We start from the raw sequence: 225,368 nt of genomic DNA on the forward strand, positions 1-225,368 counted from the left end.
ACTGGCAACAGTCTTCAGTGGAGGGGGCTGGTATGGCCCCTCGCATGTGCAGGTGAGGAGATGCGAGCGCCTCGCACTGTCTGACTCTAGGAGAACCATTGACGTATGAGTGCCTCCCTGGCCCGGCGACCATCCCGGTGAGTCGTGGTTCGGCGCATGGGTCGTCCACCATCCTCTGGCGCGTCCGCGTCCTCCTGCTTCTCCTCCTCGTCGCCGTCCTCAATGTGGGTGGCGGGTGTGGATTGGGCCTCCTCCAGCGGCACCACTCTCTGTAGTGCCATGTTATGCAGGGCACAGCAGACAACTATGATTCGTCCCACTCTGAATGGTGTGTATTGGAGCGCTCCCCCAGAACGATCAAGGCACCTGAAGCGCATCTTGAGCAGCCCTATGGTCTGCTCAATTGTAGACCTGGTAGCAGTGTGGCTGTCATTGTACCGACGCTCCGGCTCGGTGATGGGGTTCCTCAGAGGCGTCATGAGCCACGTGTGTAGGGGATACCCCTTGTTGCCGAGGAGCCAGCCGTTGCCGGCGTTGGGTGCCTGGAGGATGGGCGGGACGGTGGACTCCCTGAGGACGAAGGCATCGTGGCAGCTGCCGGGGTATCTGGCGCACACGTGTAGGAATCTCTGGCGGTGGTCACAGATGAGCTGGGCGTTCATGGGGTGATACCCTTTCCTGTTGATGAACAGCCCTGGCTCATGTGGAGGTGCCCGTATTGCTATGTGGGTGCAGTCGATTACACCCTGTACCCGTGGGAAGCCAGCCATGGCATGGAATCCAACCGCCCTCTCCATCTGGCTGCGCTCGTCCATGGCGAAGTTGATGTAGTGCGAGGCCCTGCGGAACAACCCATCGGTGACCTGCCTTATGCATTTGTGTGCAGACGACTGACAGACCCCAGTGATGTCCCCGGTGGCACCCTGGAAGGATCCGGATGCAAAGAAATTGAGGGCAGTGGTGACTTTGACGGCGACAGGTAAGAAGATGCTGCTTGGTCCATCAGGGAGCAGCTCGTCGTTAAGGAGGCTGCAGATGTCGGCGACTACCTGGCGATTGACTCTGAGCCGACGTATGCACTGCTCCTCGGAGAGGTCCATGAAGCTGAGCCTCGGCCTGTACACCCTGTGCGGAGGGTAGTGCCTCCTGCGACGCATCTCTCTCTGTGGTTGCCCTCCCTCCTGCTGTGCAGGTGGGTGTGCCACAGCACCGTGTTGGGGGGCTCCACGTCTCTGAGGCAGACGGCGTGGACTGCGAGGCTGCTGGGGCTGGTCATGCTGTTCGTCCTCCGAGGATGTCAACGCACCACCCATCTGGTAGGTGTTGGTCTGAGGGGTTGTGCAGGGTAGGTGGGTGGTTCCTCGCACTGGGGCTGCGGTTTCACGTCGGTCTGTCCTCTGGCTTGGCGGGGGGTGGTGGAGGGCAGGGGTTGCCCTACGTGACGCGGTGGCCTCCTGCGTGGGTGAGGGCTCTCCCACCCGCTGTGGAGTGCACCTTGCCAGCTGCCACAGGCTGCTGGCTGGAACACGACCGGTTGAAGGGAGACTGTTTCCCCCAGTGTGTGGAACACTCTGCCTTGAAGGTAAAATCCCACACTTCCTGTTTTGACAGCTGATTCAGCTCATTTAATGACCTCAACAAGCAAGGTAAGTACACTCAAGTGGAACCCCGCTGGCTTTAATTGCCTGCGGGATTCCCACCAGCAGGGCCTGCGCACGCAGCCCCGCACGTCAGCGCGGCACCCGGAAGTGGCCGGGATCTCGGCGCGATCCGCTCCCGCACGTGGAAATTGACATTTTGGAGCCCGCCCCGCCGATAACGCACAGGAAACCCGACGCTAAAATCGAGCCCTATATCCCTTCTATCTCAGTGTATTGCTTATATTAAAATATTACAAAATCAATAAACTATTAAGTATTGGCAATGCTGTTAATATGTCACCCCAAGTTAATTCCACTAATTTGGACAGAGAACATTATTTAGAAGGTTTGATCTGATTTATAAGCCGCCAACAAGGTGTCTGTTCATATTACAATGTATTTCCTCAGTGTCATAATAACAATCTAACAGTAGAGGTCATGGTTACTGCATTCCATAAAAAGATGAGTTTTGCCTGAAGATATAATCTTGCATCTCCTTGAAGGCTGATAAAATCCCTTCACTGATTTAAAAAAATATATAAATAACAATGAGTGTTAGTTATTTTCGTTTACTTTGTTTACCAATCATATTGAAAACTAAATCCTTAATCTTATGAAGCTTACAGAACTATATAAGGGTGCGATTCTTACCAAATATAATGTACATGGTATTGCAGTACATATTTTACGATTGAAATTTACTTAGTTCTAATGTGTGATGAGCTCATACAATCTCAGGCAAAGAGAATAGCTCCCTCCGCCTCACTATTGGCGGCCATGCCTTCAGCCACCTAGGCCCCACACTCTGGACTTCCCTCCCTAAACCCTTCTCTACCTCTTTGTCCCACTCCTGCTTTAAAACCCACCTCTTTGACCAAGCTTTTGGTTATCCCTCATAATATCTCCTTTCTTGGCTTGTCTATTTTTTTGATTATGCCTTTGTGAAGTGTCTTGAGATGTTTGCTATGTTAAAGGCACTATGTAAATGTAGTTTAAATTCCTCTATGACTTTGCACCATTCTATCTGATAATTGTGTTACATTGCCAATAATCTACAACAGAAGGAGGCCCCCATGGCAGTGCAGAGAAGATCAAGGAGCCTGGTCCCCAGTGTCAGAGAGAAGACCTATGAGGAACAGCTTGATAAGCTAGGACACTTCAGCTTTGCAAAAACACATCTTAGAAATGACCTTTTACAGTTACCTAAGATACTTAATGAAATAGAGAAAAGAAAACTGAAATAATCCTTTTAGGTACAAGACATGAGAACAAAGGGTTACAATGGGCAAATTTAGGGCAGATGTCAAGAAGTTTTTTTTATATAGGCTGATCAATAGCTATAATAAGTTGCCAGGAAGAGCGGTTAAGGCCAGACCAGTAACTAGATAGTTTATTTGGAAAGATGTGTAGTTGGTATTCTGAAAGGTAGAGATCAAATGGGTGAAAGGGTCTTAATTATCTGAACCTAAGAACAGGTGTATTATTTTACTCATTTAATAATGCCATCACCAGTACTTTTGACTTTTTAAGACCTTCCAACATCTAATGAATTACCACATGTGTGATGATATGATGTACTGGCATCTTTGAGGTACATTTGCAGTGACCAGACATGATAGCTTTGCTGCAGCGTAAAGTAGGCTGAGTCAGACTCGATGAGATATGTGCAGAGTAACTCCACTTCTCTTGTGCAATTGGAGCTCCTGAGTGTTCCTAACATTTTCAAAACACTTTACATTAGCAAACATCTGGAAGGATATAATGATATTAATTGCAAATGGAGAATTAGACCAAATGCAGTTCAAAGACTGTACTTTATTCTGAGTAGTCTCAGAAAAATATGTCCTAGCCTTGAAATATTTTTAATGAGATAAAAATGCTACCGGTGTTGACTGCAATATCAGTTAATGTGCTATCAACACCAACATCTAGATTCCGTGTCTGCTTGCATGGTTACCTAGACTGTAATATGGAATTGGTTGTACAATAATATACTTACCTGTTTGGTTATGTTAGTGTATAATAGAGATGTTCTGAGATTGTTCTTCTTTGTGGATATCTGTCAAGGGAGATACTTGAACTTTGGTTCTTAGTCTTTGTAGAAATGGTGATGGCTGGCACCCTAGGCCTAGTTTACGAGTGCTGTGGACAATAAAGACAGCATAGAAATTTTTTTGGTGTGAGGGATTTATCTATTATTTTATTTTTCCATGGGTGCAAGTCCCATACCGAACACCACCCAGATAGAAGAGTAAGTTTATAACTTAAAGTAAAGAAAATTTCTCTCTCTCTCTCTTCACCTGTCCCCCCGATGGATCTGCATAGACCCTTCACTCATTATAAAATGGTCATTGCAACAGCTTGGACCAAAATCAGTGTGCATGATAAATACAGTGCTATTGTTTTTTTTTAAATGTCACTGTCTTTAAAAAAAAATGGGAGTAATAGAAAGAAATTTATTTTGCTAACAGCAGATCACTGAAATGAGGATTTCTCTTAAACTAGTAAAGATGAGCAAGTCATCAAGGTCCAGTTTATTAAAACCAGAATTAATATCTTTATCATTTGCAAGTTTAATAAGGTTTTTATTTCCAAAGACCATTCATGATAAAGGAAACTTGCTGGCAATGAGGTAATTCACTGTTCATTATGAGAGTGTGCCAGGCCTAATAAGTGACCGATCAGACATTACCTTCTTTTCTGTTATACGCCCTGTCTTGCAGCTGGTGGTTTGCGAATTTTGATGAATTATTTTTGTGTCCTCTTAAAAAAAGGAAGAACTGGCATTTTTAGATTTTATTTACAGTGCCAGAGCCACTAGGAAACTAGCACCTATTTTTAAAAAAAATCTTAGCCCTGTTTACAGTATACTTCAAATCAATGGATAGAAAATCGTGAGTTTTGCACCCGTGATTTTCCAATAAGCCACCTACCAAATGCACAGCCCTACTGGTGTTGCAAGATCTTAGAAAATTTCACCCAATATGTCCCTTTAGTTGTCCATGCACAGTTGTCCAATTGGACAGGTGACCTGCAGCCAATGGTGCACTTCAGTCAGTCACAAGAAGATGGATGACTTATCAGAGTAAACTTTACAACAAATTGTGCAAGCTGCGAATCAGATGTGCTAAACTCCACTCCTAAATTCCCAATATGCACTCCTGCCACACAAAGCTCTGCATCTGGAGCACTGAAGTGTGGTAAAATTCATCCCATCATCTTTTGCTCTCACTCTTTCCTATTGGTAGTATTCTGCTTGGCTTCCATTCTAATTAAATAGCTAAAACTGTGATCTTGCAATGTAGGGAATGGGGAGCCAGGTTCAATGTCCTTCCTACTTTTAAGATAAAACAGAAAATGCTGAAAGTACACAGCAGGTCTGTCAGCATTGATGGATCTGTTGTTTATTTCCAGCAATTTCTGTTTTTTTTCAGATTTCCAGCATTGACAGTTTTTTAATTCCCCGATGATCCTCGATAATTGACTCTCCCCGTGACTGACCCCCTCCCAGGACTGAGCCCCCCTGATAACCTCCGATGACCCACTTCCCCTGATGACTGAGCCTCCCTGATAACCTCCGATGACCGACTCCCCCTGATGACTGAGCTCCCCGATGACTGATCTCCCTGGTGACCACCGACCTTCCCGATGACTGAGCCCCCCCTCCCGATGACTCCCGACCCACCCCCATCCCAGTGACCTCCCCACACCATTTAACACTGTTCACGTCCTCTTCCTTTCTCTTCTCCCATCCGACTGAGACCAGCCTGTCAATCAGGCCAGCCTGTAGGGCGGGAAACCGTAAAAAAAAAGACATTTTTACGTCAAAATCGTAAGGATGTCCAGGAAACCCGTACGTCAGGAATTCCACCCACCACCCTCTCGATAAAATCATGCCTCAGTTCTTTCTGCCTTATTCTCTTTCTTCTCAAGTATCTCTGCATTATGTACTAATCCCAGCCAAGAGGAAGGGTAACCAAGCTAATCCCAACCCAACTGCAATAGTTTGATTGGTAACTCACTGTGTTGGGAATCATGAGTGTCAATCTGTGTCCTACCATATTGTGGCACAGTGTTTTTACACAATGAAATGTACCACCGTGCTGCACTAAACTCAGTATTCCATCAGATTAAGATATAAACAAATATGTGTTAAATCACACTCCTTCCTATTTGTAACTCTGAAAATCCAAACAATTGCTGCAAGCCTGAATTCACAATCTGCAGTTTTAAGATTTTTATTCCCCATCCCTTTTGGAAGAGTATTAAAATGTACTTTTTCTAATCAAATATTAATTTTGTTGTTTTCATTGGTCGCTCTATACAGTAATAGCGTACTGAATTATTTCACAGGATCATGTCAAAGTAATCGCATCGGTGAGTTTGTACCGTATCCATCGTCAGACACAAACAAAAAAGCATCTCGAAGAAGGAACTGATCAAATAGTTACTGATCATAGATAAAGGGAAACATGTTGAAATAAAATGGTATCATTCTCATGACTGAGACTTGCTACATTTTACACTGAACCCTGCACTTTGAACTGTTGTGTTCTCTTTTCTTACCTTTCATTGCTTGTCACTGTTGAATTATATTTTGAGCTTTTTTTATCTTGAGTTAAGCAGACTACACAGGCATCTTCCAAAGCAGATGCAGCTTCTGTGGAACAACATACATTTCTTAATTTTTAACAGGTACTTTATACAAAATATATTATAGCCTGAAATTGTGAGATTCTGCTTTGAACCACCATCACCTAGCTTGACGTCACCAGTGTGCTGATTTAATGGATATTGAATTTCCTAGCAGAGTGTAAGAGTGGTGTCAGAGTGGGACAGCAATTTCCACCAGGTTTTGCCCAGTGACAGGTGTTCCCTAGAGCTCGGTACTCAGTCCACTCCTGTTCCTCATTTGTGCCAGTGAAACACCAATACCCAAACAGAGGACTGGGGCTTACTCACAGTTTTCCGATGACATCACCATTTGGGTACCCTCCATGAGCTCGGAAATATCATCAGAAAAGTGCCAGAGCTGCCTGAATGATCTGGAAGAATCGGCATGCCAATGGTGAATTATGATGAACTCCAGAAAATCACAGTGCATGCCATTCTCCAAAGGAAGCAAACACAAGAAACAGGATGTGAGAATTGATCTGCTGTCAAGACCAGCAGACAGCAGAAGTTCCTGGGTATAACATTCCATTGCAATATGGCTTGGACACAGCCCATTGTCAACACCACCACCAGGACATCAGCCAGGCTGGGTCAATTGTGAGTCGGCTATGGAAAGAAGCATGGAATCAGTCACATATTCAAACACTTGCTTGGGGGACAAGCCTGGAACCGTGTATGGTTCAGAAGCTTCAAAGTGGAAAGCTTGTTCATTTAAACAATTGACATATGTGGCTTTTGGCCACAATGTATGGTGCTGTACTTTGCAGAAACAGTCAACAGAAGCAAAATTTCACTGTGTATACTGTGGCCAACAATAAGGAAACCAATCGATAAATTATTATTGACAGAAATACTTCACTTTTGTCACACATATTTATGGGTTTACAATGTTTTTATAACACACTCTCTTTGATTTCAGTAGTCACGTACTGATCTATAAATATATTGTACCCAATCTCTAAGATTTTCTGCCAATGCAGAATTTGTACGTAACATGGTGCAGTGCGACTTCTACCCACCACAAAGATGCAACCCTGATTTGAGCATGGACATAGGTGGGGAGAGGTGTTCAACACTCCCCGAAATTTTAATGATTTCTTTTTATTGGACTACTCCTTTCTTCGAAAGAACGTGTCATAGATCATTTCATAGAACACAGAAACAATGGATGTACTTCCACAGCTAGTCAGATCTGCAGTATGGCCAGTGAAAACCGATTTGTTGGGCTTACTCTTCTAAATGTTCACAGGGATATTGCAGTGAATAGTGGAAATTATTGAAAAACTAGTGACATTTATTCGTGGCTCGGACTTCGTGCTTAAGAATTTTTGCTCGACAAGACTGTTTTTCCTTTTCAATTGAATTGTTAGATTAATGGAAGTAATACTGTTTCTATTTGAACCTTATTGTGAAATTCCTATTTCAAAAATAGACCTTTTGAAGTAATTTTGTTTGATCTGGCATACTCGTACCAAATAGTCCCTGAATTTGATGAAACAATAAACTGGAAAATAAAAGGTGATCAAACTGACAAAAGTTCCTGTAAGCTGAATTATATTGCATGATTGTGCTTCATAAATTTTAACTCAGAGTTGCCTGCTCTGCGAACACCTGTAATCTCAAAGTGATAAATGACCATTAACTAGACGAGTTATGATCATCTATATCTATGTTATGCCTATTTATTAGGCTAACATCTCTGCTTTAATTCGTTCAGTTGCCTCAGAACAATGCATGAGTTATATTCCTCAAATAAAAATTTGAAAACATGTGAGAATGTTGCTTTTGCTGGTATTGTTTCCTTATGGATGCACGGTTTGGGTTAGAGTCCAGCTCTATCGAATTCTGATTATTTCTGGGAAATCTGTCAAGTTTCAGAGTTTTAATTCATTGCATGATAATTCAAGAACATTTTTTAGAAGCTTTATGTACACTAAATAATAACCACAAAGTCAATAAAATGATAATTCTAACATTTGGGCAAGTGCTAGGGATAATTGCACAGAGTGTTTCTTTTCTTATGATTATAAACGGACAGCCCTCTGTTCTCCACAGAAATCATGTCGCTGCCAGGTCACCAGCTCCATTATTTTCCAGTCTAAGTGGCAGCGGCAAAAAGACATTCATCCAATCAGGAATGTTGCCATTGATTTTAATAAGTTGGGGTGGGGGAGTCAGAGCTATTAATTTTAAGTACTGTTTCACCAAGGGTAACGGTGCAGCAGTTCAAATGGCCCAGGGAATTTTGGCATGCGTAAGTGATGGCTTAAGCCACTTATGCCATAATTTCCTGGAAAATCTGCACTCGAATAACAGTGAACGCCATAGATGCGTTGCTATGGTGCAAGTTTTCAGGAAAATCTGGACCATTGTTCCAGGGCTGCAGTAATATTAAGCTCCTTCTGGTGGCAATCTTGAGTTTGTAGAAATTTGACTATTAGCCTATTTACTATCCAAAAGCAGAGGCAAATCCCACCACAGGTCATTTTTTGGCATGCTCTTCATTTGCACATGAATAAGTTTCTTAATTTTCAGTTTTTATTCAGATTTGAATTTTCAAAGATTACTCAACTTTAAAAAAAATATAGAGATCCAAGTTAAAATTAGGGAGAAGGGAAGAAACGTAACATTTTTGGGGGTGAAATCTGGAGGAAAGTGAAATGTTGCAAAAACAACTGAGCAAAAACTTTTGCATTTATTCATGTGGGGCTATACTCTCTTATCTTTATGAATAATAAATAAAAGTTAATTGGCTTTATTTCATCAGTTTCAGTGAACGGAAATTGAAATAGCAGGTGTATGCAATTTTGCAGATGTCTGCATGCAATATAAATATGTTAATAGGAAGGAAGGAAAAACAATTAATCACGACCCACCTATATAATATATCTTTCACACTTGATAATTACAAATAGCAACGTTTTCTGTAAACGAGCTGTACACTTTTCAGCAGGGGTTATAGGGAAGCAGTCAGGACCAAGACGTCTGTCTGATTTTTTCCTACCTATCCCAGAGGAACTAAGGCCATACTAGTGCTTCCACTGATGCAATTATAGCCGTTAACTCAGCACAGACCAGAAGTCAACCTGAGACCTCCCTGGTCTATATGATTCTACACCACAACTCAGCACATTTAAGCCATTTAGAAGCATTCATCATCATCATCAACAACAACAACAACTTGCATTTCTATAGCGACTTTAACGTAGTAAAATGTCCCAAGGTGCTTCACAGGAGCGTTATCAAACAAAATTTCACAGAAGGCGGTATTAGGACAGATGGTCAAAAGCTTGGTCAAAGAGGTACGTTTTAAGGAGTGTCTTAAAGGAGGAGATAGAGGTAGAGAGGCAGAGAGGTTTAGGGAGAGAATTCCAGAGTTTAGGGCCCAGGCAGCTGAAGGCACAGCCAACAATGGTGGAGCGATTAAAATTGGGGATGCGCAAGAGGCAAGAATTGGAGGGGTGCAGAGATCTCGGAGGGTTTTAGTGGTGGAGGAGGTTACAGAGATAGGGAGGGGCGAGGCCATGGAGGGATTTGAAAACAAGGATGAGAATTTTAAAATCGAGGCATTCCCGGACCGGGAATCAATGTAGTTCAGCAAGCACAGAGGTAATGGGAGAACAGGACTTAGTGCGATTTAGGATACGGGCGGCAGAGTTTTGGATGTGCTCAAGTTTATGCAGGGTGGAAGATAGGAGGCCAGCCAGGAGAGCATTGGAATAGTCAAGTCTAGAGTTAACAAGGGCACGGGTGAGGGTTCCAGAGGCAGGGGCGGAGATGGACGATGTTACGGAGGTGGAGTAGGCGGTCTTGGTGATGGAGCGGATATGTGGTTGGAAGCTCATCTCAGGGTCAAATAGGACGCCCAGGTTGTGAACGGTCTGGTTCAGCCTCAGGCAGTGGCCAGGGAGAGGGATGGGGTTGGTGGCTAGGGAACAAAGTTTGCAGCAGGGACCAAAGGCAATGGCTTCAGTCTTCCCAATATTTAGTTGGAAGAAATTTTTGCTCATCCGGTACTGGATGTTGGACAAGCAATGTGAGAAATGAGAGACAGATTCAACATACACTTGCCACCCTGTCTTTTCCTTACCAATGTTCCTGTAGTTGCTCTCACATTGTGAAAATGTTGGTTCTCTCCTATTTCCTGTTGCACATCTATTCAATCCTTCATTACTCTGGTCATCAGTGCAGATGAAGAATGTATGATTCCTAACTGGGATATGACTGAAACCTTCTTTCTTTCTCACTAACTGAAAGAAAAACTATACAGTTAGTTCTCAGTTGTCCGTACTTAGATTAAAGAGAATGGCCCATATTTAAAAAAATCTCTTATGAAGAGTTCTGATTAGCTTTAGTATTCTTTAGATTTATCCCATGTCAGTTGTTTGCCTTTGAATATTTTACTTTAAATAGTGAGTACTAATGACACCATCAGAAGAACTCGCTGGGAGAAGGTGACAATGGCAGTAGGATAGTGAGGGACCTAAAATAGCAAACACAAAAGATTGCTGGAGCACCCATGGTTAATGGCAGCTCAACTGAATTTAATCTAACACCTTCTAACTCAATAATTCCTCACAGTACAAATATAATTCTCCTCATCTTAACCATGGTGTTAGGAAGGTCTGCAGCATGAAGATGGAGTATTACCCATATGAAATAAAGGGTAAAACTGAGGTTGAACCCAAGCCACACTCACACATCTTGAAACTGTTCACTGAGTGGCATTGACAAAGGCCTGTGAGCACATCTCCAATCCTCCTCATAGATGGGAATTGTTGGGTGGCAGTTGTAAATTAAAAAGAAAATAACTTAAATCTGGAGTTTAAAAATTGCTTTGAAAAATTGATTTGTACAGAATTGCCACTGCCATTGTCACACAAGAAAGGGTACAACCAGACTCAGTGTAACATATCAAAATTTGGAACATACTTTACTTAATATGTCACTTGTAAGATGCTGTAGAAACTTACTTGAGAATTTGATTGTTCTTGTAATTTCTCAGCATTTTCCATTTCTTTTACCCGCTGTAAAACATCAGACATTCAATCATTAAGTAAGAACATAAGGAAGCATGGAATAAGTAAAGGCCATTTGGCTCATCAAGTCTTTTGGAGAGCATGGACAATCCATGGACCTGACCTATTTAATCTCTTGAGGAAAAGTCCCACAAAGTTTCTCCTTGTGTTCAGGTAATTCAGGTGGAACTTCAAAATATTTATCTATCTAATCTTTACATCACACATTATTCATCCATGATTGGTTACCTTCCTTGGTGTGGTCATTTCTATGGTTCAATTTTACTTCAAACAACAGTTAACTCACTCTGTCCTTATGACCCTGACTCCCATTTTAACCTAACTCATTTTAAGGAGTTAAATCTTTGAGGAATACAAGTTGAGTTCTGCAAGTCTCTCTTTGTTAGAGCATATATCCAGCTGAAAACAACAGAGGCACTCATGTCATATAATAGTGTAGTACCTTAACTGTAATGACTGAACAGCTGAGTTTCAAAGCCTATAATAAGAGACTAAAAACACAGGTCAAGAGAACACATTTTTCTGTACAAGAGTCCAGGTTCAATATAGAAGATTGATTATCTGCTTCTCTTTAAATATGAACATAACTGAGGCATATGCTGCATCCCTGCCACCCTGTCCTCATTAGTTGCCAAAATTAACATCACATAACACATCAGAGAGTAAAAACTTCAATAGTAGCATTAATGGAGTGGAAAAGAAACATAGTGGGATTTCTGCCTGACTGTTTACATGTCCATTTCCGATTAAACTTCCAGTTTGGACCCAAATTAAATATTCATGGTGAGCTCCCACTCACAATGTGGCCAAGGCCTGGTAGCTTGCATGTGTGTGGCTAAAGTTTGGCCTCTTAAAGAGTTTGGCAATACAGCACAGTAAAATATAATATCAGAGCATATTCTGTCATGCAGCAGTAGAGATGCATAATGGAAAGGTTGCCCTGTTTGGGACATCAACCACTCTCCCCCGAAGGACAGCTGTGCACAATGCCCAAGAGACGGTCATTGCAAGAATTATTGAAGTCTCTCATGCCTGCCAACCTGCATCCAAAAGTGGAAGTACATGTCAGAGTTGAAGGTGAGGCAACACAAAAGTATCCTATATAAAAATAAACGGGCTAAGTATGCACGCCACGAACTGTTTCCTTGCACCTTGTTATACTTGTACTGTTGCCCCATTCAAAATACTCAAACAATCTAACAGCTCTTCCAGGACTTACCATGCATGGACAAAATATAGCAAGGCCACAACTTCAAACTACAACTTACAATTCTCACTGCTGTCACATCTTAAAAGGCCCTCACATCAAATACCATTATATCACAACCTAGCTGCATGAAACATGATCATTTACACACACACATACACACATACACACACAAACACACAGAGGGATGCTGGTGAACACATAGGTGTCATTGTATATGCTCTTCAATCCTACATCTCAGCACTACTTTTCTGTTTGTGAGATAGACTGGCCCACAGCAGGAGGGAACAAAACAAGAGGACGGCCTGCTAATCAACTGTTAATGTCTTTTGAGGAAGCCATGTGGACATTAACAGCAATGAGTGCACATAGGAAGCATGGTAAAGCCAAGGCTTCCCTCCAGCTGAGGACTTGTATCATCACCACCCAGCTAATGAAGCTTGATGGAAGCCCAAACCATTTTTTTGGGTCAGGCCTCATTCAAATAGAATTGGCAAGCTTCCAGCGGTTAACGAGCACCATTAGACAGCTCACTGATGGGGGGATATCCATCAGCCCAATTGCAGAGCTGAGCAGAAAGGGATTCCATTCTATAAATGTACAAGTTGCATTTGACCACCGAAACTGCATCATGCAGATGCCTGATACTCTGAAAGATGCCATGATTCATTCCTTCAGGAGACAAGAAAGATGGAAAAATGGGGGGTAGCCTGTGGAATTCAGGCTCGCCACACCTGGATGCCCCTCTTCACAAACATGTCAATGGCTGAAGGTTTTGTGTTTTCCAGTTTTTCTGCAATCATGAGGATGTAAAAGTAGACCTGTTGAAAATTTCACCCTCACAAACAGTGTGTGAGCAAATACATATCACAGCAAACGATTCATTAATAGTTCAGGAAACCAATCTAATCTCGGTAGAGTTCTGAAGGGATTCGCAAAATTTCACATGTCCCCCCCCCCGCCGAAGATTTATTGGAGTTATTAAAGAAACCCTGGTGTGACTGTGTTTTTAAAAATCCAAGGTCTTTCAAAATGGCTGCGGTCAGACACATGGCAGGCTTCGTGTTTCAGACAGGTTTCTTTAAACAATGCAGTTGCATTCAAGCCCTGAGGCAAGCCATCAACATGGCCGGCCTACACATCAAAATTCGAGCAGGAAGTGATCGCAGGACAAAAGGTGAACCATCAAGGTACATTCGGAACAATGGTAAAGCAGTTATGGAACTCATCAATACAGGAATTGGCCATTAATGTAAATGGGCCAGAGATGGGGTCCTTTGTCTTACGTTTTCGTGCTTAAATCAAACAATGAAGCAAGCTGATGAGGTACGAAAAAAACCTGTTACCAGGAGGGTATAACTGGGAGCCTCCCAGTATCTCTCTCTCTCTTCGCCTGGTGGCCGGGGTCCTGCTGCTTGCTAGCAACCAAGAAGGAAGGCCATCCAGTAAACCTCGCAAACACATGTCGACGGCAGCAGCAGGAGGCCAGGCCTTTTCATCTGTTTCACCGGTGAGCATTAATTTTCTGGCCGCCACAAGACAACCTAGCATAGGTCTAAGGGTGGGGGTTAAAGGGGATATCGCTAAACTTGTGATTTTAGAATTTTCCCTCGATGTGTCCGTTTCTTTCAACCCGATAAGTGTAAGACTGTATTACATCCATAGCGATTTCTTTATCTTCTGTATAATACTGTTTACCTTGTAGTTTTAGTTTTCTTATTAATAAACATTGGTTTTCCTTGTACCAATCCACTGGTCTGTTAGTCTGTCTTTGTTACCGCCCGATAAGTCCTCAGCTCAGAATCAGGAAGGGGTAAGCGATTCGCAACCGCACAGCGGGCAGGGCAGCTCAGGAAAACATAACTGGCTGACCTATTATAAGCCCGAGAAACAGTAATAAAACCCCTTACAGTTCACATCCTCCCAATTAAACTGATGCTTTGACACCTGATACTAGAGGAAGTTAGATTTTGAGACAGATATAACCAAGAGGAATTCACAGATTTTTAATGCAGAGAACCATGTAGACACAAAATATAATCTATATTGTGTCTAGTGTTGACGAGGATTGAAATAACAATGCAATCCCATTTAACAAAAGAACTTGCATTTATATAGCACCTTTCATGACCTCAGGATGTCCCAAAGTGCTTCACAGCCAATGAAGTCCTTTTGAAATGTAGTCACTGTTGTAGTGTAGAGAAATACAGCAGCCAATTTGCACACAGCAAGGTCCCACAAACAGCAATGAGATAATGACAAAATAATCTGGTTTAGTGATGTTAGTTGAGGAGTAAATGTTGACCAGGACACCTGGAGAACTCTCCTGCTATTCTTCAAATAGTGCCACAGGATCTTTTACAACAAGCTGAAAGGTAGGTAAGGCCTCAGTTTGACATCTCATCTGAAAGACAGTACCTCCGACAGTGTGGCATTCACTCAGTACTACACTGTGGTATCATTCTAGGTTATAGGCTCAACTGTCTGGAATGGGACTTGAGGCCACAATCTTCTGACTCAAAGGCAGGAGTGCTACCAGTGAGCCAAAGCTGACACCTTTTGGAGAGATATTTTCCATTGAATGACTAGGTCTGACTGCATGTGGTCATATATTGGCCACCTACAGAACAAAGGGATGCTCTTGTGGACTCTCCAGAGGCATAGCTAGCTGAAGCCATTTTTGTTAAGTTAGATTTACCCTAGCCAATTAAAACTGCATAAAATCAAAGTTACAGTGGTGGAGCAGGAGATGCCCCAATGAAATTCACTGCCATAAATGTTCTGTTTCTATCACACAGGCCTCCATGCTGTCCTCCATTATCTTAAAATTGCAAACACCTATTTCTACTAGTATTACAAAGAAAAGTTGTGACATCACATTGTCATTTCTAAACAGTATTTGTCAGTAGAAACAAATGATACATACAGAGAAATTCAGATCCATCATTTAAAGTTCATTCTAATAACAACTTTGAGGTTTACCTTTGCTGTTCTTTCCACCAGGCGTTCCTGAGCAAACGTTGGGATTCCTCCATTGCTGCGATTTGCATATCGATTCACAAATGGTGAATAGCTCTTCAGGGCCACCCGACTCATCTGTAATTTGTCAATTGGCTTGTTTATTTTACAATAAAATCCTCCATTAACTGTTCAAATTTATTTCATTTAGCAAGGGAAATTCTGACAACTGCTTTTATTGGATCTCAAGAACTTGTTTAAAGATATTGGCCCTGAAAATCTGTGACAGCCACATCCTGGAGTAACTGCCGGAATGTGCCTGTCTGGGACTTTCAGCACTGACCTCAACAAAGTTTGTGGGGTCAGGAGGCAGTCTCTCTATTTACATTTGAATGCCAGGTGACCATGCCACCAGGGATGCATCTAGGGTGCCTGCCTGGAAGAAGTCGCATACTGCAGCAATGCTAGCCAGGTCCAGGAGGGGTGCTGGGTCCTACTTCCACCCCAGAAAGCGCTCTCAACTGACACAGCACAGGAGAAGTTATTTAATATAATTATTTTAAATTAAGAATTTTTGAGAAAGTCGCATTCAGGGTGAGCATCTAATAATCAAACTACTTCCCACCAGAACTACCATAACCTTGAAAAATAAGTACACTGTCTTGCACCTCATTAGTGATCCTAATTACAATTGAATCTCCTGCAATTTCAGGTGGCAAACTCTGCAAAGTATGACCCATTTACCTGTTTAGTTCTATCTTTGCCCATCTGATGGATAGAGAGGGCAGGGAGAGCAGATCTGATTTTTGAGGGTCTTTGTATTTTTTTCTTCCTTGTCTTGGAATAAAATGTTACTTCTGATTCAAACTCACTATTACTGTCTTCACTTGTCCTGAAAAAGGTAGATACATTTTCATTCAGATGTTAGTAAATGTTAATTCATTTTCATCAGAAATTCCTGTTATGATGGTATTAATAACCCCATTCACAAGGAGAAATAACACTTTGTTCTTCTATTTCAGGTCTGCCTTGTAAAAAGTGGCAACTGGTTACAAAGCATGGTGCAATATGATTCATTTTAAGTTAGGTTGATTTATGAATTTTTGTTCGCCTCAAACAATATTAAAGTGTGGCTCAGGCTCCATAGTTTCAGCCAGATTTAATTCAGTGTTTCTTTCATTTCAATAGCATTGGTTTGAGGGGACATGAATAGTGCTGCTTAAATTTTGTATACACAACATACAAAAAATAACTGATAAAGCTGAAGGAACAAACTAATGATCATTGGACTAAAAATCCGAGGGGGCTACCAAAGTTAGCCTGGTCAGGGGGTGGTCCCTTCATCTACATGACAATGGTTGGCACCTGCACCTCTGGGGCTCATCTTGGGTGCCTGCCAGCCCCCAGTGGCCACTAACTATGGCTCAGGAGGGTGGGTCTAGGATGGAGCTGGCTAACCATCTCCCAGGAAGTAGACAGAACTGCTCCCTCGTCCTTTTGTAAGGGGAGGGGGCTGAAATGTCATCACAAAATTACCTCAATCTTTGGGGGTCTAGACCACAATGCAGACCTGGAATGATCTGCTCGCCGAATGAAATGCAGGAACTCCCAGCAGGTACATTTGGGTCTTGACCTAATGTGTGGCCCTTCTGGTGCAGCACTTCACTCCCGCCAGAGTTGCAGTAGTAGTGTACTGGTAGGGCTGCATTATATATACAAACACATACAACTTATAGAAAGGAACACAAACTGAAAAAATTGATAATCTTAAAAGTCTTTTTACACAATCTTAAGCAGCTTTAATGTATATTGAATTTTTATTGTGAACTGAGTACATACTCTGACTCGAGCACAGTCTCAGACAAGTTCATTTGGTTCAGCATTGTGTAGCATCGCTGTAGTGACTCCAAAGACATCTTGTCTTCTAGCTGAAGAATGTTCTTTGCTTTTTGAAGTTTTGGCTGCTTTTTCAAGTTGTTCTACAAAAAATATATTGGAATAGAATCGTGACTATAGGCATATGAAGTTGTTTCCTCAGAATGACATACCAGTTAAGGTACTCACTTCACAACACTGTTGTCATGGGTATGAATATCTGACTTATAGGAAGATCTGGCAGCTTGTAATCTGAATGAGTTTGTAAATCCTGAACTAGATTCCATTTAGGCTCCTTATAGCTGCTAAATAGCATTCTGTGTAAAGGAGGGAAAATGTAATTGTCGATAGAGATCAGTTTTGAGATCAATGCACACTTGAGATTAAAATATGCAGTGTCCAGCATTGAAATAGTCCAAAATGTAATATGACATCCAGACAAAAATAAAACACCGATGAATAGGAAACCCTACATGCAACATGAAGGGAATGGATATGTCACATGGATAGCACCTTTCCTCAGATTATTAAGAAAACAGACACCTGGGATCAAAAGTCCTTAGGCCACGATAGAAACTGGACAAATTGAACAAATAAACCTAAAATGGCCCAACGTGAGTCACTTACGGTCCTTATTTTAATACAGAAGAAAAGAATGCACAAAACAACTAAGCATGTGTAGTAAATTTGTTCTTAAAGGGAAAAATCATCTAAATTGAGTCAACATATAGAATTTTTCAAATAAATCCAAATTAGCACAATTAAAATCAATATGTATTTCAAAATCAATTTGGAATGAATCCTTAATCACAAGTGTCGCTCTTGTCAGCTTAGAACAGACTATCATTGATAGCAAAAAAAATTAAAAAACGGTATGGGGAGATGTCAGGAGGACATGGGATTAAGTGGCTACCTCTTTCAGAGAGCCAGCATAGGCATAATGGGCTGAATGGCTTCCTTTTATGCTGTAAAATTATACAATTCTTTGATTCTATTATTTTATGTGGAGACAGTATGAAGGAGCCCACTACATAGAGAAAGTTGTATTGGAAAAATGGAAAAAATGTCAAAAAAGCTATTTAATCTAACCACTAGAGTTCCTTTGATTTAATTTAGCTGTTTCCCTCATTTTATTCGTTTCAACAGGTCAAATTATATCATCATCATGTACCACAATGAGGAGAAGTTCACATCCAAACACTGTACATGCACTGATATGGCCCTTATTTTATACTTTGCAACAAAGATCTACATGTACCTATTCTAAATTTCATTTCAAGACTTTTCTAATGAGACCATACTCAGGGCAAGATAAGCAGCAGTGATATTCATTTCAGAAACAATTCTGTAGCAATCGCAGATGCTGATGTAAGAACATAAGAAATAGGAGCAGGAGTAGGTCATACGGTCCCTCGAGCCTGCTCCGCCATTCAATAAGATCATGGCTGATCTTCTACCTCAACTCCACTTTCCTGCCCTATCCCCATATCCCTGTACCAGTGTATTGCTGTAATGTAGGCTAGTTGGAATATTTGATTAAGTCATTTAACCAGAATCTCCATCTGTACTTTCTTAGGATAGTGCATTTGGCTGGTAGTTAATGAAATTTGAAGAGATCCGGTGGATGCTTGTCTTATGTTTCCTCAGTATGTTTCTTCTGCACAGATGCTGCCACTGCTTGCATAAGGCCATTGAATGAGATGACCTCAGTTGTCTTTGGTCATATCTAAGGCCAAAGCATTTAGCCAACAGGAAGACATAAGCACGCAGAATTTTATTCAGAATTGATCTTTCGATAGCGCTGTTTTATTTCCTCGGAGCTGCTCCCGTTCCGCCGTCGTAAATTCACCACTCGTGCAGCAGAAACCCTGTTTTGGCTGTTCTGGTGAAGTTACGATGGTGGAGCAGATGCAGCTCCGAGACAATTCCCAACCAATGTCACAAATGTCCCTAAATTTTTGTTGATTTCTCAGCCATAACTGACGCAGAGGAGGAAGATTTGCCTCTGCGTACTGTCTGGACCAAAGTCATAAATATTAATTAAATAATACATTTATTCACTTCAGGATGACAATGTTGTAACATGGTAGATTAGATTTAGCAGTATTAATTAATAGGACTTTTTTCATTAAAATTTGTTAGACATTTAACAGGAAACAGGGTCTGCATCTGGAGTGTTACTAGCAACACTGAAATACAGCTGTTTAGATTTACACAGCAGTGTTTTTTACTTAACATGTCTCACCTCATCATTATAGCTGTTTAGTTTGAAGCTTCCTTTTACAGCATCCAATTGATTCAGGTTAGATTCTGAATCTGATTCAGTAAATTCTGTCTCCCCATTTTCTTGTCTGCTGCATTCTGGATAAAAACAAGGACTAGTTAATTTCGTAATGCCATTTTGTTCCAGTTATTTTGTAGCAGGTCCATCTGAAAGTGATCCATTTATTTTGAGATTATTATCATTTTAGCAGGGTAATTTGCTACTACAAAAATATAGTTGAAAAAAGATGTCTCATTTAGCTCCAAGCTAATTTTCAGCGGGACCTTACAGTCCACACCGTGCACACTATATAACAGGCAGAGTTATAAAATGGACAGAACCACAGACAAAATAATGACTAGGAATTTCCTCGGAGCTGCTCCCGTTCCGCCGTCGTAAATTCACCACTCGTGCAGCAGAAACCCTGTTTTGGCTGTTCTGGTGAAGTTACGACGGTGGAGCAGATGCAGCTCCGAGACAATTCCCAAACAATGTCACAAATGTCCCAAAATGTTTGTTGATTTCTCAGCCATAACTGACGCAGAGGAGGAAGATTTGCCTCTGCATATTGTCTGGGCCAAAGTTATAACATTTTGCATTCTATTGATAACAGGGGTTTCCCAATGGGGATTCCCATTTATTCCTATTTATTCATTATTAATGCAGACAGAGCAAGAGCGAGAGGAAGACGATTACGGAGAGGCGCACCTCATAAGACTGCAAAGGAGGTGGAGACCAACTCGCCGCTATCACGGTTTCGGGTGGGGTTACATTGAGTAACATCGAAACTGCAGAACAGAAACAGGCCATTCGGCCCAACTGCTCTTTGCCATCGTTTATGCTCCACACAAGCCTCCTCCCTACTTCATCTAACCCTCTCAGCATACCCCTCTCTTCCCTTATCCCTCATGTGCTTATCTAGCTTCCCCTTAAATGCATCTATACATTTTGCCTCAACCATTCTTTGTGGTAGCAAGTTCCACATTCTTACCACTCTTTGGGTAAAGAAGTTTCTCCCGAATTCCCTATTGGATTATTAGCAACTATTTTATATATAGTTTTGGACTCATACACAAGAGGAAACATTTTTTCTACATCTACCCTATCAAATCCTATCATTATCTTAAAGACCTCTATCAGGTCACCTCTCAGCCTTCTCTTTTCTAGAGAAAAGAGTCTCAGCCTGTTCAACCTTTCCTGATAAGGATATCCGCTCAGTTCTGGTATCATCCTTGTGAGTCTTTTTTGCACCCTCTCCAATGCATCTATATCCTTTCTATGATATGGAGACTAGAACTGTGAACAATACTTCAAGTGTGGTCTAACCAAGGTTTTATACAAGTTTAACATAACTTCTTTACTTTTCAATTCCATCCCTCTAGATACAAAACGCATCACAATTGTGTGGGACAGGCTGGATAGATGAGAGGGACATTTCCTGTCCGTCAATGTTCAAAATTGCCATGCAATAACAGTGTACAGAACCTGGCATTCACTCAAGAAGTCTGATTAAGGAAGCTATGCTTCACTAAAGACAGTTTTGTTTCTTGCTGTAGCCAAGCATCCAAATTACCTCCACCACTAGGGCAGCATTAGTGTGCCAGTAAAGGTAACCACCACACTGAACTTTTTTGCTGCAGGTTCATTTCAGGCTACAACTAAGGATTTTACCAATATTAGTCAATTTGCTGTCCATTGCTGCACATGACACCCTTTTTTAACAAGGAAGCACAGTTCATCAATTTTGGCATGCCAAATTTGAGAAATGGTGCATGGGTGAGGATTTGGTGGAGATCAGAGAAGTTTGAGGGTCTTGCCCACTTGCTTTGTCTTCCTCCCCAGCAGCATTTTGTTGTATTTCATCCAGAGGAAAAGAAAATGAAGAGACATTAGACTATTAGGCAGCTAATGTGATGTGCAGTGTGTAGCATGTGAAGAAGCAAAAACAGATTGCTTGCAAGTGTGTCTGAGCTCTTAAACTATGGAAGGTACAGATGCTCAAGACAAACCTACAGCTGCCACTGGCCCACCTACTTCTCCTTCCCCAGCAGCATCAGCAGTGCACCTCCCCAGAAACTCCAGTACTTCTTCCTCATGTGGAGTTAGAAGTCTTATGTTGGGAGGACCACCACCTGTGGCCTGAGATTCATGTGCATTATGTGGCACCTTCTTGAAGAGAAAACATAAGTACAGGCAAAGTATCTTGTATGAGGCCTACACATAATGTAGTGACAGAGGCAGCAAACAAGAAAGGACAGGTGAGGTGAGTTAGGAAGGCTTTATCATGCATGACACACTGTGAAAGTGCACTTGTAGGTTGCCCACATTTCCATCAGCAGTATTTCCCAAACAGTGAGCTCCAAATGTCGGGAATGATTTGCTGAACAGACGATAGGGAACTTTTCCGTAAAGGACAGAAACTCAAAAGGTGAGCTACCCCGGAGCCTCTCTTAATTATCTCCTTTGAGGGTGTCACTAGCAGAGGGCCAAAAGTTCATTTGCTCACCCTCTTAATTGTGAAATGTTGTATGGCCTGGGTGATAATAAAAGAGAGGAATTTAAAAAGGGGAAGGAGGAAAACAACAGATTATGAATGATTAAAAAACACAATGGGGCATTAACTAAAGTAAAATTTACAAATGGAAGGAAAGAGGCACAAAAAGATTAAAGAGTAGCAAGGACTGAAAACAGCTCCAGGCTCAGACTATTCAAATTTAGATATGTGCATGTTTAAATGAAGAACTGCCTCAGATGAACACCAGACCACTGCTGAAAAATAAAGGCAGCCCACCCATTAAGGAATTCCTTAAAAATGCCCAGACTTGTGGAAAGGAACTTCCTGTTGAAATCACTTTGCTCATAAATATTCACAGTGCAGGAAGTGCCAGTAACTAAATATAGCTCAAAATGACCTCAAATCTATCATCAAGCACCATGCAGTTTTCATCTCTCTCTCAGCTCTTGCTGTTCATCTTAAGATTCTGAAATGAACAAATGGGAGCAATTTTGGTTGTCATTCACGGGTCACAGAATAAGTCCAAAGCTTTCAGAAACTGCCAACAACTATGTTCATTTAAAGGGACACTGTCAGTATGAAAAAATGTTTGACACTTTTTTCTTCATTTGTTTATTGGCACAGATTATAATTATGCAAATTGCATCAAACTGCATCCTCGCATCCCTAGAGAGCGATTTATTTCTGATAAAAATGGAATATGGCTCTTCTGGTCCTTTCTCTCCTTAACAACAAATGGTTTTCCCATGAAACCATTGGCAAAAATATGTCATGGTGGTCAGAACTTTCTTGACCAACATTTCATAGCTTGTGTTACCACTGATTATTCTGAATCCACTGTCTCACAGATTCCATCAGTTACATTGCCTGAATGCAGCTTGATTGCAGCAGCCAGATAAGCTTAATCACTGTGGATAGATCATCCTTTGCGAGCTCCATGTCCATCACGAGTTTAAAAAAACTAGAAAAGATTAATGGGGAACAAGTCCTAAAAATACAGTGGAACAAACTGTATCGTTGATTCTCTTCAGGAGTGCTTCGCCCCGGCCCACCAAGCTCACCTTTTAAACACTCCGCGATGGGATCCCGCAATTGGCCTATCTCCACCCATCCCCCCACGATGTCCAAATCCCTCGACCCCCCGCGATGTCCGATTCCCACCTTCCCGCAATGTCCGTTTCCATCCCTGACATGTCTGATTCCACCCCTGCGACGTCCGATTCCCTCCCCCGCAATGTCAGACCCCCCCCGCAATGTCAGACCCCCCCCGCAATGTCAGACCCTCCCCCACAACGTCAGAACCCCCCCGCAATGTCAAACCCCCCCTCCGCAACGTCAGACCCTCCCCCACAATGTCAGAACCCCCCCCGCAATGTCAGACCCCCCCCCCCCCCGCAATGTCAGAACCCCCCCCCCACCCCCGCAGTGTCTGACTCCCCCCCGGCGATGTCCGAATGCCCCCCCCCCGCAATGTCCGATTCCCCCCAACGCGATGTCCGATTCGCCCCTGCGATGTCAGGTTGTTTCCCCCCCCCCCAACGATGTCCAATTCACCCCCTCCCTCGCGATGTCAGAATTACCTGACATCCGCTCCCCGGCTGCTTTCCAACTTGTGATTCTGTTGACTGTCAGGTTCAAAAGCTGTTGAAAAATTTTAAGACGGGTCCCGCCATTAATTTCGGCAGGACCTGGGGGAAACCCTTACTTCCGGGTATCTGGTCCGCAAATCCTCTTCCCCCGCTCTTTTCCCGGCTCTGAGTTACTATCGGGCCCAATAGGTCAAAAACATAACAGGCAGGAACGAATTGAGATGAGGTGAAAAAATATTTTACAATCACTTCCATCAGGACTGTACAACTATACCCTAGTCTTCAAACCACTATATGATCTGCTGGAACCTACAGCACTGTCTAGCCAAGCGGAAATTAAATCTAAAAGTAAGCAGTAAGCTCACACATGGCTGCAACTAGAGCAAGTTTTCATTTTAATACACTATTGTTTTGTAATTTACCATCATGTGCAGTAGTTCCTCCATATTTCTGTCCTTTATTTTCCCCTTCAGACGGACTATGGTCGGAACAAACCGTGGGAACACTCTTCCCTCTTTGATTTGCTGTTATTGAATATGTCAAATTCAGAATTACTTCATTAAGTTTCCTGCAAAATCAAATTAATAGAGGATTAAATCTTGGTTATCAACAAATTAGTAATACTGTCATTTCAGAGAATTAAGGCCTTGTCTTAAATTCACAAGTCTACCAGTAAATGTTTATGCACAGTGCAAATGTTAAATTGTTAATTGGTGCACCATGTTAATTCGCAATAGCATTACAAATTTTTAATTAGAAATAAGTATGTTTTCGGGCACATAACCAGTAGTGTGCCATCAGGAGGCCTGAACCTGGCCCTAAATTGGGCCTTGGGCCTCATTTCCATCATTTGGGTGAGCTGCTGCGCCTCCACAGGCAGCTCGCTCATTTTAAGTAGATGATTTCAATTGAAATAAAAATCTGGAGAGATGTAAAATAGGCTGCCGATTAGCTATCACCCATTTTACACTACCGTACAAAGTCAAAATTACCCCCATTTTGTGTCTCAGCAAAGCGCAGGGAAAATTTCAGCCAAAAAAAATCTTCAATCAAATCAAGAAGTGCTAGATGGCAGATTTTCCTGATCCTTGCCCCTGGGCAACATTCCTTTTTGGGGCTTACCTGGGTGAAGTTGGAGCTGAGCTTAGTTTGCACCTGCAGTAAGTGCAGGTTCAATGGAGCTATGTTAATGAGATGGGAGGGGGCATTCTTGCCCTGCCTCATTTCCCTGTATGACTGCTTGCTGAACAACCCAGCGTAGGGGCTCCCAAAGAACATGGTACTGTGGCCTGACCCTGGACTCCAGGCAAATAGATTTTCCATAGGGGCAGGCTGAAGACTTTAAAGCCAGAGAACTTTTGTGAATTTCCTACCTCTCCTTGTACCCTCACCTTCCAGGATGTTAAAGTCTAATCAGTTTTCCTTCCCTAATGTCGTTCAGGGAAGGAAACCTGCCGTCCTTACCCGGTCTGGCCTATATGTGACTCCAGGCCCACAGCAATGTGGTTGATTCTTAATCGCCCTCTGAAATGGCATAGCAAGCCACTCAGTTGTACAAGCACGCTACAAAAAGTCATAATAAGAATAAAACCAGATGGACCACCCGGCATCGGACCACTAGGCACTGGACACGATAAAGGCAAACCAAGCCCAGTCGACACTGCAAAGTCCTCCTTACTAACATCTGGGACTTGTGCCAAAATTGGGAGAGCTGTCCCACAGACTAGTCAAGCAACAGCCTGACATAGCCATTCTCACAGAATCATATCTTTCAGCCAACATCCCCGACTCTTCCATCACCATCCCTGGGTATGTCCTGTCCCACTGGCAGGACAGACCCACCAGAGGTAGCAGTACAGTGATATACAGTCAGGAGGGAATGGCCCTGGGAGTCCTCAACATTGACTCCGGACCCCATGAGATCTCATGGCATCAGGTCAAACATGGGCAAGGATACCTCCTGCTGATTACCACCTACCGGCCTCCCTCAACTGATGAATCAGTCCTCCTCCATGTTGAGCACTACTTGGAGGAAGCACTGAGGGTAGCAAAGGCACAGAATGTACTCTGGGAGGAGGGGGGGGCTTCAATGTCCATCATCAAGAGTGGCTCGGTAGCACCACTACTGACCGAGCTAGCCAAGTCATGAAGAAAAAGTCCTAGTGGGGAAAAGGCTAGAGTCTATTATAAAAGATGTGATAACAGAACACTTGGAGGGCATTAACAGGATTGGACAAAGTCAGCATGGGTTTATGAAAGGGAAATCATGCTTAACAAATCTACTGGGGTTTTTTGAGGAGGTAACTAGTAGAATAGATAGGGGAGAACCAGTGGATGTGGTGTATTTGGATTTTCAGAAGGCTTTTGATAAGGTCCCACACAAGAGGTTAGTGTGCAAAATTAAAGCACATGGGATTGGGGGGAATATACTGGCATGGATTGAGAATTGGTTGACAGACAGGAAACAGAGAGTAGGAATAAACGGGTCTTTTTCCGGGTGGCAGGCAGTGACTAGTGGGGTAACGCAGGGATCAGTGCTTGGGCCCCAGCTATTCACAATATATATCAATGATTTGGATGAGGGAACTAAATGTAACATTTCCAAGTTTGCAGGTCCACAAAGCTGAGTGGAATGTGAGCTGTGAGGAGGATGCAAAGAGGCTCCAATGTGATTTAGACAAGTTGGGTGAGTGGGCAAGAACATGGCAGATGCAGTATAACATGGATAAATGTGAGGTCATCCACTTTGGTTGTAAAAACAGAAAGGCAGATTATTATCTGAATGGTGATAGATTGGGAAAAGGGGAGGTGCAACGAGACCTGGGTGTCCTTGTACACCGGTCGCTGAAAGCGAGCATTCAGGTGCAGCAAGCAGTTAGGAAGGTGAATGGTATGTTGGCCTTCATTGCAAGAGGATTTGAATACAGGAGCAGGGATGTCTTACTGCAATTATACAGTGCCTTGGTGAGACCACATTTGGAGTATTGTGTGCAGTTTTAGTCTCCTTATCTGGAGGGAGTGCAACAAAGGTTTACCAGACTGATTCCTGGGATGGCAGGACTGACATATGAGGAGAGATTGGGTTGACTAGGCCTATAGTCACTAGAGGTTAGAAGAATGAGAGATGATCTCATCGAAACATATAAAATTCTAACAGGACTAGACAGACTAGACGTCTAGTCATGTTAGAATACGGGGTATGCCATTTAGAACCGAGATGAGGAGAAATGTCTTCACTCAGAGGGTGGTGAACCTGTGGAATTCTCTACCACAGAAGACAGTGGAGGCCAAGTCATTAGATGTATTCAAGAAAGAGACAGATATATTTCTTAATGCTAAAGGGATCAAGGGATATGGGGAAAAAGCGGGAACAGGGTACTGAGTTAGACGATCAGCCATGATCATTTTGAATGGCGGAGCAAGCCTGAAGGGCCGAATGGCCTACTCTTGCTCCTATTTTCTATGTTTCTATATTTCTATGACATAGCTGCCAGACTGGGCCTGCAGCAGGTGGTGAGCGAACCAACACGAGGGAAAAACCTACTTGACTTCGTCCTCACCAATCTACCTGTCGCAGATGCATCTGTCCATGATAGTATTGGTAGGAATGACCACCGCACAGTCCTCGTGGAGACGAAGTACTGTCTTGACACTGAGGGCACCATCCAACGTGTTGTCTGGCACTATCACCGTACTAAATGGGATAGATTCAGAACAAATCTAGCAGCTCAAAACTGGGCATCCACGAGGTACTGTGGGCCATCAGCAGCAGCAGCAGAATTGTATTCCATCACAATCTGTAACCTCATGGCCTGGCATATTCCTCACTCTACCATTACCAACAAGCCAGGGGATCAACCCTGGTTCAATGAGGAGTGTAGAAGAGCATGCCAGGAGCAGCACCAGCCGTACCTAAAAATGAGGTGCCAACCTGTTGTAGCTACAACACAGGACTACATGCATGCTAAACAGCAGAAGCAACATGCTATAGACAGAGCTAAGCGATTCCACAACCAACGGATCAGATCAAAGCTCTGCAGTCCTGCCACATCCAGTCATGAATGGTGGTGGACAATTAAACAACTAACGGGAGGAGGAGGCTCTGTAAACATCCCCATCCTCAATGATGGCAGAGTTCAGCACGAGCAAAGGACAAGGCTGAAGCGTTTGCAACCATCTTCAGCCAGAAGTGCTGAGTGGATGATCCATCTCAGCCTCCTCCCGAGATCCCCACCATCACAGAAGCCAGTCTTCAGCCAATTCGATTCACTCCACGTGATATCAAGAAACGGCTGAGTGCACTGGATACAACAAAGGCTATGGGCCCTGACAACATCCCGGCTGTAGTGCTGAAGACTTGTGCTCCAGAACGAGCTGCGCCTCTAGCCAAGCTGTTCCAGTACAGCTACAACACTGGCATCTACCCGACAATGTGGAAAATTGCCCAGGTATGACCTGTCCACAAAAAGCAGGACAAATCCAATCCGGCCAATTAACGTCCAATCAGTCTACTCTCAATCATCAGCAAAGTGATGGAAGGTGTCGTCGACAGTGCTATCAAGCGGCACTTACTCACCAATAACCTACTCACCGATGCTCAGTTTGGGTTCTGCTAGTACCACTCGGCTCCAGACCTCATTACAGCCTTGGTCCAAACATGGACAAAAGAGCTGAATTCCAGAGGTGAGGCGAGAGTGATTGCCCTTGACATCAAGGCAGCATTTGACCAAGTGTGGCACCAAGGAGCCCTAGTAAAATTGAAGTCAGTGAGAATCGGGGGAAAACTCTCCAGTGGCTGGAGTTATACCTAGCACAAAGGAAGATGGTAGTGGTTGTTGGAGGTCAATCATCTCAGCGCCGGGACATTGCTGCAGAAGTTCCTCAGGGCAGTGTCCTAGGCTCAACTATCTTCAGCTGCTTCATCAATGACCTTCCCTCCATCATAAGGTCAGAAATGGGGATGTTCACTGATGATTGCACAGTGTTGAGTTCCATTCTCAACCGCTCAGATAATGAAGAAGTCCGTGCCCACATGCAGCAAGACCTGGACGACATCCAGACTTGGGCTGATAAGTGCCAGACAATGACCATCTCCAACAAGAGAGAATGTAACCACCTCCCCTTGACATTCAACGGCATTACCATCGCTGAATCCCCCACCATCAACATCCTGGGGGTCACCATTGACCAGAAATTTAACTGGATCGGCCACATAAATACTGTGGCTACAAGAGTAGGTCAGAGGCTGGGTATTCTGCGGTGAGTGACTCACCTCCTGATTCCCTATAGCCTTTCCACCATCTACAAGGCCACAAGTCAGGAGTGTGATGGAATACTCTCCACTTGCCTGGATGAGTGCAGCTCCAACAACACTCAAGAAGCTTGACACCATCCAGGACAAAGCATCTCGCTTGATTGGCCACCACCCTAAACATTCACTCCCTTCACCACCGGCGCACTGTGGCTGCAGTGTGTACCATCCACAGGATGCACTGCAGCAACTCCCCAAGGCTTCTTCGACTGCACCTCCCAAACCCGCGACCTCTACCACCTAGAAGGACAAGGGCAGCAGGCACATGGGAACAACACCATCTGCACGTTCCCTTCCAAGTCACACACCATCCCGCCTTGGAAATATATCGCCGTTCCTTCATCGCCGCTGGGTTAAAATCCTGGAACTCCCTACCTAACAGCACTGTGGGAGAACCTTCACCACACGGACTGCAGCGGTTCAAGAAGGCGGCTCACCACCACCTTCTCAAGGGAAATTAGGGATGGGCAATAAATGCTGGCCTTGCCAGCGATGCGCACATCTCATGAACGATTAAAAAAAAATCAGGACCTTCTGACTGCTGATCCCAATTTCTGAGGCCCAATATGTTGTTGCAGGCTTGAGAAATCTGCAACTGTGCCTTACTTTCCTTTCCTGACTCTCAGGTGTTAGGCCCTGCTTGGAATAGGCCTGCCCTGGGCAGGGGCTATGTAAAATGCTCTAGCTCAGGAAATCCTGGGTCTGGGGAAAATCAATGCTCCCTGGATGTGCTGCTGCTATCCAGAACTGGGGCAGGTGGACAGGGCAGGAAAATCTGCCCTTTGATCTCTAATTTTTGTGACACGTCTGTCAAAACACTTTATAAATTACAGAACTTACAAGGGATTTTCATCCAGACTAATATAGTCCATAATGCCCTCACAGAAGGTTTTTCCTATTGACATATAATCTTTTATATTGAAATGACGAACAGCGAGTCTGAAAAAAAGAGAAACAAATGACAGAAATGGAAATAGCAGCTTGACATTTTTACCAAGAACTTGTTCTGAGACCAGGCCATTTCTAAACGTTGCTAAAACTATATGAGTGGCGGCAGATTGTGTCAGGATTTTCAACCTTTTCTCTGCAGGCAAATGTTTCCATTTGCCTCTTCCTCTAGATCAGGGATGTATAAACTTTTGGAGCTGGGGGCCCAGATACTCTTGTCAAAATCAGTGAGTGGGCTCCATATAACAACACACAAATACAAGCCCCCATACACAAAGAAGTAAATCCCCATATACACAAAACATGAGCCCCGCCCCATACACAAAAAAGTGAGATACACACAAAAAATAAGATCCCTAGAAGTGAGGCCCCTATACTAGCAAAAAGTGAGAGCCCCCACAAAAAAGCATTATGTCCCCATACACACAAAAAACAAGACCCTCAAAAATGAGATTGTCATGCACACAAAAAGCGAGACCCCACCCATATAAACAAAAAACTAAGGGGCCCTATCTCCCCATTTCCTCCTCATCCTCCATCTACTCCTCCTCTTCCCTTTTTCCTAATTTTTCCCTCGTTTCCTCCATCCTCTCCCTTTCCTAAAACTTGAAAGCTTCAGATCAATCTGGAGGACTGGTAAAGGCTGATTCCTCCACGATGCAAAATAGCCACTTTCTGACTGTTCAAAATCTAACAAACAAAAGCCAGTCCTCCAGGCTTCAGAGATTTAAAGAACTGAAGTCGAAATTAATTTTGTACACAAGCGCGGAAAGATGGAAGGAACCAACAGGGGCTTCACAGGGAGGGAATCAAAGGAGCCAACATCTTGGACACCCCGGCGGTAGATGCATAGGTGAGGGCGGAGAATCTTAAGTATCACCCTTGTGTCTAAATTTCAGGAAGATCTCTGATAGCCTGGCGCTACTCAGGGATACGATTGCCTACGTACAGGACAGGGGGGTGAACACCTGCCTGATCAGCCTGGACCAGGAGAAGGCCTTTGACAGAATATCCCACACGTACATGATGGACGTGCTCTCCAAAATGGGGTTTGGGGAGGGAATCCGCAATTGGATCCAACTGCTCTACACAAACATCAGTAGCGCAGTTTCAATCAACGGGTGGGAATCAGAAAGCTTTCCGATCAAATCTGGAGTCAGGCAGGGCTGTCCTCTCTCCTCCGTCTTGTTCGTGTGTTGCATCGAACCCTTTGCCGAGTCCATCAGGAGGGATGCGGGCATAAGAGGGGTGACGATCCCAGGCAGCGGAGGCACTCAGGTCAAGGCCTCCCTGTACATGGATGACGTCGCCGTCTTTTGCTCGGATCAGCTGTCGGTCCGCAGATTGATGAGCATCTGCGACCGTTTCGAACTGGCCTCGGGGGCCAGGGTAAATCGTAGCAAGAGCGAGGCCATGTTCTTTGGGAACTGGACCGACCGATCCTTTGACCCCTTCACCGTCAGGTCGGATTACCTGAAGGTGCTGGGGATCTGGTTCGGGGGGGCCGGGGCGTGCACCAAAAACTGGGAGGAGCGTATCTCCAAGGTTAAGCAGAAACTGGGACTGTGGGATCAACGATCCCTCTCGATCGTGGGCAAGAACCTGGTCATCAGGTGCGAGGTGCTCTCAGTGTTGCTGTACGTGGCGCAGGTCTGGTCCATACCTCGCTCCTGCGCCGCGACAGTCACCCGAGCCATCTTCCACTTTGTCTGGAGATCAAAAATGGACCGGGTCCGCAGGGTCACGATGTACAAATCTCCAGAGAAAGGGGGGGAAAGGCGTGCCCAACGTGGCCCTCATCCTGATGGCCACCTTTGTGTGCGGCTGCATCAAACTGTGCATAGACCCTCGGTACGCAAACACAAAGTGTCACTACGTGCTGAGGTTCTACCTGTCCCCGGTGTTGAGAAGGATGGGCCTGGCCACGCTGCCACGGAACGCTCCGTCCAGTTGGACCGTTCCGCCCCACCTGTCCTTCGTGGAAAGGTTTGTGCAGGAAAACACCTTTGACCACAAGGCGATCAGCAAGTGGTCCGCACGTAACGTCCTCGAGACCCTGCGGGAAAAGGAGATGGTGGATCCTGTCGGTTGGTTCCCCGAGCAGACTGTCAATGTCATTTGGCAGAACGCCTCATCGCCAGAGCTTTCAAACAAGCACCAAGACCTAGCTTGGCTGGTGGTGAGAAGGGCCCTTCCCATCAGATCCTTCATGCACTCCCGGGCTCTCAGCGCCACCGCGCGCTGTCCCAGAGGAGGCTGCGGTGGAGACGAGACCGTCACCCATCTCCTTATGGAATGTGCCTTTGCAAAGAAGGTCTGGAGAGAGATGCAGTGGTATCTGTCCAGGTTCGTCCCGAGCAGTTCCGTAACAAAGGTTTCTGTGCTCTGCGGGCTGTTCCCGGGGACGCACACTGAGACGGACATCAGCTGCTGCTGGAAGACCATCAACTCGGTGAAAGACGCCCTTTGGTCTGCCCGAAACTTGCTGGTCTTCCAGCACAAGGAGCTGTCCTCGACCGAGTGTTGCAGACTGGCACATTCCAAGGTCCAGGACTACGTGCTGAGGGACGCACTGAGGATGGGTGCGGCCGCCGCAAAGGCTCTGTGGGGAAAGGCAACCGTTTAGAGCCTTCCCGCCATTGTAAACCGAGGGGCTGCAATCAGGGAAAAACCCCCTCGGGCAGAATGTAAAATTCAAATTGCTGTAATGTACCTGTAATGAATCTGAAATGAATCTGTAAGCAATAATCTGTGTTGAGTATGATGCAATGAGACACCCTAGAGTGTCATGAACTGTAATTATGTCCAATGTGTTCATTGAACTGTACTTGACGTAACCTGCAAATTGTATAATCTGTATTGTGTACGTTTGGAAAGTGATATGACAACTGTATTGTATGTACTGCTGCAAATTTTATGAATAAAGTATATTTTTTGAAAAAAAAAAAAAATTTTAACCCCCAAGAACGGAAGGGTTGGGGGCAGGTGGGAGATTAAAATAACAGCTTTTTGGAGCGGGACCGCATCCTAGCTCCAACTTGCCCACTTCTGGGTTTAACCCAGGCAGGTTTGTCTGCGTATGGACAGGAGCCACCAAGAAATTTAACCTCCACTTAAAGCCGGCGGGCCGATACTTAAAAGGGCAATGTACCTTATTGAGATACTTGAGGTATTTAATATTTTGTGTATTGGAACATTAAAATTAATTTAACCTTACCTGTTCGGGTTTCCCATCATTTCTGAATCACGTCAGATGAAAGCAGGCGGGGAAGGGCCCGGATCCATGAAGTAAGTCCCTTTATTGCACTGCTTGTGGGCTCGAGAGAATAGAAGTCCTTCATCCAGGCCCAACAAGCTCACTTGGCCGACAGGACCCCCGCAATCGGTCGACCCCACCCCACAATGGTGGACTCCCCGATGTCATCGCTGGCTGGCTGGCTGACGAATTCCTCCCCCCAGTCTCCATTGCTGGCTGACCTCCCCACCGATCTCTGTTGCTAGCTGACCCCCTCCCCCTCCCCCCCACCCGATGTCATCCACATTCCCCCAGCTCTGATTTTTTTCCAAGCCCGACGATCTCTCTCTCCCTCCCGCCCCCCCCTCTCTGATTTGCAGCTCCTTTCACTGTCGACAGGCAGCCAGCCTGTCAATCTGGCCGCCTGGCACATGGGAAACCCAGAAGCACAAATACTTACCTTCAATTGAGTTGCGATCGCAGATTGCGACGCACTCAATTCGCTTCCAGGTTCCCCACGTGAATATCTGTAGATGCATGGGATACCCGGCTCGGAGTAAAAATCATGCCCATGGCACTAACTGCTTTAAAGGCAGTATAACTTTCTGCACTTCACCCTTTCGTCGGACATTTACAGGTTCCATGTGGCAGCTCAAATGCGTAATAGTTGGCTGTAAAAGGAAACCCTCTCCAGGGTCTCCAGGAAGGATTGATGGAAGAAGTACATTCTGGTAGTAGCCCTGAGAGTCTAAAACATTGAAAAGTAGTTCTGATCAACCTTACTTAATTGTGCTTTTTTTAATTTGAACCTCTGTGTCACTTGCTAAAACCTCAACAGGTTTCTCTTTGTCACTATAGGGTAAATTCAGCCATCCCAACACTCTCAGCAGAAGCCACACTAGAAGATAATGCAGGTCGAAGACAGGGTTGCATTATTGTAGCCCAGTTTTCTGACCTGGAATTCCTGTGACTGCGGGATCACTGAATTTACCCTCCTGTGCTTTTAAATTTATATATTTAGAAAGGTGTGAACTATTAGAGATATAGTAACTATCTTACTGTTCTTTTACTGCTCCTGAGAATGAGGCTTCTAAGGTGAAGGAATCGTTGAGGCCTAGCTGCCTGTACATCACCACCCGTCCTGTCGATTCTTTACATTTATGGATATGAAACTTGCAGCTGGTCCAGTCGAACCTCTCTGGATCCTTACAACACAAAATGTAACAAGAAAAAGTTTAGTGCCTAAAATGAAAGGAAAATGAAAATATTTCACTCAAGTTCATAACTATTGAATAATTTTTAATCTAAAAGATGTGACTAGCTTCAGGCCTTATTTTATCAGTAAAGGGATTGGGACTAAACCAAATTTTAAAGAACATCTGAAAACTTAATGATGGCCTAAAGTTCTGGAAACTTGTAGGAGTTAACCAGTCAGACTAGTTAAAAATTATAAAGAAAGTTCTGGGTTATTAAAGTTTAATGCAATTCTGTTTCATCAGTTTTAAAAGCTTAAATCTTCTATAAGAAGTATTTCAATAAAGGTCACTCTTAAATGTTCTAAAAAATCTTCTTTTCAAAACTGATGTGAGGTTATTTTATACCACAGATGTGGTTTTGAGAGATACTGATTAACTCCAGTCAAGGATGAGAGATCTGGAATTGCTCTTGATTATAGAAAATGTGGTTGACTGAAGCACACTGTACAAAATGTTATTAACCTCACAGCACTGCAAAGTCACTCTTTGTTCAGTCCTCAAGACTTTTAATAATGAACAATTTTTACTATTTTTTTCTGTGTTTAAACAATTAATTTTCTTAGGACAGTGAGGCAGCTAATCCTGTCCTAATATCACCCGAGCATACCCTTTACTTACCCAACCAGCATGGCCCTCTTACAGGTCTGAAGCCATCCTCTCTTACCATAGCAACACAGCATGTCCTCCCAGAACCACATGGGCACTTTCTCCTCAACTTCCTATGATCAAACATTCGCCTTCCAATATCTCAGATCATGCACTCTCTTTTTAGGCTTGTTCTGGACTTGTAGGGGGGCAATTTTGGTCTCTGAGTGGTAAACAGATGGGTGGTGGGCAGTGCAAGTGTGGCAGCCACCTGGAGGAGTCAGCGGGAGACCTGTCCAAGTTACCGGGTTGTCCCTCATTAGCATGTTTGAGGTGAGTTATCAGTGCGATAAAAGCTCCCCATAGGAGGCAGGAAATTGAGCACTATTTCAGATGGGAGCTCTGGCCGCCAGGATTAAGATCCGCTGGAAAAGCAGTGATGAACAGCCCCGCACCCACATGAGGTAAACCAGAACCTGCAGGAGGGAAGAGGTGCTCACTCCCGCCACCACCCCCCCCCCCCCCCACCCGGCTTTGGCAAAGGGAAAGGTTGCTCACTAGAACTTCCTCTTGCTGAGAGAGTTTGCCTAATTGCCCTCCCCCACGGAGATAGTTTCCTGGCCTTTGATCCTCCCTTTAACACCATCTCCCCTTGTTTCCATCCCCTCCTCCTTTTCCTCTCTCCCTCCTCTTCCATCTCCCCATCTCTCTGCCCCTATCCTTTTTTCTTCTTTTCCCCATCTTCATGTCTTTTTCCCCATTCTCCTACCCTCCGCTTTCCCTCTCCTCCTCCCTGCTCCACTCCTCTCCTCTGGCGCCATCTGTCTCCTCGTCCTTCCCTCCTATCTTACCTGGGTCTAACCCACTAACCCTGCTTGACCTGAATATCCGACTTGGTCTTGGCTTCCTGCCTGCAATGTCACGGGAGATCGATTAGTATATTTAAAAATAACATTTAAGGAAACCAGATACCTATTTCTGGCTGATCAGTGAGCAGCATCACTGGTTCCAGAACTTTGCTAGAGTCTGTGGCTCCGTTCTGCTCCTGAAGATTTAATGATTCATATTCAGAACAGTGGAGCCAAGAGGTTACGGCTTAAGGACTGAAAAAAGGAATTGCTCTGTGAATTCAGTGGGATAAAACTGAAGCTCTTTTTGCAAGGATCAATATTTTGGTGGTTAAGAGACTAATTCCAATCACTTTGCCTATGAGCTCAATAAATCTGAAGTAATATTTTTGACAGGTTTCAGTACATGATAAAGCAAGGGAGAACATCTCCTTTGGAGAGGCAAATAAAAAAATATATACAGATGGTCTCAAGCAAAAAGAAAATGCTGGGAGCACTCAGCAGGTCAGGCAGCTTCTGCGGACCCTCCTTCAAAACAATCTCTTGTTAGCTAAGCATGGAGCACGTTGATGCAAATGATCGGTGGAATCCATGACCTACCTTCTAAGTGAATAATGTTACTTCTATAGAGAAGTAATAGGTCTGGGAGACCTACTGGCCTTTTAAGCCAGATTTCAGGAACCCAGCATCCGTGAGTCAGCTCTGATGTTAATGCTATTAAATCCAGTTTCCATTGACTGACAACAGTCTTTTAGATTCAAAATGTGCTTTTGTATTGGACTAGTGCCATGAGTTCTTGAAGCATGGGTCTCTTGGAACCAGCTGCAAGCCAAATGTATACCTGCTGGGAACGGTGGCCTGGAAAACCTGCTAAAATTGGGTTTTCCTAGCTGTCCAGTGTTAGTGAGCCCCAGAAGTTTTATCTTGGTTTACAACCAGCTGCCAGAGACCTGCACTTCAAGATCACAGTGGCACTAGTGTGGATCTCATGTAATATAAGAGCGCCCAGTTTTACCTGGATTTACAAAGTCTGCTGCCGGTCTATGGAAACAGGTTTAACAGCACAAACACTGGGAGCTAGGGAAATTAACTTAAAAGAAGGCCAATTATAAAGGTGGCTATGATTAGGTTAAAATGCAGTGCGAAACACCCATTCTGAATTACTCTCTGGGAGATCAGCCATGGAAATAATCTCTCTCTGAGGTAGTCGAGTACTCCAAATGGACACGTGGTTCCTGTCTGGCTGCAGCCATATGTGAAAGCATTAGGTTTTCGACTGTGGCCGTGCAGGTCACCGTACAAAAGGATCTGTGGTGAAGCAAAACAGGAAATGAAGATCTTGATGTACAATTTGCCATAGCTCGGCTACTTGCCTTCATCTGCATGAAATAAGGAAAAAGCCCATCAAGTCAAACTCAGTCTGATAGTAGGAACCAAGCCTTATTCACTAACAATTGTTACTTTTAAAAATAAAATTCCTCAATCCCCCCCACACCCGCCATCTTCTGCAGTAGATGCTGATCCATGGCTGGGGTACAGTTCTGGTAGGCACCTTCAGCCCTCCAGTACCCTGCCCAAGTGGCCACCTTTCTTATGTGAGCTTTGACAGTAACAGCTGACGAGCTATTTGATGAGGACTCCAGGAATATATTTAGGAGCAACAGGTGACTTCTGCCAGGTCAGTCAATTTGCTGTCCATTCTTACAAAAGGCAAATAATTAATGCGCTATTTGCCAGGGAAGCCCCGTTATTTAGATTTGATGCAGGATCTAGACAAATGAGTGAGTACACCATTAATCTTTATAAGATCAATGGGTTTCCATGAGTTTTTGGAGTTATAGATTGCACTTGTGGCCATACTGTCAACCCATGAAATGGATTTCATTCACTTAATACCCAATTAGTGTGCAACTACAGCCACAAGGGTACAAATTCAACTTGCAGTGGTATGAAATTGACAGCGCGATGGAAACGTGCACCCGAAGAAGTCTTTCACGTAAAGGTGTCACTATATTCATTTAGTGCTTACTGTAAACCCTTAGGTTTATGAATGCACTTTATGGGGAAATATTAGTCTACTGTCTGAAATGCTTCAAATATATATTAATGGCAGCTTGCAACCATAATACTGACCTTGTGTAGTCATTAAGCTTCTTCCTTCATTAAAGAGGGGTCTTGGGGTTGCCAATCACTGCCTATGCTACTTCCTTTCACATGCTGCTATATTTGTTGGTCCATTGTCACCCACATCCATAATGCTATCCCTCCTCTGCCTAACTTGATTCAGTAGATGTAGACAGCACTCTTGGTGAAGTTAGCAGCTCCTCAATTGGTTCCTTTTCCTGGTGCCATTTCCTCTTCCTCTTGCCTACAGTATCCTCTTTAAGGGCAGCCCAGATTTAAATGTTGATGCTGCACCCTAGCAATGCCTTCCCTGCATCTCCCTCGAGTTTTTTGGGCCTCCCCAGCATGTCACCAAATGTTAGCAAGACTTTCGTACTTGTCCTGTCCAGCAATATTAAAATGATCTGGGCCCGACATTTCTGATGATCACTGTGACAGGGTCATAGGGCGGGCCAAAAGCCACCCTGTCATACATTGGTGGCGGATTGCGGGACTCAGAATTTTGGACATCATTTTTTTTCCTCAGTAACATTTGCACTTATTCAGGTGATGATGTCAATGAGAATGGAACTTTTCCACTTTCGGCACCCAGTATTATAAATTGGATAGCCAGGTGGTGAAGGATAGAATACTAGAGCCTAGTCTTCAGTTGCTTCCAAGCCTTTATTCACAGAGCTCCACATTACACCCCCCACCACACCCTAGATAAGCTCTCATATAAAAAGGATACAAGAGAGTCCTCAATTGACACACACCACCTGAATACATTTAACACTAATTGATATAAATCACATGATACAATTAACACCCAATGTTAGTACTTCCATATCAAGTAAAGCATGGCACAATGGAAACTCCCTTTACTCTCCCAACAATACATCTTAACCCCAACCTCAGAAGAGGACTCGTTACTCCTTCAGTGTGATTTTTCCCATTTCCCGCATCAACAATGATTATATCATATCTGAGTGCAATTGCCAAGTTAGTGCCTTTTTGTGGATAGTTTTGTGTTGTAACCCATGCCCACTAGGAACTGAGTTGAAACTTCTCAAATGCCTTTCACATAGGACCCTCACAGACAGCAGGCAGAGGAGAGTTCCATCCCATCAAACAGGAATGGATTTGCATGCAGCTCGCAGCAGTGAACGGTCAGCCAGTTACATATATGCCAAACATTCAACTATTAAATCATTGCCCAGTATATTAGTTAACTGAACATTTGCAACTTTATGTAGCATAACAGTTACTTAATAGCATTTTAATGTTAAGCATTATTAAACCTTACATACATTCTGAAATGGCAATACATAAATTAAAAGTGTTATATTGCAGAATGGTGTCATTATGTTGCACCGTAGGGTAACAGGATATGTGCGTCAGCTTGTTTTAGATGGTAGCACTCTTGCCTCTGAGTCAGAAAGTTCTGGATTCAAACTCTACTGAGCTTTGTGCTATAGTTACATAAAGTAGGCTAATAGTCAAGTACAGTAAAAGGTGAAATGCTACATTATTGAAGGTGCCATCCTTTGGATGACATGATAAACTGAGGGCCTGTCTGCTGATTAAGGTGGAAGTTCAAGACCCCATGACACAGTTCAGAGAAAAACAGAGAGTTCTGATGTCCTGTCCAACCAACAACATTAAAAACAGATTATCTACTCATTCACCTCATTGCTATGTGCAAAATGGCTGCCATATTTTGCCTACATAACAATTCACTTCACTGCAAAGTAATTCATGACATATAAAGCAATTTGAGACATTCCTCAGAGACATGGTAACTTTTCCTTTCTTTTTAGGATGCAGGTTCACATTTATGATTTTCCATGCAGTGTGTTTTCAGTTTTGGCAAAGCCTCTGGAGGAGAGCTGAAAAGAGGTGATACATGGAGAGAAGTTGGAAAATAATTGTGCAAATTGGCTGCCACATTTCCTACTTAAAACAGTGACTACACTTCAAAAGTACTTCATTGGCTGTAAGGGCTTTGGGACGTCCTGAGGTTGTGAAAGGGGCTTATTAAATGCAAGTTTTTTCTTTCTTTTTTCTTTATAAGACACCAAGGGCCAAGGAGCAGTTTTTCTCCCATCCTAGTGCCCAGGGATTGGTGGGTGGCATGGTAGGTATCTAAAGGAGGGAGAAGTGTAAAGCCAAACAGTTGGGGAGAGAAATGACTAATATGAGAGTTTCATATGTTTCTACAAACTACTTATGCTACTCGATTTGATCTCTTAGCTCTATCAGCCACAACTCACATAATGGTCTTTCTGTAGTTCCTCCACCATTTTTTTAGTGTGCCATACAGTAGGGAAGAGTTCCCGCTTTGGATGTTGATAGTTCCGATTGAGGTCTCGAGCAGAAAGCGAGCATCTGGGATGAAGAGAACACATGCTGTAAATGATGTGCAATAACCTAGCCAGAAAAGTTCAATTTTGCAAATTACTAGTTTAAATTCTTTGAGAACTGCAGCATAATACTTAGAAACATTAAAAGACTTCTATCAATTAACAAGCCTCCTATCGTTAGAACATTTTCCTGATTAAGTAACGATTGGTGGTTGAATGTATGCTACAGGGGCTGAGAAGCAGAGCAACTGAACAGTGAGATTGCAGCTTGAGTCCTTCACTCAGCCTACTCATTGAATTTCTTGATACAATGGAGATAGCTTTTCATTATGACCATTCATTCACAACTTCAGCCGTTGTATCTTGTTTATCGGCTCCTTTCTGTCTTTCAAAACTCTCTGATTCAAATCGTTTGCATCTGGCTAAAATGAAGAATATTACACACTGAAGGGAGAAAGTGGGTAACTCCACTCGAGTTTCAGAATGTGAGTTTATTCTCAATCAGACCTAACTGTTTTCTATGTACAGCTTCCATGTACAGTAAAGCCAGTCAGTTGACAAGGGCCAAACATTGCCTTGGAGCTGCTCCCGCTCTGCCGCTGTATCTTAACTGGAAGTGTGGCAGAAACCCTGCTAGCTAACACGTGTAAACAGGGTTTCCGCTGCACTTCCAGAGAGGTTATGGCAGCAGAGCGGGAGCAGCTCGGAGGAAATTCCCAGCCAATATTTTTAAATGACACTTTAAATGACACAAGACAACAAAAAAAGTTTTCAGACAATTTTGTTGGTCAAACAGCCAATAACTGTTGGCGAACCATGGCGCTAGTTTGTGAGAATATTATTGTATTGCTTCGACATGATGTCATCATGATGAGAATGGGTTGGTCCAAAGATGTTGCCTCTTTAACATTGCAACAACTTACTCTGAGGAGACCCATATATGAGTCTAACAGTAAGGAAAAAGTGGACAGCAGGAAACTCAGAGCTTCAAATTCCCAATTGAAATGTGCCTATTGAAAGTTGTGAAAGATATTCAAGGTAAATATATTCTACTGAATTTCCCCATAAATTATGACGGGAGACTTTTGAATCAGTAACGGTGTCACACAGATGGCCTTTGTTGCAATATTTTATACTTCAGAACTTCTGGTTAGAGGTAGTCTGGAGGCAGGCATTTTGGGGTGAGTTTTTTGAGTATGTGATGGCGGTGAGCATCCTTGTCTGCCGCCATATTGCAACTGTGATTTTCTGACATGTGCTGATAGGGTCGAGGTTGCTTGTTGCCATTGCATACTCCAAACATATAGGGTTTCATACAGAATGTGTGTAAAATGGGAACAATGGGTGAGATCAACACTCCATTCAAGCAGTCTCTTATGGATATACACGGAATGTCATGAAACTGTCGGTCCCAGGCTGCCTCTAAATACCAGCTCGAAACAAGGTAACTGAAAGGTACCAGTGAATGCACTATATCTCCCTTTATAATATTGAAGGACTCAGTAGTAAAGTATTTAATTTATTTTTAATGTAATTAATCAGAAATGCTTTACCTATAATTTCCTACTATAACTCCATCTGGGTTTAGCATAGGAATGATTTTAAAGATGCATCTTCGTCGCAGCTCCTGTAGAAAAAATATTTCGGTTATAGTTAAAACACAACTTAAAATACACTTTATTAAAATAAGATATTTATTATTACTTGTAAAAATTAGTCCACAAATAAAGCTTTCAGAAAATACTTTTACTTTTTACTGCCCATGTCATGAGTTATTCTTTATATTCCTATGTACTGGAGTGCCACTTACTCTCTGTGTGCCGGGAAATAAGGGGATATGAGTTTTGGGTGTGAAAAAAATGAACAGGAGACAATTTGAGACCTGAAAATAGATCTGTCAAGCACTGAAGAACCCGTCTGTGTTCCTACATTCTAATGCTCTTTCTGGGCTCGATTTTAACTCCCGGGTGGGAAGTAGGCTGGAAGCGATTACCAGCCTCCAGAAAATTGGGCGGACAATGGCCACTTGCTGGCACTCGGGTAAGTGTGGGGTAGGGGATTCAGGGGGAGAGTCTCACGGGAGGGATGGGGGGAGGAGTCCAGGGCAAAGGTGGCCTAAACTTTCCTCATGGGGCCTGGAGGAGCACTCCTGCTCCTCCAGGTCCCACAAAGGAAAGTAAAAGATCTTACCTTTCAAAGCCTCTTCATCATTCCGGCAGGTTCCAACTCTCTTCAACCTGGCAAGATATCCAAAGCAGCTTTCCCGCTCAAGCCTGAGTTAAAATTACAGTCGGGGCCCATGACCTCAACTGACCCGAATCTGCATATTTAAAGAAGGACGCTTTAGCCATTCATCCGGAAACCTGCGTACAAATCGCAGACAGTGGGATCTGGGCAGCTCGAGGATAAGTAAGTAACCTGGGCGATTTTAACTGCCCACCCATCTGGTTTCTGCCAGGCAGGATGGGTTAAAATCGCCTGCTTAATCTTTGGGAAGATGAGAACAATTGCTTTTCCGAAGAAGGTGCCAATGGTGTTTAATGGCACCATTATCAGTTGATGTGAGGACAAAGGAGAGAAGGGTTATAAATTGTTTCCAACTCTGAGCACCCCTGGCTATTCCCAGAAATGGCTCCCATAATTTTTAAAAAGCTAATGGGGACAAGATGGATATAACTTGTAGGAAATGGTTTGTCTGGCAATTTTTGTTTGGCAGACGAAACATAGTGATGATATCCTCTATCTTTATATAGAGCCTTCTAAGTGAATTTGTACTTTATATGCACTCTAATATGTTGATCTCTTTTTCCTTAATCAGAAATAAAATAGTTTCCACCAGCTTTCTGAGAGCTGGAATCTATGATCTGATTCTTGGGATGAGGAATATTGGAATCAAAGTAAATAGGTATCACTGGAAGAATAAGTATTGCATTTCAAGTTAAGAAAATAGTAGGGTAGTACTGTAATTTCTCTGCTTATGATGTTTGGATTTTAATAAACTTTTTTAAAATTGAGAAATCAAAGTAAAGATCAAGACCCACTATCAAGGTCAAACAGGGTAAAATAGAAGACAAGATAAATCAGAAAGTAGTGATTAAGTTTGTATATACCAGCACACCAGTGTTGCCACTAGTTCTTTCGTCAGCTAAGAATATATATGTACATGCTTCAGTTTGGTATTTCAGTCAAAATGCATCCAGGTACTTGAAGCATGCAAGGAAATCATAAAACATTTAAAATAATGATCAACTCAAACATCCGAAATACTAATTTTTCCATTCATTGGTCTGTTTATGTTCCCACCTTCATCTTTTTTCTAGTTAGTGCACTTCATTGCCTTGCACTCACAACATTTCACTCTCAGGATGGCTGACTAATGGTACTTACTACCTGCCTCTCACACAGTGCTACTGTCAGTTCATATCATGTGTGACCTGTCCAATCACAACAAACCAAGCATTAGCTGTGTCAACCTGCAGTCTAAGCATCTGGGATTTGTAAGGACAGCACAACTCATTAGCTAGCACTGGCACCAAATCAGCAATGGATGGCTGAGTCAATTTACAGTTAAGTATTGACTTCCAAGGGCCTTTTCTGACCTCAGTTCAGTCACTTTATAACTTTCTGTCCGCTACTGCTAGTCAGGTTCTAGGATGTTTCCATAAAAGACTGTGTTGTCCTGTGTGGTCTTACATTTCAGCTATAAATATATTCCCTTTTAATATATTCTTTGATCTCTTATTTTAATTTGTCTCTTCCATTGACTTACTAAATTTTTCTCCTTTTTCTTTTCAGCTTTTAATGGCAATGGTTTATATCTGGGCTCTACAGCAAAATCAGAAATGCTCTATAAAGCATACAAAGTGATTTTATTTGTACTGAACAACATGCTGTTAGAACAAAAAAGTCACTGAGCTGTGCACAAATGTTCCTGAAGTAAGAGTTACATCTTGCAGAAGAGAAGTGACTGAAGTGATTTAATTGTTTTAATATCAAAATAAAATGTCCAAAGGAAGGAATTCAAATATACCAAGGACCTATGAGTATTTAGATGCAACGAAAAGAGCACAAGAACCCCAAATGAGTTACTGGTTGTGAAGTAATAGCAGCTTTGATAAACTAGATGTAAAAATGCAACATTTGACACAAAAGATCATCTTGTTTATTTTAGGAGATAGCCTCTACCTTTGCTGTGGGCTCCTCAGATATCAGAAAATCTAGAATGCCTTTCATCATCCAGCTGGATTGAGTCTCCCCAGGATGCACTCTTGCCGTCAGCACAACACCAAGCTTTGCTTCAGGATTTTCTTTATCTGTTGTAAAAAAAAGAATTCATGACCCAGTTTGTCAAGGAAGCCACAATAAGCAATGCTCATTGTGACCTTGTATTTGTTAATGATGCAGACAACATACAGGAAATGAAAGGTACAGCACTCCTGGGGGATAGTGACCACAGAATAATCAAGTTCAACACGATCTGGGAGTCAGATATGACCAAGACTAGTGTCAGTTATAGAACTACTAAAGCAATTGGACTGGGGATAGGTTGCTCAACATAATTTCAGTAGAGGACAAGAGGACAAGGACCCTTAAAGCTGAATATACAGGATAAATATATACCCAAACAAATCTGGGGTATAACTCAACTTTGGCAGGGGTACAAAACAGGTGTTAACAGATTGGCCCCCTGTTATTTACACCACCTGATTTTCCTTTCCATTAACTTCAAAAATTAGAAAATTGGCTGGGTTTATAATGGATAGCTGATCTGATACTGCCCATTTTGCATCCCCACCAAAATTGAATTTCACCCCCCTTGATCTAAATGGGTAAACAAAAGAACCTCTACAATTCCTGCAGAGGGAAAAGAAGAAGGAGTTCATTGGGATGAATATAAGAAAATGCAGAAACAAGCTATAAAGGCGATGAGAAAGGAAGAGAAGAACCCAGAATAAAGCATAACAGCAGAAGCTAAAAACAGTAAAAAAAACAGAACTATAACAGTCAGAGAAGAGGGATGGACCTTAAAAGATACAAATGAGTTTGAAACTGCGGATTAATGCAAAATGTTAAATATTCTGAATGATTACTTCCTCCAATGCAGTACTGAGGGAGTGCTGCATTGTCAGAGGTGTCAACTTTTAGATGAGATGTTAAATTTAAAATCAATCTGCCAATTCAATGGACATAAAAGATTCCATGGCACAAAGAAGCACACAGGAATTCTTCCAGTGAATGGCCTGGAATTTCCTGCAAAATTGCGCCATAGTAATGGCGAATCTATGGTATACGCCATTCTCCTACTGCAGAATTTCCAAGAAATTATGCCATACGTGATTTATGCTAGTTTTTAGACCATGTCAAAATTTCCTGGGCCATCTGCTGAGACGCTCGCCAAAGCAGTTAAAAGTTAATTATAATAGCTCCGTCCCCATTCAAATCAGCGTCAATGTTGAATTTTCTTGATCCATGCTAGTTTTCTCAATGATAAAGAAAGGTGCATGTGGGCACTAATACCCCTAAGTTTTAGCGATCAGCGAACTGTGTAACAGTCAAAAAGTAAGTACCTGCTGGCTTCATGCATTTCATTAAATTTTAAACTTTTACAAGTAACAAAAGGCAAACATTCAGATAGTCTTGCTCAAAAAATCACACATTCAGAGGAATATTATAACTATTAAAGATATTCTTTATTATTTCCCAAGACTGAAGGCCATATTTACGCAGAATCTCCATACTCAAATTCCACACACAACAACCTGGTGACTATGGAAGCCGGCCAACTTTGGGATACAATGTCGCATTTTCCTGAGTACTTATCCAGTATTCCATTCGCTTTTTTATGGCCTTATCTAGTTGAGGTGCTACCTTGAACCTGACCTGGAACACTCTGGTGAGCCTCACTTCTGCTGTTCCAAGATATGGATACTTTGGAATAGTGGTTCATGGTACCTTCTCAATACTTGCAGAATAAGTCAGTCATGAAGTACAGCTGGTACAGACAGACATAACATAATTTCACCAGTAAACCACCAACTTGAGTGGAATAGCACAGCAGGAATTTTTTCAACTTAAGTTTCCTACATTTATGTAACTGTAACAGAAAGAAGGGGTTGATAGAAAAGCTGGAATTGCCTCCCAAGTATCAAAGGACATTCACAAAACACCTGCTTTGCTCACACAGTTTATGGTATCATTTGAACCGCTGTCTACATTACAGCTTAATGATCATTCCCTACTGTATGTACCTCCTAATTCAATGTTGGATATTTGGCACAATATAGATTTATTCCTGTACCATTCAAATGAGTCCATTCTGCAAGTGTTGAGAAGGTATCATGGGGGTTATTTTGTGCCTGTGCTGTTGGCGGGAACTTTGCTTGCTAGTTGCACCTATCGGAAATTCAGATATGATTTTCCCACTTATTTCTGATCATTTTAATTACTATGTTGAAAAAGGTCATAGAGCTTCATTCAGTCTTTATGTATCTGAGTACTCTTAATCAAGGGAAGATAGATAGTTGTAACAAACATAATTTTGTTCTATACCAAATATGTTTCATGTATCAAATATTAATAAACTTCTCAAATCACTATATGAGACTTATAAGCTTTTAGTGGTTGTTTTGTAGCAATAATATTGAAGTTTTATAAATGGACTAAAGGGGTCAACACAAGGCATATTGATGGAGCTCACCTGTATCGTCAGTGATTGTCAGTAAAAAGCAGCTATTTCCCGCTCTTGTTTCACACAGAACCTCCTTTTTAAAATACTGCAAATGTTTGGAATCATTTATTATTTCATCCAAATGAGCCTTTAGGTCAGTGTATCTGTAGGGGTAGCAATGTGCCAGGTAGTATGTATCATCCTTATTACTAAACTCCTGAAAAGAATAACATTTAAGAACTAGTGTGAAAGAGCGATCAAGAGCAAATAACATTCAGCACTCAACAAATTGAAGTGGATTGTAAACTCAGACAACACATTTCAAACCATTCAATTAGTGGTCATCTGATGTGTGTTGCCTATGGGCAGTTATTAACCCAGCAGTGTTAGATCCCATCAGAAGCTGCCATGAGAAATGCTTAGGTCTTTTCAAACAGCCACTGATGTGATAATGATTCAAACATTGGTAGCCCTCTATCGGCATGTCTATTGACACCACTATGTCAGCCAATATGTTGGAGGCGGAGTGGGGCGGGACTTATGGCCAGCGAGATTTGCAGCCAAACAATGGGCCAGATGTTGCTGTAATAATACATGTGCAGTTAAACGCAGAAATCCGGAAGTTCCTGTCTGAGATGCGTCGTTCCTCCAAAAGCTGCGCGAAAACATTATCTCGCCGGCTGACTCACTATTCAAATGTATTGAACAGCGTGAAGTTCCTGTACTGACGTCGTGGATATCCCCCAAAAAAATTAGGGCTTGTCTATTCCAGTGTAAGTACCATTTTAGGAACATAGGAACATAGGAACAGGAGTAGGCCATTCAGCCTCTCGTGCCTGCTCCGCCATTTGATAAGATCATGGCTGATCTGTGATCTAACTCCATATACCTGCCTTTGGCACATATCCCTTAATACCTTTGGTTGCCAAAAAGCTATCTATCTCACATTTAAATTTAGCAATTGAGCTAGTATCAATTGCCTTTTGCGGAAGAGAGTTCCAAACTTCTACCACCCTTTGTGTGCAGAAATGTTTTCTAATCTCACTCCTGAAAGGTCTGGCTCTAATTTTTAGACTGTGCCCCCTACTCCTAGAATCCCCAACCAGCGGAAATAGTTTCTCTCTATCCACCCTATCTGTTCCCCTTAATATCTTATAAACTTCGATCAGATCACCCCTTAACCTTCCAAACTCTAGAGAATACAACCCCAATTTGTGTAATCTCTCCTCGTAACTTAACCCTTGAAGTCCGGGTATCAGTCTAGTAAACCTACGCTGCACTCCCTCCAGGGCCAATATGTCCTTCCAAAGTTGCGGTGCCCAGAACTGCTCACAGTACTCCAGGTGTGGTCTAACCAGGGTTTTGTATAGCTGCAGCATAACTTCTGCCCCCTTGTACTCTAGTCCTCTAGATATAAAGGCCTGCATTCCATTTGCCTTCTTGATTATTTTCTGCACCTGTTCATGACACTTCAATGATCTATGTACCTGAACCCCTAAGTCCCTTTGGACATCCACTGTTTTTAACTTTTTACCATTTAGAAAGTACCCTGTTCTATTCTTTTTTGATCCAAAGTGGATGACCTCACATTTGCCTACATTGAATTCCATTTGCCACAGTTTTGCCCATTCACCTAATCTATCAATATCCCTTTGTAATTTTATCTTTTCATCTACACTGCTTACAATGCCACCAATCTTTGTGTCATCGGCAAACTTAGATATGAGACTTTCTATGCCTTCATCAAAGTCGTTAATAAATATTGTGAATAATTGAGGCCCCAAGACAGATCCCTGCGGGACTCCACTAGTCACATCCTGCTAATGTGAGTACTTACCCATTATCCCTACTCTCTGTCGCCTTTCGCTCAGCCAATTTCATAACCAAATCTGTACTTTTCCCTCGATTCCATGGGCTTCTATCTTAGCCTAACAGTCTCTTATGTGGGACTTTATCAAATGCCTTCTGGAAGTCCATATAATAACATCCATTGACATTCTCCTGTCCACTACTTTAGTCACCTCTTCAAAAAATTCAATCAGGTTTGTCAGGCACGACCTACCTTTCACAAATCCATGCTGGCTCTCTCTGATTAACTGAAAATTCTCGAGGTGTTCAGTCACCCTATCCTTAATTATGGACTCCAGAATTTTCCCCACAACAGATGTTAGGCTAACTGGTCTATAATTCCCTGGATTCCCTCTCTCTCTCTTAAAAAGCAGAGTGACATGTGCAATTTTCCAATCTAGAGGGACAGTTCCTGAATCTAGAGAACTTTGAAGGACTATAGTTAGGGCTGTAGTTTCAATCTTATGCTTCAATCTGATTGGTTAAGGAGATACACAGTTACTTGCCCTGTTCACACAGGTCCCAGATGCCCTGTAGAGGGCGCTGTGCTTTTTGGATCTCTAATTTACAGGAACTTGATGTGCAAAAACTCAAAGAAAGTCTATGGGCAAGTGCAAGTCTAACAAATGGCTGGTGCCATTCACTCGCTGCTCACAGCAAAATCTGACCCAGTGTATTTTACAGCAAACAAACAGCAAAGCAAACAATGTCTATTTACAGTCTATTTAAAAAGAGTCTCTACGAACTGCAACCAACAGAACTCATGTGCAGAAAATCAATCCCAGTCACTTAGAGCAGTGACTGTAATATTCAAATGTAAGGAATCTTACAACACCAGGTTATAGTCCAACAATTTTATTTTAAAATCACAAGCTTTCGGAGATTATCCCCTTCGTCAGGTGAATGAGTGAAAGATTCTCAAATCTCAATTGAGAATCTTTCACTCATTCACCTGACGAAGGGGATAATCTCCGAAAGCTTGTGATTTTAAAATAAAACTGTTGGACTATAACCTGGTATTGTAAGATTCCTTACATTTGTCCACCCCAGTCCATCACCGGCATCTCCACATCATGTAATATTCAAGGCATGACTGACGGGGGAATTACTCAATCATCTCCATTCTGGCTGGGAAAAGTGGTGTCACTATATGCAGCCAACTTTTATTTGCAGTGGTGTTAATTAACTTCCATTTTTTACATCAATTAGTGTTAATGACATAAGAACTTTTGCCCCTCCAATACTGCATTGAGACTGCCTTTGGACTCAAAGAGAGTTTCATCAGGACTGGTTTTAAATTCCTGATGGTGAAAGTATGATAACTGCTTCTCCACAGTCCTGAAAACTACACAAATTGGATCGATAAAGATATGTGCTAACAATGTACATTATGAACATAATATGTTATTGTACTTTACATTTAAGGATCCCACAGCTCAAAGAGTGAGTTTAGCTCACAGGTACAGTGGGGAGATTTTGAGTTCTGCTGCCTGGCGGAAACGGGGCAGCAGCATCCAAAAATGGTGGGGGATGACTTTCTGCCCTGTTCCCGGAATCGTTATGGCCGCCACAATCTTCCCCCGGGTCTACTGCTGTGCGCCTGTTTGAGTCAGGCAGTAGGCCCTTTTAAGGTGCAAATTGGGACCCATGGCGTACATAGGACCCCATTCACCATTTTAGGACACTACTGGATGGAGTGTGAGCCCAATATCAGCTGCCGATCCAGCTGAAGAGGAGCCCACAGGTAAGTTTTACTGTATTTTTGTGAGGCTGGGAGGAGCAGGAGTCCTCCTCTAGACTTCACAAAATCAGCCTCCGCCACTGCCACTTTGGCTCTCCCCCCACCGCCCCCTCCCACTTCACCTCGAGATTGGAACCCCCACGGACTGACCTTCTTTCAGCCCAGAGGCCAGCTGAGCCACCAGATATCGCAGCAGCCCAGACGGAGCCGGCCAGCCGCCCTGGGGCTCTCGCTCTCTGCCTGCAGCCTGCTGGCCAAATGCTTACTCGGCTTGGCCCTCAAAATAACTCGGCCTCCTGTTGGGACTATCAGGCAGCAGGCAGGCAGGCACGATCCGCAGGCTAGCCACCTGAAGTCCGCACCGAGGGGCAATCTACGCCAGTGGCTTGAATCACACTGATAAAATCACAGAATGAAACATCAGCATGTTACAAATACAGTATGTGACCTTATGACACCTGACACTAGTACATTTAGTACCATAAGAGACACAATGTCATTCTTCCCTACAAAAAGAAATTGATCAATGAGAATAAATGAATATTATAAAAACTTATGGGACAGAACTTTTAACTTTGGCCGGGGTGTAAAACGGGCGATAGCGGATTGGCCGCCTGTTATTCACCCCGCCCGATTTCCCTCTCCTTTGACTTTAATGGAATCAGTTGACCTGGAGGCGTCCCTGCCGGCAGCAAGGTAAGTCCGGACTGTCGGGGGGAGGGTCGCGACTGCAAGGCTTTTTGGCTCTGTCGCCAGTAAAACTGGTCGGAGAGCGTATGGTGAATGCTCCAACCAGTTTTGTCCTAATATGGCAATTAAGGTCCTATGTCAGTCATAATACTGCAATTTGCATATTAAAAGGGGCATACCGCCTTAAACAGGCTTCGGATAAGCAATAGATTCCTGTAGAAGTTACAGTGCGCAGAGCGTTGGCGTTAATGGGGCGGCAAGCCGATTTCAACCAACCCCATGGATTCCATCCCATTAGTAAACAGGGAATTCACACTTACTATCTGGAATTCTAAGCAGTAGTGCTGTACATAAGGAAAAAAGTTGTTGAAGGTTTTCTTATTCCATGGTTTATACGTGATGTGATGTCCTGAACGAAACCAGCCGATTCTTTGCTCCTTCGCATCTTTTTCTGAGTAAACCAGAGGTTTCATTCCTAAGAGAAAAATAAACAGGAATAAACGCAGGAGTAAACACAGTGCACTTTAAATGAAAGGGTATGTGCCAGTGAATGTACCCGATTGCCTCTTTGTTCATGTTCCCTTGGAATTCCACTGTAAAAATACTATCTTTTGACTCATTAATAATTCAGTATCTGTGGAACAGCGCAAATTACTTTTTGCTCCACTATGCTCAAATTAGGAACCAATGAATTTAATTTTACTTCAAGAAATTTCTATTTTCCTGACTTACACTAAGTTTGAGTATTTCTATGTTTGTGTTTTTAATTACCACTTCATTGCTGACATTACTTTTTCCTCAATTCACATGCAACTTCCTACCTTTTAATTCTCTTTAATTTGTTTATTATCCTAATTATACACATTTAAGTTGCCATTCTGGTTTAATAAATGGAAAAACCCCTCCCACTGCCCATCCCCCATCATTTCTCAAGTCAGTATTTGCACAAGGTCCCAGCTCCCTGTCCCCTCCACCGGTACATTGAGGGTGGCCCAGTCTGATGCCTCATCATATCTGTCACTGTTGAATGTTTTTCCCCAAGAATGTTGTTCTCTTTGTGATATATGCTACTGCCTATAGTTCCATATAGTAAATGGTGATTCATTAATAGGGCAGAATCTATAATTTTTTATTTCTATTTTATGTTGATCAAATTGTTGTCTTTTGGAATTAAAAATATACATGTGCCCTATGGTAGATATACCAATGTCAGCTTTCATGAGATGCATACTATACTTGAGTGGGGGCCCTTCATAGGGTGGATTGTACATGGTCTGTAGAAGCAGAGAGCTTCTTGGGCCAAATGGCCTCTTCTGTGTCCATGTTTTCTCATCATTTGTAAGTGAAACAATATCCCACTTTGAAGTCTGTTACCACTCTATCCTTTACTATTGTAAGAATTAACCCAATAACAGATATAATTTAGTATAATTATAATCAATAGTAGAAGTAGAATGAAATGTACTATGAATCTATGTATCTATAAATGTAAACTGTACTGTGTATTAATATAGTATGAACCATGTAACGTGTATTCAATAAGTAAGTGCTGGTGGGCCGAGAACGGTGCATGATGGTTATTATAGTCAAGTTTGAATTAAAACTAACAGAATGCTGACAGTATTGAAGTGGGAAAATCACAGGCACTGAGGGAGTTTGTGCTGTAATGACATAATGCCCAAAAGGCATGTAGATAAAGGAACTGAAGATAAAATAAATCAGGGAGTCACCCAGGCTCAGGCCTCTCTATCTCGAGCCCCCCGCAAGAATAGGAGTTTGTTTATACAAATGGTGTCCTGTGAAGGCTGGCAATGCAAACTCTAAGATAAGGTACCGTTAAGTCTGTAACAACAAGGCATAGGTGGTACCAGGAGTTGCTTGGAATGTAACTTCTAAAGGGTGAGAGATAGGATTAAAGGTAAGGCTGAGCGATGTGGATGTGATAGTGAAATGCCACTTAGACTGAAAAAGGTTATAAGAAGAGACCTCAAAGGCTGAGGAAGGCACACAAGATTCTGGCGAGGAAAAAGAGAACTCTTCAGTCAACAGAACACAGCAAGAGAGAGAGAGAGAGACCACGCCACAGTCACTTGGAGGGATACTTCCAAGGTTTCAAGGAACAGACTGTGACTATTTCTCTTTGTTAAGTATCAGTTTCTTTGTACGAATTGTGATGTGCTTAATAAATCTGTTTTGCCTTTAACCATAATACCAGTACTGTGGTGGCCTTGTTGTCACGAACCAGTCCTTGGATTGGATTAAATTAAAATCCTGTAAGTAGGGGTTTAAATCCTACACTATCAAGCTAGCTATGGTCTGCAAGGTTAACATTGAATGCAAAATTTGAATAGCATTCTTCACTACAAAATACAGCTTACCATAATTGTAAAGGCTATCTTTTTTCAGCAAGTTGACAATCTTGAATTTGTAGGTGACACCTGCCATTGTATTCTGAATCCGAAAGTAATACCATTGGGTATGTCTGTTGGTGAACATATCCACCGCCAGCATCAAATCATACTCATACTGTCCTCTGTAGGCAGAGAGAGACAATTCATTTGTTTTTAAAGTCCACACAGCCATGTCCAAAAAACTCCACTGTACATGTGGATCATAATGCAACATGCTCAAATCCTCGTTCAGCATTTATCATCTCAAATTCAGATCAACCGAAGAAATTAACAAATGATAACAACTAAAAATAACAGTCCAGTTGGATGTACATTCTATGTAATTCTATGACGATATCTTGGGCCAGACAAGGAATGTGGAATGCTGATATACTGTAAAAGATAATGGTAGCTGCAGCCTGAAGCAGAAACTGGAAAAACAGATCCAGCGCAGAACAAAACGAAAGATGCTGATGTCGGAAGAGGTGAAGTCTGGACTGGGATGCGATGCTGAAAAGTCATGATGTGGAGATGCCGGTGATGGACTGGGGTTGACAATTGTAAACAATTTTACAACACCAAGTTATAGTCCAGCAATTTTATTTTAAATTCACAAGCTTTCGGAGATTTTCTCCTTCCTCAGGCAAATGTTTCAAGATCTCCTTGAAGCCTACGCATTTATACATATTGAACAATAATACATGGTGTTTACAGACTGCCCCTGCAACTGCCCGTTGCCAAGGCAATCGGAGGTTCTGCAGGTAACACCTCTCTGTCTGAACACGGTGATTGCCTTGGCAACGGGCAGTTGCAGGGGCAGTCTGTAAACACCATGTATTATTGTTCAATATGTATAAATGCGTAGGCTTCAAGGAGATCTTGAAACATTTGCCTGAGGAAGGAGAAAATCTCCGAAAGCTTGTGAATTTAAAATAAAATTGCTGGACTATAACTTGGTGTTGTAAAATTGTTTACAATGCTGAAAAGTGGAGAAGCTCCAGAAACTGAGCTAGCAAGACAAAACAAGACAGCAATCATCAGAGACAGAGAAGGAGGCACAGGGCTGCAAATTTAGAGCCCCCTGGATGTCAAGGAGCATGTAGGGGAAGATAAGGCAGAAAAAGAAAGCTTATGATAGACACCGGGAACGCAATACTAAGGAAAGCTTAGAGGAGTATACAAAGTGCAGGGGTGAAGTTAAAAAGGAAATTAGGAAAGCAAAAAGAGGGCATGAAAAAATATTAGCAGGTAAAATCAAAGAAAACCCAAAAATGTTTTATAAATATATTAAGAGCAAGAGGATAACTAAGGAAAGAGTAGGGCCTATTAGAGATCAAAAAGGTAACCTATGTGTGGAGGCGGAAGATGCGGGTATGCTTCTTAATGAATACTTTGCAAAGGAGAGGGATGATGCAGAGATTGAAGTTAAGGAGGAGGAGTATGAAATATTGGATGGGATAAACATAGTGAGAGAGGAAGTATTAAGGGGATTAGCATCTTTGAAGGTGGATAAATCACCAGGGCCGGATGAAATGTACCCTAGGCTGTTAAAAGAAGCCAGGGAGGAAATAGCAGACGCTTTAACAATCATTTTCCAAACTTCACTGGATACAGGCGTAGTGCCAGAGGATTGGAGGACAGCTAATGTTGTATCGTTGTTTAAAAAGGGAGCGAAGGATAGACCGAGTAATTACAGGCCAGTCAGCCTAACCTCGATGGTGGGCAAATTATTGGAATCAATTCTGAGGGACAGGATAAACTGTCACTTAGAAAGCAATGGACTAATCAAGGACAGTCAGCATGGATTTGTTAAGGAGAGGTCCTGTCTGAATAACTTGATTGAATTTTTCGAGGAGGTGACGAGGAGGATCGATGAGGGTAGCGTAATTGATGTAGTCTACATGGATTTTAGCAAGGCTTTTGACAAGGTCCCACATGGCAGATTGGTCAAAAAAGTAAAGGCCCATTGGATCCAAGGGAATGTGGCAAATTGGATCCAAAATTGGCTCAGTGGCAAGAAGCAAAGGGTAATGGTCAACGGGTGTCTTTGTGACTGGAAGGCTGTTTCCAGTGGGGTGCCGCAGGGCTCGGTACTAGGTCATTTGCTTTTTGTGGTATACATTAATGATTTGGACTTAAACGTAGGGGGCATGATTAAGAAATTTGCGGATGATGCAAAGATAGGCCATGTGGTTGATAGTGAGAAGGAAAGCTGTAGACTGCAGAAAGATATCAATGGACTGGTCAGATGGGCAGAAAAGTGGCAAATGGAGTTCAATCTGGAGAAGTGTGAGGTGATGCATTTGGGGAAAGCAAACAAGGCAAGGGAATACACAATAAATGGGAGGATACTGAGAAGTGTAGTGGAAGTGAGGGACCTTGGAGTGCATGTCCACAGATTCCTGAAGATAGCAGGACAGGTAGGTAAGGTGGTTAAGTAGGCATATGGAATGCTTTCCTTTATTAGCCGAGGCATAGAATATAAAAGCAGGGACGTTATGCTGGAACTGTATAAAACACTAGTTAGGCCACAGTTCTGGTCTTCACATTACAGGAAGGATGTAATTGCACTAGAGAGGGTGCAGAGGAGATTTACAAGGATGTTATCAGGACTGGAGAATTTTGGATATGATGACAGATTGGATAGGCTGGGGTTGTTTTCCTTGAACAGAGGAGGCTGAGGGGTGATTTGATTGAGGTGTACAAAATTATGAGGGGCCTAGGTAGAGTGGATAGGAAGGACCTATTTCCCTTAGTGGAGGGGTCAATAACCAGGGGGCATAGATTTAAAGTGATTGGTAGAAGGATTAGAGCGGAAATGAGGAAAAAATTGTTCACCCAGAGGGTGGTGAGGGTCTGGAACTCACTGCCTGAGAGGGTGGTAGAGGCAGAAACCCTCAACTCATTTAAAAAATACCTGGATGTGCACCTGAAGAGCCGTGACCTGCACGGCTATGGACCAAATGCGGGGAAGTGGGATTAGTCTGGATGGCTCGTTTCTCGTTTGGGGTGTGGAGTTACTGAAGGAAGAGAAGGAAATATAAAAGGGCAGAGAAGAAGATACCAGCGAGGAGCATAGAGGGAGCGGCAGGGATAGAGTTAACTATTGTGGAGAACAGAGTTTGAGAGCAGAATTACAAATGTCACATGAAAATCTATCAATGGATAATAAGATTAGCTACTTTAAATATGATATGCTTGTCAAGTTAATATATACTCGGCTATGAATTGGTCTACGTAGCGCCCGTTTTCTAGGTGCTTTGTGGTCTCCTAAGGACTCAAAATGGCGTCCGGAATGCACGCGCACACTTCTAGCTTGACGTGCGCCGGGCGCCATCTTGGTAAAGGCGTTTGCGGAGATAACAAACGCAGGCAGCATGTAAAGTAGGGAGAATATGCACACTGATTTAAAAGATCAGATGCGATTTTGGAACTCAACGCTCCAGCCAACGCACTTAACGTCTTAACCTCGCACAGCTGAACAGGTTGTAAACAACATGGAGGACCCCCCCCTCCAGCGCTATTTAAAGAGATCATGCAGGATTTACAGGTTAGTTTCTGGATTATTGCTTCTGGCTGCTGATGCATTTGTACCTGTTTTTAGAGGTGTGCTTGAATACTAGGACTAGGGGACAAAGTCTAAAAATTAGAGTCAGGACATGCAGGAGTGAAGTTAGGAAACACTTCTACACACAAAGGGTGGTAGAAGTTTGTAACACTGTTCTGCAAATGGCAGTTAATGCTAGCTTAATTGTTAATTTTAAATCTGAGATTGATAGATTTTTGTTAACCGATGGTATTAAGGGATATGGGGCTAAGGCGGGTATATGGAGTTAGGTCACAGATCAGCCATGATCTCATTGAATGGCGGAACAGGCTCAAGGGGCTAAATAGCCTACTCCTGTTCCTATGTTCCTATAATAAAGTTTCAATACTCTACAGGGAGTGGGCTGGCTAGCTGACAGGCAACAGCAAGGGCACTGGCAGAGTGGCAAGGGGTGGGACAGGGATGCTGTGATCCTGAGAGAGGACAGCAGGTTCATGTTCCATGGAACCATCGCCACTTGCTGCCTCCTTTTATGCGCCACCTTCTCCTGCAAGAAAGCGGGATGTGTGTCGGTGAGTGTCCTGCAAGATGTTTGGGTGATGTGCCTATCATGGTTGAATAGCTGTTAATGTGTGTGACCTGTGAGTTGTGGGTGTGCGGCTTGCAACAGTGATAATGTGTGAGGGTGAGCGGAAGCATCTGACTGGAAGAGTTGAGTACTGATTGAAAGAGTTTGTTGGTAGGTGGGTTATGGGGGGTGTAGTGTGTGGAGCAGTGGATGTGGCTAGTGGTGCAGTTGGTAGGAGATGCCACTTGACAGTTGACCTCATTCACCTTGACCACTCGTGTCAAAGTATTGAACTTCTTCCTGCACTGCATCCATGTTCGTGGTGCTATGCGCCTAGCATTGACTTTGTCCCCTACTGCCTTCCACTGCCTTGGGAGCAGATGTCTGGAAGGCCTCTTGCCCCTCTGCAGATATAGGATGCCCCTCCTTCTGTCCATCTCTTGCACCAAAGCCGCTAGTGCATCATCAGAGAACCTTGGTGCACGCTCTCTCGCAGCCCTGGTACAAACTCAGATCGGCAGATTGGTGAGGTCTGCCATGCAGATTGGAGGATGTGGGATTTAGTAGTGCGCAACATTTATTCAATGTTTTGACATAACTCAACAGTTTGTAAACATAGGGATGGGACCTGCATCTGTGTTTTACGAGTGCGATGTCTGATCTCCGTTCAGACTCCATGGGGACCCATATCTTATATTTTGCAAATAAGAGGTGCAGGCTGCCTTTAAGTGGTGCTAGCCACAAGCGCGATATCAGGCACCCCTGCTGGTGAGCAGCCACTCAACAGCGTAGCTAGGCCTGGCTGCTCACAGATATTGGGTAAATTACCAGGCAGCATGAATGTTACGTGCCCGGTTTCAGGGGTTATCCAATTTAACCTCCAATGAGTTTACAATAAGATTTTAGTTGCCACTTCATTATCGGCTCCAAATACTAAATACATCTTATTATATTGGTATATTTAAGGCAAAGTTATCAACCACTATAATGTTTATTGGGAATTACCTATATCTAGTTGAATATGTAATTTGATCTGCAGACATTTACACAAAAACTACTATTTATTGTACATTATTTGCTTTAATGCATAGCATGCTTTTCCGAAATTGTTTTAATGGCCCTAAGCTCAATTATATATGATGTGGAGATGCCGGTGATGGACTGGGGTTGACAATTGTAAACAATTTTACAACACCAAGTTATAGTCCAACAAATTTATTTTAAATTCCACAAGCTTTCGGAGGCTTCCTCCTTCGTCAGGTGAATGGTGTGCACGCTCTCTCGCAGGCCTGGTACAAACTCAGGTCGGCGGATTGGTGAGGTCTGCCATGCAGATTGGAGGATGTGGGATTTAGTAGTGCGCAACATTTATTCAATGTTTTGAAATACCTGTATGCAGCTAAGTGCCTTAGCACTTTTTACCCCATATTGTGCCTCACCTAAGCAACATGACACCAGCCTTCCGAAGGGGGTCTCACACCACTTGATTTTAGTGTATTTCAGAGTCAGTCGAGACCTGCGTTCACAGTTACAATGTACTTTTGTGTCAATGAGCACCTGAAACCACTTTGCATCTGATTAAATATGACCGCATAACTGCAGCTTAGGACTTTAATCAGCTTCATTACAGACTCACACAGACCCGGCACAGGCACTTCCACACCGTTCACCTGACGAAGGAGGAAGCCTCCGAAAGCTTGTGGAATTTAAAATAAATTTGTTGGACTATAACTTGGTGTTGTAAAATTGTTTGCAATTCTCAATTATATAATGCAAGATACACATCAGTCACAACAGAGATAACTAATACGAGTACTCTGCAGCAAGTAGGAAGAATGCAATACAATTTCATCATAAATTACAAACAGAGGAACTTTGTCCCCTAATATTTTGGAATCAGCCATTACAGGCCTTCAAAAGACTTAGGTACTTTTATTTTCACTGAGGCTTGAAAGGAAATAGCTGTAGATCCTTATCCATCTATGTGAGTCTGTAATGAAGCTGATTAAAGTCCTAAGCTGCAGTTATGCGGTCATATTTAATCAGATGCAAAGTGGTTTCAGGTGCTCATTGACACAAAAGTACATTGTAACTGTGAACGCAGGTCTCGACTGACTCTGAAATACACTAAAATCAAGTGGTGTGAGACCCCCTTCGGAAGGCTGGTGTCATGTTGCTTAGGTGAGGCACAATATGGGGTAAAAAGTGCTAAGGCACTTAGCTGCATGCAGGTATTTCAAATATCACTCAAAAGGAATCAGTGTCACTCATTTTGGTATAAAAATATGACCTGTTTTTATATGTTACTATTAAAAATAAACCCAACTGTATATATTAGAAACCCCACGTCTGCACAAGGCACTTTGCTTCCATGTGCCTGCAGGTATAGAGCTTTCCACATGCACAGCGATTTTTTTTATTGTTAAACTTCTCTATCAAATTTTTATGCTGTTAGGACCTGTGTAGTGGTCAAGATTAGAAAAGCACTATGCTGTGTGGTAATCGGTCATCAGAGGCAACAATAAATCATAGGATCATACAGCACAGAAGGAGGACATTCGGCCCATCGTGCCTGTGCCGGGTCTTTGAAAGAGCTATCCAATTAGTTCCACTTCCCTGTTCTTTCCCTGTAGCCCAGCAAGGGCTGGAGGACCTAGCCATAAATTTATGGTACAAGAGATTTGGGAGTGAAGCTTGTGCATATGATTGGAGTCTGAGAGTAAACAGAGTTCCAGGCTCAGTTCGCGAAAATGTCCCTTTTTTATTGTAAAGTTAAAGTTTCAAGTTTGCTCACATTCTACTGCCAGATGTTCGGAGCTACATTCTGCTGTATTGTGGAAAGTATCCAGTTTACAACATGAATTTTTTTTTTCAAAAAATATACTTTATTCATAAAATTTGCAGCAGTACATACAAAAGTTGTCATATCACTTTCCAAACGTACACAATACAGATTATACAATTTGTAGGTTACATCAAGTACAGTACAATGAAAACATTGGACATAATTACAGTTCATGACACTCTAGGGTGTCTCATTGCATCATACTCAACACAGATTATTGCTTACAGATTCATTTCAGATTCATTACAGGTACATTTCAGCAATTTGAATTTTACATTCTGCCCGAGGGGGTTTTTCCCTGATTGCAGCCCCTCGGTTTACAATGGCGGGAAGGCTCTAAACGGTTGCCTTTCCCCACAGAGCCTTTGCGGCGGCCGCACCCATCCTCAGTGCGTCCCTCAGCACGTAGTCCTGGACCTTGGAATGTGCCAGTCTGCGACACTCGGTCGAGGACAACTCCTTGTGCTGGAAGACCAGCAAGTTTCGGGCAGACCAAAGGGCGTCTTCCAGCAGCAGCTGATGTCCGTCTCAGTGTGCGTCCCCGGGAACAGCCCGCAGAGCACAGAAACCTTTGTTACGGAACTGCTCGGGACGAACCTGGACAGATACCACTGCATCTCTCTCCAGACCTTCTTTGCAAAGGCACATTCCATAAGGAGATGGGTGACGGTCTCGTCTCCACCGCAGCCTCCTCTGGGACAGCACGCGGTGGCGCTGAGAGCCCGGGAGTGCATGAAGGATCTGATGGGAAGGGCCCTTCTCACCACCAGCCAAGCTAGGTCTTGGTGCTTGTTTGAGAGCTCTGGCGATGAGGCGTTCTGCCAAATGACATTGACAGTCTGCTCGGGGAACCAACCGACAGGATCCACCATCTCCTTTTCCCGCAGGGTCTCGAGGACGTTACGTGCGGACCACTTGCTGATCGCCTTGTGGTCAAAGGTGTTTTCCTGCACAAACCTTTCCACGAAGGACAGGTGGGGCGGAACGGTCCAACTGGACGGAGCGTTCCGTGGCAGCGTGGCCAGGCCCATCCTTCTCAACACCGGGGACAGGTAGAACCTCAGCACGTAGTGACACTTTGTGTTTGCGTACCGAGGGTCTATGCACAGTTTGATGCATCCGCACACAAAGGTGGCCATCAGGATGAGGGCCACGTTGGGCACGCCTTTCCCCCCTTTCTCTGGAGATTTGTACATCGTGACCCTGCAGACACGGTCCATTTTTGATCTCCAGACAAAGTGGAAGATGGCTCGGGTGACTGTCGCGGCGCAGGAGCGAGGTATGGACCAGACCTGCGCCACGTACAGCAACACCGAGAGCACCTCGCACCTGATGACCAGGTTCTTGCCCACGATCGAGAGGGATCGTTGATCCCACAGTCCCAGTTTCTGCTTAACCTTGGAGATACGCTCCTCCCAGTTTTTGGTGCACGCCCCGGCCCCCCCGAACCAGATCCCCAGTACCTTCAGGTAATCCGACCTGACAGTGAAGGGGACAAAGGATCGGTCGGTCCAGTTCCCAAAGAACATGGCCTCGCTCTTGCTACGATTTACCCTGGCCCCCGAGGCCAGTTCGAACTGGTCGCAGATGCTCATCAATCTGCGGACCGACAGCTGATCCGAGCAAAAGACGGCGACGTCATCCATGTACTGGGAGGCCTTGACCTGAGTGCCTCCGCTGCCTGGGATCGTCACCCCTCTTATGCCCGCATCCCTCCTGATGGACTCGGCAAAGGGTTCGATGCAACATACGAACAAGACGGAGGAGAGAGGACAGCCCTGCCTGACTCCAGATTTGATCGGAAAGCTTTCTGATTCCCACCCGTTGATTGAAACTGCGCTACTGATGTTTGTGTAGAGCAGTTGGATCCAATTGCGGATTCCCTCCCCAAACCCCATTTTGGAGAGCACGTCCATCATGTACGTGTGGGATATTCTGTCAAAGGCCTTCTCCTGGTCCAGGCTGATCAGGCAGGTGTTCACCCCCCTGTCCTGTACGTAGGCAATCGTATCCCTGAGTAGCGCCAGGCTATCAGAGATCTTCCTGCCGGGTACGGCGCAGGTCTGATCGGGGTGGATCACCACCTCCAGGGCTGACTTGACCCGATTGGCGATGACCTTGGACAGAATTTTGTAGTCCACGTTAAGTAGTGAGATGGGTCGCCAATTTTTGATTTCTTCCCTCTCCCCCTTCTGCTTGTAGATGAGGGTGATGATGCCTTTCCTCATGGAGTCTGACATGCTGCCTGCCAGGAGCATACCCCCGTACACTTCCAGCAGGTCTGGGCCTATCCAGTCCCACAGAGCCAAGTACAACTCCATCGGTAAGCCGTCGCTTCCGGGAGTCTTACTCTTCTCGAAGGATCGGACGGCCTTTGTCAGTTCGTCCAGAGTTAGCGGGTGATCCAGACTCTCCCGCTTGCTGTCGTCTAGAACCTCCGTGATAGACGACAAGAAGGAGTGGGAGGCCGCGCTGTCTGTGGGCTTCGCGTCGTACAGTCCGGCATAAAAGGATTTGCAGATCCTCAGTATGTCGGGCTGCGAGGACGTGACCGAGCCGTCCTCTTCCTTCAGGCTGCTGATCACAGAGCTCTCTCTGTGCACCTTTTGGAAGAAGAAGCGCGAGCAAGTCTCGTCCTGCTCCACGGAGCGGACTCTGGACCGGAAGATGATCTTGGAGGCCTCGGAGGCAAAGAGCGAGGCTTGCTGGTCCTTCACCTCTCTGAGTTCCTCCCCGACATCGATCCCCATCGACTGCAGCAGGAGAAGATTCTGCATGCTTTTCTGGAGTCAGGACGTTTCCCTCTGCCTCTCTCTCGCCTTCTGAACACCTTTGAGGATGAAGAACCTCTTGATGTTCGCCTTGATGGCTTCCCACCAGTGCACTGGGGAATCAAAGAGGGGCTTTACGGTTCTCCAACCTTTGTAATCCCTCGTCAGTTCCTCAATGTTTCCCGGGGTCAACAGTTTCACGTTCAGCTTCCATGTCCCCCTGCCCACTCTCTGATCGTCCTGTAGGTGACAGTCGGCCAGGAGGAGGCAGTGGTCAGAGAAGAACACCGGTGTGACCTTGGTGGATCTGACCTTGAGCTTCGGGGACACAAACAGGAAGTCTATCCTGGAACGGACGGACCCGTCTGGTCTGGACCAGGTGTATTGACGCGCCGCTCCGTCTGCAGGGTTGCTGAAGACGTCGCACAGCTTGGCATCTTTCACCGCTTCCATCAGGAGTTTGGACGTGGCGTCCAGTTTGCTGTCGGCTCTGCTGGATCGTCCAGCCGCATCGATGATGCAGTTGAAGTCACCGCCGAGAATGACCGGCTTGGACGTCGCCAGCAGCAGTGGGAGCTGCTGGAAGACGGCCAGCCGCTCGCCCTTCAGAGCCGGGGCGTACACGTTGATCAGCCGGAGCGGAGCGTTTTTGTACATTACGTCTGCTACGAGGAGACGGCCCCCCACCACCTCCTTTACTTCAGTGATGGTGAAGTTGCCCCCCCGCAGCAGAATCCCCAGGCCAGAGGCACGGTTATCGTTGCCTCCCGACCAGATAGATGGCCCGTGGGCCCAGCGCTGTGACCATTGCCTGTAATTGCTGAGATGCGGCAGGCCGCACTCCTGTAAGAACAGCAGGTCGCTCTTGACCTTGGCCAGGTAGTCCAAAGTCGACACACATCGCGTAGTGCATTTAACGCTACGCACGTCAATGGATGCGACTTTCAGACCCATTTTAACAACAGTTTAAAGTCTCACCCGTCAGTCCGTTTGCTGTTTCCAGCTCTTGGCCGTGTCTCTGCATCCCGGTGATGTGTGTAAAGTGTTCCACGATCCCTGAGCTGAGGTACAAGTTCTGTTCTGCCTCAGAGAGGGGGTCGTCGTTCCGCCGGGGTGACATCGGCGGCCTGGTGTCGGGTGAAGAGTCCGTGCGATCCTCGATCGGTTGGGGCTCCTCGTTGTCGCTTCTCCCGGTTTCCCGGAGCTGGTCTTCGCTCTCTGCGGTGCTGCTCCCGGTGTCCCGGAGCTGGTGTGCGCTGGGCACTACGATGCTGCCGGCTTCCCGGAGCTGGAGGGCACTGGAGGCGTTGTCGCTCCCAGTATTCTGGAGATGGGGGCTGCCGATCGCGTCGGTTCACCTTGGGTATTTTGCCGCTTTCGGTGGGACGGCTGACCACTTCGCTCCTGTCGTCCCTCCTCGTCAGACTCGGGGTAGTCACTGCAGTCCGACTGCGACTCGAGTGCTCTTTTAACCCCTGGTGTAGTGTCGGCAGGGGCTTGTTTCCTTTCCTCTGGCTTTTTCTTTTTGGTTTTTTTGGTCACCAGCTGCCATTCTCCCTCTGCTGCCTCCTCGTCCATGGACTCTGTCGCCTGGTGGGGAGGCTCAGAGCTGGGTGTCGGGGTCTGGCAGTTTTCGGCTTGACCCTTTCCTCGTTCATTGTTTTCCTGGGCTAGGGGCTTCTTGGAGTAGGTTGCGGCCGGGCGCTGACTCTTGGCCTTCTTTGGGGCATCCTTGCTTGTTGCCCCCTCCTCCTCCGCTGTGTTGTTCTTGGCCGCCTGGGCGTAGCTGAGGTTGCGTTCGGGGCAGACCCTGTAGAGATGGCCTTCCAGCCCGCACAGGTTGCAGCGCTTGCTCTCCTTGCAGTCCTTCCTGCTTGCAGTTCTTGCAGACGGTTGCAGTGCAGGTGTTCGCCAAATGGCCGGATTTGCCGCAGGTGCGACAGACTCTGGGCTGCCCCACGTACGTGATGTACCCTCGACTTCCTCCGATGGCGAAGCTGGAGGGAGGGTGGACGATGTTGCCGTGGGCGTCCAGTCTCAACGTTGCCGTGACCTCCCTCTTACTGGTCCAGATCCCAAACTGGTCGGTGACGTCGACGCTGTTCTGCGCCCCGTCGACGTATCTGGCGAGGAACGTCAGCACATCGGCGACCGGGACGTGTGGGTTGTACATGTGTACAATCAGCTTCCGATTCCTCTGCGTTGGGAGGGTGAAGAGCGGCTCCGCAGCGAGAATGGCCAGCAGTCCAACGCTTCCCTTCTCCCTGAAGACTTGAAGAAGCTTCTGGCATCCAGCGACGGTCTTGAAGGTGACGTCAAAATGTCCGCTTCGAGGGAAATCCTGGAGGCAGAAGATGTCCGTCGCTTTGAATCCACAGCAGTCGAGCAAAACGCGTTTGACGAAACCCTCACGATCCACCGGCGAAACACATTCGACTGTCGTTACCGTCACCCTGACGGTGTTTGGCACACCATGGCCGACTGCCCGGGTGCCCTTCCCTGCCATTGCAGTGTTGATGTGGTCCTTATGCAAATTTAGGGGCGGAGCCAGCACACAAACGACCAATCACAGCAAAGTCCGCACTTTGCGAGCGCATGAGGTCGCGGCCAGCGTTCCAGTCCGCTCAGATCCAAATAAGCCCGAAAAGGAACACACTTGATCTTAGCCAAAAGGCCGAGAATTATTTCACCTTCAGGTGTGATGGGGTACGGGACAACGAAGGGGGCAGAAAAGTGATACCACTATCTTTCTTTCCCCACAATGCATCATTGTAGCCAGCCTTCTGTTCTGTAGTTGTGCTATAAAACTTTCCACAGAACTTTGGCTTGAAAGATAAGACTGGTATTATTCTTTTATAAGCCAAAATTCTATGGAACATTTTGTGGTAAAGCTAAGGTTTTTACAGGACAGCCATATGACATGCAAATTGCTTTAATTATACACCCTTCCTAGAATGCTTTGCATTGGGAAGCAACAGGGGTGGGGGATTGATGGAGGGAGGAGTCTGCCTGCGATGAAATATTATGCATTATTGGTTGTATTTCTCCATAAAATGGCAATGAATAATTCAAAATATTTGGCAGAGGATTTTATTCATATGGAAGTTAATAAAATTTCACATAAAAAAAAGATTTGTGTTGAGTTTCCCTTTTAAGTACAGGCACTGTGTGTGGCCATTGTTCCCTAGTGCTGCAGCATACTAATGTCACAGAAGACTATCTCAAACATGATTTAAATATTCACCCAGGGCACATAATTCTACATCACACTGCCAAACAAAATACACTTTAACACGAAGGTGACATGAAACCATTTTTAGCAGCTGCACTAAGACCAATGCTAATAAAAGGAATCAAGTTCGATCTTCTTAGGAGGTTTCGATTAAGTTTTCATTTTGAAACTCTATCCTCATATTTAGTATCTGAGAAATGTTAAATTGTTCAACCTTTTTTCAAATTTGATTATATTTTTGATCAATGCTTAGGCAGAACAAATCTCTAGCCAATAGTGGGTACTGTATGAAAATTTATAAATCCACATTTTGCTTTCTGTCACTTATTAAATAAACATAATTGTGTGGCGTCCTTAGGTTCATAAATCATGCTGTTCTGTGTAAACCAGATGAAGCCTTTATTTCTCCTTCATAAACTTTTTCATCTGACTTGAAAAGTTTATATTACTTAATTTGTCTGTATTGCTCAATTCCAAAAAGTCAGAGACCAACGTGCCTTTCTGCTAAATTCGAACTGTTTTTCTATTATTTTTGGTTTTATTCCATGTTCTGGTGCCATGGTCCCTCTTTTCATCAAATCTACTTCTTGCTATCTGTGCATGTATTCTGATGCCTTGTTCAAATAAATCTTGGACAGACTCCTTGCTTGCCTTCTCAAATTTCTTATCACCTCTTTCAGTGCTATATAGGAATTTATAATGAAATAAAGTTGGCAGGGAGTGCATGCAGACCTAAGATTTTTAATGTATTATAGATGTGGTATATTATTAATTGTCTTTTTACTGTTTCAAGTTACACTTAATGGGCTTATCCTTTCTCCTTCTTCACACCCTCAACTGGCCTCTCCAAAGCTGCTACTATACTCACCACGAGTCCAATGTTTCAACTGATATTCTGATAAACATGCTATATAAGAAATAAGCTGGTGTATGTTTGTATTTAAATGTACATTAACTCTTCTAATGAGGTAATGATCTTAAGGTGTCAAATTTTATATGTTGAAATACAAGCCTAGAATATATCATTGATGATATTAGTGGACCAGCCCTTAATGCATTTGTAAAACATTCCTTTGTTGCCAACTTTAGCTGAGTTGTTATAGAATCATAGAATGGTTACAGCACAGAAGGAGGCCATTCGGCTCATTAAGCCTGTGCCAGCTCTCTGCAAGAGCAATCCAGCTAGTCTCACTCCCCCGCCCTTTCCCCATAGCCCTGAAATTTTTCTCCCTTCAAGTACTTATCCAATTCCTTTTTGAAGGCCACGATTGAATCTGCCTCTACCACACCCTCATGCAGTGCATTCCAGATCCTAACCACTCGCTGCATAAAAAAGTTTTTCCTCATGTCGCCTTTGGTTCTTTTGCCAATCACCTTAAATCTGTGTCTTCTGGTTCTTGACCCTTCCGTCAATGGGAACAGTTTCTCTCTATCTACTCTGTCTGGACCCCACATGATTTTGAACACCTCTATTAAATCTCCTCTCAACTTTCTCTGCTCTAAGGAGAACAACCCAGCTTCTCCAGTCTACCCACATAACTGAAGTCCCTCATCCCTGGAACCATTCTAGTAAATCTTTTCTGCACCCCCTCTAAGGCCTTCACATCCTTCCTAAAGTGCGGTGCCCAGAATTTGACACAATACTTTATTTTTTCCCTGTGATTCCTGACATATGAATTTTCTGTGTGCATACTCAGCATTTGATTCAGCAGTCAGCCTTTCATACTTGATGCTGTAATAATTGTAGGGGCTGTGGGAATTGGGGAATTGTAGATTCCTGATACATTATGGCCTATACTTCCCAAATTACTCAAACATAAGCAACCTCATTAAAAAAATCATCAAACAGTTCCCTGTTAACCCATTTCAAATAAATGGGTTAACACCTCGTTAGAATACTGAACAGAGAAATGTCCTATGAACATATTAGATATTTGTCTGCTAATATCACCAAATGTAATTTCGAGGCTATGTTGCCTAATAATTTGGGATAAGTATACAAGAACTGGGTTTACTTACACCCTCCAAGCCTGATGTAGGTTTCCAGATTCAAATCTTGACTCAAAAACCAGACTGGGTGCCCAGTCCTCTGGAATTGAGTATGGAATTGATCCTTTGTTATTTCTCCTCGAGTCAAACACCAGATGTTTGCCTCTTGAAAGCTTGTTCTGAGCTTCTGAATCACTCAACTCCACAGCAGTACCGTCAGAAACTATTAAGGGAGAGAACATTTTAAAGATGTCATACAAGGTATGTTGTTTTGAAATCTGAAGATACTGAATATCATGCATTAAATTCTCACCCTGCATTTCAAAGGCTTTAGTTGTTGCTATTTTTCTTTTTCCCTGTGATTCCTGACATATGAATTTTCCGTGTGCATACTCAGCATTTGATTCAGCAGTCAGTCTGTAATAATTGTTAGGGATGTGGGAAGTGAGGAACTGTATATTCCTGATACATTATGGCCTACGCTTCCCAAATTACTCAAACATAAGAAACCTCATTAAAAAAATCATCAAACAGTTCCCTGTTCTTATTTTTTACAGAAATAAATAATTGCTTTGTTTGAAGTTCACGTTTAGTCACTTAGAACAGCAGAACCATTATGCAGATGCAAAAACATTAGAAATTCTATGAACAGGAAAAGACCATTTTGGCCACTGCCATCCCCTGTAGATTGATATCAGCATCATCTTCCCACATCCTCAATCGCTTACACATTTAGTTTTTTGCTTCATTCACCTTCCCAGACAACTTATTTCATACGTCTATTAATCTTTGTGTGACATAGTTCTTCCTGAACTTCCTTTATTTTTTATTCGTTCATGGGATGTGGCCATTGCTGGCAAGGCCAGCATTTATTGCCCATCCCTAATTGCCCTTGAGAAGGTGGTGGTGAGCCGCCTTCTTGAACCGCTGCAGTCCGTGTGGTGAAGGTTCTCCCACAGTGCTGTTAGGTAGGGAGTTCCAGGATTTTGACCCAGCGATGATGAAGGAACGGCGACATATTTCCAAGTCGGGATGGTGTGTGACTTGGAGGGGAACGTGCAGGTGGTGTTGTTCCCATGTGCCTGCAGCCCTTGTCCTTCTCGGTAGTCGAAGTCACGGGTTTGGGAGGTGCTGTCGAAGAAGCCTTGGCGAGTTGCTACAGTGCATTCTGTGGGATGCTTTGTCCTGGATGGTGTTGAGCTTCTTGAGTGTTGTTGGAGCTGCACTCATTCAGGGAAGTGGAGAGTATTCCATCACACTCCTGACTTGTGCCTTGTAGATGGTGGAAAGGCTTTGGGGAGCCAGGAGCTGAGTCACTCACCGCAGAATACCCAGCCTCTGACCTGCTCTTGTGGCCAAAGTATTTATGTGGCTGGTCCAGTTAAGTTTCTGGTCAATGGTGACCCCCAGGATGTTGATGGTGGGGGAATTCAGTGATGGTAATGCCATTGAATGTCAAGGGGAGGTGGTTAGACTCTCTCTTGTTGGAGATGGTCATTGCCTGGCACTTGTCTGGCGCAAATATTACTTGCCACTTATCAGCCCAAGGCTGGATGTTGTCCAGGTCTTGCTGCATGCGGGCACGGACTGATTCATAATCTGAGGGGTTGCAAATGGAACTGAACACTGTGCAATCATCAGCGAACATCCACATTTCTGACCTTATGGCCATTGATGAAGCAGCTGAAGATGGTTGGGCCTAGGACACTGCCCTGAGAAACTCCTGCAGCAATGTCCTGGGGCTGATATAACTACCATCTTCCTTTGTGCTAGGTATGACTTCAGCCACTGAAGAGTTTTCCCCCTGATTCCTATTAACTTCAATTTTACTAGGGCTCCTTGGTGCCACACTCGGTCAAATGCTGCCTTGATGTCAAGGGCAGTTACTCTCACCTCACCTCTGGAATTCAGCTCTTTTGTCCATATTTGGACCAAGGCTATAATGAGGTCTGGAGCCGAGCGGTCCTGACGGAACCCAAACTGAGCATCGGTGAGCAGGTTATTGGTGAGTAAGTGCTGCTTGATAGCACTGTCGACGACACTTTCCATCACATTGCTGATGATTGAGAGTAGACTGATGGGGCGGTAATTGGCCGGATTGGATTTGTCCTGCTTTTTGTGGACAGGACGTAACTGGGTAATTTTCCACAATGTCGGGTTGATGCCAGTGTTGTAGCTGTACTGGAACAGTTTGGTTAGAGGCGCGGTTAGTTCTGTAGCACAAATCTTCAGCACTACAGCCAGGATGTTGTCGGGGCCCATATCTTTGCTGTATCCAGTGCACTCTGCCATTTCTTGATATCACATGGAGTGAATCGAATTGGCTGAAGACTGGCTTCTGTGATGGTGGGGATATCGGGAGGAGGCCGAGATGGATCATCCACTCGGCACTTCTGGCTGAAGATGGTTGCAAACGCTTCAGCCTTGTCTTTTGCATTCACATGCTGAATTCTGCCATTATTGAGGATGGGGATGTTTACAGAGCCTTCTCCTCCCATTAGTTGTTTAATTGTTCACCACCATTCACGACTGGATGTGGCAGGACTGCAGAGCTTTGATCTGATCTGTTGGTTGTGGAATCGCTTAGCTCTGTCTATAGCATGTTGCTTCCACTGTTTAGCATGCATGTAGTCCTGTGTTGTAGCTACACCAGGTTGGCACCTCATTTTTAGGTGTGCCTGGTGCTGCTCCTGGCATGCTCTTCTACACTCCTCATTGAACTGGGGTTGATCCCCTGGCTTGTTGGTAATGGTAGAGTGAGGAATATGCCAGGCCACGAGGTTACAGATTGTGGTGGAATACAATTCTGCTGCTGCTGATGGCCGACAGTGTCTCATGGATGCCCAGTTTTGAGCTGCTAGATCTGTTCTGAATCTATCCCATTTAGCATGATGGTGTCCTCAGTGTGAAGACGGGACTATGTCTCCACAAGAACTGTGTGGTTATCACTCCTACCAATACTGTTATGGACAGATGCATCTGCGGCAGGTAGATTGGTGAGGACGAGGTCAAGTAGGTTTCTCTCTTGTGTTGGTTCGCTCACCACCTGCTGCAGGCCCAGTCTGGCAGCTATGTCCTTCAGGACTCAGCCAGCTTGGTCAGTAGTGGTGCTACTGAGCCACTGTTGGTGATGGACATTGAAGTCCCCCACCTAGGTCCCAAAATTCCTGGGATGAGAGGGCACATACATTACATCTTTCTCTTGCAGGAGGCTGGCTATTTGTGGCTGGTACCAGATCCATCAAGTTTCCACCCCATCTGCCCTGCGTCAGAAATCCTGATCTAGTGGGAGGATGGACACGTCTTCAGCTCGCCCCCTATGTGCTTGTGGCACTTTGGGAACATGCCTGCGGGTGTTCCCAAGCTAGCCCAGGTTTTTCTACCCACCTCATGCTTGTTAGTCCCAGTGGATGCTATGTCTGCTATGGACAGGCGTACAACCTGTTGTGGGCCTCCTAAAGGCCCCAAAAAAGTAAGGGCCAAAGGTATCAATCCCAAAGGGGTCAATCATCTTTTCAACAGTGCCCCACAATTCACTACGTAGAATGAAGACTTTTTTTCACTTGCTTATTTGGTCTGATAAGTGCCTCAACCTCCCACCCTGCTGCCCTGATTTTCTACCAGTAATGGGCTGGGCTGCACGTCCCGAGAATGTAAATGATCCAATCCCCCAATTTTGGAAGGGGTCATTGTCCAGACATGATATCCATTTCAGATCATAAGGGGCTTCTATTTTTATACCTGCGGATTATACTATTGCATAATTAGATGTTGGGCGGTATGGACACACCCCTAAACAGAAGACACTCAGACTGCAAGTTACTTTCCCAAACACTGCTTCACTCTTCTTTTGGTGTCACAGCAGAATAGCTTAAAAGGACATTGTCTTCATGAAAAAAAAATTCCAAAACTTATTTTGTCTAAGGAGGAAGAGTGGTCAGAAAAGCTGTACATTTCTGTCTTTAGGATGTCACGCACATAAACCAATAATGTGGCTAAAAACCTGTGGTTCTAATGGTGTGCTCCCACAGCAACTCCAACAGGAGTATGGTGGAAGAGCCACGAATGAGGCCAGGATCCTGATATGCTGGGTCCTGATCTTCCCTGGAAACTTCCATGGGGTCTTGTTAGCACAAAGACTCTGCCCACCCCAAACAAGGTCAGTGGTGTAAGTGGGGAAACAGACCCCAGATTGGGAGTTTCCTTGGTCCCAGCCTGATGGAAGAGCAGCAGGCCGAGTAGGACCTGGTGCACCGATCAGCCAAATGGCACAAGTGGTCCCCACCTGGCATCCAGACCTGAGTCATGGCCTGAACCCCTGAAGATCAGAAGAATTTTTGCAAGTAAAGAATCTTCCCAGGAGTGCCCCATATCCAGAACCCTAGTCAGCAATTTCTGGCCTTTTCTGACAGTCAGCCACTCAAGATATACCACTAGTGGCATGAGTGCTGCTTCCATTATTTATATGGGGTCAGTGCCAGAGGACACTTATCCCAAGATCGATGACCCACTGGGTTTTTGAGGCTATTGCATTTTGCCATGACTTCCGTTGGTGCATGTATATAAACAATGGAAAACATTTTTGACAAACAGTTTTTCACGAAGATAGTGCCCACTTAAAGAAACTACCATTAATACTGTAACTCTGCTCAGAAATTTAATAAGACACATAGGCCTAGGTTTTCCTATCGTAACGCTGATGGTAACTTATTAAAATGAATAGGTTTCCATTGGTGTTATGGAACATAGGATCAGGAGTAGGCCATTCAGCCCCTCGAGTCTGTTCTACTATTCAAGTAGATCATGGCTGATCCGTACCTCAACTCCATTTACCTCCTTTTACTCCATATCACTTGATTCCCTTACCTAACAAAAACTTATCGATCTCAGTTTTGAAAATTTCAATTGACCCAGCAGCCACAGCCTTTTATATTTACCCTATCCCTTTATCATTTTAAAGATCGCAATTAAATCACTTCAAAAAACCTAGGCAAATTTGGTTTACAATCTTATCCCAAAGACTGAATAGAAAATATTTCTATTACTAGGAAATAACACAGTCACCTTGTTCAATCTTGTGCCAAAGTGCTTCATTTTCAGGACAGTTTATGATGTGACTTGGAGTTGAATATAATGGACCGAATCCTGGGGGCCAAAAAGGACCATGTCTGTATTGAGGTATATAATCAAAATAATGAGTAATTGCATGCTAATTAGAACCAATTTACTGGAAAGTATTCCTTTATAGAATCCTATACAACTTATGAAATGCAATATATTTGATTCCTCAAAGTGAAGTTATTTCAATAACAAAATCAATGTTATCAACATAGTTTGTAAATTAACATCTAGGAATTATCTTTGTCACTGTTTTCTGAACTCTCCCTAACCCATTAGTGCCCCTTTTAAGGTAACATACACATACATATAGTTAAAGTTACCCATTTTGAACAGATCTTTTCAGTGGATACCTGACAATCATATCAAAATCTTTATTCTTTTGCACATTTGCCAGTAGCCACCCATCCATTGTGTACTTGCTTCTGGTTTCCTGCAAAAACACCTATTCCCTTACAGGGCTGATTCAGTGATCCCAGACGAAAACTGATCAGCTGACTTCATCTTATTTAATGAAGCCAACTTATGAATATAATTTGAATAGGCTCCCTGTGCATTTTCATGAGGTCTGGAAATGATTGGCAGGGGAGCTGGATATCTGGACAGCAGTGGCTCTTTAAGCCTGTTCTTTGGCTGCAGTAAATAAGCAAGGGCAGGAGTGGAAGATGTCAAAGGCAACATGGTAAGAACTGCATCATTTGATGAAGACAGCCTGGAAGTTCTCTTGGAACAGCTGCATGAGGTAAGTACAGCCATCTTTGGGCCTCTTGAGGTCACCCCTTTTCAGGCAAGCGTAGTAAAGGTGGCAGATGAGTCAATGTCATCTCCCATATCCACAGGTCATGGACGCATGAAAATAAAGTTCTCCAGCTTGAGAAGAAGTGTCAAGGCAAGGTTGGCTAGAATTTGCCAACTCTAATTCAGTAAATACAATGCATGCATAAACACTGTGCTTCTGACTTGGTGCATCACTGATAAAGGATAGGAAGCATTGACCCAATCTTACAGATTTTTCACAACTGCGCTGCCATGTCCTTTTTTTGCTGTAGGATGAGCTTTGTACCTGATATTTAAAAAAGCTTCTAATGTCGCACCAACCTTCTGCATATTGTGGCTGCAAATCAAAGTGGTAGCTGAAACTACTTACGTATTACTTTGTCATACATTCGCACAAGTTTTAAAGAAAGACACTGGAGTTGCATTCTCTGCTCATACAAATGCGAGCAGCCATTTGTTTTGTCTGGATTTAAAAGAGAAGGCTGCCTACAGCCACAGAGAGACAACAAGGACTGCTGACAGCCCTGCTAACTTGAGAAGACTCAAACAACACGAAGATGCAGCGCTGAAAATAGATACTTGGTGGCTTGATGCCAGCCCAGCAAGGCAAGTAATGAATCTTCTTGCTCCCCCTTCAAAGTCATTTAGTCATTGAGACCCAGCAGGTTCTGAATAGCAGGAGCATGGCACACAATATATTCGCACTGGAACTCTGTCCGCAGCCATTTCATATAGGCATCAGGTGAACACATGTTGTCTTTGTACAGGCGTCCCTCAACATGACATAGGTGACACCAGAGATGATCAGGAAATCCATTCATCTCAGGAGCACCTGTCACACATTCCTGATTGTGCAGGTACTATTTCAGGGACATCCATAGCACAAAGCACTAGTGAAGAGGAAAAAGTGGCAATGACAGCAGAGGAGCAGGAATCAGATAATTAGGTGCCCAGCCCCAGCTACAAAGGCCAGGGATTCTTACTGATGGGGGTTGCCTATGGAAGGGAGTTCACTATTGCTTTGAAAATGTTCACAGCACTCCACATGGAATATTGAAGAAACTGTAGAAGTGCAGCTCCAACATCAGTGCAGCAATGTGCAAGGGATTCAAAAACTCCATGGGCAGTACCTGAGGGAAGAGGTCCATGATGCAAATGCTGTTTCTCTCTTGAACATTGAGACCTACAGCCTGAGTTTACAGGACATTTCCAGTTTTCATTGAATAGACTAGGTGATTGGATTGAGGGAAACTTGATAGCGGGCTTCACACTTCTCAGTGGTGGCCCAACAGTTTGTTCCCACACAAACTCCTGGGGCCTGAAGTAATGCCCAGCAGGGCATGGTGAGATGAGCCATGGATGAGGCAGAAACCTCAGAAGCCTCAGGAAATGTCAGGTAACAGGCAGGAGCAAGCACCCCACGTAGGATTTGAAGTGCTGGCAGCAGTTGCAGGACCATCTCATGGCCTGATATGAAGAGGTACAGGACCACAGCCATTTATGAGGCCTCCATTGACAGGCTGCCACTATACTTACTCCTCTCTCTGAGGTAGCTCTTAGAAAGAGCACGAGATTAGTTACACTGTCACTAAGGAGAAGTGCAAGGAAAACAAACAGTAACAGCACATTCGCAGAATACTAATAGGGTAACAAAATGGTTGCACTTTACTTCAACTATGTCTCAAGATTTCTTTAGAGAGAGGGCATTTTATGTAACTGATAATATGTTGATTGGCACGTAAAGTAGTTCAGATTCAGTTTATTATAATGGAGGGCACAGAGCCATTGTATTGCATACAATACGATAGGACTATTTGTACAGGGGGCTGAATTACAGGTTTAATGGAATGTCCTGTCAATTAATGGTTCATGCACAAATCCTCCTGGTTGCAAACCATCTTCAACTATTTATTTGTCCATCTCCTCCTCCCTTTCAGTCAGTGGTCGAGGTTGTGCTACTGGTTCTCATGGTTATTCATCTATGGATGGCAAAAACGTAGCAGACAGCAATGATTTTGGAGACCTTGGGGGTGATTTTAACCGCCAAGAACGGGTGGGTTGGGGGCAGGTGGGATTTGAAAACAATTGTTTATTTGAGTCGCAACCGCAAAATTTTCAGACTTTGCACGCCCAGTGGGAAGCCTGTACTTTTACGCGCCCACATTAATCCTGGAAGTGAAGCCGGGTTACGGTCGTGACCCAAAAAACAACCATGTTCAACTCCTACCCGCTCCCAACCCACCCGTTCTTGGGAGTTAAAATCACCCCCCATCAGAGCTTTAGAGCAGGACCTAACCTTGATGTGTGCAAGCAATAGAGTGTCTCCTTGATGTGCCAATGGTATGTTCCACCCATGTCAGTTCTAGAACTTCTCAGTGGGGTGCTTAGACCCTGGGTATTTTTGATCCTCTTGCAGCCACTCATTCGGTCTGCCTTCTCCTGCTAATAATGCTTGCATAGTGGACAGCCGCAAAATGAATACACTGTGGCTGCTAACGGGAATCTTGCATTTTCTTACATGGCTCAGTTTTTGTGGTCTAAGACCACATGTACATTAATGGTGTTGGCCAGGGGCATCTAACCAGACGTATAAGCTATATGTATATGATCTAACGGCGTGAATAAAGTGAATTGAGAGTTAAGAGAGAATTGACTCTTCTCCTCTGTGTACTAAGCCAGTAACTGTAACCGGTGACCTCCGGTCAACAATGGGATTGAATCTTTCCTATTCCTATTGATCATGGGATTGTTGTTAGGGAGCTAGATGACCACGTGTGCAATCATTGATGCTGTATACTTTTGGGAAACCTGCCACCATGTATAAATGCTGTGTCCTCTTCCGCTGCTCCCTTCTTTTCATGATTTTTAAAAAATTCATTCTCGGGACATGGGTGTTGCTGGCAAGGCCAGCATTTATTGCCCATCCCTAGTTGCTCTTTAGAAGGTGGTGGTGAGCCTTCTTCTTGAACCGCTGCAGTCCATGTGGTGACAGTACTCCCACAGTGCTGTTAGATAGGGAGTTCCAGAATTTTTACCCAGTGACGATGAAGAAACAGTGATGTACGTCCAAGTCGAGATGGTGTGTGGCTTGGAGGGAAACTTGGAGGTAATGGTGTTCCCATGCACCTGCTGCCCTTGTCTGTCTAGATGGTGGAAGTTGCAGGTTGATGAGAGTGATGGAATTGTTTCCCCTGGAAAACAAGATTTCTGGGGCTGTAAATTGGGCCGTGTAGCGACCATTTTGTAGGCACTACGCAGACTCCTAAGGACCCAAAATGGTGTCCGGAATGCGTGTGTGCACACTTCTAGTGTGATGTGTGCCGGACGCCATATTGGTAAAGGCGTTTGCACATGTGCTGATAACGAACACCGGCATCATGTAAAGTAGGGAGAATATGCAGTAGATCAGTGTGCAATGCTGATTTAAAGGGACGGATACGATTTTGGAACTCATGCTCCAGCCAATGCACTGTCTTAACCTCGCGCAGCAGAACAGGTCATAGCAGCTTGGAGGAACCCCAACAGTGCTATTTAAAGGGATCATACAGGAGTTCTAGGTTAGTTGCTGGATTATTGCTTCTGGCTGCTGATGCATTTGTACCTGTTTTTGGAGGTCTCCTATACTTGAACACTAGGACTAGGGGACATAGCCTAAAGATTAGAACCAGGACTTGCAGGAGTGAAGTTAGGAAAACTTCTACACCCAAAGAGTGGTAGAAGTTTGGGACGCTCTTCTGCAAACGGCAGTAGATACTAGCTCAATTGTTAATTTTAAATGTGAGATTGATAAATTTTTGTTAACCAAAGGTATTAAGGGATATGGGGCTAAGGCGGGTATATGGAGTTAGGTCACAGATCAACCATGATCTCATAGGATAATCTTCCTATCTTCCTATGATAAAGTTTCAACACTCTACAGGGAGTGGGCTGGCTAGCTGACAGGCAACAGCAAGGGCACTGGCAGAGTGGCAGGGGTGGGACAGGAATGCTGTCATCCTGAGAGAAGACAGCAGGTTCATGTTCCATGGAGCCACTGCCACTTGCTGTCTCCTGTTATGCGCCACCTTCTCCTGCAAGAAAGCAGGATGTGGGTCGGTGAGTGTCCTGCAAGATGTTTGGGTGATGTGCCTGTCATGGTTGAATAGCTGCCAGTATGTCTGGCCTGTGAGTTGTCGGCGTGTGGCTTGCAACAGTGGTGATGTGTGAGGGTGAGAGGAAGTATCTGATTGGAAAAGTTGAGTACTGATTGAAATAGTTTGTTGGTAGGTGGGTGATGGGAGGTGTAGTGCGTGGTGCAGTTGGTAGGAGACGCCACTTGACAGTTGACCTCACTCAGCTTGACCACTTGTGTCAAAGCATTGAACTTCTCCCTGCACTGCACCCATTGCTATGCACCTAGCATTGACTTTGTCCCCTACTGCCTCCCACTGCCTTGGAAGCATATGTCTGGAAGGCCTCTTGCCCCACTGCGGATATAGGATGCCCCTCCTTCTGTCCACCTCTTGCACCAAAGCCTCTAGTGTATCAGCAGAGAACTTTGGTGCATGCAGTCTCGCAGGCCTGGTACAAACTCAGATCGGCAGATTGGTGAGGTCTGGCGTGAAGATTGGAGGATTTAGTAGTGCGCAACCTTTATTCAATGTTTTAACATAACTGAACAGTTTATAAACATAGGGACGGGACCTGCCTCTACGTTTTAAGTGTGCGATGCCTGATCTCCGTTCAGACTCCGAGTGGACCCATATCTTATATTTTGCAAATATCAGAGTCCTGCAAACGTTGAGTTATTGCTCATTAAAAATTCCACAGGTCCCATCACCACTGTGCTGCACTATATTGCAGCACAGATTCACATCCCAATTGACTTCCACCTCTTTCTGCAGGCACACTGCACCTCCCCTTTAAGAGGTGCAGGCTGCCTTTTAGTGGTGGTAGCCACTCACGTTAGCTGGGCCCCCTGCTGGTGATCAGCCACTCAACAGCGCAGGTAGGCCTGGATGCACGCAGCAATCAGGTAAATCACCAGGCAGCACGAATGTTACGTGCTGCATGCATTAGAATGACGGGGTGTGGGTTAATCACGCACAGCAACCCCCGCACCCGGTTTTGGAGGTTGTCTAATATAATCGCCCTGTTATTTGTTTAACACAATGATGCATGGAAGAATGTGTGATTTGGCAAATGTCCTCAGTGATGGCTTGGAAGGATTAAATGCAATAGAAATCTAATGTTGCGGTCACCTTCAGTGCCACGGGCAGAGTTGTCACTGTGTTGAAAGTTAGCAGTGACTGTTTACTTAACAACTTCAAAAGTGTTCCATCCGTTGTAAAGTGCTTTAGAACTTATAGAGGAAGTGATAAGGCACTATATAAATGTAAGTTCTTTCTCTTTCTTAACTAGGTCTAATAGAGAAGCACTGTGTAATAACATTGAAGGTTTCCAGGGACAGACAGTGATTTGTGAATGGATAGCAAGTAATGTAACATTACTGTGAGTCTACCTGCTCTTTCTCTGCTTGTGCAAGTGACTGCAGTCTTTGATTGCTTTGCCATTTTAATCACTTGGAGGAGGAAGAAATTCTCAAGCAGCAGGCAAGGCACTGCCCAAGGTTTTAAACGGTGGTGCGTTCAGCCCCGAAGTGTCGTGGCGTGAGTTTTCTACCTGCCCGAATGACCCAGCACTGACCCCAGCAAATTTCATAGTGTCATTCACATTGAAATTTTTTGGGCAGGCATCCAAAGATATTCCTGTCTGCACTTGGGTGTTCGCCATGAAGGGGGGATGAGGAGGGAGGGAAGAATGGCAACTGATGCAGTAGACAGACACCTGCAACCACTTCAAGGAACAGGCATCCTCAAAGGTTAAAAAGAAAATTTCCTGCGTCCAATGAAGTGACAAAATCTACCAATGTAGAACTGCCAATTCATTGTGCCTAAATTGATTTCTCATCCCGCCTTAAACCGTCAAATATAACTTAAGGCATTGGGCCTCACCTAGCAACATTGGATGCCTGTTGAATGCTGGTGTAAGTAACATCCAGTGTCATTGGGGTGATAACACCAACAATTGTGACGTATTGACATCACTCTGCTATTAGCACCTCACGTAAATGCGCTCGCTAGTACGAGGGTTGGCACTTCCAGTGACCAGCACAAACTGGAACCAGCACGAAGATGGGCGAGGTCCGATATAAGGGGTCGCAACCCAATTTTCCAGTCCCACCCACTCAAAACATGACACATGATCCTTTCACACGAACCATAGATGCCAACAGGATACACTCAAACATACAAGATAATAAATTTATACACTCAAGTTTTCCAGATTCCTTTGACAGCTGTAAGATTTCAAAAAATCTTCAATCTTCCTTAAAAGTATAACAAGTATATATAGAAAATTGTTTTTCTTTGTTGAAAAAATAAAAATAGATGATGTGTATTTTAAATAAAGTAATTTTAAAGTAAAGTCTTTCTAGGTTCTAAAACAAAATTTAAATTGGTATCTTAATAAATACTGAGTCTGGACAATTATAACAGATTTATATTTTCTATCAATAAAAGGATCTATCTTAAGAAAATTAGAAAACTGTCACCTGATCAATGTAACTCCATTGGTGTCGTTGCTACCTTCCTTTAACTTGCAGTTTCCTTTTCTTGAAATAATTTCTAAAAATCCTTCTTTGGAGTATTTCCTGGGATTGGAAAAAAGCATAGCAGAACATCTCCCCTACTTTCACTTATTTACCATAAGCACATGTCAACCAGATACACACATAGCTACTAAAACTATCGAAGGTGTCAATAGCTGATACGTGCAATGTTTTGTCAGTTTAAAATTGCAACTAGTTTATTCTTCAAGAACCAAAAAAAGTGTAGGTATAAGACACAAAACTGGAAAGAAAGGGTTCAGTCAATCTTTATATGAAACCTTAATTTCATGCCGATGAGTAATTCATAGAAATGAGATAGCATCTTCTAATCCGTCACATGTGGGACTATTTTGTGTGGGAATTAGAATTTTAATCGTGCTCATCCATTGACAGCAGAAAATGATAACTGCAGTTAGCAAGTTAATTACAAGCATGTAGGAGGGATAGATGAACATGACAAGCAGTACAATCATGGTGGTTGACCTGGTATTGCAATTATACACAGTAGTGATAATTAAAGAGATATATTTGACTATTTGCAAATTCTGTGAATTTAATCTGTTTACACAGAGGGTTATGAAGTTGTGGAATGCACTACCAGAGATAGTGATTGAAGCAGAGACCATGGGCCCGATATTAGCAGGCCTGCGGGTTCCCGGCGGGGGGGCTATCGGGCGCGTGGGTAACGCGCCCGGTGAAATGAGTGCGTCCCCCGCGCAATCACAGGATAATTTAAGTCATTTACCTGTGGTTACGGGTTTTCCGCTGCTCAGCTGCGCGCCGGCGGCCTGCGCATGTGCAGTGACGTCTGAGTGATGGTGGAGCTCTATTTAAAGGGGCAGTCCACCAATGCTCCTCCTGCTGCAAACAAGAAGTAGCACACCATGGAGCACCCCAGGGGTAAGGCTGCCCCACGATTTTCTGACGACTCACTCCAGCTGCTGCTGGACGGGGTAAGGAGGAGGAGGGAGACGTTGTTCCCCAGCGATGGAAGGAAGTGCCCTGCCTCCGCCACCAGGAAGGCATGGGCGGAGGTGGCCGCGGAGGTTAGCAGCAGGGGCAACACCACAAGAACATGGATCCAGTGTCGCAAGAGATTCAATGATCTCACTAGGTCCGGCAAAGTGAGTACACTAACGCATTCTCCCACACTCCGTCTTCCACATCACCTCAAACACCTCACAACCCCTTCTGCACTGCCACCTCAGCGCTCCCGCATCAACCCTCACAGCCACTCAACTATCATCCTCACCGTGCCTGCACGTACCCACCGTCCCTGTCCCCATTCGAACACTACCACACACCCCAATCCCCATACAATGGGATGGGCATGTGGCACACGCATCCTCCCATCCATCTCCCACACGCTCAACCCACCCACACCAATGCTTGAAGCGTCTCACAATGCAATCATCACTCAATCATGCATCTGTGTTTTGCCTTGACAGGAGGAGAGATGCAAGAACGCCCGGGAAAGGGCACGCACTGGAGGGGGCCCGCCACACGAGGTGGATCTAATGCACGCAGAGCTGGACGCCTTGGAGATCAGCCACACGCTGCATTGCCTGTCCGTGGCGGATGGCGAGGCTGGGGCTGCAGAAACGTCCGGTAACGGAAAGCTGACACTCAGCACTCATGATCGCGAATGATCTTAGCATCACTTGGCATCTGCCGCACCTCAACATTTGTCCACATGCCTGATATTGCCCTTTGTTCTCTTGCAGGGCCGTCTGCGAGCGCCGTGTCTGTGGAGGGCGATTCCTCAGAGGGTCCATCGTCACATATGAGCCAAGCATCCACCAGCGCAGATACACACACCTCGGTGGGTCCCCCTCCTCAATTAGTTGGGGTTGCACTTGGTGATTCACCGCGCACATGTGAGCATGAGCAGACCCTGGTGGCAGGGGCAGCCGCGGAGGGTCCGCGTCGGTGGGAGCACTCTTATAAGAACATAAGAACATAAGAAATAGGAGCAGGAGTAGGCCAATCGGCCCCTCGAGCCTGCTCCGCCATTCAATAAGATCATGGCTGATCTGGTCCTAACCTCAAATCTAAAATCATGTCCAATTTCCTGCCCGCTCCCCGTAACCCCTAATTCCCTTTACTTCTAGGAAACTGTCTATTTCTGTTTTAAATTTATTTAATGATGTAGCTTCCACAGCTTCCTGGGGCAGCAAATTCCACAGACCTACCACCCTCTGAGTGAAGAAGTTTCTCCTCATCTCAGTTTTGAAAGAGCAGCCCCTTATCCTAAGATTATGCCCCCTCGTTCTAGTTTCACCCATCGTTGGGAACATCCTTACCGTATCCACCCCATCAAGCCCCTTCACAATCTTATATGTTTCAATAAGATCGCCTCTCATTCTTCTGAACTCCAATGAGTAGAGTCCCAATCTACTCAACCTCTCCTCATATGTCCGCCCCCTCATCCCCGGGATTAACCGAGTGAACCTTCTTTGTACTGCCTCGAGAGCAAGTATGTCTTTTCTTAAGTATGGACACCAAAACTGTATGCAGTATTCCAGGTGCGGTCTCACTAATACCTTATATAACTGCAGCAATACCTCCCTGTTTTTATATTCTATCCCCCTAGCAATAAAAGCCAACATTCCGTTGGCCTTCTTGATCACCTGCTGCACCTGCATACTAAACTTTTGATTTTCTTGCACTAGGACCCCCAGATCCCTTTGTACTGCAGTACTTTCCAGTTTCTCGCCATTAAGATAATAACTTGCTCTCCGGTTTTTCCTGCCAAAGTGCATAACCTCACATTTTCCAACATTGTATTGCATCTGCCAAATCTCCGCCCACTCACCCAGCCTGTCTATATCCCCTTGTTGGTTTTTTATGTCCTCCTCACTCTCTACTTTCCCTCCCATCTTTGTATCATCTGCAAACTTTGATATGTTACACTCGGTCCCCTCCTCCAAATCGTTAATATAGATTGTAAAGAGTTGGGGACCCAGCACCGACCCCTGCGGAACACCACTGGCCACTGGTTGCCAGTCCGAGAATGTACCATTTATCCCAACTCTCTGCTTCCTGTTAGATAACCAATCCTCCACCCATGCCAGAATATTACCCCCAATCCAGTGATTCTTTATCTTGAGCAATAATAGGCTCTGCTCAGCCGGACCCAGATGCTGAACCCAGGGGGCCACCAGTCAAAAGGAGAGTCGTCGAGGGGCACCAGCACATTGCCGAGGTACTGGAAGAGGTGCCACGCGCACTCTCCACAATCGCGCAGGTGATGGAGGAGTCCAACTCCTGCATGAGGGCAATGGTGGCACAAGTACAGGAGGGTATCCGCGAGATAGTGTCGCAGGTAGGTGCGGGAACGTCTGCGGTGGAGGAAAGGCTAGCCTCCCTCGAGTGTCACGCACAGCTCAACATTGAGTCCATCCAGGCCCTGACAACGGCTGATCGGATTCAGGGTGAGCAACATTCTGCCGCCATAAACAGGCTGACAGATACATTAGAGGTGGCCTTGCAAGGTCTCACACAGGTCATCGAAACTGCCGTCCAGCAGGGTGGAAGGAGTGATGTGGGCCTAGGCCATGAGAGGGAAGATGGTGAACGGGGACATGGAAGTGGGGACGCTACTCAAAGTGCCCCCACGTCTCACCCGTTGCCCCCCTCTCAACCAGTACCCGCAATGGTGCCTCCTCTCCAGGTGGCCGAGTCTGCCCCTGCACAGGTGCAGGAGGAGCAGTCTGTGGAGGTGCCCTCACGGGCACCGAAACCCAGGGGGCGTTGGCCCAAAGCATCTACCCGGTCAGGGCACGAACAAGAGCAACCTGCCACTACCTCTGCTGGAGCCACAGGGGTAGCACCACGTAGGGGTTCCCGCAAACGTAAGGCTAGGGTGTTATGAACACAAAGGCAATGCACCAGGGTGTATGACAATTTGTTATGTTTTTATTTATAGTCGTTTACTGCACATACACAATAAACACAATTGTTCTCACCACTGCTGCCACCTCTTGTCCATTCCTGAGTGGCTTGTGCAATAGGTCCCTTTCGTGGGGCTCATCATGACGACGAACACCTGGTCCCACCCATTGGGTCACACTACAGTGGGTGCAGGAGTAATGGCACCACTCTTCTGTGGAGGGGGCTGGTATGGCCGCTCCTCTGTGCACGTGATGAGGTCTGGACGCCTCAGACAGTCTGATGTTAGGAGAACCGTTGACGTATGAGTGCCCCCCTGGCCTGACGAGCATCCAGGTGAGCCGGTGTTCGGCCCATGGGTCCTTCCTCCTCCTCTTGCTCCTCCTCCTCCTCCTCCTCCTCATCGTCGTCCTCAATATGGGTGGCAGATGTGCATGGGGCCTCCTCCAGCGGCACCCCTCTCTGTTGTGCCATGTTGTGCAGGGCACAGCAGACAACTATAATTCGTCCCACTCTGAGTGGCGTGTATTGGAGCGCTCCCCCAGAACGATCAAGGCACCTGAAGCGCATCTTGAGCACCCCTATAGCCTGCTCAATTGTAGACCTGGTGGCAATGTGGCTGTCATTATATCGACGCTGCGGCTCGGTGATGGGGTTCCTCAGAGGTGTCATAAGCCACGTGTGCAGGGGATATCCCTTGTCGCCGAGGAGCCAGCCGTTGCCGGTGTTGGGTGAGTGGAAGAGGGGCGGGACGGTGGACCCCCTGAGGACGAAGGCATCGTGGCAGCTGCCAGGGTATCTGGCGCACACGTGTAGGAATCTCTGGCGGTGGTCACAGATGAGCTGGGCGTTCATGGAGTGATACCCCTTCCTGTTGATGAACAGTCCTGGCTCATGTGGAGGTGCCCGTATTGCTATGTGGGTGCAGTCGATTACACCCTGCACCCGTGGGAAGCCAGCCACAGCATGGAATCCAACCGCCCTCTCCATCTGGCTGCGGTCATCCATGGCAAAGTTGATGTAGTGCGAGGCCCTGTGGAACAACCCATCGGTAACCTGCCTTATGCACTTGTGTGCAGACGACTGACAGACCCCGGTGATGTCCCCGGTGGCACCCTGGAAGGATCCGGAGGTGAAAAAGTTGAGGGCAGTGGTGACTTTGACGACGACGGGTAAGAAGATGCTGCTTGGTCCATCCGGGAGCAGCTCGTCATTAAGGAGGCTGCAGATATCGGCGACTACCTGGCGACTGACTCTGAGCCTCCGTATGCACTGCTCCTCAGAGAGGTCCAGGAAGCTGAGCCTCGATCTGTAGACCCTGTGCCGAGGGTAGTGCCTCCTGCGACGCATCTCTCTCTGGGGTTGCCCTCCCTCCTGCTGTGCAGGTGGATGTGCCACAGCACCGTGTTGTGGGGCTCCACGTGTCTGAGGCGGACGGCGTGGCCTGCGAGGCTGCTGAGGCTGTTGATGCTGTTCGTCCTCCGAGGAGGTCAAGGCGGCCCCCATCTGGAAGGTGTAGGTCTGAGGGGTTCTGCAAGGTAGGTAAGTGTGTCCTCGCACCGGGGTTGTGGTTCCACGTTGGTGAATCTTCTTGTTAGGAGGGGGGTGGTGGAGGGCAAGCGTTGCCCTGTGTGACGGAGTGGCCTCCTGCGTTGGTGAAGGGTCTCCCCCCCCCAACCTGTGGACTGCACCTTGGCAGCTGCCACAGGCTGCTGGCTGCAACACGTCCGTTTGAAGTGAGAGTGTTTCCCCCAGTATGGGAAACAGTCTCAGTTCAAGGTAAAATCCCACCCTTCCTAATAAAACAGCTCAATCAGGCCTGTAAACGACCTGAACGAGCAGGATAAATACTTACAAGTGGCATCCCGCTGGCTTTAATTGCCTGCGGGATTCCCACCTGTGGGGTCTGCGCGCGCACGCCGGCGCGTCCATGGGGAACCCGGAAGTGGGCGGGTTCGAGACGGGATCCGGTCCTGCTCCGGGATTCCCCGATTTTCGGGGGCCCCCCCCCCTGCCGAGAACACACCCGATAGCGGGTGGTAAAATCAAGCCCCGTGTCAGCATTTAAGAATACGTTAGATAGGTGCTTGAAGGAAAGGGGGATAAAGGGTTATGGGATTAGAATTACTGCCCATGTAGCGGCTAAACACCAACATGGACCTAACGGTCTGTTTCCATGTTGTAATTCCTATGTAAATCTATGTGATTCTATACAAACTACAATCACTTACACTATCATCTCGTGCATGCAATTTCAGTAATAATCATTGCACACATGACACTATCAGAGGTCTTTACCTTTACAAATATTTTCATGCTAACTGTAAAGATACTGGGATTGTCCATCCTTCCCCAAAATATTTGCGGCAGAGGAAGATACAGGGATATAGGGAGAGCAGAGCAATGGGATTAGTTTTGTATTCCTCTAGACAAGAGCTGGCACAGATATGATGGGCCAAATGGCCTCCTCCTATGCTGTAAAATTCTATGGCTCTAAATATAATCTGCAACACACTGTCATTTATTTTTGGTGCTTTTCATTAATTACTTTTTGCAGAATTATAGCACAGCCTAGAGATAAAGATGTCATTAAAACTTACTTGAATTTCTTGAGGTGCTTCCGGTCCAGGAGTGGCAAGTCCCTATCTCTCATCAGTCCCTTGGTAGTTGAATCCTTTGACCCCAGGCCAAGTTGGATATTGTGTTCCAAGGCATAGACTCCTGCTGTGATTAGAGTGAAACTGCCATATACTGAGTAGCAAAATTAAACTTCTACACTCATAAATGATGATCGTGTTCAATCCCTTTTGCAAATAGGATAATCTGAAGATTATCAGTTTAACAGTAACATTTTGGCAAATCAATTTTATTATCTAACACAGAAATAAGTTCGTTGATGCTTAATCATGTGGCAATACTAATTTTATTCTGTGAGTAGGCTAAATTCTGTAAGTGGGCTGGTTTTTTGAACTGCCTCCAGCACCCATTTGAATCTCAAAATAGCAATTGGGATCCCATATATGTTAAAGGATCCCGTTTGGTTAATTAAAAGTGGACTCATCAGGCCTGCAACAGGTAGGCACTCCAGCCGCCCATGTAAAGGCCCCTACCGAGATGGTGGCAGCTGGAAAATGAACCTTCCAGCGCAGTAAGTAACCCAAAGTCATTTTTAGGCTGGTACCGCTTTGTTTATACTGGGTGGCCACAGTTAAAATCAGCCCCATTGGAGGGCATTTCTGCGCTGATTTGTGCCCCTGCCCGCTAAAATTATGCTGCAAAACCAGTGGAGGAACAGCAGAAAGCCTAGGCCTAAAAGTGTGCTGACAAAAAATGATCCTTAAAAGGTTCTTGTCCTAACATTTTGCTCATTTTTATTCAGCACCTTTCAAGAAGGCAATCAATGGTCTCACAATACTAGCATTTCCTACTTCTGTGTAAGTCAGGACACCACAGCTATTTACTAAATGGACAGCATGATAGACATAATGTAAAATGAACCCAAATACCTGGAAATGCATTAAAGTCAGATTGCTGTAGGCTGGAATGAAATAGCTCTTTCATTGAGGTCTCCAGGCCTTTTATTTTATGGCACTGTTTCAAAACACTCTTTGTGTCAGAAAGGTGACTTGCCCAAACTCTATGGCAGTCTGGTAGACCGAGATGTGTGACTGCTCTAATTGGTGATTCAGTGTCTGACAGAAGGCTCAGGGGAAGTGCTTGTAACAAGTCCTCAGTGATCTCACACCGGTCATTTTTCTGCCCTTCAACATTTACATTGATTCTTCTTGCTCTCTCCGAGGCTGATGTATCCAGTGCTTCCAGGACTCTACGCTCCAGTTCTGCTTCTAGCTGGTTCTTCAAGGATTCTTGCCATGTCTGGTCTACGCACAAAGACAATATGATCAGATTTAACACAACTTTTTCTGAAAGCTTTCTCGAAAGCAATATATAAAAATGAGATCAGTCACACTTTAATGCCTGATTAATGAATAGATAATCTTCCAGTACTGGAGCATTAAATTACAGGCTTCAAGTTTAACCTATTTTTTTATCAGAAACTATTATAATCCTTTAAAAGATTCATTACAGTTTTGATGCTCAGGTACTTTTAGTAATATTTGACAATTTGGATGCATTCTCAGTGGGTAAGATATAATAAAACATTTAAAAATATCAAAGCAATAAACATTAATGTAAAGCAGACAAGTTAACATTTCCACGATGATTTTCCTTAATGATTTTGGACATTACCCAATTCTAGCACCACTGAGACTTGATTTAAATCATGGAGCAAGCAGATAAGTCACATTCCTTCTTAGACCTTACTACATTTACATGAACACCTTTGCAGTGCCACTTTTTGAGAAAGGTATTAGGACCTGGGAAAATACCTTGGAAAATGGCTTATGAACATAAGAGTGCATAAGCTCCATCCCAACCATGCATGCAAGAATCAGAACTTTAAACTGCAGTACAGAAGCATCTGTAATCAGTCCCAGAATTGGATATTAGGCATACCTGGAATTTCCTCGGAGCAACTCTTGCTCTACCACTGTAACTTCACCAGAGGTGTGGTGTGAATGGGATTTCTGCCGCACTTCAGGCAAAGTTAAGGCGGTAGAGCGAGAGCTGCTCTGAGGAAATTCCGGGCCCTCGGCTGATGCTTATCCCAAACCACATGATCTAATCTCTGGATTTAATCGCCAGTTTGGCTACATCAACATATGTATGTAATGTGACCTTTGAAGACATCTCAGTGCCTGCTCATTTCAGAAGCTATCATAACCAATAGTAAGTATACAGGAAAATAAGAAAGCATGGATGAGAAAAGGCCATCTGATCCAATTATTCCAGAACCCATGTACAATATAACCTATCATGGGTTCTACCCTAGTCTTTTAATACCCTGAGGGAAGAGTTCTCCATAACTCCCTGATCCCCAAAAGCTATTCATGCAACAGCTCAGAATGATCATAGCACCAAAGACCATTCTTCAAACCCTTAATGGGGGAGAAGTTATAAAGATCTGATCAATCATGAAAGAACCTATGTAGAAAAGAAAAGAAAATTGATTACTATTCCAAATTTGTTGGAAAACAAAAGCCTTCGGCTCGACCCTTCCATTCAACATTTATGAAAGTGATTTTGTAAAACACTCAAACTTGTCTGTCACCGAATCTAAAAGGAAGTAAGTAAATAATTAATGCCATGTTGCTCCTGGTTTATTTTTAACATTCTTGCATTTGTTCTTTCTGAGTAAGTTTCTATTCCATGAACATGAAGACTTCATGGAAGAATTAATCTTTTGAGGAAGAAAAGTAAAGTTTTGTATTGTCATTTGAGTTACTTCCCATTGTTCTGCTTCAATTAAGTAAATGCTTGAAATCGGGGAAACAAAAGGTGGAATGATTAGTGATGGGACTCCACAAGTGGGGATTATAACAAAGGGGTACATTTCCACAGGGGTTCTCATGCTCGTCCTCAGTGGAAGAGCTGTAGAAACTGTAAAAAAAAAAGAAGTGTTAATGCAATCCACGCCGTTTATTTGGGGTTTCCATGGCTCCTGTCGAAGTTATGGTGGATGAGCGGGAAAACCCCCCACGGAAACTCACCCCAAAATGTTTAAAAACCTTTTTTTGTTGGGTAGGGAGGTAGATCGGCTATGAGGTGTTTTCAAATGACAAGATGATGCATTTTGAAGCGATTAAATGCATTCATTCCAAAATTCAAAGTTTCCCTTCACAAAGAAGGACTAAGAATGCAGCAATCAAATGTAAGAAGTGCAAAGGGACAGAAAGAGGGGAGGGGAAAGAGGAGGAGACAAGGGAGGCGGAGGGATTGGAGGAAAGGGGGCAACGGAAAGGGGGATAGGGATGGAGAAGAGTCTGGGAAAAGAGGATGGACAAAGAAATATGTGTGGAGAGTGGAGAGGGGAGGAGGCCGGAGATGGAAGTGGGACAGAGGGAAAGTGAGTACGATGGAGAGAAAAGAAGGAATGGGAAAGAGGGATGGGAACAGGGGGACAGAAAGGGGAGAGGGATAAAAGAATGGATGAGAAGGAGGACAGGAGGTCGAGGGGGTGGAGGATGTTTAGATTATTAGTGGAGAAGGGCCTAACGAAGTGGAGGCAGGTGGTCTGGCTGCCTAAGGAATCTGAGGGGAGGTCAGCAATATGATATCAACATGTGTGAGTTGGCAGGTGACTGGAGAACTGGACGGGTGGTCCATGGAAAATGGTTGCAGTCGCATGCTTTGATGAGAATAATGAGGGGGTGACAGGAAGGTAAGTAGCTGAGCAGGAGAGGGGGAGGGGTGGTCCACTGAAGAGGCTTGTGGCTGTGGGGCCTGCCTAGCTGGTAAAGGGAAGGAGAAGGATGGCAGTTTAATGGATAGCAGCCAATAATCAAGCTCCTGGTCCTGGGTAATTGAACTTCTGACAGCTTTCACAGGTCGGTGAGTGAGGTCTATTTGGGGAGGGAGAGTCAAGTTGGAAGATCACAGACAGGGAGTTTAAGTGAGAGGCAGTCGTAGGAAACTATCAGGGGGCAAAGGAATTCTAAAAAGTTCTAAATTTTACTTAAAATCTTTAAGATATACTCTATTTACTAACATATACCAACATGGCTGTTGGTTGGAATCTGAAGATAGCTATATCTTAATGTAGATTGCTTGTTTACTTAATTTAAATATTTAAAACACAACTTCTATGGCCAAGTAGGTCATTATAAAAAAGACAGGCAACATGCAATTTTAATTGAACTAATTATTCACTCACACCAACATTTACAAAGTTCTTCTTGTCACTGGAGCCTGAAACTATAGCAATAGGCATGGAAGAGTAAATATTTTCACCCATTACAAAACCAGGCCAGTTAGTCTATAAGAATCTTCATAGCTGGGGAGCTTGTATCTCTGCAATGGAGAATTGTGTTACAGAAATTCAAATACATTATAGGTACTGTGCTCTAACTGAAACAGCATTGATAGGACAAAGAAAGCCAATTATGCAATGCATGTAGTTATCAAAACAGCATAATATAGTTGCTGAGTTTGATTACAGTTAAACAATATTCCTTGCCAAGATACATTAATAAATTAAGCACTTATATAATATTAAATTTAACAAGATTTGTTTTCTTGTTTTACAACCTCTATTTTTCTAATTAAGAATGACATACATGACCTCCATTTTATTATCTTGGACTACACATTTTAAGTTGCTCCAAAAAACTATTGCAGGACATTTTGATGCATTCATTCATAAATTCAGGTCAATTTGTTATATGTAGCCAAGAAATATTCAGCCCTGGGGCCTACAAATAAAATCTGCCAATGCTTTTCGACTGATATTTGGTTTCCTAAACCTGGCTGTGTGAGCATGTTTGCCATCTAATCCTGTTTAATTTGACCCCACGGAGAGCAGAGCCATGGCTGCAGAGGAGCGGGGAATTGGAGCGTGGGGCTGCCAGAAATCAGCGCGTGGTTGGGAAATATCTTTGCGGGACATCAAAATATCTCAGTCAGGCAGGAAATCTGGCAGTGGGGCTAAAATTGCAGGCCTGCAGAAGAGGCCAGAAGGAAAATTTAAATGAGCAGGGCCAACCTAAAGCAGCTGGTCGGGGTTAACATTTATAGCAAGGCACAAAAAGAAAGAAATTTTGAAGGGAAAGAGAATGAAAAAATTGAAAACAGTGATATATTTACATGAATATACTAAATTTACATCCATATGAGAAAGGCTGCAGCAGGAGAGAGCTGGTTTTGGATAGTGTAAGATAAGTGGTTGGGAGGGACATAGATGAACTGACACAGTGTCACCTAGTGGGTGGGGTGTTAAATTTTGACAGGCCATTTTTGACACTGGGAAATAGGGAATTTCCATTATAAATATTGACATAAAAACATTACTTAAAAATCATGACTGCAAGAAGTAAAGTTTATTTAGACAGGAGGTGTGTTCATACAAAAGATTTGTAATAAGATTTAGATGGTTATATGCTTTCTGATCACATAAATAGCCAAGTACCACTTTTAACCTCTTTCCAAGCACCCACTTCAGTAATAATAATTTTATTTCCCTTTTCTCCTATCAGGCCTCTCTCCCATCCTCCAGAATTTCTTCCTCTAATCCACATATATAATTGAGCTGAAATGTGTAGTGATTGATTAACTCCCTGTGCACAAGGAACATCCTTTTGATGTAAACATCGAGTTACATCAAAACTACAGCACAGAAACAGGCCATTCGGCCCAACTGGTCTATGACGGTGTTTATGCTCCACACGAGCCTCCTCCCTCCCTACTTCATCTAACCCTATCAGAATACCCTCCTTCTTGTGTTTATCTAGCTTCCCCTTAAATTCATCAATGATATTTGCCTCAACTACTCCTTATGGTAGCGTATTCCACATTCATACCACTCTTTGGGTAAAGACATTTCTCCCGAATTCCACATTGGATATTTTAGTGACAATGTTATATTTATGACCTCTAGTTTTGGACTCCCCACAAGTGCAAACATTTTGTGGTTTCAAATGTATAAAAGAATATGGACCAAAATATAAGATTATAACCCAATTATGTGTTACTATGGGCTGTTCTTTAATTACAAAATATCTAATCAGAATGTCAGAATAAATGGTTCAGGCTCAGTGACTATTTCATCCCTTGCTATTGTAGTTTGCAGCACTGAATTGTAACACACCTAAATATGATCCTCAGATTATAGAAACTGTAGAAAAAAACACACAGCATGGAGCTGTGTTATCTGACTCCAGTAAACAGAATTCAGTCAACTCAATCTTATAGACTTCATATTTGAACAGCCATAGTGCAATGATTGGCTGTGAGCTTCAACATCTTTTTTATTCATTCATGGGATGTGGGTGTCGCTGGCAAGGCCAGCATTTATTGCCCATCCCTAATTGATCTTGAAAAGGTGGTGGTGAGCCGCCTTCTTGAACCACTGCAGTTTGTGTGGTGAAGGTACTCCCAGAGTGCTGTTAGGTAGGGAGCTCAAGGATTTTGACCCAGCAACGATGAAGGAACGGTGATATATTTCCAAGTCAGGATGGTGTGTGACTTGGAGGGGAACGTGCAGGTGGTGGTGTTCCCATGCAGTTGCTGCCCTTGTCCTTCTAGGTGGTGGAGGTCGCGGGTTTGGGAGGTGCTGTCGAAGAAGCCTCGGTGAATTGCTGCAGTGCATCCTGTAGATGGTACACACTGCAGCCAAGGTGCGCCGGTGGTGGAGGGAGTAAATGTTTAGGGTGGTGGATGGGGTGCCAATCAAGCGGGCTGCTTTGTCCTGGGTGGTGTTGAGCTTCTTGAGTGTTGTTGGAGCTGCACTCATCCAGGCAAGTGGAGAGTATTCCATCACACTCCTGACTTGTGCCTTGTAGATGGTGGAAAGGCTTTGAGGAGTCAAGAGGTGAGTCATTCACCGCAGAATACCCAGCTGTGACCTGCTCTTGTAGCCACAGTATTCAGTCCAGTTCAACTTCTGGTCAATGGTGACCCCCAGGATGTTGACTGTGGGGGATTCGGCGATGGTATGTCAAGAGGAGGTGGTTAGACTCTCTCTTGTTGGAGATGGTCATTGCCTGGCATTTTTCTGGTGCGAATGTTACTTGCCACTCAACAACTTAAGCTTGGATGTTGTCCAGGTCTTGGTGCGTGCGGGCACGGACTGCTTCATTATCTGAGGGGTTGTGAATGGAATCTGCAACAGCAGCAAAGGCTGTCACATGATTCATTACAGTAAGTTTGAGCAGTTCATACTGTGTGATTGTCTCATAATAAGTATCCACATCTTACTGCTTTTCTTTGACACTGAACTGTGAGAAAACGGGCAGGAAAACAAAAAGATATTTTGAGCATACACATCATTATGAAATGTTTTCAGGACACAGTGGGTCAGATTTCTTTGTAGATGTTAGGCTTTTTGAAGTAACTGTGAAAATTACTCCAATCATATTGGTTAAATATCTGGTAATAAATTAGCTGTGAATTGCAACAAAAAACCCTGTCTGGAATAAAGACATTTCAAGGCACTTTTGTACTGCTGGCATGTTGTTGTGGCAGGTACTTTACGTGGTTTTTCTGCTGCCACTCACATGGTATAATACGGGGAAGAGAACCCCCAAGAGTCCAAGCAGACCTTTTGTGAGTTCTGACAGTGAATGGTCATCCCTTTGATGAAAATTGCGCAGGGTCTACAACAGGTGGGTGATCCACTCTGCCAGGTTATTGCCCAGAGGGCGAAATTGAAAAGTACCCTCTTTCAGTCCTCTGCATTTGAACATGGTAAAAAGTCATGCAAGATATTTTATCATGGTGGGAGTAACATTACCATAAGAACTGCAACAGTTCAGGAAGAAGACCAACCATTACCTTCTCACCATGGATAGGCAATAAATTCGACCTACCCAGGATCACCCACATCCTGAGAATTTTAAAAAATACCCCTTTAACTTTTCTGAACTGGGTTGCGTGTTCTATTTAATATTTCAACACCTTCCAAAAATTCAAAAAAAATGTTATACCCTTGATCCTCTGTGATTCCTTTTTGCTCAGAGAAAAGTCTGTTGGGTCTTTAACACTCAGCTGTTGACAAGTTAACGTCGAGGACCTGTTTGTCTGGATTCCAGTTTAATATGGAACAAAATTATTGAACTCCAAAAAGTTATTTTCAGCTTAATTTTGAATTGAAACAGTACTAGTTCTACGTAAAATATATAAAGTCAGTACTCAGACAAACTATCAAAGCAAAATATAATGGCTATTTTAGTTCGTGTTTATTCATCCTATTCAATAATGGTCAACACAATTGGAGACAATGGGGTAAATTTTAACATACCTGTGGGACATCAGCGGGGTGGGGGGGGGGGTGGTCAATACGTGTTTGGGAAACCTGGAAAAATTTTGCATTGTCTCGAGCGATCACAAATCAATTGAAGGCCCTTAATGTGACCACCTGGTTCCTTAAAGGGACATTGCAATCATGGATTTTGAGGGAGAATGGAGGAATTTAATGACATGGAGCAACAAAGGATGAAACCAGCACCCAGGTTTACTATCTCCTCACTTGAGTTGCTACTGGCCGGTACGAGGAGCAGGAGGGACACACTGTACCCGATGGATAGGAGGAAGCGCACTGCCTCTGCCTGGCTTGAGGTAGTAGAGGAGCTGAGCAGCAGGACCACTGTCTCAAGGACTTGGGTTCAGTGCAGGAAGCGCTTTAATGACCTAACCAGGTCAGGAAAAGTGAATACAGTTACTGATTCACCTACATCCTATGGTGCAGGTCCACCCCCCTTCCTCTCTCACTCTGTCTTGCTAAGCCTACTCCATCACATTACTCCTCACTCCCATTTAAGTCTCATCATTAACTTACCTTTACTTTCTGTGCACTTCCTCACCTCCCCATTTGTGAAGCCACCTCTCCCACTCACCCCAATCCTAATGCAATGTCATGAATCTGTCTGATTGTCATTCTCTGATACATCGCTTTCATTGTCAGCCTCACCCAAAGCAATGCATCCATCGGGTGATCCCATTACCTTCACTCATTCTCACATCTGTTCTTTCTCCCCTTGTAGAAGAAGAGAGCGCAAATTGCACGAGAGAGGAGTAGGACTGGAAGGGGGTCACCACAAATAGTGGCCCTGACAGAGCCGGAGGAGGAGGCCTTAGAGCTCAGCCACACGGTTGAATGCCTGGCTGTCAGAGATGCCGAGACTGGCACCCTGCAAATGTCTGGTGACAGAACTTTAACATCCTTCACACACATCATGAGTTGGCCTGTTGTACTCCTCAGTATGCCCATTGCAAACTAACTTCTGCGATGATTCTTAATATTGCTTTATGTTCTCTTCCAGGACCTGGATGAAGAGGCATGTGACATGGACAAGGGCGATTTCTCAGAGGAGCTCCATGCCTCTGAGGGTGCAGCGTCACAGCATATCCAGCCCATCTTAGATATGAGCGACTTCCTGGCATCACGAACAGCCAGGTGTGCTGCTGCTCTGCCAATGGGTTACCCATTGTGCTCCTCCTCTTCCTCCTCCTCATCTTCTTCAATGTTGCCGACAGATGAGGATGCTTCATGAGCGAATGGGAGCTCTTCCACCTCTAACCCTCTCTGTTGAGCGATGTTATGCAGGACGCAACACATGACTATTACCCTGCACACCCTCGCTGGCGAGTACTGAAGGGATCTCCCAGATTGATCCAGGCACCTGAAGTGCATCTTGAGCATTCCAATGGCTTGTTCAATGACAGATCTAGTGGTGATGTGACTGTTGTTTTACCACTGCTATGCATCGTTGGCGGGGTTTCTCACAGGTGTCATGAGCCACGTCAGCAAGGCGTATCCCTTGTCTCCAAGGAACCAGCCCTTAAGCCTGTCTTGTGCATGGAAGATGACCGGAATGTTGGACTTGTGCAAAATGAAGGAATCATGGCAGCTGCCAGGGAATTTGGCATACACCTGCAGAAACCTCTTTCGGTGGTCGCAAACCAGCTGTACATCGATGGAGTGATATCCCTTTCGGTTTATCAACAGTCCTGGCTGATGTGCAGGTCCTCAGATTGCTACGTGTGTGCAATCAATTGTGCCCTGCACCTGTGGGAAGCCAGCCAGAGAGTTGAAACCCACAGACCTCTCAGTCTGGCTGATGTCATCGCAGGGGAAGTTGATGTAGTCGGACACCCTGGTAAACAAGCCATCCGTGATCCGTTATGCAGACAACTGAGAGATCCTGGTGATGTCACTGATGGCGCCCTGGAAGGATCTGGAGGTGAAGAAATTGAGGGCGGTGTTGACTTTAACTATGACGGGCAATGCGTGGCCATCAGGCCCAGCTGGGAGCAGCTCTGCATGAAGGAACGTGCAAATGTCTACGACCACCTGGTGACTCAATCTGAGTCTTTGCAGACACTGCTCCTCAGAGAGGTCCAGGAAGTTTAGCCTCTGTCTGTAGACCATCTCATGTGGGTGGTGCCTCCTGCGACCCTGGTCCCTCTGTTGGTCCCCTCTCTGCTCTTCTGCAGGTCCTTGTGGTGCACTTCTGTCTTGTAGAGTTGCAATCCCAGAACTGCACACCGTGCCTGTCACGGATGGTGATGTGCCACTTCCTCAGATGTACCGTGGAATAAATCCATTGCCACCCCCCCCAATCCTGATGTTGTCAGTTTGAGAGAGTCCAAAATGTGTGAACACAAGAATTCTGAGTGTTAACCAAGAAATCTTCGTCTAAGCATAAAGAACTCCCAGCGAAAGGTTTGTCTGAGAGAACTGATTGCCCTGCTGCAAAAACTCACCTTTTATTCCCATTCAATCACTGGTTTAAAGGTCCAAATGAGGGCTGGCTGCAAGTCGTCTCCGTTTCCATGACGTATTTCGGAGGCCATAGGAGACACATTCAGGAGCAGTTAAAATGGTTTGTGTCGGTCAATACACAAAAAGTTAACAGCTTTAAGTAGTGTAAATACTTCAATTGACCCTTTAAATATTGTCCCGTCGGCTTTATATGCTGGCAGGACTTCCAGGTGTCAGAATCGCGTACACAACCAAACGAGTCTGGGTCAAACCCGGAAGTAGGCATGTTGGAGCCGGGATGCGGTCCTGCTCTGAAAACGGAGGATTTTTACGACCCATCCAGCCCCGGCCCACCCGTTCTTGGGGGTTAAAATTTACCCCAATTAGTGGCACAATGAGTTAATACTTTGTCTTTTCACCATTGAAATCTGGCTTTTAAATCACCCCAGGCTGATAGGATGACAGTCTTTTCTCTCTGCTGTCTTAAGAGTTTTACAGAAAATGAGTTTGGACAGGATTAATCCAGGTGCGAATGGGCATTGGCCCACAGCACTAAACTGTACCTAATTTGGCACTAAGAACTAGAATTTCCTGCTTTTGCTAATATTAGCAAAAAAAGCAGACATGACTAAAAAGTTCTGTAATGTCGAGGGAAAGTACAAATGGATCATTCATTTGGTTCAGCACTGCCGTGAAGATTCTTACCCTATCAAAAACAAGTTCAAAAAGACCACTGAAAAGGGAAAATTAAGAATGAACTCACACAAGATACTGCAGCTGCACAATTAAACTTCTTGTATTGTGTTCTTGTAGATGTTATCCTATAATTTAGTAGGTGCTACACTCTTCCAACAGCTAGATGCTGTAATGGAAGATGGTGTGGTTGGTAAACTGCAAGGATGAGATCAAATCGGCTGGAGGGTCTCCATCTCATGATCTTGCAAACCTAAAAAGTGAATATTTGACTGCAGTTCAGACCCAGTGATTGTCTGCCCGTCCCCCATCCCCTCCCCTTCCCATAAATCAGATGGTGTGCTTTACACGAGTACCCAACTTGACCTTGGCTGAAAATGGTGGCAGGTCAAAAGTTCTGAAGTACAGGGCTCAAAATGATCATAGCCTGGAAATCACTTGAAGTACAATGTCGGGAGTATGGCATAGTGCTACTTACCATCCATTTCCCACCTATTGCAAAATTGCTGATTGAAGAAAGTTTAATTTTACCCCTGTTCAAAAAAGGGGAGCAGGATAAACCCGGCAACTACAGGCCAGTCAGTCTAACGTCAGTGGTAGGGAATCTTTTAGAGACAATAATCCAGGACAAAATGATTTATTAAGGGCAAATCGTGTTTGACTAACTTGATTGAGCTCTTTGATGAAGTAACGGAGAGGTTTGATGAGGGTAGTACGATTGATGTGTATATGGACTTTCAAAAGGTGTTTGATAAAGTACCACATAATAGACTTGTTAGCAAAATTGAAGCCCATGGTGATTAAAGGGATAGTGGCTGCATGGATACAAAATTGGCTAAGGGACAGAAAGCAAAGAGTAGTGCTGAACGGTTGTTTTTCAGACTGGAGGGAGGTATACAGTGGTGTTTGTATTAGGGGTCAGTATTAGGACCACTGCTCTTTTTGATATATATTAATGACCTGGACCTGGGTATACAGGGCATAATTTCAAAGTTTGCAGATGACACGAAACTCAGAAATGTAATAAACAATGAGGAGGATATTAATAGACTTCAGGAGGGCATAGACAGATCGGTGAAATGGGCAGACACATGGCAGATGAAATTTAACGCAGAGAAGTGTGAAGTGATAAATTTTAATAGGAAGAATGAAGAGAGGCAATATTAACTAAATGGTACAATTTTAAAGGGGGTGCAGAAACTGAGAGACCTGGGGGGTGCACATACACAAATCTTTGAAGGTGGCAGGATAAGTTGAGAAGGCTATTAAAAATGTATAGGGGTTCCTTGGCTTTATAATTAGAGGCATAGAGTACAAAAGCAAGGAAGTTATGTTAATCCATTATAAAACACTGGTTAGGCCCCATCTGGAGTATTGTGTTCAATTAAAGGGAAATCGTGTTTGACTAATTTATTAGAGTTCTTTGAGGAAGTAACAAGCAACATGGATAAAGAGGATCCTGTGGATGTGGATTTCCAGAAGGCATTTGACAAGGTGCCACATCAAAGGCTACTACACAAATTAAGAGCTCATGGTGTAGGGGGTAACATATTAGCCTGGATAAAGGATTGGTTAGCTAACAGGAAACAGACAGTAGGCATAAATGGGTCGTTTTCAAGTTGGCAAGATGTAATGAGTGGAGTGCCACAGGGATCAGTACTTGGGCCTCAACTATTTACAATCTATATCAATGACTGGATGGAGGGACCGAATGTATGGTTGCTAAATTTGCGGATGACACAAAGGTAGGTAGGAAAGTAAGTTGTGAAAAGGATATAAGGAGTCTGCAAAGGGATATAGATAGGTTAAGTGAGTGTGCAAAAATTTGGCAGATGGAATATAATGTGGGAAAATGTGAACTTGTCCACTTTGGCAGGAGCAATAGAAAAGCAATATATTATTTTAAATGGAGAGAGAGTGCAGAATTCTGTGGTACAGAGGGATCTGGGTGTCCTAGTACATGAATCACAAAAAGTTAGTATGCAGGTACAGCAAGTGATTAGGAAGGCAAATGGAATGTTGTCATTTATTGCAAGGGGAATGGAATATAAAAGTAGAGATGTTTTGCTACAGTTGTACAGGGCATTGGTGAGACCACATCTAGAATACTGTGTGCAGTTTTGGTCTCCTTATTTAAGAAAGGACATAATTGCGTTAGAGGCAGTTCAGAGAAGGTTCACTCGACTGATTCCTGGGATGAGGGGGTTATCTTACGAGGAAAGGTTGGACAAGTTGGGCCTATATACACTGGAGTTTAGAAGAATGAGAGGTGATCTCATTGAAATGTATAAGATCCTGAGGGCACTTGAAGGGGTAAATGCTGAGAGGATGTTTCCCCTTGTGGGAGAGACTACAACTAGGGAACACAGTTTAAAAATAAGGGGTCTCCCATATAAGACGGAGATGAGGAGAAGTTTTTTCCCTGAGGGTCGTGGGTCTGTGGAACTCCCTCCCCCAGAGAGTGGTGGAGGCAGGGTCACTGAATATTTTTAAGGCTGAGTTAGATAGATTCCTGATTAACAAGGGAGTCAAAAGTTATAGTAGGTAGATGGGAAAGTAAGTTTGAGGTCACAATCAGATCAGCCATGATCTTATCAAATGGCAGAGCAGGTTCGAGGGGCCGAATGGCCTACTCCTGCTCTTATTTCGTATGTTCGTATGTTCATATGTAATTCTGGGTACCACACTTTAGGAAGGATGTCAAGACCTTAGAGAGGGTGCAGAAGAGATTTACTAGAACGTTTACCAGGGATAAGGGATTTCGGTTACATGGAGGGACTGGGGAAGCTGGGGTTGTTCTCCTCAGAGCAGAGAAGGTTAAGAGGAGATTTGATAGATGTATTCAAAATCATGAAATGTTTTAATAAAGTAAATAAGGAGAAACTGTTTCCAGTGGCAGAAGGTTCGTTAACCAGAGGAGACCGATTTAAGGTAATTGACAAAAGAACCAGAGGCGACATGAGGAAAAAAAAATGTACACAGCGAGTTGTTATGATCTGGAATGCACTGCCTGAAAGCGTGGTGAGAACAGATTCAATAGCAACTTTCAAAAGTGAATTGAAAATACACTTGAAGGGGAAAGATTTTCAGGGCTATGGGGAAAGAACAAGGGTGTGGGATTCATTGGATAGCTGTTTCGAAGAGCTGACACAGGCCTCCTTCTGTGCTGTATCATTCTATGATTCTATAATTAAAGAGTTAATTTGTGTGGTAGGGCATTTAGCCCAACATTTAATGATGAGGTGCCCCATATCGCAGTACTAATGCCTTTCACATTTAGGATAGGCATTGCTGAAGAGGCTAATGTGAAAAGCTGGAGTTCACATTTAAAATTAGTTGCTGCAAATCTTCTTTCCACATTTCAAATAGTTTCTGCACTCGGGGGACTGTTCCACTAGCACTGGACTTGGCAGAAGAGGACCAGCAACAGCAAGAATGAGCTGCCAGACATGCCATGTGACATGTTTAATGTTGGCACGCTCCCTCCCAGTTAATGCTGGCACTATCCTTCCTCCCCCATCTCTGAGCAAATAATCCAGGCTTCCCCCTTCCCTCCCAAAGCAATGCTCCCAGCTTCTTCTTCCCCACCAATGTACCATCCCTGACTTTGTCCTTCTCCTGAGTCCTACTCTCAACTTCTCCCTTCTATCTATGCTTGCTGAATTCCTTTTCGCCTTCATTTCACTCCTACCCTTTGCCCACTACTTCTCCCCCTTTCACTCATCCCTCAATTTTTCACCCTTCCCTTTAATGTCCCCTTTCCTTTCTCCTCAACACATCTCTTACTTGAGTGATGTTGCTACTTGAATTGATTTCAGCTGTTGCTGGTGAATTTTGGATGGTAATTCCTGTCTTAGTGGGAATTGCTGCCCAAAGTATGCATAGTCTGGAACTACCTCCATTAACAGAAGGACTTGGATAGGAGCAGTATTGAGGGGAGAGGGGTTTAGTCCGCACTTCAAATGTCTGGACTGATTGGGGATATCCTTACAGTACAACTTGTGACTCCTTCAGGGTTTCCAGAATAATTGTCGTCTAACTGCATGCTCCGTTACTTTCCCCTAAAAAGGTGCCTCAGCATGAAGACCAGAATAGCAAAACCATGACAGAAAATACCAATGAGAAAGCAGCAATGTTACCAGCAAGGAGGACTGGTTCCCCAGGTGTTAATTCCAGATGCCTTCCAATGAATGTCACAATTACAACATTTTATAAAGGAGCAAACCACATCTCCCAAATAACTGCCCAAACTACCTTGTCCAACAGTTTCTTACTCAGTACTTCAAGTATCATTTATTACCATCTTATGCTGGGTTTCTGCTATATTATAACTAATTAAAAAACACTCAACGACTGTTCAAATCAGGTGCAATCTATTCATGAATTCACACAGTAATCGGTGCTTGTGGTTTGTTTCAGGTTTGTGACACCTAACCTACCACTCCTTCTAAGTGATTTGCTTGTGGAAGAATTAAGTATGTGGGCTAGCTGTAGGGCTTCACTGGCATCCTGCAAGGATTCTGGTGGTGCTATCTTGCTTGAGCTGTGCATTGCAAGGACCCTGCATGAGAGTCAGCTGTAACTGGGACTTTGGTGGCTGACTAATGCTGCCTCCCTTCAGCATCACCTTTGGCCTTGTGTACCAAGCACTTTTAGGGAGAGAGAGGAGGTTTGCCATCAGTCCCAGAAATTGTGTCCTACCCTTCCATAAATCTGTGTAGTGGATCTTGCAGTCTCTGGCCTGTAAAATTGGCATTTCTCAATCTGTAATACCCAATTCTACAGCAATTTTGCTTAGAAAGCTTCTACCTTTGCTTTCCTAGTGCTATTGCAGGAGTTTTACTAGCTCCTCATTGCAGTTCATAGATAAATTAAAAGGACAGGCATTTCTCCCTTCTCCTTGGCTGGCAAGGTATGTGTGAGATATAACCCACATTTTAGCCTATGGACTGAAAACAGAAAGATTGTGTGTAAACCAGCAGGTTTTGTTCCTCCCAAAGACTTTTAGTAACACACAGTTAACCTCTGAATGACACACCAACAGCAATTTCTAGGCTCGTGTCCCATCAATAAGTAATAAGAAAAAGGAATGTTAATAAAAGGAATGTGCTGGGTAGTTCTTAAAATGTCACGCCTTTCAAGAACAGTTCAGCTTCTTTAAAGCCACGTCTAGTTAGGAAGTTTAATTCAGGCAGGCCTCATCACTGGCTACCCTAAGAGCTTATTGTTGCTGTTGTTCCTTGGATTAGGCAACAGGTGGCACACTGTCCTCAAGCAGTACGGAGGCTGTCAGCTTTTCCCTTGGCAAGGATATTCTGAAGGATAAGTAGAGGACATAGCACAGCTTCAGCTGTAACCCAATTGATGCAGAGCTCAGGTATCATTATTGATTGAGATGCAATTTTAGGAGTGAAGGCAGCTCACAAGCATAAGGAGTATGCACAGCTCAAGGTCACATTTACCAACATGTTCTGTTTACGTCATGTGGTTATGTACAAAATTTGTGAATTTTTGTCATTTGTCATTGTTACTAATGGCTACAGGAATGTTTTCCTTGTGTGCTTAGGTCAAAATAGTTATATTGCTAATTTCTTCTCTCATTGCGATTAACGGGAGGGCACACGCAAACTTCATCTTAACTAAAGTGTGGCATCCTGCCATCTCACCCTCCTATTGTTAGTCATTGTGAGTGTGTGCAGGGATTGAAGTATTATAACGTACACCATGTCGTTATCCACCCATTGTTAGTCATTGTGAGTGTGTGCAGGGATGGATGTACTATAACCCACACCATGTTGTTATCCACCCGTTGTTTGTCACTGTGAGTGTGTGCAGGGATGGATGCACTATAACCCACACCATGTTGTTATCCACCCGTTGTTTGTCACTGTGAGTGTGTGCAGGGATCTATTATAATAGGGATAATTTTCTGACGTTGTGCTGTGCAAGCTTGAATTTCTGATAGGCGTTGCTGGCAGGTGAAGCTCCCCGCCACCAATGCAGAATCAGAAAATTATCCCTACTACGGCATTGTGCATCCATTGTGAGTCAGTGTGATTGCGTGCAGGAACGTATTAAAATACGTAGCGTGTCATTGCCCACCTGTGTAAAGTTTTTAACCGTATCATTATAACCTGCCTAAACTTTGTTGTAAGCATTTAAAGGGTTAAAACTTAATGCAAGCTTTCAACTTGGACTCAAAATAGCCAATGACTGCAGACTTGCATAACATTTCTCAGATGGAAAAGTACACTGAGTCACAGCCAGCTGTAAAAACAAGCTTCTGAAACTGCTTATGGGTCTGACATTGAAGTGTTTCCACAAGCTTTGAGTTATTGTAATGAAATGAATGTTGCAGGACAGTGTGATTCGAAACACTCCATTCTGCAGGTACAGTACAATATGTTGATTATGTTTGTACCGAAAAAGGCTGTTGCTGATTTAATCTAAACAGCAGTAAAACCCATAATACAGTAATAATAAAATGGTTTTGATTCAGGCTCAATCCCACCTCTTATTTACTCTATCAGACATTCTGCCTAGTAACAGAGAAATGTCATGGAGTTGAATGGGGATAAACCTTTACTTGAGAAACTCAAAACATGCATCTGACAGGAATTATAATTGCAAGTTAATAAAGAACCACAAGCTTTTAATTAAGATTAGAAAGAACTTTGATATTAAACAATGTTGTGGTTTCTGCCAAATGCAAAAGCAGCACAAATCCCATTAGCTGCAGTTACCAGCAACTGCAGACAATATCTCAAAAGTGTGTTTTTTCACTGAAGAATTGCAGACGAGCTAACAGAAATTATATTCCATTCTTAAAGCTACATGGAAAATTGTAGCTTGGTTTCCAACTCCATCCAATTTTTCTCTCCATTGAAGTCCATTGAGAGAGTAATATTGGGAGGGGTGTAAAACCAGTGTTCCACCCGATCCCGTGGGTTTCCCACCCCGCGAGTTAGGTTACGATTACCCCCATAAGCCCTGACTTTTTTTTAACTTGTTCTCGGTATGTGGACAGCACTGGCAAGACCACATTTATTGCCTATCCCTAGTTACCCTGAGAAGGTGTGAAAAGAAAGAAAGACTTGCATTTAAATAGTGCCTTTCTCAGGATGTCCCAAAGCGCTTTACAGCCAATGAAGTACTTTTGAACTGTAGTCACTGTTGTAATATATGAAACGTGGCTGCCAATTTGCGCACAGCAAGGTGCCACAAACATCAATGTGATAATGACCAGACAACCCTTTTTTAGTGATATCGGTTGAGGGATAAATATTGGCCAGGACACCGGGGAGAATTCCCCCGCTCTTTTTTGAAATAGTGCCATGGGATCTTTTACGTCCACCTGAGAGGGCAGATGTTTAATGTCTCACCCGAAAGACGGCACCTCCAATAATGCAGCAATCCCTCAGTACTGTCAGCTTAGATTTTATGCTCAAGTCTCTGGAGTGGGACTTGTACCCACAACCTTCTGACTCAGAGGTGAGAGTGCTACCATTTGAGCCAAACCTGATACCATAGGGTGGACATTCTTCTTGATTTGTAACAATTTGATTTTACAACTGAGTGGCCTGCTAGGCCATTTCAGAGGGTGTTAAGAATCAACCACGTAGTGTGGGACTGGAGTCACAAGTCGTCACAGATCTGACTTTCTTGAAGGACATTAGTAAACCAGTTGGGTTTTTACAACAAAACGGTACCTTTCATAGTCATTTTCCTGGTGTTAGCCACAAATTACCAGATTTATTTAATCCAGTTTCACAACTTGCCGTGGTGAACTTTGCACTCATAACCTCTGGGTTGCTAGTCCAATACTGTAACCACTATACTATCATACCCTACAATATATTGTTCCTGCTTGTTTTATTTTATTGTACCTACTTTGTTGCTTACTTTTTGCTAAAGACTGTTAACATCTTTGATGATGAGAGGAGTAGAGGGGAGCAAACTGGAACTAGCATTAGTGCCACATTTTTACATAATTGCATTCAATGCAGGAGGGAGAAATTGAGGCATTGTCCTGCAGAATGAATGTGAATATAAGTCAATGCAATTTTGTATGACTGTGAGCATTGGCTAGCTATCTAATCTTGAAGGACATCACAGCTGATCCCATTCTCACTTAGCATTCACACATACACAGCAGGGATCATTGGTTAGTGATCAGGAATGGGATTTCCTACCTGATTTATCCTTTCCATAGCTCAGGGGTTCTGAGGCCAACTGTAGCAATCCAACTGCCTGGCTGAGATCGGGTAACTTAGCACAGACTGGGATTCAAACCTGGGACATACTGGTCTATATATTTTTTTTAATTGAGATTGGCTAAGACCCATACACCAAGGCAGATACCACCAAAATTGAAGAGTAAAACAAAGGATGAGACAAATCAGGAAGTAGTGATTAGGTTTTGCCAAGTTTAGGATTTAAACGCCTGAAGATTGTAGGAGGAAGGAAACACTGAGGCAGATAAGTTTCGAAGACCTGGAAATCAATGAGCTAGAGCAAGAAACTGTGTGATGTGCTGGGCAGACTGGCACTCCTGAAAGGGTGTAGGATTCTTCAGGATTCTCATGGAAAAAGGGAGAGGCGATAATACAGCATCTTGGAACCACTCACAAAATCTCCTGATTTCCCATATAGCCAGTCTGCCTCTGATAATGAGTCTTGATTTCAACAGTGGGTAGTTAGGGAGGAAGAAAAATGTGTACTTGGAGTTTTGAAAGAACAAGAAAAGAATGTTCAGAGGAGTAGTGACCATAGTAGTATTGATAAAATAGAAAAAGACAAGATGAGATGCCATGGAAAGAAAAAGATTGAAGATTACTTCTGCCAGAAAGATCACTTCTCAGATAGCAAGCTTTTCTTTTCAGGAGTTGTTATCAGGAAAAGAACTGATTGGCAGAAAAGAAAAAAACGAGCTTCTCAGGGGCAGCTTTTGCAACGGAGGAGATGTGGGAGACAAGAAAGGGAGGCCATGAAAATCCAAAGATGAAAAGTCATCAAAGGTCAAGGCAGTGCCTCTTGGTTACATTTATCTCTGTAACCTCCTCCAGCCCTACTTCCCTCCGAGATCTCTCGCTCCACAATTTCTGGCCTCTTGCGCATACACAATTTTCATCGGTCCTCCATTGGTGGCCGTGCTTTCAGCTGCCTAGGCCCTAAGCTCTGGAATTCCCTCCCTAAACCTCTCCGCCTCTTTACCTCTCTCTACTCCTTTAAGACGCTACTTAAAACCTACCTCATTGACCAAGCTTTTGGCCACTTGTCCTAACATCTCCTTATGTGACTCAGTGTCAAATTTTGTTTGATAACGCTCCTGTGAAACACCTTGGGATGTTTTACTACATTAAAAGCACTATATAAATGCAAGTTGTTGTTGTTGTAATATTTTTTTAAACTTTTGAAGGATGATCTGGAGCTGCCTGACACTGGAAAACCCTCCATAGGCTGAGTACTCATGTGTTCAGATGCGGAAATACTTGAACAGGAAGTATTCTCTGTAGATATTCCTTTCCCTTTATCTTGATATTTGTTCTTTGAATTTTCTCTTTTCTCAGAACATGCTGGTTTTCTTGACAACTTATGCGTTCTACAGACTTGGACATTCTATTCATACACACATCAAGACCATTAATAAATATCAAATGAACAGCAGAGGCTACAGCAAAGAAGTTAAGGATAGTATTAGTTGAAAGAAGAGGCCTATAATGTTGCCAAGAAGAGTAATAAGCCTGGGGACTGGAAGAGTTTTGGAAACCAACAAAGGACGACCAAAAAATTGATAAAAAGGGGAGAAAATAGAATATGAAAGTAAACTAGCAAGAAATATAAAAACGGATTGTAAGAGCTTCTACAAGTATGTGAAAAGGAAGAGAGTAGCAAAAGCATTGGTTCTTTAGAGGCTGAGACAGGAGAAATTATAATGGGGAATCAGGAACTGGCAGATACGTGAAACAAATATTTTGTATCTGTCTTCACTGTAGAAGACACAAAAAGCACACCAAAAATAGTGGGGAACCAAGGGGTAAATGAGAGTGAGGAACTTAAAGTAATTAATATCAGTAGAGAAAAAGTACTGGACAAACTAATGGGAATAAAGGATGACAAATCCCCTGGACCTGATGGCCTACATCTGAGGGTTCTAAAAGAGGTGGCTACAGAGATAGTGGATGGATTGGTTGTGATCTTCCAAAATTCTTTAGATTCTGGAATGGTCCCATTGGATTGGAAGGTAACAAATGTTACCCCACTATTCAACAAGGGAGGGAGAGAGAAAACAGGGAACCACAGGCCAGTTACTACAGGCCGGTTAGCCTGACATCGGTTGTCGGGAAAATGCTGGAATCCATTACTAAGGAAGTGGTAACAGGGCACTTAGAAAATCATATTATGATTAGGCAGAGTCAACATGGTTTTATAAAAGGGAAATCGTGTTTAACAAATTTATTAGAGTTTTTTTGAGGATGAGCAGGCAGATAAAGGAGAGCCAGTGGATGTAGTATATTTGGATTTTCAAAAGGCATTCGATAAGGTGACACATAAAAGGTTGTTACACAAGGTAAGGGCTCATGGGGTTGGGGGTAATATATTAGCATGGATAGAGGGTAGGTTAAAGGACAGAAAACAGAGAGTAGGGATAAACGGGTCATTTTCAGGTTGGCAGGCTGTAACTAGTGGGGTGCTGCAAGGATCAGTGCTTGGGCCTCAGCTATTTACAATCTACATTCATGATTAGATGAAAGGACCGTGTGTAATGTATCCAAGTTTGCTGACAATACAAAGCTAGGTGGGAAAGTAGACTGTGAGGAGGACACAAAGAGTCTGCACAGGGATATAGACAGGTTAAGTAAGTGGGCAAGAAGGTGGCAGATGGTGTATAATGTGGGGAAATATGAGGTTATTGACTTTGGTAGGAAGAATAGAAAAACAGAATATTTTTTAAATGGTGAGAAACTGTTAAATGTTGGTGTTCAGAGAGACTTAGGTGTTCTAATACAAGAAGCACAGAAAGCATGCAGGTACAACAAGCAATTAGGAAGGCAAATGGTATGTTGGCCTTTATTGCAAGGTGGTTGGAGTACAAGAGTAAGGACGTCTTACTACAATTGTACAAGGCATTGGTGAGACCTCACCTGGAGTACTGCGTACAGTTTAGGTCTGCTCATTTAAGGAAGGATATACTTGCCTTAGAGGCGGTGCAACAAAGGTTCACTGGATTAATTCCTGGGATGAGTGGATTGTCCAATGAAGAGAGGTTGAGTAGAATGGGCCTATTCTCTCTGGAGTTTAGAGGAATGAGAGGTGATCTCATTGAAACATATAAGATTATGAGGGGGCTTGACAGGGTAGAGATTGTTTCCCCTGGCAAGAGAGTCTGGAACTAGGGGGCGTAATCGTAGGTCAGCCATTCAAGACTGAGATGGGGAGGAATTTCTTCATTCGGAGGGTTGTGAATCTTTGGAATTCTCTACCCCAGAGGGCTGTGGATGCTGAGTCATTGAATATATTCAAGGCTGAGATGGAGAGATTTTTGGACTCTAGGGGAATCAAGGGATATGGGGATCGGGCAGGAAAGTGGAGTTGAGGTCGAAGATCAGCTATGATCTGATTGAATGGTGGAGCAGGCTCGAGGGGCCGTGTGGCCTACTCCTGCTCCTATTTCTTCTGTTCTTCTGTTCTTATAGCACCAATCCATGAGGGAGCCCTGCTGATTACAGCTATTCAATTAGAATTAATATCATTCAGAATTACCCTCTATGCACATTGGTCCTAGTGCCTTAAAATATTCAAGTTCAAGCAATCCTGCAGTAGCTCCATATATTTATTTCCCTCCTCCACTCTCATTATGTTATACATTAATTTAGGTACAATTAAAATCACTCCAACTTGAATCCTCGATTTTCTCAATTTAATCTTTATAATGCTTACATATTTCATATCAATAGTAAGCACCAGATCTTAATTTCCAACCTTTGGTGTGGCAAATTTTGATTCAAATTGACTCAGAACTCAATATCTACAGACTCTGCTTTGCTAGCAATGCTCTTCCGCTTGAGACTTGCAGGCTCTTTAAGTATTCCCACACGACATTAACACTCTTCCTCTGGTTTTAATCAAGTCTAGTAAATCAATTATATCCATCTCACTCTGGCACAACCTTCAAGATCCTTATAATACTGCAAAAACACTTGAATGTTTTAATATTATAATGATCTGTACTTTTACTTCAGGATTCTTAATGTTTTTGTTCTTCATCATGGATCCTTATTTCATCTGTGAACTTTTTTTGTTCTTTGAATTTATTTTATTCAGTGCTCTTCTTCCCCTCCCAATACATTATTGTCCGACCATTTCTCCCGCTCCAATGTGAATGAGTCTGCCTTCATCAAATAAAATTACAATTTGGGTCCATTATCTATAGATGGAAAACAGCATGGATGATATTTGGTCCTATTGCCTCCAAATTTGCATTAATTCTTGCAAAAACTGGCATCTACTCGACAAAGTGGAAAATTGCCCAGGTATGTCCTGTCCACAAAAAGCAGGACAAATCCAATTCGGCCAATTACCGCCCCATCAGTCTACTCTCAATCATCAGCAAAGTGATGGAAGGTCTCGTCGACAGTGCTATCAAGCGGCACTTACTCACCAATAACCTACTCACCGATGCTCAGTTTGGGTTCCGCCAGGACCACTTGGCTCCAGACCTCATTACATCCTTGGTCCAAACATGGATAAAAAAGCTGAATTCCAGACGTGAGGTGAGAGTGACTGCCCTTGACATCAAGGCAGCATTTGTCCGAGTGTGGAACCAAGGAGCCCTAGTAAAATTGAAGTTAATGGGAATCAGGGGGAAAACTCTCCAGTGGCTGGAGTCATACCTAGCACAATTGTAGATGGTAGTGGTTGTTGAAGGCCAATTATCTCAGCCCCAGGACATTGCTGCAGGAGTTCCTCAGGGCGGTGTCCTAGGCCCAACCATCTTCAGCTGCTTCATCAATGACCTTCCCTCCATCATAAGGTCAGAAATGGGGATGTTCGCTAATGATTGCACAGTGTTCAGTTCCATTCGCAATCCCTCAGATAATGAAGCAGTCCGTGCCCGCATGCAGCAAGACCTGGACAACATCCAGGCTTGGGCTGATAAGTGGCAAGTAACATTCGCGCCAGACAAGTGCCAGGCAATAACCATCTCCAACCAGAGAGAATCTAACCACCTCCCCTTGACATTCAACGGCATTACCATCGCCGAATACCCCAACATCAACATCCTGGAGGTCGCCACTGACCAGAAACTTAACTGGACTAGCCACATAAATACTGTGGCTACAAGAGCAGGTCAGAGGCTGGGTATTCTGCGGTGAGTGAATCACCTCCTGACTCTCCAAAGCCTTTCCACCATCTACAAGGCACAAGTCAGGAGTGTGATAGAATGCTCTCCACTTGCCTGGATGAGTGCAGCTCCAAGGAGCTCAACACCATCCAGGACAAAGCAGCCCGCTTGTTTGGCACCCCATCCACCACCCTAAACATTCACTCCCTTCACCACCGGTGCACCATGGCTGCAGTGTGTACCATCCACAGGATGCACTGCAGCAACTCACCAAGGCTTCTTCGACAGCGCTCCCAAACCCGCGTCCTCTACCACCTAGAAGGACAAGGACAGCAGGCACATGGGAACAACACCACCTGCATGTTCCCCTCCAAGTCACACACCATCCCGACTTGGAAATATATCGCCGTTCCTTCACCGTCGGTGGGTCAAAATCCTGGAACTCCCTTCCGAACAGCACTGTGGGAGAGCCTTCACCACACGGACTGCAGCGATTGAAGAAAGTGGCTCACCACCACCTTCACAAGGGCAATTAGGGATGGGCAATAAATGCTGACCTTGCCAGCGACGCCCACATTCCATGAATTAATAAAAAAATAAACTGCTCAAGAGGAGGAAAACTGAACTGGTTTCGTTTACACCATTCAACCACCAGAGGTCCTTATACTTCTTCAATGCATTGTGCTTGCCAGTAGCACATAAGCTGATGTGGATGTAATTAGAAATAGGGTCTATAAATATCTTGGACAATTAATTCAGGTCAGTTCTTGAGTCTTGAAGAATAATGTGACTGAAGACAGGACATGATTGGAGCCAAAAAGATTTGCAACATTTTCTGAAAATTGCATGTCCAAACTTGTTATTTAGCTATTTGAAGAATGCATCCCCGAGGTTTAATTATCATCATTACCTCCCACTCCACTACCATGACTATTCCTAGTGACACTGGAAATTTGTTTTAAAAAATAGATTTGGTTTATCTAGTATTTGTAAAACACTCAATTACATGACTATAATTAGTAGAAAAACTTGCAGGAGGCAACACAACTCTCTGACAGCCTCCATCGAGAACAAAGCTTCTCAGAGAATTACTAGTATGTTGCTTGTAATCAATAAGCTGTCATTTTTTTCTCACTTTGTCTAACATACATATATCCTCTACGTTTCAAGAATTTTTTAAAAATTAATTAATAGGATGTGGGCGTCATTGGTAAGGCCAGCATTTAAGAACATAAGAACATAAGAAATAGGAGCAGGAGTAGGCCAATCGGCTCCTCGAGCCTGCTCCGCCATTCAATAAGATCATGGCTGATCTGATCCTAACCTCAAATCTAAATTCATGTCCAATTTCCTGCCCGCTCCCCGTAACCCCTAATTCCCTTTACTTCTAGGAAACTGTCTATTTCTGTTTTAAATTTATTTAATGATGTAGCTTCCACAGCTTCCTGGGGCAGCAAATTCCACAGACCTACTACCCTAAGATTATGCCCCCACAGACCTACTACCCTAACATCCTTACCGCATCCACCCAATCAAGCCCCTTCACAATCTCATATGTTTCAATAAGATCGCCTCTCATTCTTCTGAACTCCAATGAGTAGAGTCCCAATCTACTCAACCTCTCCTCATATGTCTGCCCCTTCATCCCCAGGATTAACCGAGTGAACCTTCTTTGTACTGCCTCGAGAGCAAGTATGTCTTTTCTTAAGTATAGACACCAAAACTGTATGCAGTATTCCAGGTGCGGTCTCACCAATACCTTATATAACTGTAGCAATACTTCCCTGTTTTTATATTCTATCCCCCTAGCAATAAAAGCCAACATTCCGTTGGCCTTCTTGATCATCTGTTGCACCTTTTATTGCCCATCCCTAACTAATTGCCCTTGAGAAGGTGGTGGTGAGCTGCCTCCTTGAACCGCTGCAGTCCGTGTGGTGAAGGCTCTCCCACAGTGCTATTAGATAGGGACTTCCAGGATTTTGACCCAGCAACGGCGAAGGAACGGCGATATATTTCCAAGTCGGAATGGTTTGTGACTTGGAGGGGAATATGCAGGTGGTGTTGTTCCCATGTGCCTGCTGCCCTTGTCCTTCTAGGTGGTAACGGTCGCGAGTTTGGAAGGTGTTGTCGAAGAAGCCTTGCCGAGTTGCTGCAGTGCATCCTGTGGATGGTACACACTGCAGCCACTGTGCACCGGTGGTGGAGGGAGTGAATGTTTAGGGTGGTGGATGGGGTGCCAATCAAATGGTCTGCTTTGTCCTGGATGGTGTCAAGCTTTTTGAGTGTTGTTGGAGCAGCACTCATCCAGGCAAGTGGAGAGTACTCCATCACACTCCTGACTTGTGCCCTGTAGATGGTGGAAAGGCTTTGGAGAGTCAGGAGGTGAGTCACTCACCGCAGAATACCCAGCCTCTGACCTGCTCTTGTAGCCACAGTATTTATATGGCTGGTCCAGTTTAGTTTCCGGTTAATGGTGACCCCCAGGATGTTTATTGTAGGGGCTTCGTCGATGGTAATGCCATTGAATGTCAAGGGGAGGTGGTTAGACTCTCTCTTGTTGGAGATGGTCATTGCCTGGCATTTGCCTGGCGCAAATGTTACTTGCCACTTATCAGCCCAAGCCTGGATGTTGTCCAGGTCTTGCTGCATGTGGGCACGGACTGCTTCACTATCTGAGGGGTTGCGAATGGAACTGAACACTGTGCAATCATTAGCGAACATCCCCATTTCTGACCTTATGATGGAGGGAAGGTCATTGATGAAGCAGCTGAAGATGGTTGGGCCTAGGACACTGCTCTGAGGAACTCCTGCAGCAATGTCCTGGGGCTGAGATAATTGGCCTTCAACAACCACTACCATCTTCCTTTGTGCTAGGTATGACTCTAGCCACTGGAGAGTTTTCCCCCTGATTCCCATTGACTTCAATTTTACTAGGACTCCTTCATGCCACACCCAGTCAAATGCTGCTTTGATGTCAAGGGCAGTCACTTTCACTTCACCCCTGGAATTCAGCTCTTTTGTCCATGTTTGGACCAAGTCTGTAATGAGGTCTGGAGCTGAGTGGTCCTGGTGGAACCGAAACTGAGCATCGGTGAGCTGGTTATTGGTGAGCAAGTGCCGCTTGATAGCACTGTCGACGACACCTTCCATCACTTTGCTGATGATTGAGAGTAGACTGATGGGGCAGTAATTGGCCGGATTGGATTTGTCCTGCTTTTTGTGGACAGGACATACCTGGGCAATTTTCCACATTGTCAGGTAGATGCCAGTGTTGTAGCTGTACTGGAACACCTTGGCTAGAGGTGCGGCTTGTTCTGGAGCACAAGTCTTCAGCACTACAGCTAGGATGTTGTCGGGGCCCATAGCCTTTGCTGTATCCTTAGTGCTTAATACGATCATGCCTCAATAAAGCCTCTGAAATTTGTCCTCCAGCATTTTGAAAAAGAGCTGAATAAAAACTGCTGGAAAGTAAAGAAAAATTTTCCACCAGAACAGCTGACTGAATACTACTATTGCATCCTGGGGAAAAGGATACACTGCACATGCTCAGACCACACAATTTAAATTCAGCTCACAGTGTCACAGCTTTGGGGAAAAGTATCAAGTCCAATCCCAGGCTTTGGGGACAGGCTGAGGCCTTCAAGTATATATTAATGAAGGCATTAAAAGACACAAAAAGACAATTCATTTAATAATTTTAATCATGTTAGTGTGCAATAAGTATTTTAAAAAATATTATTGCACATTTAAACCCATATTTTGGACATTAGAAACTTCAATTATCCCCTATAAAATTGATGGATGACAATTTTTTCAGAAAGCATTTTGAGTGATTTCTGGGGAAAAGTTAGTTATGAGTACCCTTCAGGACACTCACTAAAGAGGTGGTTGTTAGGTGTGAAAGGAAATGTTGTGCAGCAGACAATGTCTGGCACCTTTAACATTGAAATACTATCACAGCATGACAGGTAATTGCAGAAAATATTGGACACTTTTGTAATGGTATTTCTCATAAGAGCAGGTTTACAAAGGTGCTCTCAATGGAATATATATCCCACATACTTTTCAGAGAAAGACACTTGCACAATGTTAGTTGGCCTCCTTCGTATCAATAAGAGCTCACAGTTCTTGCTGAAGTTTGGAATTCCGTGTATACCTATAGTATGTACCTATATTACTCATCAATTATTTAAATTTTAAATATCAGCAATGTCAGATTTAAAAAAACAATAGAGTCAATTTTGGAGTTTGTTGGTTGGGCATCCGTACCAACCCCAAGAGGCCCCCCCCCCCCCGCCGATTTTGAGGCCCAGGCCTCCTTTGAAAAGGGCCGGTGAGCTGTGGACACCGAATGGGCCTATCAAGGCAGCTCACCGGCTTTGGACCACAGGAATGTCAGCTGGCTGGGATGGTGCAGGTAAGTAGGTAGGCCCTGGGTGAGGGGTGGGGAGGGGGCAGAGAATGACTGGGGGTGGGGTGTTGGTGGAGGGAGCTGGGCTGACAGCGGCAAATAGTATTTTTTGTGGCCTGGAAAGGCACGCCTGCTCCTCCGAGCCTAAAAAAAAATTTCAGAGTCTCTTCGGCTCTATCGCCGAACTGATCAGAGCATGCACGCCGTATGCCCCAACAAGTTCAATCTTAAAATGGTAATTGGGGTCCCGTGTACATCAAAGGACCCTGATTTGCATGTTAAAAAGGGCTCACCACCTGAAACAAGCAGACACTTTGGGTGCCTGGCAGTAAGCCTCTTTTAAAATGGTGCTGGCCGCATCATCAGGGTTAACAGGGTGGTAAGGCTACCGACCCCATTTTGAGGCCATTATCGCCGATTTTGGGGAGGTAAAATTGACCCCCATGAGTGTATATGTATACTGTACAGAGAGAGGTTAAAATAAATCTTACCACAAAACTCGTTGCATTACGAACTAAATGAACAGGTGACACTGTAACACAATGCAACAGAGGGAGACATACAGACTGACCTTCCATGCCACTTGGTTGCTAATCTTACTTGTGCTGCTGTGGGAAGGGGCTAAGCAAAGACCATAGTGATTAGCTCATAGGAGAATAATGAGAGGTGTGGGAATAGTCATCCAACTACCCTTTTAGCTAGAAATAGCATAGAATCATGGAGGAAACAGAGAGATCTGATACCCTCATAAAGATAAAAAGAGAAAAATACATGAGTGAAGAAGTGAAAGAAGTAGACAGGCCAGCAGCTGATAAAAAGCAGCAAATAAAGTAATAAAGGAAGAGGAATGTGTATCTGACAGCTGATGTAAAATTGATGAGAATCCTTTTCTTTACATGATGATATGTCAAGAAAGGTTCAAGCTTCTGAAAATACAGCAAAGCACAACAATTTTATTGATGTACGTGAAAGTGAGCAGGCAACAACACATATACAAAAGAAACTCAAGCTCCATTCATGAACCAGAACAAACTTTTCTGCTCATCTCCAATAATTAAGAAATACACTAATGTCAGCTTCAAATCACTTGGTTTTTTTTTCTGCAGCTCACATCTGGTATATGTTATCTTTGCTGCTCCTCTCCTTCCCTGTTTTTTTTTCGACACTGTTTTTTTTCAGCTTTCCACATATGGTGAGGTCAGCATAATCACATACCACATGCTGGGGGATTGTAGGCTCTGTGCCTCATGGTGATTATTTTGGACGGATTCCTAAAACCTTTGTTTGATTTTGAAGAGCCATGAAAGCATACGAGTCCAGTTATACATCAAATTGCTGAAGTGTAATAAACAAAAATGACAATTATTCAGGAGTCCCCTGAAATAACAATTAGTTTCTTTTAGGAGAGGAGCAGAGGAGGGATGTAGTTGTTTACAGACCCAAACAACATTCAATTTGGACCAAATATAAACAGGAAATGAAACATGGGGGCGAAGAAGAATATTACAGCACACTTCTAATTTGGGCTTGTTTTCTTTAGAATAAAGGAGGCTGTAGGGGTGGCAGTGCAGAATTGTAAGATTAACCCTTTTGAGGTAATTTAACTGAGGTATTTGCGATTATGGAGGAAATTGTCAAAACCGATCCAGGCCAACTTGGGTTTGAACAGTGCAAATATGAGGAATCAAAAAGAAAGTTAGGAAGAACAAAGGATAATAGTTTTGTGGGGTAATTTACCCGAAAAAACCACTGAAATGAACAGTGTTGGTGGGCTCAAGCGATAATGGGACACATTTCTGGAGGCAAAAGAGTTGAAGGATAGTATTGGGAAGGCAGCTAGATGGGGTAGATCTCTCAAAAAGGAACTGGCTTGTTGGGCTAATGGCCTTTTCCTGTTCCCAAATATTGCTTGGCCTTGAAATTCCAGGTAGTCCTAATAGTCCTCTGCCATAACTTTGGCAGAAGGCTGGCGGTACCCACAGGGAAATGACATAAACAGCTGTTTTCAGCGGTTGTCGCCGTTTTACCGGGGGTCCCATGGGTCTCAAACCGGAGTTAGGGCAGGGGATTGGTAGAACACCTACAAAATTTCAGGGCCTTTATGTTTTGGTGCTGTATAGGTTAAGCGGCAAAATAGATAAAACCATGATTTCAAATATAAAAATATTTGTAAGATCAGCCCAGTTTAGCTTCCCCTCTACCTTCCATTCTTCTGTTGAGGTTCTAAGCCTTTGCTTGGCATCTACCAAGTAGCCCAAACAAGTTGGAGAATTCAGCTGGTAGAGAATGCCAGGCGCACACTCACATTCCACCATTTTTTGAGCCAACGTGTTGATCCGCAGTGTTTGGCGATACCGTATCATTACAGGGATGGATTTTGCTTATACTAAATGGTCGAGCAGAGACTAGACAGATATGGGGTAACGTTCAATTTCGGTGGGGTTTTCATTTGATCTAACAGTAGATTTCATCACGGTGTTTCTCACCTTGTCATTTAGGAAAGTTAGGACTTTCCTAGCTATAACTAAGAAAATGACGCAAGTGCAAAAAATCCCTCAAAAAAGTGGTTTTAAAATAGAAATCAGTCCAAATTTAATAAATAATGAAGCACAGCTGTGAAAATATTTCTTTATTTCCAGATTCGTTCAGTACTACTTTATCAAGTTAATATCTGGCAAAAAAAAATTAAAACATTTAACTAGGAATAATAACAAAGAAAATCTACACTGCTACACCTGGTAACTTTAGTCTAAACTTGATGAAACAGGTTAGAGTGATTGAGGTGATAGGCAGTGTTACAGTTCAGACTTTCAACACTTTTACTTTGTGTTCACAGCAGAATGGCAATTTCCATAAGCACAACCAATCTATGAACTGCAACCTGTGCTCTTTTGTGCCCTGGGAGTGGAATAGTGTGCCTCGGGACTAACAAGTTCAGTACCGCCGACCCATCTACTTATTTTGATCCAATTGAGCTCATCCAGATTCATGAAACTTCAACGTTTGTGGCAGACTTCGGGGGCTTCTGGCAAAAGATTGGGCAAAATCGGAAATGCCTGGTTGCAGCCCAGGCTGTTGGGGCCTGCTTGTGGTGGGACCTCTCTCCGCTCCAAACAAGGTCCATGATGTCGGAGGCGGCGGGGCTGGGAATTCCCACAACATCAATTTCTTCAGAATTAACTTCCTTTCTACCGAGCAACCTGGATTATGGGATGAACCTGGTGTACAGATCAGCTAAGGGGCAGAGTTGAGGCTCACCAGACTCCCAGCCTGGAAAACCCCAGAAATTTTTCCCTGGACTTTTCATGATTGGCCCTCTTATAAAGGGAGTCTTGTGGGTCTCACTAACTCTCCTTTTCTCTGCCTGTCAATGTTTACTCAGTTTCCATTATTTTTCATTATCTAATCTGATAAAGAAAACATCCCAAGGCACCTTTATGAATTATCCTGATTCCTCTCCAACGTCCCCCAGAAAAACTGTAGGGGGCATCAGATTAATAGCTGTGATTCTTACTTCAATGAAAGTCCAATTCCCACTGTAAAAATTTTTTTAAAAGCCTTCAAATGTACTTAAAACATTGCTTTTCTCCCCTCCCTTGTCTTTGCTATGATGCAATACTGGAAATTATGAATGACCTCCTATATTTATTTCCAATGGCAGTCAACAGCATTATTTATGAACGGTTGGCGCCACAGTCAGGATCTTAGATCATTTCCCGTATTAATTATATAATATGTGCCTGATTCAACGGAGCATAATTTAATAATTATAAATTAAAATCACATGCCTGCAATTCTTCACTTGCTGCAGCAGTGTATTTTTTAGCTGTTTCATTTTCATGTTTCAGCTATGTTTAATTTATGTAAGATATACCTCAATGCTGGGACCATGTCAATTCTTCTTAGATTGATCTTGACTCTACGTGATGTGTACATAATGTAAAATAAGTAATACAATCATTGGTGGTTCAGTGGCCAAATCTATCCTGCTGTAATTCAAATGGTGCAGAACATGTTGAGCACGTCCAACCTATACTGAGAATTTCACAGTAAAAACTCAACAGCCAGGATTTGGGAGACCTAGGCGGTGACTATACTTGTTTATGCTGAAGTCAAAAATTGGCAGATGTGCACTGATCATGTAAGGTTTCTGTAACCTTGTGAAGCATATGGATGACTCACCCCCAAACAGCACAGTGTACGGGGTTGTATTTTATAAAATAGAGAGGACTGTCCATATTCCCAACATTTGTCAGTTCATTCCTGGACTTCATCCCATGCTGAAGAACCACTGGAGCAAGATCTCTTTGTCCAGATCGTGCAAGGCCAGTAGTGAGATTCCACCAAAGACCACCAGCCTCAAGTAGCAGTCCAGAGGAGAAAAAGGATAAAGGCTCACCCGTTCTTCAGCTTTTAGATAGAAGTAACATTATTATATTGTTAACCTCAGTCCACTATCACACTTCAGGAAACCACAGGTAACTGAACCTGAGGGTCAGAGCGTTTACTGGAGGGCCACGAATAAGCATAGGAGAAGACCATAGTCAGGGACTCTGCAAAGACCAAGGTCTCAAGCACACTAGGCTGAAAACAAAGAATAATAAATGAGGTATTACAATCAGTGTTGAGTCTGCGTATAAATATATCTGCCAGATCATCATGATGATGGAAATGGACTGTTCAGTTTCTCCATAAACTTTCTTTGCAGAATTTGGCTCAGGCTGTATGGTATTAATACTACCATGTCTGGTGCTGCAAGGATCAGCACTTGGGCCTCAGCTATTTACAATCCATATTAACGATTTAGATGGAGGGACTGATTGTAATGTATCCAGGTTTGCTGACGATACAAAGCTAGGTGGGAAAGTAAGCTGCAAGGAGGACACAAAGGCCCCGATATTAGAATGGAGGCGGAATGGCAGTGGGGGGTGAATGGGCGCATGGGTAACCCGGCCAATAAAAAATGTCTGTTTCCCACGCGATCGCAATTGAATTGGTCCCACCTAACATGGCTTCCGGGTTTGCCGTTGGAAAGCTGCGCAGCGGGCGGACTGCGCACTCGCACCACAGGCTGTCAGCTGGAGGAGCTCTATTTAAAGGACCATTGCTCCAAAGGCTTTTGCTGAAGCAAAGACCCAGAAACCACAATGGAGCAGCACAGGGGCAAGGCTGCTCCAAGGTTCAACAATGCCTCACTCCAGGTGCTACTGGATGGGGTGAGGAGGAGGAGGGAAGTGTTTTACCCCACGGCTGGGAGGAAGTGGCCTGCCTCTGCCACCAAGAAGGCCTGGCTTGAGGTGGCAGAGGAGGTCACCAGCAGGAGCAACATCTCCCGCACCTGGTGCAGGTTCCAGTGCAGGAAGCAGTTCAATGACTTAACTAGGTCAGCAAAAGTGAATACACTTATTGATTCTCCTACATTCCGTGTTGCACATCACCGCCCCCACACCCCGCCCCCCGGAACTCATTCTGCACTGCCAAGACCACTCTATCACATCACCCCTCACACCCACTTAAAGCTCATCCTCAACTTACCTGCACTTCCTCATCACTTCCTCACCTCCCCATTTGTGACCCTACCACTACCACTCACCCCAATCCTCATCCAATGTGATGTCTCTGTCTCAAACTCACCCTCTGATGCACTTTTTCACGGTCAGCCTCACCCAAAGCAATGCATTCATCGGTTGGCCACTTCACCATCACTCACTCACCCGTCTGTTCTTTCTCCCCTTCTAGGAGTAGAGAGCGCAAAATGCACGCGAGAGGGTGAGGACTGGAGGGGGGCCACAACAAATAGTGGTCCTCAGGTGGAGAAGGAGGCCCTGGAGAACAGCCGCACCCTTGAGTGCCTGTCCGTTGGGGACAGCGAGACTGGCACCCGACAAACGTCTGGTGATACAACTTTAACATTCATCACACACAATATGAATTGATGTTAACAATGCTTGGCATGTTGAACACCTCAGTATGCTCATCGCAACATGACACATCTGTGATGATGCTTAATATTGCCTTGTGTTCTCTTACAGGGCCTTCAGCAACCGCAGTGACAGGAGAGGGCAATTTCTCAGAGGACCTGCCGGCTTCTGAGCATGCACCATCACATCTTAGCGAGCCATCCACCAGCGCAGATACTCACACCTCAGTGGGTCCTAGTACTCAATTAGTTGGGTTGGCACCTGGTGAGTCACCACACACAAGTGAGCACGAACAGACACTGGTGGCAGGAGCAGCTGTAGAGAGTCCACGTCAGTGGGAGCACTCCTCTCCAGGCTCTGCTCAGCTGGACGCAGATGCCGAACCCCTTTAAAGGGAGAATGATTGAAGGACAGCAGCACATTTGCGAGGTACTGGAACAGGTGCCACGCACACGCTCCACAATAGCGCAGAGGATGGAGGAGTCCAACTCCTGCATTAGTAGAATGGTGGCACAGGTACATGAGGGAATCTCTGAGATACTGTCACAGGGACGTGAGGGAATCTCTGAGATACTGTCACAGGGACGTGAGGGAATCTCTGAGATACTGTCACAGGGACATGAGGGAATCTCTGAGATACTGTCACAGGTAAGTGCTGGAATGTTTGCGACGGAGAGAAGGCTAGCCTCCGTTGAGCTTCAAGCAGGACTCACAAATGAGTACATTCAGGCCCTGACAACGGCCGTTAAACAGGCTGGCAGATACTTTAGAAGTGGCCTTCCAAAGCATCACACATGTCCACCACACTATTCTCCAGCAGGGTGGTAGGAGTGATGTGGGCCTGGCCCAGGGGAGGGATGATGGTGAAAGGGGACTTGGAAGTAGGGACGCCACTCAAAGCACTCCCACGTCTCACCCGTTGCCCTCCTCTCAACCAGTATCCTCAATGCTGCTTCCTCTCGAGGTGGCAGAGTCTGCCCCTGCACAGGTGCAGATGGAGCAATCTTTGGAGGGGCCCTCATCAGCACCAAAACCCAGAGGGCGTAGGCCCAAAGCATCTAAGCAGCCAGAGCATGAACATAAGCAACTTGCCACTACCTCTGCTGCAGTCACAGGGATGCACCACGTAGAAGCAGTCATAAAAGAAAGGCGAAGGTTTTGTGAGTATGAAGGGTATGCACAAGGGTGTTTGACAGACTGTCATGTTTTTCATTTATATTTGCTTTTTGTTAAAGTCACATTAAATGTTATCATTCTCACCAATACTGGCACGTCTTGCCCATTCTTGACTGGTTTTTATGATAGGACCCTTTCATGAGGTTCACCATGAATGGCGACACATGATGCCACCCATTGGGTCACTTTACAGTGGGTGTATGTGCAGTTGCAGGACTGTTTTGTACAGGGAGGGGTGGGCATCCTGGTGTGGGTGGTGCTTTTTCCAGGTGGTGTGAGGAGTGGACTCTTCACACTCTGATGTTAGGAGAACCATTCACATAAGAGTGACTCCCTGGCCTCAGGAGCAGCCAGGCGAGCTGCTGTTCTGCCCATGGGTTCCTCCCCCTCCTCCACCTCAATGTGGGTGGCAGATGTGGATGGGGCCTCCTCAAGGGCCAACCCTCTCTGTTGTGCCCTGTTGTGTACAACAGGCACTGTTGCTCGGTGGTGGGGTTCCTCAGAGGTGTCATGAGCCATGTGCGCAGGGGGTATCCCTTGTCCCCGAGGAGCCAGCCCTTAAGGGTGTTCAGAGCGTGGAAGAGGGGTGGGATATTGGATTCTCTCAGAATGAAGGAATCGTGGCAGCTGCCAGGGAATCTGGCACACATGTGAAGAAATCTTTTGCAGTGATCACAAACGAGTTGAGTGTTGATGGAATGATACCCCTTCCCGTTGATGAACAGTCCTGGCTCATTTGGAGGTTCTCGGATTGCTATATGCGTGCAATCGATTGCACCCTGCACCCGTGGGAAGCCAGCCACAGAATGGAATTCCACTGCCCTCTCCGTCTGGCTGAGGTCATCCATGGGGAAGTTGACGTATTGTGAGGATATGCGAAACAAGCCGTCGGTGACCTGCCTTATGCACTTGTGTGCAGACGACTGAGAGTCCCCGGCGATGTCCCCGGTGGCATCCTGGAATGATCTGGAGGTGAAGAAGTTGAGGGCAGTGGTGATTTTAACAGCGACGGGTAATGAGATGCCGCTTGGCCCAGCTGGGAGCAGCTCGGCAGGAAGGCGGCCGCAGATGTCTGCGACTACCTGGCAACTCACTCTGAGCCTCCATATGCACAATTCCTCAGAGAGGTCCAGGAAGCTGAGCCTCGGTCTGTAGACCCTGTGGCGAGGGTAGTGCCTCCTGCAACGTCGTTCTCTCTAATGTTGCCCTCTCTGCTCTTGTGCAGGTGCCTGTGGCGCAGTACTGTGATGTGGAGCTGCAAGTGGCAGAAGTGCGCGCCGTGCCTGGCGAGGATGGTGATGTTGCTCGTCCTCGGATGTACTGGTGAATGCAGCCTTCACCCCCCTGCCCCTTCCTGATGGTGTGAGTTTGAGGGGTCCAAAAAGTTGTTAAATATGTGTGGACAGAAGAATTGTAAGTGGAAGTAAGAATTTTCAGTGAAAACACAAAGATCTCGCAGCCAAAAGTTTGTGTGAAAGAACTGAGTGCCCTGCTGCAATAACTCACCTTTTCTCCCCATCTGTCAAACAAGCATTTGAATGTGCAACTGGCTGCTGGCTGAAACACGTCCAGTAGAACGATGGAGCGTTTCCCACTGCATGGGAAACACACTGAGGATGTTTAAAAATCGGACCCCTGCCTCAATGTGGACAAAATTAACTACTTCAAGTACTTGAAGTATCTAAATAAGTCTCTTAACTATCATCCCGCCAGCTTTAATTGCTGGTGGGACTTGTGCATTCGGGAGGCGCGTGCACACAGACGCGTCAGTGGGGAACCCGGAAGTCTGCAGGTTGGAGCCTGGTTCCGAACCCGCTCGGGATTACCGCGATTATCGGAGCCCCCCCTGCCCCCACCCCACACTACTTCACTGGAAAATCGAGCCCAAAGAGTCTACAAAGGGATATAGACAGATTAAGTGAGTGGGCAAGAAGGTGGCAGATGGAGTATAATGTGGGGAAATGTGAGGTTATTCACTTTGGTAGGAAGAATAGAAAAACAGATTATTTTTTAAATGATGAGAAACTATTAAATGTTGGTGTTCAGAGAGATTTGCATGTCCTTGTCCACGAAACACAGAAAGTTAACATGCAGGTACAGCAAGCAATTATGAAGGCAAATGGTATGTTGGCCTTTATTGCAAGGGGGTTGGAGTACAAGAGAAAGGAAATCTTTGGTGAAACCGCACCTGTGTACAGTTTTGGTCTCCTTACCTAAGGAAGTCTGAGGTAATACATATGGGGAGGGCAAACAAGGCAAGGGAATACACAATAAATGGGAGGATACTGAGAAGTGTAAAGAAACAGAGGGACCGTGGAGTGCATGTCCACAGATCCCTGAAGGTAGTAGGACAAGTAGATAAGGTGGTTAAAAAGGAATACGGGATACTTTCCTTTATTAGCCGAGGCATAGAATATAAGAGTAGGGAAGTTATGCTAGAACTGTATAAAACATTGGTTAGGCCACAGCTAGAGTACTGAGTACAGTTCTGGTCACCACATTACAGGAAAGATGTGATTGCACTGGAGAGGATACAGAGGAGATTTACGAGGATGTTGCCAGGACTGGAGAATTTTAGCTATGAGGAAAGATTGGATAGGCTGAGGTTGTTTTTTTTGGAACAGAGGAGGCTGAGGAGAGATTTAATTGAGGTATATAAAATTATGAGAGGCCTAGATAGAGTGTACAGGAAGTCCCTAATTCCCTTAGCAGAGAGGTCAAAAACCAGGGGGGCATCGATTTAAAGTAATTGGTAAAAATTAGAGGTGAGCTGAGGAGAAATGTTTTCACCCAGAAGGTGGTGGAGGTCTGGAACTCACTGCCTGAAAGGGTGGTAGAGGCAGAAACCCTCAACTCATTTAAAAAGTACTTGGATATGTCCTTGAAGTGCCGTAACCTACAGAGCTACGGACCAAGAGCTGGAAAGTGGGATTAGGCTGGATGGCTCTTTTTCAGCTGGCACAGACACGATGGGCCGAATGGCCTCCCTCTGTACTGTAAATTTCTATGATTCTATGAAGGATATACTTGTCTTAGAGGTGGTGCAATGAAGGTTCACTAGATTGATTCCTGGGATGAGAGGGTTGTCCTGTGAGGAGAGATTGAGTAGAATGGGCCTATATTCTCTGGAGTTTAGAAGAATGAGAGGTAATCTCATTGAAACATATAAAATTCTTAGAGGGCTTGACAGGGTAGATGTGGAGAAGCTGTTTCCCCTGGCCAGACAGTCTAGAACTAGGGGGCATAGTCTCAGGATAAGGGGTAGGTGATGTAGGACTGAGATGAGGAGGAATTTCTTCACTCAGAGGGCCGTGAATATTTGGATGCTGAGTCATTGAGTATATTCAAGACTGAGATCAATAGATCTTTGGACTGTAGGGGAATCAAGGGATATGGGGATCAGACTGGAAAGTGGAGTTGAGGTAGCGGAGCAGGCTCGAGGGGCCGTATGGCCTACTCCTGCTCCTATTTCTTATGTTCTTATGTTCATGGAGTCTCTTCCCTATTTTGCTAGTTTTACACTGACTGGTGAGCTGAGTGCAGGGAGCCAAATATAAGCCTAGAAGTGTCAACTCCTCACCATACAGCTGTCCATCAAAGGGACCACAAAGGATCATTGTTCCTACCTCTCTCAACCTACAAACTGCCAATCAAACCCACTACCCCCAACAGATCACCAGTGCATCAGTCACCTATTGGGGTAAATTTTTATCTTCACCACATGGGTGGTAATCTGTTGGAGCGGTTCGCCCACTCTTTATATAACGCACCCGAGTTTCATTCCAATGATTTCAACAGAATGAAAACTGGATGGGTTCTATAATGGGTAGACAGAAAATTTACCCCAGTTTGTTTGTGACAATGACTTTATATGATTTGTCATTGTTGGGAATCAACATGTTTGGCGCTAAATTGGGCCGTGTAGCACCCGTTGTTTCGGCACTACATGGCCTCTCTGACATCCAAGAGAATATCTTGGATGCGCACGCGCATTTCCAGCATGACGTACACCGGACGCCATCTTGGTATTGGAGTTAGTGCATGCGGAAATACCGAACGCTGGAAGCGTGTAAGGTAGGGAAAAAATGCGTGCAATCAATGCGCAACGCTGATTTAAAGTGATAAGACACCATTTTGGACCTTAACGCTCAACTCAACACACAGTCTTAATCACGCACACCTGAACGTGTCTGAGAGTGCCTGGAGGACCCCCCAACCAGTGCTATTTAAAGGGGCCATGCAGGTGTTGCAGATTAGTTGCTGGATTATTGCTTCTGGCTGCTGGAGGAGTAGGAAGTGTCTTTTGAAGCTCCCTATACTTACTGAGTGTTCCTAGACTACATTTGAGAGTGCTTTGGCAGGTACTGCCTTACGGGTCGGAACGTTACAACCCTAGTGGAACAACATTCCTGGCAACCATGGGCAGTCTGCCAGGGCTCCCGCTGGGCATTGAGCACGACTGGGAGCATGCAGAGAGGTCACACATAGCAGGTCAAGCTGCAAGAAGATGGAGAATGAGGAGGCGCAGGGCACTGAGCAGGAGGCCCTGCCCAATGAGGGCCTTCCGGGATCAATTCTCTTACCTCAACGTGACCGAGGAGGATTTCATCCGACGCCTGAGGTTCACCAAGGAAGCCGTGACCGAGATCTGTCAACTGGTGCGGCCACAACTACAGCCTCAGAGTAGGGCGAGGACAGCACTGACTGTGACTGTGAAGGTCACCGTCGTGCTGAATTTCTACGGCTCAGGAGCATTTCAGGCCTCTGCTGGCAACATGTGCAACATCTCACAGTACGCAGTGCACTGCTGCATAAGGGAGGTCACAGACACACTGTACCACATGAGGAACAGGTTCATCACCTTCCCTCTCCACAGAGACAAGCAGAACGAGCAAGCATGAGGGTTCGCCTGCATTGCTGGCTTCCCCATGGTGCAGGGTTCCATTGACTGCACACATATTGCCCTGCGTGCCCCGCATATCAATTCAGCCGTCTTCGTCACCCGAAAGGGCTTCCACTCCCTCAACGTGCAGCCGGTGTGCAACCACACGCATTGAATCATGGAGGTCAATGCCCGCTACCCTGGGAGCAGTCACGACGCCTTCGTCATGCGGCAGTCCAATGTGCCAGCCATCTTTCACCCGACTCGGCAAGTCAAAGGCTGGCTACTGGGCGACAAGGGCTATCCCCTCATGCCGTGGCTCATGACACTGGTCAGGAACCCACATACATGTGCACAGCAGGCCTATAATGAGAGCCATGCTGCCACACGCAACATCGTGGAGCACACCATAGGCCTCCTCAAACAATGCTTCCGCTGCCTGGACTGGTCTGGAGGAGCCCTGCAGTATTCCCCTGAGTGGGTGGGCAGATTTGTGGTGGACTGCTGCATGCTGCACAACCTCGCCATCATGAAGGACCAGCCTTTGCCGCCAATTATTGGAGAAGACCCTGAGCCCAGTGGTGGAGGAGGAGGAGGCTGAGGAGGAGGAGGCTGAGGAGGAGGAGGCTGAGGAGGAAGAGGCTGAGGAGGAAGAGGCTGAGGAGGAAGAGGCTGAGGAGGTGGAGCTGGAAGAGGAAGTGGAGGAAGAATCAAGGGTGCAACAGGAACTACATGCCTTGCCTGCAAGGACTGTGCGTGCTCACCTGATCCGTGCCCGCTATCAATAATGTCAACTACATCCCCCAACTCACCAACAGTCCTACACTCCCCGCCTTTCCCCTCCCACAAGACAATCAAATCGCCCTCCATCTGATTATACGTTGGTTTCCCCCTCAGCTCATTGCATAAATAAAAACCACCACCAAATGCAAAATCAAAGTCTCATTTATCAATAAATAAATGAAATTATGCAAACATAACAGAACTATTCACCCTTGTGCATTGCCTTAGTGCCTGTTGTTCATGTGCCTTTACCTATCCATGTGCTCTTATGAGGTGCTTCCCCAGTGGCTGGAGCATGGGTGGTGGGAGGCTGCTGACCTTCAATGGAGGATGTGCTGATGGCCTTGGAGGACGACCTCAAGCAGCACTGGGCCGGGAGAGCCCGGCTTCAGACTGCACCATCGCAGAATAGGCTGCAGCAGTCTGGCCTGGCTGGCCGATAGGCGAGAACACTGACAGAGTGGCAGGGGTGTGAGCAGGAAGGCTGTCGTCCTGAGAGAGGACAGCAGTTCTGACTGCCACGGCGCCATTGCCACTCTCCCCAGACCCACGATAGCAGCAGTCTGAGCTTCTAAGCCAGCAGTCAGACCTTGGGTGGCAGATGTTTATGCTGCAATGGAAGCTGTGATATCAGTCATCAGATGCTGCATCATGGTGGGTTCCATAGGTCTGCTGATGGAGGTGACCACCTGTTCCATGTTGGAAAGGATGGGCTCCAAGCTCTGCGCAAAGGCCTGTGCCAAGTTGGAGCTGGAATCCCCACACCCCTTCTCATTGTGCGCAGGCTTTCTCGCAGGTTTTCCAGTGCCCCAAGCATTTGTTGGTGTATGCCCATCAGCCATCTTCTGTAGCCTGGCCCATCAAAGTCCTCATCTGACTCCTCTGCAGCAGAACTAGTGAGTGACCTTGCCCTCTGCCGAGCTAGTACCTGTGGTATCCGTTCCCCCCGTCCCGGCTTCTGCACACTTGTGCTCGGTGTCTCACCACGTGCAGATCCCTCCTCTAACCTAACCTATAAAGGACACACAGTATCAGTCTCTGAGCTGGTGGAAGCAAGTATCAGATCGAGTGATGGTGGCTTCACTGTCCTCCTCCTCCTCCTCCTCCTCGGACGGTGTCGCCACGTGTTCTTGGGTATCTGCAATGACAAAGGGAAACAGGTTGAGTTGTGGAGTGGGGAGAGGAGCAAGTAAGAGGTGTGTGTTGACAGCATCTGCAGCACGTGAGTCAGAAACAATTATGGGAGGAGGGAGATGTGGGAAAGGAGAAGGAGCATTAGATATGCAGAGACCCCCTTCATCAGGACCTCCAGCGCGGCATGTTGTGACAGCTGCACTGATGGCCCGCCCAATGATCCTAAGCACTGTCTTCTCTAGGGGGATGAGGACGTGTAAACATGCCCGTCCACCCTCAGGTCCCTCCTGCTGCCGGATATTTTGCGCCACCTTCTCCTGCAAGACAGAGGACAGTGTGTCAGTGAGTCTCCCTCAAGGTGTGTGGGTGATGTGCCTGTTGTGGTTGAATAGCTGCCAGTTTGTGTGATCTGTGAGTGGTGGTTGTGTGGCCTGCAAGTGTGTGGTACTATGTGCGGGTGAGATGTAGCATGCCGAGTGCAGCATTGCATATGGATGGGCAGAGTTTGTTGGTGGGTCTGTGATGGGGGGTGTGATGTGTGGAGCAGTGGTGCAGTTGGTAAGATGTTCCACTTGACACTTGCATTCACGCACCTTGACCACTCATGTAAAATCATTGAACTTCTTTCAGCACTGCGCCCATGTGCGTGGTGCAATGCTCCTGGTGTTGACTTCCTGCGCCACAGCCTGCCAATGCCTGCAGAGTTGCAGTCTGGAGGGCCTCCTGCCACCCTGCGGTTACTTGTTGGCCCATCTTTCGTCCACCCCTTTCACCAGGACCTCCAGTGCATCATCAGAGAAGCGTGGAGCACTCTCTCATGCTGGTCCTACTATCCTCATGGCCATCTTTCCCTCCTCCAAGTAAACTGTGGACCTGCCATTTGAAATGTGCACCTGCACCTTTAAGAGGTGCAGGCTGCTGATGACGTGCGCTGTGCACGCCCAATTTCCAACGTCCTCATTCTCCGTGCGGCCTCTCAGCAGCGCAGGTAGCGCTGGCTGCACGGAAATATCATGGTAAGTAGCAGGCAGCACAAAGTTCACATGCTACCTGCATAGGGGCCGTCGGGCGCAGGGTATTACCCCCGCCCGAAAACGGCCCTTATCAAATTTTTCCCCAGTTGTGTCCAACCAGCTATCAGGCACACTAAACAAACAAACAAAAAACAACAACAACATGGATCCCCAAGGCAGGCTCATAAATAGTAGCCACATTCTACATAAAAGGATTTAAGGTAAGATTCTGAAATGCATCTGCAATCATATTTTGTTAGTCCATAATTCTAGTTATATATGATCATTTGTTCTGTGACCTAATTCTGAAAAATGTCCTACGGGGTTTTGGCTCCTGATGCTACAGTTGGCTTTTGTTGTTAGGAAGTTTGACCATTAATGATGAGCACTAATGAGGCTAAACCCATAATGATTATTTTAATAAAGTGCCACAAGCTCAGTAGTTTAAATTCCGAATAATCGGAGAGTAACTGAAGAAAATTCTTTTCATGATTTCGGTAAAGCTTTTTGAGGATCTCACTGCAGGATACATAAACTCACATTGGGTTGTATTTTTCCTTCATATTTTTGTACAGTTAATAACATAAATCACCAATGTGGAAATTAATAAGTAAATGCAAGAAACATATAAATTTCACTATTAATAATTTATTTTCTGGAAGTTCTTCAGCTACTGGCAAGATTGACATTCCTCTCGTCAGATAAAAGTGTGAAAAACTATATCCTAATTATTTCAATAAAACAGTAACAAAATAGCAGGAAAGTATGCCCTTACTAAGTGACAACCAACAGAAATTCAGTTTGTTGCAATAGGCACAGAGCACAATGGAAATGTATTGTCCTCTCATGCGATAAGTCTTTTTGAATGAGCTCAGTGGCCCATACACAAGGAAAGACATTAGGAATAAAAAGGAACTTAGGGCAGGACTATTTGACATAATGGATTAAGTTAGCAAAGAAAACCAAAGAAATCCAATGCAGAAAATTGTGTCAAGAGACAATAAGATGTGTTTCTGGAGAAAGAGTAGATTTAAGAATATGGTGGGACAGTGTGGGTGAGGATTTTGGACCTGTACATGAATTGCCTATGTTCCCACATTTCCTTTGTTCCAATTGAATAATGCTGAAAGGTTGCAGAAGTTCCAAAGAGTCCGGAAGAACTTTGAAAGCAACTCAGATATGGATTTTTCACCCCCAGTAAAGTGCAAAACAAGCAGAAGTTGTGCTGGCATGTATTTTTGAAATCTTTTGGCCCTTTTTAGATAAACTTTCTGGAAACAGCTAGAAGGATATTTTGGCAAACATAGTATCTCATAGAGATGTTTCAAAACCTTCATTAAGTCTGGCCGTAGACAAAAACAGAGCTATTGAAGTGGATGGCAATCCCAGAAAATTGCAAACGTAACAAAAATAGTATCTTTTCCTTCTGTGGTCACTATGTTGGACATAGAGATTATATTCATTATAATGTCTTTACTCTCATAATGCTAGACTGACGCTTCAGTGCAGTACTGAGGGATTGTTGCACTGTCTGAGGTGCCGTCTTTCTGATGAAATGTTAAACCGACGCCCTGTCTGCCCTTTCAGGTGGATGATAAAGATCCCACTGCACTATTTGAAGAACAGCAGGGAAGTTCTCCCTGGTATCATGGCCAACATTTATCCCTCAACCAACACCTAAAGCCGACACAATTGAGCGGAAACTCTGGGCCATTACGTGGTCATTTATTTCAATTGCTGTTTGTGAGAGCTTGCTGTGAGCAAATTGGTTGCTGCGTTTCATAGAATCATAGAACATAGAAAATTTATGGCACAAAAGGAGGCTGTAAAGCACTTTGGGACATCCTGAGGTCGTGTAAGGTGCTATATAAATGCAAGTCTTTCTTTTTTTCTCCAAACTTGTTTAAGAGCTGAGCCAATTTTTTTTAATATCACTCATTGTATTATGGCCAGTGAGAAAAGGATTAGAATTTGTACACATCTTGCAGTTAATACGGTTTACTTATTTGAAATGGAAGTTGCCTATGTAAACTTGTCACACTATAGTTACACACTCCCATCAGTGGTGATGTAGCACCTCAGTTTTATGTCTCCCACCTCCATAGCCTGTACCGTAGAGAAACTCTTTTGCTTCCCAAATTGCTGTATCATCAATGTATTATATAAAAGTAAGGACAGTAAATATGACTTTAAAATGGGGCCTGAATTACATCTGCTGCTGTGGTACAATTATCCTTTGCCCTTTAACCCTGTCTCACCTGAAAACTACTCTTAGTTTTCACTCTCTGTGTGCAATGCCACAGGGGATTGCTAAGAGTTAATAGAAGGCTCTGATTATTTATTACATTTATGTTGTGGAAAAATGGCTGCAGGCTTGAAATATTTGATGATGATTATATAGAATTACATAGAATCTATAGCACAAAATCAGGCCATTCTGCCCAACCTGTGTTTGCAGGTGTTTATACTCCACTTGAGACTTCTCCCACTCTAGTTATCTCTTCCCACCCTGCCTCTGTATCCCTCTATTTCCTTCTCCCCCATATATGCGTCAAGTCTCCCTTTAAATGCATCAATGCTATCTACTGCAACTAGTCCATGTGGCAGTGAGTTCTACATTCTCAACACTCTGTGTAAAGAAATTCCTTTCTAATTCTTTTATTTGATCAGTTAGTGGCTATCTTATATTTATGCCCCTCGGTTCTAGACTCACCAACACATGGAAACAGTTTCTTCACATCCACTCTATCGAACCCTTTATAATTTTAAAGGCCTCGATCAGGTCTCCTCTTACATTTCTCTTTTCCAGAGAAAGGAACCCCAGCCTGCTCAATCTTTCCCGATAGTTGCAGCCTCTCAATTCCGGTAAAATCCTTGTAAATTTTTTCTGCACTTTCTCCAATATCCTTTTTGTAGTATGGAGACCAGAACTGCACAATGTTCCAAGTACGGTCTAACCAAGTTCTACATTAATTTAACATTTCCTCCCTACTTTTGTATTCTTTTCCTCTGGAAATGAACCCCAGCACTTTGTTTAAGCTCTTTACGGCCTTATTAACTTGGGTCGCTACTTTTAGCCTACTTATGTATTTTTATTCCCAGATCTCTTTGCTCCTCTACCCCATTTAGTTTCTTACCTTCCAAGGAAAAGTGGCCTTCTTATTCCACCTACCAAAATGGACTACCTCACACTTCTCTATATTGAATTTCATTTGCCATTTATCTGCCCACTTTGCAAGCATGTTCATGTTTTCCTGCATTTTGGAGAAGTCCTCCACATTATTAGCTGTACCCTTCAATTTGGTATCATCTACACCAAACCTCCAATTCCTGAGTCCAAATCTATAATGTATATGGTGAACAACAGTGATCCCAGCATGGAATTTTGCGTGCCACTTCCCACTTTCTGCCAGTCTGAGAAACTTCCTTTAACTTCTACCCTCTGCTTTCTGCTTCATTGTCATCTTTCAATCCATTCTGCACTCTGACCCTTGACTCCACATATTTTGAACTTGGTCATGAGTCTTTTATGTTGCACCTTATTGAAGGCATTCTAAAAGTTCATGTATACCACATCCACTGTATTGCCCTTGCCTACTCTTTCTGTTACTTCTTCAAAGAATTCACTAAGGTTGGTTAAGTGTGACCTTTCTTTTAGAAATCCATGCTGACTATTTTTTTTATTATATTCTCCATCTCTAGATGTTTTGTTGTCTGATCTTTTGATAAAGATTCCAGTATCTTTCCTGCCACTGACATTAAGCTAACTGGTCTATAGTTCCCTGGATGAGTTCTATCTACCTTTTTGAAGTGGAGATGCCGGTGATAGACTGGGGTTGACAATTGTAAACAATTTTACAACACCAAGTTATAGTCCAGCAATTTTATTTTAAATTCACAAGCTTTCGGAGGCTTCCTCCTTCGTCAGGTTTTTCACATCGTTTTTCACATCAATGTTTTTCACATCATTCACCTGACGAAGGAGGAAGCCTCCGAAAGCTTGTGAATTTAAAATAAAATTGCTGGACTATAACTTGGTGTTGTAAAATTGTTTACCTTTTTGAAGATAGGAATGACATATGCTGTTTGCCAGTCATCTGGCACTATTCCTTTTTCTATTGAATTTTTATATATGGATATTCGTGCTTCTGCAGCTCCTCCCTAGTTCCTTTGAGTATCCGCAGGTGCAATTCATCAAGACCTGAGGTTTTGTCCTCCTTAAGTTTGGTTAGTTTGTCTAGTATCTCCTTTGTTTCTATCTTAACCGTTGTAATATCTGTCTTGACTTATTTTACTGTTGTCATTTCCTCTTTCTTAGTCTCTTCAGTGAAATCTGAGGCAAAATATCTGTTCATTAGCCCAGCCATTTCATTATGATCTCCTATAAGTTTATCTTACTCATCCCTTAGTGGCCATATTCATGTGCCTGTAGAATACTTTAATATTTATTTTTATATCCTTTAATATTTTTATTTCTTCTTTGCCTTCTTAGTTGTCTTTTTTTAACTCTTTCCTAATTGCATCATATTCCCTTTTGTCATCCTCTCCCTTATTGTTTATGTAGTTTACATATGCCTTTTTTCACATTCAGTTTTATCCTCACCTCTATTTATCCATGGGATCTCATTCTTGGTTAGTTTGTTCTTGTTTTTTAGTGGAATATATTTTTCCTGAAATCTATTGGTCTGTCCTTTAAATATTTCCCACTGTTGTTCTACCTCTTTGTCTATCAATATCTTTCTACAGTTTACATTCCTCAGTTCCATCCATTCAAATTCAGATGTGCTGTACTTTGTTGAATATATTTTCATTAATCTCTTCCTCCATACATCCTACTGCTTCTTAAACAACAACCTTCGGTTGTAATTGTGTTACAGTCTGTGCTGTGGATGCTGCTATTGCTATTGCTCTTGTCAATGTTACCCTCTGAACAAATACCTGACTAGGAAATTATGCTAAACCTTCATAATTCACTGGTTAGGCCTTGGAGAGGGTGTAGGAGAGATTCACTAGAATGCATACAATGAGATTCCTGTAAGATTCACTAGAATGCATACAATGAGATTCCTGCCTGTTTCCGATGAAATCCCCTGCTGCCTATTTCCCACACAGCTCCAAGGTTGCAATGGGTGTGATGATGGCAGGAAGTCAACCCCTGCAAAAATTCAATCCCAACTCTTTTAATATTAGTTTATCTAATGAAAATCTTAAAGTCTCATTAGAAGATATTCTCCAAAAAATAACAATAATACATCCAGATTTTGCTTATAGTAAAACGAAACCTTTCAGAGAAAACATTTTTTTAAATTAATGAATTATTGTACTGTCTGTTACTCAATAAAGAAAGCCACTTGAGATGTATGTGTTTGGTTATCAGTGTAGTCATGGATTTATAGTTTCCTTTTGAGAGCTGAAGATAGACTAGCACTAACAGGATAGAAATTCCATCGTGGTATTCTACTCTAACATCTCTCCATTTGATGGTTTCATTCAGTGTGAAATTGGAAAAAACATGCAGAGGAACAGAGTGTTAAAAAATATTTATAGCCATTTGACATGACCTGGAGACTTATGAGCAACACTTGAAAAGCTACTATGTATTTTTCATAATTGTGATCCTGATATCTAACATATGGGAAGAGTCTCGAGGCCAGTACACTTGGGACCATCTGTCGTTTTCCACTTTTTGTAAGTACTGCTTAATATAATTAGCAATTAATTGTATTAGTTGACTAATTATATTAAACGGCACAGAGGGCTAAAGCACAGAGCGGATTGCAAAGAGAGTGGATTGTGAACCGAGTGGGAACTTGGGAATTTGGTGAGAGGGGGACTCTGTTAAAGTAGTAGGTGAATTGAAATTAAAATTTAATTTAATTGAGGAGCCCCATTCACTAAAAACAGAGAGAGTAACATAACAGGATGTCACAGTGAACAGAGAGGAGGAGCTCTGAGAGACCCGAAATAAAAGGGTAGGTTAATCGGGGTAAGTGAACAGTAAGTAAATTAATAATAATCGAGTATCTAAAGGGAGTTCAAAAAAAAAAGTTTCTAAAAATAATGGACGGGCAGCTGAGACCCATTGCCTGCAATTCCTGTGCCATGTGGGAACTTCAGGACGCTTCATGTGTCCTGGAGGGCCACATGTGCAGAAAATGCCTTTCAGTTGCTCGAGCTCAAGCTGAGGGTTTCTGAGCTTCAGGGGCGGCTGGAGTCACTGCAGAGCATAAGGAAGGCTGAATGTTTCCTGGATCGTACATTCCAGGCGGTGGTCACCCCGCAGCCAGAGAGTTCAGGATAGCAAGTGGGTGGCCATCCGAAAGGGTAGGAAGAGGCAGGCAGTGCAGGAATCTTCTGGGTGTGTGGTGCTCTCAAACTGGTATTTAGCATTGAATCCATTGAGGGTGACGACACCTCGAAGGAGTGCAGTCTTGAGCATGGTACCATGGGGCAAAGGACTGCACAGGGGGGTGCACAGAAGTGTGGAAATGCAGTAGTCATAGGGGAATCGGTAGTCAGGGGGACAGACAGGTGTTTCTGTGACCGCCGATGTGAGTACCGCACGGTGTGTTACCTCCCTGGTGCCAGGGTAAAGGACATCACGGAGAGGTTGTAGAAGATTCTACGGCGGGGAGAGGAACACCCAGAAGTCATGGTCTATGTGGGTACCAACAGCGTAGGAAAGAAAAGGGATGAGGTCCTGCGGTTAGAATTTCAGGAGCCAGGGAGGAAGTTAAAAAGCAGGACTTCAAAGGTAGTAATCTCTGGATTACTCCCAGTGCCATGTGCTAGTGAGTACAGAAATAGGAAGATAAGGCAGGTTAATGCGTGGCTGGAGACATGGTGCAAGAGAGAGGGTTTCAGATTCTTGGGGCATTGGAACCAGTTCTGGAACACGAGGGACCTGTTCAAGATGGACGGGTTGCACCTTAATAGAGCCGCGACCAATGTCCTTGCGGGAAGGTTCACTAGTGCTTTGGGGGAGGGTTTAAATTAATTTCACAGGGGGATGGACACCAAGACGTAGCATTAGAAAGGATAAACAAGGTGCATGAAGGATTGGGATAGACAGATAGCACTAGGGTAAGAAACAGTACAGTATTAGGTGGGATCAGACTAAGAGGGAATATGAGAAGGTCTAAGATAGGTTTACAGTGCATGTTTGTAAACGCACAAAGTGTGGTAAATAAGGTTGGTGAGCTGCAGGTGCAAATAGCTACATGGGACTATGATGTAATGGCGATAACGGAGACCTGGCTCAAAAAAGGGCAGGATTGGGTACTAAATATTCCCGCATACAAGGTGTTCAGGAAAGATAGGGAAGGAAAAAAAGGAGGCGGGGGTGGGGGTGTGTGGATGGCAGTATTGATTAAGGAGAATATTGCAGTGCTGAAGAGAGAGGATGTCCTGGACAGGTCAAGGACAGAATCTATTTGGTTAGAGTTAAGAAACAATAGATGCGCCGTTACACTACTGGGTTTATTCTATAGACCACCAACTAGTAGGAAAGATATAGAGGAGCAAATTTGCAGAGAAATTACAGAGTGTTGCAGGAACTATAGAGTAGTGATAAATGGGGGACTTCAGCTATCCTAATAGTTATAGTGGAAAGGGCAAAGAGGGGGAGGAATTTCTGAAGTGTGTTCAGATGAACTTTCTTGATCAGTATGTTTCCAGCCCAATGAGGAAGGAGGCATTTGCTGGATCTGGTTCTCGGGAATAAGGTGGGTCAAGTGGAGCAAGTGTCAGTGGGGGAACATTTAGGGAACAGTGATCACATAAGGTTTAGATTAGTTATGGAAAAGGACAAGGAGCAATCTGGAGTAAAAATATTTAATTGGAGGAGAGCCAATTTCAGTGGGTTGAGAACGGAGCTGGCCCGGGTAAATTGGAACCAAAGATTAGCAGGCAAAACTGTAATTGAATAACGGGTGACCTTTAAAGAGGAGATAGATTGGGTACCATCTAGGTACATTCCCACGAGGGGGAGAGGTTGGGCAACCAAAGACAGAGCTCCCTGGATGACAAAAGAGATAGAGAGTAAGATGAAGTAGAAAAAGGGAGGCGTATGACAGATTGATAATATTGTCCAGGACATCCTCTCTCTCCAGCACTGCAATATTCTCCTTAATCAATACTGCCACCCACCCCACCCCCCACCTCATTTTTTTCCTTCCCTATCTTTCCTGAACACCTTGTATGCGGGAATATTTAGTACCCAAACCTGCCCTTTTTTGAGCCAGGTCGATAATACAAGTGAGAAACAGGCTGAATATAGAAAGTACAAAGGAGAAGTGAAAAACGAAATAAGAGGGGCAAAGAGAGAGTATGAGACTAGACCAGCGGCTAACATAAAAGGAAATCCAAACATCTTCTATAGGCATATAAATAGTAAACGGGTAGTAAGAGGAGGGGTGGGGCTAATTAGGGATCAAAAAGGAGATCTACGCATGTAGGCAGAGAGCATGGCTGAGGTACTAAATGAGTCCTTTACATCTGTCTTTATCAAGGAAGAAGATGCTGTCAAAGTCACAGTAAAAGAGGAGGTAGTTGAGATACTGGATGGGCTAAAAATTGATAAAGAGGAGGTACTAGAAAGGCTGGCTATACTTAAAGTAGATAAGTCACCCGGTCTGGATGGGATGCATCCTAGGTTGTTGAGGGATGTGGAGTTCAAAACCTCTTTAACAAAAGACATTTGAAGGAAAGGGTTAATTGTACCACTTGCAAACACAGTAGTATGGTAAACTGTGTTTTCGCAAATCCTGTTTTATGAGTTTCTGATTTGAGGACATGGTACTGCAGATAGATATCTAGATTATTAAATAAATAAGCTAGACGGATCATATCAAGCTTAAGCGTTGTCAGGCTTTCAAAACAAATAGGGTGAAAAATTCAATAGGGCCTATTATTGGCGACAGGTAGCATGATCCGCTATTAACCTGCACCCTATGGCCTCTGCGCAGGCAGGACAAGAACTTCGTCCAGCCTCAGTACTCACCGTCAAGCAGCATTGAAATCCAGGCCTTGCACATCGATTCAATGCAATTCACGCTTTCTACCAGCAGGGGAGCCCCAATCTCTTAAAGGGAGGATGGCTCTTCAAATCTCTTAAAGGTAGCCTGTTATTCGCTAAAAATAACAGTCTATTGTCTGCACGAAGTCTGATCTGAGATCAGACATCATACACGTAAAATACAGATGCAGATCCCATCCCTATGTTTACATATTGATGAGTTATGTTAAAACATTGAATAAAGACTGCACACTACTAAATCCCACATCCTCCAATTTGCATGCCAGACCTCACCAATCTGCCGATCTGAGTTTGTACCAGACCTGCAAGAGTGTGTGCACCAAAGTTCTCTGCTGACGCACTAGAGGCCTTGGTGCAAGAGGTGGACAGAAGGAGGGACATCTTATATCTGTGGGGAAGGGTGGGGGGCAAGAGGCCTCCAGACATATGCCCAAAAGGCAGTGGGAGGCAGCAGGGGACAAAGTCAATGACATGCGCACAGCACCATGAACATGGATGCAGTGCAGGAAGAAGTTCAATGCTTTGACACGAGTGGTCAAGGTGAGTGAGGTCAACTGTCAAGTGGCATCTCCTACCAACTGCACCACTAGCCGTATCCACTGCTCCATGCACTACACCCCCCATCACCCAAATACCAACAAACTCTTTCCATCAGTACTCAACTCTTCCAATCATATCCTTCCTCTCACCCTCACACATTACCATTGTTGCAAGCCGCACGCCGACAACTCACAGGTTAGACATACTGGCAGCTATTCAACCAGACGCACGTCCCGCTTTCTTGCAGGAGAAAGTGGCGCATATCAGGAGGCAGCAAGTGGCAGTAGCATTTAGCCCCTCAAGCCTGTTCCATCATTCAATGAGATCATGGACCTGTGACCTAACTCCATATACCCGCCTTAGCCTCATATCCCTTAATACCCTTGGTTCACAGAAATCTATCAGTCTCAGATTTAGAATTCACAATTGAGCTAGCATCAACTGCCGTTTGCAGAAAAGCGTTCCAAACTTCTTCCACCCTTTGCGCCACTAACCTGTAAATCCTGCATGGTCCCTTTAAATAATGATGGTAGGGGGTCCTCCAGGCACTCTAAGACACATTCAGATGGTCAGGGTTAAGACTGTGCGTTGAGTTGAGCGTTAAGTGCCAAAATGGTGACTATCACTTTAAATCAGCGTTGCACACTGATTGTATCCATTTTCTCCCTACTTTATATGCTTCCAGCGTTCAGTATTTGCACGTGTCAACTCTGATACCAAGATTGTGTGCAGCGCACGTCATGCTGGAAATGTGCGTGAGCAGCCAAGACGTCATCTTGGGTGTTCAAAACAACGGGCGCCACGGCCCAATTTAGCGCCCATAGGCTTTCAAAACACATAGGCTTTTAGAAACACAAGCTTTTCAACACAGCAGGGGGTAACGTAAGAAAAGGCATACATCAAAGGCTTCAGATCAGGAAAGCAATGATAGGTGTGAAAAGACATTGGCCCTTTCATTCCTATCTGGTAGTCTGTTCAAAGAGCTGGGAGTTGTGAAACATCAAGTGGTATTACATCCAGCATATGGTCAAATGATATAAGAAATGGATTTGAAATGACTGAAGCAATCAAAATTAGAGATATCAGGACCATTAAGGATGTCTGTGTATAGGCATCAAAGGGGCTATCTCTACATGAAAGGTAATTGTAAACAATTTTACAACACCAAGTTATAGTCCAGCAATTTTATTTTAAATTCACAAGCTTTCGGAGGCTACCTCCTTCCTCAGGTGAACGATGTGGACATCGTTCACCTGACGAAGGAGGTAGCCTCCGAAAGCTTGTGAATTTAAAATAAAATTGCTGGACTATAACTTGGTGTTGTAAAATTGTTTACAATTGTCAACCCCAGTCCATCACCGGCATCTCCACATCATGAAAGGTCATAAACAGAGATAGTAAAGGGACCTTTTACAATCCATGGTTCAAGCAGGTGGTCTTTTCTACATCAAAGGGGCCTCCAGTCACATGATCAAAGTCTAAACTGTCAATCATTGAGGTATTTTAATGATTGAGGCATAGCAAGAGGGAGCGATTGGACAAAAAGAATGACACTCCCTAATCATATGTCCTATTGGTAAAAACAATATAAAAGGAAGACTTTGAGCCAAGACAGTCTCTTCACCACCCAGCAGTCACAAAGAATGCACACTGCAGTTGAACATCACACAAGAAGAAGAGGACCGCAAGGACTGAAGAGCTGATCAACCTTCAGGCCTGATGAGCAAAAGCCTTTGTTTAAAGGTTGTACATATATTAATGATTTGCCTGATGTGTTTATGAATTGTTAAGTCATTACAACTGAGTCATTGAATATATTCAAGGCTGAGATGAATAGATTTTTGGATGCTAGGGGAATCAAGAGATACAAGGATTGGGCAGGAAAGTGGAGTTGAGGTTGAAGCTCAGCCATGATCTGATTGAATGGTGGAGCAGGCTCAAGGGGCCATATGGCCTACTCCTGCTCCTATTTCTTATGTTGTTCTTACATAATAACATTGTGAATTATTAAATGTATAATGGGATTTTATAGAGGAAATTCATATGCATGTTTTGATTTTGCTTCATGAAAGCTCGTATGAATGATGACATCATTAAATAATTACTTTTGATTAATGAAACTACTGTGAGTGAGGGTGACTTTCTTTGCTTGACTATTTGTCCAGTGTCCAAGAATAACAGGAAATAAGGAAGTCCCTACAGGGAAGTAAGGGTGGAAATTGCAGAGGTGCTGGCCATCTTCCAATCCTCTTTAGTTATGGGGATGGTGTCAGAGGAAGTTATGTTGAACCTTTATAAAATACTGGTTCGGCCACGACTGCAGTATTGTGTCCAATTCTGGGCACCGCACTTTAGGAAGGATGTGAAGGCCTTAGAGAGGGTGCAGAAAAGATTTACTCGAATGGTTCCAGGGATGAGGGACTTCAGTTACATGGATAGACTGGAGAAGCTGGGGTTGTTCTCCTTAGAACAGAGATGGTTGAGAGGAGATTTGATAGAGGTGTTTAAAATCATGAAGGGTTTAGATAAAGTAAATAGAGAAACTGTTCCCATTGGCGGAAGGGTCGAGAACCAGACGATACCGATTTAAGGTGATTGGCAAAAGAACCAAAGGCAACATTAGGAAAAGCTTTCTTACGCAGCAAGTAGTTATGATCTGGAATATGCTGCCTGGAAGGATTAGTGGAAGCAGATTCAATCATGGCTTTCAAAAAGGAATTGGATAAATACTTGAAGGGAAAAAATTTGCAGGGCTACAGGGAAAGAGCAGGGGAATGGGACTAACTGGATTTCTCTTACAAAGAGATGGCACAGGCTCGATTGGCCGAATAACCTCCTTTTGTGTTGTAACCATCCTGAGTCTATGATGACTGGAAAATTTGGCTCTATAACAAAAGGACCCCATTGTATATGATCAACAGGACACCTGCAGGACCATATTAACCTAAACAACAGGGCTAGGAACTTTCACACACCAACTGGCATCAATTTACTTTCCAACTTTATCCAACAGGAAGATGAGACTAAAAGCAAAATACTGCAGATGTTGGAAAGCTGAAATAAAAACAGAAAATGCTAGAAACACTTAGCAGGTCAGACAGCATCTGCAGAGAGAGGAAGGTCGGGTCAATGTTTCAGGTCAATGACCCTTCGTCAGAAATGGGAAAAACAAATCAACGTGTCATCTTTCAAATAATGTTAGTGCGTTTAATTCTCCAAGTTCAACCCTTCTTATCAACATCACCAAAACAATTTAACAAGTCATTAATCTCATTTGCTCTTTTTGGGACCTTGCTGTATACATTTGCCAAATAAGAGTGACTAAATTCAAAAGTGATTCATTGGTTGCGAGGTGCTTCGGGATGTTGTGAGGATGTGGAGGGTGCTATATAAATGCAAGGTATTTCATTATTTCTCTTTCTTTTCTTTCTTATGTACCATATTGTAATGTCCAGCATTTGGTAATGCTACTTTATGAATATTTTAGGATAGCTGCACCCTGCTTGGCTGTTACATAGAAAATCTGGATGTTTTGCTTAAATATAAGATCAAAAGGTTTAAAATAAAGTGCGTGCAGAAAGACAGACAGTATAACCATGACAACTTGCAGCTTCTATGTAGATTCATTATTAACAAATATGACCGAGAAATTGATTTTTGTGCTGGAAACCTGCGCAAAGTGGATGGCTCACCAGCAATGCACGCCCGAAGATGTTGACTTGAGGCTCACTCCAAATTGGGCCTTGGGCTTCATCTACATAAAACTGGAAAGGTACCAATGCCAATCAGGAGCTCGTCGTTTGGGGCCCTGGAAAATTCCTCTGGCTCCAATGCGGGGCTGGCTCTCAGGTAATTCCTGGGGGGTAGGGAGGGGAGACGAACTGGAAGGGGGGGTGGGGTTGAGCGCGGACTGGCAGTTGTCTTTAGTATTGCTGTGGAGCTAGGAGGATTATGCCTGCTCCTCCTGGCTCCATATTAACGTAAGTAAAAAAAAAAACATTTTACTTACGTTCTGGTTGGCCACCTCCCTTTAGGCTGCAGTAGACCCAGAAAAACTGAGCGAAGCGTGCTTGGCACATGCTTCGCCCAATATATGCTGAATTTGGCTGTAGGGTCCTAAAACGGACATTATGCTCCTGATTAGTGTATTTAAGGGGCATAACGCCTGTTTCAGGTAGGCACCCTGGATACTTGGAAGTCACCGGCTGTCGGTATGCTTCCAGGAAGGATTTGGGAGCATGAGATCATGCCCAGAAATTGGTTCCCTAACTCTAATTTTTGCCCAAAACAAGGCATGACAGGGACCAATATCTCCTCCTATATCTCTATAAAATATATCCAGAGAAATATCACACAAGCGTTTTTCATCCCTTTTAGGATTAATTACTTTTGGTTAATCCGAGTAAGAGGTTTGGATGATTAGCTGGAGTTTTAGAATATGCCCCATGAGACTGCGCATTATCAAAGACGTCTGTTTCTTGGAAAAGCTGAGAGTATTTAATCTAAATGCTGGCTCTCAAGGAAAGGGCAGATTAGTAGAAGTATCCAGATTTGATTGAATAATTGATCAATTTAATATGAATGAATAATTTTGTTCTGTGTATTTGTAAGCTTATTGATATATACTTGACATTAATATTATTGCTCTTTAATTTAAAAAATTGATTGGTGGGTTTTGGACAAGCCTTAAAAAATATGCATCATATACACTGTGTCAATTCATTTTAGCTGCAAGTGTTAAGATTGATGTATTTTCGTTCACTCATGGACTCTATCTCCAAGTCAGACATTACACCTCTTGGGACTGAAATTACTTGCTGCCATTCTGCCGCTGCAAGTGCAGTGGAGCAGGAATCCGGATGTACCATTGACCTGCGCTCCTGACCCTGCCAGAGTATCCAGAGTCAGGCCGGTCTCACCTAATTAAAATAAATCAGGTGGGCACCCACTTCGTTCATTTTCAGGGTTGCGAATTGGGGTTTCTGGGTGCCACCCAGTTTCCTGTTCCCACTGGTCTTCTCCTGGTCATTTTATATCAGATCTACACCCAGACCCCTAGGAGATTTGGGGTCCCTTTCTATCTTTTGCAACATCACACAACTGTTTCTTGCACCCAAGCTGGTATAAATAAAGTTTAATGATTATAAAAATAAAAAATGCTAATGTTAACCCTTTGTTTCTTTCTCCACAGATGCTGCCTGACTTGCTGAGTGTTTCCAGCATTGTCTGCTTTTATTTGAGAAGTTAGGGTTTTCTTTACAAGAGCTCAGAAGGTGAAGGGGTGATCTAAGAGGTCTTCAAGATTCTGAAAGGTTATGATAAGGCAAATAGATTGTTTCCACTGGTCCTAAAAGGAATTAAAGGGAAGGTTAGAAAAAAATTCTTTAAACAGGTAATGGGTGGAATGTGGAATTCTCTGTTGAAGCAGAGTCAATAAGTACTTTCAAAAGGGAATCAGATAGTTGCTTGAAACAGAGGACTATTAAAGGGGATGAGGAGAGAGCAGGAAAGTGCGTATACAGTAGGTGGCTCATGTGCAGAGAAATCCCTGTGCAGACTTGAATGGCCAAATAGCCTGTTCCTGTGCTGTAACATTCAATGATTCTATGAAAAAGAGGAACCAATGCTGATTGGATGGATGCAATCGTACAAGAGTAAGGAGGAAAGAGGAAGAAATCAGGATATTGCAGCTGCTGCACTCTACATCTGCATCTAATCTCCCTCCTGGTCCATTTTTGTAAAAGTAATTATACTAACCCAGGATCTGAAACATATGACATTCAATAACTATCTTTAAGGACTATTTGCAATTTAGAGATAGATAAGTGTTTGTGGGTAGAAAATATGTTTCATATATATTTTTGGACTATAATTTAAATATTATTATATCTAGACAGCTTTCATTATTCAGTGCATTATGGCACCAAGTGAAATGGAGCATAGATTCATTGGAGCAATATTGGTTAATAATTTATATGCCCTAGAATCACAGTTTATTGCAGAGATGAAGGCAGCAGACTGACGGTATATAAATATAACACCTTAATTAATCTATTGGGCTAAACTTAACAAGGTTGAGATTTATCTTTACTAATCTGCATGTGCACTGGGTGTTCAAAAGTGTCAATATCACATGCAAGTGATATCTTAAAGCAATTTCCAGCATAGAGAGATACTGGACTAGATAACTGTCTAAAATGAGAAAATACATAAGAGATTTAAAAAGACAATCAGACTTTTCCAGATATTAGCATGAGGAATTGACTTCAATAGAAAAGAAAGCCGGGCTGGGTGTAAAATGAGCTGCTGATTTGCTATCACCCATTTTGCGCTACCTCCAAATGCCAAAGGCCAAAGGCCACCCCTGTTGTTTTCTGGAATAGAGTGGAACTGTGACATTTTAGTTGATGTATTGGATGAGCCTAACTGTTGCTTTAATAAAGAATTTGGCATTGATGGATCTCCTTATTGCAGTCTCTGAAATTTCCTGAAGTGCTTCATGTACAACAAATCGTTTTGATATACAATAACTGTTGTTATGAAGGACAACATGCTAGTCATTTTGTAAACATCAAGGTCCCACATATAGGAAATGAGAGATTATTGACCAGTATCTATTTTTGATGGCACTGGTTGGAGAAAAATGATGGCCAGTGTTAATTGTATCCATGTGATTTATATCAATTAGTGTTAATTGTATAAAGGTGGTGCATATCAATTGGGAACTCTCTTGTATCCATATATAAGAGAGTTGATCTAGGATGTGGTGTGGGTGAAATGTGGAGCTCTGTGAATAAAGGCTTGGCAGCAACTGAAGACTAGGCTCTATTATTCTATCCTTCACCAGCTGGCTATCCAATTTATAACAGCTAGGACACCAGGCAAATTGTTTGTTTTTCTTCAAACAGTGCCATAGTATTTTTAACATCTACCTGAACCATCATAACCTGAGTTTAATGTCTCATTCAAATTACATCTTCTTAAGCAATGCAGCGATCCCTTAGTACTTCACTGACATGGAGTGGAGGTTATGTACTCAAGACATGGAGTGCGAGTTAGAGGGGAGAGTGCTACCAATTAAGCCAAGATGACAGTTAGGCAGAATAGAGTCAATGTGGCTGATATATGTCTGAGCCAAGGGCCCCAGCATAAGTTGGGTGGTGCACAGTTTGCACACTCGTGACTTGAACATTGACGAACCTCACTTTATTTCCAAGTTCAGCTGATTTGATGATCTGGGCGAGCGCCAGATGTGACTCTCACCTCCTATTTGAGGTTAACCCTTTAGCAGGTGTGGATTTTTTAATTTTGCTGCTGATATACTAGGAAAAAATACAAGAAAATATTAGTGAGCAATCATGGCAGCAGCAAGGCACCAAGGTTCAAGGAGGGAGCCATAGAAATCTTTCTAGAGCAAGTGTAACAGAGGAAGGATAGCTAATGGGTCAGCCAAAGGGTGCGTGAAGGGACTTTCCAGGAGCTTGCTGCTCATCTCAGTGCCAACACCACCACAACTTAAATGGGGCATAACCTCTGCCCAACTCATGGCTGTGCTGCTGGCTCTGGCAGATTTCCCAGCGTTAGCCTTATTTGAATAATTTGGGCAGGCGCTCGGTGGGATTTTTGACTGTATTGGAGAGCTCGTCTTGGGCAAGGGTGGAAAACCACTGCTGCAGGCCTTGGACACTTTCAGCAGTGGAGCATGGGCAGCTGCCTCTGGGCACCTACAGCAGTGGAGCATGGGCAGCTGCTTCTGGGCACCTACAGCAGTGGAGCATGGGGCAGCTGCCTCTGGGCACCTACAGCAGTGGAGCATGGGCAGCTGCCTCTGGGCACCTACAGCAGTGGAGCATGGGCAGCTGCCTCTGGGCACCTACAGCAGTGGAGCATGGGCAGCTGCTTCTGGGCACCTACAGCAGTGGAGCATGGGGCAGCTGCCTCTAGGCACCTACAGCAGTGGAGCATGGGCAGCTGCCTCTGGGCACGTACAGCAGTGGAGCATGGGGCAGCTGCTTCTGGGCACCTACAGCAGTGGAGCATGGGGCAGCTGCTTCTGGGCACCTACAGCAGTGGAGCATGGGGCAGCTTCTTCTGGGCACCTATAGCAGTGGAGCATGGGGCAGCTGCCTCTGGGCACCTACAGCAGTGGAGCATGGGCAGCTGCTTCTGGGCACCTACAGCAGTGGAGCATGGGCAGCTGCTTCTGGGCACCTACAGCAGTGGAGCATGGGCAGCTGCCTCTGGGCACCTACAGCAGTGGAGCATGGGGCAGCTGCCTCTGGGCACCTGAAGAATTTAAAAAAAATTTTTAGGAATTCCAAGCAGAGTGTAATTGATCATCCTGCGATTGATTGCATGTCATTTGGTGGAGGTATACATTTTAAATCCTCTCACCTCATCAGGCCAACGCTGGTGCCAGGAAGGCACCAATGTTCTGACCATCCAATGTTGCTATGGTATTAATAATGGAAACTACAACATATAATATTTTCCTCTCATTAGTACGTCTTTCGAATACGTCCGCCAATATTTGGCTGTACATATTCAATTTGCCCCTCACTTTTGGTGGAGAGATTTGGCAGTGGCCAGCGGACAGCCAATCGAATTGCTCTCTGCTCAAGTTTCTGTCCTCAGCCGCTAGTGGTACTCCAGAGGGAAATCAGCCCATGTCCAGCGCCACACAAGAATCTGGGTAAATGAGTGAGAAGTCCATAAGTGTCCTGAGAAGACACACTGAGGGACGTGACTTGCAGACCCTTGTTACACCCACCATTGCATTTCATGACATCATGGACTGAATAAAGTACCTTATTAATATTAATGTTCAAAGCAAAACAGCTATTACAATGAAAATTCAGAGCTGAGGAAGTTGCCTAAACAACTGAGTATGTGTTCTGTTTTTGAAAACCCTTTAGAAGATTGCTAAATGGCACTGCTGTTCTATATCCCTTGCCAGCAGTGACTTTTTCATGGGCCTAGTTCAGCTGGCATAAATACCCATTCACAGTGACTACAAAAATATTAAATACAGATTTCAAGCACACTACAAAGTATTGGCCCCAAACTAGGCTGCAGATATTTATATTGGCACAATTCTGTGCATCAAATTGCAGCAGAAAACAATTCAAAAGCTTGTTTTGCTGGTATACAACAATATTTTTTCACTGTATCTATGCAAAAAATATATATTTATACCATGTAAAATAATGATTGTTACAAGTGCAGTATTAAGTTTACAGGATTTGATGTGTACTGTGTCTAGGAAATTTATGGGCAAGTTATGCCATTTTTGTGTTTGTGCAAAATTGTTTTTTTTTTATTCGTTCATGGGATGTGGGCATCGCTGGTGAGGCCAGCATTTATTGCCCATCACTAATTGCCCTTGAGAAGGTGGTGGTGAGCTGCCTTCTTGAACCGCTGCAGTTTCAGATTCATATCGATGCAAAACTAAGAAGATATTTTGGGATCCACATTTGTGATCTGACGTCTTGTTGAAGGGTAGAAAACAATGGGTACTGGTTAGAGAGGTAATGTCAGGGTACGGGGAAATACTGAGTGGGATGCTCAGTCTTTGAACCACTACTGTTTCTAATTTACATCAATGATTTGGATTCTGAAACTCAATGCAAACTGGTTAATTCTGCAGATGATATTATACAGTACTAGGAAGGATGTGGAGATGCCGGTGATGGACTGGGGTTAACAATTGTAAACAATTTTACAACACCAAGTTATAGTCCAACGATTTTATTTTTAATCCCACAAGCTTTCGGGGGCTTTCCCCTTCCTCAGGCGGTGTGGAAAAGACAATTTCGAATTCTTTGCATTTTAAGATCACAGAACAAAGCCTGGTGATTACTGCTCGTTGCCAAGGCAATCACAGTGAGCAGACAGAAAGGTGTCATCTAAAAGGCCACTGAATATACAACCCCCCAAAAAAAAGAGAGAGAGAGATAAGGAAGACAGTCAATGACCCGTTATATTAAAAACAGATAACATTTGTTCGCTGGTGGGGTTACGTGTAGTGTGACATGAACCCAAGATCCCGGTTGAGGCCGTCCTCATGGGTGCGGAACTTGGCTATTAATTTCTGCTCGACGATCTTGCGTTGTCGTGTGTCTCGAAGGCCGCCTTGGAGTACGCTTACCCGAAGGTCGGTGTGTCTCGAAGGCTGCCTTGGAGTACGCTTACCTGAAGGTCTGCGCAACAATCGCCAAACAGGAGGGTTCTCTCCCTGTCGGGGAACACTTCAGCAGTCATGAACATTCAGCCACCGACCTTCGGGTAAGCGTACTCCAAGGCGGCCTTCGAGACACATGACAACGCAAAATCGTCGAGCAGAAATTAATAGCCAAGTTCCGCACCCATGAGGACGGCCTCAACCGGGATCTTGGGTTCATGTCACACTACACGTAACCCCACCAGCGAACAAATGTTATCTGTTTTTAATATAACGGGTCATTGACTGTCTTCCTTATCTCTCTCTCTCTCTTTTTTTTTGGGGGGTTGTATATTCAGTGGCCTTTTAGATGACACCTTTCTGTCTGCTCACTGTGATTGCCTTGGCAACGAGCAGTAATCACCAGGCTTTGTTCTGTGATCTTAAAATGCAAAGAATTCGAAATTGTCTTTTCCACACCGCCTGAGGAAGGGGAAAGCCCCCGAAAGCTTGTGGGATTAAAAATAAAATCGTTGGACTATAACTTGGTGTTGTAAAATTGTTTACAAGTACTAGGAAGGGCAGTGGAATCAAAATAGGGATCCCAGAAACTACAGAATGAATTGAATAAAACATGTGAGTGGGCTAAACAATGGCAGATGGAATTTAATGCAGAGAAGTATAAAGGAAGGAAAAATGGACAACATGAATACTTCATGAATGGTGTTGAAATAGCTCAGGATGAAGTTGAACAAGACCTAGGAGTCTTAAGTAGACTCAAAGCTAAATATGTCCAACTAATGCAGAGAACAATTAAACAAAACCAATAGAATGTTGAATTCCATAGCCAGAACAGTAGAATACATGCCAAAGGAAGTTGTGATCAACCTGTAAAGAGCTCTGGTCAGACCACACCTTGAGTATTGTGTTGAGTTCTGGTCACTGAGAATCAAGAAAGACATCCAAGCATTGGAGGCAGTGCAAAGAGCCACAAGGCTACTTCCAAAGCAGCTGGGACCTCCCCAGGAATCTCAAAGTCCAGACCTTTTTGGATGCCAAGGTTGTGCAAGCTACAACTATGTGGGATAGACACTTAGTAGAATTTTGTAGAGCTCCTCCTAACCTATCAATACAGCAAATGTGTCCCTTAAAGACCGCTATGGTTCTCTCAATCACAACTCTAGTAGGGTCATGTGCCTGAATGCAGCACTAATCAGCTGACGCTCTTGTCACTTGCATAAGGGCCATTATCCATGGGAGCAAGGGGTACACTTAGCCACCCACAAGCCATCCATCACTATGTATCCTTCCATTACTTCACACTTTTGTCTAAGGGAAGAGTGTGAAGATATGAAAAACAAACAAACAAACTCTGACTCTCTTACTATGGCTGAGGGAGTAAATATTTCAATGGTCTCACAGGTTCAAAGACTGTCAGAGGCAAGGTCAGCTATCTCAACAACATAAAGAAAACAGCTGCCAAATGTTTTAAAATTCATTTTCAGGATGTGGGGGTCGCTGGCAATACTAGAATTTATTGCCCATCCCTAGTTGCCCTGAGAAAGTGGTGGTGAGCTTTCTTCTTGAACTGCTGTAGTCTGTTTTCTTTACAGCGGTTTGATGCAACTGAATGGCTTACTAGGCCATTACAGAGGACAGTTAAGAGTTGATGTGGGACTGGAGTCACTTATAGACCAGATCGGGTAAGGGCAGCAGGTTTCCTTCCCGAAAGGACATTAGTGAACCAATCTGACAGCTTCATGGTTACTTTTACTGATACTAGTTTTTTTATTTCCAGATTTTTAGAAATCTGAATTCAAATCCTCAAATTACCTTGCTGGGATTTGAACTCACATTCTCTGGATTATTAGTCCAGTAACATTTATCTCGTAACTCAACAATTACTCTTCAAAGCTTCTCCAGGTTGCTGGCTCAAAAATAAAGCTCATCTGCCAGTATCAGCCATTGCTGGCAACAGGTATGCCTCTGTTATTTCATTCTAATTTACCATTGATGCTATGGGAGTGCAAGCCACTCTTACCTGGGATTTCTTCATTAGCATTTATCAAAATGCCCTCCTGGCAGCATCGGCGCATGCATTGCATGTAGGCCCCTCACCAATTGGAAACAGCAGCACAGGCCTTACAGGGTGGAAACAGGTCATAATGGGTTCCACCCCAACTTGCAGACCTCAAAATATTAAATCACAAATGGCATGTAAATCATGGCCTCTAGAGTATCAATGGAACATCTTCCTTTAATTACTGCTTTTTATCTCCCTGCCTGCTATGATCTAAAATGTAATTACTGTTGACAGTATATTAAAATGCTTCATACAGTTTTCATTAAAAAATTAAGTATGGAATGAGGAAAGGTATTTCACTCTCCACGCCTAAGCTCGTCTTTCTGATGGACCATGCACGATTTGTACTATCGAGACACACTCCTGTAATAATCAAATAGGAACAAAGGAATTGCTAGACGATAAAAGACCAAGGTCCATTTAGTTCACCTTCTACCATCCTGGTAGTCGCATGATACAACAAAAATATAACTTCATCATTTGTTTCTGTGTTTCAGAATATATCAAATCATTTGACGGCGTGTTTATTGACACCATTGTGTCAGCCAAGGAGGCGGGGTGGGACTTACGGCTGGCAGGATTTGCAGCCAAACAGTGTATTTTACACCAAACAAAGCAAACAGCAAAGCAAACAAGGTCTATTTATAAAAAGAGTCTCTAGGAACTGCAACCAACAGAACTCGTGGGTAAAATCAATCCCTGTCACTCACAGTAGTGTGGTCTTCAGGTGTGATTGATGGGGGAATTACCTAATCATCTCCATTCTGGCTGGGAATAGTGGTGTCACTGTATGCAGCCATCATATGAAGCCATACAAACTGGATTGGATTTTCACAAACAATGCTGAGGGAAAGCTTTGTTCACAGCAGCTGATATAAGAAACATGGAGCTAAACTGAGCATATGTCCTGAAGATGCAAACTGTTTGTACATGGCCTTCATGGATGAACATTCATGTCAATGAAAGAATAAAAGAATAATTGCACTGCTACCTGACCGGTCTGTCCCACTTTGTTCCTGTGAAATTGCTAGAGAGATGAACTTTGATGAGCATCTAGCCTTTCCTCATCTTTGACTTTTCTTGAGTTTTGATTTAGGTGTCACAGCATACTTATTGTTTTGTCATATATTTATTTATGGTCAACTGGGCGTTTGGAAATTCATCACCATGTTTAAGTCTCCGAACTAAAGTATCAAGAAGAAAATAGGAGGGAGTATCAAGAGCTAGGCACTAAATTAAAAAGCAAGACCTCAAGGGTGGTAATCTCCGGATTACTACCCGAGCCACATGCTAATTGTGCAAGTTGTTGATATATACAATTATAGAAAGCTTAAAAATAGAACCTTCCAGAAAATGCATGTGTGTGTGTTACTTCCATGTTTCTATTCTTTTCAGTGAAATTAAGTACTACTGATTTAACAAAACCAAAAGCAAGTATGAAGCCAATCCCTCAACTTCATAATGCACAGACTGTGGCCCTGAATTTCTCTGGAGGTTGCCTTAGTCTCCCACCATAACTTTGGTGAAAGATTAGCAGAACTCCTGCAGAAAGGGTGCAAATGGCCGTTTTCAGCCATCTACACTGTTTCTCTGGGGGTCCTGCTGATCTCCCCCTGAAGTTGTGGCATTAGAGTGGGAAACCCCAGAAATTCAGGATCATATGTATGTACTGCCTGAGAGTTGTGGAAGTATTTCTGGAACATAATAAAAATTTAAACATGCTTCAATGTCTGATCTCATTACTGCTAAAAAACTTTTACACATAATGCTAAATCAGCACTCCAATAATGCTCATTGCAATTTTATAGATTATATGTGAGCAAGACTTATATTTTCATTGTACATGTGAGCACATTAACAGATTACTGTTTAGACATTGCTTCTGAATTTCCGCAGGGACTTTTCCGATCTCTTGTTGTAGGTTTGGAAGGAGATCATTGGATCCTCAGAAAAAAAATGTAAACGGCTAAAAATGGCAGTTTGTCCAGGGGTTCCGCAGATATCCCACCACATTTACAGTGGGAGCTTGGGACAACCCCGGCAGGAGTATTTAAGTGATTTAATTCAGAAGCATGTACAACTGGATGAATAGTTAAATATATTTTCACTGTGTTTTATTGCCACCGTTGTTATTTTCTTTTGATTCTGACAGAGTTCTGTATATGTGGGACACAGACCGACCAAAAACAATTAATGTGAGGTTGATTAACTCTTTAAAAGAAATGGATAAATATCTGGAGCGCAGTGATCGAGGTAATATCAGGGCTGATCTTCCTCTCTGAGCACCTTAAGGGTACGACGAGCCTGAGGTGTGCTGTGTCTGCAAGAGAAGTGCCCACTATTTTCCTGGCAGAGCCTTGCACAAGGATTGAGGGAGAAATAGAAACAAGAGTGTAGTTGCAGTTCTAAGAGGTCTGCAGCTATACTCCTGACCACTAGCATCATTGCCTTCTGGCTGCTTCTGGGAAGTAGCAGCCAGAAGAACCCAAGGCCCACAGATCGTCTGGGAGAGGGGCAGAAAATCTTCAATTCACTGGCTAGTCACCGGAATATATCTTTAGTCTGCCCGCAAGATCTTCATTGTCCATGTATGGTCCTGGCACAAGCATCACTGACAAATTTCTTTGGGTGCCCCTGCACGTGGATGACCAACAGACAGATGCAATGGGGAAAGAGCAGGGGAGTGGGACTAATTGGGTAGCTCTTTCCAAGAGCCAGCGCAGGCAAGATGGGCTAAATGGCCTCCTCCTGTGCTCTGAGGTTCTATGCTGCGAGAATTGAGGTGGGAGGTTGGGATCAGCCCCTTCCGCCTAACTGTAATACATACTCCAGTTGCAAGCCCAGTGATGTAGGTTTGGGGAAGTCCAGGAAATCCAGGGGAAGAGTTGTGGGACCAGAGACCAGCCACATTTCAGCTTCACTGTGCCTGGGAACTGAGGATTTCCAGGCTGCAATGAAGGGAGAAATTTCCCCTCTCATTTGCTGAAAGCAACTGGTGATGGTTGAGTAGCGGAGATATAAGGAATGGATAGATTACTTTTGGGGATTATAGGAAAAATTTTGCAAGCCGTCTCCTCAGGAGATAAAATATATTAAGTAGACTCTACGAAAGGGTAAATTACATATGGTCTGTGGAAGGTGTGGTGCACAAAATGCCCTTTTATAATTCCACATTTTCTTATGTCCTTAAAATTTAGGCCGACAAATTCCACTTTTTTGGGGGTGAGTATCTGGCATTCTGGGAGCTGAGGGCTATGAAGTAATTGGGTGGAATCCTTTTCTGCCTTGTTCTGCTCCTTATTTGTTGTCACGATGACGTCCAATGGAGGTGGGATGGGCACTTCTTCCGCCTGACGCCCTTCCACTCTGACGTCACTCTTGCCAGTTACATCCCCCCAGTGGCCAGTGGTAAGCACACCTGCACAAAGAAAGGCCCTCTGTGGGCCCCACAGTGATGGTCCAAGAAAGATCAATTGCTATTTAAATTTAGGGCTCACCAGCGAGGGAGTATCTGAAGAGAAAATTGAAGGCCTTTGAATCTTCAGACACAATGGGCCATGGTGCACCAGAATCCCGCCAGTTTAGTAAAGCAGTTACTTCAGTTGCACTGGTCCTGACATCGGCAGCCATCCATAATATTTAAATGACCCCATTTCCAAGATTTGGAATGGGGCTAATGAAAGATCAAACAAATGAACGGAAGTTCCAGTCTGCTGGCGGTGCAACAACGCAGCTGGAATTTCTGGGCTCTGATTTCCAAAAAGAGGCCCCTCTTTACAGTTAAGTTCACATGTTTGGCAATTACTGTATAGGATGTAGCAGCTGGTCATTTTAATTAAAAATAGAAGTGGAAGGTCGTGAAATGGACTAATGAAAGGAAAGGGATTAATTAAGATTAGCCTAAATAACTGACATATGATAGACAGCCAAAAGCAGTTGGGGCTTAATTCAATTCAACGTGCAGCAGCTCCAACCAGGTATATAAGAACATAAGAAATAGGAGCAGGAGTAGGCCATACGCCCCCTCGAGTCTGCTCCACCATTCAGTAAGATCATGGCTGATCTTTGGCCTCAACTCCACTTTCCCGCCCAATCCCATATCCTTTGATTCCCCTAGAGTCCAAAAATCTATCTATCTCAGTCTTGAATATATTCAATGACTCAGCATCCACAGCCCTCTGGGGTAGAGAATTCCAAAGATTCACAACCCTCTGAGTGAAGAAATTCCTCCTCCTCTCAGTCTTAAATGGCCGACCCCTTATCCTGAGACTATGCCCCCTAGTTCTAGACTCACCAGCCTGAGGAAACAACGGACTCGATTTTACAATGGTGGCGGGTTGGCAGCGCGGGTGGGGGGTGAAGGCTGGCTCCCTTCAGGAGTTGCAATGCGAGGAGAGGGGGCGAGAAAGAGAGAGAGCGAGACGTCATCCGGTGCTGGACTGGAAGACTGGGGGGAGGGGGGTGGAAGATCCAGGGGGAGAATGGAAGATCGGGGGGACACCAGGGGAAGATCGGAGGGGAGAGGGGAAGATCGGGGGGACATCGGGGGAAGATCGAGGGGTCATCAGGGGGGTGAAGAGGGGTCACCGGGGGAAGATTGGGGGGATGAAGAGGGGGACATCGGGGGAGTGAAGAGGGGGCCATCGAGGGAAGATCAGGGGGTTAAGAGGGGCACGAAGAGGGGGACATCGGGGGGTGAAGAGGGGGACAGAGGAACGGGAGACATCGGACATCGGAGCAGGTTGCAAAAGTAGGTTCATTTTGTGTTTTCACTTCCGTCTATGGTTTTTTATTTAAGTTATTTAGTTTCTTGTTCCCTGATCCGGCCCTTTATGCCTGGTTTCAACTCAGAAGTCAGCGGGTTGGAGCCGGCTTCCGAACCCGAACAGGATTTCCGCGATTTTCAGAGCCCCTCCCCCACCCCCAACGCACCCACAATTGTCTCCTATAATCACCCCCAACCTCTTAGCATCTAATCTGTCAAGCCCCCTCGGAATCTTATATGTTTCAGTAAGATCACCTCTCATTCTTCTAAACTCCAGAGAGTATAGGCCCATTCTACTTAATCTCCCCTCATAGGACAACCCTCTCATCCCAGGAATCAATCTAGTGAACCTTCGTTGCACTGCCTCCAAGGCAAGTATATCCTTCCTTAGATAAGGAGACCAAAACTGTACACCAAGTGTGGTCTCAACAAAGCCCTGTACAATTGTAACAAGACTTCCTTACTTTTGTACTCCAGCCCTCTTGCAATAAAGACTAACTAATTAAACTAATTATGTGATTTGACCATTGCTAGTTTGTCATGTGGATGCCCACATTTGCCTTCGTAATTGCTTGCTGTACCTGCATGCTAACTTTTTGTGCTTCTTGTACGAGGACACCCAGATCTCTCTGAACACCAACATTTGATAGTTTCTCAACATTTAAAAAATATTCTGCTTTTCTGTTCTTCCTACCAAAGTGAATAACCTCACATTTCCCCACATTATACTCCATCTGCTACCTTCTTGCCCACTCACTTAACCTGTCTATATCCCTTTGCAGACTCTTTTTGTCCTCCTCACAGATTACTTTCCCACCTACCTTTGTAACATCAGCATACTTGGATACATTACACTTGGTCCCTTCATCTAAGTCATTAATGTAGATTGTAAATAGCTGAGGCCCAAGCACTGATCTTTCTGACACCCCACTAGTTACAGCCTGCCAACCTGAAAATGACCCGTTCATCCCTACTCTCTGTTTTCTGTCCGTTAACCAATCCTCAATCCATGCTAATATATTACCCCCAACCCCATGAGTCCTTATCTTGTGTAACAACCTTTTATGCGGCACCTTATCGAATGCTTTTTGAAAATCCAAATATACTACATCCACTGGTTCCCCTTTATCTACCTGCTAGTTACATCCTCAATATATTCGAATAAATTTGTTAAACACGATTTCCCTTTCATAAAACCATGTTGACTCTGTCTAATCATATGATTTTCTAAGTGCCCTGTTACCACTTCCTTAATAATGGATTCCAGCATTTTCCCGACGACTGATGTCAGGCTAACTGGTCTGTAATTCCCTGTTTTCTGTCTCCTTTCTTGAATAGTGGTGTTACACTTGTTACCTTCCAATCCGCTGGGACTGTTCTAGAATCTAGGGAATTTGGGAAGATCACAACCAATGTACCTGGACCAGGACAATTTTCTTTTCCTGTGTAACTGTGTGAAGTGCACAATGGAGTAAACATCAATTTGAATCTTGTATGCTGTGACAAATTTAAAGATATGAGTGATGTATTTATTTTATACCATGAATTGTATCAGACCTCAGCTGTGCAATTTATAATAGATCAGTGAACAAAATCGGAAAATAGTGTTTAGAGCTATTTGTAGGAGTCAGACACAAAATACCAGGAGTTTAATAATTGAATTTTCATAAGGATAAAAAATAATGTTGCTTGTAAAGGAGTGGTCCCTGTAATCAACATAAAAGGGTGATTGTAACCCTTATTAAAATCCTGATTTTAACTCATGGTGGGCATTTGAAATCGCCCAGATTATTTAGCCACTGGAAACCTGCCAGGATCCCGCTGTCCATGATTTTAACCTGCTATCCTGAGCAGGCGGCAAAGACTCCTGCCCAAAGCCAGCGGAGTTTTTATGTATGCATGTCAGGTCCCGATGGTGTCATCGGGATTTTAACTCAGGCCTGAGAGGGATCCCGCTGCACTTTTCCTGCCAGGCTGAACCAGGTTAGAAGAGGTCCAGTCCCAGAAGAGGCTGGAGAAGGCAAGTTTTTTTCTGTCCTCCGTGGGGCCAGGAGGAGTAGGAGTGCTCCTCTGGACCCCATGAGACAAGCTTAGGCCTCCCCTCCCTCGGACTCCTTCCCTATCCAGAAGACAAAACCTCCACATGATGCCCCAGAACCTGATCCCGCCACCTACATTGTGTCACCAGGTAGACTCTGGACCACACAATTTTCCATCACTACCTGTCCATTGTGGACGGAATGTGGACCGGCGGCATTTTAATGAGGCCTGGGAGTTAAAATAGCTGGGCCTCATTTCTGCAGCAGCGGGTGAGTTTCCAACTCATCTCGTTACCCACCCGACCTAAACACACCTGGAGCTAAAAACGCCTTCATCTAGAAATAACCGATGGCAATATTAGCTGGCAAACGCATAATGACATTCCCTGATCTGCAATGTTCGTGAAGGTATAAATGGACTAATGTCTATTTAAAATAATAGACAAAGGAATGTTGTATGAGTGTGTTAAGTGTTTCCCTGCTAATATTAGCAACAGTAATCTCTAGGTAGCCTGAATTTTCTCTTCATGAGGCACAAGGTTAAGTTTTCCATTTCCGGCACTGAAATGGTGGGACTGGAGTGTAGCAAATTTGTGATTCTTGAAGTCAAGCTGGGCCAAATGAACCAGATTTTGTGAAGTAAGCCTTATTAATTATGCATAGTGAGCTCCCGGCCCACATTGGGTCTATCAGTGGCAGCTTGCAGCAAGTAGCGGTGGGAAATAGCATTTAGCTACAGCTTTTAATGGCTGCAGATGCTGTTTAAACGGGCTTATCAATTCTTGCTTGGCACATATCAAGGACACACAGCAACCATCTTTTCAGATGGTGCTTTGGAGGTGTTACTTTAAAAAGTTTGGCCAAAAAAATGGTTTCCTGTTTGACACCACACATTCTCCCCACCACAGCTCCATTCACTCTGTTTGCAGGAGGCAGCAGAGTCATTGTAGAATTCAGTGAATTCTACCTTTTCCCTGAGTCTGTAAAATTTGGCCATTGACCAAAGTTCTAAGATGGAAGGTGCAGTTGAAAGGTCACCAAACAAATCAACAAAACACAGTGGAATGTGGAAAAAAAAACAAGGTTGAATTAAACAGTCACCACCCAGTGAATCACATCTTCAGACATTGTGGGGCCATGTCTTTGTTTTAAAGCAAAAGCGATCAACACCTAGTTCCTTGGATACAAAAGGAGCCCTGTATAGCAGGTGATCAACAATCAGCATTAATTTGAAGAACAATAGCCCATCGAGAGAGGCAACTGCAGCAAGACGAGGCGCCATCGAAACCCATCAAGGACTTTTAAGAGACTTTGAAAGAACTTTTAAACGAACATTGAAGTAATCTTGTTAACGTTAAAAACTATTATGTGGAGATGCCGGTGATGGACTGGGGTTGACAATTGTAAACAATTTTACAACACCAAGTTATAGTCCAACAAATTTATTTTAAATTCCACAAGCTTTCGGAGGCTTCCTCCTTCGTCAGGTGAACGGTATGGAAAGCTTGTGGAATTTAAAATAAATTTGTTGGACTATAACTTGGTGTTGTAAAATTGTTTACAATTAAAAACTATTGTAAGAGGGGTATAAAAGTGGAAGCCCGAAACCCCCTTTTTTCTCTCGGATTCCTCACTCGTGCAACTCAGCCCTGACTTTTGGGCTGATTCCACCACCACCCGAGCTCTCCAGAGAGGAGAGCAGCTTCCAGCGAAACCAACAAACCTTATGTGAGAGAACAGGTCAGCCAGACCTGCAAGTGCGCAAGGATTGGTGAGCCTCGACCACGTGAGTGTGTGTGATAGGTGTTTTTTTTAATTCATTCATGGGATGAGGGCATCGCTGGCAAGGCCAGCATTTATTGCCCATCCCTAATTGCCCTTGAGAAGGTGGTGGTGAGCCGCCTTCTTGAACCGCTGCAGTCCGTGTGGTGAAGGTTCTCCCACAGTGCTGTTAGGAAGGGAGTTCCAGGATTTTGACCCAGTGACAATGAAGGAATGGCGATATATTTCCAAGTCAGGATGGTGTGTGACTTGGAGGGGAACGTGCAGGTGGTGTGGTTCCCATGTGCCTGCTGCTCTTGTCCTTCTAGGTGGTAGAGATCGCGCGTTTGGGAGATGCTGTCGAAGAAGCCTTGACGAGTTGCTGCAGTGCATCCTGTAAATGGTACACAGTGCACTGGTGGTGAAGGGAGTGAATGTTTAGGGTGGTGGATGGCGTGCCAATCAAGTGGGCTGCTTTGTCCTGGATGGTGTCGAGCTTCTTGAGTGTTGTTGGAGCTGCACTCATCCAGGCAAGTGGAGAATATTCCATCACACTCCTGACTTGTGTCTTGTAGATGGTGGAAAGGCTTTGCGGAGTCAGGAGGTGAGTCACTCGCTGCAGAATACCCAGCCTCTGACCTGCTCTTGCAGCCACAGTATTTATATGGCTGGTCCAGTGAAGTTTCTGGTCAATGGTGACCCCAGGATGTTGATTGTGAGGGATTCGGTGATGGTAATGCCATTGAATGTCAAGGGGAGGTGGTTAGACTCTCTCTTGTTGGAGATGGTCATTGCCTGGCACTTGTCTGGCACGAATGTTACTTGCCACTTATCAGCCCAAGTCTGGATGTTGTCCAGGTCTTGCTGCATGCGGGCTTGGACTGCTTCATTATTTGAGGGGTTACGAATGGAACTGAACACTGTGCAATCATTAGCGAACATCCCCATTTCTGACCTTATGATGGAGGGAAGGTCATTGATGAAGCAGCTGAAGATGGTTGGGCCTAGGACACTGCCCTGAGGAACTCCTGCAGCAATGTCCTGGGGCTGAGATGATTGGCCTCCAACAACCACTACCATCTTCTGGTATGACTCCAGCCACTGGAGAGTTTTCCCCCTGATTCCATTGACTTCAATTTTACCAGGGCTCCTTGGTGCCACACTTGGTCAAATGCTGCCATGATGTCAAGGGCAGTCACTCTCACCTCACCTCTGGAATTCAGCTCTTTTGTCCATGAGGTCTGGAGCCGAGAGGTCCTGGCGGAACCCAAACTGAGCATCAGTGAGCAGGTTATTGGTGAGTAAGTGCTGCTTGATAGCACTGTCAACGACTCCTTCCATTACTTTGCTGATGATTCAGAGTAGACTGATGGGGCAGTAATTGGCCGGATTGGATTTGTCCTGCTTTTTGTGGACAGGACATACCTGGACAATTTTCCACATTGTCGGGTAGATGCCAGTGTTGTAGCTGTACTGGAACAGCTTGGCTAGAGGCACAGCTAATTCAGGAGCACAAGTCTTCAGTACTATAGCCGGGATGTTGTCGGGGCCCATAGCCTTTGTTGTATCCAGTGCACTCAGCCGTTTCTTGATATCATGTGGAGTGAATCAAATTGGCTGAACACTGGCTGTTGTGATGGTGGGGATATCGGGAGGAGGCCGAGATGGATCATCCACTCGGCACTTCTGGCTGAAGATGGTTGCAAACGCTTCAGCCTTGTCTTTTGCACTCACATGCTGGACTCCACCATCATTGAGGATGGGGATGTTTACAGAGCTGCCTCCTCCCATTAGTTGTTTAATTGTCCACCACCATTCATGACTGGATGTGGCAGGACTGCAGAGCTTTGATCTGATCCGTTGGTTGTGGAATCGCTTAGCTCTGTCTATAGCATGTTGCTTCTGCTGTTTAGCATGCATGTAGTCCTGAGTTGTAGCTTCACCAGGTTGGCACCTCATTTTTAGGTACGCCTGGTGCTGCTCCTGGCATGCTCTTCTACACTCCTCATTGAACCAGGGTTGATCCCCTGGCTTGTTGGTAATGGTAGAGTGAGGAATCTGCTGGGCCATGAGGTTACAGATTGTGCTGGAATGCTGTCTCCAGGGTCCCCACCGACCTCTTAGTTTAGTGGGGTAGTGTACTGTAGTGTGTGTGTAACCCATTGTAGTGTGTAGGACCATTTTAATCGTCATTTTCTTCGCATTGGCGATACAATAAAACCAACCTTCCAATTCAAAATCAAACACCGAGTTTGTGTGTTCTCTGTGCTATTCGGCTACGTGATCCATCACGGGGTGCGTTAGCATAAGTCCCTTTTATCCCGGACCCCGATCCGTGAGGTTTGGGGGTTCCTGGTCTGGACCAGGGACCAGAAATCGGCACCGATCAATAGGGTGAGAACACCCTACATCATAACATGGAATTGCATAGAATCTACAGCATGGAAACAGGCCATTCGGCCCTACTGGTCTATGCCAGTGTTTATACTCCACATGAGCCATCCCCCCCACTCTAATTACCTCTTCCCATCTTGCCCTTGTATCCCACTATTCCTTTCTCCCTCATTTATACATCAAACCTCATCTTAAATGCATCAATGCTGTCTGCATCAACTGCATGTGACAGAGATTTCCACATTCTCACCACTTTCCGTGTAAAAAAATTCCTCCTCAATTCTTTATTTGATCTGTTAGTGGCTTTCTTAAATTTATGTCGCCTTGTTCTGGACTCACCCACAAGTGGAAACCACTTCTCCACATCCATCTAATTTGACCCCATCATAATTTTAAAATCCTCCATCAGTTCTTCTCTTAGCCTTCTCTTTTCTAGAGAAAAGAGCCCCAGCCTGATTAAACTTTTCTGATAGTTGCATCCTCTCAATTCTGGCAGCATCCTTGTAAATCTTATCTGCACTTTCTCCAGTGGTTCAATACCCTTTATGTAGTATGGAGATCAGGGGCATGGTTTTAAATGAGAAAAACGGGTAGGCTGTGGGCGGGGGGGGGGAGTAAATTTAAAAAAAATCTAAAACCCGCCCCCAACCCACCTCCATTCTGCCCATTTCCGGAGGCGGGACGAGGGGTGGGCAACCAACCCGCTCTCAGGAGGCGGGTTGATCATTAAAAGCTTTCAATGAAGCTGCTGGCCTCCATTTTGACAGATTCTTTGTTTTTAACCCCTGGGGGCCGGGATTCCCGGGCCTTCTACCTCACTCCACATGGGGGGAGGTGAGAAGGCCCGAAACTGCAGGGAAGTGCCTTTATAGCACAGCTTGTGGGCCCGGAGGAGCAGGAGTGTTTCCCCCAGGCCTACCTGCAGCGACCCTACAAACACGGTCACCACCCTCCCCCCCACTATCTCCCGACCCCCGCAATAACCCCCGCTCCCGACCCCTGATGACTGACCCCCTCCGATGATTAAGCCCCCCTCGATGACTGAACTCCCAATGACTGACTCCCACCTCCTGCTGACCCCCCAATGACTGACCCTCCCCCAGTGACTGACCTCCCGATGATCCCCGATGACTGACCCCCCCAATGACGCCCCCCCCCCCCGACAACTGAACCCTCCTCCAGTGACTGAACCCTCTGATGACTGAGCACCCCCCTCCGATGACTGACCACACCCCAGCCCGGTGACTGTGCCCCCCCCCGATGACTGAGCACTCCGATGACTGACCCCCTCCCCCCAGAGACTGACCCCCCCCTCCAGTGATTGACCCCCCCGCAATGACTGACCCCTGACTCCCTCACCCTGGTGACCCCTGATGACTGAGCCCCCCCGGGTGACACCCGACCCCCCCGATAACCCCCCCCATCTAACACTTACCTGTTCACGTCCTCTTACTTCCTCTTCTCCTGTCCGACTGAGACCAGCCTGTCAATCAAGCCGGCTTGTCGGGTGGGAAACCGTCAAAAAAAAGCCGTCCTTACATCGAAATCGTAAGGACATCTGGGAAACCCGGAACTCCCTCCCCCCCCCCGCCCCCACCCCCCCCCGCACCTCCAATAAAATCATGCCCCAGATCGCCACACAATACTCCAAGTGTGGTCTAACCAAGGGTCTATATAAATTTAACACTACCTCTCTGCTGTTGTATTCTGTTCTTCTAGAAATGAACCCCAGCATTTCAGTAAAAATAAAAATCAGGACAGATGTAAAATTGGCGCTGATTCGCTATCACCCATTTTACACTATCGCCCAAAGTCAAAATTACCCCCCTTGTGTCGGCCTTCTCCTTCAAATAGGTTTGATACAGAGGATTGTCTTAAGATGAAGGTGACTTGACTGCTGTCTGGAAAGTGGTCAAGGTGCCTGTGAGTTCCCAAAGAAGTGCGAGCGGTGAGCAAGGTATCTTTGCCAGCATCATGAACTTGGAAACTCTGGGCTGTAACGTGATTACTTGCATCTACCATCTGCAAACATAAATGTTACAAAGTGTATCTTGAATTTATAAAGCATGAGGTTAAACATACAGGGAGGCTGAGTTTGGCTTGCTTCTTCAAAGTTATTTTCCTTTGATACTGTGGCTTTGATATTTTTCCTGAATTTCGCTGAATTGCTGACTGAAATAACAACAGAATGGATCTTTCATCAGATTTTTAATTTTTTAAAAATTAAACATAAGTTACCTTTCTGTGAACTCAGGTGGGCAAACAAGAATTATGAAGTCGAGTTTCATTCCACTGAGGTTTTAGTTGGCTCCTGGAGCCGAGCAAAGGACGATTGAATTGGCAAAGAGTCAGTACAATCAGTACAATTTGGTCCCTAGAGTAAAGTTTATCTGCAGCGCAGCGTCTTTTACAGGATCAATTTCTTTATGATCTTTCCTTTTTTTGAGCCAAACATATAAGGAACATTTCAAGTGTTTGTGATTTGTGACCTGGCTGTCAGTAAGAAAATACTTCAAAAACAAATATCTATATATTGTGCTCAACAAGGTAATGAACATCATTGCTGAAGAATGGAATACTTTTCCACGTTTAGCACACAGTTTCAGTTACAAGCACTTCCAGGTACAACACAGGCCTAATGCAAAGTTGAGCTTCCCTCCCTTTGCCCCAACAACATGCTTTAATCCCCTATACAGAAGAGCATCCTTACAACATCATTATGACGCTTCTATTTCCTGCACCAACCCTGGTACTTCCCTCATCCAATGCTAATTTGCATTTTGATGGTAATGTTCATACATTGATCATAAAAGAAGGAAAACTTTTGCTCTGCTCTAGTACCCACAGTAGAGTTAAGATCCCCAGGCTTAGAAATTCATTAACGCTGCGCCCGTTTTAACGGCGCAAAAGGAACACCTAAGCATCCAATATGGTGGGACTTATGTGCTGGAATTGCAATGCTCATTGTATTAGTAAGGGCCCCAGTATGGGCGCCAAGGGCTCGTGCCTGAAACAGGCATTAGGCCCTTTGCATATACAAATAGAGGGCCAAGCACCTGTTTCAGGACCCCTTCCTGAAATTGGGCTACCCTGAACTCAGCCTGCTGCATTCAAGGTAACCAAGTCTACATGCAGCCTAATCAGCGGTCCATAAAGGCACTGCTGAAGGCCACCGCTAACAAGTTACGTTTAAAAAAATATATATACCTGAATGTGGAGCCGGGAGGAGCAGCAGCATTGATGGCCCCTGTTGTCAGTGATGCAGCAGCGAGGTACCTGGGGACGCACAGCAGGTGTCTGCAGCTCGCCAGTCTAATTTAAATGAGATCTGAGGCCCAATATCGAGTGTGCCTCTGGCCTACCCATTCCAGTGCAGGGATCGTTCCTTGTGCACAGTTCCTGCCAGGCAGGCACTATCCAATTTTACAACCCCAGGATTTAATTATATTTCATCTGTGCTTCCCTCAGTGGCTGAACTGATAAAAGCACGACCTGTGTAGAACTGAACCGTATAGATCAGTAAGGTCATTGTTACAGGTTTGCTCATACCCTCTCATGCACTTCTCCAATCTTTTCAAAGGTGGACTGAAACACTTGTGAGACAAGGGCGGATATGAATAGTTATACTACCATGTGTCCCGTCCCTTTTGTGAGCTGACATATTTGTATTACTTACCTTTCTAGAGAATTTCGAACCGACCTTTTTGCATTTTAGCTTCTAGCTCCAAGTGTTTGGCCTACACCTCACGGTTTTTGTGTTTAAGACCATGTGTTCCTCTATCCTCTTCTTTTTCTGTTGCTAGCCAGGAGGATGGCTATGATATTGGCTTCCTCCCTGTGTAGTTATCTGTCAGCAGGCCTATCAATAAAACCGGCTACCTATCCTCACCCCTCAAGGTATGGGTTTAAAGAGGAACATCTACTGCTGGTCTCAAAATGAAAGAGGTGTGCTGGCTAATGGATCTGGGATATGACAACTGACTCTTATAGGATCACTTGTGACATTCCACTATGCCTGCAGCATGTGGCTTTTTTTAAAACATTTGTGCAAATTCACTTTGCTTTAAAACACAACCCTTAAATATAAATTAATCCCAAAATTCTTTCTGTAAAGAAAGAAAAGATCAAAAATCCTAAAGAGTCCTAGATACAATGAATGGGAAGACCCTAGGCAAGACAGAGGGTCAGAGGGATCTTGGTGTGCAAGTTCACAGATCCCTGAAGGCGGCGGAGCAGGTAGATAAGGTGGTAAAGAAGGCATATGGGATACTTGCCTTTATTAGCCGAGGCATAGAATATAAGAGCAAGGAGGTTATGATGGAGCTGTATAAAACACTGGTTAGGCCACAGCTGGAGTACTGTGTGCAGTTCTGGTCGCCACACTACAGGAAGGATGTGATCGCTTTGGAGAGGGTGCAGAGGAGATTCACCAGGATGTTACCAGGGCTGGAGCGCTTCAGCTATGAAGAGAGACTGGGAAGATTGGGTTTGTTTTCCTTGGAGCAGAGGAGGCTGAGGGGGGACATGATTGAGGTGTACAAAATTATGAGGGGCACAGATAGGATGGATACTAAGGAGCTTTTTCCCTTCGTTGAGGGTTCTATAACAAGGGGGCATAGATTCAAGGTAAAAGGCGGGAGGTTTAGAGGGGATTTGAGAAAGAACTTTTTCACCCAGAGGGTGGTTGGAGTCTGGAACACACTGTCTGAAAGGGTTGTGGAGGCAGGAACCCTCACAACATTCAAGAAGCATTTGGATGAGCACTTGAAATGCCATAGCATACAAGGCTACGGACCAAATGCTGGAATATGGGATTAGATTAGACTGGGCTTGATGGCTGGCGCGGACACGATGGGCCGAAGGGCCTCTATCCATGCTGTATAACTCTATGACTCTATGACTCTATATGATCCACAGTCTGTATTGAGTTATCTGATCTCAGTGAAAATAGGGGTCGTGGTGCTATAATTATCCTCAATATCTCTTGGCTATGAAGGGGAAAATCAACCAGGGGTCCTGTACATGATTACTAACCACTGCATCCTGCTGGAAAGTGTGCTTGTGTGGATAGTGGATGAGAACAGGGTCAGGCTGTGCTCTAGAAGAAACATAGACACATAGAAAAATTTACAGCACAGAAGGAGGCCATTCTGTGCCGGTCAAAAAAGAGTTACCCAGCCTAATCCCACTTTCCAGCACTTGGTCCGTAGCCCTGTAGGTTACTTGGATATGCACTTGAAGTGCATATCCAAGTACTTTTTAAATGAGTTGAGGGTTTCTGCCTCTAACACCCTTTCAGGCAGTGAGTTCCAGACCTCCACCCTGCTCTGGGTGAAAAAGATTCTCCTCAGCTCCCCTCTAATCCTTCTACCAATTACTTTAACTCTATGCCCCCTGGTCACTGACCCCACTGCTAAGGGAAATAGTTCCTCCCTATCCACTCTATCTGGTCCTGTTATAATTTTATATACCTTAATTAAATCTCCCCTCAGCCTCCTTTGTTCCAAAGAAAACAACCCCAGTCTATCCAATCTTTTCTCATAGCTAAAATTCTCCAGCCCTGGCAACATCCTCGTAAATCTCCTCTGTACCCTCTCTAGTGCAATCACATCTTTCCTGTAATGTGGTGAACAGAACTGTACGCAGTACTCAAGCTGTGGTCTAACCAATGTTTTATACAATTCTAGCATAACCTCCCTGCTCTTACATTCTATGCCTTGGCTAATAAAGGAAAGTATCTCGAATTTCTTTTTAACCACCTTATCTACCTGTCCTGCTACCTTCAGGGATCTGTGGACTTGCGCTCCAAGGTCCCTTTGTTCCTCTACACCTCTCAGTATCCTTCCATTTATTGTGTACTTCCTTGCCTTGTTTGCCCTCCCCAAATGCATTACCTCACACTTCTCTGGATTGAATTCCATTCGCCACTTTTCTGCCCACCTGACTAGCCCATTGATATCTTCCTACAGTCTACAGCTTTCCTCCTCACTATCAACCACACGGCCAATTTTTGAATCATCTGCAAACTTCTTAATCATGCCCCCTAAAGTCTAAATAAGAACATAAGAACATAAGAAATAGGAGCAGGAGTAGGCCAATAACCCACTCGAGCCTGCTCCGCCATTCAATAAGATCATGGCTGATCTGATCCTAACCTCAAATTTAAATTCATGTCCAATTTCCTGCCCGCTCCCCGTAACCCCTAATTCCCTTTACTTCTAAATCATTAATATATACCACAAAAAGCAAGGAACCTAGTACTGAGCCCTGCGGAACCCCACTGGAAACAGCCTTCCAGTCACAAAAACACCCGTCAACCATTACCCTTTGTTTCCTGCGACTGAACCAATTTTGGATCCAACTTGCCACTTTCCCTTGGATCCCATGGACTTTTACTTTTCTGACCAGTCTGCCATGTGGGACCTTGTCAAAATCTTTGCTAAAATCCATGTAGACTACATCAAACGTGTTACCCTCATCGACCCTCGTTACCTCCTCAAAAAATTCAATCAAATTAGTCAGACACGACCTTCCCTTAACAAATCCATGCTAACTGTCCTTGATTGATCAGTGCCTTTCTAAATGATGATTAATACTGTCTTTCAGAATTGTTTCCAATAATTTGCCGATCTGATTTTTTTGCTTAAAAACTGGCAGTTTGCCAAATCCTACCACATTTTACATCAAACTCCTAATGTTTTCTGACATAATACTTGATCAACAAAATTTTCTTTTAAAAAGTACAAGAAAATAGAGAGCCTGCCACTTAGTATATAAATGACAATGTAACTTAAAACCATCCAGCCTTATAAAAGCATATGGTGTGCTGTACTTTGATTTTTCTCTTTATTTTTCATGAGGAGGCTTGCCAAACCCTTATTGCCTTGATCGCTTCTTGAAGAGTCAATTAAGGTTTCTGTGGACCAGCTGGTTCATTCCTGCCTTTCATTTATGTGTGTTCTTCAAGGTGAAAGGATCAAGATAGGACCTAGTAAGCTTTCATCCGTTACGCGAGGGGAACCTTGTTTTCTATTATAGGAAATTCTAGAATAACTGAAGAATGTGGTGACATTCCAGTATGACCAATGGATTGTAGCTGCTTCCTCTTGGGAAATATAAAAAGTGGGAATGGAAAGTTCAATGTAGACCACGCCATCAAACATAAATAATCTTATAACGCATGCGTGACAGTAAATCTGCAAAATTTGTTACTGATTAGGTCCTGAATCCTTACTGAATAGAAAATATTGTTACTGTTGCAAAAAACAGCTACACTCACAGAAGTCATATCTCACCTAAGTCTATACTATATTTTGAGAACTGTTTGTCTGACTCTGGGTAATTTGTTTGAAGGGATAACTAAGTTATACAAATTCAAATATAAACATGTGTGCTTGGTTCAGTTATGTGTCTGGCTGACAGATCCTTTTGAATTTAGGAAAGAAAGAACTAGCATTTATAAAGCACCTTATATCTTCAGGATATTTCAAAGCCATGGATCACTTTTGAGGTGTAGTCTCCATTTTCACGTAGGTAACAGTGGCAGTCAATTTGTACACAGCTTTGTCTCACAAACGGCAAAAGAATGAATGACCACTTAATCTGTTTCTGGTGATGTTCACTGGGAGGAATGTTGGTCAGAGGCAAGAGTCTAGAAATTGAATGGCACCATGCCAACTTAGCACTAAAGGGGCATTGAAGCCTCCAATATGGCAGGCAAGAAGCGCATGCACATTACAGAATTGTGCCAACTGCCATATTGGTGTAGGCAAAAATATAGGCATCCAGGGCCCATGCCTGAAACAGATGCTAGGCCCTTTGCATAAGAACATAAGAAATAGGTGCAGGAGTAGACCATACGGCCCCTCGCGCCTGCTCCGCCATTCAATAAGATTATGGCTGAGCTTCGACCTCGACTCCACTTTCCCGCTTGATCCCCATATCCCTTGATTCCCCTAGAGTTCTGAATCTTGCTGCATTATTTCTTATTATTTGTCCTGCCTCCTATTTTTGGTGTTATCTGCAAACTTTGAGATTTTGCTTAAAATTTGTTGAAGTCATTAACATACATCAAAAACAGTAGAAGTTCTATGCAAAGTACCAGTTCCTATGTTGCTTCCACCTAGCAGTTCAACAGGTTAACATGGGGTACTTTTGCAATACACCAGTAAGAGAACACATCACTCTCTTTCTAACATTTGGAAATTATGGGGCAATTGATTAGTACATCATTTTCCCTAAAGCAGTAAAAGTACTTCAGGTATTTGTGTATGTGCATACATTGTCCACAACTTTTTGAACTTCCATAATACATGGTGGGGAGAAGAAATTAGCACTGAAACCATTAGCTTTGTTGTGACAGTTTGAAAACTGAGAGCATAATGTAAAAGTACACATATTAAAGAGAACAGATGTGAAACCAACTGTGGGAATGGAAAATTCATTTGCAGAGGTTTTGTAAAATGCAACCTACCTGAAGAATGTACATCTGGTCCAGTTTACATTGGCAAATTTGGTGTTTTCCATGATAGAACCAAACACACCCACTAGTTTTGGTTCAAAGCTAAACACACACCAAGAGTGCTTGGGAATAGTTTCAAGATATTTATTACAGACATGTTTCAATAGTTGCACCTGGAGCACTTTGCTCAATTTTGTACTTTATTTTATTTTAATCTGTAGTTATTACATTTTAGAAAACTAGACTAACAGTTGGCTCCCTTTAGGAAATAGTATTTACATTTAAAATTGCCTATTTTCAGAAGACTGCATCTGACTGTGATTCTGATGTCAGAAGTGCCATTTGTTATGTTTTTATCACTGCAGCATTTTCAAATCTTGGGGTACAAATTTCAGCCAGTATCAAGGACATTTCACAAGTTTTCTGTAGACATTTGAAATGATCAACACCAAAGATTTAATGTAAGGAATCTTACAACACCAGGTTATAGTCCAACAGTTTTATTTGAAAATCACAAGCTTTCGGAGGCTTTCTCCTTCGTCAGGTGTGTGTGGGATTCCTTGAAAGTTACCGCATATATAGTAGGACTATAACCTGGTGTTGTAAGATTCCTTACATTTGTCCACCCCAGTCCATCACCGGCATCTCCACATCAAAGATTTAATGTATAGTAATGTACAGTATTTCACAAATAGCAGCATCTGTGATTTTATTTAATGAATGATATTTTTATTTAGCAGTAGTATTTTACAGGTCCTGGTGTGATCTTACCTCTTTTGGACATCACTGTGTTTTTCTTGACCTGTGAGTAGAGTTTTGTTTTTTGTGCCAGCAAGGGATCAATTTGTGGATTCCCACTCTGGGAGTCAATGCGAGTCTGTTTACCAACTGAGACTGTTTTTTTCAAGAAATCCATGTCTGTAACAGAAAATATGTTTACCCTTAAGGGATAATTGCCCAACTTTGTTTTGAATGGAAAATTATGCGCAACAATTGGCTGAATTTCCAATATGCGGTGCCAGCAGGAGAGGGTCCCTGCCAGCAGGAGAGGGTCCCTGCCAGCAGGAGAGGGTCCCTGCCAGCAGGGCCAAATCAGAAAATTATCCCTTTAATGAAATTATCACGTCCTAATCATTTATGCTGGAAACTTGCCAATGAACACTTTATACAAATCCTGATAGCTTAATGCATAAATGTGTTATATTGTGTGGCACTGAACCATACCAAATAGGAAATCTCATTAGCTGAGCTGAATTGACAATGGGGACACTATAATTTGCCTCAGCATCCTCGGGCTATGGAGAGTTAAAACTGATCAGAATTCCCAGGTCTGGAGTGGCCTGATTGCCCTTGCTGTCAGTACAAATGTATGGATGTTAGTGAAGACAGGGTCAGACTCGGTTGTGAGGCTCTCACTTTGGTGAAAGAGCTTACTGGCACTGTCCTAGATCACACATGAAGAGTTTGAAGTAAGACCTCAGATGAAGCATTAGAAGGATACTGATGCCTCTGAAACTGTACCTCAGCATAAGCCAGTTGCCTCAGCGGTGGAGATGTAAGAAGAGGAAAAAATATTCATTACCTGTAACACTGGTCTAGGTTTTCATCTTCAAAGCTTGAACAAAAGTTGGGAATGCTTTTCAGAAATTTGTGCTCGTGCTGCCCATGGTTTACATAGAGGTCTAATGGTTCCTTTTTAAATTTGAGTGGTCAACTATTCAAAGTCCAGGAGGTCCCAGTAACTCTTTTCCAGGATATAAAAAGAGCTGTTCTGTTTGAAAATCTCTGAGAGAAGGAACTAGTCAGTTTGAAAATCTCAAGAAATAGAAAAAAAATCAGTTTGACACTCCCAAGGCATAGTTTAGATTAGAACAGCAGTAAGAAATTTAAGAAAAGATACACTGCATAATATTAAAAAAGAAATTACAAAGAGTTAGCTTTGTATTTACAGTTGTTATCCTTTTATTATTTTTCCACTCAAAGAATTACATGGAAGGATTACTACTGAAATGTATAATTGCATTATATGATTGTAATTTATTTGTCTTTTGTTAAATAAATTAATTTGATGGTTTTGAACTTAAAATGAGGTCTGGAAGTCTTTTCACACATCAAAGATGAGAGAACCAATGTACACTTAGGATAAATTCAATAGCTAAAAATAATGAACAGACAGGATTTTCTGTTTCATTAGGTGTCAGTCTTGGTTCAGTGCTACGACTCTCAGCTATGAATCAGAGAGGTTATGGGTTCAAGTCCCAATCCAGAGACTTGAACACACAATCTAGTGTAGTACTAATGTAGTGCTTCACTGTTGGCAGGTGCTGTCTTATGGATTAGACGTTAAACCGAGGTCCTGTCTGCCCTCTCAGATGGATGTAAAAAATCTCTTGGCACTATTCGAAGAAGAGCAGGGAGTTCCACCAATATCCTGGCCAATATTTATTTCCCAACCAACTTCACTAAAAAGTAGATTAATTGGTCATTTATCTCATTGCTGTTCGTGGGACTTAGCTGTGTACAAATTGGCTGCCATGTTTCCCTAGATTAAAAAAGTGACTACACTTCAAAAGTACGTTATTGGCTGTGAAGCGTTTTGGGACATCCTGAGGTTGTGAAAGGCACTATAAAAGTCAAGTTCTTCTTTAAGTGATTAATGTGCTGTTATGACATTGGTCTGTCTGCTATTTTAATGGAAGCAGTAAACCATTTATTTAGTTATTATACAAACTGTTGAGCTTTTGTATGCTATTATCAACAGCAAGTCGATCAACATCTAAAAGAGAAGAAACACAAGTCAATGTCTTGGATTTACACTGGCAGAGCAGGGCCCCAGGAATTTCCAGACCATAGAATATGACAGCACAGGAGGAAGCCATTTGGCCCATCACCCATGGCTATTTGGATCCATCTCTAAAAAGCTATCCACTTTAATTCCATTACCCTGCCCTGTTTCCATCCTTTTTAATTTTTCTTTTCAAATGTATATCCACTTCAATTTTAAAAACCACTATGGGCTCTGATTCCATCATTGTTTCTGGTAGGTTATTTCATCCTTCTGTGCAAAAACAAAACTCCTAACCTTTCTTGTAATTTTTTTGGTGATGATCTTAAACTTATGCCCTCTATTTACCAAGTCATCGGCCAATGGAAATAGTTTTGCTCTATTTACCTTAGCAAAATGCTTCATAATTTGGAATGCCTCTATTAAGATCTCCTTCTCTATTTTAATGAAAAGAGCTCCAGTTTCTCTAGTGTCTCCTTATAACTAAACCCTCTTATCCCTGATATCTTCTTGGTAAATCTCTTCTGCACCAAGTAACATGGTGCCCAAGACAATGTGCAGATTTGTAGGACATAAATTTGCAATGAAAGGAATTAAATTAGAATGGGACCTGGGAGTAACAAAAAGCATATCACTTTCAGTGTCTAGGCAACATGCTAAACAATTAAAAAAGTTAATAGAATGTTAGGTTATATAGGAAGAAAAGTAAAATACAAGTCTGCAGAAGTTATGTTAAGGCACTGGTCAGACTTGGGGTATTAGGATAAATCAGTGCTCCTGTGCTTCCAGCTTGGAGCTGTGCTCAAAGGGAGTACAGGTTTGAGACAAAGGGTATTGTCACTTTTTCCATTCCCCGCATAGCACTTCAGTCCCATGAGAAATTTAGTGATCTGACGAGGATGGAGAAGGTAAGTCATGACATATGCTTCTGCCAGGGCACATTGCACATTAGCATAGAGCAACTGAAAGCTGGGAGTCCTCACCATTCCCATGCAAACATTGGCACCTTCCCTTCATACAGGGACATGAATTCCATTGGTCTCATTTGAATGTCCACTAGCTGCAGGTATAGGTCACTACTTGAAACACTCAATTATTCTCATCACCAATTAAGATACTATGGAGACCTGTCGCAAAGGAGGCCAGTGGTGACGAAAAGGTGGGAGGGCCAATGTGAGTGGAGGGTTAATCATCCTATTCTGAATTAACAGGCTTGGTCCTCAGAAAGCTAAATAACTAGGAAACCCTCGTTACAACTCTGTGAATTAATCATCAAGTGAGTGCTTATAGTTCTTGTGGCCATGTGATACATTATATTGTTCTCATGTAGCAATGCCATAAATCCCTCTACCTGCTGAGGAAATGTAAGCGATGAAGCAGATGACGAGGATGAGGATACAGAACTAACCAGCCCCACAAACTCACAAACATCTATCAAGCCCTTCACTCTGCTCTAATATATTTAATGTGACAGGTATCAGTACAGATCAAAGCACATGGGTGCCTGCAGATAGCTCAGTTCAAGGGGTTTCTGAGTGAAGCACAGGGTGTCAAGATGAGGACATTTTGGATGAGACAATGGCTGAAGATTGAAGACTCGGGCAACATCTATCGATGGCTGAGGATTCAATGGATCTTGAGTTCACTGGCCCTGTTTTTAAAAGGAAGAAGCTGAGTGTCAAGAACATGTGGAAGCTCTGTGGGTAGACTCCCATAATGTCCAGGAATTGTTAGGGCAGGTAGGGGAGTCCGTTGCTGATGTTTCCTCTCCTAATAGGGAAGGCTTCCAGTCATTGCAGGCCACCCCGTGAGGAGTCACAAGTATGCCTATGGGGGACAGAGGGCAAGAACGGGTACCCCAGGTGATGAAGCTGTCTCTCAGGGCTGTGAGACATGTGTGAGCTCCTTCACATCCATGCAGAGTTTCCATGAAGGAGGTATCCTCCCATGGGGCTTGGCAACAACTATGAAACAGCAGCCAGAAACTAGTTCTCAGCAGGACCAGGTTTCAACGAGAAGCTTGCCATCAGCACTTCTTGAGAATCCTCTTGACAGTAGCAGTCAGCCAGTTCTCTCACTCCTGACATTAGGGGGGAACCAAGAAGGGGCACGAGATTATGAGCTCGATATAGATCACTGAAAAGCACAAGGGGGAAGCACCATGATAGTCAATAGGAGCAGGGCCAAAATGGCAAAATGATTGATTTGTCTGCACTAATAAATGATGTAGCATTTTTGGACATTCAAATCATTACAATTTCAGACTGTTTTGATAGCAATCTTTATGAGGAATGGTATAACGAATCACATATATGAGGGTCTCACAGGTTCAGGGATGTAAACCATTTCATATTTAGTGGAGGATCGTTTGTACATTCATAAGTGCATTTTATTAGCATGTAATGCCTAGAACTCAGCCGCAATGGTCTCTGATCAGACGATTTTAGATGTTCTTGGCAGCTGAAGGGGGTTGTTAATCTCCATGAATAGCATCTATGATAACTTTGTCTACTGACTGGGCTCTTCCATCTGGCATTTCTTTGGTGAGATTCCTGAATACAGCAAATCACAGTTATTCTAGAGACTACTGAAGGGAGTACTGCAAGGTTCCTACTGATTTGTGCTCAATTATAACTCCCACCACCAGGGGGGAGCCCACCACCGCAGAGGAGGGAAATGTGGCAGTGCTGGGCTGGGAGATCCACCGCGCAGGAGGGAAATGTGGCAATGCTGCACAGGGAGATCCACTGTGCAGGAAGGAAATGTGTCAGCGCTACACTGGGAGATCCACTGCAGAGGAGGGGAATGTGGCAATGCTGCACTGGGAGATCCACCGTGCAGGAGGGAAACGTGGCAGTGCTGCACAGGGAGATCCACTGTGCAGGAAGGAAATGTGTCAGTGCTACACTGGGAGATCCACTGCAGCATGCCGGAGATGCTCTTAAAGAGGGCCAAGGAGCACTGACAATTTTGGAAACTTTTGTACTGAAGGCCTCGGATTGGAATGAGGACCTACCACCACCCTTTTTATGGTAGTCCCTGAGTTTGGTGCACAGTATCATGGAATCATAGAAAGGTTACAGCACGGAAGGAGGCCATTCGGCCCATCGAGTCCGTGCCGGCTCCATGCAAGAGCAATCCAGCTAGTCCCACTCACCTGCCTTATTCCCGTAGCCCTGAATTTTTTTTCCTTTCAAGTACACATCCAGTTCCCTTTTGAAGGCCACGATTGAATCTGCCTCCACCACCCCATCCCTGGCAGTGCATTCCAGATCCTAACCACTCGCTGCGTAAAAATGTTTTTCCTCATGTCACCTTTGGTTCTTTTGACAATCACCTTAAATCTGAGTCCTCTGGTTATTGACCCTTCTGCCAATAGGAACAGTTTCTCTCTATCTACTCTGTCTAGACCCTTCATGATTTTAAAAACCTCTATCAAATTTCCTCTCAACCTTCTCTATTCCAAGGAGAACAACCCCAGCTTCTCCAGTCTATCCACGTAACTAAAGTCCCTCATCCCTGGAATCATTCTAGTAAATCTCTTCTGCACCCTCTCGAAGGCCTTCACATCTTTCCTAAAGTGTGGTGCCCAGAACGGGACACAGTGGTGGCACGAAAGTGGTAGTTGGTCAGGAATCCGAGCCGAGCCTCCCCATCAACAGCCTGAATCATAAGTCATCGATTAGTAAGTCTGACTTATAAGTAATTAAATAGCGTGACTCATAAGTAACTGATTCAAAAGTGCGAACAACATGAGCAGGGGTCAAAAACTGTTAGCACTGCTGAGCCTCACACAGCAATGGACTGATGTTTTTCAGACCTACGGAGTTCAGATTTCTTTGCAATGTTGTTTTCCCCAAGTCATGGGTGAGATGGGTGAGATCCTAAATGAATATTTCACATCGGTATTTACGGTTGAGAAAGGCATGGATGTTAGGGAACTTGGGGAAATAAATAGTGATGTCTTGAGGAGTGTACAGATTACAGAGAGGGAGGTGCTGGAAATCTTAACGCGCATCAAAGTAGATAAATCTCCGGGACCTGATGAAATGTATCCCAGGACGTTATGGGAGGTTAGGGAGGAAATTGCGGGTCCCCTAACAGAGATATTTGAATCATCGACAGCTACAGGTGAGGTGCCTGAAGATTGGAGGGTAGCAAATGTTGTGCCTTTGTTTAAGAAGGGCGGCAGGGAAAAGCCTGGGAACTACAAACTGGTGAGCCTGACATCTGTAGTGGGTAAGTTGTTAGAGGGTATTCTGAGAGATAGGATCTACAGGCATTTGGAGAGGCAGGGACTGATTAGGAACAGTCAGCATGGTTTTGTGAGAGGAAAATCATGTCTCACAAATTTGATTGAGTTTTTTGAAGGGGTAACCAAGAAGATAGATGAGGGCTGTGCAGTAGACGTGGTCTACATGGACTTTAGCAAAGCCTTTGACAAGGTACCGCATGGTAGGTTGTTACATAAGGTTAAATCTCACAGGATCCAAGGTGAGGTAGCCAATTGGATACAAAATTGGATTGACGACAGAAGACAGAGGGTGGTTGTAGAGGGTTGTTTTTCAAACTGGAGGCCTGTGACCAGTGGTGTGCCTCAGGGATCGGTGCTGGGTCCACTGTTATTTGTTATTTATATTAATGATTTGGATGAGAATTTAGGAGGCATGGTTAGTAAGTTTGCAGATGACACCAAGATTGGTGGCATTGTGGACAGTGAAGAAGGTTATCTAGGATTGCAACGGGATCTTGATAAATTGGGCCAGTGGGCCGATGAATGGCAGATGGAGCTTAATTTAGATAAATGTGAGGTGATGCATTTGGGTAGATCGAATCGGGCCAGGACCTACTCCGTTAATGGTAGGGCGTTGGGGAGAGTTATAGAACAAAGAGATCTAGGAGTACAGGTTCATAGCTCCTTGAAAGTGGAGTCACAGGTGGATAGGGTGGTGAAGAAGGCATTCATCATGCTTGGTTTCATTGGTCAGAACATTGAATACAGGAGTTGGGATGTCTTGTTGAAGTTGTACAAGACATTAGTAAGGCCATACTTGGAATACTGTGTACAGTTCTGGTCACCCTATTATAGAAAGGATATTATTAAACTAGAAAGAGTGGAGAAAAGATGCTACCGGGACTTGATGGTTTGACTTATAGGGAGAGGTTGGATAGACTGAGACTTTTTACCCTGGAGAGTAGGAGGTTTAGGGGTGATCTTATAGAAGTCTATAAAATAATGAGGGGCATAGATAAGGTAGATAGTCAAAATCTTTTCCCAAAGGTAGGGGAGTCTATAACGAGGGGGCATAGATTTAAGGTGAGAGGGGAGAGATACAAAAGGGTCCAGAGGGGCAATTTTTTCACTCAAAGGTTGGTGAGTGTCTGGAACGAGCTGCCAGAGGCAGTAGTAGAGGCGGGTACAATTTTGTCTTTTAAAAAGCATTTGGACAGTTACATGGGTAAGATGGGTATAGAGGGATATGGGCCAAGTGCAGGCAATTGGGACTAGCTTAGTGGTATAAACTGGGCGACATGGACATGTTGGGCCGAAGGGCCTGTTTCCATGTTGTAAAGTTCTCTGATTCTATGATTCTATGATTTATCATCACCTGTGCACATCTCGTGAGTGCATTACCCAGTTATGTGGTGCAACTTTAGAAGGTTTTTTGATTGTGCATGCACTAGTGGCGCAGGCCCCTTAACTTATTTTTTTGGGTTTTTTTAAGAGCACAGAACAGTATATTTTAAGATAGTTATGTATTTAGTCAAAGAGACCAAAGCCCATGTCTTCATCTGTTTCTTCAGACAATTCGTTCTTCTCCTCTTCCTTTTCTTCAGCGGCAGCTGGTGCAGTAGGAGCAGCTCCACCTCTAGCACCAGCAGCTACAGCACCTCCAGCTGGGACACTTGCAAACTTGGCATTGACATCATCCACATTCTTATTGTGTAGTGAATAAGGAGATAGCCCACACCGTCCATATTGGAGCGATCAATATCCATGTAGAATGACGTTAATAATCAAAACAGTAGAGCACAATTCATAAGAAGTCTTGCTCAAACTGTGCCGTGCTCTGCTCAGACGGCACCTTGAATATTGTGTCTGGTTCTGGTCCCTGAGACATTCAAGCCCTGGAGTCAGTTTGAAGAAAGGTCACAAGGCTGATCTTGAATCAGAGGAAAGCGGTGTAAGAAACACTGAAGAAATTTGGGTTTTCAGTCTTGAAAGCAGGCAGTTGATCTTATCGAAGTATGTAAGATAATAAGCAGTAATGGAAATATAGAGGCAGAAAAGCATTTAAAAATTAAACCACGAGAGTAGGGCAAAGGGATGCAGGTTCAAACTAGTAAAAGGCAAATTTAGGGCTGATATTGGGAAATTCTTTTCACAAAGTGTGATCAACACATAGAATGGACTAATGCTTAGTGTAGTATGGGTGAAAATTCTGGAATTATATAAGAAACGGTTGGATTTTCTAATGGGGAATTGTAAGGATTTGTACCAAGAGCTCACTTCTCCCTTCAAAAATATCTGAATTCACCACACCAAAAGTTGCACTTTTGTGTACTTCAGTTTTTTTTTTCTAAAGAGTACCTATATGATACTTCAGAACCATGACATGGAATGATCCGCTATGAACTCAACAATTGAGATCCAATGCAGGCTTCACTATAGACGGGCATGTGAGCAGCATTTTTCAATTGTCAAATTATCATCCCCAGAAAAACTATTTTTGAATAAGAAAAATTGAGGATCTTCTGAAGAAACATTTGACTCATCACAGGCTGAGTGTGCAGAGACAATGAAGGAGGTACCTTCTGCAACTGGTGTTTCAACTCTCGTGTTTCACTTTTCAGATGTGAGGTTGAGCTAAAGATAAATATCATTAAACAAGCACCAAGACCTAGCTTGGCTGGTGGTGAGAAGGGCCCTTCCCGTCAGATCCTTCATGCACTCCCGGACTCTCAGCGCCACCGCGCGCTGTCCCAGAGGAGGCTGCGGTGGAGACGAGACCGTCACCCATCTCCTTATGGAATGTGCCTTTGCAAAGAAGGTCTGGAGAGAGATGCAGTGGTATCTGTCCAGGTTCGTCCCGAGCAGTTCCGTAACACAGGTTTCTGTGCTCTACGGGCTGTTCCCGGGGACGCACACTGAGACGGACATCGGCTGCTGCTGGAAGACCATCAACTCGGTGAAAGACGCCCTTTGGTCTGCCCGAAACTTGCTGGTCTTCCAGCACAAGGAGCTGTCCTCGACCGAGTGTTGCAGACTGGCACATTCCAAGGTCCAGGACTACGTGCTGAGGGATGCACTGAGGATGGGTGCGGCCGCCGCAAAGGCCCTGTGGGGAAAGGCAACCGTTTAGAGCCTTCCCGCCATTGTAAACCGAGGGGCTGCAATCAGGGAAAAACCCCCTCGGGCAGAATGTAAAATTCAAATTGCTGTAATGTACCTGTAATGAATCTGAAATGGACCAGAAATGAATCTGTAAGCAATAATCTGTGTTTGAGTATGATGCAATGAGACACCCTAGAGTGTCATGAACTGCAATGATATCCAATGTTTTCATTGTACTGCACTTAACGTAACCTGCAAATTGTATAATCTGTATTGTGTACGTTTGGAAAGTGACATGACAACTGTTTTGTATGTACTGCTGCAAATTTTTATGAATAAAGTATATTTTTTGGAAAAAAATAAATAAATATCATTAAACTGTACAATCATGTGCTTTGGACTTGGTTTAGCAAACATTACATTTCAATCCATATGCTCTGTTAGATTAGTTTAATTTCATTTTCTGTTTATTTAAGGAAATGTGTCCCTCCCTTATCTTACTTTGAATTTAAACTGTTTTTTTAACACAGTTTGCACAAACAAAGTACTCATCCAGGAGACTCTGCTAATGCTCCTTCCTTTGAAATTTTGCCAGGAATGCTGTCTTGTGACTTCTGAATTGGATTTTATAATAATTCAGCCCAGGCTGTTTTCTCCATCTAATATTTCCCAAGCTGTCTTGAGGACAAGGATTCATTCTATGTACAGATCTGAAGGCTGTGGTCACTTTTCGGTATCTTGCCCAGGTAGCCATTCTTCATTCATTACTGCAGATTAATCCTATCCTGCACTAAGTTCTATTAGTTGATCACCTCTGTCCTCGCCATCCTCTTCTAGTTCTCTATTCCCCAACCCATCAGATTCAAATTAATACTGTGGCTACAAGAGCAGGTCAGAGGCTGGGTATTCTGCAATGAGTGACTCACCTCCTGACTCCCCAAAGCCTTTCCACCACCTACAAGGCACAAGTCAGGAGTGTGATGGAATACTCTCCACTTGCCTGGATGAATGCAGCTACAACAACACTCAAGAAGCTCGACACCATCTAGGACGAAGCAACCCGATTGATTTGCACCCCATCCACCACCCTAAACATTCACTCCCTTCACCACTGGCGGAATGTGGCTGCAGTGTGTACCATCTACAGGATGCACTGCAGCAACTCGCCAAGGCTTCTTCGACAGCACCTCCCAAACCCGCGACCTCTACCACCTAGAAGGACAAGGGCGGCAGGCACATGGGAACAACACCACCTGCATGTTCCCCTTCAAGTCACACACCATCCCGACTTGGAAATATATCACCGTTCCTTCATCGTCGCTGGGTCAAAATCCTGGAACTCTCTACCTAACCGCACTGTGGGAGAACCTTCACCACACGGACTGCAGCTGTTCAAGAAGGCGGCTCACCACCACCTTCTCCAGGGCAATTAGGGATGGGCAATAAATGCTGGCCTTGCCAGCGCCGCCCACATCCCATGAATGAATTTAAAAATTCCTTGTCCCCTTCTACAAATCCCCCAACAGCCTTGTCGCTCACCACTATAACCCTTCCAGCCATACATGCTGATGTATGCCCTCTGCTCTTCTAATTCTCCTCTTTTTTCATCCCCCACTCCACTCCACTTTCAATCCTAGAGCCTTTAGCCATATTGTCCCACATTCTGGAATGCTATCCCTAAAACCCTCAATCTGCTACCAAACTTTCCTCCTTCACAAGCCTCTCAAAACATATCTCTTTGACCCAGCCGTTATCATCTCTCCTATACCTGCTCTTAGATAGAAAGAACTTGCATTTATATAGCACCTTTCATGACCACAGGACGTCCTAAAATGCTTTACAGCCAATGAAGACTTTGTAAGTGTAGACACTGTTGTCATGTAGGAAACGCGGCAGCCAATTTACATACAGAAAGATCTCACAAACAGCAGCAAGATGAAGACTAAATAATCTGTTTTAGTGATGTTGGTTTAGGGATAAATATTAGCCAGGACAACAGCCCAGCTCTTCTTCAAATAATGCCGTGGGATCTTTTACGTCCGCCCAAGAAGGCAGAAAGGGCCTTGGTTTAACGTCTCATCTGAAAGACAGCACTGCCAATAGTGCAGCACTCCCTCGGTACTGCACTGGGGTGTGAGCCCAGATTTTGTGCTCAAGTCTCTGGAGTGGGGCTCAAACCCACAACCTTCTGACTCAGAGGCGAGTATGCTACCACTGAGCCACGGCTGACACTCAATGTCCAGTTTCACCTCCATGAAGTGCATACGACTTGATATTCCATTAAAGGAGCTAGATAAATGCAAATTGCTGTTTTTGCTGCTGTGAACTGTGCGAGTCCTCACCCAACATCCACACAACAACAGAAACAATAACTTTCATTCTTATAGCACTCCTCATGTTAGATACATCTCAGAGGATATTGGTGCAGTGGAAGATGCCTGTAGTAATGAATAAATGACTGGAGGTGATTGTTGAGGTAGAGTGACCATGGAGGGATTTGAAGGTGAGAGTGGATCGTGGAGGGAATGGGGGTACAGGCTTTGGTGTGATGGAGCATGCGGGCTGTGACATTGTGGATATACTGTGGAGGGTAGAATATGCATTTTCCAAAAAGAGTCAAGGATAGTAATCTTGGTTAACTTTTCCCTTCTGTAGCCATTTGGAGCACCAGTGCTGAACAGACCAGGAATCAACCTGACTGTATAGCTTAGATCCACTCTGGGTGGTATATTTACCTACTAAGCTAGCAGGACAGTCTGTTTTCCAGCACTTGTGAGGCATGGTAGTGTTAGAAAATGGAACATTTTTTTTATTTTTCTCATAGTAAGAACAGAAGAAAGAATGGAACAAAAAAATCATTTAGCTAACCAATCTCATTCTCTCTACAGGCTGTACAATATGTAAAAAAGCTGTTGAGGTTAGGTCAATTGAAAATTTCCCATAACTGCAGTTGATAGACTTTTGTTAGGCAAGGGTATTAAGGGTTAAAGAACCAAGGCAGGTAGATGGAGTTAAGATTCAGATCAGCCATGATCTAATTGAATGGCAGAACAGGCTCGAGGGGCTGAATGACCTACTCCTGTTCATATGGTCCTAATTTTCCCTTCTCAATCTCCTAAGAGAAGAGGCTGAACATCAGTAGAATGTTTATGAAGACAAAACTCTTGCCTTTTCTCCCTTACCCGAAGGAAATCTACTGAAACTTCTGGATATTAGTCTAACATTACAACCTACATTATTCAGCTCTGAACAATTATATTCTACAGATGATATTTCCATGCTCCCAGAAGCATAGGAATCATCATGTCCTGTAGTAAATTTGATCACGGATTTTGCACATTTCTGCATTGTTCAGCAATCAGGGGGCTGAATGAACAGCTCAGCAATGAATGAGAAGAGTATGTATTTATCATATTAAAACAAGTATTGTGCACAAAATCAAGACAAAGGTGCATCCTTGGTTATTAATAAGTTTGAATTGTTGCCATGGGATTTATAGTAGGCTTGATTTTTTTCAAATTTATCATTTTTGTCAGCTTAAGAATGCAAAAGTAATTGTTGTAAATGGCCCACCAAACGAAACATTTCATGTAAGTTTGAAGATAATTTTCAGTCGAAAGGAATTTGTCTTCACAACTATTCTAAATCAAACAGGCTATAAACTATACTCTAATCATTAGTGTCAATGTTGAACCAATTCTAACGTCACAGTGTAGCCGGAATGAAAGCAGGCATAAGAACATAAGAAATAGGAGCAGGACTGTCATACGAGGAGAGATTGGGTCGACTTAGCCTGAATTCACTCGAATTTAGAAGAATGAGAGGGGAATCTCATTGAAACATATAAATTCTGACAGGGCTAGACAGTCAGGATGCAGAGAGAATGTTTCCCCTGGCTGGGGGTCCAGAACGAGGGGTCACAGTCTCAGGATACGGGGTAAGACATTTAGGACTGAGATGGGGAGAAATTTCTTCACTTAGAGGGTAGTGAACCTGTGGAATTCTCTACCACAGAAGGTGGTGGAGGTCAAGTCACTGAATATATTTAAGAAGGAGCTAGATAGATTTTTAGACACAAAAGGCATCAAGGGGTATGGGGAGAGAGCGGGAATATGGTATTGAGATAGAGGATCAGCCATGATCATATTGAATGGCAGAGCAGGCTCGAAGGGCCGAATGGCCTACTCCTGATCCTATTTTCTATGTTTCTATGTCTATGTTTCTATGTAGGCCCTACGGCCCCTCGAGCCTGCTCTGCCATTCAATAAGATCATGGCTGGTCTTCTACCTCAATTCCACTTTCCTGCCCAATCCTTGTTCCCTTAGAGTCCAAAAATCTATCGATCTCAGTCTTGAATATATTCAACGACTGAGCATCCATCGCCCAAAGAGAATTCCAAAGATTTACAACCCTCAGTGAAAAAATTTCTCATCTCAGTCCTACATGGGCAACCCCTTATCCGGAGACTATGCCCCCTAATTCTAGACTCTCCAGCCAAGGGAAACAGCCTCTCAGCACCTAACCTGTCAAGCCCCCTCAGAATCTTATGTTTCAATGAGATCAGCTCTCATTCTTCTAAACTCCAGAGAGTATAGGCCCATTCTACTTAATCTCTCCTCAAAGGACAACCCTCTCATCCCAGGAATCAATCTAGTGAACCTTCGTTGGACCCTCTCTAAGGCAAGTATATCCTTTCTTAGATAAGGAGACCAAAACTGTACACAGTATTCCAGGTGAGGTCTCACCAAAGCCCTATACAATTGCAGCAAGACCTCCTTACTCTTGTACTCCAATCCACTTGCAATAAAGGCCAACATACCAATTGCCTTCCTAATTGCTTGCTGTACCTACATGTTAACTTTCTTTGTTTTGTGTAGAAGGACATCCAAACAGAAAAATATTCTGTTTTTCTGTTCTTCCTACCAAAGTGAATAACCTCACATTTCCCCACATCCTCCATCTGCTACCTTTTTGCCCACTCACTTAACCTGTCTATATCCCTTTGCAGACTCTTTGGGCTCAATTTTAAAAGTAAAAAATGGGTGGGTTGGGGGGCATTGAAAATTGCCACCATTTCAGACTTGCCCCCAACCCGCCTCCAACCCACCCATTTCCGGTTTTCACAGGGGCGGGCGGTCAACCCGCAACCTGGAGGCGGGTCGGGCCTTAAAACCTTTCAAAGAGGCTTCAGGCCTCCATTTTAAATAATTCCCCATTTCAACCCCGGGGGGCCAGGATTCCCGGGCCTTCTGTTTTATGCCTTGTGAAAGGAGGCGAGAAGGCCCAAGACTGCAGGCAAGTGCCTAGAAAGGCATAGCTCGTGGGCCCGGAGGAGCAGGAATGCTTCCTCGAGGCCCAACAAGCCTACCTGCACCAACCCCCCCCCACCCCCGATCGTGGACCCACCCCCCCGATCACAGACGCCCAACACCCACACCCCAACCCCGATCCTTCCCCTCCCATCCCCAATCCTCCGATCCAGATTCTCCAACCCCAACCCCGATCCTCCGACCCCCAACCCTCCCCCTCAACAATGGCGGACCCCCACGATGACCCCCGAACCCGCCTCCCCGTGACTGACCCCCGATCCCTTCCCCCATGCCCACCTATGCCCACCCATGCCCCTTGCCCACCTATGCTCCCGTGCCCAACCATGCCCCCTGCCCACCCATGCCCTCCTGTTCTGCCCCCCCCCCCTGCCCCCATCTATGCAAACAAAGACTTACCTGCAGACTTACCTGCAGACATCCTCTCCCTGGCTGGTCTCCCGTCCGACTGTCAATCAGCCGGTCAGTCGGACGGGAAACTGACAAAAAAAATTAAAAGTTGTCCTTACATCAAAATTGTAAGGACATCCAGGAAACCTGTACTAACCCTTCGCGGCTCCATCTGAAAATTGAGCCCGTTGTGTCCTCCTCACAGCTTACTTTCCTACCTAGCTTTGTATCATCAGCAAACTTGGATGCATTACACTCGGTCCCTTCATCTAAGCCATTAATATGGATTGTAAATAGCTGAGGGCCAAGCACTGATCTTTCCGGCACCCAACTAGTTACAACTTGCCAACCCGAAAATGACCCGTTTATCCCTACTCTCTGTTTTCTGTCCGTTAACCAATTCTCAATCCATGCTAATATATTACCCCCAACCCCATGAGTCCTTATCTTGTGTAACAACCTTTTGTGTGGCACCTTATCGGATGCCTTTTGAAAATCCAAATATACTACATCCACGGGTTCCCCCTTATCTACCCTGCTAATTACATCCTCAAAAAAATTCTAATAGATTTGTCAAACATGATTTCCCTTTCATAAAACCATGTTGACACTGCCTAATCATATTATGCTTTTCTAAGTGCCCTGTTACCACGTCCTTAATAATGGATTCCAGCATTTTCCCGATGGCTGATGTCAGGCTAACTGGCCTGTAGTTCCCTGTTTTCTCTCTCCCTCCTTTCTTAAATAGAGGTGTTACATTTGCTACCTTCCAAAACACTGGGACTGATCTAGAATCTAGGGAATTTTGGAAGGTCATAACCATGATATAGGCCATCAGGTCCAGGGAATTGCAGGAAGACTTCCTTACTCTTATACTTCAACCCCATTGCAATAAAGGCTACCATACCATTTACCTTCCTAATTGCTTGCTGTACCTGCATGTTAACTTTCTGTGATTCGTGTACAAGGACACCCAAATCCCTGTGACTACCAACATTTACTAGTCTCTCACCTTTTAAAAAATATTCTGCTTCTCTATTCTTCCTACCAAAGTGGATAATTTCCCCACATTATACTCCATCTGCCACCTTCTTGCCCAATCACTTAATCTGTCTATATCCCTTTGTAGCCTCTTTGTGTCCTCCTTGCAACCTACTTTCCCATCTAGCTTTTTATCGTCAGCAAACTTGGATACATTACACTCAGTCCCTTCAGCTAAGTCATTGATATAGATTGTAAATAGCTGAGGCCTAGGCACTGATACTTGCGACACCCCATTAGCTTGGTAAAGGTGTTAAAAGGTTAACACTAAGATCTTAACTATGTTACTACTGAGTTAATTGATCATTTACTGTACCGTTAATATTTGATTTTCTTTTGGGTTCTTCATCTTCACCCTCTGACAAACCATCCTCCACTCTTGGAATGACCCAAGGTCCAGCAAACTCTTCCTTTTCCTCTGGGCATGAACATGACGTCAGCATGAGACAGAGATGCCTATGACTGTTGAGTTCTCTATTTCTAGGCCTCAAGCCTAAAACATCCTTAGAAACAGACAATTCATCTGGAGAACTTCTGTTATCATTCAAAAGAACTCTCATGCTGAATCGTTGAGTATTCATAATGTTAAATTCATTCAAAAATGTACTTTTTAAAAGAAACAAAATCCCCTTTTACATGATAATTTTGAAAGTAACTTGGTGAAGTTTTGTTGCTTTGAAGTTTTAATATTGTTTTTGTCAGCACTGACTTTCAGACATCCTCAGGAGGTTTTGTGTGTGTGGTTTTTATTGCTTCAAAATAATCTCTCCTTTGAATCTTCAAGTTTCTTGTTAAAAACCATGGCCAGAATGCACACATCAGTATTGAAAGTTTAAGTATTTATACATGAACTTACACAATGGACGCTAGTAACATGTTATAATAAAACAAATGTTTTGATGTCCTCCATGGAACATGTAGTATATCCAATATGAACACATGCTCTGGACTATCTGTTAGACTGTATTTATACTTCCCAAGTTAGAGCAAAAACTGTTCTGTTCAGCAGTTAGCCCTCCTCCACAAGTAAACTTGAGCTACCGCCAGCTGCTGGTATAGTTCCAGAATCTCCAGTGTCCTGCAGAAGCAAATCAATTGAAATAGTTAGTTGTTTTATTGTTACCTCCACTTTAGCAAATTGTTTCACTTCACAGCAGCAAGGGCTTAATCCCAACAGTTGATGAAGGAACTGGTAAACTAATGATAAATAGCAATGCTTTCCAAGCTAAGTTTGTAAAATCACTATTAACAATTACCCAGATGAACATAAATGTAAATTCCACACGGTTGCAAAGTTCTCTATGTTATCCATGATGCTTTGCCTACCTCCCACCCTAGTTGAAGACTAAAGGAATAATTATCGATTATAGGAACACCCATTTAGACTTTTTAGTAACTTGTACTTTAAGGGCTGACTCCCAGTGCAGAGCCTTGCCTACTGGTTGCACATATTGGGAAACCATACTCACCATTAATGGTCGGAAAATCATAGGGAGCATGCCGCAATTTCCTGATATGTTCTCCAGGCGGGCAAGGCTCCATCTCAGAATGAATTCAGAAAGTTGGGTCTTTAATGCTTAATGGGTAACCTCTAAAATATAGAGAGAACACTAGTGTGAGAGAGACAGATAGACAGAAAACCACAGACATACACAGGGACAGAGAGAACCATAGGTACACACAGGAATGGAGAAAAGAGACAAAGAAGCAAACAGGGATTGAGAGGGTGACACAGAGAGAGAAAAAAATACTTTGTCATTTGCTGTCAAGGATGGGCATGCTATGACAGCAACCCACATTTGAAGGCAGACTTGGAAAACATAAACTCATTTTGTTCCAGAGCTTTAGGATTTTGCTCCAAGCAAATTAGATATGCCCACCCCTGGTCTGGTGGTCTTGAAGGTGAGTTATCACAGCAAACCATTCTGTAAGGCTCACTAGTTATCACACTGTATCATGTACTCTGTACTAGAATGAAAGCAATATATAACAATGCATTGTAATTGAAATATAATTGCAATAACTAATTCGAAACAAGACTTCAACTCACTGTCATGGGGGAAGATTTCCCCAATGTGCTAGGTGTAGTGAAATTGTATGCCTGTGCTTTATAAACATGTTTACAATTTGCTATAGCTCAAAGCATTGAGGAAACCTTCACCCAGTACAAATTATTATAATTTATTACATACCAAATACAATAAACATTCCTGATAATGGATGTATTTTATCTTGGTTTCACATAAATTAATCATAAAAAATGTGAAATCAGAGCACATAGAATTGCATTTCAGCCTGTTTTATAACACTGACCCAATACGCAAATGAACATTAAAAAACTATTTTAAATAAAGATACAATTTTAAATATTTCAGCTTATCTGTCTTGCTTTTATACCTCAATCTCTCTTCTTCCCCATCCTATTTCTCCTCTATTTTTATTATTTAGCTTTGTCTTTACTTTATTTCTAACTTATTTATCTAGTCTAACTACTCTAAAACTTGTTTTCGTAAAATAACCTAACTTTAAATAATTTTATCTACCTGTTTCCTGAGACTTCAGAGTCCTATCATCTATTTTGGAGGTGAGATACATACTATAAAAAATGCTTTTGGGTTGCCAGAAAGCCAGTTCTAAAGGCCTTTGTTATAATTGGTTTCATAGAAAGATAAATGGAGAGAAAACAAAGTAATTCTACCGTTATATGTATAGTATTGTACCCAGTTTTGGAACCCACCCTACAGCTAGAGTATAGCTAAGGTGCAAAATAAGCTACAAAGATGATAAAGGGTTAGAGAATAAAAGTTATGAGGATAGATGCAAGGGTATGGGACACTTGTTGAAAAGTAGAAGATTGTTGGGGGCTATAATAAGTGGATACAAAATCATTAGGCTTACAGATGTAGAAGATTATCCAGAGTAATTTGTATTGGCACAGCAGAATGAGGGGACATGAGTTTAAGTGTTTAGCCATGATGGTCTAGCCATCATGTGTTATAAATGGATAGCCATGTGATGAAGGATTGAATACTAGAGCCTGGTTTTTAGCTGCTTCCAAGTTTTTTTTTCACAGAGATTTCCCTTACAAACACACCAGACCCTTGATAAGCTCTCCTATAAAAAGGATACAAGAGAGTCAACAATTGATACCCACCACCCAAATGCAATTAACACTCATTGATGTAAATCATACAATTAACACCCAGTGCCTGCACCAATGCTTAATGCTCTGCAATTGTAAACAATTTTACAACACCAAGTTATAGTCCAGCAATTTTATTTTAAATTCACAAGCTTTCGGAGACTTCCTCCTTCCTCAGTCTCCGAAAGCTTGTGAATTTAAAATAAAATTGCTGGACTATAACTTGGTGTTGTAAAATTGTTTACAATTGTCAACCCCAGTCCATCACCGGCATCTCCACATAATGCTCTGCAATCATTGTTCTTCTGAACACTGTGAGATCCAAATCCCTCAGTCTCTTCAGCCAAGCTGCGGAATGCCTTCCTCCTCACGTGACACAGCTGCTGCTGTTCACTCGTGCTCTGAGTGTCAATCAATGTGGTCTCCTCTGGCTCATTCTCTACCTCTCTGAGGTAGATGCCTTTGAGCATCATACAATTAACATTATGGTGTGGACCAGGCTTGATAGACTTGCTGGTCTTTTCCTGCCTGTCAATTTCATATGTTCGTATGTACGTGAGCTGAGAGGAGGTAGATTCAGACAGGATGAAAGGAAACATTGCTGAGAGGGTAGTTAGGTATTGGAAGAGCTTACCAAGGGAGGTTGTTGAGGCAAAGCGATAGATTTTTAACTTGCTGCTCAGGCATAAAACTGATATTGCGGATTAGCCGTTGTTATAGAATCTGCCCGATTTTCATTTCCATTGATTTTAATGGAAATGAAATTGTTTAGTTTCTATAATGAGCAGGTGATCAGCAAGTTGAAAACCTTCCCCAAGAAGTTTAGGTACCCTGAATGAAAAATTGCACAGAAAACTTGTAAAAAAAAACACATTATCAGACCCAACTGCTCAAACTGACCGTAGGTGGATAAATGGACTTATAGCCTTTCCCTGCCCTTAGTTTTCTATGTTTTGACTGAATCAGTTCTGGTGCTTTGAGGGATATTAAGCTAAATGGCAAATGTCTGAGGCATTTCCAATTTCCCAATCTTGTTTCCCTATCCTACATGTTGATATTGTCTAGAAATGGTCCAGCTGTAGATCACTGCCTCAGGTGAGCAGACAATCAAAATCAATCTCATCCGCTTTCTTAATTCTCTTACAAATCCTTTAATCAGCAAATATATTGCATTTTGGAAAGCTTCATACATTAGATCTGTGCATTTCATAATGTCTTTAAATATATTAAAATTATGCAAAGATATCATTCAAGATTCCATCATAAGTTTAATAACGTGAGGTAAAAGTTAATTATCATTGTATTTTTCAGTACATTTCATCCTTTCACATAATGTCCCTAGTGAAGAAAGAGAAAGAATGTGAACATGTGATGAGGAATTACATCTTTCCTCGTGTGGAAAATATTGATTTTATATACTTAAGTAATATATACTTATCACCAGGTGATGCCAGAGTATATGACTCACCAACAGCTGTGAAACCCATAAACATGTACATATTTCCTGTTGACACATTTTCTTGCCTAGCAACAAGGGAGAAACATCAACAACCATTCTCAGGAAGGGGAATTTCCTTTCATATGTGTTCTGCTTCCAAACCATTTATTTCTCTTGGTCACTGTATCCGAGGTGCATATTGTTTTTCTTTCCCTCCCATGACACCCTGACTTGAACACTGTCTGGGTCATCTTTTGTGAGAGTTACGTGCCACTGGATTTATTTCACAACCTAAAGCCCCCAAGTAGCAAAACCACAAATGAAATATGAAAGTGTCTCCAATGGCTGGCCAAAGATCTTAGGAGGGTGTGTAGAAGTGTACTCAAGCACATCAATAGTGTACATTATGCTCACATTTTTAAAAGTGTTAACAAAGTGTCTTGGCTTCCTGAAAGTTGAAAAAAAAACACCAACAAGGAATATCCCACATACCTGAAACTAATAGCAACGTCCAAGAAGAAATTGAATACAATTATATACTGCTGTTTGTCAAATTTATCTTGATTTAAATATCAAAGGGGAAAAATCTTTCCCCAAGCTTTATACTTTTTGTTTAAAATATTAAAGCATTATCCATCAAAGAAAGGGTGGTGGCATATTTTAAAGAGTGATGGTGAAATAAAGTGAGTGGTGGGCTATCATCTAGAAAGTCCTTTAAGGAAATTAAAATGTAAGTAATAATAGAATTATAACTGGTCCCGTTTCTGGCTGGGGCAGCGATCACCTCGTACAAGAGGTAGGTACCGTATAACATCAATCAGGGCCAGACTGGAGCAGAGTTTTTTCCCTAATTGGCCTGGGTTTTTATCTGGTTTTTTTTTGCCTCTCCCAGGTGATTGCATGGCATTTGGGTGGGATGGGGAGTATATATTTTGTGATGCACAAGGCATCGCAGTTGTGTGGGATAGGCTAGGTGGACCATTGAGTCTTTTCCTGTCCGTCATTTGTTCGTAAATGTCATTTATCCCTTCCAAAACCAGCTGTATCTCATAAATGGTCTGAACAGGACTGGAACCATAATGTTCCATAATATCTGATTGTCAATGACTACACCTTCACCTATCCCTATGATCCACAGTTCCTTTCAAAACTAGGGATTCAAAAGTTCCTTTTAAAATATGTTGTGCAACAAACAATTAACTATTTTTTTAATGGAAGTCTGTTGAACATAACGATTATATGATGGGAAAATAATCTTTTGTACATTGTCTCAATCGAGACTTGCTAATTTTATATATTTCTGTCCTCTTTGATGTGATCACAGTTTAGGTTAAGAAACCTTTTAGTATCTACGTTATCCAGAGCTTTTCACATTTTAAAGATGTTACTTGCCTCTCTCAATTTTCATTTCTTCAACAACAATAAATTCAGCTTCAACAACCTAACCTTATAATTTAGCATTCTGAGCGAAAAACCTTAAAAAGTTTGACAGAATACTTGTGGAATATTGATATTGCCAAGCAGTGAGCAAAATAATAATAACTAAGAAGCAGAATTGTTACAGTTTTGTTATGCTTTGGGTAATATGTAGTGTGTACTGTACTTCATGAATCTGTATAGATGTTGGAACACAAGAACAATTCAAACAATTCCAATTCTCGAGGTAGCAGCAGCTTATTTTAAGTCAATTGTTAAATGTTACTGTACTGGAGAGATTAAGGCCTCATACTGAAATTTTCAAAAGCAAAGAAGTAATGCTAAACCTACATAAATCATTGGTTAGGCCGCAGTTAGACTTTAAGGAGATATTTTCTTTCACACTGGATCTTCTGGAGTGCAACGAACTGGACAGGTCAGAGTCCAATCCCGTAATGATTTTTCTTCAATTTTTTTCTGCTATTCGCTGCATCCCAGTGATCTAGAGTATCTGGACATAGACCCAGGAAACTTTTCCCTATTGTGTCCAGCTTTGGGTGCTTTACTTCAGGAAAGGTACTAAGGCTATGGAGAGGGTGCAGAAGAGATTCTGCCCACCCTGAAGCTGAAAGGAATTAACGGCGGGGCACTTCTCTAGTGAACCCCAGTGTAATTCGGCCCTGTCAACATTTCCTGGCTCCCCAAAGTCGTAATTGCTGACTGACACCCTCCCCCAACCCAGGAATTTCGTAGTCTATGATTTTATGATTCCAGGTATTTTTCGCCCATTGTGTACCACACATTGCAAATGTAATAATGATCTGGACCACTTAATATGCAAACATATGGGCATACCTTACTGTTTGGGAAAGATAAAGGCATGAAAATTCCTCGAGAAGCCACCCTGGCAGTTAAGCCGGGTTCACACTCGGTGGTGCACCACAGGAATTTGTAGGGTCAGTAACAAGACACATCATTTGAAGGTATAAAGGGGCTGATCTTACTTGTTTTAACAATTATTCCCTTTCTTCGGGAGTCCAGGCCTCTTCCCTGTACATGCTGAAATTTTCATTCAGCCAGCTGTCGGGAGCACAGCAGACAGGAAAACATCTGGTTGGCTGCCAAATTTGCAAAGCATCATTCGCAGACAAGGGAGATGAAAATAAACTTGCAAAAACTCAAAATGTGAATCAAGCCAGAAAACGCGGTAAGTACACATCAAATCCATCAGCATTTGTAATGAGAAAATATTGGTTAACATTGTGAGTGGAGAAACTTTGTCAGAACCTAAAATGTTGACTTATCACAGAGTGATGGGCCCTCTGCAAATTTACAACCTTTTCTTGATGACTGTAGACATTTGGGTGTCCTTGTTGATGGAGTGCTATCAAAAAAAAACATTTTGTTTTGGTGCCAGCAACCAGTTTGGCAGCCCAATCGGTACCTGGTCAACCCAGTGTTGAAAACAATGAGAAGCTGGCAGGAAGTCTGTAAAAAGTTACATAACATGAAAAAGACTATCAAAGTAAGGCTACACTGTTACTATAAAGACAGATATGGACATGATGGCCCTATATGGATGTAAAATTGACATTTTTACAGACTGCAGAATATGATTGAATTTAAAGCTACCTCCCCCCACACGATTCTGTTTAATAAGTGAAATTAACCCGTTCTTGTAGACTATGAAATATGAATGAATTTACAGCTGCTTTCAAAATATGAGTCTTACTTACATGTATGGATGTAAAATTAAAGCTGCTAATTAAACCAGCCTTGAAGCATGCTTTTCTGATATTTTAGGGAAAAATGCCACATAACAGGAGGCACAGGACTGCAACAGGTGGTAGAAAAATCACAGGATAAATCTTTACTGGGAGTTTATGTGCATCTTGCTACCGCCCTGATTTTCAGAAGCAGGTGAGAGCCTTATTTAAATATTAAAATGGGGGTCCAACGATTAAAGGGACTGCTGCAGGCCACTGCAAAACCGGAGCAGAAATCATGATGCCACCGATTTTGCTGGGCCCCACAAAAATCTTCTCACCCATTGCCAACCGCTCACTCCCCTCCCCCGCACCCCCCCCCCCCCCCCACCACCCCAGGATTGCCCCACCTTTATAACGTTTAACTTCCAGCTCGGCTCCGCAGAGGAGCTGTCGGAAATCCCACTTCCCCCCCTCCCAATTGGGGCGCTGACCATGAAAACGGTTTGGGCTTCTCGCTAGTGCAATCGGGCGGGTGGAGCAATGGCGCTGCTGTATGAATGGACAATGTTGCTGTCAAACATTTTGAAATTTCTTCAAGTTGTAGGCAAAATGCATGCTGGTAGTTGTATTCTGCTCCATGGTGAGATTCTTCATTGAAACCAGCACCATTTCTTTTCAACTGATTAAAGCGTTTGTACTACACAAATACAATATAAGCACTTAAAAGTGCTTCAAAAAAATAAAAGTCTGTTTCCCACTTCAGTGCCAAAAAATGGAGTATTACCTTTGGAACTTTGGATTAGGCAATGTATGATGTGTGATGGACAAGTTTTCATCTGTTCCACTGTTTGTGCCACGATGAGCATTAGATCCTCTATTACCTCTACCCCTCACTAGTAGCCCTTTAGTTTGCACATTGCTTCACTCTATAGCATCCTCCCCACTCTGCCTCCTCTTCCCTCTTTATCTCTACAGCCCTTTCTACTTCCCGCTTCCATTGTCCCTCCTCCACTTACGACCTCCTTATTAATTGCCGTAAGTGCTCTTCCTCGCTTGATTCCTTTTTTCCCACACACCCTTTCCCCTACCCTAAATTTGTAACCATAAAAAGGTAATACTCCATTTTTTGGGACTGAAATGGGAAACAGGCTTTTATTTTTTTGAAGCACTTTTAAGAACTTTTTTATATTTGTACAGTATAAATGCTTTAATCAGTTGAAAAGAAATGGTGCTGGTTTCTCAGCGCATTACTGGGAAAGCGACAGGAATACAGGACAAATGGGACAAGATATTCAGGAGCAAGGAGAGAAGGAGATGGGGGCAGCCCTCCTCCTGTAGGTTGCCCCCAACGCCTCCCCCCAACCCCCACTCATGGATTGCGTGATGTCCTCTTTGCCCTTCCCCTACCTCAAACCTGTAGCTTTAAAAAGTAAAAGTCTGATTCCGGGCATTGATTTGGGAAAGAGCCTTTTAGTTTTTGAAAGCAGTTAAAGAGTTAATACTGCATTTAATCACTTACTTTATGCATCCCAGTGAGGCATTTTGCGGATTCACACTCCTGTGCTGAGAGTGCATATTGGGAATTCAAGCATTGTGGTCAGCTTATTCCACAGGTTTTTCCATCTCTGAAAATTAAAGGAAGGAAAATTCTGCGGAAACGCTGACCTCCATGCCCAACTCCTGATATTAACTCTTGGCACAAGAAGCTCAGCAGCGAGAGCCCCAATTCATAAGTTCTATTCTCATGTGGATGGAAGTAGGAGTCTCTAACTACTTAGAATTGTAATATATAACACACTCACATTATTATAAACCCCAATTAACATCTGATACATAAATTCTGAAGTGTTTTTTCTGTGTTACTGTGTTATCTAGGCCTGACGTGAACCATGTAATGCTTTCAATTTCTGCTTTTGCAAGCGATCAAAACCATAGCAACCGTAACCATGCCAGCTCAAAAACTTTTGAATCAATGCTATTTTGCTTGCAGAATATTTTATGTGATTTTGTTTTCACTTAAAGAAACATATCTAATAGATAAATATCAAACAGAAATTAAACGTGTCTACAAATTCAACAAATTGTGTTTCCTGCCTATTAGCAAAGTAAAAAAGCTGAAGACACAATGCCCACAATAAACCTATAGCTAAATGACCTGTGGCTAGAACTATTGCTAAGTTTTTCAGTTGAAGGTTGCTGCATTTTATGTCAAAAGTAGTTATGACATTCAGTGAATCCTCAAAATTGTATAACTGTTGAGTTAAAACCAGAATCACCACATTGTCAGTGTAGGAAAAAAAGGTTTTTACAAAAATCCATCAAACAGTAAACTGATCTTTTAGATTTTTAATCATCATTCACAAAGTTGGAAAGTGATGTCAAAAAGTAGTTCTTTCCTACCTACATTGTCGACGTTGAATTAATTGTATCATCCAAAATCAAATTGTCAGCCTTATTAAACTGAACATTTCAAAAAGTATCAAACACTATTAGAACTCAGACCTTCTCTACTTTCAACTTCACCAAGTAAGACTGTGATGCACAGGGTACATGAATAACACCCACTGTCATGGTGTTCCAGTGGTTTATTCATTAAAGTTCGATAGCCAACACCGAGCTGTGGCAGACTACAGTGTGATTTATTGGCACAATGGTTAAACATTCTTTTTCTTAAAGGAGCAGCCTGAAAGGAACACCATTTAGTAAGCTAGAGGTTGTCTTCTGAATTGGAACAAGGCATTGTTGGAGAGCATAAAAAATATGGAGCATGGTGCCATGGAAACGGTTTGTTTACAGTCGCAGCTTTTGGAAAAAGTGGGAGTACCGACAGCAGCAAAGCTAATTTGTCAGTGATTGTCTTTTATTATACTTAGTCAATAATTCATTATCAGTAAAATTTTTATCAGAAGAAATATATTTAATAATATTTCAATGTTATTATTTCTACCAAGTATATGTTTCAATAAATAATGAAAAAGTACACAATTTAGGGCAGACTATCATAGAGTCATAGAGTCATAGAGTTATACAGCACGGATAGAGGCCCTTCGGCCCATCGTGTCCGCGCCGGCCATCAGCCCTGTCTACTCTAATCCCATATTCCAGCATTTGGTCCGTAGCCTTGTATGCTATGGCATTTCAAGTGCTCATCCAAATGCTTCTTGAATGTTGTGAGGGTTCCTGCCTCCACAACCCTTTCAGGCAGTGAGTTCCAGACTCCAACCACCCTCTGGGTGAAAAAGTTCTTTCTCAAATCCCCTCTAAACCTCCCGCCTTTTACCTTGAATCTATGTCCCCTTGTTATAGTACCCTCAACGAAGGGAAAAAGCTCCTTAGTATCCATCCTATCTGTGCCCCTCATAATTTTGTACACCTCAATCATGTCGCCCCTCAGCCACCTCTGCTCCAAGGAAAACAAACCCAATCTTCCCAGTCTCTCTTCATAGCTGAAGCGCTCCAGCCCTGGTAACATCCTGGTGAATCTCCTCTGCACCCTCTCCAAAGCGATCACATCCTTCCTGTAGTGTGGCGACCAGAACTGCACACAGTACTCCAGCTGTGGCCTAACCAGTATTTTATACAGCTCCATCATAACCTCCTTGCTCTTATATTCTATGCCTCGGCTAATAAAGGCAAGTATCCCATATGCCTTCTTTACCACCTTATCTACCTGTTCCGCCGCCTTCAGGGATCTGTGAACTTGCACACCAAGATCCCTCTGACCCTCTGTCTTGCCTAGGGTCCTCCCATTCATTGTGTATTCCCTTGCCTTGTTAGTCCCTCCAAAGTGCATCACCTCGCACTTTTCCGGGTTAAATTCCATTTGCCACTGTTCCGCCCATCTGACCAACCCATCTATATCGTCCTGCAGACTGAGGCTATCCTCCTCGCTATTTACCAATTTTTGTATCATCAGCGAACTTACTGATCATACCTTTTACATTCATATCCAAGTCATTAATGTAGACCACAAACAGCAAGGGCCCCAGCACCGATCCCTGTGGTACCCCACTGGCCACAGGCTTCCAGTCACAAAAACAACCTTCGACCATCACCCTCTGCCTTCTGCCACGAAGCCAGTTTTGTATCCAAAGTGCCAAGGCACCCTGGATTCCATGGGCTCGTACCTTCTTGACCAGTCTCCTGTGGGGGACTTTATCGAAGGCCTTACTGAAATCCATGTATACCACATCCACTGCGTTACCCTCATCCACACGCCTAGTCACCCCCTCAAAAAATTCAATCAAATTAGTCAGACATGATCTTCCCTTGACAAAGCCATGTTGACTATCCCTGATTAATCCTTGCTTCTCCAAGTGGAGACTAATTTTGTCCTTCAGAATTTTTTCCAATAATTTTCCTACCACTGATGTTAGGCTCACTGGCCTGTAGTTCCCCGGTTTTTCCCTACTCCCCTTCTTGAATAATGGTATTACATTAGCGGTTCTCCAGTCCTCTGGCACATCCTTTGCAGTTTAAAATAAACTCTTCAGTAAATTGGAAGTACCTCTTGTAATGAAGCTATTACTTGCTTTAAACTGAAATCCGAACAGTAATCTGCCATTGTTTAACCTGCAAAAGATCAGTGGAAACTGGTGCCCTCAGCAGTGAAATCCATAATGCTATCCTGGTACTGTGGCAGTGGGAACGATGTTCTTTTCAATGCACCTGTAGCACTAAAAGTTCACCATGTACCATTATGCAAAATAGACAAACATAATAATTGATTGCAGAGTACACGCACTGGATTAAAAACATGTGATATTGCGTAACCAGTGTTTGACTCAACATCCGCTCTAACGCATGGATCCAATCCACCAGGTAACTCTATACACACACTAGGAGAAAAGTGGCTTGGAGTAGCCCATTGAAGTATGAGGTCTTCCAGTAGCACTTACAGTTGACCATGTGCCACTATGCAAAGTCAGCTGTTTTATATTGTATCACTGTACTGCAGCTGGTCAGTGTATGAAATGCTGGTAAAGCACTGGGGTCAAGGGGCAGTTGATCTGGCACCAGCATCTGTTAAAGGACTGCTGGTCACCTTAAAGCTGTACTGCTATAAGAAGAAAAAAGGCTTCTTGAAAATATTGAATGGCGGAGCAGGCTCGAAGGTCTGAATGGCCTACTCCTGCTCCTATTTTCTATGTTTCAATATTTCTATGTGATTGGGGGAATAATTGTGAGATTACCACCCTTGAATGATATAGGCCTTTCATTTCCTATATATTTGGCTCCCATGTGGACCATGATGACCGGCTACTCTCCCTCCCCTTCCATAATATTTTCCAGTCTTCCAAAAACGTCCTTTACCCTAGCACCTGAGAAGCAACAAAACATATGGGACTCGCAGTCTTAATCGCAAAAGGTAGTGTCAAACCGTCTATCAAGCCTCCTAATATTACTGCATTTGTAACTGAATTGCTAAGTCCCTCCCTTGAACCATCTCATATTTTTGTTTGGTTTATCCCGTATGTATTGCAGGATTCCTGCTGTCAAGAGGGAGCCTGCCATTACTTGGTTACAAAATCCCAGCAGTGCTGTAGAGACCACAAGAGGCAGCCCGGAGGTTAAAGGGGCAGAAGTGACCTGAAGATTAGCACAATGGAATCCTCCTAGGCCTTGGCAGAGACAGAGGCCTACACAAGAAGGTAACCGGGGGCTGGCATGGAGGGAGAAGAAGCCATGACCAGGCCCTCTCCCGCCGTTGAGGGAATCCAGGGTTATTATGTACTGTTTTGTAGTTGCTAAGCAGACTGCCCTTTATGCTATAGGAAACAAGACGGCTGAACAGGCCAACCGTACAATGCTCATTTCTTCTGGCAGACTGAGCAGTTCAGCCTGCCCATACCGGCCGTTGCAGTGGTTTCACTGGTCTGTGTGCACCTTCTCCAGCCACTGGGGGAGGTACAGTGAGCAGAAACAAAGTAATGAATCACAACTTTAAAACAACTTCACATGTGCAAGCCTATGTGTGCATTGTGCTATTTCTGTTATTCTGGTGGTGTTAATCTACCAGCAATCATAGAATCATAGAATCATAGAAATTTACGGCACAGAGGAGGCCATTCTGACCGTGTCTGTGCCAACTGAGAAAGAGCTATCCAGCCTAATCCCACTTTCCAGCTCTTGGTCCGTAGCCTTGTAGGTTACAACAATTCAAGTGCATATCCAAGTACTTTTTAAATGCAATGAGGGTTTCTGCCTCTACTGTCCTTTCAGGCAGTGAGTTCCAAACCCCCACCACCCTCTGGGTGAGAAAGTTTTTCCTCAACTCCAGTCTAATCCTTCTACCAATTACTTTAAATCTATGCCCCTTGGTTATTGACCTCTCTGCTAAGGGAAATAGGTCCTTCCTATTCACTGTATCTAAGCCCTTCATTATTTTATACACCTCAATTAAACCTTCCCTCAGCCTCCTCCGTTCCAAAGAAAACAACCCCAGCCTATCCAATCTTTCCTCATAGCTAAAATTCTCCAGTCCTAGCAACATCCTCTTATATCTCCTTTGTACCCTCTCCAGTGCAATCACATCTTTCCTGTAATGTGGTGACCAGAACTGTATGCAGTACTCTAGCTGTGGCCTAACTAATGCTTTACACAGTTCTAGCATAACCTCCTTGATCTTATATTCTATGCCTTGGCTAATAAAGGAAAGTGTCCCATATGCCTTTTTAACCACCTTATCTACCTGCCCTGCTACCTTCAGGGAGCTGTGGACATGCGCTCCAAGGTCCCTCTGTTCCTCTACACCTCTCAGTACACTACCATTTATTGTGTATTCCCTTGCCTACGTTGCTCTCCCCAAATGCATTACCTACACTTCTCCAGATTGAATTCCATTTGCCACTTTTCTGCCTATCTGACCAGTCCATTGATATCTTCCTGCAGTCTACAGCTTTCCTCTTCACAATCAACCACACGGCCAATTTTTGTATCACCTACAAACTTCTTAATCATGCCCCCTACATTTAAGTATAAATCATTGATATATACCACAAAAAGCAATGGACCTACTACTGAGCCCTGTGGAACCCCACTGGAAACAGCCTTCCAGTCACAAAAACACCTGTCGACCATTACCCTTTGCTTCCTGTCACTGAGCCAATTTTGGATCCAACTTGCCACTTTCCCTTTGATCACATGGGCTTTTATTTTCCTGACCAGTGTACCACTTGGGACCTTATCAAAAGCCTTGCTAAAATCCATGTAGACTACATCAAATGCGTTACCCTCATCGACCTTCCTCGTTACCTCCTCAAAAAATTCAATCAACCAAAATTCAATATAAATGAAATGATTTCCAGTGTGAGGATCCTGAGGCAATACTGCAGTGGTGCAGCAATGTAAATGGGCCACTCCTGAAAACCTTCATCCCAGTTCAGATATTGAAAATTCCTCCTGTTCATTTTATCAAAAGGATTTTCTGTTTTGTACTTTGGCTCACTGAAAAAAAAACACTTAAAGCATCCTTTATTTTGTTAATAATGTTTGCCCAGTTTTGAGTGGGAACATCCTCAAACCATATTGGTTTGTGAACTGCAAGCACAACTGAGGCAAGACTTTGTTTGTAAATTACCAATTTTGCCTGTTTTTTCAGAATTTCCATGTGAATGAGAATAACTGGCTAATAATAATAATGGACTAGGCCTCCCGAAGGAAAGAAGTTGGCAAAAAATAATTTCACCAGAAAAACATGTATTTCAGAAGACAAACATAATAATTGATTACAGAGTACACGCACTGGATTAAAAACATGTGTAAACAATTTTACAACACCAAGTTATAGTCCAGCAATTTTATTTTAAATTCACAAGCTTTCGGAGGCTACCTCCTTCCTCAGGTGAACGATGTGGATTTCCACATCGTTCACCTGAGGAAGGAGGTAGCCTCCGAAAGCTTGTGAATTTAAAATAAAATTGCTGGACTATAACTTGGTGTTGTAAAATTGTTTACAATTGTCAACCCCAGTCCATCACCGGCATCGCCACATCTTAAAAACATGTGATATTGCGCAACCATTGTTTGACTCAACATCCGCTCTAACGCATGGATCCAATCCACCAGGTAACTCTATACACACACGAGGAGAAAAGTGACTAGGAGTAGCCCATTGAAGTATGAGGTCTTCCAGTAGCACTAAAAGTTGACCATGTGCCACTATACAAAGTCAGCTGTTTTATATTGTATCACTGTACTGCAGCTGGTCAGTGTATGAAATGCTGGTAAAGCACTGGGGTCAAGGGGCAGTTGATCTGGCACCAGCATCTGTTAAAAGACTGCTGGTCACCTTAAAGCTGTACTGCTATAAGAAGGAAAAAGGCTTCAGCAAGGCCAAGTAATAGGATATTTCTAGATGCAGCATTGGAGGGCATGCTGTGAAGAGCAGAATGTAAAAATGTCCCAAAAGAGCCAATTCTATTCCACCTTTTCACGAATTGTGGAAGCAGGTATGAAAAATAAATTACAGGTGTCCAAAAGGTTGCCAAGGTGAGTGTCATCATACTTTGCCAAAGAAAACTGATTGTGGTTGTCAGAGTCCAGTTATTGCAGGCCTAGAATATTACCATAGGAGTTCCTCAGGGAAGCGTCCTCAGACAAACTATCTTCAGTTACTTCATCAAAGACCTTCCCTGAGTCATGGGGGTCAATTTTCGGATGGCCGAGCGGGTGCGTTCGTGGCGGGGGAGGCTCCTAAAATTGGGGATTCCCGGGGCGGGTCCAGAGCCCGGCTCCAACTCGCCCACTTCTGAGTTCCCCAATGACGCGCTTAGATGTGCGCGCAGCCCCCGCATGCGGGACTCCCACCGGCAATTAAAGCCAGCGGGATCCCACTTAAAGCAATTAATTAGATAGTTCAGGTCGTTTGCAGACCTGATTGACATGATATTTTAGGAGGGGTGGGATTTTCATCTCAACAGAGCGTGTTTCCCACGCTGGGAGAAACACTCCCAGTTGAAACAGACGTGTTGCAGCGACCAGCCAGTGGGAGCTGCAAAGGTCCATTTGACAGATAGGGGGGAGACCCTCACTCATTGCAGGAGGCCACTCTGTCACTTTGGACAATGTTTGGCCTGTACCACGCTCCTCCTAACTCTAAAATTCATCAATTTGGAACCTCAACCCCGGTGTGCAGACACATGTACCTACCTTGCGGACCCCCTCAAACGTACATCTTCCGGATGGGGGCCGCCATAGCTGCAGTCATGACATCCTCGGAGGACAAACAGCATCACCAGCCTCACCGGCCATGCCGTCCACCTCAGACACGTGGAGCTCCACAACACAGTGCTGTGACACATCCATCTGCACAGCAGGAGGGAGGGCAACAGCAAAGAGAGATGCGTTGCAGAAAGCACTACCCTCACCACAGGGTCTACAGACCGAGGCTCAGCTTCCTGGATCTCTCTAAGGAGCAGTGCACACTGAGGCTCAGAGTCACTCGACATGTAGTCGTGGACATCTGCAGCCTCCTTGATGCCGAGCTGCTCCCGGCTGGCCCGAGCACCATCTTCTTACCTGTCGCTGTCAAAGTCACCACTGTCCTCAACTTCTCCTCCTCCGGATCCTTCCAGGGTGCCACCGGGGACATCGCCGGCGTCTCTCAGTTGTCTGCACAAAAGAGCCCTGCAAATACACCTACACCCACTCTGCAGTGACCCAATGGGTGGCATCAGGTCTTCATTGTGATCCTCAGGAAAGGGAATTATTGCACAAACCAGACAAGATTTGCAAAGACATGGCAGTAGTGATGATAACAACTTTTAATGTGGTTGGCAAAAGAAACAAATCTAAATGAAAAACATGACATTCCGTCATACACCCTTGTGCATCCCCTTTGTGTTCACAAATCCTTCGCCTTACATTTACGGGAACCCTTATGTGGTGCTACCCCTGTGGCTTCAGCAGAGGTAGTGGCAGGTTGCTCTTGTCCATGCCCTGACCGATGAGATGCTTTGCGCGGACGCCCTCTGGGTTTCGGTGCCCGTGAGGGCCCCTCCAAAGACTGCTCCACCTGCACCTGTGCAGGGGCAGACTCGGCCACCTGGAGAGGAGGCAGCATTGCGGGTACTGGTTGAGAGGGGGGCAACGGGCGAGATATGGGAGCTCTTTGAGTGGCGTCTCCACTTCCATGCCCCCTTTCACCATCATCCCCTCCCCTGGGCCAGGCCCACGTCACTCCTTCCACCCTGCTGGACGACAGCTTGAAGGACTTGTGTGAAGCTTGGAAGGCCAGTTGTAACGTATCTGTCAACCTGTTTAAGGCGGCAGAATGTTGCTCACCCTGAATCCCAACGGCCATTGTCAGGGCCTGAATGGACTCATTGTTGAGCCGTGCTTGAAGTTCAATGGAGGCTAGCCTTCCCTCCATCACAGACATTCCCGCATCTACCTGTGACACTACCTCAGAGATGCCTTCACGTCCCTGTGACACTATCTCGGAGATACCCTCCTGTACCTGTGCCACCATTCCACTCATGCAGGAGTTGGACTCCTCCATCCTCTGCGTGATTGTGGAGAGTGCGTGTGGCAACTGTTCCAGTACCTCGGCAATGTGCTGCTGCCCCTCGATGACTCTCCTTTTCATGGCTGGCTCCCAGGGTTCAGCATCTGGGTCCAGCTGAGCAGAGCCTGGAGAGGAGTGCTCCCACCGACGCGGACTCTCCACGGTTGCCCCTGCCACCAGGGTCTGCTCGTGCTCACATGTGCATGGTGACTCATCATGTCCAACCCCAACTAACTGAGGACGGGGACCCACCGAGGTGAGTGTATCTGCATTGGTGGTGCAAGGCTCGGATGTGACAGTGCCCCCTCAGAGGCCGGCAGATCCTCTGAGGAATCGCCCTCCGCAGTCACGGCGGTCACAGATGGCCCTGCAAGAGAACAGAAAGCAATATAAGCATGTGGACAGATGTTGAGGTGCTGCAGATGCCAAGTGATGTTAAGATCATTCGCGATCATGAGTGCTGAGTGTTAGATTTCTGTCACCAGCCGCTTGTGCGCTCCCAGTCTCGGCCTCCGCTACGGACAGGCACTCCAGCATGCGGCTTATTTCTAGTGCCTGCTGCTCTGCGTCCATTAGGACCACCTGGTGTGGCGGGCCCCCTCCGGTCCTTGCCCTCTCCTGGGCATTCTGGCATCTCTTCTCCTATCAAGGCAAAACACAGAGAGGCGGATTGAGTGATGGTTGCATAGTGACCCTCTGCATGCATTGGTGTGGGTGGGAATGACCATGAGGGAGATGCATGGGAGGGTGCATGTGAGACATAGCATGAGATTGTATGAGGATTGGGTTGCGTGGTAGTGTTTGAATGGGAACTGGGGCGGTGAGTACGTGCAGGCAAGGTGGGGATGATGGTTGAGTGGATGTGAGGAATGATGCGAGTGTGTTGTGGCAGTGCAGAAGGAGTTGTGTGGTGGTGGAGGTGATGTGGAAGACGGAGTGTTGGAGAATGCGTAAGTATACTCACTTTGGCTGACCTGGTTAGGTTATTAAAGCACTTCCTGCACTGGACCCAGGTTCGGGCGACATTGCTGCTGCTGGTGAACTCCTCTGCCACCTCGAGCCAGGCCTTCTTGGTGGCAGAGGCAGGCCATTTCCTCCAGTCCGATGGGAAAAACGTTTCCCTCCTCCTCCTGACCCCATCGAGCAGCACCTGGAGTGAGGTGTCAGAGAGCCTTAGAGCAGCCTTGCCTCTGGCCTGCTCCATGCTGACAATATGGTTCTTTGCTGCAGGAGGAGCATTGGAGGACTGCCCCTTTAAATAGGGCTCCTCCTGCTGACAGCCTGTGATGCAGGTGCGCAGTGCGCCCGCTGCGCAAGTCTGCAACAGAAAACCGGAAGCACGCATAAGTACCTTCAATTAGGCTGCGATCGCGTGCCAAACCCATTGATTTCACTGGGCGTGTTACCCACGCGCCCATTCGACCCCCCGCTGGTAACCCACCTCCCTCCTAATATCGGACCCATAATGTCTGGAGTGGGGCTGTTCACTGATGTTTCCATGGTGTTCACGACTCCTCTGATAATGAAGCAGCCCAGACCAGCCTACAGCAGGACCTGGACAACAACCAGGCTTGGGCTGATAAATGCCAAATAACATTCGCACCACATAAGTACCAAGTAACGACCATCTCCAACAAACAGAAACATAGAAACATAGAAAATAGGAGCATGAGTAGGCCATTCGGCCCTTCGAGCCAACTCCGCCATTCAATATGATCATGGCTGATCCTCTATCTCAATACCATATTCCCGCTCTCTCCGCATACCCCTTGATGCCTTTTGTGTCTAGAAATCTATCTAGCTCCTTCTTAAATATATTCAGTGTCTTGGCCCCCATAGCTTTCTGTGTTAGAGAATTCCACAGGTTCACCACCTACTGAGTGAGGAAATTTCTCCTCATCTCAGTCCTAAATGTCCTACCCCATATCCTGCGATTATGACTCCTCGTTCTGGACCCCTCAGCCAGGGGAAACATCCTCCCTGCATCCAGTCTGTTCAGCACTGTCAGAATTTTATGTTTCAATGAGATCCCCTCTCATTCTTCTAAACTCGACTAAACAAGAGAAAGCCCAGCCATTTCCCCTTGAATTTCAACAACATAACCATATGGGTGGAGCTTAAAAACAAAAAGGGGGCAAGCACTTTGATGGGAGTGTACTATAGGCCCCCAAACAGTCAGGGGGAGATAGAGGAACAGATATGTAGGCAAATCTCAGAAAATTGTGCAAATAATAGGGTAATAATAGTAAGGGATTTCAACTTCCCCAATATTAACTGGGATACTCAGAGTGTAAAAGGCTTAGAGGGTACAAAATTCTTAACGTGCATCCAGGAGAGCTTTTTGAGCCAGCATGTAGAAAGTCCTACAAGAGAGGGGGCGGTACTGGACCTAATTCTAGGGAATGTGGCCGGCCAAGTGGAAGAAGTGCTAGTAGGTGAGCACTTTGGTGAGAGTGACCATAATTCGGTGAGATTTAAGGTGGTCATGGAAAAGGACAGGGAGGGGCCGGAAATAAAGGTTCTAAATTGGGGGAAGGCCGATTTTAATAGGATAAGGCAGGATCTGGCCAAAATGGACTGGGATCAGCTGCTTGTAGGAAAATCCGCATCGGAGCAATGGGAGTCTTTCAGAAGGGAGATTGAGACCATACAATGGCAATATGTTCCCGTAAAGGTCAAGGGTGGTTCCAAGAACTCCAGGGAACCTTGGATGTCAGGGGATATACGAGAATGGATTAGGAAAAAAAGGAGGGCTTTTGGCAGATACAAAAGGCTAAAGACGGAGGAAGCCCTAGAGGAGTACAAAAAGTGCAGGGGGATACTTAAAAAAGAAATTAGGAGATCAAGGAGGGGCCATGAAATAACACTGGCGAGCAAAATAAAGGAAAATCCTAAGATGTTTTATAAGTATATTAAGGGTAAGAGGATAACTAGGGAAAAAATAGGGCCCATTAGTGACAAAAATGGCAATCTGTGTGTGGAGCCGGCAGATGTAGGAGGGGTTCTAAATGAATTTTTTGCATCTGTTTTCACTATGGAGAAGGACGATGTAGACATAGAAATACGGCAGGGGGACTGTGATATACTCGAACATATTAACATCGAGTGGGAGGAGGTATTGGCGGTTTTAGCAGGCCTAAAAATGGATAAATCCCCAGGCCCGGACGAAATGTATCCCAGGCTACTGTGTGAGGCAAAGGAGGAGATTGCGGGGGCTCTGACACATATATTCAGAACCTCTCTGGCCACAGGGGATGTGCCAGAGGACTGGAGAACCGCTAATGTAATACCATTATTCAAGAAGGGGAGTAGGGAAAAACCGGGGAACTACAGGCCAGTGAGCCTAACATCAGTGGTAGGAAAATTATTGGAAAAAATTCTGAAGGACAAAATTAGTCTCCACTTGGAGAAGCAAGGATTAATCAGGGATAGTCAACATGGCTTTGTCAAGGGAAGATCATGTCTGACTAATTTGATTGAATTTTTTGAGGGGGTGACTAGGCGTGTGGATGAGGGTAACGCAGTGGATGTGGTATACATGGATTTCAGTAAGGCCTTCGATAAAGTCCCGCACAGGAGACTGGTCAAGAAGGTACGAGCCCATGGAATCCAGGGTGCCTTGGCACTTTGGATACAAAACTGGCTTAGTGGCAGAAGGCAGAGGGTGATGGTCGAAGGTTGTTTTTGTGACTGGAAGCCTGTGGCCAGTGGGGTACCACAGGGATCGGTGCTGGGTCCCTTGCTGTTTGTGGTCTACATTAATGACTTGGATATGAATGTAAAAGGTATGATCAGTAAGTTCGCTGATGATACAAAAATTGGTAGGGTGGTAAATAGCGAGGAGGATAGCCTCAGTCTGCAGGACGATATAGATGGGTTGGTCAGATGGGCGGAACAGTGGCAAATGGAATTTAACCCGGAAAAGTGCGAGGTGATGCACTTTGGAGGGACTAACAAGGCAAGGGAATACACAATGAATGGGAGGACCCTAGGCAAGACAGAGGGTCAGAGGGATCTTGGTGTGCAAGTTCACAGATCCCTGAAGGCGGCGGAACAGGTAGATAAGGTGGTAAAGAAGGCATATGGGATACTTGCCTTTATTAGCCGAGGCATAGAATATAAGAGCAAGGAGGTTATGATGGAGCTGTATAAAATACTGGTTAGGCCACAGCTGGAGTACTGTGTGCAGTTCTGGTCGCCACACTACAGGAAGGATGTGATCGCTTTGGAGAGGGTGCAGAGGAGATTCACCAGGATGTTACCAGGGCTGGAGCGCTTCAGCTATGAAGAGAGACTGGGAAGATTGGGTTTGTTTTCCTTGGAGCAGAGGAGGCTGAGGGGGGACATGATTGAGGTGTACAAAATTATGAGGGGCACAGATAGGATGGATACTAAGGAGCTTTTTCCCTTCGTTGAGGGTTCTATAACAAGGGGACATAGATTCAAGGTAAAAGGCGGGAGGTTTAGAGGGGATTTGAGAAAGAACTTTCTCACCCAGAGGGTGGTTGGAGTCTGGAACTCACTGCCTGAAAGGGTTGTGGAGGCAGGAACCCTCACAACATTCAAGAAGCATTTGGATGAGCACTTGAAATGCCATAGCATACAAGGCTACGGACCAAATGCTGGAATATGGGATTAGAGTAGACAGGGCTGATGGCCGGCGCGGACACGATGGGCCGAAGGGCCTCTATCCGTGCTGTATAACTCTATGACTCTATGACTCTATGAGTCTCCCAGCATGAACAATTAGGGGGTCGCCATTGACCAGAAGTTTAATTGGACCAGCTATATCAACACATTGGCAAGAAGAGAAGGACAGAGGATGGGTCCTCTACAATGAATCGCTCACCTTCTGACACCACAAAGCCTCTTCAGAATTTACAAGTTTCAAATCAGGAAAGTGATGGAATACTGACCACTAATCTGGATGAGTACAGCTGTAACAACACTCAAGAATCTCACTACCATTCAGGACAGAGCAGTTTACTGATTGGCGCCCTGTTATCAGGCTCAATATCCAACCCCTGCATCAATGACACTCTGTGGCTGCAGTATGTACGATCTACAGGATGCACTACGGAAACTCATTAAGATTACTTCAGCAGCACATCCCTCCCCTGCAACCTCTACCACTGAGAAGCAATGTTGTGGGAACACCAACACCTCCATATTCCCCTTACCTAACAAAAATCTGTCCATCTCAGTCTTGAAAGTTCCATTTATCCCAGCATCCATAGACTTTTAGGGGAGAGAATTCACCATTTCTACTACCCTTTGTGTGATAAAGTGCTTCCTGATTTCGCTCTTGAATGGCCTATCTCTGATGTTAAGATTATGTCCCCTTGTTCATGATTCCCACACCAGAGGAAACAGTTCCTTCATACCTACCCTATCAAATCCTTTTAACATTTTAAACATCTTGATCAGATCACCCTTCCAAGGCCAATATATCCTTCATGAGGTGCAGTGCCCAAAACTGAATGCAGTACTCCAGATAGGGTCTGACCAAGGCTCTATACGACTGAACCATAACTTCCTCCCCTTTGTATTCCAGCCTCCTTGAGATAAAGGCCAAAATTCCATTAGCCCTATTAATTACTTTTTGTACCTTCAAGTCATATATTATCCTGATTTGAATATATATAACTATTTGTCATCGTCGCTGGGCCAATATTCTGGAATTCCCTACCTAACGCCATTGTGGGAGTACCATCACCAGAAAGACTGCAGCAGTTCAAGAAGATGGCCCACTTTCACCTTCTCAAGGCATCACCTGCATCCTGAAAACAAATAAAACAGAAAAATGTTACGAATTGCCGTACAACGCCTGTTGACAAGACTTCAAGGTAAGCACTGTAGAAGAGAATGACCAGAACTCCAGCAGCTGTTCACCTACACAAATGTACAAACATGCACGTCTACTTGTGACCCAGTCTACATTGCTGCCATGCCGATGGGTTGTGCGACCTGAACCCGTCCCGTTCTTGCCGGGCGGGTTAGGTTAAAATCAGGGCTTAAATTTTTTTTTATTTGTATATTTACCTCATCTATTTCAAGCTCTCTACTTGCTCTATCTGATTGTTTTCTTTTCTACGCTCCCTTTCTTGCTAGTGTAATAGATTCGGAAGTGATGACAAATGGTAATCAATGTCTCATTTATTAATAGTCAAATCAAATATGTAAAAGTACCTGATATTAAAAGACAGTAATGGTACAGATATTAAATCAGTATTACCTCATTTGATCTCTGGATAGAGTTTGTAATTAATTTGCTGACGTGGTCGTTTCGCGTTTTCTGACAGCTGGGTCAACTTCTGACAGCAAGGTGACCTTCTGACAGCTGTGTGTACTTCTCTGGATCCTCTGCACTGAGTTCAGGAGACATTGGGTTTTTATGGCTCCCCTCTTGGCTGGACCGTCCCACCATATATGGAGAGACCCTTATAGATTAACAAGTTTGTTTTTCAAAGAATTCAAGGTGGTCAGCTTGTTTTAACATTACTCATCTAATCACATGACCCTTTGCAAGGTTGTTTTACAAGATGGCCAGTTTATTTCACCGCACTAATTTAGCTGATTCGTCAATGTTCTGTCCTTATCGCTAACTTTAGATGGTCGTTCCGCTTCTTGGAGCATTGTTCCTATTTTAACCACATAGCTGTCTGCCTCATCATTCAAAAGAAGGTATTTTACAATTCAGCAAAATAGGCAGCTTACTGAGCAAACCAAGCAACACAGCTTGCAGAGCATGATGGTTAATAGCATTAAGTAAAAGACGTCAATTTGTCCTTAGTCCCCACTTTGAGATTGAGAAAACCCTAAAGGTTTCGATCCCTCATGTGTCCTTCAATAAGGCTGTCAGCTCTAAGTGGCCCTACCTCCATCTAAGTTGCTGATAGCACATTTAACTGCAAATAGTGCTCTTGCAGCTCAAATTTTCAACCACTCATAAGTTTTCTGTCGGGAGGGCAATATTTACTTGCATTTTTGTAACACTGTGGGCCACAACTGGCACCAGTATCTTTACCTCAATTTAATGATTCTGGTTGGTGTTAAGCAAAATGTTAACTGCCAAACCAAACGTATGGGGCATGATTTTTACTTGGAGCTGGGAAGGGAGCGAGGGGAAGATAAATGGACGCGAAACCCGGAGGTAAAGTTGGCGGGTCGCTATCTGCGATTGCGACCTGAATGAAGGCATTAAATTTTACTTCCGGGTTTCGTGCCTGGCAGCCAGCCTGATTGAGAGGCTGGCTAGCTGTCGGGAATCGGAGAGGCGGGTGGGAGAGATCGTGGGCCGTGGAGGACATCGCAGGCCAGGAAGTGATCAAGATCAGAGGACGTTGATAGAAAATCAGAGGATGTCGACAGAAGATCAGAGGACATTGACAGAAGATCAGAGGACATTTACAAAAGATCGGAGGTTGGATAAGTCAGAGGAAGTGGGGGGGTTGGACACCGGGAGGGGGGGTGGTGGGGTCGGACATCGGAGGGAGAGTCGGCTATCGGGAGGGGATCGGACATTGGTGGGGGGTGGCCATTGGCGGCACGGGGATTGGACATCGGAAGGGGGTCGGACATCGGGGGGGGTCCAATATCAGTGGGGGATCGGCCAATCGCGGGGGGCCAATCACGCCAGGTGAGTTTGTTGGGCCTGGATGAAGCACTCTTGTTCCTCCAGGCCCACAAGCAGTGCTATAAAGACACTCACCTCGTGGATCTGGCCCTTCTCACCTGCTTTCACCTGACGGGAATCAGAAGCGATTTTAAACCACTTCAGGTAAGGTTAAATTCGTTTCACCTTTATAATACACAAAAAATTAAGTGCCTCAAGTGTTTAAAGTACCTAAATTTCACCTTTAACTATTGGCCCACCGGCTTTAAGCGGGGACAGGACATCCGGGTTTCTGTTGCTGCACGCATCCTAATGCGCCTGGGTTAAACTCGGAAGTGGTGCATTAGAGCCGGGATGCAGTCCCGCTCCAGAATTCACCAATTTTACTGCCCGCCTACCCCAACCCACCCATTCTTTGGGGTTAAAATTACTCCCGTGATGTAGACTTGTGTGTAGCGTTTCTTATTAGTTGTAACGTAATACTTTCCTCTCTCTGAATAAACAACATTGGTTCTTTTCAAATTCAATTGTACATAAAGGATTCTTCACCAGAGTGAAACCACAAGCTGGCAGTGCACTTTGTAAAATGTCACATCTGCACAACCAGGATCCACTTTTCCTGGAACAGCATGAAGTGTTTGGTGCAACCCTTTTTCCCTTTACTGGTATCTTCAAACTTCGGATAATTTACAAGATCTTTTTGTATATCATCCTCCAACAAGCCCATCAACTCCACTTTAAATACTTTTATCGGTTTTACATCTGCAGATAGCAATAGTATTGCCACTACCACAGGAATCAGTCGCAAAACATTGCCACTTTGCTTGCAAGGCTTCCTGGCATAACACACCAATCCAAATCTTCGCACCTTACACCAAACCATATTCCCATCTGATTTCCAGATTTTTACTTGTCCGATATAAAATTTGGGATACAATTGTTTTCTATAGTATTTAATCCCCTTTGGAATCTGAACATTGTAAAAACCCTCCTTATATAATTGCCTTTAAGATCAGTTGTTCCTTAGTCTTTGTTATTCTGAATGATTGCCAATATCTCTAATCTGTCTCTCTGCTAGTCGTTTTATTAAAACCAGGGACTCTCCTTGTTCTGATATATCCCCCGTCTGCCTGTTCATTCCTTTAAATAATCCCTCTAATTGCTTGTGCATCGTTTTATCATGTTCCCATTGTCTGTATGTGAATTCACCTAATCTCTTACCGATTACGCTTAGTAAAACTGTGTACCATTTCTCTTAGCGTGATAAAAATCTACATACATTCAATTACATAAATCAAGGCAAAAGATACAGAAGGAAAAATTTAACAGAGCAGGAACAATCTCTAACCGCAAATTATAACAAGTTTCTTGTATTTACGTCAGCACAAGTTTGTTCACGCACCTTTTCCTGTACCTCCCATTTTAAAAGTTTTAATTACACTAGTCTCAATTTTAGATCTTGTCTACACCGTCTGCGCTCAGGCATGCGTGCAGAGCCTAGGTATCGGTTCCCCTGCTTGACACAACAGTCCAAATTGGGCACCTTCTATGATGCAGTTTTCCTGTCTTACACTGTTAATTTAGGCAAGTTTACCCTTTGCTTATACACTTCTTCCTCTTAAGTATCTTACAGAACGTGATTCTGCCAATTCGGCAAATACTTGAGTCATAACATCCACGGTAGGTAGGGCTAGGGTAAAAATCGAGGTTTATTCTTATCCCGAACTTGGCCAGTTGCGTGAATAGTAGCAAACCCCGGATTGTTGATACAGGTGGAACTTTAACCCTGACATTTGTTTCACCATTTCCCTTAGAATTCCAAGGACAAGGTCGTAGTCCCTTAACGTATCCCAGAATTCACCTCGCATCAAAAATCTCAGTGTTTGATCAATGGTTGCCCGTCCTAGTCCTTTTGCTCGCTTGTATATCATCTCATTACTTTATCCTGCGTCTGAATGAAAAACTTGACAATGTTGTGCATGTTATAGATGGTATATCGTTCTTCCTATGCAAGCTCATTGATTGTGTTTAGGATTGGTGCATCGACCAGTTTGGCTCATGCATGTTCATAATGATGCGTATGCTTCTTTATAGTCTCAGCGTCTACCAGATTCCAAATTGTCATTCCTGTTCTGAATATCCTTGTTATTGCATCTAACCATCCCACAGCATCCGACTGTAATTGTCTTGTCTTGAAGATGCCCTCTTCTGGTCTAATTTCCAACCCCATTATTTTATCTGCCACTCTCTACCTCTCGTTCCCATTTTATCTGCATGTCTCTTGTGGGCATTTACCACAGTACTGTAAATTGGACGTTATTCACTTATGGCACATTTTACAGTTTCTAAGACCCTGTCATACTATAATTAATATCACATTGTCCATTTCGCTTCACCTATGGAGAAAACTCAAAGAATTATTCATTCCGCCTCCAGTTTCTTTGGCGACTTGGAGTTTCGCTGGAGACCCTACACAATCTTAGCCTGATGTCTCAACTGTCTGTCGTCTTCGACACTCTGTACTTTGCTATCGACTAACATCAACTCTTGGATGGCTGTAATCCCAAACTCTCGTAGGGCAACATGATTTTAAAACTTTTTTACAGTACTGACTGAAAAGAAGGCAGAGCCAGCTTCTTCACAGCAGCTCCATACTCAGGCAGATTTCAACTAAATTGAAAGAAACTTTGCCGAATTGAAAAGAAAACAATTGATTTAGATCTCAAATATGACGGACATAAAACAGGACATAGTTCCATGACTGTATAATATTTCTTCAACTTCTTTTGACTTCTTCATGTACATTTAACTGTGGTACAATGCTTAGAAAACACAATGATTGAAATGCTTATATTAAATGACCAAGTTCACTCTTCCTCCAAGAACCCTTGATCACTATTCCTCTTTTAACCAAATAGCTGTCTGCCTCACCATAGGGTTATAAAGTTAAGTCATCATTCAAAGGTCAGTATTTTACAATTCAGCAAATTAGGCAACTTATTCAGCAAAGCAAGCAACACAGTTATGGTTAATAGTATTAAGAAAAAATTGTCCCTATTCCCAATATTTTTGCACTAGTTTAAATGATTCTTCACTTCCCTATTTATCCCTATTTATCTGTTCCCTATTTATCTGTTTTGCCAGTTCATTAGCTCCCTTCCTGTTCAGATGAAACCCATCTTTATAAATTAACTGCCATCTTCCCCAGAACTGTTGCCAATGGTGATGGAATGGAAACCCTCTTCCTTACACCATCCTTTTATCCATGTGTTCAGCTCCCTAATCTTCCTAATGTGATTGGGGGAATAATCCTGAGATTACCACCCTTGAATGATATAGGCCTTTCATTTCCTATATATTTGGCTCCCATGTGGACCATGATGACCGGCTACTCTCCCTCCCCTTCCATAATATTTTCCAGTCTTCCAAAAATGTCCTTTACCCTAGCACCTGAGAGGCAACAAAACATATGGGACTCGCAGTCTCGATCGCAAAAGGTAGTGTCAAATCGTATATCGAGCCTCCTAATATTACTGCATTTGTAACTGAATTGCTAAGCTCCCTCCCTTGAACCATCTCATGTTTTTGTTTGGTTTATCCTGTATGCATTGCAGGCTCCCAGTGGGATTCCTGCTGACAAGAGGGAGTCTGCCATTACTTAGTTACAAAATCCCAACAGTGCTGTAGAGACCACAAGAGGCAGCCCATAGGTTAAAGGGGCAGAAGTGACCAAGTGATGCTCATTGGCATCCTCCTAGGCCTTGGCAGAGACAGAGTCCTACACAAGAAGGTAACCGGAGGCTGGCATGGAGGGAGAGGAAGCCAAGGCCAGGCCCTCTTCCTCCAGTGGGGGAATTCAGGGTTATTATGTATTATTATGTAGCTGCTAAGCAGGCTGCACTTTATGTAATAGGAAACAATACGGCTGAACAGGCCAACCGTACAGTCCTCATTTCTTTCAGACTGAGCAGTTCAGCCTGCCTAAACGGGCCGTTGAAGTGGTTTTGCTGATCAGTGTGCACCTTCTCCAGCCACTGGGGGAGGTACAGTGAGCAGAAACAGAGTAATGAATCACAACTTTAAAACAACTTCACATGTGCAAGCCTATGTGTGCATTGTGCTTTTTCTGTTATTCTGGTGGTGTTAATTTACCAGCAATATAAATTAACTGATATAAGGATCCTGAGGTAATACTGCAGTGGTGCAGCAATGTAAATGGGCCACTCCTGAAAACCTTCATCCCAGTGCAGATATTGAAAATTCCTCTTGTTTATTTTATCAAAAAGATTTTCTATTTTGTACATTGGCTCACTGGAAAAAAAAAACACTCGAGCGTCTTTTATTTTGTTAATAATATTTACCCAGTTTTGGGTAGGAAAATTCTCAATCCATATTGGGATGTGAACTGCAAGCACAACTGAAGCAAGACTTTATTTGTAAATTACCATAACTGACCGCCTGTTTTTCAGTATTTCCATGTAAATGAGAATGGAATAGAATAACTGGCCAATAATAATAATGGACTAGGCTTCCAGAAGGAAAGAAGTTGGCAAAAAATAATTTCACGAGAAAAACATGTTTTTGAGAAGACAAACATAATAACTGATTACAAAGTACACGCACTGGATTAAAAACATGTGATATTGCGCAACCATTGTTTGACTCAATTTCCGCTCCAATGCATGGATCCAATGCACCAGGTAACTCCATACCCACACTAGCAGAAAAGTGTCCATTGAAGTATGAAGCCTTAAGCGTGCATCTTCTTTGTTCAACCACCTCTGGAAAGTTTTGCCTAAAAGAAAAACATCTTATACAGCCTGGTTTACAGATAGGTTTGAGGTATGTTTAATCGTTTGATTATATTTAATCTTTGGGTTTATTTAGTTTAATTAGATGCATCTTTATGGGGTGGGTTTTCTTATTGGGCCTCCAATCAGGTGTCAGTTAGGTAGTGCTTTATTAGCACTCTCCCAACAGTGTGCAGACCCAGAATGCCTTTGTCAACAGCTTCACTTTGTATTGTGGACAAGCTGTCTGCTCATATTGGGCTTAGCATTTTGAACTCACCGGAAGGTGGCAGGAAATTGGATGTGGGGAACCTTTAAGGAGCTGCTTACAAAGAATGAAGGGCAAGTATAAAAGGTTGCAACCACTTAAAGGCAAATGACCATATATGGGGATACAAATGTTGGTAGTCTTTACACAATCTGCTAGCATTAGTCATTTACATTTCATTGTTTACAAAGATTGCCTGGCAAAACCCTATGGCTGACCCAACAAATGTGAAGGCAGGAAATCAAGTCTTTGGAATGGAATGGGACAACACTCCAACCCATGTTTGATGACTGGCAATGTAAATGTGATGCAAAATGAGGTGGTAGGAAGACACCTGGCTCTGCATGTCGCTCCAAAGCACCATCCCATGGCATTATATGTCTGAAAGAGGAGAAGAAAAAGGCCTTGAGGACACAGCTGGCCGTTGCTGCCGCTGTCTGTACCAGCCCTACGGGGCAGGTTAGTTGCACATACCCTTGCAGCAGATGGCACAGCTCTGCACCTGTCTGTTGCTCCAATGTACTTAAAAGGAGTAGTGTTTGTACCATCCATGTCTGGGAATGAGCGGGAATTACACATTTTAATTACCTGCTTATAGCTCAGCACAAGTTTATTTCGATGCCACGTTAACAAAGCGCAAAGAAGTTTGAAAGATGAAATATATGGACTAATGGCTAACCAGGTGGGAAGGACCAGCTTTAGATACCTCAGTTTTAATCACAAAGTGGAGCTGAACCACCAAACAAGAAAAACAGATGGGCCATTCAGTTTCTGTGTGTAACAAATTGGGATAGATGTTCCTCTTCACAGCAAGGGCATAAAGCGTATCTTGGCTGGAGCAGAGAGAAAATCTGGCAGGAGGGCTGCATACTGATAACAGAACCTGCCTGATTTTCCTTCCAGTCAAATGAATGAAAGGAAAATCAGGCGGGTTCTGTGACAGGCCTGCAATCCTCCTCACCAAGTTTTCCTCTCTGCGCTTTTCCAGGAACTGCTTAATGCCCAGACTGTAAAGACAAAAATCTACCCCATTAAATGTAGTCCATGTCAAATAAACAAAGCTCTCCAATTTACTGTTTTTTGTTTAATGTTTTTGTTATGCCTTGAAAAGAAAGGCAAGCAGAAAAGTCATTGCAATAATTCTTGTATTCTTTTGCATTATCTTGTACGAATACAACAATGAAAGGGTTCACTTAATAATAACACTTAAGACTGAAAGACGTATTAACCTGCGGCTCCATTTTACCCGTATGTATTATACAAAGTTAACTTATGAAGTTAATGCGGCAACACTGCCTAATGTGCTTTTACGGCCAACAGTCTGAAAAATAGGCCCATGATTATTCATTTTCTCCTCATCCATTTATTCTCTAATACTGTAATTCTATGGATCCAATCCAGTCCTGGTTTTATTGGCAATTTTCCTTTTTTCAACAAGAACAGCTGATTATAAATCATTATCATGCCATGCCGACCAATGCCCTCTAAAACCATGTCATAATGCAACTAACCTGTTCTCCAGCTTATCTAGTTGTTCTTCTATCTTCATCAATTTTCATTGCAAATTCTGTCACTGAGTTCTTTTAAACAGCCTAGTTTGCCATTGCCCATTCCACCACCAGCTCCACATCCTTGTCATGTTCAGTCAGGTCTGTTTTAAGGATATCTTTATAGCAGCTTACTCAGATCCCAGATTAGAATGTGCCACTCCCTTTAGAAACATTTATTTTGGTCATATTGTTCTAAGCCATTTTTTAAGGGGATAAAAAAGAACGGTGAATAAGACTGGAAGCTCAGCACAGTTGCTGCATTCCAGCTGAGCACTCATGTGACCACTCCCTCTCTCTCTTTCTGGCTTAGTTCTTACATTTTAATTTGCTTTAAAGTATTTTTCATGGCTACATACAGAATATTTCTACTAGTCAAATATTACAGAGGCAACTTTGTATGTAAGATCGCTTGCAGAGAGGCTTTCAACAAAAAGTTGACTCTAATGGAGAGATATGTTGGAGCAAACCCTTGGTCACAAGAAAAGCAGTGTCCATGGTTCAGGAGAGCTGAAAGTGTTTGCTTGGCCCTAGGGACCTGCCCGAGGGTGTGAAAATAAATTGAAACCACAAACTGGCTTCTAATTACAACCTGGCCTTTTGCTCGCTAACATCTGAAGTCAATTTAACTTTGTTTAATTGCTAAACCTCTAGATATGTTTAAATACAATGTCTACAGAATTATTAAAAGCAAGAGCCCTTCAATAAATTGTGGTATTAGTATTGATGCTAATTGTCCATCCTGGTATTGTCTAATTACACAAGATTGCATTTCATTGCATCTTGGGGAGAAATGCTAATATTTTACATGGTCTGTTACCAAAATATGTAACACATTAGAGAGGAGACTGGAGGATTGTCAATGAATTAGAAGTAATCCAACTGAGGGTTCAAACATCATCATAGACTGCAAATCATTAGACGCTTTATCGGAATTTAGCAGATACGACTTTCATTGCCCCATTGGGCTGTTTGATTTCTGCCGAATCCCATTTGGGATTATGTCGATATATTTCACTACAAAATGGATGAACTTTTGAATTGACTGGAAAGAACTGTATCAGCCTTGGCACAGTGGTAGCACTCTCGCCTCTGAGTCAGAAGCTTGTGGGGTTAAGCTCCACTCCAGAGACTTGGGGGCCCGATTGTACAACGGTGGTGGGTTGGCAGCGGGGGGCAGTGAAGATGCGCGTGGCAAACCCACATGAACAAAACTTATTGTTTCCAACACGATCGCATGTTGATTGATGATGATGATTAACGTCCTCTCCGGATTTCGCGCCCGGCAGCCAAACTGATTGACAGGCTGGCTGCCGTCAGGAGCTGCAACGCGAGGGGGGGGAACGAGAGAAAGAGTTAGACGTGATCCGGCGCTGGAACGGAAGGCTGGGATGGGAGGAGAGGGGAAGATCGGGGGGACATGGGGGGGGGGGTGAAGAGGGGGACATTGGGGGAAGATCAGGGTGAAGAGGGGGACATCAGGGGGGTGAACAGGGGGACATCGGACATCGAAGCAGGCTGCAAAGGTAGGTTCATTTAGTGTTTTCACTTCCTTCCACGATTTTTTAATGTAATTTATTTTGTTTCTTTTTCCCTGATCTGGCCCTTTATGCTTGGTTTCACCAGGCGTGAATCAGAAGCGGTGGGCAAGCTGCCCAGGTAAATTAAAAATCTTTCTAACTACTTAATCTGTCACAGGTAAAGTGCCTTAAGTACCTCAATGAGGTACATTTGGCTCTTTAACTGTCATCCCACCGGCTTTAATTGCCGGCGGGGCTTCCAGTTTCAGGTTGCCCCCACGCACACAGGTGGGTCCCTGGGAAACTCGGAAGTCGACGGGTTGGAGCTGACTTCTAAACCCGAACGGGATTTGTGTGATTTTCGGAGCCCCCAACGCACTTGCAATTGCCTCCTAAAATCACCCCCTTGAGCGCATAATCTAGGCCGACACTTCAGTGTGGTACAGAGGCAGTGCTGCACTGCTGGAGGTGCAGTCTTTTGGATGAGATATTAAACTGAAGCCAGTCTGCCCTCTCAGGTGGATGTAAAAGATCCCATGGCACAATTCTGGGAAGAATTTTCATGCTGTCCTGGCCAGCCTTTATCCCTGAACCAACACCATGAAAACAAATTATTTGGTTATTTATCTCATTGCTGTTTGTGAGACCTTGTTTGTATCCCCACATTACAATTAGATTTCACAAGAATCTAATTGGCTGTGAAGCACTTTGCAATGTCCTGAGGTTGTGAAAGGCACAAGTTCTTTCTTTACACGTAGTGATAGTATAGAAAAATGTTTTGGAGTTAGGAAGGATATTGAATGAATTACGGCAAATAGCAGCTATATTAAGTATGAGCTGGAATATTTTAGGTACATCATCAGAAGACACAGAATTGAAGTTACCAGTCTAGAAATTCCACTTGCATTTCAGAGACGGTACTTCTCCTGTGTGTTCCCTGTCCAAACATCGTTTTTGGGATGGGACTGGTGAGATCCTGGGCTTCCCTAAAAACTTCACAAGTCACATTTGCTGTACGAGCTAGAGGTGGGCTCCATAATTCTGAATTCAAACATCAATTAATCCGAAATAGATTGATTGGCATTTGGAACTCAGGCCCACAAGTCAGGGAGTATCAGGGAAGCCAAAGTGGCCATTTAAAATCTTCTGCCAGACTGGTTTCAGCTCCCCCCTCCCCCCCCCAATGGCAAGGTCATATTTATTGCCCATCCCTAGTCGAACTGAGACAGTGATGGTGGGCCTTCTGCTTGAACTGCTGCAGCCCTTGTGATGATGGTGTTCCCATAATAGTGTTAGGTACAGAATTCTAGGATATTGACCCAGTAATGATGAAGGAACAGAGATATATGTACACATCATGATGGAGCTTGACTTGGAGGGGAACTTGGAGATGATCGTGTTCCCACAATATTTTTGCTCTCATTCTCAGTGGTAGAGGTCATGGAGAAGGGAGGTGCTGTCACATAATGTTGGTGAGTTGCTGCAGTGC

General features: G+C 44.0%; 1 protein-coding gene across 5 annotated transcripts; it reads right to left on the bottom strand.

Annotated features, from left to right (window-relative positions):
* Window positions 1-2,075: 2,075 nt before the first annotated feature.
* LOC137321894 (uncharacterized) lies at window positions 2,076-200,218 on the bottom strand. 5 transcript variants are annotated; one of them, XM_067984731.1, is made up of 28 exons: window positions 200,037-200,218; window positions 191,397-191,518; window positions 190,244-191,005; window positions 173,819-173,965; window positions 88,639-89,013; window positions 87,733-87,856; window positions 81,185-81,283; window positions 73,762-73,865; window positions 68,728-68,920; window positions 53,734-53,888; window positions 51,676-51,830; window positions 47,107-47,293; window positions 44,595-44,722; window positions 41,963-42,036; window positions 40,320-40,434; window positions 37,108-37,251; window positions 34,314-34,459; window positions 29,912-30,010; window positions 24,183-24,328; window positions 19,639-19,754; window positions 17,358-17,497; window positions 16,263-16,410; window positions 15,543-15,656; window positions 11,288-11,341; window positions 10,405-10,564; window positions 6,207-6,300; window positions 3,640-3,782; window positions 2,076-2,161 (listed from the first exon to the last, which is right to left on the bottom strand). In XM_067984731.1, the coding sequence occupies exons 3-27, from the start codon at window positions 190,506-190,508 to the stop codon at window positions 3,653-3,655; spliced, it is 3,612 nt and encodes a 1,203-aa protein (XP_067840832.1). In that variant the 5' UTR covers window positions 190,509-191,005; window positions 191,397-191,518; window positions 200,037-200,218; the 3' UTR covers window positions 2,076-2,161; window positions 3,640-3,652. The 5 variants fall into 5 exon arrangements, with proteins under 5 accessions (XP_067840832.1, XP_067840831.1, XP_067840834.1 ...); XM_067984730.1 differs by having other exon boundaries at window positions 200,033-200,218; XM_067984733.1 differs by lacking the exon at window positions 191,397-191,518 and having other exon boundaries at window positions 200,135-200,218.
* Window positions 200,219-225,368: the final 25,150 nt, after the last annotated feature.

Source organism: Heptranchias perlo, chromosome 5, assembly GCF_035084215.1.
Source record: "Heptranchias perlo isolate sHepPer1 chromosome 5, sHepPer1.hap1, whole genome shotgun sequence".
NCBI lineage: Eukaryota > Metazoa > Chordata > Chondrichthyes > Hexanchiformes > Hexanchidae > Heptranchias > Heptranchias perlo.

Bases quoted from the DNA above. Each gene is read 5' to 3' on its own strand.
- LOC137321894 (XM_067984733.1), bottom strand. From the start codon at position 190,508: ATGAATACTCAACGATTCAGCATGAGAGTTCTTTTGAATGATAACAGA. The intron at 89,014-173,818 runs GTAAGATCACAC...CTTTGTGCGTAG, and splicing joins CACAGTGATGTCCAAAAGAG to ACCAGACATGGCAAGAATCC. The intron at 16,411-17,357 runs GTATGTACTCAG...TACCTTTTTCAG, and splicing joins GAGACTGTGCTCGAGTCAGA to GACAAGTGAAGACAGTAATA.